At 38.4% G+C, this 267,544-nt stretch overlaps 4 protein-coding genes across 9 annotated transcripts; 2 read left to right on the top strand and 2 right to left on the bottom strand.

Moving 5' to 3' along the window:
- The first annotated feature begins 46,240 nt into the window (after positions 1-46,240).
- Positions 46,241-83,985, top strand: LOC117316069 (cytochrome P450 2J6-like). The gene is made up of 8 exons (XM_033870551.1): positions 46,241-47,405; positions 64,108-64,330; positions 75,721-75,844; positions 76,081-76,237; positions 76,725-76,861; positions 80,468-80,564; positions 81,948-82,142; positions 82,489-83,985. The coding sequence occupies exons 1-8, from the start codon at positions 47,069-47,071 to the stop codon at positions 82,677-82,679; spliced, it is 1,461 nt and encodes a 486-aa protein (XP_033726442.1). The 5' UTR covers positions 46,241-47,068; the 3' UTR covers positions 82,680-83,985.
- A 939-nt stretch (positions 83,986-84,924) lies between these two features.
- Positions 84,925-115,048, bottom strand: LOC117316067 (NAD(P) transhydrogenase, mitochondrial-like). The gene is made up of 16 exons (XM_033870544.1): positions 114,929-115,048; positions 113,041-113,679; positions 112,531-112,718; positions 111,615-111,779; positions 110,792-110,996; positions 110,182-110,249; positions 108,964-109,195; positions 92,970-93,200; positions 91,752-91,931; positions 90,616-90,723; positions 89,599-89,844; positions 89,206-89,394; positions 88,722-88,873; positions 87,151-87,415; positions 86,343-86,554; positions 84,925-86,072 (listed from the first exon to the last, which is right to left on the bottom strand). Exons 2-16 carry the CDS (start codon positions 113,660-113,662, stop codon positions 85,923-85,925), a joined length of 3,213 nt encoding a protein of 1,070 aa, XP_033726435.1. The 5' UTR covers positions 113,663-113,679; positions 114,929-115,048; the 3' UTR covers positions 84,925-85,922.
- A 228-nt stretch (positions 115,049-115,276) lies between these two features.
- LOC117316070 (isocitrate dehydrogenase [NADP], mitochondrial-like) lies at positions 115,277-135,493 on the top strand. 2 transcript variants are annotated; one of them, XM_033870552.1, is made up of 10 exons: positions 115,277-115,440; positions 116,927-117,024; positions 122,010-122,175; positions 125,299-125,477; positions 130,790-131,052; positions 131,585-131,736; positions 132,165-132,277; positions 132,803-132,900; positions 133,340-133,432; positions 134,977-135,493. In XM_033870552.1, exons 1-10 carry the CDS (start codon positions 115,335-115,337, stop codon positions 135,053-135,055), a joined length of 1,347 nt encoding a protein of 448 aa, XP_033726443.1. In that variant the 5' UTR covers positions 115,277-115,334; the 3' UTR covers positions 135,056-135,493. The 2 variants fall into 2 exon arrangements, with proteins under 2 accessions (XP_033726443.1, XP_033726444.1); XM_033870553.1 differs by lacking the exons at positions 130,790-131,052; positions 131,585-131,736; positions 132,165-132,277; positions 132,803-132,900; positions 133,340-133,432 and adding exons at positions 126,281-126,432; positions 126,898-127,010; positions 127,518-127,615; positions 128,033-128,125 and having other exon boundaries at positions 125,299-125,740.
- Positions 135,494-136,781: 1,288 nt separating this feature from the next.
- Positions 136,782-244,121, bottom strand: LOC117316068 (doublecortin domain-containing protein 2-like). 5 transcript variants are annotated; one of them, XM_033870545.1, is made up of 17 exons: positions 242,883-244,121; positions 204,103-204,163; positions 183,768-183,800; positions 178,653-178,738; positions 178,178-178,312; positions 176,058-176,219; positions 172,032-172,070; positions 166,514-166,540; positions 160,862-160,939; positions 160,394-160,494; positions 159,746-159,870; positions 158,829-158,915; positions 158,261-158,284; positions 155,412-155,450; positions 154,083-154,211; positions 146,651-147,277; positions 136,782-140,908 (listed from the first exon to the last, which is right to left on the bottom strand). In XM_033870545.1, exons 1-17 carry the CDS (start codon positions 243,176-243,178, stop codon positions 140,813-140,815), a joined length of 2,145 nt encoding a protein of 714 aa, XP_033726436.1. In that variant the 5' UTR covers positions 243,179-244,121; the 3' UTR covers positions 136,782-140,812. The 5 variants fall into 5 exon arrangements, with proteins under 5 accessions (XP_033726436.1, XP_033726438.1, XP_033726440.1 ...); XM_033870547.1 differs by lacking the exon at positions 242,883-244,121 and adding an exon at positions 217,995-218,415 and having other exon boundaries at positions 136,782-140,336; XM_033870549.1 differs by lacking the exon at positions 242,883-244,121 and adding an exon at positions 217,995-218,415 and having other exon boundaries at positions 136,782-140,336; positions 147,014-147,277.
- Positions 244,122-267,544: the final 23,423 nt, after the last annotated feature.

Here is a 267,544-nt window from a genome sequence, read left to right as displayed (position 1 = left end):
AACAGGCTTACTTCGAATTTCTGTTCCTCAGAAATACACGTGTTTTATGTGCAGCATCGTCACAGTTTTTGCTATTGAAAATTTTGTTTAAATTAAATATACAGTTTAAACTCTGTCACGTGACAGTACAACCGAACAGTCATTCAGGTCGATAAAATCAACACCTGTTTAGAAGCTTGTGTGCAGGTAACCTATTGACGCGTAAAAAAAATAAATAAACAAAAACAACCAAAAACTCCTAAAATGAAGAAATTAAAACAATTAAACTTTATTGGCCAAACGAGGGACCAAGAAGAATCTTCTTACGAAGTTTTAGAAAAATCCTCCCTGTACGTTTTAAGTAATAGCGATAACTCGGATTGTTTATGGACGGAAAACGGAAGAGTGCGATTTGATAAACCCACAGAGATTGTGGAGGGAGTGAAAATACCTCATTTAAAACCATATCCAAGATTTGTAGGCAGTGTATGATTTTAAAATGAAAAAAAAAATCAATTCAATTATAGTTCCCAGCTTGGCAAACGATTCCGTGTTGTTTAGATCAGACCCTGATCTCATGTTGTACAACTTGTTTACTTTAGATATCGCCTTTTAACGAGATAAACACGTTGTGTGCATTGTTTAATGGCCGTATAGGCCTAGCAACTGGCAATCTACCGTCAAGCCTGTCAATCCCCAATAATAAATGTACAATCTATGACATCCTTTAATTTAAAACAACTGACCGAAGGGATATTTTCTGTAAGATTGGAAGTTGTATCGTATATCAAAAAAGATTAGCGTGCAACGACATGATTGTTTATTTTGTATTTTTTCCCTTATTTCTAAAAATGTTGTATTTCGAGGTCAATAAAAATGACACGTACTGTAATAATAGAACATGGATTTCTGAAGTCTTGGTAACAGCGTGTACAGACGGCCTGTTGGTGTAGTTGTTACTAAATACAGCGACTTTTGAGTTAGCTCCCTTTCCTTGTACACCCATTCTGGTCTTTATTTTGCCGATTAGATTGTTCTAGTCATGTACTTGTATTTATTCAGGATTTCACATATTATTGCATGACTTATGAGTCCTGACGAAACCCAGAAGGACGAAACAGCTGTCTTAGAAAGACAAAACAGCTCTGTGATGCCTCTTAAATCACTGACGAGTCCTACAAGGGCGAAACAGCTGTATGATGCCAATATCATCACTGACGAGTCCTAAAAGGACCTAACCTCTGTATGTTGTCCCTACCTTCACTGACAGGTCCAAAAGGATGAAAAAGCTATATGATGTCCTTAACATAACTGACAAGTCTATAAGAAGTAAACAGCTGTATGATGTCCCTATAACATCACTGACGAGTCCTAGAAGAACAGCGTTTTGGTGTCCCTAACATCACTGACGAGTCCTAGAAGAACAGCTGTATGATGTCCCTAACATCACTGACGAGACCTAAAATGACAAACAGCTGTATGATGTCCCTAACATCACTGACGAGTCCTAGAAAGACGAAACAGCTGTATGATGTCCCTAACATCACTGACGGGTCCTAGAAAGACCAAACAGCTGTATGATGTCCCTAACATCACTGACGAGTCCTAGAAGGACGTAACAGCTGTATGATGTCCCTAACATCACTGACAAGTCCTAGAAAGACCAAACAGCTGTATGATGTCCCTAACACCACTGACGAGTCCTAGAAGGACGACACAGCGGTATGATGTTTCTAACATAAAAGATAGGAATTGAAATTGTTCATAATAATTCCTTATACTTCTTATGTTGTTTTGTAGGGATTTATTTCTGGAATTACTTGCGAAATCTTCTACTTCCGTCATGACATAGTTTTGATACCATGAATATGGAAATACAGGGTTTACTTCCAATTTCTCTTCGTCAGAAATACACGTGTTTTGTATGCAGCATCGTTAATGCTCTAAATATCGAATCTTGATTCTTATCTAAATTAAATATACAGTTTAAGTTAACTCTGTCACGTGACAATGCAACCGTGCAGTCATTCAGGTAACAGTCGACCTAATAAACACTTGTTAAGGAGCTAGAATGTACAAAATCAGGTTTATGCGCGAAAAAACTGATTTAGAGAGATAGATATCAGAAAAAATCTACCGGAGACATGTACAATCATAGATAAATTATGGATTGCTGGCATGTGAGAACGAAGATGATCAATTAACTTTAATACGCATTTATCGGAATGAAAATTAAGATTTATACAATTAACTAATTACAATATCAATACATCGATCATTGTCTGGAAAACATGACTAATTAACATAAGATATTATCATATGGAGCATTTTACAAGCAAACCAGTTAGTTCAAACTGTGTTTTATTTGTCAATTTCCATTGAACAATATATACACAACATATAAATGATGCAAAAAGGAATCAGAAACAAATGTCAAGACACTTATATAAATTTGACACCTATATATATACATACATTGACGTTACATAACAGCATAGACATGATAAAGCACAACATCGTATCACAATGACAATAGTCTAATGTGAAAACATCAGTTGGAATTTGATGAAATAATTAAACATTTGTAGTTAATAAAAAGGGAGTACAATGTGAAGTGGGATTTGCTGCTTCTATCTGGTTGAAGATATATATTTAATGTGGTATTAATCTAAAATGATATATGCAGTATAACTTATAATTAATATGTGTTATTTGGGGAGATCTATTAGAAATGGTCGCATAGGGAAGATACACACGTGAATACGACCTTGAGATATGAATTTTGTAACAGATAAGATAAACTTCAATTGATTAATCAAACTGTCAAATAGCTGTTTCGTCCTTCAAGGAATCGTCAGTGATGTTTGGGACATCATACAGCTGTTCCGTTACCTCTAGGACTCGTCAGTGATGTTAGGGACATCATACAACTGTTTCATCCTTCTAGGACTCGTCAATGATGTTAGGGACAGCATACAGCTATTCCGTCCTTCCAGGACTCGTAAGTGATGTTAGAGACATCATACAGCTGTTACGTCCTCCTAGGACTCGTCAGTGATATTAGAGACATCATACAGCTGTTTCGTCCTACTAGGACTCCTCAGTGATATTAGGGACATCATGCAGCTGTTTCGTTCTTCAGGGCGTAAGAATTGTACCTGCTGCCCCCATTGCATGATCGTAAGAGGCGACTAAATTAGGGATCTTATCTCTTCTCTTCTTTCTGAACAACTTTCTTCTTCCTAATGTCTCCCTTGACGATGCCTCACTTTTGGCCTTTATTTGAGCGTTCGCCGCTGCGAGGAAGGCTTTGGGTTCTGTCCCCTAGCCGAGACATACCAGAGTCATTAAAAACGGTAGTTGCTACTCCTACTTAGCGCTCAGCATATTTGGAGTGGGACGACTGGTTCGCCCGTTGTCAGTATAATGTGACCGGGTGGGGTGTGCTGCTGGGTGTCTGCTGTTTCGTCCTTCTAGGACTTGTCAGTGATGTTAGGGACATCATACAGCTTTTTCGTCCTTCTAGGAATCATCGGTGATATTAAGAACCAAAATATGAAAATATTTACATCCAAATGTACTTCATTGTCATATGAATTTAGAAATAAATTTTATCAGGAGATTTTCTTCTGATGTCCTCAGGCACCTTCGACCACGATATAATTAATGAGATACACTGTATGTTGTTACTACATTGTATATTAACTAAAAAAATAATAGTGTCTTTGTGGAAGAAATGTATAGAAAATAGTAAAAATTGACACAGACACAAATAAGCGATTTCGCTCCATCATGAGAGCTCTTCAAACTGTTTACTATAAACATTTGTATGACGTCATATAAACAGTCTGAAGAGTTCCCATGATGCAGCGAAAGCACTAATTTGTGTTTGTAACAGGTTTTACTATTTTTGATATATATATATAGATAGATAGATAGATATTAAGATATTGTCACAGAATGGCGTTCATTGTCCCTACTTCACCTCGTACCCCGACCATCGTTTTCACGGGAATGAAAGTGTTAAATAAATAAAACCTAGTCACAATCGACAATAAAACACACCAGAACATTACAAAACAGTCAACTGTCACACTCCTGGTCCCTCTCGACAGTTTATTATCATTTATGGTTTTGTTTTTCAAAAATCTTTCGACTGTTAGCACACTGAGTAAACATACATGTAATATATCGTCACTCCATCACACCCAAATACAACAGTTTGTAAACATAATATATCATCACATTCACAAACAACAAAAGTTTGTAAACACTTAAGAAACTAAAACACATTTTACCACCTCAATACATTATTGTAATATCTACATGTAACGTCACTGGCTGTAAATGGCTGTCAATGACTAAATTATACTTTAAATAATGACTAAAATATACTGTAAATAATGACTAAATTATACTGTAAATAATGACTAAAATATACTGTAAATAATGACTAAAATATACTGTAAATAATGACTAAAATATACTGTAAATAATGACTAAATTATACAGTAAATAATGACTAAATTATACTGTAAATAATGACTAAAATATACTGTAAATAATGACTAAAATATACTGTAAATAATGACTAAATTATACAGTAAATAATGACTAAATTATACTGTAAATAATGACTAAAATATACTGTAAATAATGACTAAATTATACTGTAAATAATGACTAAATTATACTGTAAATAATGACTAAAATATACTGTAAATAATGACTAAATTATACTGTAAATAATGACTAAAATATACTGTAAATAATGACTAAATTATACTGTAAATAATGACTAAATTATACTGTAAATAATGACTAAAATATACTGTAAATAATGACTAAATTATACTGTAAATAATGACTAAAATATACTGTAAATAATGACTAAATTATACTGTAAATAATGACTAAATTATACTGTAAATAATGACTAAAATATACTGTAAATAATGACTAAATTATACTGTAAATAATGACTAAATTATACTGTAAATAATGACTAAAATATACTGTAAATAATGACTAAAATATACTGTAAATAATGACTAAAATATACTGTAAATAATGACTAAAATATACTGTAAATAATGACTAAATTATACAGTAAATAATGACTAAATTATACAGTAAATAATGACTAAAATATACTGTAAATAATGACTAAATTATACTGTAAATAATGACTAAATTATACTGTAAATAATGACTAAAATATACTGTAAATAATGACTAAATTATACTGTAAATAATGACTAAATTATACTGTAAATAATGACTAAATTATACTGTAAATAATGACTAAAATATACTGTAAATAATGACTAAATTATACTGTAAATAATGACTAAAATATACTGTAAATAATGACTAAATTATACTGTAAATAATGACTAAATTATACTGTAAATAATGACTAAATTATACTGTAAATAATGACTAAAATATACTGTAAATAATGACTAAATTATACTGTAAATAATGACTAAAATATACTGTAAATATTGACTAAATTATACAGTAAATAATGACTAAAATATACTGTAAATAATTACTAAAATATACTGTAAATAATGACTAAAATATACTGTATAACTTTGACTCCTTTTCAGATTTACATATATATAATTATGTTTGCTTCTATCTTGATTTCAATGCATACTTAAGTCATTTCGTTCTTTAATACAGGACACTTACATATAATTAGTAAAATGATTTAGATTGTTTATCCAAATTTCAAAGTATCATTTGAACGACAGTAAAACGGACGTTTTAACAAAACAGGAAAGTGAATGGAATACTAAGTACGTATCACACATTTTACACAATATTTACAATTTCTTAAAAATGCTCTGAAATTGTAAATATGAACAACCATTAATTGACTAATTACACTGTCATTATATCAATTATATAAAAAATAAATCTGCGTATTATAAAAGTGATCGCCTTCCCCTCATCCTGTATTTTGTAAGATTGATTTCTAAAACATTACAATTCATTAAAAACATAAGTTGATTATCTGAATTCACGGTTTTAAAATTATCAGATAAATCATTTGATCTATCGAATAAAAGTTAATATGCTTTACAGTACATTGTACATATCAAGTGAACTTCACACTCAACAGCGTTTTCGCAAAAAGGACAAATTCTATAACTTTTAGTGGTCATCGTCGCTTGTTCTACTCTCACGAGTGAGGCTCGCGCGCGTTTCCAGTAAATAAAACATTCACTTATCCATTAGCAATTAGTTTTGACTGACGACAAAAACAACATCAAAATGGAGGAAAGCAGCATGTAGACATTAACATAGTTCAAAGGGACGCTACTCTTACGCCCAAAGTTTCAAATAAGTGGTTAGTGATTTCAAATACATGTCTATGTAAAACAATATCTCACCAAAATGTTTACGATTGAGTATAACGAAGAAGTTCTCGCTAAGCCGTATGAAACATACAGCGGTAACAACTAAGTGTTGTACTCCCTACCTGTCAACAAGTCGTGTCCACAACATGTCTCCTTACAGTACATGGACGGAAAGGCGATCCCATTCCCCGATAACATTATATATAAACCAAACGTTGATGAATATTCAAAAGTCATCACCGAATCTGATTTTCTATGGTAACGATTTGTAAAGTTTGTAAAGATATGATAATTTAATTCACTTTTTCTAAATTATCTTACCTGTAGAGTTTCCTTGGTATAAGTTAATCAATATCTAAAGTTGTACCTTGAATAAGATGGCTGACAATTTGATAGATGTATTGACATCTGTTGTGACACTTAACTTAAACACACTCAAGTTAGGACGAGAAACCTCAATATATAGATATACACATAAACTTATGTCTTAAATTGAAAAGAAAATATAAATCAAATCATGAAAATGAAATTTTCTATTACCAAACAAGAGATGTATGGTAAAAAACTTATTTTAGATTTTGGGTTCTGGATTCTTTAATAGATTTTTCCTCGACATTTAGTATTTAAATTTTATTTGATCTAATTACTGTATATAAACTCCATGGTCACGTGTGTAATTTATTTCGTATATTTCGTCATAAGTTCTGAATTTGTTAGAACAATGATTGAGTGTCAGGGGAATTCTGGGGTTATTTAAAGAATTTAATTAAGATTATGTATGATACACGGGAAATGTGTGGCCCTATGGCGATAAATAGTCACACAGTGTTATTGTCAGGTGTGGATACATAGGGGACACTTATTGGTAAACAAAGGTAGGACTAATTAGATATCTGTTATGGCAGGTGTCGGTTTAAACAGGTGTTCATAAAGCCAGATGTCGTTCAGTTAAGTGTCAGTAAAGTCAGATATCGGTTAAGTCAGGTGTCGGTAAAAACAGATGTCAGTAAAACCAGGTGTCAGTAAAGCCAGGTGTCAGTAATGTCAGGTGTCAGTAAAGTCAGGTGTCAGTAAAGTCAGTTGTCAGTGTAGTCAGATGTCAGTAAAGTCAGGTGTCAGTAAAGTCAGGTGTCAGTAAAGCCAAGTGTCAGTAAAGTCAGAAATTCAGGTGTCATTATAGTCAGGTGTTAGTAAATTCAGGTGTCAGTAAAAGCAGGGGTCTGTGAAGTCAAGTGTCAGTTGTCAGTGTAGTCAGATGTTAGTAAAGTCAGGTTTCACTGAAGTCACGTGTCAGTAAAGTCAGGTTTTGGTAAAACATATGTCCGTAGAGGTAACTATCGTTATAAATGTAGAAAAAAAACGACAAACCTAATAAATTAACTGTTTTGTTTGTAGTCAATAAAACCCGTTCTAGTTAAAGTCACGTGTCGGTGAAGTCGATTGTCGTTTTATCACGTGTCGTAAGTGCAGACTCCGGTAAAAAAAAAAGACTGACCTACATTTGTAATCCTCATTCATACCATCTTATTAAATTACCAATAATAGAACTAATAAATAATTACACACATCATACATGTTGACACTCAGCGCTGACTTGTTATATCGAACATCAATATTATTAGGTAGAATTGGGTTATCCCGAAGGTAATTATACTCCAAGTCTAAACACAGATAGGAATGTTTCTTTTTTATTTCTCATATGAATAACATTGAAATATTGATAAGACGTTTTAACGCTAAACGGTTTATAGCCTTTGTTAGTACATACCGAGTTTATTGTAGTATATATTTAACATATATATGGGATATGGTGAGCGGTATTTTTTTTATAAAAAAAACTGCATACCTTAATTTTTGTCGCAGATTAAGTTTCATCTTTTCCGTCGGTCACAAGGAGGACATATTAGCTTGTGTACCTTCACTGCTTTATAGAATGTCGTCTTTTTTGTTATACATGGACGGGATACTCTTATCCAAATTTTTAACTCTTTAAATGTTTAGTTCAATTTGAAAACAATTTTGTCTGGAAACCCTCATCTTACCGTGGAATTCAAATGTATTTAGATATGTGTAAACGTTTGATAAATCTAGAATAGAGTATGATAGTAACATATTGTATTATTGTAGAAATAGACATGTTTTCATTGTGTCACTAGTCTTCTATATGTAAATGTAAATTTGGAAAAGGCATAAATAAGTTATCATTACTTGTGCCTAATCCTCTGTTATAAGTTGAAAAATAAATATACTTAAATAAAAATATATATATATATATATATCCGCTGTACATTAAGTTTCGCGTTTTTTCGTTATCCATATCGAGGACACAGTAGGTAGTCTATACCGGGCAGGCTTCTTGTCGAAATGTTTGTTTGGGATTTTTCGTTAAATCAGGTATAAGACCGTCACCGCAATAAAGTGTCAATAGTCATCTACAGACAGTAACGTGAATACACTGTGTTGTCGTAAATCAAAATCATAAAATCGAAAAAAGGCAAAAATGTTCCACATAATATCTGTATATTGTGTTTGTGTTGGACAATAGATAAAACCGTTGACATGAAAGTGAGATCGGTCTATCTGGGTGTGAATGTGATCCGAGACATACTACGTAGTACCATATACAGCTCGCGACAACTTCTAATTTCATTTTTACATGTACACGTACTTAATGCGATGCAGAATTGCGTTGAAATAATGATATTAAGGTTGATTACGATGCATAATAATGTAAAAGATTTATTTTGTATCTTGGTGTTGATACATAAACGTCATTGCCGTGCTGTAGGACCTATCTCAGATGTATTTAATTACATAAACCTGAAATAAAAATGTACACGTGTACCACTGCTAGGTTGGTATGATAAACAGGTTACATAACGAGTGGTTGTTTTATAATATTTCTTTCACTCGAGTAAGTTATTTTTCAAAAGTTACAAAAACACGAGCTTTAGCGAATGTTTTATGACTTTTGAAAAATAACTAACGAGAGTGAAAGATATACCATATACAACAACCACGAGTCTGTGTGACCTGTTTCTACCATGATAGAAAAGCTATTCTGAGAAAGAAGTGACCTGTTTTGTGTTTTTTTTTTTTTTTTTTTTTTTTACAATATCAGGTGTGATGTAAGGATATTGCCTGATTTGAAATGCGGCTAATTAATATGCAAAAACTGACAAATTCGGAAATGTATGAAAATAAAACAATTTATTACAAATCATAACGAAATAGTAAATACATGTACTGTGGGTTTATTCTTTCAAAGCAATAAATTGATAAAATCTTTATATATTTTCAAGAATATTACAAAACAAATGCAAACTATTTCTTATGCGTTATCATTTCCAGGACACCGTGAAGCGGTCTTCAAGAGTTAGCCAATCAAATTGAATTGAAATAGCATTGAATCACGTGTCAAAGGTCACAGTGTCAACCAATCAAACCGCATTTAGAGTTTATACCGTGTGGTATAAACTGAATGTTATTCAACAGATGTAATGATTATTCCATGCCTTGGGTGTTGAATAACACACACCTATTGTTGTAGAAACTTTAATCAATAACTCTATATATCTTATTTATTTTGACAAATTCTCAATGATTTTTATGACTTCGTTTTTCAATCGAATTTGATGACATTTCACATCTACTGTATCAGAGACTTGTATATCACTGTATGTAGAGAATTATTTGATCCGTTCTCTGATAATATTTTCCCTGACCGATTTCAAGAGACAGTTTACGTTACGTTTTCAAAATTATAGCAAAACGATAAAAAACAAAACACGACTCACACTTTCGTTACGATGCATGCTTTCTTCTATTTATTTATTTATTTCCTAAGATTTCTTTTTCAAAATGAATGAATTCTACAGTAGAATATGCGTACGAATTCTTGTACTCCGGTCCTCTAACTACATGTAAGTTAACGATACACATATTTTAATCATAGCATCAGTAAGTTCCCCTGTGTATAATCAATTCGTAGGTATGTGTACCTACTGAATGTATTTCAGTTCCTGTTAACATTTCTAATGAGAGTTACAACATGAAAACGGATCTCAAATAAGACAGATGTTTGAATAAAACCGCAGTTAAGTTTCCGATTAAGACGAACGACGACGTGTGTGCAGGGAAAAAGATTTAGACATGCCAACTGTAGACATGTTTTTGGAACACTATATATATACATATATATATCTTAATTAAGTTAGAATTGTTAAGGAAGGGCCCTCAGATAAGATATATGTTTAAGACTGTTAACGGGCACGCTTTATTTGCGGTGGATGTTTCATCAAACTAAAAGCAGTAGATTAAATCATTTTTGTAAAGCTAGCATACACCCTTAAGTCAAATTTCTAACTTACCTCAGACACTCGAAAGAATTCGGGGACATCACATAGAAAGACCAGGTTACCAGCACATCCAGAAAAAATGTTTCATGCTTTTATAGAGAAGTATTCTTAGTGTCGACGCGGAAACATGATTGGTTAAAAAAGCGTGTTTTTTCTACTCTGAATTAATCACACTTTAAATACTGATAAGATGCCATACGATGTGGGAGGACGTGAATCCTTACTCCTAAATCTAAAATCACTTTGCACCTGAAAAATTAACCTATCCCAGACGAAATCCCCTTTAAGAAAACTAACAATAAACAAATTTTAACAGTAACGTTTGTGTCCCCCTAAATCGAGTCTCCTCACACACAGTTCCCCTAACACGCGCGGGAGGCTTCATTACATCGTAATTAATTATAACGTCCATTCTGAAATCGTAATCCACTGAATTAAAGTTTATTAACTTAAAACTTATCTATTAAATCCTAAAATGTATACGACCATAGAGGTTAGTGGGTGTTATCAAACAAAATGTTTCTGTAACGTGGAAATATGAGACGTGTTTGTAGTAAACAAAATCGAGCCTTTATACGCCAACGTTAGGCGCTATATGTTGGAAAATCATCTCCCTCGTTAAACTACATTCGTTACACGGTACAATAAAGATTTCATTTAAGAGCTTATTTGAAAATGAAATACGACAAATTATATTGAAATTGATTCTACGAATTCAAACAGTTTATTAAGTCTCGCTCTCGATCAAACAACTACATATTTATATAGAGGTCACTCTATACAGAGTTACGAGAGACCTTAAAAGATATGTACAAGTAAAAATTATTTCATTTAAAGGGGCATTCCTTCGTTTGAATAAAGTTTAGGGTCGTCAAAAATTAAACTTACTGGAGAAGATGTATTTTCCCAAGTGGTAAACGTTATAATCTTTACATTAATAAGGCAGTTTTACTCTCAGGTTAAACCAAAGTTCTTCGAGTATGAAGTCCTGAAAATTCTTAATTCGACCCGAATTAATTATCGTAAAGACATACGGTATTTGTATACGATTAGTCTTTTTCTTGTACATGTCGGCGTTAATTCCATTACATGTAGGCACAAACACTCATAAACATCGTCCGGACATCGGTTTCATCTATAGAAATTATGCATGTTTCGGATGTCCGAACGAAGGAATGCCTTTAAGGAAAACTAAGTTTCTACGTGTGTCTTAAATTTGTTAATTTAACGTGCGGTTACATACAATACACTGTCCTTAAATGACCATAGCTGTCGATAGGACGTTAAACAATACACAGGGGAGGCCGTCCTTAAATCACCTTAGCTGTTGATAGGACGTTAAACAATACCAAAACAAACTTTCGAAACAGACATTTGAATTAAATACATAATATTTATATAAAAAAAATGTTATGTAAGTTAAACAAAAATAAATAAGAAATATGACAATGTGTCGTGTGACGAATGTTAAGTATCTAGTTTTCAGTAAACTGATGTTTTACCAGGAGCTGGGAGATAGTCATACAATAACTGATACATAGTCTTTAAAGGCGGTCGGATATTGTTCATATACAGTTTTGGAATTAATGGGAAAATGAGAAATAGGACTGTTAGGTTGAGCATGATTATATACAACTTATACATACAAATGTATTTAATAAATTGCTTTTTTTTTTAAATAAGGTGAGGTTTGTGACCTGACTGACATCGGTGCGAAATGTCTGGACAATACATGCGAAATGTTCTGACATCGGGTCAAAAACACCTTGAAATTTGGCGTGAAATGTTGTTTCAACATCGGGGACGAAACGTAACGAAACCTGTAGTTGGTCGGAATGGTCTTGACATCGAATGCGAAACATCAGTGTTTCGAGCAAAACTTAGCGTGTTGCTAAAGGAGTTTGTAGAACTTCAGGAAATGATATCCCAGAGTCAAATTCCATCAATCAACCGCCCCGTCCCTACAGTGTACCTAATAGTGGTTCAGAAGCTACTCTGACTTTCCCTCCAGCTTACGTGAGATCTCCAAAACTGTCCTGCCCGCACCCTATAGTTACTCAGGGCCGAAGCCCCCCACCCCCAACCCCCACCCCCACCCCCACCCCCACCCCCGCACACATTTCCCGGACCTGTTACCTACATGTGGATGAATTTTGCTCAGTTTCCTCATCTTAAAACACTACCCGACCCCGTACCACTTACCTTTAATTGATGTCTACGATACACCTGTACATCACTGCCAGGTAAAAGTCTCTAACAGCTGATCGACGACTGGTAGCAATAGACATTAAACTCTTATCTATCGATATAAATACCTCCTTAAACTTCTATACAGGTCAAGGGTCGCGCGCTACTCCCCGACAATAGGGTATTATTGTATAAGTGACTGTAAATTATTCTCACCTGTCCAGGTAATCATCAGGTAAGTAAGGTTTACATACGTCCTCCGATTCACCTGTATTACATGTACCGGTATAATATTTGTTGTTTCCGTTATCTGTCACCGGTTTCATCAACGTTCTTTCACTTAGAAAATTCCTCCAATTAAAATTTTAGGAAAAATTATCTAAGATAAAGTTTGTTGAAACTGCGCTTGATCATGTTGGAGAGTTGGGACCCTCCGTGTTACCCACACGATCGTCATTCCCAGTATTAAGATCAAGTAAATACTCTCTTCAGAACGAAAAAAGTACAAAAGCGAAATGACGAAAAAAAGAAATCCATGGAACTGGACGTGTCGCCTGCGCAAAAAGTTGGATGATTACAGATTATTCATTTATAGTTATAGTGACCTTGACCTTTGGACTAGTTAAAAAAAACTACCACTTGCAAACACTTGTCATGTGGTAAGAAAAACTGATTAAAATAGTATAATGGGCCCAGAGGAACTTGAGTTATCACGAGGAAACAATTTTTCTATTTCCAGTAACAGTGACCTTGACTTTCGACGTTCGGACCTGAAAAGCAAGCACTTTTGACTTTTGGTAGGGAAAATCTGTCTGAAGTTTGAGTTTGATCAGCCCAAGGGAACTCTAGTTAATGCACGAAAACAAATCTTAATTTTTTTTTTTTTTCTTCTCAGTAATAGTGGCGTTGACCTTCGACCTTCAGGCTTGAAAAGTAGCCTAAGAAAGCACTATTGATAAGAAAAATCTGCATGAAGATAAGTTTTATCGGCCACCGGGAAGCAGAAATATTGCACGGAAACATATAGTCAATTTTTGGTAACAGTGACCTTGGCCTTCGATCTTCGACCTTCGCACCATTAATACCAAGCAAGCACTTTGTAAGGAACATTTGCATGGAGATTTCCTCCGAGTTTGATCGGCCGAAGGGAACTCGAGTTATTGCATGGAATCCTCTATGCGGTCTACGTCATCGCCGCCGACATAGTGATACCTACAAAAACTACAAAACAGGATGTTTTTTCTAAGTTCCTTTTGTTATTACATCTGTAGGCTTTAGTGCTTGTCGTCTATTCTCAGCTAAAATCTCACATACATGAAAGCCATGGCAGCTGTGATTTTATAAATTCACTTCAGGCTTATATTGTAATAAAAATGTTACTGATTAGAAGTAAGGTAAGTGTTGTGGGCCCTAGTTAGACCTCAGCCCTAGTTAGACCTCAACCCTAGTTAGACCTCAGCCCTAGTTAGACTTCAGTCCTAGTTAGACCTCAGCCCTAGTTAGACCTCAGCCCTAGTTAGACCTCAGTCCTAGTTAGACCTTAGTCCTAGTTAGACCTCAGTTCTAGTTAGACCTCAGTCCTAGTTAGACCTCAGCCTTAGTTAGACCTCAGTCCTAGTTAGACTTCAGTCCTAGTTAGACCTCAGTCCTAGTTAGACCTCAGTCCTAGTTAGAATTCAGTCCTAGTTAGACCTCAGCCCTAATTAGACTTCAGTCCTAGTTAGACCTCAGTCCTAGTTAGATCTCAGTCCTAGTTAGAATTCAGTCCTAGTTAGACCTCAGCCCTAATTAGACTTCAGCCCTAATTAGACCTCAGCCCTAGTTAGACCACAGTCCTAGTTAGACCTCAGTCCTAGTTAGACCTCAGTCCTAGTTAGACCTCAGTCCTAGTTAGACTTCAGTCCTAGTTAGACTTCAGCTCTAGTTAGACCTCAGTCCTTGTTAGACCTCAGTCCTAGTTAGACCTCAGTTCTAGTTAGACTTCAGTCCTAGTTAGACCTCAGTCCTAGTTAGACCTCAGTCCTAGTTAGACCTCAGTTCTAGTTAGACCTCAGTCCTAGTTAGACTTCAGCTCTAGTTAGACCTCAGTCCTTGTTAGACCTCAGTCCTATAGTAAGACCTCAGTTCTAGTTAGACCTCAGTCCTAGTTAGACTTCAGCTCTAGTTAGACCTCAGTCGTTGTTAGACCTCAGTCCTATAGTTAGACCTCAGTTCTAGTTAGACCTCAGTCCTAGTTAGACCTCAGTCCTAGTTAGACCTCAGCCCTAGTTAGGCCTCAGTCCTAGTTAGACCTCAGCCCTAGTTAGACCTCAGTCCTAGTTAGACCTCAGTCCTAGTTAGACCTCAGTCCTAGTTAGACCTCAGTCCTAGTTAGACCTCAGTCCTAGTTAGACCTCAGTCCTAGTTAGACCTCAGCCCTAGTTAGACCTCAGTCCTAGTTAGACCTCAGTCCTAGTTAGACATCAGTACTAGTTAGACCTCAGTCCTAGTTAGACCTCAGCCCTAGTTAGACCTCAGTCCTAGTTAGACCTCAGTCCTAGTTAGACCTCAGTTCTACATGGTTAGACCTCAGCCCTAGTTAGACTTCAGTCCTAGTTAGACCTCAGTCCTAGTTAGACCTCAGTCCTAGTTAGACATCAGTCCTAGTTAGACCTTAGTCCTAGTTAGACCTCAGCCCTAGTTAGACCTCAGTCCTAGTTAGACCTCAGCCATAGTTAGACCTCAGTCCTAGTTAGACCTCAGTCCTAGTTAGACCTCAGTTCTACATGGTTAGACCTCAGCCCTAGTTAGACTTCAGTCCTAGTTAGACCTCAGTCCTAGTTAGACCTCAGTCATAGTTAGACCTCTGTCCTAGTTAGACCTCAGTCCTAGTTAGACCTCAGTCCTAGTCAGACCTCAGTCCAAGTTAGACCTCAGCCCTAGTTAGACCTCAGTCCTAGTTAGACCTCAGTCCTAGTTAGTCCTCAGCCCTAGTTAGACCTCAGTCCTAGTTAGACCTCAGCCCTAGTTAGTCCTCAGTCCTAGTTAGATTTCAGTCCTAGTTAGACCTCAGTCCTAGTTAGACCTCAACCCTAGTTAGACCACAGCCCTAGTTAGACCTCAGCCCTAGTTAGACCTCAATCCTAGTTAGATCTCAGTCCTAGTTAGACCTCAGTCCTAGTTAGACCTCAACCCTAGTTAGACCACAGTCCTAGTTAGACCTCAGCCCTAGTTAGACTTCAGTCCTAGTTAGACTTCAGCCCTAGTTAGACATCAGCCCTAGTTAGACCTCAGCCCTAGTTAGACCTCAGCCCTAGTTAGACCTCAGTCCTAGTTAGACTTCAGCCCTAGTTAGACATCAGCCCTAGTTAGACCTCAGCCCTAGTTAGACCTCAGTCCTAGTTAGACCTCAGTCCTAGTTAGACCTCAGCCCTAGTTAGACCTCAGTCCTAGTTAGACCTCAGTCCTAGTTAGAGCTCAGTCCTAGTTAGACCTCAGTCCTAGTTAGACCTCAACCCTAGTAAGACCTCAGTCCTAGTTAGACCTCAGTCCTAGTTAGAGCACAGTCCTAGTTAGACCTCAGTCCTAGTTAGACATCAGCCCTAGTTAGACCTCAGTCCTAGTTAGAGCTCAGTCCTAGTTAGACTGCAGTCCTAGTTAGACCTCAGCCCTAGTTAGACCTCAACCCTAGTAAGACCTCAGCCCTAGTTAGACCTCAGCCCTAGTTAGACCTCAATCCTAGTTAGACCTCAGTCCTAGTTAGACTTCAGTCCTAGTTAGCCTCAGTCCTAGTTAGACATCAGCCCTATAGACCTCAGTCCTAGTTAGACCTCAGCCCTAGTTAGACCTCAGCCCTAGTTAGACCTCAGTCCTAGTTAGAGCTCAGTCCTAGTTAGACCTCAATCCTAGTTAGACCTCAGTCCTAGTTAGACCTCAGCCCTAGTTAGACCTCAGTCCTAGTTAGACCTCAGTCCTAGTTAGACCTCAGCCCTAGTTAGACCTCAGCCCTAGTAAGACCTCAGTCCTAGTTAGAGCTCAGTCCTAGTTAGACCTCAATCCTAGTTAGACCTCAGTCCTAGTTAGACATCAGCCCTATAGACCTCAGTCCTAGTTAGACCTCAGCCCTAGTTAGACCTCAGCCCTAGTTAGACTTCAGTCCTAGTTAGACCACATTCCTAGTTAGACCTCAGTCCTAGTTAGACCTCAGTCCTAGTTAGACCTCAGTCCTAGTTAGACCTCAGTCCTAGTTAGACTTCAGCCCTAGTTAGACTTCAGTCCTAGTTAGACCTCAGTCCTAGTTAGACATCAACCCTAGTTAGACTTCAGTCCTAGTTAGACTTCAGTCCTAGTTAGACCTCAGTCCTAGTTAGACCTCAGTCCTAGTAAGACCTCAGTCCTAGTTAGACATCAACCCTAGTTAGACTTCAGTCCTAGTTAGACCTCAGTCCTAGTTAGACATCAACCCTAGTTAGACTTCAGTCCTAGTTAGACTTCAGTCCTAGTTAAACCTCAGTCCTAGTTAGACCTCAGCCCTAGTTAGACCTCAGTCCTAGTTAGACATCAGCCCTAGTTAGACCTCAGCCCTAGTTAGACCTCAGTCCTAGTTAGACCTCAGTCCTAGTCAGACCTCAGTCCAAGTTAGACCTCAGCCCTAGTTAGACCTCAGTCCTAGTTAGACCTCAGTCCTAGTTAGTCCTCAGCCCTAGTTAGACCTGTCCTAGTTAGACCTCAGCCCTAGTTAGTCCTCAGTCCTAGTTAGATTTCAGTCCTAGTTAGACCTCAGTCCTAGTTAGACCTCAACCCTAGTTAGACCACAGCCCTAGTTAGACCTCAATCCTAGTTAGATCTCAGTCCTAGTTAGACCTCAGTCCTAGTTAGACCTCAACCCTAGTTAGACCACAGTCCTAGTTAGACCTCAGCCCTAGTTAGACTTCAGTCCTAGTTAGACTTCAGCCCTAGTTAGACATCAGCCCTAGTTAGACCTCAGCCCTAGTTAGACCTCAGCCCTAGTTAGACCTCAGTCCTAGTTAGACTTCAGCCCTAGTTAGACATCAGCCCTAGTTAGACCTCAGCCCTAGTTAGACCTCAGTCCTAGTTAGACCTCAGTCCTAGTTAGACCTCAGTCCTAGTTAGACCTCAGTCCTAGTTAGAGCTCAGTCCTAGTTAGACCTCAGTCCTAGTTAGACCTCAACCCTAGTAAGACCTCAGTCCTAGTTAGACCTCAGTCCTAGTTAGAGCACAGTCCTAGTTAGACCTCAGTCCTAGTTAGACATCAGCCCTAGTTAGACCTCAGTCCTAGTTAGAGCTCAGTCCTAGTTAGACTGCAGTCCTAGTTAGACCTCAATCCTAGTTAGACCTCAGTCCTAGTTAGACTTCAGCCCTAGTTAGACCTCAGCCCTAGTTAGACCTCAATCCTAGTTAGACCTCAGTCCTAGTTAGACTTCAGTCCTAGTTAGCCTCAGTCCTAGTTAGACATCAGCCCTATAGACCTCAGTCCTAGTTAGACCTCAGCCCTAGTTAGACCTCAGCCCTAGTTAGACCTCAGTCCTAGTTAGAGCTCAGTCCTAGTTAGACCTCAATCCTAGTTAGACCTCAGTCCTAGTTAGACCTCAGCCCTAGTTAGACCTCAGTCCTAGTTAGACCTCAGTCCTAGTTAGACCTCAGCCCTAGTTAGACCTCAGCCCTAGTAAGACCTCAGTCCTAGTTAGAGCTCAGTCCTAGTTAGACCTCAATCCTAGTTAGACCTCAGTCCTAGTTAGACTTCAGTCCTAGTTAGCCTCAGTCCTAGTTAGACATCAGCCCTATAGACCTCAGTCCTAGTTAGACCTCAGCCCTAGTTAGACCTCAGCCCTAGTTAGACTTCAGTCCTAGTTAGACCACATTCCTAGTTAGACCTCAGTCCTAGTTAGACCTCAGTCCTAGTTAGACCTCAGTCCTAGTTAGACCTCAGTCCTAGTTAGACTTCAGCCCTAGTTAGACTTCAGTCCTAGTTAGACCTCAGTCCTAGTTAGAGCACAGTCCTAGTTAGACCTCAGTCCTAGTTAGACATCAGCCCTAGTTAGACCTCAGTCCTAGTTAGAGCTCAGTCCTAGTTAGACTGCAGTCCTAGTTAGACCTCAGCCCTAGTTAGACCTCAACCCTAGTAAGACCTCAGCCCTAGTTAGACCTCAGCCCTAGTTAGACCTCAATCCTAGTTAGACCTCAGTCCTAGTTAGACTTCAGTCCTAGTTAGCCTCAGTCCTAGTTAGACATCAGCCCTATAGACCTCAGTCCTAGTTAGACCTCAGCCCTAGTTAGACCTCAGCCCTAGTTAGACCTCAGTCCTAGTTAGACCTCAGTCCTAGTTAGACCTCAGTCCTAGTTAGACCTCAGTCCTAGTTAGACCTCAGCCCTAGTTAGACCTCAGTCCTAGTTAGACCTCAGTCCTAGTTAGACCTCAGCCCTAGTTAGACCTCAGCCCTAGTTAGACCTCAGTCCTAGTTAGACCTCAGTCCTAGTTAGACCTCAATCCTAGTTAGACCTCAGTCCTAGTTAGACTTCAGTCCTAGTTAGCCTCAGTCCTAGTTAGACATCAGCCCTATAGACCTCAGTCCTAGTTAGACCTCAGCCCTAGTTAGACCTCAGCCCTAGTTAGACTTCAGTCCTAGTTAGACCACATTCCTAGTTAGACCTCAGTCCTAGTTAGACCTCAGTCCTAGTTAGACCTCAGTCCTAGTTAGACCTCAGTCCTAGTTAGACTTCAGCCCTAGTTAGACTTCAGTCCTAGTTAGACCTCAGTCCTAGTTAGACATCAACCCTAGTTAGACTTCAGTCCTAGTTAGACTTCAGTCCTAGTTAGACCTCAGTCCTAGTTAGACCTCAGTCCTAGTAAGACCTCAGTCCTAGTTAGACATCAACCCTAGTTAGACTTCAGTCCTAGTTAGACCTCAGTCCTAGTTAGACATCAACCCTAGTTAGACTTCAGTCCTAGTTAGACTTCAGTCCTAGTTAAACCTCAGTCCTAGTTAGACCTCAGCCCTAGTTAGACCTCAGTCCTAGTTAGACATCAGCCCTAGTTAGACCTCAGCCCTAGTTAGACCTCAGTCCTTGTTAGACATCAGTCCTAGTTAGACCTCAGTCCTAGTTAGACCTCAGTCCTAGTTAGACCTCAGTCCTAGTTAGATCTCAGTCCTAGTTAGACCTTAGTCCTAGTTAGACCACAGTCCTAGTTAGACCTCAGCCCTAGTTAGACCTCAGTCCTAGTTAGACCTCAGTCCTAGTTAGACCTCAATCCTAGTTAGACCTCAGTCCTAGTTAGACTTCAGTCCTAGTTAGACCTCAGTCCTAGTTAGACATCAGCCCTAGTTAGACCTCAGTCCTAGTTAGACCTCAGTCCTAGTTAGACTTCAGTCCTAGTTAGATCTCAGTCCTAGTTAGACCTTAGTCCTAGTTAGACCTCAGCCCTAGTTAGACCTCAGTCCTAGTTAGATCTCAGTCCTAGTTAGACTTCAGTCCTAGTTAGACCTCAGCCCTAGTTAGACCTCAGCCCTAGTTAGACTTCAGTCCTAGTTAGACATCAGTCCTAGTTTGACTTCAGTCCTAGTTAGACCTCAGTCCTAGTTAGACCTCAGCCCTAGTTAGACCTCAGCCCTAGTTAGACCTCAGTCCTAGTTAGACCTCAGCCCTAGTTAGACCTCAGTCCTAGTTAGACCTCAGTCCTAGTTAGAACTCAGCCCTAGTTAGACCTCAGTCCTAGTTAGACCTCAGTTCTAGTTGGACCTCAGCCCTAGTTAGACCTCTGTCCTAGTTAGAACTCAGTCCTAGTTAGACCTCAGTCCTAGTTAGACTTCAGTCCTAGTTAGACCTCAGTCCTAGTTAGACCTCAGTCCTAGTTAGACTTCAGTCCTAGTTAGATCTCAGTCCTAGTTAGACCTTAGTCCTAGTTAGACCTCAGCCCTAGTTAGACCTCAGTCCTAGTTAGATCTCAGTCCTAGTTAGACTTCAGTCCTAGTTAGACCTCAGCCCTAGTTAGACCTCAGCCCTAGTTAGACTTCAGTCCTAGTTAGACATCAGTCCTAGTTTGACTTCAGTCCTAGTTAGACCTCAGTCCTAGTTAGACCTCAGCCCTAGTTAGACCTCAGCCCTAGTTAGACCTCAGTCCTAGTTAGAACTCAGCCCTAGTTAGACCTCAGTCCTAGTTAGACCTCAGTCCTAGTTAGAACTCAGCCCTAGTTAGACCTCAGTCCTAGTTAGACCTCAGTTCTAGTTGGACCTCAGCCCTAGTTAGACCTCAGTCCTAGTTAGAACTCAGTCCTAGTTAGACCTCAGTCCTAGTTAGACTTCAGTCCTAGTTAGACCTCAGTCCTAGTTAGACCTCAGCCCTAGTTAGACCTCAGCCCAAGTCAGACTTCAGTCCCATTTAAACCTCGACCTTAATAGATAAAGATACCTTTTATTCTAAACAACAAATATATCATTGTGATATTGTGCTAATTGATCCCGATGTTTTTGTCGCTAGTTACAGACAGTTATATATATCGTATTCACACCAGGTATGTAAACATCTAAATCCCCGCTCACCTGTCTACACTTAGCGTCTATCTGTAAACACACAGGGAAGGAACACCTAAGTCTATGTACAGATGTTTACATTACGGTCGGGACTATTGACACTGAGATATATCTTATCAAAAATAAAACACCATAAGCAGAAAAGTTACAATTTGTCGATCATGAAAATATCATACTGTGTGGGGTGGGGTATCCAGTGATATTATTTTTCAATAGGGGTCGGTCCAAAGAATGTTTTACACTTAGAAACCACACTCCGATACATTGCTTTGTGCAATCAAAGTCGGTCCCCTTGACTATACAATAACTAAAATTTACTATTCATTTAACTTAATTCCTAAACTAAGGAAGCAGATTGTCACAAAACAGATGTAAATTAATTATCTATTTTAACGAAATATGAAAGTTTGAATCATAAACTCAATAACAAAATACTAAAACAGTTCGTATATTGTGAAATAAAAACACGTCAATTTTTGTGAACAAATAGTATTTTGAATGTCTTCCATATTCAGTCCATTCAAAATTATTTAGCGACCCTAATCCTGCCACAAGATAAAGCTTTACATAACAGAACAGGTTTAGTTTAAACATATTTTATTGCAAAAAGTTTACAAACGGATTGGGTACAAATTATTACAACTTATGTGATCACCCTTTCCCAGAACAGGACATAACAGACAGTACCTTTATCTTTATTTCTTCCAGTTCAGATCAAAAGCTCCAGAGAATTCCCTACTTTGGCCAGTAGAAGTGGCGCTATTTGAAGTTCATGAGCAGCCCTGCCTGACGGTTACTTTCTGGACACAGTAGGACCTTTTCCTGGAAGCGATAATGATGCGAAGAAAAAACCATCATTGATAGTCTCTCAAAAAATGTGTCATTGTTGATCGAGTGTTAAAGGATGATTTGCCAGATTTGGAATCACGTGGTTTGACAATAAAGATTCAGTCTTATCTAAAACCTGGGCAGACTCACCATGACGATCTGCAATCCAGATGAGTAGTAGAGTCATATCACGAACGCTTCAAGCAATGGCTGATTTTCAAAACATAACTTGCCTCCAACTAGTTCATTGGTGTCATCGTGGCACTCGTTAGAATAGTCTGTCTGAATGGTATCCGAGGACCCATCTATGTTAGAACTCCAGAGCGATACGCAAAGGATAGGGCGCTGACAGAAACAAAAATGAAAGCGCCCCTTAGTGCTCACAACACATTAGCTCAGCCTGTGAAAGATAAGCCAGATCTTACCAGCAGGGCCAAGTCACTATCTGTCAAACAATATGCAACTGCGGATAATTGTGACTTTTCAAAGTTAGACAAGGAATACCTTCGGAAATATCATGTGGGCATACCAGATATCACTTGCAGCTGGCTACATCGATGAGCACCTCAGTGATGATGGTGACTATGAGATCTGGATCCATCGGCACTCACGGGACATTTAACGATGTCAGATCCACTCGAGGCATATGAGCAGGTAAAGTACAGTTTTTGGATCCAGCATGACAGCTCTGACATCATTGATCCCATAAATCATTATTATTGCTAGTGTCTTTCTGTGCAGAGAACCATGCAATATGTGCCCATGAAGCCAGTATCATATACTATTTTGGATAATACATGTATTTGAAACCAGTAAGCCTTTGCAACAAAAATCAAAAGATTTGTGACAAACCTCAAGTAATGTAGATATCGCTACTAACCGTCATCTTCCAGGTATTAGGTATGGTCGACTTGGACAATTATTTATAACTACGATGTAGACCAATACTGACATGGCCAATCAGATTTTAGGACGAGGAAGCAATATTAGAATGTAGATTAGGTAGTTCGATGTGTAAACCAACACAAATCTATCATGTAGCGTTCTTGTCAGAAAATTGATTCAGCAGTTGTAAGAAAATTTAATATGTGTGGTTATCAGGGATCATGGCAGCCATTTTGAAAGTAGAAATTTTACTATTCTATTTGGTTATTAGTGTAGGTGTCAGTCAATATATACTAATGAAATCAAGTATAAACATTCTATTTCAGTTCCCTTTACAGTTTTCACTGCAAAACATACATTTCCCCCTATGCTCGTTTTTCTTTTGAAAATTACTAAGCGATAGTGTCAATCGGTTTTAATTACTTTGCATAAAACTCCTCATTACTATTTTTGGGCAATTTATTTTATACTGTTAAGAGATGATTTTAGCACATAATTACGAATGGACTGCAAAAGGAAGTTATATTTTTGACCTTCAGAAAAAATTGCCTAACGTAAAAAGAGCATGTTCTTACTCAAAATCCATCACATTTTTTTTATCTCCTGTTCCTAAAGTATTCAAAAATTGTAACTTCTTGCTTTGCATATCTGTATATCTTCACCAAAGGTTACTTTGTAGGCGCTCTGACCGACTGAGCTATCAATGACAATAGCAATTGTTTATTCTCGTAAACAGCATAATGCAGATACTATGAATATTAACAAATGAATAACAATAGTCCATGGTAAAACAGGATGGACATTATATATCAGTGTATATCGGTGTTCCCGTCAGGTTAGAATATTTCATGTACAGTGAGGGTAACACTCCAATGAAATCGGTTGGATATTGTTACAAAACATTATACATTCACACTAACAAGAAACAAATATACGTATTGTTGAGGGTCTCGTGGCCTAAGAACTATCTTATGATATAGAGTGTTGTAACTTTTTACTACATGATACCCCGTAATGATGCCCATGCTTGTTTGTCAATATCATGAGGTGTATATTGGGGAGGGCGTTGACGTTTTTATAATTGAACCCAATATTCTTGTCACCTTTTTTTGGCAAAGGAATGTGTTAAGATTGAATTCTTATAAAAACTACACGGAAACGGGAAGTTAACGATAATGAATCGTAAATAACAATGAAAAATAATACGGATTACGACTACGAAACACGGAACTGTTCTCGACAGACCGAAACCCAGTCTCTTAATCAGTTATTGTACATGTAATTAGATGGATCGGGAGATTCTGTACTTAAATGTTAGATACAGGAAGTTTTAGGTACACTAAAATGTTTAGTTGGCGTAGGAGACTAAAATTGATTACAAAGCTTGATAAAAATTATTAGGAACGAAAAAGTGTAAAATATGAACCATTTTTCGAATCAAATTGGTCGGCCTCAACAACCTCGATATGGTTTTAGTGGTTTATTTAGCATAATCCTGTATCATTGTCAGGTTATATTGTCACAAGGAAACTATTTGTGATGCATATAATCTTAAACTAGTGCCTTAGTAGAAGTTGGTGAATATGTTTTGGTCTTTCTTCGGTCTTTGCCGCAGCGAAAAAACCGAAGGGACAGTTAGGACAAAAATGTATGATAACAATGCTGTTTGACCGCAATAGTTGTGATCACTTATTAGCGAGGTCTTTATTGTCGATGGTTTGGTTTGGTATATTGTTATTAAAGAGACAACGGGAATTGTTACGTGAATACAATATAGAAATGCCCAATCCGTCATACAAACATATTTACCATTGCATGGCACTGCCACTATATAACCCTACCAATTCAGTTGCGAGTTCACCAGCTTATGAACTGCCAACTGAAATTTGAATTTGAAAATTTGAAAAAAAAATCGCACGACAAATAAAAAATCGCAGATGGTAAATATAAGCATTGAACGGCTTTCAGTTGGCATTCATAGTCAATATGAATGCCAACTGAAAGCCGTTCAATGCTTAAATAACCCCTGTAGTATCGAGGACGGCAGCTCACCACCACAGAATACTATTTTAAAATATACCTTCACATTTAGGTTTCGTAATTGATCAAATAACATCATTATGCAGCTCACCACTAACGAATACTACTATAAAATGTACATTCACATTTAGGTTTCGTAATTGATCAAATAACATCATTATGTCATTAACACAATTTTCAAATTCAAAGAAGAAATGACAAACGCTCTCACAATTATTTCCACGGATGCATTTCGGACTATTGATAAGATTACCTCGATAGGAGTTGTTATATAATTGACAGTTTTCGTTTTGTCGTGATAAACTATGGCGGCTTTACGACCAATCTCACTGCCATATATTGCAGTTATGATTGAGATCGAATTGTTGCTTTCAGATACTTTAGTAATGCCATTGTTTACTTACAATGTACACTACTGTCACTAGTAACATTCACATTCAAATTGATCGAATCTTGAATCTTACAATATATTTTGAATTATGCTATGTAAAACTTACCATTGAGTCTTGACGGGATCATGCTTACTACTGCGACAGTCGAATAATTCTGGTTCCGGTTGGCGCAGTAATCGCTAGTCAACTTCCTGTTCTACACCTGTACAAAACAAAGGTCAAGGATTTTTTTTTTTTTTTTTTCAATAAGTGTTTAGGAAATACATGTTTATCTTTTAAAACCCACTTAAACTGTGAAATCGGTCAATTTTGGAAGAAGGAGGAAACGTTTATGAATAGAATGTTACAAAACAAGGAAATTCAATTATTCATTGTTAGTTGGGTTTATCATCCCGTGACCAGCCAGGGTCAATTTGAGGCGGGGTCTCCTTATAGTAGTTGATGACAACCTCGCTGAACAACATACGGGAGGCCCGTCGCATGCCATCCAGCGCCAAAGCTATTAAGGTAAAGTGGGTTGCCCAATGACACAACCACGATAGCACAGACCGTTCGCGTTTCGCAAGCTTACCGAGAAACACAAACCGATCCGGGTAGGGAGCGTCCAACCACGCACCTCGCATCTTCAACCTGGGGTTACGTGGCCGGCGTTTGACTATTTAAACATTAGCTTCAGAATCTGTGTATTTACGATGTATCTATAGATAGGGCGGTATGTATCTAAAACTTACAGGTACCAAGAATTCACGAGACCTGTGTCTGAATTATACAGAAAAACAGTCACGTGACTAGCTGTAAATTATGTGTAAATCTAACGTAAAAGTGACATTTTATATTATCAACTTTCTTTCACATATTTTTCTGTTATTTCGTTTTAGACAGTAAATTCCATCAAATCTTCTGTATACAGACGGAAATTGAAACGTTACTTCCTGTTATAGCTAGATTATAATCTATCATGGGCGAAGAGGATTTAAAACAAATTACTTCAAAGCTAATGGGAAGTATAGACTGAACTGCATGTCATAAGCATAGTTTTCTACTTCCACGGAGACATTATTTGACACGGTTGATTGGGTATCCGACGAAAGTTCGTCACATATTAAATGATAACTGATTGGGACACGACTTACCTTTATAACTCTACATCACTCTCCCTCCACCACTAGTAACGGTTACATCTGTTTCTTCTGAATTTACGAAATTCTAAACAAACACGTCTCTCCGATCTTTATACGTCTACCGTCTAGAATAGTTCAAAGCTGTATCAACACCACGTATAAGATATCGATATTTAGTAAGTTATCCGCCACCTTGTGAATTATTCACAGATTTTTCCTGGACATATTCCAGAACCACATATAGTGAAAGATTAACATTTTCCCCGATATAAGCCTGGGACTTTCAACACCTAGCCGTATATTTACAAGTATCGCGGAGTTTGTTTCACCAAAATAGGAAGAGTTCAAATTAGATAAAGGTAAATAAAGGTGGTCATTCCTACGTTTGTAGTCTCGAAATGGCGATTAAAACATATACTGCAAGGAACAAGAAAAGAAATTGTCTCGTTCACTAAGCGGAATTAATAGATGTTATAGGATGTAAAAATGGTTTAATTGAAGGATATAGGGAACCACTTTGTCGTATGTGAAAATATCGTCAATGAACGTTTAGTTCCCTCACCAGGTTGATCCAAGAGTACCCCTCTCAAAGTGTTCGGGGCCAATCAATGATGTGTTTGTTTCCGTACCAAAACAAAAAAAAGAGAAAAAACCTAATATGAAATGAACATTATTATTTCACATGAACTCTATTCATTATCGAGTGGTTTTGGGAGGAATTAATCTTCATTTTTTATTCTATTGAGATTCATATAATGGAATTTATCTTAAAAACTTTGTTTCCGCAAAAACATCCTTATAAAATTAACATTATTATTTCATGCCTGACAAATTGAATAACGTCAGAGATGGATTATGGAGGTGAAAAATCTGACAGAAATCGATCGGTAGCACGGCGTATAGACGTAACGTGATTAACGCCGTGTTATAGGTATTGTCTAGTTAGTATAGACGTCACGTGATTAACACCGTGTTATATAGGTATAACTTATATATAGTTAGTACATGTATTATGTTTACCAATATTATAGCCGTCTATCCGGGTCGATCCCCTGACTATACTTTTGTATACTCCACTTATCCTTTCGATATTACCGCTCAGAAATGTCATAACATCTGTAACCTTACTGTAATATTTGTTTTCAATATGATATATTTTTATAGATCTACTGTATATGTAAAGTAATTATATTAATGCTGTCCATATTTCGTTAATTTGTATTATGTATTAAGGTTGTAAATTATATGATGTAATATTCAAGTATGCTTAAGAGCCGTAAGGCTTAAAGTAAATAAATATTGAAACATTGAAACCTTATGTAAAACATGGTAGACGCCCAGTAGGTACACAGGTATCGAAAGGAGTGGATGTAATGTGTCTAGTATCAACAAGGAAAATGAAAACAACAAATCTTCCGTTATTCAAAAGTACTTTTTATTTTCGCAGATATAAATTATAAAAGGACGGTTCTGGTTGAGATAACAGCAGGTTTTTTTTTACTCTAGAACTTTTTAGACTTGGCCAATACGTATCCTACCGATGAAGGGGTGAAAATAATAGGATTTAAAACTTGTGTCAACGCTCGACTAGTACGAGTAGCATCACCAGTCAGTCACCAGTCAGTCACCAGTCCTCACAATTTGAGAAATGTTAAAAATAAATATTAACTATTTGTCTACTTCTTTGTGGAGATATAAGCTACCAACCCTGGACTCATTAAGAATATATGTGGACACTGTGTATAGTCTGTTCGTAAAGGTCAAAAGGCCACTGGCTGTGTGTATAAGCCTACCAATGACCCGCTTCATTTTATATGACCAGCTTAGATTTACTAGTGAATCTACCTTTACAAGAATCTGTTGGACGATACTTTGCCGTAATCATCCACCTCAGCCGAATATGAGAAAGATCTCCCTTTACAAACTTCCATTTCAAACCAAGATGTCTTTCGTCGCTTTCAAAATAAAGATCTACACTTAATTCATCTAAATGCTGGTTTTCTATTTGGGTAAAAAAAAATACCCGAGCTGCGTGTTATTACTGAAAACACTTCAGATGTCTTTATAACTATCACGGAAATCTGACTTGACAGCTCCGGATCCATCACCGACTCCGAGTAAATGACGAGGAAGATTCAACAGAAGACACAGATGATCCACAGATCAAGTAGTGATGGCAGCCTCATCAATGTGGAGTGTGAACTTTCTCCTGATACATCTAACTTACTTAAACTCGACAAAGAAATGAGGGAAGTTTACCCTACTAAGGTAGTGAAATGAAGTACTACACAGAGTTTCAATCATAGAATCCCTGAATGGTTTTTACCAGTTTCTGGCTCCAGAATGTAATTTTTTATACACAGAAAACACATCCCATTGGACCCCCATATGAACTTTTAAACTAACGTTGTCCATAAAGGACATTGTCACCTATAGAGTAGTTGTCCATCACTCGCGTACGTTTAAGAAAAGGATTCCATGAAAAACTTATTTCAGATCTTTACAATTTGTCTGAAGATCATATCAGCAAGATCATTAATACATGGATTATTTTCGATCGTTTGCGATCTATTCCGATATGGCAGACTAAAGAACATGTGAAAACCACCATGCCTTCATTTTTTCTGGAAAACAACCCATCCACAAGGGCAAAAGTCGACTGCACAGAAATCTGCATTGAACATCCGTCAGCAGCTGATTGCCAGAGAGAGACATTCTGAACTTACCAACATCACAACACTGCAAAAGGAATTATATCAATTTCACCAGATGGCCAGATTAACTTCATCTCTCCATTATATGCAGGCAAAGTATCCGACAAAAAGGTCATTGTGAATTTCTTGATTTGATAGAGGAAGGAGATGGTGTAATGGTTGACCGCGGGTTTGACATAGTGGAAGATCTTGCCAAAAGTGAAAGGCTTAAGATTTCATACATTCATAAGTTGATTACTTACAAAAGCTTCTCAGTTGTTTGTAATCAGTTGTAATGTGTATGCAAAACTTAAAGATAGCGTTAATTACTATACTGCATGATGGATGATGGGACAATAATTAAGTAAGATTTTCTTGATCTGTATTTATTTGTCTCATAATAATACAATCAAAAATCTAAGTTCCTTTGAGAAAGTATTTTTTATGATCGGCTGTATAATAAGTCGGATATTATAACGTGTATAATTTTGTAAAGAGGGATCCACTGTACAATCATTTTTTAAGAACGAAATTAAAGTCAAGAATAACCAATATCGCAATTTCAATATACCATAGCATTTTAAATTTAAAATGAAGTCCATGAAATAAATGAAATAAAAGAATGATTTTAAGAAAGAAATCACAATCGTTTGAAAGTTTTAAACATGTACACTCTGGAGTTCAGGAACAAAGTGGGGAAGTAGACTGTCAAAGTAGATATGTACAAGCTGGGGCAACATGATTTCACTGAAGGTCTTGTCCCTCTTAACAGGAACAACAACCATGTCATCAGGAGGGACAAACACAACTAGGTCACATGATCTGATCCCTGTCACATTCAACTGTCCCTGGATTTGATAGAAATGAGTTTTCTTCAGAGTTAGTTTCCTTCAGAGTTAGTTTTCTATCTATGGTTTCCAGGTGGAAGGTTTTGTCTTGCATTTGACTGGCTATCTTTTTCAAATATTGAGAAAGGGCACTTCACTTCCACAAGTTTAAGTTCATCATTTTGCTTTATTAGTTTGTCGGGTGACACTGCTACAAATGGTATGTCAGGTTTTACTATCAGTCCAACTAGGCAGTTAAGTCACAGTGAATTCTAAAGATATTTTCCTATGCAGCACTTTCATAACTAATGCCATGTCTGACACTCTTTGTGGTAAATACACGTCTCTTGTTACTAAAAGTCTTCACTGGGTCTGTGTTTGTCCTCATACAACAGAAGGTGCCATGAACCGACGAGGTCAGCCTATATCCCTTCTGTTCAAACCAAAACGATGACTTACTTTGTAGTAGAGTGTTGTTTTCGATGAATTGTCACATGTTTAAGTCTTCATCAATAATAATGTTGTTAAAATGAGATTGCATCTCAGATATCACTCCATCCAAGTACATCTTTGTATTTAAGTCATTATCTGCTTTCTATACACTGTCAAGTAATTCACTATACAGGTCACAACTGGATTGCTGCTTTGGTACAACTGGTGTGTAGTTGTTGCTCTTTATAGATATAGGAAGTATGATCCCTGTCGCATCATACACTTTGTATGATCCCTGTCGCATCATACACTTTAACAAGTTTTTCAAGCCTGTCTGATGCCACGCTCCTCCTAAAAATGGGATTGAATTGTGTGTGATTACAATACAAGCACGATCTCTCTTGACTGGGTTTTCAGGATCATGTTTAATAAACTTAATGTCACTGAAAAGTAGTGGCTCATCTGTTATAGGTTTGTGCACGTGCCACATCTGCAGCTTCTCTGTACAGGTTTTGACATCTGGAATGTTTTAATGTCTTGACGAAACAAACCCACAACAGTGTACAATGTGACAACCACATGCTTACAAACACCATCAATACCTGCAGCCCACTTCAGCTTCAACCCTCCATCTTTAAGACACACATAGATGATGTAAGATTTCTGCCTCATAGCGGCCGGACACTGACTTCTGAAATATATTGTGTCGCCCATGTTATAGTTGCTAAGACCAGTCGCCCTCCCTTCACGGAAAAGATTCCAGCCCTCTACTTTGTGGCGCTAGGTTGAAACATTTCTAAATATAACAGATTCGTCAATGTCTGTCACAGGGAAACTGTCATTTCATCCTTGGGGGCAACGAGGCCTTGGAAGCCAAGCAATCCTACAAAGAAAGATAAAAAAAATCAGAACTGTTTATATTGACTAAAACTATGCAACAGGTTATCATATTAAACAGATATAAGACAATCAGCCAACCATTGATTTTCGACCCCAAATCAGGTGGTACTTGCTGGAGTGCTAATGACAAAATGGTATTAACTTTGACTGGGCCTATTACTAGACACGAGCTTATATTGAAGGACGAGGTAGTTTATACTTGTACACTGTAAAGTCTATATTTACCAAAAATGGTAAATTGACGAAATGCATGTAACTTTACACTGCCCTCCAAAAGTTCTGTTACACTTAGACCGTTTTAATCGAATGGCTAGCCAACTTTGAGAAAAAGTGTTATAATATCCGCAAGATAGTCCATTTGTAAGCGACGATTGCATTTTTTTTTTTAAATACATCTATGCATACCAAAAATGGAAAATTTAAGAAATGCTTCAAAACTATAAATACCAAAAATGATAAATTGGTGAAATGCATGTAAACTTTACACACCAAAATAGTATATTGACAAAACACAAGCAAACTACATACATGTAATACCATAAATAGTAAATTGACGAGAGAGACGTTACATTTTGCACTAACATTGAATTATTCACTGGATTAGATCTCAATGGTAAACAGTATACATTACACCTGTACATGACCACGTGACTAAGCTACCTGTACCGTGATACCACCCTTAACGAGGAGCTGAATTCCCAACTGGACAGTGGTTATAAATCCACTCACTTGTGACCTGAGTGGACCAAATTTCAAGTAAAATTTAGATAACATTGTGTATTTTATGAAAATTACGCCTAATAAATTTTAATAAATTCCAGGGTCCGTATCGCAGTAACATGACCCTGACGAGAGTCTGCTGTTTATAACTTTGAAGTGACCAGTGTTCACCTGTATGTGTACCTTACATTTACCTGTTAGGACCAGAAAATGGCGTTTACCAATTTATAGTATGTTTAAGTTTCAAGTCTCTCAGAATAAATTACCGTAGCTAGTTCTCAACACGGCATACAGTGTATAGGAATTTAAAATATCGATTTCCTCAAATTAGTGGAGATCAACTGAACATAATATGGAAATTAGAAACATCGGTACATCGCTTCTATCTTTTTATTTGCTTCTTTGCTTGTTGTTTTGTTTTGTTTTGTTGGGTTTTTTTTTTTGGGGGGGGGGTCTTTGCCAGTTTTGTCGAGGATAAAGTTTATTTTGAGATGGAGTTAAAAGGTTTGCTCTAATAACAAAAGTTCGACTCAATGTTTACTTATTGAATAATTTTGGGTCCCGAAATAAAGTAATATTTTTCACGTATTCGAACAAAACTATTAAATCGTGATTAATATGTTTAATTATCTTCAGTTGGAACATCAAAGGAAAAGAAATTTAGAACATTACAGGACATCACAGTTGGAACATCGAAAGACATTACACGCTTTCAAATAATTTTATATAAAGACAGATGTTAATTTAAATATAAACATACATTACCTTTTAAAGATATTATCTTTTCAATTTTGTTTAGTGATAGTTGTATGCAACTTTCTGTGAGAGTTATTCCCCTTCGGACAAAATATGTGAACGGATGGCGATAGTCAAACATGCAGTATCCTCACTAGCCAAGGCTTCTGATTACGTTATACTCCACTTAGCCTTGGCTAGCGAAGATGAACATGTAAAGGCTGAAATATTGTTGGGGGTAGTACAATTGCATCCTCAAAATCCTTTTTAACTAATTTGGAAAATACCTTAATTTCGGCCAATTAAAATTCTTCATTGTGTTTCCATTATTACAGTTCTGGAAACACCTAATGTTTAAACGAAAGCTTTTGATGAGTTACACCATTCAACTAAATTGAATAAAACTGACATTGGGCCAATATACATGTTTATATGGGTCAATACACATTGAGTCTGTATCGCTCACCTGCTACTAATACAAATTTAACGTTGACCTAGATATGTCTGCTTACAGTTGAATATATTTGTACTGATAAACCGTAAGGTTAAAGGTAATAAATGAATTGAGTCGAATACCTCTTCATTTCAATATGAGTGTGGGCTAAGTGTGATAATTTCGACAAACTTTGTAGTCCTTCAACCCAGCATGAATATTCCTGGCCCATATCACGAACCCATGCCACCAATCTTGCTTATTCAGATTAAAATCAAAGTACTGTAAACGGACATTAGTGTTTGATGCAAAAACAGTAACATGTTTAGTGTAAAGATGATAAATCGTTGATATAGATTTAGGAATGAATTGCAAATAATGTTGAAACGTTCGAAACGATTTGATAATACTTATATATACATGCATTGTAAGATCCTAAATGAAAATTGGTCGGAGCTCCGTGACTTTAGCTTGGCTATGGAAGGCGAGGCTCACCTTAACAAAAGCCTTACTAAAGCCCTTCATTTATATGTCTGTCGGTTTACCATCTTCTAAGTTGCTCGAGAAGTCATCAATATCTCAACTGACTGAAACCGTGTTGTAGGGGATAATGGATTATTTACATCTACAGTTCTGTATCAGATGCCGATTGGTCTATATCCGATCACGTGGTAGTCCGTGTAACATCGATTATCCAATGACGCCTCGGTTTTTCTTTGATCTTTTGTTGGCGATATATTGCATACTATGTGATATTTCAAATATCACATATGTGATATCTGAAATATCACATGGCATTTCTGATTGGTCCATGCCTCAGTCTTGAGGCGGGGCCAATTTCAAATGTAGGCGTGACAAATGATCGAACAAAGACAGGAAATGCATTTCAAACAAAATTTAATGAAATACGAGTGCCGTTTAAATTTTTTCTGTCTTCTTTCTTCACCTTGTATGCACGTACAGCCCTGCTGCGATGTACCGTTCTGTCCATAATGAGTTGTTCATCAAAACCTGACAAAACAGAATATAAAATCCTGTTCATATTTTATTAAGTAGAATATATATTTTTAACAGATCAGTAAAAAACCGCATACATTACATGATACATATTATAAAATTTCAGTCATTTAAAAAAAATGGTTATACAGATTACGCCAAATGTAACAATATACTTTCGTTGCACAAAAATCCTATCATAAACAAAATAGTGATGAAAATGATAACAGGACGCTTGGCTAAAAATACCGATTAACCGATTCATCGATGTATTTAAATAATTTCACAGATTTTGAAAGGATTTTGTGACATTGTCAACGTCGAAATTTACGAAAAATATTTCATTTCACAATTTGTTCAAACGATATGATTTTAGACTTACCTGCTTGGTAAAGGGAAGTAGCGCAGGTCCTCTTTCCGGAGCGGTTTGTGTAATTTCCCTCGAATCCTGCAGTCTTTCACATGTTTTTCACATTACCATTCAGTTTATTTACACCAATTGGTTGAGTTAATTCCTTGGTATCAAATAATCCAATGTCAGTAGCTACCGTGTCACTATCTTCCAGTTCATACTCATACTTGTCTACGGCCTGTGATAATGTTATATCGTCGAGGTCAGTGAACACATCGACATGGGTGTATCTCTGAACGCCAACATTTTGAATTCACCTGTAGGGCAGTTTGTTTTGATAGTGATTATAGTCTTTTTCCAAAAAGGAGTCTCAATGCCAACAGGTAAATTTACCTGTAAATGTTTACTGTTGATACTCACTTGTAGGTAAATTGAAGGATTTTAAATTAAACATCATATACTTATATGTGTATTTTTTTCTAAAGTTTAATATATCATTTCTAAAAAAAATGCAATACAATATTATATTTCTGAATATGATTTTTATGTCAAAAATTATTATTTGAATTTATCACAGTCTTAAAATTAAAGTCTTTAATTATAACTGTTTATTTTCCCCAAAAAATGTTTAATGTGATAAATGAAATAGAGAAATATATACAGCTTTATATAGAAAAGTATATCCAAACAGCAATATACATATAATTATACACTCTGTACATATAAGTTGAGTGCACATTCGTTGAATTTTAATACTGGTAGATACGCCATGTGAAAGTTATTAAGATGTAGATGAAAATCATCTTATATTGTTGTGTCAATTTATTCAGAATCAAGAGTTACAATATATCTACTCATACTTTTATTACCGACCATCGGTTTACAAAGTAACGGAATTTTGGAAGATATTGATTCATGCTAAGCTTAGGAGAAAATCACTTTTAAATAGCTAATATATCATTTATATTTGCCATCTTTATAACGTAATGTGTTTTTGTCTTGTAGTTTACAAATACTAGATGCTTATGCAAAGCGTACGATTTTCAAATGAACTCCATTTAGATATATAACATTAACAGTTTCTTTGGAATTTTTGAAAATAAATATTAAGAGAAGATGTTTTCCTACTTTTAAATTTCCTACTTTTCAAAACGTGATTATGTATACAGTCCAACCCGGCTATGACGAATTTCAGGGGACCCCTCAAATGTTTTCGTACTATACGGGTTTCGTATTATGTGGGGTCGTATTTCCAATGTGCAACACCATGTATGCACGCACAGCACATGTGCACACGTTTCATGTTGTCAAGGCATTCGAGGGCCTCGCGATCTGTGACGCATGTAAACTTCCGGGTCAGTTCCATCATCATCGTCATCTTCGCTCTCGATGAGCTCTGTTCCTTTCACAGAATTGATGTCAGCCTCAGTAATCTTCTCTGATGTGACAATACTAATATCAAAGGTATACCCATTACTTAAATTATTTTTTTATCTATTATTCCTGTTTTTAAAAATAATGGTAGTTTGTTCGATCCCCGTTTAAATGAATATGCTAATAAAATTGAACTCATTCTCGAAAAACAGGAAGGGTTTCGAAGAATTGTTTTGCGCCTTTATAGATTTTGAAAAGGCGTTTGATAGTGTATGGCGAATTGGTCTTTTTTGGAATAAATCTTTGATCAATAATATCAATAACATCGATGCAAATGTTTTCGAATTATTAAAAATTTGTACAATTGTATCAAGGCCCAAGTAAGTAAAGATGGTGTATTCTCAACTGTATTTTTGAGTTCTTCCGGGGTCCGACTAGGCGATAATCTATCTCCGTTTTTAAGATTAAGAAATAACCACGTTTTTTAATCACATAAAATATTAGTTTGTTGTTAAATCATGATAATTGTACATATTGTATTTTGAATGAAATTTACAGATTTTTGTCTCAAGAAATTGAAAAAGCTTATCCAAAATCTAATTAGCTAGAGTTTGTAAAACAGGAACTTTTTGAACTTGGATTGGGTTTTATATGGATGCGACTTGCTCCTCAGTTTATTACCTTTGATCAAACAACGTTTAGAGGATCAAGCTAAGTAAACTATATTTAACTCTTTGAACATTTCTAGTAAATGTGATCTGTATAAGTACATATATATAAAAACATGATGTTATTACATGGTACATTGTATCATATATTTGTTACCATTTATTGAATGTGGGCATGTACAAAAAGCTGGGGAAAAATATATTTATGATATATTCCTAGTGAAACACATGTAAATCTCAGTTGACTGTACAGGTAAAAAAGGACAACTTATATGAAACAGTATATAATTGCATCCCCATTGTTTCCTGAAACAACACCTATCTATTGTTTAAAAAAATGTTGGCGTTCAGAGAACACCCCATCGACATCAGTGATCAGTACCTGATCCGTCATGGTTGACAGTCTCACTAGAAATGAATAGGCTACTGTGACAGAAAACAAAACGTGTCAGAAATTGGCGGGAAACATATCACAGTGACAGGTTCTGATCAATTTTATAGCTCCACCCCTAGGCACGTGGGTGACAAAACCTCGGCTGTCATTGGATAAAACAGATACAAAATGGGTACTCGTGACGTATCGCATATATCACACTCGTGCTACGCACTCGTGTGATATATCCGATACATCACTCGTACCCATTATGTATCTATTACATATCATTCGGCGACAATGACAAAACATCGTATTTCACGCTCGTAATTTCAGCCAATCAAAATCAAATACATTCCGTCAAGTTGCCCGAGAGTGTAATATGATGTTTTCTCTCCCGTTTTGATGGTATTTATGACGTTGTAGTGAATATTATGGAATAAGAAGCTGTTCAAATTAATGACATGTGATAATACCTTTAACATATCCTATTCTCTGGATCTGATAACGAATTGTAACAAAACAGTTATGACACTTAGTTTCTATCGATATGATGATTTACGGAGCAAATATGACTAACATTTTTCGAAACAGTGTCCTGATTATATATTATTGTTATAATAATGGTTATGATGCTACTTACTATGATACGTTATAACATCAACAAACACGTGGATACAGGACGGTCATTTTCAGGCTCCCTTCTCACCTCCGGAAAACGGGGAAACTTTGGAAATGTATGGCCAAGCATATATACTTAGGACTAAACTGTGTCTAGATCGTCTGCCAAGCCCTCCATCGCTTGAAATCATTTATGAATCCACATTAGGTTTGAATTACATGTCATTGAAATGACTTGCCGCTTGCGTAACGCGACTACAACTGTAAAATCAATATTTGAAAATATTATCAGATGTACTTTTTTTTAAATACATGGTACATAAAACTAAGACTTACCCTTCACTAAAAAAATCAAGTGTCCGCAATCATGTCTTGTTAATACATGTACGTAAATGATTGCAAAACAATAACATTACAATTCGCGGTAAGTTCCAAAATAATATATGTTACCGCTCGTAAGCAGAACGCTGCGCGAGCTCGCGGGCTTGTCACTCTCACTCACGTGACTCCATTTGACTTTCTTGTTGCAGTATTGCCTAAAAATATTTCCATACATCATTTTACTGTAGAGCTTCGCGTTTCACTATACCTTAAACCATTCTCACTATTTATCAAAAGAGTTAATCGTTTAACAAGTACAAATTCTATACAGTTATATAGGGACTTGACGGTGTTTTTATTGCGTTTACGGTGGTATGAACGCAATGGCATACATTCTATATAGCGAGTTAGCTATTTATAAAGATAATTCATCGTTAACGAGTACAAAATATGTACGTTTATAGTCGCTTTAACTTCCTCTTCTGTCATGTCCGTGTTTTTAATATAAGTTGGACTCACAGGCGCTTGGCTTCGGGATTTTAAGTAACATATGACATCAGTTAACAACCACAGCCCTATATATTAAGTATTCAGATATATTCTGAAACCTTATACGGGTTATCAATGTAAAAAAAACGATTTTATTAGGATTCAGAATATGTATGAATACTTGATTTATAGTGTCGTTACTGTTAACTGGTATCATATATAACTTAAAATACAGAAATCGAGCCCCTGTGGTTGAAACTCCACACAGTTTAATGAAATATTGTTCACAGAATATACAACCAAAGGTCAAATAAGTGATTCATTTTATATTATGTGAATGATCTTTACAACTCTAAGACTCCCTACTTATTCATCACATCCCGAGCCTTGGTTTGCGTCCCCCAAGTCATTGTAAATTAACACAATCGAAGTAGACCAATAGTCCAATACTGCGTTATCAGAATCCAGAGATCATTTCCAAAGGTAAGGGGGATAACTCTTACACGTCTGAACGTCTATCGCGATGGAGCACCTTTTAAATTTAGTCAGATACAGACGTACAGCTGTCTCACCCTTCTAGGACTGGTCAGTCATTGGAGGCAACAAAAACACAAAACAAAAAAACAACAACAACAACCAAAAACAAAAACAAACAAAACAAAACAAAAAAGAAGGTCGAAATAAAAGATAAAATCGTAATGGCGTGATACAACAGATTTATAATTCAATAAATATATTGATACTGTATCCCGCTATACCCCGCTGTAGTCCGCTGAATTCCTCTGTATCCCGTTGTAACCCGCTGTATTCCGCTGTATCTAACTGTATCCCACTGTACCCCACTGTATCTCACGGTATCCCAGTGTCCCGCTGTATCCCACTGTATCCCGCTGTATCTCCCTGTATCTCCCTGTATCCCGCTGTATCTCCCTGTATCCGGCTGTATCCCGCTGTATATCCCTGTATCTCCCTGTATCCCGCTGTATCCCACTGTATCCCGCTGTATCTCCCTGTATCCCGCTGTATCCCGCTGTTTCTCACTGTATCCCGCTGTATCTCCCTGTATCCCGCTGTTTCTCACGGTATCCCAGTGTCCCGCTGTATCCCACTGTATCCCACTGTATCCCGCTGTATCTCCCTGTATCCCGCTGTATCCCGCTGTTTCTCACTGTATCCCACTGTTTCCCACTGTATACCGCTGTATATCACTGTATCCCTCTCTAGCCTACCGTATCCCACTGTATCTCGCTGTATCCCACTTTATCCCACTGTATCCCACTACACGCTGATCGTAGAAGGCGACTAAATGTGCCCCCTTGAAGAATCCAGGATTTTCTTCTATTAAAGGGACATCAAACAGACAAACAAAGATCTTCTTCCTCATTTGCAACACTTTCCTCGCCACTCGGTCTTTCTGTAGTTTTGTCTTACTCTAGGTGTCTCCATGACATCCGTCCTCATATGACCTTGGCTGTTGGTGTCTCCTTGACATCCGTCCTCATATGATCCTGGCTGTAGGTGTCTTCTTGACATCCGTCCTCATATGATCCTGGCTGTAGATGTCTTCTTGACATTCGTCCTCATATGACCCTGGCTGTTGGTGTCTCCTTGACATCCGTCCTCATATGATCCTTGCTATTTGTGTCTCCTTGACACCCGTCCTCATATGACCCTGACTGTTGGTGTCTCCTTGACACCCGTCCTCATATGACCCTGACAGTTTGTATCTCCTTGACACCCGTCCTCATATGATCCTTGCTATTTGTGTCTCCTTGAAACCCGTCTTCATATGACCCTGGCTGTTTTTGTTTCATTGACACCCGTCCTCATATGACCCTGACTGTTGGTGTCTCCTTGATACCCTCCTCATATGATCCTGACTGTTGGTGTCTCCTTGACACCCGTCCTCATATGACCCTGGCTGTAGGTGTCTCCTTGACACCCGTCCTCATATGACCTTGGTTGTTGGTGTCTCCTGGACACCCGTCCTCATATGACCCTGGTTGTTGGTGTCTCCTTGACACCCGTCCTCATATGACCCTGACTGTTGGTGTCTCCTTGACACCCGTCCTCATATGACCCTGGCTGTAGGTGTCTCCTTGACACCCGTCCTCATATGACCCTGGCTGTAGGTGTCTCCTTGACACCCTTCCTCATATGACCTTGGTTGTTGGTGTCTCCTGGACACCCGTCCTCATATGACCCTGACTGTTGGTGTCTCTTGACACCCGTCCTCATATGACCCTGGCTATAGGTGTCTCCTTGACACCCGTCCTCATATGACCCTGACTGTTGGTGTCTCCTTGATACCCGTCCTCATATGACCTTGGTTGTTGGTGTCTCCTTGATACCCGTACTAAATATGACCTTGGTTGTTGGTGTCTCCTGGACATCCGTCCTCATATGATCCCTGGTTCGTGCGAGGACGTTAAACCTCTTAAATAAACACAAATTAAATCGAGGGAAGCAGTACAGGGCTACATATGATGCATGCACCACTGAAATAGCCGAGGTTAAATCGAGCCTGAACGAAGTAGAGTTATATTGTCAGGGTTGGTGTGAAAGACGTCTATAAATCATCCTTATAAATCATCCTGAACACATCGGGTATTGTCCCTGTAATAATGTAGATTCCCCGAGGAGTTCCGGATGCCTTATTAGTGAGCCTCTGATCAATCTCTGTCAGAACGACAACACTTTGTGTAGAGATGTTCTATCTCTCAGTGGTTTCGTTTTTTCAGTACAATTTAAAAATAATGTCGGCTGAGTTCCAGACGCTCGCAGCATACAACTTCAGTAGCCTGTTTTATATTGAATTAAAACAGGTGGCGGACGGTAAACAATCTTTCTTCCTCGGTGAATTTCGGCACATGTGGCAAGGATACCAGACTGGGCACCTGTCTCTACGAGATTACAATTATAAATTAAATTGAGCTTTATGATTTTGGTCTCGAGGATATGTTCAAACTAGGGGGAGATAATCTAGTATCTATATACAAGGATACATTTATACGAGAGTTTCGGAGCACGAGGATTTGACATAATTTCCCAACCCACGGTCCATATATCCACGGTTTAGCATATACTTGTGTTTAGCCTGAGTTTCCTCTGGCCCTGACACCATGCCAGGAACATGTCTGGTACAGAGAAAAGTCGGACCAGCTTGTACTAGCTAGCTATACTCTAACTATATGTGGATAGTGGACTGGAAACTATATAATGTCCAATCCCTGTGTTTCGGAGTATAGTAGGAAACACTTGTAATATACTGTAAGTATATATAGACAGTGGACTGGGAAATCGTGCCAAATCCCTGTGTTTCGGAGTATAGTAGGAAACACAAGTCTTATGTTCGGGTCAGGCAGAGACCTATATACTAAATTAATATAGGTCTCTGGGTCAGGGAGAAATGCATGTCTGTAAATGATAGTCTAGTCACGGAGCGAACAGCAGACACATGTTTGAATTTTTTACAACTGAATTGACAGATCTTAAGACATCATACGTTTTATTATAAAGTGTTAAGCGCCATCCGGTTTTTCAGAGTGTTTGCTTTATTTTTGTTTGTAGTTTTTAATTCTGGACGCGAGAACATATGTATTGTTATCATTACAAGAGAGCGATGTCTTACCGATATTAATTTGTTCATACACGCATACATATTGATGAAATATTTGATGGGTAAACGCCGCTCCTTCAGGGTACCGACTCCCTGTGTCCAGTTAGACAGGCAGGTTTAGTGTCCAGTATCATGAGTATAAAGACAGACAAAGAAGAGATGCCAAAACGACTGGTTATAAGTAATGTAAATTTTATATCTTATAACAATTGCGAAATAAGTTATATCAGCTTATATTAATCACGCTTGTTGGCCCGGATGGAAGCGCGCGAGGGTTCTTACTGTGGGAGGAAACCAGAGTTCCCGCGGAAATCCACGCTATCGAGGTGACCCATACCTTTTCACGTCCGAGCAGGAAATCGAACTCCGGTCGCCTAGGTCACTGTGTGCGAACTCAACTGTACGGCTACCGGATGTTGCGATAGCCGAAGCGAGGCGGAAAGGTAAACGCAGAGAGCAAGATAAGTTTTAAAGCTGAAATTAGGTAGTTATATTATGTATTTTACATACCCCAGCGTTACGGTGTCTCCTGAATAAACTCTTGATATTATGTAGATTTCAAAGTTAAAAATACACATGGGAAATGATACTTTTATATCAAAACTCCGCGCGAAATCAGCTATCGATGTTACTGTCGTATTAAATTTGCACATTTTACAGGTAAACACGGATAATAAATAACTTTCTGACTGTGTGAGTAGAAACATATACGTCTCCTAAAATGAAAATGACATTCAGCATGATTCTGTCTTGACTACGTTTTGCAAAAAATCGAAATAAAGTTAGCATCGACTGTACGGGTTGTAACACAAACAAATCTAGGATTGTGTACGGCCTATAGCGATGTGATTGAACGGTGTGTTGTGATTTATGTATGCACCAAGATTTTTGCCTGGAAGTGTACGTACAGCGTACACAATTAAATACAACCGCGTGTCAAGAAAATGTCTGGTAGTTTCTTTGGAGGTAAACTTTCCTGACCGTACAATCTCTAGAGCAAGGCAAAAATGTCCCGAAACAGTTCTTGGTCGAATTTTGCTATGAATGTCGTTGTGCTTTCCGTGTTGTAGCATAGAAATAGTAAAACGAACAGAATTGGAACGACGTAATACCATGGTAATGAATAAACAACTGGTGTTTTGGATAGTTGATCTGGAAAGGGACATTTCATTTCAATAGCATACGTTTTTCCCCGTGTGGTCTTTTAATTTCATCTGTCTGTCTGGCACTGTCATCTGGACTCACAACAGCAAAGGGAGCATCTTTATAATGAATTATATCACATCCTTCTTCTACATAGGAGAACGACGGAAAGAAGACGGGTAAAACCTTTGATACCAGTGTTGCAATGGCATTTATTTCATTTGACGTTCCATACTCCATCCTTTACATTGTCTCATCCCCGGGGGCCGGTTTTTCTTTTGAGTTGAAACATTTTCATAACGTTCTTTCATTTTTTTAAACCGTAGAATCCAAGTGCTGTTTGGTCAGTACTTCCTGTCACTTTGGCGTTCTTTCGCGTCTCTTACCAGGCATCTGTTCATTGCTTAATGAAGGACGAGTTTATGAGATCTCCGCTTCTTATTCCATTAGGTCCTGTCAAGCAAATGTAGGTCTCTTGGGATGGCAAATTACAATATTGCCCACGTTGATACACGTGTTTCATGTCGTTGCATTCAGCGACTATACTCCCAACTAATTCAAACGCATTTATAACCCTACTGATGGTCATATTCAATCTGTAAACATGGGTTTTGATGGCACTGATGGCATAAGTATACTTTTCTTTCAACAGTGGTGTTGCGCATGTCGTTTGTAACTTTGTCAACGTGACAAACTTCCTTTGCCTTACAGTCCGCAGTTTGCAAACACGCTTGCTGAACATTTGCAATATGTCCTTACCAATCTTGCGAACTTGCTCCTTCTGTGCTGAAAACTGTTCGGAAAGGTATGTCACATCCCTTGCATCAAGTGATTCCAATAAATTTGTAAATGTTTCAGTTAGCATAGTTAATCTTTCCGTTGTGAAAATGTAGGTTCTGTTTCATAGCCCCATATATTTACATCACCTTCTTTTTGATCCATTGCACCTGTGTTGATTTGTTTACTGTCGATACAGAGTTTGAATGTATTGTAATGCTCCACGTTGTTCAGTTTTGCCAATTTTATCATCTCGTGCAATATTCCTGGCTTTACATTTCTTAGCTTTTGTGACAGCTCAATATCTTCTAAACATCAATGATGTGGAACAGCAAAATTTATTTTCGCATCCTGTGAACTGGTTTCTTCCAACCTCCCATAAATCTCAGGAATTTCTCTTTAAACGATTTCAATCCTGTTCTCCAAATATGTTTCACCACGGCGGAATAGCATGACTATTGTCATGGGAGCCTTCATCACATTCCTGTAATGTGATAGTACAGGTGTCACTATTTACTTTTATCTCTCCCCCCCCCCCCCCCCCCCCCCCCCCCCCCCCCCCCCCCCCCCCCCCCTGTCTTCCTACTACATCTGGTACACGTTTGGAATTTTTGGTCTGAACTATAGTTCCTTTTGGTGAGTGTTCTGCAGTTTTGAAATTAAGCATTTCATGTCCATGTAAAGTTTGACTGTGCTTAATTACGTCTTCAAACAGCAAACATTTGAAATCACAATAATAGCAACGGTATTCCATCGTGATCTGAAACGGTAGACAAGAAATCTCATTAGAAACATTTTTTAATATCGAATAAATTACATAAAACTCGTGGACATTGAGAGTGTGGCTCAGACTACTTATAATGCATCGATAACCATCACAATTACCCGTACGATTTATTTTTCATAAATCGCTACAACCCTTACAGTAGTTTTATAACAACCCGTACATATTCCCGCATTCAACTCCGTGTATTTTTTCTCGTAAAATGTAAGTTTACATAATATTACATCGTGAAGGAACGGTGAAATAGAATAATCGGAGTTCAAGCTTTCGTTTCAGAACTAAGATAGAATAAATAACACATAACGAGAGGATATAAATGAAAATAATAACATCTTTCGGATGAAATTTTCGATGAGGAGCAAGTGATTTTTAATCCTTGCGATAGTTTGGTTATAGTTAACAGACATGTTGATAGTCTCAGGGCATGATTGATATCTTAACATGTACCACAACTTATTCTTTGTATCATTTCACTCTTTATCGGTACATAATTGTTAATTTCTTCTCACCTCTGCAATAAGCAGCCATTTTCAACCGCTTCAGCAATCGCAACATCCGGTAACCGTACAGATGAGTTCGCACACAGTGTAGGTGGAGGGTAAGAGTTTTATCCCCTATGTCACTCCCGTCCAGGTTATAATTAATGTACATGCATGGTAACGTATTTAGCGATGTAGCCACCAACTACTACATCGAACAAATAAAAGTTAAATTCCCGGAAACAAACCTTCCGGAATAATCCGGAAAACTTTACTTCAGTTCGCTTTATTATACTTTATTAATATCTAAATCTGAATTGACTGCTTATTAGGCCCAGTACTTAGCGATGTTTGTGGCGATGTTTGTGGTGGTGTTACGTCATTTTGGGTGGACTTTCGTAAAAACAGTTTAACAGTAATACTCTATACGAAAGCTGTGTAAATATCTTTAATATACAAATAAAAGGTGATTTGAACTATTGACTGGTTAGCTTCACGCTCCACTGGTTTATGTTAAGATAATACCACACGGTACCAGATCGAACTACATATACTGTACAAAATTACCATCAACGCGCAGTTCACATCAAAGTTGAAACTTTGATAAACATCTGTGGAGTAGTAGCCCAGAGCCATATATATATATATAACTGGTTGTGGATCGTGTTGTAGCCTCGGACGATTGCATGACTGACAATGCTTTTCAATCGACACCTATGGGTTCAATGAAGCATGAAGAGAACGCTAGTTGTTGACAAATAATTTCGTCGGTTCTCGAGTCTTCAATGAGTGTAGGCCAATCTGAACCAGCCGAGGGCATCGGCTGTCAGCTGGGCCGTCAACAGGTTGATGTTTCGTCTATTCTGAAACTTAATTTTTAACAGGAATATTTGACCAGGGACTTGCACGCACAGTTGTACATCGATATACATGTGTACGTATTCCACTTTCAATGATATTGTAAAAAGGATATAACGAACCCAAACGAGGAAGTCTAAACTTAACTATTAACGAACCATTAAGCTCCCGGTGATAACGACGACTACACAATGTATTTTAATTTTACAGAATAGAGTTAACTTTTACAAACAGGACATGAAGATTATCAGGACCAGTAAGATATAGTGGGTGTCCCGGATTTCCATGTCAGATAATGATCGAAATCAGATTACCAATGTAACAGAAACCAACGTATATAACACGACATCTATTGTTACTGTATATAAACCTGTTTTTCTTCCAAATCTTGGAAGTGAAACGTGTATACACGTCGTTTTTACTATGTCACGGTTGAGTGGTCACGGGTCCAAAGAAGCGCAGACGTCAAGGCTTGAGTGTTTTTCCGCTTGACTGACAATTTACATACATATCACATACATACTTCCTGTCATCCTCCAGTCTGCTGCCCACTCGGAACTCCGCTCCCAACGACCGATCTCCGGGATCAATTGTTATACGACCAGGTATAGTAAGGGCCGTTTTACTCCGGGAAGGTTACACAGCGGCTGGCGGTAGTCTGGAGCCGAGTCGCGCGTGCTATTGACTGACTCTGGTCCTTGCTGCTGATAGAGAACAGATTGATGCTGCTCTGTGGATTAATATTAATCTCTATATTTAGTGACCGGGCTGTCAAATATTAACAATGGTTGTCTGGATCTCAATAATACTCCTGGCAGTCGTGGTCAGTTTGTTTGTGCAGTTTCTGTGGGGAGGGGATCCTTCCAACTATCCCCCGGGCCCTTTCGCATGGCCCCTAGTGGGAAATCTCTTCAGCATTGCAGGAGGGGATGGATTCTACTCCAAAATCCTCGGACTACGCAGTCGCCACGGCGATGTATTCCGTCTCCGTCTCGGAGAGATGTCAATGATTGTTGTGTTTGGGCTTCAGAATGTTCGTCAAGTATTGGTGGAGAAAGGCGACCTCTTCAAAAATCGACCTAACTGGCTTTACATTCCAGCCAACGTAATCAAAAACAGGGGTAAGTAGTCATAAGTGTCCTGGTACTCATCAAACGTATCTCTGTTAATGTGACGTTCTTATTGTTCTTTATTACATAATAATGTTATACATATCCTTCCCAGTACCAGTAGTGTGATTTATACGTGTATAAATTAAAGTCCGCATTATATTTACACACTTTATGTGGTGGAGAGTTATAGAAATTTACCAAAATAGCTGCCCTTGACCTCTGATTGACCTCAGCATGTATATAACCTCTTTGCATGATTTCTATGTTGAACCTCTTTATTTGATTTGTTTGACCCCTGTATTTGATTTCATTGTTTGACCTTGGTATTTGACCCCTGGGTTTGATTTCTATGTTTGACCTCTGTGTTTGACCCCTATGTTTGATTACTATGTTTGACCTCTGTATGTGACCCCTGTGTTTGATTACTATGTTTGACCACGGTATGTGACCCCTGGGTTTGATTCTATGTTTGACCTGTGTTTGACCCCTGTGTTTGATTACTATGTTTGACCTCTGTATGTGACCCCTGTATTTAATTTCTATGTTTGACCTCTATGTTTGACCTCTATGTTTGACCCCTGTGTTTGATTACTATGTTTGACCTCTGTATTTGACCCCCATATTTGATTATGTTTGACCTCTGAATATGACCCATGTGTTTGATTTCTATGTTTGACCTCTTTATTTGACCCTCGGTTTTGATTTCTATGTTTGACCTCTGTGTTTGACCCCTGTATTTGATTTCTATGTTTGACCTCTGTGTTTGACCCCTGTGTTTGATTACTATGTTTGACCTCTGTATTTGACCCCCATATTTGATTATGTTTGACCTCTGAATATGACCCATGTGTTTGATTTCTATGTTTGACCTCTTTATTTGACCCTCGGTTTTGATTTCTATGTTTGACCTCTGTGTTTGACCCCTGTATTTGATTTCTATGTTTGACCTCTGTGTTTGACCCCTGTATTTGATTTCTATGTTTGACCTCTGTGTTTGACCCCTGTATTTGATTTCATTGTTTGACCTCTGTATGTGACCCCTGTATTTAATTTCTATGTTTGACCTCTGTATTTGACCCATGTGTTTGATTTCTATGTTTGACCTCTGTGTTTGACCCCTGTGTTTGATTACTATGTTTGACCTCTGTATGTGACCCCTGTATTTAATTTCTATGTTTGACCTATGTATTTGACCCCTGGGTTTGATTTCTATGTTTGACCTCTGTGTTTGACCCCTGTGTTTGATTACTATGTTTTACCTCTGTATTTGACCCCCATATTTGATTATGTTTGACCTCTGAATATGGCCCATGTGTTTGATTTCTGTGCTTGACCTATATTTGACCCCTTTGTTTGATTTCTATGTTTAACCTCTGTATTTGACCCATATGACAGGTCCCTGTGGAGTGAGGTCCCTGTGAAGTGAGGTCCCTGTGCAGTTATGTCCCTTAGACAAGGACTAGACCTGTGTTGATGCATAATATATTAATTATCTTTGACATTGACAAATTTAGATATACATACTGTGAATATAAAAAAAAGAGACAAACAACAAAGTATTTTACATATCAGATAATAATAATTAATGTTCAGTAGTAACAACAACTTTCCCCACAGTTTGATGGATGATTCAGGTACATTAGGCCTCTTCTTGACAGGTGTGTTATTTAACGATGATATCAGGTAATGACACGGGTAATTGATCCTACAGTAATTCATTATGTTCCTTGTAGTCACCTCACAGGACTGACAAAAATAGACATGAATCATATTAATGCATTTCTTGTAGCGTTTAAACATTAACATATCGTGTCAGACTTTACTAGATAGGGCTCCAGGAAACATGCCCATTCACTTTTCTCCTTTACGATTGTTTACATGACAGGGATGGGTGACCTCTGACCTTAGTTCTGGTTCTAAGAAATTGTTAAGAACATCCCTATTTATGATGTCTGTTCCCAGCTACATGACATGTACACTAACTGGTGATGGTTACAATGTAGTTCCTGTGATAAAGCCAGCAGTACAGAGTCTGGAGTACAGGCACTTGGCACTCCGAACCCACACTCTATATTATAGTATCCAGGGCTTTGGGAAGGGACCCTCTTGTCTCATTTTGGGAAAAAAATTGTGAATTGGGAAAGACTTTTCTGGAGTAAACTGCAAATTTTGGGAATTTGGCCCGGCTTTAAGATGAAATAATTCTAATTGGGAATGGGGCCCGTTAACGGCCCTAAAAAACCCTGAGAAAAAGCCCTGGTATCCATACCATAATACATATACATGTATATATGGACTGTTGGCTGGGAAACAAGTCCGTCGGATGGGACTTAAAACGGTGTCCCGTGTAAGAATGTCCAACTTGCACGATTAAGATCCCTCTGCGGTTTATCGATGAAGAGTAGGTGTGATAACGCCGGCCCAGAGGATAGGGATTTTTAGACCAATACTTGATTTTTCATATTATGTAATAGGTATTTAGACGGACGTCAAAAACCAAATTGACAGGGTAGGGTCGTCTCTCTTCTCCACTCATCTTCCATAGGGTAGGCGTAGCTGCTACTAAACAGGTGAGGACTCATTCGGACTCGGTGAGTCGTCTCAAAAATTACCCATAAGTTCTCCAAACAACTCCCCTCTCTTCTTTCCCACTCTTTCCTTTTACTCCATACTGTACCCACTCTACTTAATTTCCTATCTGTTCTCACCAGCTGAAAGGCCGCAAGGCCGTAATAGGGGATGTAAAACCTGTCAAATAAATAAAATAAATAAATGGCTGGGAATTCATGTCCCTGTGGAGTACTGCCAGTACTAGTATTTGACTGCTAGCTGGGAGGAAAGTTTAAATCAAGGATTGACATCTGTAGATATGAAGTAAATAACACAGATATAAACCAAATCATGAATCATTATATATACTACATGTATATGTATAGTGTATATTGTATTATCAGCTGGAGGTTTCAGGACTTTTTCTGGGGACTTTTGGGGGCAGTTTACGTACTCCATTTCCAATTGAATTTATTTCATATTTAAGCCTAATTCTCAAACTTTGCAATTTAATCATGCAAAAATCTTTCCTAATTCATGAATTTTCTTCCCAAAATGAGACAAAAAGGCCCTTTCCAAAAAAAGTGATTTAAGAAGGTTCACAGGGATTGTAAATCTGGTACATAATGTATTTTGTCAGAATAAATGTACGATATCAACTGGATAATGTAGGTGTTTCGTCCTTCTAGGGCTCATCAGTGATGTTAGGGGCATCATACAGCTGTATCGTCCTTCTACGACTTGTCAGTGATGTCAGGGACATCATACAGCTGTCTCATCCTTCTACGACTTTTCAGTGATGTCAGGGACATCATACAGCTGTTTGTCCTTCTGTGACTTGTCAGTGATGTCGGGGACATCGTACAGCTGTCTCATCCTTCTAGGACTCGTCAATGATGTAAGGGACATCATACAGCTGCTTTCGTCACTCTAGGACGCGTCAGTGATTTCAGGGACATCGTACAGCTGTCTTATCCTTCTAGGATCCATTCTTCAGTGATGTTAGGGGCATCATACAGCTGTCTCATCCTTCTATGACTCGTCAGTGATGTCAGGGACATCGTACAGCTGTCTCATACTTCTAGGACTCGTCAGTGATGTTAGCTAGGGGCATCATACAGCTGTTTGTCCTTCTATGATTCGTCAGTGATGTTAGGGACATCATACAGCTGTTTGTCCTTCTAGGACTCGTGAGTGATGTTAGGGGCATCATACAGATGTTTGTCCTTCTATGACTCGTCAGTGATGTTAGGGACATCATACAGCTGTTTCGTCCTTCTATGACTCGTCAGTGATGTTAGGGACATCATACAGCTGTTTCGTCCTTCTATGACTCGTCAGTGATGTTAGGGACATCATACAGCTGTTTCGTCCTTCTAGGACTCGTCAGTGATGTTAGGGACATCATACAGCTGTTTCGTCCTTCTAACACTTGTCAGTGATGTTAGGGACATCATACAGCTGTTTCGTCCTTCTAGGACTTGTCAGTGATGTCAGGGACATCATACAGCTGTCTCACCCTTCTATAAGCTAGGACTCGTCAGTGATGCTAGCTTTAGAAAATCAAGCTTGGCCTTAACAAATGTGAATTAAAATGAGGTTGAGTTCAATTAACTTATATATATAATTAAGTAACTTAATCAATTAGATACATGTGAGGGAGGCTTTCTGGTTTATCAAATGGATGATGAAGATGGCCTGCTTTTGAGGTCAAATGGGTCAAATGTATCACTTTAAACAACTTCTTCACAGCTAAGAGGATTATAGGGCCATTGTATGTCTGGGGTGAATCAGCCCTCATTCCTTTATAAAGAAATATTACACTGGGGTCTTATGTGACAGATGGTTTTATATAGGTGTCTGGATTACAACCATGTCCTAATAACACAGGTGTCCAGATTACACAGGTGTCCAGATTACACAGGTGTGTAGATTAGAACAGTGTCCTAATAACACAGGTGTCCAGATTACAGAGGTGTGTAGATTACAAATGTCCACATTACACAGATGTCTTGATTACACAGGTGTGTAGATTACACAGATGTCCAGATTATACAGGTGTGTATATTACACAAGTGTCCAGATTATACAGGTGTGTATATTACACAAGTGTCCAGATTATACAGGTGTGTATATTACACAAGTGTCCAGATTATACAGGTTTCCAATATAAACATATGACAAGTTATACATGTGTGTAGATTTTACAAGTGTGTAGATTACAACAGTGTCCTAATAACACAGGTGTCCAGATTATACAGGTGTGTAGATTACAAATGTCCACATTACACAGATATCCAGATTATACAGGTGTGTATATTACATAAGTGTCCAGATTATACAGGTGTGTATATTACACAGGTGTCCAGATTACACAGGTTTCCAGTATAAACATATGGCAAGTTATACATGTGTGTAGATTTTACAAGTGTGTAGATTACAACAGTGTCCTAATAACTCAGGTGTCCAGATTACACAGGTGTGTAGATTAGACAGATGACCATATTACACAGGTGTGTAGATTAGACAGATGACCATATTACACAGGTGTCCAGATTACACAGGTTTCCAATATAAACATATGGCAAGTTATACATGTGTGTAGATTTTACAAGTGTGTAGATTACAACAGTGTCCTAATAACAAAGGTATCCAGATTACACAGGTGTGTAGATTACACAGATGACCAGATTACACAGCAGTACATGTGTCCAGATTATACAGGTGTGCAGATTACACAGGTATCCAGATTACACAGGTGTGTAGATTAGACAGATGACCATATTACACAGGTGTCCAGATTACACAGGTTTCCAATATAAACATATGGCAAGTTATACATGTGTGTAGATTTTACAAGTGTGTAGATTACAACAGTGTCCTAATAACAAAGGTATCCAGATTACACAGGTGTGTAGATTACACAGATGACCAGATTACACAGCAGTACATGTGTCCAGATTATACAGGTGTCCAGATTACACAGGTATCCAGATTACACAGGTGTGTAGATTAGACAGATGACCATATTACACAGGTGTCCAGATTACACAGGTGTGTAGATTACACAGCAGTACAGGTGTCCAGATTACACAGATGTGTAGATCACAACAGTGTCCTAATAACACAGGTGTCCAGATTACGCAGGTGTCTTGATTACACAGGTGTGTAGATTACTCAGGTGTCCAGATTACACAGGTGTGTAGATTACTCAGGTGTCCAGATTACACAGGTGTGTAGATTACTCATACACAGGTGTCCGGATTACACAGGTTTATTTAGATATATACAGTGGGATCGAGGTGGTTTTAGTTGATACACTATGGCTACAAGTGATAAACATTCTTCACCAGATATAACCCAGTACTGTCTAAATCCCCCAGATATAACCCAGTACTGTCTAAATCCCACAGATATAACCCAGTACTGTCAAATCCACCGATATACCCTTACTGTCTAATCCCCTGATTAACCATTACTGGTCTAAATCCTCAGATATAACCCAGTACTGTCTAATCCCCCAGATATAACCCAGTACTGTCTAATCCCACAGATATAACCCAGTACTGTCTAAATCCCACAGATATAACCCCAGTACTGTCTAAATCCCCCTGATATAACCCAGTACTGTCTAAATCCCTCAGATATAACCCAGTACTGTCTAAATCCCACAGATATAACCCAGTACTGTCTAAATCCCACAGATATAACCCAGTACTGTCTAAATCCCCCAGATATAACCCAGTACTGTCTAAATCCCACAGATATAACCCAGTACTGTCTAAATCCCACAGATATAACCCAGTACTGTCTAAATCCCACAGAATATATAACCCAGTACTGTCTAAATCCCTCAGATATAACCCAGTACTGTCTAAATCCCCCAGATATAACCCAGTACTGTCTAAATCCCTCAGATATAACCCAGTACTGTCTAAATCCCCCAGTACTGTCTAAATCCCCCAGTACTGTCTAAATCCCCCTGATATAACCCAGTACTGTCTAAATCCCCCTGATATAACCCAGTACTGTCTAAATCCCACAGATATAACCCAGTACTGTCTAAATCCCCCAGTACTGTCTAAATCCCCCTGATATAACCCAGTACTGTCTAAATCCCCCTGATATAACCCAGTACTGTCTAAATCCCACAGATATACCAGTACGTATAAATCCCCAGATATAACCCTAGTTACTGTCTAAATCCCACAGATATAACCCAGTACTGTCTAAATCCCACAGATATAACCCCAGTACTGTCTAAATCCCACAGATATAACCCAGTACTGTCTAAATCCCACAGATATAACCCAGTACTGTCTAAATCCCACAGATATAACCCAGTACTGTCTAAATCCCACAGATATAACCCAGTACTGTCTAAATCCCACAGATATAACCCAGTACTGTCTAAATCCCCCTGATATAACCCACGTACTGTCTAAATCCCCCTGATATAACCCGAGTACTGTCTAATCCCCCTGATATAACCCAGTACTGTCTAATCCCCCTAATATCCCCCACGTACTGTCTACATCCCACAGATATAACCCCGTACTGTCTCTAAATCCCACAGAATAACCCAGTACTGTCTAAATCCCACCTGAATGATAACCCAGTACTGTCTCAAATCCCACCCTGATATAACCCTAGTTTTACTGTCTAAATCCCACAGATATAACCCATTACTGTCTAAATCCCCATGATATAACCTCCGTACTTCTAAATCCCCACAGATATAACCCAGTACTGTTCTAAATCCCACAAGATATAACCCAGTACTGTCTAAATCCCTCAGATATAACCCAGTACTGTCTAAATCCCACAGATATAACCCAGTACTGTCTAAATCCCCCTGATATAACCCAGTACTGTCTAAATCCCACAGATATAACCCAGTACTGTCTAAATCCCCCTGATATAACCCAGTACTGTCTAAATCCCACAGATATAACCCAGTACTGTCTAAATCCCCCTGATATAACCCAGTACTGTCTAAATCCCCCTGATATAACCCAGTACTGTCTAAATTCCACAGATATAACCCAGTACTGTCTAAATCCCACAGATATAACCCAGTACTGTCTAAATTCCACAGATATAACCCAGTACTGTCTAAATCCCCCTGATATAACCCAGTACTGTCTAAATTCCACAGATATAACCCAGTACTGTCTAAATCCCACAGATATAACCCAGTACTGTCTAAATTCCCACAGATATAACCCAGTACTGTCTAAATCCCACAGATATAACCCAGTACTGTCTAAATCCCCCTGATATAACCCAGTACTGTCTAAATCCCACAGATATAACCCAGTACTGTCTAAATCCCACAGATATAACCCAGTACTGTCTAAATCCCACAGATCTAACCCACTACTGTCTAAATCCCCCTGATATAACCCAGTACTGTCTAATTCCCCCTGATATAACCCAGTACTGTCTAAATCCCACAGATATAACCCAGTACTGTCTAAATCCCCCTGATATAACCCAGTACTGTCTAAATCCCCCTGATATAACCCAGTACTGTCTAAATCCCCCTGATATTACCCAGTACTGTCTAAATCCCCCTGATATAACCCAGTACTGTCTAAATCCCACAGATATAACCCAGTACTGTCTAAATCCCCCTGATATAACCCAGTACTGTCTAAATCCCCTGATATAACCCAGTACTGTCTAAATCCCCCTGATATTACCCAGTACTGTCTAAATCCCCCTGATATAACCCAGTACTGTCTAAATCCCACAGATATAACCCAGTACTGTCTAAATCCCCCTGATATAACCCAGTACTGTCTAAATCCCCTGATATAACCCAGTACTGTCTAAATCCCCCTGATATAACCCAGTACTGTCTATCCACAGATAACCCAGTACTGTCTAAATCCCCCTGATATAACCCAGTACTGTCTAAATCCCCCTGATATAACCCAGTACTGTCTAAATCCCACAGATATAACCCAGTACTGTCTAAATCCCCCTGATATAACCCAGTACTGTCTAAATCCCCTGATATAACCCAGTACTGTCTAAATCCCCCTGATATAACCCAGTACTGTCTAAATCCCACAGATATAACCCAGTACTGTCTAAATCCCCCTGATATAACCCAGTACTGTCTAAATCCCCTGATATAACCCAGTACTGTCTAAATCCCCCTGATATAACCCAGTACTGTCTAAATCCCCCTGATATAACCCAGTACTGTCTAAATCCCCCTGATATAACCCAGTACTGTCTAAATCCCACAGATATAACCCAGTACTGTCTAAATCCCCCTGATATAACCCAGTACTGTTTAAATCCCACAGATATAACCCAGTACTGTCTAAATCCCCCTGATATAACCCAGTACTGTCTAAATCCCACAGATATAACCCAGTACTGTCTAAATCCCCCTGATATAACCCAGTACTGTCTAAATCCCCCTGATATAACCCAGTACTGTCTAAATCCCACAGATATAACCCAGTACTGTCTAAATCCCCCTGATATTACCCAGTACTGTCTAAATCCCCCTGATATAACCCAGTACTGTCTAAATCCCCCTGATATAACCCAGTACTGTCTAAATCCCACAGATATAACCCAGTACTGTCTAAATCCCCCTGATATAACCCAGTACTGTCTAAATCCCCCTGATATAACCCAGTACTGTCTAAATCCCACAGATATAACCCAGTACTGTCTAAATCCCACAGATCTAACCCAGTACTGTCTAAATCCCCCTGATATAACCCAGTACTGTCTAAATCCCACAGATATAACCCAGTACTGTTTAAATCCCACAGATATAACCCAGTACTGTCTAAATCCCCCTGATATAACCCAGTACTGTCTAAATCCCACAGATATAACCCAGTACTGTTTAAATCCCACAGATATAACCCAGTACTGTCTAAATCCCCCAGATATAACCCAGTACTGTCTAAATCCCCCTGATATAACCCAGTACTGTCTAAATCCCCCTGATATAACCCAGTACTGTCTAAATCCCACAGATATAACCCAGTACTGTCTAAATCCCCATGATATAACCCAGTACTGTCTAAATCCCCCTGATATAACCCAGTACTGTCTAAATCCCCTGATATAACCCAGTACTGTCTAATCCCCCTGATATAACCCAGTACTGTCTAAATCCCCCTGATATAACCCAGTACTGTCTAAATCCCCCTGATATAACCCAGTACTGTCTAAATCCACAGATATAACCCAGTACTGTCTAAATCCCCCTGATATAACCCAGTACTGTCTAAATCCCCCTGATATAACCCAGTACTGTCTAAATCCCACAGATATAACCCAGTACTGTCTAAATCCCCCTGATATAACCCAGTACTGTCTAAATCCCCCTGATATAACCCAGTACTGTCTAAATCCCCTGATATAACCCAGTACTGTCTAAATCCCCCTGATATAACCCAGTACTGTCTAAATCCCCCTGATATAACCCAGTACTGTCTAAATCCCCCTGATATAACCCAGTACTGTCTAAATCCCCCTGATATAACCCAGTACTGTCTAAATCCCCCAGATATTATAATTACCCAGTACTGTCTAAATCCCACAGATATAACCCAGTACTGTCTAAATCCCCCTGATATAACCCAGTACTGTCTAAATCCCCCTGATATAACCCAGTACTGTCTAAATCCCACAGATATAACCCAGTACTGTCTAAATCCCCCTGATATAACCCAGTACTGTCTAAATCCCCCTGATATAACCCAGTACTGTCTAAATCCCACAGATATAACCCAGTACTGTCTAAATCCCCCTGATATAACCCAGTACTGTCTAAATCCCCCTGATATAACCCAGTACTGTCTAAATCCCCCTGATATAACCCAGTACTGTCTAAATCCCACAGATATAACCCAGTACTGTCTAAATCCCACAGATATAACCCAGTACTGTCTAAATCCCCCTGATATAACCCAGTACTGTCTAAATCCCCCTGATATAACCCAGTACTGTCTAAATCCCCCAGATATAACCCAGTACTGTCTAAATCCCACAGATATAACCCAGTACTGTCTAAATCCCCCTGATATAACCCAGTACTGTCTAAATCCCCCTGATATAACCCAGTACTGTCTAAATCCCCCTGATATAACCCAGTACTGTCTAAATCCCACAGATATAACCCAGTACTGTCTAAATCCCCCTGATATAACCCAGTACTGTCTAAATCCCCCTGATATAACCCAGTACTGTCTAAATCCCCCTGATATAACCCAGTACTGTCTAAATCCCCCAGATATAACCCAGTACTGTCTAAATCCCCCTGATATAACCCAGTACTGTCTAAATCCCCCTGATATAACCCAGTACTGTCTAAATCCCACAGATATAACCCAGTACTGTCTAAATCCCCCTGATATAACCCAGTACTGTCTAAATCCCACAGATATAACCCAGTACTGTCTAAATCCCCCTGATATAACCCAGTACTGTCTAAATCCCCCAGATATAACCCAGTACTGTCTAAATCCCCCTGATATAACCCAGTACTGTCTAAATCCCCCTGATATAACCCAGTACTGTCTAAATCCCCCTGATATAACCCAGTACTGTCTAAATCCCCTGATATAACCCAGTACTGTCTAAATCCCACAGATATAACCCAGTACTGTCTAAATCCCACAGATATAACCCAGTACTGTCTAAATCCCCCTGATATAACCCAGTACTGTCTAAATCCCCCTGATATAACCCAGTACTGTCTAAATCCCACAGATATAACCCAGTACTGTCTGAATCCCCCTGATATAACCCAGTACTGTCTAAATCCCCCTGATATAACCCAGTACTGTCTAAATCCCCCAGATATAACCCAGTACTGTCTAAATCCCCCTGATATAACCCAGTACTGTCTAAATCCCCCTGATATAACCCAGTACTGTCTAAATCCCCCTGATATAACCCAGTACTGTCTAAATCCCCTGATATAACCCAGTACTGTCTAAATCCCACAGATATAACCCAGTACTGTCTAAATCCCACAGATATAACCCAGTACTGTCTAAATCCCCCTGATATAACCCAGTACTGTCTAAATCCCCCTGATATAACCCAGTACTGTCTAAATCCCACAGATATAACCCAGTACTGTCTAAATCCCCCTGATATAACCCAGTACTGTCTAAATCCCCCTGATATAACCCAGTACTGTCTAAATCCCCTGATATAACCCAGTACTGTCTAAATCCCCCAGATATAACCCAGTACTGTCTAAATCCCCCTGATATAACCCAGTACTGTCTAAATCCCCCTGATATAACCCAGTACTGTCTAAATCCCACAGATATAACCCAGTACTGTCTAAATCCCCCTGATATAACCCAGTACTGTCTAAATCCCCCAGATATAACCCAGTACTGTCTAAATCCCCCTGATATAACCCAGTACTGTCTAAATCCCCCTGATATAACCCAGTACTGTCTAAATCCCCCAGATATAACCCAGTACTGTCTAAATCCCCCTGATATAACCCAGTACTGTCTAAATCCCCCTGATATAACCCAGTACTGTCTAAATCCCCTGATATAACCCAGTACTGTCTAAATCCCACAGATATAACCCAGTACTGTCTAAATCCCACAGATATAACCCAGTACTGTCTAAATCCCCCTGATATAACCCAGTACTGTCTAAATCCCCCTGATATAACCCAGTACTGTCTAAATCCCACAGATATAACCCAGTACTGTCTGAATCCCCCTGATATAACCCAGTACTGTCTAAATCCCCCTGATATAACCCAGTACTGTCTAAATCCCCCAGATATAACCCAGTACTGTCTAAATCCCCCTGATATAACCCAGTACTGTCTAAATCCCCCTGATATAACCCAGTACTGTCTAAATCCCCCTGATATAACCCAGTACTGTCTAAATCCCCTGATATAACCCAGTACTGTCTAAATCCCACAGATATAACCCAGTACTGTCTAAATCCCACAGATATAACCCAGTACTGTCTAAATCCCCCTGATATAACCCAGTACTGTCTAAATCCCCCTGATATAACCCAGTACTGTCTAAATCCCACAGATATAACCCAGTACTGTCTGAATCCCCCTGATATAACCCAGTACTGTCTAAATCCCCCTGATATAACCCAGTACTGTCTAAATCCCCTGATATAACCCAGTACTGTCTAAATCCCCCAGATATAACCCAGTACTGTCTAAATCCCCCTGATATAACCCAGTACTGTCTAAATCCCCCTGATATAACCCAGTACTGTCTAAATCCCACAGATATAACCCAGTACTGTCTAAATCCCCCTGATATAACCCAGTACTGTCTAAATCCCCCAGATATAACCCAGTACTGTCTAAATCCCCCTGATATAACCCAGTACTGTCTAAATCCCCCTGATATAACCCAGTACTGTCTAAATCCCCCAGATATAACCCAGTACTGTCTAAATCCCACAGATATAACCCAGTACTGTCTAAATCCCACAGATATAACCCAGTACTGTCTAAATCCCCCTGATATGGACAGATGGCCACTTAACTGGCACATCCAGGATTTTCTTTTTTTTTTATTATTACGATTGACGCGCCCTGGAAAAAATACAGGATCAATCCTGTTTAGCAGTAACAATCTTAAAGCCCGTAGGCTATAAACGGTGTGAAAATTTGTATTTTAAAACATTAATGTATTCAGTGAGATCCGGGGTCGACCATTACTGACCTCTAGTGGTGTTTAACTATTCATCGACATGGCCTTGACCCATCACTTATTAAACTGGATCTCATGGGAAAGTGTTCTGTTCTGAGTCAAACAGGTATCAAAAATATCCTTGTTTTCTCAGGCGAACCTTGATTTGTTTCACAAATGGATTGTTCATTCCCGACACAGGATAATGTATTATAGGCATGTAAGGTAGTTTGTAAGCTAATCTTAGTACACTCTAGTTACATATATTGTATATTTAACTACATATGTGAAATTGAAGACTTTAAAAGCCGTCAAAGCAATCATTGTGAATTATGTAAATATATACAGAGACATGCAAAAAGTATCGAAATGCACGATATTTTCATTTTGATCGTTTTGACAAAATTTTTATGAATTTTTATGACTTTGTATTTGCCTAAAAAGTTAACCTGTGTTTCGGCTATAACAATGTTGACCCTATATTTTTGTGCCTACACTGAATTTTTTTGGGCCATTTGCAAGGAAGGACTATTATATTCCAGATTCCTTGTCGATATAAAGCTATATATATAGAGTCTTAAAGAAAACAATTTAAAAAATAAAACAATTTCTCCATCTACCTGACCTACATTTTCTGGCATGTTAGCAGAAACACCTGTATTAGTTAGCAGAAACACCTGTAATATTTTTTAAGCGTTATAATTACATCCTAATACTTTTTCCATGTCAGTATGTCTGACACAGTTTAGAGACAGATTTGACGTTGACATTATACCTAATTAGGTGTCAGTGTAGTGACTGTGTAGTTAGTGATGTATGTAACAACACAATATTACCCCAGTCCTATCTGATGTGAGAATTGACAGCTGACTGATTTTCATGGCCTTGATGATGATGATACTGGTATACTACTAGGAACAAGATTTGAATACTTGATAGCTCTCCCAGCCTGAAGGACAAAGCAAGCTTCAGGGCTTTTTCTTGGAGCTTTTTGAGCCGTTAATGGGCCCCATTCCTAATTGAAATTATTTCATTTTTAAGCCGAATTCACAAAATTTGCAGTTTACTCCTGTAAAAATCTTTACCAATTCACCAATTTTCTTCCCAAAATTGAGACAAAAATTCCTTTCCCAAACCAGTGAGAAAAAGCGCTGAGCTTATCTGATGGTGATAAGTTCCTTAAATCCTACAGTCCTTCTCCAGAATAGCTGGGGTGATTGTAGCTTGTTTTGGTGTAGACCGGATTTCATGCGCTGTATAATGGAAGGTGTTGCCTGTGATGATTTTTTCAGAGTAAAAGGATCTTAGTAAAACGTTTGTCTGAAAACATTTCAGCCATACAAAAGCCTGTCTTGACTTAGTCATATAAAAATGGTGTCTATCGTTGAGAGTGTAAAAGTTTGTCTGAAAACATTGCAGCCATACAAAAGCCTGTCTTGACTTATAATTTAGTCATATAAAAATGGTGTCTATCGTTGAGAGTGTAATGTCCATTTTACAGTGCTATCACACTGAAATGACATACAACATATACATACCCGGACTGGGTATTATTGACACTCCACACTAAACTTTCAAGCAGAGTGTCGTAATTAACAATTTTACAGACTCTGATTTTTCTTTGTCATGGACAAACTCAACACCTGGCTTGTGTCATGGACAAACTCAACACCTGGCTTGGGTGAATGTTCAACACTTGGGACAAAAATGATTTAAATTAAAACATTATAGGACAGGAAACCGATAAATAGGTTAAAATGTCGACACTGGAATCAGATTCCCCTGAAGAAAGAATTCAATCTTTTATATCAATATAAGTGTTTCGCTGACTTTCAAAGGTTTATAAAAACGGTTTAATAGGGATCAATAATATTTCACTAATTGGTTGAAATCATTTTTATACAATTTTACATTCTGTTGACATGTTTTATTCTGGTGTCCTTAATTTTTAATGCATACCAAATTAAAACAAATAAATAAACTGATTAATAGGCTCAATATCATTCTTGGTCCAGACAACTTTATATAGGAACTATTAATGTTATTACTGTGGCATGTCATGATTTGATAAAGAAAAAACATCGGCATCAAAGTGTTAAAGTAATGTTTTCTCTATAAAATATTCATATGGACGTTCAATGATGGGCAGTTGATGTATACAGTTTGTAAATGAAGACCGTCCAACAGACAGGATCAGTCCAACAGACAGGGTCAGTCCAACAGACAGGGTCAGTCCAACAGACAGGATCAGTCCAACAGACAGGATCAGTAGCTGTCCAATAAAGGGAATGGACGTTGGGTAATCATTAAGTATCCCTGTGCCTGGAGTACTCATAGTGTATAAATAATAAAAACAGTCACTCTTCAGGGACAGAATCAGATATTGGTACAGACAGTATACACTTAATTTTGTCTGTCTTCAGCATATTTATTCTTGACTACAGCATTAAGTACCTTTTATATTCAACACAAATACAGAATAACAAGGCAGATGAGCTCTGAAGGCCCAATAGGCCTCTTCTATTCTTGTATTTATATATGTACTATATTTAAGCATCTCTGTGATTGAATTATATATTGTTTATTAAAATATTTCTTTTTGTAAGTGTGTAAAAAAACAGTAGAGAACGGGAAAAAAAACAAGAGGGAAAAACAGCTCTTGTACTTCTGTGAATGAAAGGACAGCAAGATTGTGGTATTGTAATTATAGATAACAGCGACCATTATTTACAGTGGAATATTTATGTAACATATCTCTGTTGAAAAATACTTTAGATAATAACATTACTGTGGTACATGACCTCATCAAATGATGGTATGGATAGTGTAGAATGTGTATTTCGTCAGTTGTCTCTACAATAATATATAGACAGAATCATTTAAAATACACCAATGATTTATAAATCATCAGTAAAACTAGTTTTCATGATATATTAAATACATTAAGGTTATTACTGTGAATCTTAAATCTCATTGGTTACTGTGAATCTTAAATCTCATTGGTTACTTTTAACCTTCAACATCATTGGTTACTGTGAATCTTAACTCTCATTGGTTACTTTTAACCTTCAACATCATTGGTTACTGTGAATCTTAAATCTCATTGGTTACTTTTAACCTTCAACATCATTGGTTACTGTGAATCTTAAATCTCATTGGTTACTTTTAACCTTCAACATCATTGGTTACTGTGAATCTTAAATCTCATTGGTTACTTTTAACTTTTAACCTCATTGGTTACTGAGAATCTTATATCACATTGGTTACTTTTAACTTTTAACCTCATTGGTTACTGAGAATCTTATATCACATTGGTTACTTTTATACGTTTAACCTCATTGGTTACTGTGAATCTTAATTCTTATTGGTTAATTGCAACCTTCAACTTCATTGGTTACTGTGAATCTTAAATCTCATTGGTTACTGTGAAGCAGAAATATAGTTGGTTACTTTTCAATTTAAACCTTGAATTTCAGGATTATTTTGGACCAATGGAAACTTATGGCACAAGCTATCCAGTCTGTTGATCACCACACAGTCGGATGATGCTAGACAACACCACCTAGAAAAACAAATTCTGACAGAACTGACAGAGACATGTAACGAAATAAAACTCAAACAAGGGGCAGAATTGGCCCCAGAGAGTATGATGACGAGATCGGTGTTTAATATAACCGCCAGCATAGCCCTCGGTAAACGGTAAGATTTAACAAAATCCTCCTTTATCTTAACAATTTACTTATCTCAGATTGTTTCATAAAAGCGAGTTTATCAGACATGGAATGTCAAGGCGATATCGCTGATTTTACTACAAGGCGATATGGTTACGTGGCAATGTCGCGACAAGGTAATATAATTATACCCATGTAAAAGTATAAAATGTTTCCGAGCATTTAATTTTCAACTCATAATTTGAGGATAAGTTTTTGACATCAGCAATAATCCTATTGCAGTCTGTGTTCAGTGTCCAATCTGAGAATGAATTGTGTATGCATCAGAGCAGAGATTTCAGAATACATTGACAAGAATTAATGCCCTATGGGTTAGCTTCAGTGGTTTTTATGTAGACGACGTGTTTATATATTCATTAGATATTGCAATTTTAAATCACAAGTGCATATAAACATTCAGTTTATGGCAGACATTTCCATGCATCGGTTAGCGAGCTTCATTGTAATTGAAAGTATTGTTAAGGTAACCATGGAGACGCTAGAGTTTCATGAGCCTTGTCAGCTTCTCCAAACTCTCAATGTCATGTGTACCAAAACCCGATCTTTGAAAAAGAAAATTCAGTTTTGTATTTGATTGCCATCTGAGAATAATTTGTTGTCCAGTCAAGGGTCAGGGGAATTAAAGTGAGGAGAATATGTAGATCTTTGATGTCCAGTCAAGGGTTCAGGAGTAAAAGTAAGGTGAATTAAATTTAGATTCTCCTAATTTGAGTAAAACTAGGCCCTATAGGTATTGCTTTGATATTGCAGGTGATCATAGTAAAAGGGGTTGCGATAGTCCACTGGATTTGATGCTCCCTACCCATGGTGGTTTAATTTTGCTTTTCTTATTGTGAAGCTGAGAAACAGATTGGTCTACATGCATATGTATGCTGTCATAATTGTGTCCTTAGGCACTTTACCCTAATTGCTCTGGATGGCATATGATAGGCCTCCCATATATTGTTCAGTGAGGTAGCCACCAGCTACTACAAGGAAATCCACCCTCAAAATGGCCGTGACTTTTCATAGGGCTATAAACCTCCAAAAACATAATTTTTCTGTTTGTATAGTTTTTACATAATTTTTCTGTTTGTATAGTTTTTACAAGTTAATTTTGTTTGATTTGGGGACACATAGTCCAGCTGTATCTGTTTAGTTTGTTGTATCTGTTTAGTTTGTTTGTTTGCTTGGTTTATCGCCATGTGAACAGCCAGGGTCATTTTGAGGCAGGTTTCCTTGTAGTAGTTGGTGACTACTTCACTAAACAACATAGTAGAGGCCTGATGCATGCTGTCCATAGCAATTAGGGTAAAGTATCTTACCCAATGACAGAACTACAACAGCACAGACCGGCCTGTTTCTCAGCTTCCCAACAATCACAAACCGACACTCTTAAGTTCTGCTTGCATATCCAGTGTATTGTACATATTGAACTTTGTCTGACATATTGAACTTTGTCTTGCTCTTGTTACTATGATGATAAACAACATTTTTACATCCCCGCTATCTCAGATTATCAACATTAGTCTAATGGGCTTCACCTTACATAATATAGTAATACATTTTATTTCAAGTGTTACACAATGTACAGATCATATATAAATGACATGTCGACTAGTTAGAGGATAATTTGTACAGGACGTCTGAGAGGGACTCTAAAAAGTCGACTAGTTAGAGGATAATTTGTACAGGACGTCTGAGAGGGACTCTAAAAAGTCGACTAGTTAGAGGATAATTTGTACAGGACGTCTGAGAGGGACTCTAAAAAGTCGACTAGTTAGAGGATAATTTGTACAGGACGTCTGCGGGAGACTCTAAAAAGCAGACAAAAACAACCGCTGAGGTTTTAGTTTTAACCTACTCCTTGAATTTTTGATGGGGGGTTTTCAACTTCATGGTGAGAGATTGTGAGCTGTTTCACAAAGTGACTACTGTTAATTTGTATGTTGGATAATTTAACTGTTTGTTTACATTGCTGGACTACAGAGAACTAATCTGATTTTGTTGATAAGTAATTAACATTATAGAACTAATGTATACAGACATGTAAGATAGTAATAACATACTGTTAGCCTGCAGGCTTACCCATGATGGATTGTTTATAAAGCTTGGTGGAATGTAGTGAATGTTAAATCACATTAGTCAAAAATAAAACAGCTCAAGGGCCTTGTCATTTTCTACGGGAATATTGTACAGTTTTTTGTCATGAATTTGAAATAAGTAATTTCCAGAGAGAAAAACAAAAACATTGTAGGGCTTATATCTTGTAATTGTCTTAGGACATTTCAGCTTGAGAGTTTGTCATACAATTTTGAAGTACATAACTAAGAACAAAACAAGTATAAAAGACGTATGACTTAGTAATTTGCTGACTAACTTTTAGCTTTAATAGCTTTAAGGACTTATCTAACAGATTGAAATAAATAAATAAGAGAGAAAACTATCAGTTTATAACAGGTGGTTACAACATCTTTCCGCTTTACTTGTCACTTTGTAGATTATTAATCTATGTCTAGTCCAGAGGAACTGTACGTCATTGTACGTATGATAGGATGTCCTCCATTTAACAACGACAGACAAATTATTGATCAATAAACACACAGTTTTATAACATTATGTGTATATGTGTATGACAGTCAACGTCAAGAGGTCAAGGTCAAGAGACCCAACATCCTTCCTTCAGTCTATGTATTAAATGGTCCAAGAGTACATTTCTGGGAGGTGTCATCTTTACTGTACACTAAGGTCAGGGGTGGGGTCATTTTTAGCTCACCTGCCCGAAGGGAAAGTGAGCTTATGCCGTGGTGCAGCGTCCGGCGTCCGGCCATCCATCCGGTGTCAACTATTCATTTAAACAACATCTTCTCAATAACCAAGAGGCCCAGGGACTTGATATTGGGCCTGTAGCATGCTTGGGTAAAGGGCTACCAAGTTTGTTCAAAGAAATGTCCTTGACCTTCATTCAAGGTCACATGGGTCAAAAAGGCTATAATCTTCCTATGACTTCATCTCAATAAGCAAGAGGCCCAGGGACTTTATATTTGGCCTGTAGCATGCTGGGATGTAGGGCTACCAAGTTAATAAGTAAATAACCTTGACCTTCATTCATGATCACAGGGGGTGAAATAGGCTCAAATCTGTAAACAATAATTTTGCGATAGCCAAGAGTCTTTGAAACCTGATATTAGGCAAATGTTATGCTGGAATGAAGGACTAGAAAATTTATTGATATGAAAAAGCAAGCATACACTGATATTTGAAAAAAGAGGTAATCAGCATAGTATGTGTAGAAATGACCTCAATCAACGTCAAAGTTGGTGCAGAGCCAGGTGAGTGATACAGGCCCATTGGGCCTTTTGTTACTGTACGCTAAGGTCAGGGGTGGTGTCATCTTTACTGTACACTAAGGTCAGGGGTGGTGTCATCTTTACTGTACACTAAGGTCAGGGGTGTTGTCATCGTACTGTACACTAAGGTCAGGGGTGGTGTCATCTTTACTGTATACTAAGGTCAGGGGTGGTGTCATCTTTACTGTACACTAAGGTCAGGGGTGGTGTCATCTTTACTGTACACTAAGGTCAGGGGTGGTGTCATCTTTACTGTACACTAAGGTCAGGGATGGTGTCATTTTTACTGTACACTAAGGTCAGGCGTGGTGTCATCTTTACTGTACACTAAGGTCAGGGGTGGTGTCATATTTACTGTACACTAAGGTCAGGGGTGTTGTCATCATACTGTACACTAAGGTCAGGGGTGGTGTCATCTTTACTGTATACTAAGGTCAGGGGTGGTGTCATCTTTGCTGTACACTAAGGTCAGGGGTGGTGTCATCTTTACTGTACACCAAGGTCAGGGGTGGTGTCATCTTTACTGTACACTAAGGTCAGGGGTGGTGTCATTTTTACTGTACACTAAGGTCAGGCGTGGTGTCATCTTTACTGTACACTAAGGTCAGGGGTGGTGTCATCTTTACTGTACACTAAGGTCAGGGGTGGTGTCATATTTACTGTACACTAAGGTCAGGGGTGGTGTCATCTTTACTGTACACTAAGGTCAGGGGTGGTGTCATCTTTACTGTACACTATGGTCAGGGGTGGTGTCATCTTTACTGTACACTAAGGTCAGGGGTGGTGTCATCTTTACTGTACACTAAGGTCAGGGGTGGTGTCATCTTTACTGTACACTGGTCAGGGGTGGTGTCATCTTTACTGTACACGAAGGTCAGGGTGGTGTCATATTTACTGTACACTAAGGTCAGGGGTGGTGTCATCTTAACTGTACACTAGGGTCAGGGGTGGTGTCATCTTTACTGTACACTAAGGTCAGGGGTGGTGTCATATTTACTGTACACTAAGGTCAGGGGTGGTGTCATCTTTACTGTACACTAAGGTCAGGGGTGGTGTCATCTTGAATGTACACTAAGGTCAGGGGTGGTGTCATCTTTACTGTACACTAAGGTCAGGGGTGGTGTCATCTTTACTGTACACTAAGGTCAGGGGTGGTGTCATTTTTACTGTACACTAAGGTCAGGGGTGGTGTCATCTTTACTGTACACTATGGTCAGGGGTGGTGTCATCTTTACTGTACACTAAGGTCAGGGGTGGTGTCATTTTTACTGTACACTAAGGTCAGGGGTGGTGTCATCTTTATTGTACACTATGGTCAGGGGTGGTGTCATCTTTACTGTACACTAAGGTCAGGGGTGGTGTCATCTTTACTGTACACTAAGGTCAGGGGTGGTGTCATCTTTACTGTACACTAAGGTCAGGGGTGGTGTCATATTTACTGTACACTAAGGTCAGGGGTGGTGTCATCTTTACTGTACACTAAGGTCAGGGGTGGTGTCATCTTTACTGTACACTATGGTCAGGGGTGTTGTCATCTTTACTGTACACTAAGGTCAGGGGTGGTGTCATCTTTACTGTACACTAAGGTCAGGGGTGGTGTCATCTTTACTGTACACTAAGGTCAGGGGTGGTGTCATCTTTACTGTACACTAAGGTCAGGGGTGGTGTCATCTTTACTGTACACTAAGGTCAGGGGTGGTGTCATCTTTACTGTACATTAAGGTCAGGGGTGGTGTCATCTTTACTGTATACTAAGGTCAGGGGTGGTGTCATCTTTACTGTAGACTTAGGTCAGGGGTGGTGTCATCTTTACTGTACACTAAGGTCAGGGGTGGTGTCATCTTTACTGTACACAAAGGTCAGGGGTGGTGTCATCTTTACTGTACACTAAGGTCAGGGGTGGTGTCATCTTTACTGTACACTAAGGTCAGGGGTGGTGTCATCTTTACTGTACACTAAGGTCAGGGGTGGTGTCATCTTTACTGTACACTAAGGTCAGGGGTGGTGTCATCTTTACTGTACGCTAAGGTCAGGGGTGGTGTCATCTTTACTGTACGCTAAGGTCAGGGGTGGTGTCATCTTTACCGTACGCTAAGGTCAGGGGTGGTGTCATCGTACTGTACACTAAGGTCAGGGGTGATGTCATCTTTACTGTACACTAAGGTCAGGGGTGGTGTCATCTTTACTGTACACTAAGGTCAGGGGTGGTGTCATCTTTACTGTATACTAAGGTCAGGGGTGGTGTCATCTTAACTGTACACTAAGGTCAGGGGTGGTGTCATCTTTACTGTACACTAAGGTCAGGGGTGTTGTCATCGTACTGTACACTAAGGTCAGGGGTGGTGTCATCTTTACTGTACACTAAGGTCAGGGGTGGTGTCATCTTTACTGTACACTAAGGTCAGGGGTGGTGTCATCTTTACTGTACACTAAGGTCAGGGGTGTTGTCATCTTTACTGTACACTAAGGTCAGGGGTGGTGTCATCTTTACTGTACACTAAGGTCAGGGGTGGTGTCATCTTTACTATACACTAAGGTCAGGGGTGGTGTCATCTTAACTGTTCACTAAGGTCAGGGGTGGTGTCATCTTTACTGTACATTAAGGTCAGGGGTGGTGTCATCTTTAATGTACACTAAGGTCAGGGGTGGTGTCATCTTTACTGTACACTAAGGTAAGGGGTGGTGTCATCTTTACTGTACACTAAGGTCAGAGGTGGTGTCATCTTTACTGTACACTAAAGTCAGGGGTGGTGTCATCGTTACTGTACACTAAGGTCAGGGGTGGTGTCATCTTTACTGTACACTTAGGTCAGAGGTGGTGTCATCTTTACTGTACACTAAGGTCAGGGGTGGTGTCATCTTTACTGTACACTAAGGTCAGGGGTGGTGTCATCTTTACTGTACACTAAGGTCAGGGGTGGTGTCATCTTTACTGTACACTAAGGTCAGAGGTGGTGTCATCTTTACTGTACACTAAGGTCAGGGGTGGTGTCATCTTTACTGTACACTAAGGTCAGAGGTGGTGTCATCTTTACTGTACACTAAGGTCAGGGTTGGTGTCATATTTACTGTACACTAAGGTCAGGGGTGGTGTCATTTTTACTGTACACTAAGGTCAGGGGTGGTGTCATATTTACTGTACACTAAGGTCAGGGGTGGTGTCATCTTTACTGTACACTAAGGTCAGGGGTGGTGTCATCTTTACTGTACACTAAGGTCAGGGGTGGTGTCATCTTTACTGTACACTAAGGTCAGGGGTGGTGTCATCTTTACTGTACACTAAGGTCAGGGGTGGTGTCATCTTTACTGTACACTAAGGTCAGGGGTGTTGTCATCTTTACTGTACACTAAGGTCAGGGGTGGTGTCATCTTTACTGTACACTAAGGTCAGGGGTGGTGTCATCTTTACTGTACACTAAGGTCAGGGGTGGTGTCATCTTTACTGTACGCTAAGGTCAGGGGTGGTGTCATCTTTACCGTACGCTAAGGTCAGGGGTGGTGTCATCTTTACCGTACACTAAGGTCAGGGGTGGTGTCATCTTTACTGTACACTAAGGTCAGGGGTGGTGTCATCTTTACTGTACACTAAGGTCAGGGGTGGTCTCATCTTTACTGTACACTATGGTCAGGGGTGGTCTCATCTTTACTGTACACTAAGGTCAGGGGTGGTGTCATTTTTACTGTACACTAAGGTCAGGGGTGGTGTCATCTTTACTGTACACTATGGCCAGGGGTGGTGTCATCTTTACTGTACACTAAGGTCAGGGGTGGTTTCATCTTTACTGTACACTAAGGTCAGGGGTGGTGTCATTTTTACTGTACACTAAGGTCAGGGGTGGTGTCATTTTTACTGTACACTAAGGTCAGGGGTGGTGTCATCTTTACTGTACACTAAGGTCAGGGGTGGTGTCATCTTTACTGTACACTAAGGTCAGGGGTGGTGTCATCTTAACTGTACACTAAGGTCAGGGGTGGTGTCATCTTTACTGTACACTAAGGTCAGGGGTGGTGTCATCTTTACTGTACACTAAGGTCAGGGGTGGTGTCATCTTAACTGTACACTAAGGTCAGGGGTGGTGTCATCTTTACTGTACACTAAGGTCAGGGGTGGCGTCATCTTTACTGTACACTAAGGTCAGGGGTGGTGTCATCTTTATTGTACACTAAGGTCAGGGGTGGTGTCATCTTTACTGTACACTAAGGTCAGGGGTGGTGTCATCTTTACTGTACACTAAGGTCAGGGGTGGTGTCATCTTTACTGTACACTAAGGTCAGGGGTGGTGTCATATTTACTGTACACTAAGGTCAGGGGTGGTGTCATCTTTACTGTACACTAAAGTCAGGGGTGGTGTCATCTTTACTGTACACTGGTCAGGGGTGGTGTCATCTTTACTGTACACTAAGGTCAGGGTGGTGTCATATTTACTGTACACTAAGGTCAGGGGTGGTGTCATCTTAACTGTACACTAAGGTCAGGGGTGGTGTCATCTTTACTGTACACTAAGGTCAGGGGTGGTGTCATCTTAACTGTACACTAAGGTCAGGGGTGGTGTCATCTTTACTGTACACTAAGGTCAGGGGTGGTGTCATCTTTACTGTACACTATGGTCAGGGGTGGTGTCATCTTTACTGTACACTAAGGTCAGGGGTGGTGTCATCTTTACTGTATACTAAGGTCAGGGGTGGTGTCATCTTTACTGTACACTAAGGTCAGGGGTGGTGTCATCGTACTGTACACTAAGGTCAGGGGTAGTGTCATCTTTACTGTACACTAAGGTCAGGGGTGGTGTCATCTTTACTGTACACAAAGGTCAGGGGTGGTGTCATCTTTACTGTACACTAAGGTCAGGGGTGGTGTCATCTTTACTGTACACTAAGGTCAGGGGTGGTGTCATCTTTACTGTACACTAAGGTCAGGGGTGGTGTCATCTTTACTGTACACTAAGGTCAGGGGTGGTGTCATCTTTACTGTACACTAAGGTCAGGGGTGTTGTCATCGTACTGTACACTAAGGTCAGGGGTGGTGTCATCTTTACTGTACACTAAGGTCAGGGGTGGTGTCATCTTTACTGTATACTAAGGTCAGGGGTGGTGTCATCTTTACTGTACACTATGGTCAGGGGTGGTGTCATCTTTACTGTACACTAAGGTCAGGGGTGGTGTCATCTTTACTGTACACTAAGGTCAGGGGTGGTGTCATCTTTACTGTACACTAAGGTCAGGGGTGTTGTCATCGTACTGTACACTAAGGTCAGGGGTGGTGTCATCTTTACTGTACACTAAGGTCAGGGGTGGTGTCATCTTTACTGTATACTAAGGTCAGGGGTGGTGTCATCTTTACTGTACACTATGGTCAGGGGTGGTGTCATCTTTACTGTACACTAAGGTCAGGGGTGGTGTCATCTTTACTGTACACTAAGGTCAGGGGTGGTGTCATCTTTACTGTACACTAAGGTCAGGGGTGTTGTCATCGTACTGTACACTAAGGTCAAGGGTGTTGTCATCGTTACTGTACACTAAGGTCAGGGGTGGTGTCATTTTTGCTGTACACTAAGGTCAGGGGTGGTGTCATCTTTACTGTACACTAAGGTCAGGGGTGGTGTCATCTTTACTGTACACTAAGGTCAGGGGTGGTGTCATCTTTACCATACACTAAGGTCAGGGTTGGTGTCATCTTTACCGTACACTAAGGTCAGGGGTGGTGTCATCTTTACCGTACACTAAGGTCAGGGGTGGTGTCATCTTTACCGTATACTAAGGTCAGGGGTGGTGTCATCTTTACTGTACACTAAGGTCAGGGGTGGTGTCATCTTTACTGTACACTAAGGTCAGGGGTGGTGCCATCTTTACTGTACACTAAGGTCAGGGGTGGTGTCATCGTTACTGTACACTAAGGTCAGGGGTGGTGTCATCTTTACTGTATACTAAGGTCAGGGATGGTGTCATCTTTGATTGTTCGTCAGGTTACACTTTCTGAACTGGATGGAAACTCCCTCAAAAAGCAGAGACAGTCCTGATTATATGAGACATACAAAAATATATTTTGTGGTTGATTATGCTGTATGTGAAACATCAAAAGTTTGATTTTACTTCATTGGATTGATACCCCCCCCCCCTTTTTTTTAATCCCTGCAGTAATTGTTTTAACTGTTTACATTTTTTTCATGTATTTCTTCAATTTCATATTGTTCAAAATCATTGTTTTTAACCCAGAACTTTGTAAAGTATTTAAAAGGGTGTAAAACACAGTGTATTAACAACCAATTTCAGTTATAAAATTTGTTAAAACGAATACACTTAGCCCACTCTCATAAAGGAGTGAAGTTGTGTTCCTGACTTAACATCCACATAAATCACGGCCTAAATGTTTAGTTTTAACAGTTTAACAGTTTCTATTTAATACTTAAAACACTTATAACACATACAGAGATTTTATATGGAATGTGAAAACAAGCTAGAGCTTATATATAAATATATTAATACTTTTCCCATAAAATGACCTTGTTAGCTAGTTTAGAGTGGCATTATATTTAGTAGCAGAAGAGTTAGCACATTAGATGAAGAACATTAAGATCTGGTTGTCCATATATATATATCCCCCGTTTAACTGTACTTACCTTCCTCATACCCAGGACATAAACTTCCTCGTTTGTTAATACAACACCTACTTACATATTATGTCAATCACCAACACAACAGCTTAAATTAAAAGTGAGAGGGATTTCCTGGCAAACAACACTTTTATCACTTGTCAAGGTCATTGTCCTTCCTGCATTGTAATCCCTCATTTGAATGTCTGTATCCTGAAAGATTTGAAGATAAATTTTGCATTGTGTTTGATATCCTGGATACATTGAAAATATTTATGTACCTTACAGCTTAAATCCCGATCTATATCAGACAAATCTCTCATCTTTTTCTTACAGAAGTTTTATAAATGACCAATGATGGTCATACATACAGAGGTTTGATTGTTGATCCCTCTCATTCAGAGGTTTGATTGTTGATCCCTCTCATTCAGAGGTTTGATTGTTGATCCACCTAACATGAGGGTTCAATCACTGATCCACCTCATACAGATGTTTTATCACTGATCCACATCATACAGGTGTTTGATCACTGATCCACATCATACAGATGTTTGATCACTGATCCACCTCATACAGATGTTTGATCACTCAGACCCACATCATACAGATGGTTGATCACTCAGACTCACATCATACAGATGTTTGATCACTGATCCACCTCATACAGAAGTTTTATCACTGATCCCCCTCCTACAGATGTTTGATCACTGATCCACCTCATACAGATGTTTGATCACTGATCCCCCTCATACAGATGTTTGATCACTGATCCCCCTCATACAGATGTTTGATAATGAACCTCATGCATATACTTTACAGTACAAAACACCTGAACACATAATTATCACATTTATAGCATTAACTCATCAGAAAGATGTTATCGCTGATTTATTAATACAGATGGCTGCATTTGATTGATGCAAATTTTCATTCTTTATGTATGTATGCAAATGTTTGAAGGTATTCCAATTCAATCGCCTTTTGTTTGTGGTCTGTGGTCTGTCGTCTGTCTATAAAAAATCTTTTTACCACTACTTCTTTCTGTACATTTAGGTTAACCTTGATCAATTCTAAGTCTGATAAGAAAACAAAATGGTTAATTATAAGGCAGCCGTCTTGGATTTTGACAGTTATTGACTACAAGTTTGACCACTCTGACCCAGTTTTCCTTTATCCTCAGGGTTGACCACTCTGACCCAGTTTTCCTTTATCCTCAGGGTTGACCACTCTGACCCAGTTTTTTGTAATCCTCAGGTTTGACCACTTTGACCCAGTTTTCCTTTATCCTCAGGTTTGACCACTCTGACCCAGTTTTCCTTTATCCTCAGGTTTGACCACTCTGACCCAGTTTTCTGTAATCCTCAGGTTTGACCACTCTGACCCAGTTTTCTGTAATCCTCAGGTTTGACCACTCTGACCCAGTTTTCTGTAATCCTCAGGTTTGACCACTCTGACCCGGAGTTCCTGGCTCTAAAGGAAAACATCTTGTTCTTACTGGCTAACTGCAAATCAGCAAGTCCGGTCAACATGTTCCCCATCTTTGCCAGACTGGCCAGTTCAAAGGTAAGTTCAAAGGTATTAGTTCAAAGGTAAGTTCAAAGGTAAGTTTGTGTACGTATTGTTTACTTATGGACAACTTAATGTTTTCCTGAAGTAAAGAAATATTGATACAACATTGGAAGATGGATATATTACATTTATCGAAGTTCAAGGTTAAAGGTCATAATTGTAAACTCTATAGATAATTATGAATTATTATTCATATAATAAATCATGTTGATATTCCTGGTGTTTTACAGTTTGAACAGGTACAGATGAGAGAGGAACAAATCTTCGATTTCTTCAAAAAAAAATTAGCAGAACATGCTGAGAGATTTGACGTGAACAAATGCTCGGACTATATGGACGTATTCTTGGGCCTGAGTGCAGAGGAACGCCAACAGGAGGAGTACTCTGGTCAGAAACTAATTTATAATTAGCTCATCACCTTCCTTAAACACAGAGAACAAATGTTCCTTTCTCTAGAAGACTGTTGTAGTTAATTGTTATAGGTCCCTTTAGGGGCAGTTTTATATTTCGTTTTTTAAAAATCTGATGGAATATTGGAGCAAATTTAACCCTCTCATTTATCACATGTTGTATTTTGTTATGTTAATTATTGTACAAACAATGATCAAAATAATATTGACAAAATTACCTGGCTGGTTTCACCAGTTTCATTTTTTACCTGTATTAGAAATGATAGGTATAGGTATACATGGCACATGTCAACAAGATTTGAAGGAAATAAACCACAAATTTAGTGTCTAAAATATTGAAACTGTGAAATTCAACACTTTAATGATTAAATTTGCTTCAAAAATGTTATTGAAAGAGGTCTGAATGTTAATTTTAAATCAGAGATAAAGTTGAGATTAACTTTGAAATGTTTCTTCTATTTCAGAGCCAAATTTTTTCCGCAGTATCATAGACTTGTTTTTAGGTGGGGCAGACACTACCACATCAATGTTGTTATGGCAACTGGTTTATATGTCCAAGTACCAGGATGTCCAGAGACGATGCCAAGAGGAAATAGATCAGGTTTGTAGACATCGGTAGTACCGAACACCTATCAGACTTATAGAGACGATGACAAGACGAGATCAGGTTTGTAGACATCGGTAGTACTGAACACCTATCAGACTTATAGAGACGATGACAAGACGAGATCAGGTTTGTAGACATCGGTAGTACTGAACACCTATCAGACTTATAGAGACGATGACAAGACGAGATAGATCAGGTTTGTAGACATCGGTAGTACTGAACACCTATCAGACTTATAGAGACAATGACAAGACGATATCAGGTTTGTAGACATCGGTAGTAATGAACACCCATCAGACTTATATAGACGATGACAAGACGAGATAGATCAGGTTTGTAGACATCGGTAGTACTGAACACCTATCAGACGGATAGAGACGATGACAAGACGAGATCAGGTTTGTAGACATCGGTAGTAATGAACACCTATCAGACTTATAGAGACGATGACAAGACGAGATAGATCAGGTTTGTAGACATCGGTAGTACTGAACACCTATCAGACGGATAGAGACGATGACAAGACGAGATCAGGTTTGTAGACATCGGTAGTACTGAACACCTATCAGACTTATAGAGACGATGACAAGATGAGATAGATCAGGTTTGTAGACATCGGTAGTACTGAACACTTATCAGACTTATAGAGACGATGACAAGACGAGATAGATCAGGTTTGTAGACATCGGTAGTACTGAACACCTATCAGACTTATAGAGACGATGACAAGACGAGATCAGGTTTGTAGACATCGGTAGTACTGAACACCTATCAGACTTATAGAGACGATGACAAGACGAGATCAGGTTTGTAGACATCGGTAGTACTGAACACCTATCAGACTTATAGAGACGATGACAAGACGAGATAGATCAGGTTTGTAGACATCGGTAGTACTGAACACCTATCAGACTTATAGAGACGATGACAAGACGAGATAGATCAGGTTTGTAGACATCGGTAGTACTGAACACCTATCAGTCTTATAGAGACGATGACAAGACGAGATCAGGTTTGTAGACATCAGTAGTACTGAACACCTATCAGACATATAGAGAATGTAATGACTTATTTACTCAGTGACCACGATACAAATCCTCTGATTGATATAGTACTCGAGTTATAGAGAATGTAATGACTTATTTACTCAGTGACCACGATACAAATCCTCTGATTGATATAGTACTCGAGTTATTACCATCTCAGCTAACATACAGACATTGCTTTCTGTTCATTTTCAAATCTACCAAAAGTCAATGTAGCCCCCAGCTTTTTATTTAGTCCAGTAAATCATTGAGTAAATGAATGTCATCTCTGACTGAAGTTATTTAACCCACCATCTTATCGAATTGCTCTTTGTCCATCTGACATCTGTCTATCATCTGGCTGACCATTCTTCTGTCTGTCTGTCTGTCTGTCTGTCCATCCACAAATTTACAGGTATTGACCAATTTAAATTTGGTCAAAGTGTTCATTTCACAACAATACATACTGTAGTAAATAAAAAAGTCAAAGGTAAAGGTCATAAGGAAAAAAGGTCAAGGTCAAATTTTGTATCTTTTCACTGATGAATATTTTGTTATGATGTTAAGAAGTTATTCAGAATTAAACAAGAGTCACCTGACCAGAGATCAAGGTCACTGGGTCAAAGATCAAGGTCATTTGTGTCAAAAGATCAAGGACTGTGTGAATCTCTGACAATGACCCTGGCTGTTAGTAGTGGAGGTATTTAAGATTTAAATTAATCAATGACAGCTAACATATGACTATTATACTGGTATATACATTTCCGTTAGCCCAGCTAAAATAGAGGTGGAAGGAGGTCACAAGAGCAAGAGTCGAATCATTATAGTACATGTATAATGTTGATTGTGTTTGAAGTATGATTGTCAAACAATAGAACTAGAAATCTAAACGTGTGTTAAAGGAAATTATTGACTGTAATGTTTGATATTGAGTGGCAGATCCATCACAGAATTTTTAATATAACTTATTTGACAGTGTTTTCCATAATCACTGAAATATCAAGGTGAGTGATACTGGGCCTAGGTAATGTAAGGACTAAAGGTGTATTGTCTCCTGTTTTAAAAGGTGTAAATTAAGGGGTTTTTCCCCCAAAGATAATTTCATATTTTGAAAATAACAATGTACAGTGGAACTTCGTTAACTCGAAGTCGACGGGACCACGAAAAAACTTCGAGTTATCCGAGTGTTCGAATTAAGCGAGTTATCGTTTTTGGTGAAAAGTTTGGTCAATAATTGTCAACATTATATAATCATAATAACTCCGCTCTGTCGCTCATCAGTTCAGTGTAAAGACTGGTCAATACATGTAAATATATATGTAATGTTTAGTTATGTCACTTGTAATTTGGTGTAGTTTTGCCGATATACAGTCACGATAAAGTTTCTTTCACTTAATCACTTCAATAACGATCTGATGTGCAAGTCATGTTTGCAAAAGATAAACGATAAAACGGAATTCGACAAAATAACAAGTTATTAATGTCAAAACAAATAACCGTTTAAGTTTAACACAGATTGCATACAAAACGTAACAGAACCATTACCTTTTATTGGACATATATAAAATACTGTTTGATCGGCCTACTTACTTTTTATTCATAACCACGCCATTTCCATGTGTATTAGCACCGGAAGTTGGGCTGCGCATGTGCGTATAAAATGTTACTGTAACTGAGTTGGCGTTTTATCCGATTTAATAGACAGCACTGACCGTTACAGTTGTACTCTGAACACCTCGGCAGTAATTACGCTATTGTTTCAGCAGTTAAAAGATTTAATAGGCGCCGGTGACTGTGTCATTTCTACACCTGTAAAAACATCAGCCGGGTAGATCTACCGGTGTGTCAGAGATTAGTTCCGCTTGAGCGAACGGGTAGATGAGTTGTTGACTATCGTGTGTACTGATATCGGCGACCGCCTTGGAAAATTACCTGGTGTAAGTAAAGCAGTACTTTTTATCACCAAGACTTGTTGTTATAAGATTCAACCGACAATTTCTTTTATGAATTTATGAAACACTTATAATAGCATGCAGGTTAATAGTGCCGATATGTTCAGTATTACAAACGGAACTTAGCTCTTAAAAAAATGTCGGCGTTTGCCACCGATCGACGAAAATTATACTTCGAGTTATTCGAACATTTCAAGTAGGATTTTTATTGTTGGGACCAAATTTTTACTTCGTATTATCCGAGTTTTTCGAGTTATCCGAATTCGAATTATCCGAGTTTTTTTTACTAAGATAAAGAGAGAATTCGGCCGGGACCGGCGAGGTACTTCGAGTTAAGCGGGGTATTCGAGTTATCCGAGTTCGAGTTAACGAAGTTCCACTGTATATTTATCAATTTGACAACAATCTTAAACCAATTATTTAGGCCAATCCTGCACTTTATACAGGTAAAGTTTATAAGTGTTCCAGCGTATCAGATATGTTAAAATCAACACAGCCCTTACGCAGTTCCTTGACACATGTTGTTTTGTTGGTGTATAATAATTTTTGGATGGCAGTGTATACTCATCAAACTTGTTGATTCTAAAAACTACCAGCTAATACGTGACCATGTGTTGATGTAGGTCATAGGAAAAGACCGACAGGTCACGGTGGATGACAGAGCCAGTCTGCCTTATACTGATGCAACATTGAAAGAGTTAGGACGATCAGCAGGAACTAGTAAGTATCACTGAGGTAACCCTTACATAACAACAACAACAACAACAAACTGATGTATCCATACAGTTTAAATCCGGTGGTATACCTTCAGTAATTACTAACTGCCATGGCCAGCCTTCTTTGCCCCATGATATAAATATAATTAATAGAAAATTCTTTGCTAATTCAGACATACATCACCCATCTTCACTAGCCAAGGTTTATGATTACATTACACTGCACGAACCCATGGCAGATATCGTCATGTTCACACTGTTGCGCCCTGGAATCCCAGGGCATCCAATCAAATTGTGTTTTACATTCAGGTTTGATTTCGCAGCAAAAAAAAATTGCAGCGCCCAGGACAGAGCTATCTTGCCAACTATGTAACGATATTTTACCCAAATACCAGGACATACAATCTGTGGCGAATCATTCAGTGTTAGAGGGCCAGAACTGACGACCATATCTGCCAAGGTTTCTTGGAGTGTAACGTAATCACAAGCATTGGCTAGCGATGATGATGATCACCTCGACTTGTGTTACCGCTACTGAATGTCTTTTGCTCATAGTGTCCAGAGTTATGGCCCTTGGTCTATCAATGTCACCATGTGTGTCAAGAGTTATGGCCCTTTGTCTATTCATGGCCTCAGACCACAATTAATTTCCCTCTTTGTTCTACCAAAGAAAAATCGAAATCAAAATATTTCAGAAGTTTGCAAAAAATCTGGCTTTCACATCACGTGTAGAACTATTCAAGCTGAACATACAGTGAGCTGGAAAGTACCCCATGACCGGCATTTAACAAAGTTATTTATATTTAAGTGTAACCACCCTAATATATTGTAGGAAAATCCGGAAAATCACAAAATATTACTACTCAAGCCTTATAACTCCCCGTGTCCTGCCTCACAAACAAACATGGAAATGGTGTCAAAACAAAATTCTGCCACTAGATTAAATATTGCACTATAAATCTATGCTAAAATTATGTCCATATCTGTAACAGCTAAGTCAGGAAAAAATATTTAGCAACAGTCCTGAAATTTCAATATGTACTACATTCGTGTACAACGACCCGGAAGTATAATTGTGGTCTGAGGCCTCATGTCGTCATGTGTGTCAAGAGTTATAGCCCTTTGTCTATCTTTGTCACCATGTGTGTCCAGAGTTATGGCCCATGATCTATCCTTGTCAACATGTGTGTCCAGAGTTATGGCCCTTGGTCTATCCATGTCGCCATTTGTGTGTGTGTCCAGAGTTATGGCCCTTGGTCTGTCCTTTGCCATGTTAAATCTTTGCTGATAAAATATTCGTGAATAGTTAATTCTTGTTTAAATAAATCTCTTTGATCACACTTTGGTATATAAATGACCTTGACCTTTTACCCTATTTGTTCCACAGTTGTTAACACAGCATTACGTACAAACACAGAGGAGACCATGATTGGAGAATTCAAAATTCCAAAAGATTCCATCATTGTTTGTGACCTTCGTCAACCTCATATTGATGAGGAATTCTGGGAAGAGCCTGCCAGATTTCATCCAGACAGATTTTTAGTATCGACCAAAGACAAACCTTACCATATGTATGGAATGGGTAAGATATACATGTATACCACCTTACTTTAACCAGTACAGAAGTTAGCATTAATACCATATTTATCCTGTAATAAACCCAGCAGACCAACATGATTAATTTATCTTGAGTGACAAATGATCAGCTTGGTAATACAAATGTTCATGCAGATATGCAACATTCTAATGAAATGCAGTCTTAAATTTCCTACCCTATACAGTATAAAATGTATCTGATTGTGTCAAACACTCATTGTTTTGGTAAAAGAGCTCTTTATTTCCTGGTATTAGAATCAGGTGAGCGATACAGGCCCATTGGGTCTCGTTTTATGCTGGTATTGATTCGAAATATATTTTTGACTTTACAGGTCCACGCCAGTGTGTGGCTAAAGTGGCTGCAGAATCCTTACTGTTTATCTTCCTTTCCAACATGCTACAAACATTTCGCATCACAGCTACAGGGGACCCCCAGCAAACAGATGTGTCTCTCGATAGCTTTTATACAGGTGTCTCGCTCAGACCAAAACTTGAAACGTTCAATTTCTCACCGAGGATTTAGAAGAAATACAAAGGCGTACAAAGTCAATAGGAGAAAGGCTAGAGTGACAGTCGTGTGTTGTTCATAGATGAAGGACAGAGGTCAGAAACATAAGTACAAAGGTCAATAGGACAAAGGTCAATGGGACAGACGTGTATTGATTGTTAATAGATGGACAGAGGTCAGAGACAAAGGTACAAATGTCAATGGGACAAAGGCAAGAGTGACAGACATGTATTATTTGTTCATACATGGACAAGGTTAGCATCATAAGTACAAAGGTCAATAGGACAAAGGTCCATGAGACAAAGGTCAATGGGACAAAGTTCAATGGAACAAAGGTCAAGAACCATACAGCTGATACTGATAAATGGTACCTATGTCAATGGACTCGGTAACAAAGAAAATAACAAGTTCTAGAAGTAAGGCGAATGGTCCTCAAAGGCCGATGGGAAGAGACAACCTAACACAGGAAAGGTGATATGTATATATACAGCCAGTTTAAACTGTACTTACCGAGGTACATTTACACTGAGTTTCTGTAGCTGACTCGTCTCCTTTGTGTGAAGTTGTCGCACACTAAAATCAGATAATAGTGACCTATATTTTGGTCCAATGAAATCCACATTAAGGTCATGGTTTCTTCATTTTATGTGCATAAAACTAGGTCAAAGTGATCACCAACTAAAACTGGGTCATGGTGACCACCAATCAAAACTAGATTGAAGGGAAAAAATCAAGTTTTTGTTTATATGTAAAATTCTCCTGGCCAACCAACATGGTATTCCTTTATTTTTTATGGTATCCCTTTACCAGTTACTGGTATATAAGCTGGTTGATACCTGGAACCGTCCAAAAACATCAAAACAGTATTAACAATCAAATAATTTGAGTATGGAAGAGATGTACATTGGAAGTCAGACTCAGAATTGTACAGATTTGGGAAAGAATCTGATATCATGGAACCGGTTGTAGAATGTCTCAGAAATCCTTGTATCCTAAACAGTAGTTAGCTATGGAACCTGTATGTAAAGTATTATGTATAAGAAAATTTATTGATCTTTTACTGAATACTGTATAAACGAAATATTCTTGTGTACTTTCTTTTTGTGGTTTGGAGATTTCTAGTAAGTTTGTTGTATTTATATTTGTGGTTCCTTAGCAACCATGAATACAATGAAAGTTTCTACACAAGAAGGGTTTCTTGTTATACAGTATAATTGTACAGTATCTTTTGTATGTACAATGTATATCAAAATTTTGTTTTATAAAGTTATGTCTGATTATCTTACCTTGATTTTATAAAGTTATCTGTCTGAATATCTTACCTTGATTTTTTTTTAAATTTGTTACATTAACAAATACAACCCGTTGCTATGGAAGTAGGTGTGACCAGTCTCAAAATTGGACACGCATAACTAAACCCCAGGAGGGACCTACATAGGAAATGGAAGAAAGATTTGGATGGACTGACATACTGACGAAAAAGTGGACGACGTCGGACCACAAATGAAGCACCAAAAAGCCCACTATCATCATAATTAAAAAATATATAATTTGACATACAAGCAGTAATACCAAATTTTGCATTAAATTTCAAATAGTGATTTCATGTACTGTATGATAGATTCATGGAAATAAAATTTCTGGAACAGTTGCAAGACAGCATTTTGGATGCCAAAATCAAAGATATATCATGATGCTAAAATAACTCGGGCTCTTTGTTGTCATCAGCCAAGTACCTGTAGTTGTTTTCCAGAAAATCGCCCTTATAGTGATGGAGGGCTTTTATATAACGTCACAACAGTGATTTAGGTACCAACTGAAGCAATAGTTGATGAATTACATTGTGTAAATCCAAGATCGGTGATTAACTTAAAACAATTTTATTTTAAATTTTAAATTAAATTTTTCGTTTATCAAGTGGCCATAACTCCGCCAATGATGTCCACGAAAATTTGCTATCAAACTTAGCCGAGCCATTTAGACATTTAAGGTTGTAACAAAGTTTCAAGAAAATCTGATTATATTTGTTGCTGTTATTGCACGGAAACGAAGTGACAGACAAACCCAAATCAATATCCCCCGTTTCGGTTAAAGCGGGGGGGATAAAAACCCATCACTCAACTATTTACTTGTAAAATCAGTCAACCTCTAAAATGTAAGATTGCTTCAGAGGCTGTTACCCCCTTTGACAAAGCCTTTCCCCGTGTTTTAAATAGTAATTTATATTTCAAGCGTTTTAATACAAAACAAGAAGAGTTGATATGTGTATAAAATGAGTTTACTTCACCAGATTGATCTCTTATTTCTGACACACACTGTGCTGGGAGTTCAACCCACAGCACCTAACAACCAACTTATAGCAGCAAAATAAATACACAAAATCAAAAACAGTTGAGGGTTCATAAAGATATTCAAAGATACACCCAGTAAATGGGCTTAGTTCAGTCACAGGAAAACAAATTAGTTAAACCCAGGGCCGACTAATAGAGATTCTTCATAGAGCCGATGGTCTCCACCAGGTTTGGTATTTCGTTGTAAGATTTGGTCTTTTGTTTCTAGCTTATTCATCATCATGGAATTGGAGGAATTGATCTGTCCGGTCGAAATAGTTTTGGTCTGGCCCAAATTGAAAGATTTGTTCATCTGATTTTTCTCTCTCACTAATTGGCTTATCTAACCCACTTCACAATAGTATTTCAAAAAGAAAAGAATTTAATGTAAATACAGTTTCAGTCTTTATCGACTTAAGATCTCGGTCTACGAGAGCATATTGGGAGTAATTTATAATTATAATAAAATTAATTGTTATAGATTTAGATTTGTTAGATAAACTTAGCATCAAAGAATGAAATCAGGATTGTGAAATGGGGTTAGACATCGCCATGGTTTCGTAATTGTCAATGACCAAGACAAAATGTCATTAAAAAATGACAAATTGTCAGTAAACAATTATGGAGTCATTTAGGTAATAATGACTAGAGGATGCTGCCATCATCTCAAATACTAATAGGGTCCAATGATAAAGGCTAACTCAAGTCACAGAATAATCCTGTCATCATGACCTGTCTCTTGGTGAATTTCTGAACATTTTCTTCTACTTCAAGAAGGATGGTGAAAGCACTATTTTTCTGATCACTTTGTAGAATTGGTTCACATAAATTTTCTCAACGAATTTAACATGATTTTCATAAAAGAAACACATTTGTGAAACAATTCTACAACAAATTACAGTTTTATGTTGCTAATGATTGATTAGCGTTAATCATCGTAGTGTGTGCGAACTTTGGACAACAGAGCATCGCAGGTCTTCTTGGCGTCTCCCAGTAACATAGAGGTGTTCTCTTTGAAGAAGATTGGGTTGTCTACAGCAGCATAGCCAACACCCAATGTTCTCTTCATCACAATCACCTGTAAACGAGAAAAATTAATTTGTCATTAATGAAGCTTTACTAATCAGGAGTATACTATACTAGTTTTATCAATTGCCTATACTTATCAAGCTTTCAGAGACACAGAGTATGTTTTTGACTACTAAAAATGGATTTAACCCTTGGGTTGAAGAATGGTTAAGAAACTTGTCTTATAAATATGTTTCGACCCTTGAGAGGTCTGAGAAAAATTTGAGTTCTGATATTGCTAAAACAATCATAAGTTACACTACACAGGAATAAGACTTACATTTTTGGAGTTCCAGACGCGGAGGACTGGCATACCAGCAATGATTGAATTGGGGTCCTCCTCAGCGGCAGAGTTAACAGTGTCATTGGCTCCAATCACCAACACGAGATCCGTTTCTGGGAAGTCGTCATTAATCTCATCCATCTCCAAGACAACGTCGTAAGGTACTCCAGCCTCAGCCAGCAAAACGTTCAGCTGACCAGGCATACGGCCTGAAAATTGAGAAAAAATAAAACTCACACATGATCACAGATGTTAAGCAGTGTTGTCAACCTCAGAATAAAATTACTGTATACCATTATAATATGTGTTTATACATTCCAGATCTATAGAAAGTCCCCACACAAACTACTGTAAACCATTATAAGTTCTGTAATTCACTTACAACCACAATGTCATATATCATAACATATTTATCTTAAACCAGCAGTCAAAACAAATTATTTCCTTTGATGCTGGGATCAGACGCTGCGGCCACTTTATTCATGACTACAGTATGTGTTAATCACAGTAAAACTGGTGTAGAGCTGCACTGCTTCACCACAAACATTTGAATTTCATTTGAGTTTTCCTGATCACTCAAAATTTAATGGGCACAGCTAGGGACTAATGTGAAGTTTGAGAAATATCCCTCCAGTACTAATAAAGAAATAGCAATTACTAAGGATTACTTACAGACAGACCATGGATGGAAGAGGAACAGGGTGGGCTAAAAATACTAAATCTATATTAACATAAAAAGTCGGGTAACAAATCCTGAATGAATTATCTGTATTAAACAGACTTTATTTATCTGTGACATACGTACCAGCGACGGGGTGAACACCAAATCGACAGTTGATGCCTTTTTTCTTGAGAAGCTCCACCATTTCGGCTATGGGGTATTGTGCCTTAGCGACACACAGTCCGTATCCAGGGGTGATGATGATGTTACGGGCCTGGGTGATGAGTTCAGCTGCTGAATCTACATTGATCTCGGTGTGTTCACCTGTGATCTCCATTGGCTTGCCTCCGCCGGTAGCCAAGGTTCCGTAACCACCAAGAATCACGCTAGTCAGGGATCTGTTCATGGCCTGGAGTGAAAATATCATAGGGTCAGAATCACAAAATATCATAGGGGTCACAGGATCATAATCAAATTCAAAAATTTTATTTGTAAATTTGAGTACTCAAGACTTGTTTGGAGTAATATCTTAAATTCCTGAACGCTCAAAATGGTTTTGGACTACTGATGGTTTGATGATACTCTGCTATACTATGGAGTTTGGTCAAGATGTTAAAAACACAAATTGACAAGTACAAGATTACATGGATAATAAAAAGACCAATCACTACTCACTTAATACATGCTAGAGGAGAGAATGGCTTGAGAGCATCCAATCATAGTTTACCTTACACATGACGTAGGAGAGAATCCAATCGTAACTTACCTTACACATGATGTAGGAGAGGATCCAATTGTAACTTACCTTACACATGATGTAGGAGAGGATCCAATCATAACTTACCTTACACATGATGTAGGAGAGGATCCAATCGTAACTTACCTTACACATGATGTAGGAGAGGATCCAATCGTAACTTACCTTACACATGATGTAGGAGAGAATCCAATCATAACTTACCTTACACATGATGTAGGAGAGAATAGCTCCCGAGAATCCAATCATAACTTACCTTACACATGACGTAGGAGAGAATCCAATTGTAACTTACCTTACACATGATGTAGGAGAGAATCCAATCGTAACTTACCTTACACATGACGTAGGAGAGGATCCAATCATAACTTACCTTACACATGACGTAGGAGAGAATCCAATCGTAACTTATCTTACACATGATGTAGGAGAGGATCCAATCGTAACTTACCTTACACATGACATAGGAGAGGATCCAATCGTAACTTACCTTACACATGATGTAGGAGAGGATCCAATTGTAACTTACCTTACACATGATGTAGGAGAGAATCCAATCATAACTTACCTTACACATGATGTAGGAGAGAATCCAATCGTAACTTACCTTACATATGACGTAGGAGAGAATCCAATCGTAACTTACCTTACACATGATGTAGGAGAGAATCCAATCGTAACTTACCTTACATATGACGTAGGAGAGAATCCAATCGTAACTTACCTTACACATGACGTAGGAGAGAATCCAATCGTAGCTTACCTTACACATGACGTAGGAGAGAATCCAATCGTAGCTTACCTTACACATGACGTAGGAGAGGATCCAATCGTAACTTACCTTACACATGACGTAGGAGAGAATCCAATCGTAACTTACCTTACACATGATGTAGGAGAGGATCCAATCGTAACTTACCTTACACATGACGTAGGAGAGAATCCAATCGTAACTTACCTTACACATGATGTAGGAGAGAATAGCTCCAGAGGATCCAATCATAGCGCCAACGATAGTCATGATGTTGTTGTTCAACATGAAGCCTTCGGCACACAGGGCCCAGCCAGAGTAACTGTTCAGTACAGTGATAACTACTGGCATGTCAGCGCCTGTAGAATAGCAAAAAGACTTTATAGTCCTGAGCATTGGATCACAATTGAATTATCTCCCTTCCATCTTTTCGTGAAAAATATTCATGGCATGCGAGATATAAAACATTCTGATTTGTCATTAAAAAGGGATTGCAAAGTTATAAAAGTGGACTAGAACTGTCTACAGGATTCTACTCATTTTCCTATCTGTTCTTGTCAGATGAAAGGGCGCATGGACGTAATAGCGGACATAAAACCTGTTAAATAAATAAATAAATAGATAAATAAAAGTTTACAGGATGGCTTTTCTACTTTCTAATGATCTACTTTGAAGGTCTCGCCCTACAAACCTCCAATGGCTGCCGTAAGTGTCACACCCATAACGGAGGACAAAGCAGTTGTCACTCCAAGCATGCCCATGGTGGTTGCTGGATTTTCGCTAGTCATGAAAAGGCCCATGGCGGCAACATTGCTAGCCATCATACCACCGTTGAGAAAGTGTCTTCCTGGTAAATGCAATGGATCTGACTTCAGTACGCCTGGAATAGAAAGTAAACAAGCATTCTGAGTTTTGGAGAAGTTAATACAGGTATAAGTGAAACCAGAATTTGAACAAAATCAAGTGAATCAAATTCAAGAAATGGCCTTGATAATCAAAAGTTAAGACAGAAAATTGTGTAACATTGTCAAATCTACAACAGACTTATAAAATCTTTTTGGTTTATTGCATTAAAAAAACCTACCGTGAAGTTTGCCAAAGGCTACCAGACTTCCAGTGAAGGTGACACCTCCGATGAAGGTTCCAAGGAAGAGGAAGGTCTTGATGACATTGGCCGCTGGATCAGTGGCGAAGTGTGGCTGCTCCAGAATGTAGTTACTGTAACAGGTAAGTACGGCGGCCACACCCACCAGGCTGTGGAACAAGGCCACTACCTGAGGGAGGTCCGTCACCTCAATACGCTTAGCAGCGATGGCTCCCAAAAGTCCACCTGGAAAACCATGTGAATTATAATACATTGTCACCTCAATACGCTTAGCAGCAATGGCTCCCAACAGTTCACCTAGAAAACCATGTCAATTATAATACATTGTCACCTCAATACGATTAGCAGCAATGGCTCCCAACAGTTCACCTAGAAAACCATGTCAATTATAATACATTGTCACCTCCATACGCTTAGCAGCGATGGCTCCCAACAGTTCACCTGGAAAACCATGTCAATTATAATACATTGTCACCTCAATATGCTTAGCAGCGATGGCTCCCAACAGTTCACCTAGAAAACCATTCAATTATAATACATTGTCACCTCAATATGCTTAGCAGCGATGGCTCCCAACAGTTCACCTAGAAAACCATGTCAATTATAATACATTGTCACCTCAATACGCTTAGCAGCAATGGCTCCCAACAGTCCACATGGAAACCATGTGAATTATATGTACATCTTTTATCAACTCATTATAATGGAAACTGTTTATCCAGAATTTATCTAAAGGGAATGTTATCGATAAAGGACCCCATGGGTCACACTAGCCTTATTTACATAAAACATAATTGTCCTCCCCCTGAAATGCTTCACACGAAATCTGGTTGTAATCCACCCAAGAGTTAAGGAGAATTAGAGTATAAGAGCAAAATTTCAGCAAAAACAAATGCTCTATCCGAAATTGATGGAAAGAAAATAGTGTAAGCTCCAAATCTTGTGTGATCCTCTTGGCCCCAAATTTGGTGTCATCCCCTCAAACCCCAATCTCACCTGATCCCAAGCAAGCTGCCATCTGAGCAAAGTTTTCATAGTTAGGCTTGAGGATTCCTAGAGTTCCTCCGAGTGCTCCAGCCACTCCAATCATTCCTAGTGCATTACCTGGAGACAACAAACGAAACGATAACAGCATAACAAAATTACTGTCATATGGGGACAGAAATTCCTAATCAACATCTTTTTTCCGTGTGTTCAAACACTCTTATTCATGTTTTGATTGAATCCGATACTCATTCAAACAATCATACCTGCTAGTTATTTTCTTACAATATCATGATTTCAAGCCTTTCAAATAAATTATTGCCAAATGATAAGGAATCAATATAAACTTGTTTACTGAATATCTACATGGAAATACGGCAAAACTGTTTGGTAGAATGATACGAAGTACTATGGTTGATCTGCTCAGTTTGTCACTCATGCTTAAGATTTCACACATTTGTAACATCATTTTTTGTTGCGTGCACAAGTTATACATATTCTTGTTTTATTTTGACGATAAACTTTAATCAATTTAGATTTTTAATGGTTTTAATAGTTTTATTGTGTTTTTCTTGCCAATATGCCCCTGAAATCAAAAGTAAAATCTGAGTTGGCCATTTTGTTGTTAGTGTAAACAACCGGTATAAACTAGCCAATTTCGTAGCATTAGGCTATATCATCAAATGAATTTGCTTTTAAAATAAGAAAATACTTATCAGTATCTTATTTTTCAATACTTATCGATTCATTTGTTAAATACATATTTCTTCGTCAATTTCTTCATAAACTATGCTTAACCTGCAAGTAAAATGAGCGTGTTTCATGACGTCTTAGGTCGTCACAAAGGAAATAAGGTGTCAAGAAGAATATGGGAGCACTTTTTTCTTATATTTCAAGATGTCCGAATACAGAAGGAGGTAATTCCCCACTGGTGCTGTTTTCTTAAAAGGGAGATATTTCACCCTCTCCTGCTGTTGTTCGTTAAGGGAGATAACTTACCCACTCGTGATGTTTTCTGTAAAGGGAGCTAACTTATCCACTAATGATGTTTTCTGTAAAGGGCGATAACTTACCCACTCATGATGTTTTCTGTCAAGGGAGATAACTTACTCACTCATGATGTTTTTCTGTAAAGGGAGATAACTTACCCACTCGTGCAGTCTTTTGTGAAGCAAGTCCTGTTAAGGCTCCAACACAGCACAATCCTGATGCCAAATACACCATCTGGTGGACATCTGGATATTCTCCCATCTTCAGAGCTAGACCATAAGATCCAATGAATGATGCCCCAGGTATCATGTACAGAGTGTTGTATTCCTTGGGGTCAGCTACAAAACAAATACTTCTATACAGTTTCCTGTTGTTTTACTATAGTTTCCTGTTGTTTTACTATACAGTTTACTGTCGTTTTACTATACAGTTTACTGTCATTTTACTATACAGTTTGATGTCGTTTTACTATACTTTATATCTTTTTGTAATCCACTAACATAGGACAAGTTAACAAAGAAATCTGTTCGCTGATTTTTATTTTAATTTGTAAACAATGCCAAAACATGATGAAGAAAGAAAACAACTCTATTTCTGTATTCAGATAGGTACTCCGGGACCCCATGAGATGCGTGCGCATATCACCAGTCATAGCGTGATCAATTACCAGAAAGGGTCGGATGTAAACAATTTTACTAGACCCATTTCATTCAATTTATTCCACGTATACACTTTTATATCACTCAATAGTGATTGTGTTTGATTAAAAATATTGTGGGACACGTTTTTATCACATTGTTGGTGGCTTTAATAAGCCCAAACTCTGTTATTTGGTGCTGTACCCGAGGGGTCAGCCTTGACCACACGTTAATGTGGTGCACGTCAATGGCCGCCATCTTGGGAAAAACGAAAAAAGTGCAAAGCATCGTTGCGGAGTTTGACTTTGTGGGCCAGATTTTGAATAACATGGAGCCCAGAAACACACATAAAAACAAGTCAAAGGATTTGAAAGGGTCGCCTAAACCGCAAACTGACAAACAGGCTGTAAAAAGCAGCACATCAATCAGCGGTGGACAGAGCGAATTGTCCAAGATGGCTGACGTTGACATGGGGAAAACTACCCCCGCGCTGTCGAACCCAGTTGCGAGCACAAGCGCTCAGTTTCCATTAACTACTTTTGGAATATAACTTTAATAGCTTTTAAAACTAGTTCCTTAATGTTGTTAGTATGTAATTAACTTTCAGTAATAGATATAAACAGATTCTATCACTGTCCTGATCAAATCTGTAAAGGAGAGACCACAGACCTTGTGTTTAGTAGTGGGGACAATTGTCGTGGGATTTCACAGCGACTGTCTAGGTATAAAAATACTTACTTGGACGCTTGAACATGTCAAGCATTCTCTGTGTGACAGTAAAGCCACCCCCGATGTTGATGGCGGAGAGGAACGTAGCGGTCGCAGCGAACACTTCCATTGAGTTGGTGGGAGCGTAGCCACCACCCATCAGTAGGAGACCTCCAACTGCCGTCGTTCCAGAAATGGCATTGGTGACGGACATGAGTGGGGAATGGAGAGCAGGGGTTACTCCCCATACCGTGTGGTAACCTGAAACATATACAGTGTAATATAAGCTATTGTCAACTAGAAACAGTCTAATATTTAATCTATTGTCAACTAGAAACACAAAGGAATGAATATAATCTATTGTCAACTAGAAACACAAAGGAATGAATATAATCTATTGTCAACTAGAAACATTCTAATATTTAATCTATTGTCAACTAGAAACAGTCAAATATAATCTATTGTCAACTAGAAACACAAAGGAATTAATATAATCTATTGTCAACTAGAAACATTCTAATATTTAATCTATTGTCAACTAGAAACAGTCAAATATAATCTATTGTCAACTAGAAACACAAAGGAATTAATATAATCTATTGTCAACTAGAAACATTCTAATATAATCTATTGTCAACTAGAAATAGTCTAATATAATCTATTGTCAACTAGAAACACAAAGGAATGAATATAATCTATTGTCAACTAGAAACATTCTAATATAATCTATTGTCAACTAGAAACAGTCAAATATAATCTATTGTCAACTAGAAACACAAAGGAATTAATATACAGTCGAACCTGTCTATAAAGGACACCTAAGGGACAAGACAAAAGTGTCCTTTATAGAGAGGTGTCCTTTATATAGAGGTTCAACGAGTTATGTCCCTTATAAACGAAGAAACAAACCAAAGTCTGTTTATAGTACACTATATGTCTCCTGATTTATTATATTTAAACACTTAAACTAATGAATAAAAGACAAATAATTAAAGATAAATGCTTAATTGATTAATTTTCAATCATTCATCTGACACAAAAATTGAAGTTGATATTTTTAATAATTTATATTAAGCCTATAGTTTCAAAACAAATCTTCACAATATCATACTATACTGAATATCTATTCAGACAAATACTCAACATAGTCAAAAAAGTAAAGGTAATTCTTATCATAGTAAAACAATTTTCATTAATCCTCAATATTTTGGAAAACAAATATGTTTGAAATATCTTTTCTATTACAACATTAACTCTTGATAAATGAAAGTGCATTTTCCTCTGATAATTATAATCCCTAAGCATCTATTTCGAGACATATTTTCTGAAATCCATGTAGGGATTTAATTTAATAAATACCGTTTTCTGGTTCAGTCAATTAGTATAGTGTATACAAAGACACTCGGAACTCTTCAGCTGTTCTTAATATGTAACGTAGTCGTATTCCGAGGAGTTCCGAGTGTGAGAAAATGGCGGCTGATAACCATGTGCCTGCCCTGTCAGATTTGCATACGGTTGATTTTGTAAGTAAAACAATTATGACAGACATAACTATTGCTTTGTCTCTCTTTTGTTGGTCCTGATAATGATTTAATTACCCCCTGACCATTCTTGTTGTCTAGGCTATGGTTGAATGGCTAAGCTTAGCTGTCACCGGTGGGGTTGAGTAAACAAACACCTCTGCCGATGGCAATCGGTCACTCTCTTGTAATTACTGCCTATTGTTACAGCAACTTACAGGTAACAGGACAATTAGTGACTGATGAAGTGGCTTCCTAAGTTAGCATTGCTGCCAGGGGAGTTGAGTAATTAATGCTCTGCTTGTTATTTAGAAACGTTTTACACACAAATATCAACACGGCTATGGTTTCACGTGTCCGTTATACGGAATTTTTAACAACTTTACGGACAAAAATAAGTGTCCGCTGTCCGCATAAGGAAGGTGTCCGCTATATACATGATATTTATATAGTGATTTTCATTGGGGATTCCTGAAAGTGTCCGTTATGGACAGGTGTCCGCTATATAAGGGTGTCCGCTATTACAAGTTTGACTGTAATCTATTGTCAACTAAAAACAGTCTAATATAATCTATTGTCAACTAGAAACACAAAGGAATGAATATAATCTATTGTCAACTAGAAACACAAAGGAATTAATATAATCTATTGTCAACTAGAAATAGTCTAATATAATCTATTGTCAACTAGAAACAGTCTAATATAATCTATTGTCAACTAGAAACACAAAGGAATGAATATAATCTATTGTCAACTAGAAATACAAAGGAATGAATATAATCTATTGTCAATTAGAAACACAAAGGAATGAATATAATCTATTGTCAACTAGAAATAGTCTAATATAATCTATTGTCAACTAGAAACAGTCTAATATTTAATCTATTGTCAACTAGAAACAGTCTAATATAATCTATTGTCAACTAGAAACACAAAGGAATGAATATAATCTATTGTCAACTAGAAACACAAAGGAATGAATATAATCTATTGTCAACTAGAAATAGTCTAATATAATCTATTGTCAACTAGAAACACAAAGGAATGAATATAATATATTGTCAACTAGAAACAGTCTAATATTTAATCTATTGTCAACTAGAAATAGTCTAATATAATCTATTGTCAACTAGAAACAGTCTAATATTTAATCTATTGTCAACTAGAAACAGTCTAATATAATATATTGTCAACTAGAAACACAAAGGAATTAATATAATCTATTGTCAACTAGAAACAGTCTAATATAATCTATTGTCAACTAGAAACACAAAGGAATGAATATAATCTATTGTCAACTAGAAACACAAAGGAATTAATATAATCTATTGTCAACTAGAAACACAAAGGAATGAATATAATCTATTGTCAACTAGAAACACAAAGGAATTAATATAATCTATTGTCAACTAGAAATAGTCTAATATAATCTATTGTCAACTAGAAACAGTCTAATATAATCTATTGTCAACTAGAAACACAAAGGAATGAATATAATCTATTGTCAACTAGAAACACAAAGGAATTAATATAATCTATTGTCAACTAGAAATAGTCTAATATAATCTATTGTCAACTAGAAACACAAAGGAATTAATATAATCTATTGTCAATTAGAAACACAAAGGAATGAATATAATCTATTGTCAACTAGAAATAGTCTAATATAATCTATTGTCAACTAGAAACAGTCTAATATTTAATCTATTGTCAACTAGAAACAGTCTAATATAATCTATTGTCAACTAGAAACACAAAGGAATGAATATAATCTATTGTCAACTAGAAACACAAAGGAATGAATATAATCTATTGTCAATTAGAAACACAAAGGAATGAATATAATCTATTGTCAACTAGAAATAGTCTAATATAATCTATTGTCAACTAGAAACAGTCTAATATTTAATCTATTGTCAACTAGAAACAGTCTAATATAATCTATTGTCAACTAGAAACACAAAGGAATGAATATAATCTATTGTCAACTAGAAACACAAAGGAATGAATATAATCTATTGTCAACTAGAAATAGTCTAATATAATCTATTGTCAACTAGAAACAGTCTAATATAATCTATTGTCAACTAGAAACACAAAGGAATGAATATAATCTATTGTCAACTAGAAACAGTCTAATATAATCTATTGTCAACTAGAAACAGTCTAATATAATCTATTGTCAACTAGAAACAGTCTAATATAATCTATTGTCAACTAGAAATAGTCTAATATAATATATTGTCAACTAGAAACAGTCTAATATAATCTATTGTCAACTAGAAACACAAAGGAATGAATATAATCTATTGTCAACTAGAAACACAAAGGAATGAATATAATCTATTGTCAACTAGAAACACAAAGGAATGAATATAATCTATTGTCAACTAGAAACACAAAGGAATGAATATAATCTATTGTCAACTAGAAACACAAAGGAATGAATATAATCTATTGTCAACTAGAAACACAAAGGAATGAATATAATCTATTGTCAACTAGAAACACAAAGGAATGAATATAATCTATTGTCAACTAGAAACAGTCTAATATAATCTATTGTCAACTAGAAATAGTCTAATATAATATATTGTCAACTAGAAACAGTCTAATATAATCTATTGTCAACTAGAAACACAAAGGAATGAATATAATCTATTGTCAACTAGAAACACAAAGGAATGAATATAATCTATTGTCAACTAGAAACACAAAGGAATGAATATAATCTATTGTCAACTAGAAACAGTCTAATATAATCTATTGTCAACTAGAAACAGTCTAATATAATCTATTGTCAACTAGAAACAGTGTAATATAATCTATTGTCAACTAGAAACAGTCAAATATAATCTATTGTCAACTAGAAACAGTCTAATATAATCTATTGTCAACTAGAAATAGTCTAATATAATCTATTGTCAACTAGAAACAGTCTAATATAATCTATTGTCAACTAGAAACAGTCAAATATAATCTATTGTCAACTAGAAACAGTCTAATATAATCTATTGTCAACTAGAAACAGTCTAATATAATCTATTGTCAACTAGAAACAGTCTAATATAATCTATTGTCAACTAGAAACAGTCTAATATAATCTATTGTCAACTAGAAATAGTCTAATATAATATATTGTCAACTAGAAACAGTCTAATATAATCTATTGTCAACTAGAAACAGTCTAATATAATCTATTGTCAACTAGAAACAGTCTAATATAATCTATTGTCAACTAGAAACAGTCTAATATAATCTATTGTCAACTAGAAACACAAAGGAATAAATATAATCTATTGTCAACTAGAAACACAAAGGAATGAATATAATCTATTGTCAACTAGAAACACAAAGGAATGAATATAATATATTGTCAACTAGAAACAGTCTAATATAATCTATTGTCAACTAGAAACAGTCTAATATAATATATTGTCAACTAGAAACAGTCTAATATAATCTATTGTCAACTAGAAACAGTCTAATATAATCTATTGTCAACTAGAAACAGTCTAATATAATCTATTGTCAACTAGAAACACAAAGGAATGAATATAATCTATTGTCAACTAGAAACACAAAGGAATGAATATAATCTATTGTCAACTAGAAACAGTCTAATATAATCTATTGTCAACTAGAAACACAAAGGAATGAATATAATCTATTGTCAACTAGAAACACAAAGGAATTAATATAATCTATTGTCAACTAGAAACAGTCTAATATAATCTATTGTCAACTAGAAACACAAAGGAATGAATATAATCTATTGTCAACTAGAAACAGTCTAATATAATCTATTGTCAACTAGAAACAGTCTAATATTTAATCTATTGTCAACTAGAAACAGTCTAATATAATCTATTGTCAACTAGAAACACAAAGGAATAAATATAATCTATTGTCAACTAGAAACAGTCTAATATAATCTATTGTCAACTAGAAACAGTCAAATATAATCTATTGTCAACTAGAAACAGTCTAATATTTAATCTATTGTCAACTAGAAACAGTCAAATATAATCTATTGTCAACTAGAAACACAAAGGAATAAATATAATCTATTGTCAACTAGAAACAGTCTAATATTTAATCTATTGTCAACTAGAAACAGTCTAATATAATCTATTGTCAACTAGAAACAGTCTAATATAATCTATTGTCAACTAGAAACACAAAGGAATGAATATAATCTATTGTCAACTAGAAACAGTCTAATATAATCTATTGTCAACTAGAAACAGTCTAATATAATCTATTGTCAACTAGAAACAGTCTAATATAATCTATTGTCAACTAGAAACAGTCTAATATAATCTATTGTCAACTAGAAACAGTCTAATATAATCTATTGTCAACTAGAAACAGTCTAATATAATCTATTGTCAACTAGAAACAGTCTAATATAATCTATTGTCAACTAGAAACACAAAGGAATGAATATAATCTATTGTCAACTAGAAACAGTCTAATATAATCTATTGTCAACTAGAAACAGTCTAATATAATCTATTGTCAACTAGAAACAGTCTAATATAATCTATTGTCAACTAGAAACAGTCTAATATAATCTATTGTCAACTAGAAACACAAAGGAATGAATATAATCTATTGTCAACTAGAAACAGTCTAATATAATCTATTGTCAACTAGAAACAGTCTAATATAATCTATTGTCAACTAGAAACACAAAGGAATGAATATAATCTATTGTCAACTAGAAACAGTCTAATATAATCTATTGTCAACTAGAAACAGTCAAATATAATCTATTGTCAACTAGAAACAGTCTAATATAATCTATTGTCAACTAGAAACAGTCTAATATAATATATTGTCAACTAGAAACAGTCTAATATAATCTATTGTCAACTAGAAACAGTCTAATATAATATATTGTCAACTAGAAATAGTCTAATATAATCTATTGTCAACTAGAAACAGTCTAATATAATCTATTGTCAACTAGAAACAGTCTAATATAATCTATTGTCAACTAGAAACACAAAGGAATGAATATAATCTATTGTCAACTAGAAACAGTCTAATATAATCTATTGTCAACTAGAAACAGTCTAATATAATATATTGTCAACTAGAAATAGTCTAATATAATCTATTGTCAACTAGAAACAGTCTAATATAATCTATTGTCAACTAGAAACAGTCTAATATAATCTATTGTCAACTAGAAACACAAAGGAATGAATATAATCTATTGTCAACTAGAAACAGTCTAATATAATCTATTGTCAACTAGAAACAGTCTAATATAATCTATTGTCAACTAGAAACAGTCAAATATAATCTATTGTCAACTAGAAACAGTCTAATATAATATATTGTCAACTAGAAACAGTCTAATATAATCTATTGTCAACTAGAAACACAAAGGAATGAATATAATCTATTGTCAACTAGAAACAGTCTAATATAATCTATTGTCAACTAGAAACACAAAGGAATGAATATAATCTATTGTCAACTAGAAACACAAAGGAATGAATATAATCTATTGTCAACTAGAAACAGTCTAATATAATCTATTGTCAACTAGAAACACAAAGGAATGAATATAATCTATTGTCAACTAGAAACACAAAGGAATTAATATAATCTATTGTCAACTAGAAACAGTCTAATATAATCTATTGTCAACTAGAAACACAAAGGAATTAATATAATCTATTGTCAACTAGAAACAGTCAAATATAATCTATTGTCAACTAGAAACAGTCTAATATAATCTATTGTCAACTAGAAACAGTCTAATATAATCTATTGTCAACTAGAAACACAAAGGAATGAATATAATCTATTGTCAACTAGAAACAGTCTAATATAATATATTGTCAACTAGAAACAGTCTAATATAATCTATTGTCAACTAGAAACAGTCTAATATAATCTATTGTCAACTAGAAACAGTCTAATATAATCTATTGTCAACTAGAAACACAAAGGAATGAATATAATCTATTGTCAACTAGAAACAGTCTAATATAATCTATTGTCAACTAGAAACAGTCTAATATAATCTATTGTCAACTAGAAACACAAAGGAATGAATATAATCTATTGTCAACTAGAAATAGTCTAATATAATCTATTGTCAACTAGAAACACAAAGGAATGAATATAATATATTGTCAACTAGAAACAGTCTAATATTTAATCTATTGTCAACTAGAAATAGTCTAATATAATCTATTGTCAACTAGAAACAGTCTAATATTTAATCTATTGTCAACTAGAAACAGTCTAATATAATATATTGTCAACTAGAAACACAAAGGAATTAATATAATCTATTGTCAACTAGAAACAGTCTAATATAATCTATTGTCAACTAGAAACACAAAGGAATGAATATAATCTATTGTCAACTAGAAACACAAAGGAATTAATATAATCTATTGTCAACTAGAAACACAAAGGAATGAATATAATCTATTGTCAACTAGAAACACAAAGGAATTAATATAATCTATTGTCAACTAGAAATAGTCTAATATAATCTATTGTCAACTAGAAACAGTCTAATATAATCTATTGTCAACTAGAAACACAAAGGAATGAATATAATCTATTGTCAACTAGAAACACAAAGGAATTAATATAATCTATTGTCAACTAGAAATAGTCTAATATAATCTATTGTCAACTAGAAACACAAAGGAATTAATATAATCTATTGTCAATTAGAAACACAAAGGAATGAATATAATCTATTGTCAACTAGAAACAGTCTAATATAATCTATTGTCAACTAGAAACAGTCTAATATTTAATCTATTGTCAACTAGAAACAGTCTAATATAATCTATTGTCAACTAGAAACACAAAGGAATGAATATAATCTATTGTCAACTAGAAATACAAAGGAATGAATATAATCTATTGTCAATTAGAAACACAAAGGAATGAATATAATCTATTGTCAACTAGAAATAGTCTAATATAATCTATTGTCAACTAGAAACAGTCTAATATTTAATCTATTGTCAACTAGAAACAGTCTAATATAATCTATTGTCAACTAGAAACACAAAGGAATGAATATAATCTATTGTCAACTAGAAACACAAAGGAATGAATATAATCTATTGTCAACTAGAAATAGTCTAATATAATCTATTGTCAACTAGAAACAGTCTAATATAATCTATTGTCAACTAGAAACACAAAGGAATGAATATAATCTATTGTCAACTAGAAACAGTCTAATATAATCTATTGTCAACTAGAAACAGTCTAATATAATCTATTGTCAACTAGAAACAGTCTAATATAATCTATTGTCAACTAGAAATAGTCTAATATAATATATTGTCAACTAGAAACAGTCTAATATAATCTATTGTCAACTAGAAACACAAAGGAATGAATATAATCTATTGTCAACTAGAAACACAAAGGAATGAATATAATCTATTGTCAACTAGAAACACAAAGGAATGAATATAATCTATTGTCAACTAGAAACACAAAGGAATGAATATAATCTATTGTCAACTAGAAACACAAAGGAATGAATATAATCTATTGTCAACTAGAAACACAAAGGAATGAATATAATCTATTGTCAACTAGAAACACAAAGGAATGAATATAATCTATTGTCAACTAGAAACAGTCTAATATAATCTATTGTCAACTAGAAATAGTCTAATATAATATATTGTCAACTAGAAACAGTCTAATATAATCTATTGTCAACTAGAAACACAAAGGAATGAATATAATCTATTGTCAACTAGAAACACAAAGGAATGAATATAATCTATTGTCAACTAGAAACACAAAGGAATGAATATAATCTATTGTCAACTAGAAACAGTGTAATATAATCTATTGTCAACTAGAAACAGTCAAATATAATCTATTGTCAACTAGAAACAGTCTAATATAATCTATTGTCAACTAGAAATAGTCTAATATAATCTATTGTCAACTAGAAACAGTCTAATATAATCTATTGTCAACTAGAAACAGTCAAATATAATCTATTGTCAACTAGAAACAGTCTAATATAATCTATTGTCAACTAGAAACAGTCTAATATAATCTATTGTCAACTAGAAACAGTCTAATATAATCTATTGTCAACTAGAAACAGTCTAATATAATCTATTGTCAACTAGAAATAGTCTAATATAATATATTGTCAACTAGAAACAGTCTAATATAATCTATTGTCAACTAGAAACAGTCTAATATAATCTATTGTCAACTAGAAACACAAAGGAATAAATATAATCTATTGTCAACTAGAAACACAAAGGAATGAATATAATCTATTGTCAACTAGAAACACAAAGGAATGAATATAATATATTGTCAACTAGAAACAGTCTAATATAATCTATTGTCAACTAGAAACAGTCTAATATAATATATTGTCAACTAGAAACAGTCTAATATAATCTATTGTCAACTAGAAACAGTCTAATATAATCTATTGTCAACTAGAAACAGTCTAATATAATCTATTGTCAACTAGAAACACAAAGGAATGAATATAATCTATTGTCAACTAGAAACACAAAGGAATTAATATAATCTATTGTCAACTAGAAACAGTCTAATATAATCTATTGTCAACTAGAAACACAAAGGAATGAATATAATCTATTGTCAACTAGAAACACAAAGGAATTAATATAATCTATTGTCAACTAGAAACAGTCTAATATAATCTATTGTCAACTAGAAACACAAAGGAATGAATATAATCTATTGTCAACTAGAAACAGTCTAATATAATCTATTGTCAACTAGAAACAGTCTAATATTTAATCTATTGTCAACTAGAAACAGTCTAATATAATCTATTGTCAACTAGAAACACAAAGGAATAAATATAATCTATTGTCAACTAGAAACAGTCTAATATAATCTATTGTCAACTAGAAACAGTCAAATATAATCTATTGTCAACTAGAAACAGTCTAATATTTAATCTATTGTCAACTAGAAACAGTCAAATATAATCTATTGTCAACTAGAAACACAAAGGAATAAATGTAATCTATTGTCAACTAGAAACAGTCTAATATTTAATCTATTGTCAACTAGAAACAGTCTAATATAATCTATTGTCAACTAGAAACAGTCTAATATAATCTATTGTCAACTAGAAACACAAAGGAATGAATATAATCTATTGTCAACTAGAAACAGTCTAATATAATCTATTGTCAACTAGAAACAGTCTAATATAATCTATTGTCAACTAGAAACAGTCTAATATAATCTATTGTCAACTAGAAACAGTCTAATATAATCTATTGTCAACTAGAAACAGTCTAATATAATCTATTGTCAACTAGAAACAGTCTAATATAATCTATTGTCAACTAGAAACAGTCTAATATAATCTATTGTCAACTAGAAACACAAAGGAATGAATATAATCTATTGTCAACTAGAAACAGTCTAATATAATCTATTGTCAACTAGAAACAGTCTAATATAATCTATTGTCAACTAGAAACAGTCTAATATAATCTATTGTCAACTAGAAACAGTCTAATATAATCTATTGTCAACTAGAAACACAAAGGAATGAATATAATCTATTGTCAACTAGAAACAGTCTAATATAATCTATTGTCAACTAGAAACAGTCTAATATAATCTATTGTCAACTAGAAACACAAAGGAATGAATATAATCTATTGTCAACTAGAAACAGTCTAATATAATCTATTGTCAACTAGAAACAGTCAAATATAATCTATTGTCAACTAGAAACAGTCTAATATAATCTATTGTCAACTAGAAACAGTCTAATATAATATATTGTCAACTAGAAACAGTCTAATATAATCTATTGTCAACTAGAAACAGTCTAATATAATATATTGTCAACTAGAAATAGTCTAATATAATCTATTGTCAACTAGAAACAGTCTAATATAATCTATTGTCAACTAGAAACAGTCTAATATAATCTATTGTCAACTAGAAACACAAAGGAATGAATATAATCTATTGTCAACTAGAAACAGTCTAATATAATCTATTGTCAACTAGAAACAGTCTAATATAATATATTGTCAACTAGAAATAGTCTAATATAATCTATTGTCAACTAGAAACAGTCTAATATAATCTATTGTCAACTAGAAACAGTCTAATATAATCTATTGTCAACTAGAAACACAAAGGAATGAATATAATCTATTGTCAACTAGAAACAGTCTAATATAATCTATTGTCAACTAGAAACAGTCTAATATAATCTATTGTCAACTAGAAACAGTCAAATATAATCTATTGTCAACTAGAAACAGTCTAATATAATATATTGTCAACTAGAAACAGTCTAATATAATCTATTGTCAACTAGAAACACAAAGGAATGAATATAATCTATTGTCAACTAGAAACAGTCTAATATAATCTATTGTCAACTAGAAACACAAAGGAATGAATATAATCTATTGTCAACTAGAAACACAAAGGAATTAATATAATCTATTGTCAACTAGAAACAGTCTAATATAATCTATTGTCAACTAGAAACACAAAGGAATGAATATAATCTATTGTCAACTAGAAACACAAAGGAATTAATATAATCTATTGTCAACTAGAAACAGTCTAATATAATCTATTGTCAACTAGAAACACAAAGGAATTAATATAATCTATTGTCAACTAGAAACAGTCAAATATAATCTATTGTCAACTAGAAACAGTCTAATATAATCTATTGTCAACTAGAAACAGTCTAATATAATCTATTGTCAACTAGAAACACAAAGGAATGAATATAATCTATTGTCAACTAGAAACAGTCTAATATAATATATTGTCAACTAGAAACAGTCTAATATAATCTATTGTCAACTAGAAACAGTCTAATATAATCTATTGTCAACTAGAAACAGTCTAATATAATCTATTGTCAACTAGAAACACAAAGGAATGAATATAATCTATTGTCAACTAGAAACAGTCTAATATAATCTATTGTCAACTAGAAACAGTCTAATATAATCTATTGTCAACTAGAAACACAAAGGAATGAATATAATCTATTGTCAACTAGAAACAGTCTAATATAATCTATTGTCAACTAGAAACAGTCTAATATAATCTATTGTCAACTAGAAACAGTCTAATATAATCTATTGTCAACTAGAAACACAAAGGAATTAATATAATCTATTGTCAACTAGAAACAGTCTAATATAATCTATTGTCAACTAGAAACAGTCTAATATAATCTATTGTCAACTAGAAACAGTCTAATATAATCTATTGTCAACTAGAAACAGTCTAATATAATATATTGTCAACTAGAAACAGTCTAATATAATCTATTGTCAACTAGAAACAGTCTAATATAATATATTGTCAACTAGAAACAGTCTAATATAATCTATTGTCAACTAGAAACAGTCTAATATAATATATTGTCAACTAGAAACAGTCTAATATAATCTATTGTCAACTAGAAACAGTCTAATATAATCTATTGTCAACTAGAAACAGTCTAATATAATCTATTGTCAACTAGAAACAGTCTAATATAATCTATTGTCAACTAGAAACAGTCTAATATAATATATTGTCAACTAGAAACAGTCTAATATAATCTATTGTCAACTAGAAACAGTCTAATATAATCTATTGTCAACTAGAAACAGTCTAATATAATATATTGTCAACTAGAAACAGTCTAATATAATATATTGTCAACTAGAAACAGTCTAATATAATCTATTGTCAACTAGAAACAGTCTAATATAATCTATTGTCAACTAGAAACAGTCAAATATAATCTATTGTCAACTAGAAACAGTCTAATATAATCTATTGTCAACTAGAAACAGTCTAATATAATATATTGTCAACTAGAAACACAAAGGAATGAATATAATCTATTGTCAACTAGAAACAGTCTAATATAATCTATTGTCAACTAGAAACACAAAGGAATGAATATAATCTATTGTCAACTAGAAACAGTCAAATATAATCTATTGTCAACTAGAAACACAAAGGAATTAATATAATCTATTGTCAACTAGAAACACAAAGGAATGAATATAATCTATTGTCAACTAGAAACAGTCTAATATAATCTATTGTCAACTAGAAACAGTCTAATATAATCTATTGTCAACTAGAAACACAAAGGAATGAATATAATCTATTGTCAACTAGAAACAGTCTAATATAATCTATTGTCAACTAGAAACAGTCTAATATAATCTATTGTCAACTAGAAACACAAAGGAATGAATATAATCTATTGTCAACTAGAAACAGTCTAATATAATCTATTGTCAACTAGAAACAGTCTAATATAATCTATTGTCAACTAGAAACACAAAGGAATTAATATAATCTATTGTCAACTAGAAACAGTCTAATATTTAATCTATTGTCAACTAGAAACAGTCAAATATAATCTATTGTCAACTAGAAACACAAAGGAATGACTATAATCTATTGTCAACTAGAAACAGTCTAATATAATCTATTGTCAACTAGAAACAGTCTAATATAATCTATTGTCAACTAGAAACAGTCTAATATAATCTATTGTCAACTAGAAACAGTCTAATATAATCTATTGTCAACTAGAAACACAAAGGAATGAATATAATCTATTGTCAACTAGAAACACAAAGGAATGAATATAATATATTGTCAACTAGAAACAGTCTAATATAATCTATTGTCAACTAGAAACACAAAGGAATGAATATAATCTATTGTCAACTAGAAACAGTCTTATATAATCTATTGTCAACTAGAAACAGTCTAATATAATCTATTGTCAACTAGAAACACAAAGGAATGAATATAATCTATTGTCAACTAGAAACAGTCTAATATAATCTATTGTCAACTAGAAACACAAAGGAATGAATATAATCTATTGTCAACTAGAAACAGTCTAATATAATCTATTGTCAACTAGAAACAGTCTAATATAATCTATTGTCAACTAGAAACACAAAGGAATTAATATAATCTATTGTCAACTAGAAACAGTCTAATATAATCTATTGTCAACTAGAAACACAAAGGAATGAATATAATCTATTGTCAACTAGAAACACAAAGGAATGAATATAATCTATTGTCAACTAGAAACACAAAGGAATTAATATAATCTATTGTCAACTAGAAATAGTCTAATATAATCTATTGTCAACTAGAAACAGTCTAATATTTAATCTATTGTCAACTAGAAACAGTCTAATATAATCTATTGTCAACTAGAAATACAAAGGAATGAATATAATCTATTGTCAACTAGAAACAGTCTAATATTTAATCTATTGTCAACTAGAAATAGTCTAATATAATCTATTGTCAACTAGAAACACAAAGGAATTAATATAATCTATTGTCAACTAGAAACACAAAGGAATGAATATAATCTATTGTCAACTAGAAACACAAAGGAATTAATATAATCTATTGTCAACTAGAAACACAAAGGAATTAATATAATCTATTGTCAACTAGAAACAGTCTAATATAATCTATTGTCAACTAGAAACACAAAGGAATGAATATAATCTATTGTCAACTAGAAACAGTCTAATATTTAATCTATTGTCAACTAGAAACAGTCTAATATAATCTATTGTCAACTAGAAACACAAAGGAATGAATATAATCTATTGTCAACTAGAAACACAAAGGAATGAATATAATCTATTGTCAACTAGAAACACAAAGGAATTAATATAATCTATTGTCAACTAGAAACAGTCTAATATAATCTATTGTCAACTAGAAACACAAAGGAATGAATATAATCTATTGTCAACTAGAAACAGTCTAATATTTAATCTATTGTCAACTAGAAATAGTCTAATATAATCTATTGTCAACTAGAAACAGTCTAATATAATCTATTGTCAACTAGAAACACAAAGGAATTAATATAATCTATTGTCAACTAGAAACACAAAGGAATGAATATAATCTATTGTCAACTAGAAACACAAAGGAATGAATATAATCTATTGTCAACTAGAAACACAAAGGAATGAATATAATCTATTGTCAACTAGAAACACAAAGGAATGAATATAATCTATTGTCAACTAGAAACAGTCTAATATAATCTATTGTCAACTAGAAACACAAAGGAATGAATATAATCTATTGTCAACTAGAAATACAAAGGAATGAATATAATCTATTGTCAACTAGAAACACAAAGGAATGAATATAATCTATTGTCAACTAGAAATACAAAGGAATGAATATAATCTATTGTCAACTAGAAACACAAAGGAATAAATATAATCTATTGTCAACTAGAAACACAAAGGAATGAATCTTTATTTTCTAATTCATGACTTTTTATCTATTATGAAAACTTTGGTTTTGTTTGTCTTGAAAATTTAACAAACTTGTGCAATCTCCGTTGATATGGAAACTACGAAAAGCTAGTAAGCATGTGTAGATAAAATCAGTAATCCCACATATTCTGCATTAAAACCACTGAGCCTCACCTACGATTCCTGCCAAACTGAATGTAGCAAACATAGTAGTAAAGGCAGGGTTTGGTGACAGTGTTCCAAGTCCTACAGCTCCAGTCAGTCCTACTGTGTATGCCATTGCCTCGCGCATCGTCTGAGCTCTCTTGTCCAGTGGCGGTGGGGGTTCAACCTTGACTGCTGCTGCGGCTGGTTTAGGAGCTACTGCGTCCAACTTGGGTGGAGGGGCGGGAGGCAGAATATTGCCCTATACGAATAATAATATTCAGGTAGGTTTACATTTCCATGTATGATCATTTTCTGAATAACAGGAAAATGAAGTTTTTTTTTAAAAACTTCTTTTTCATTAATGCAACATGATTGATATAGAGTGAAACCGAGTTTATAATACAGAGTAAGAATAGGTGTGGTGAAACCAAAAATCAAGGTCATTTCAAGGACCTCAACTGTCTGGTTTATTATTGTTTAATGTTCTATAAGGTCATATAAGGGCGTGTTATGTTTTTGTCACATGATGTATTACCATGGTAATGGATGTAGATATGTTAAGTGAGTATGTTACCATGGTAATGGATGTAGGTATGTTAAGTGAGGATGTTACCATGGTAATGGATGTAGGTATGTTCAGTGTGTATGTTACCACGGTAATGGATGTAGGTATGTTAAGTGAGTATGTTACCACGGTAATGGATGTAGGTATGTTAAGTGAGTATGTTACCATGGTAATGGATGTAGGTATGTTAAGTGAGGATGTTACCACGGTAATGGATGTAGGTATGTTAAGTGAGGATGTTACCATGGTAATGGATGTAGATATGTTCTGTGTGTATGTTACCATGGTAATGGATGTAGATATGTTAAGTGAGTATGTTACCATGGTAATGGATGTAGATATGTTAAGTGAGGATGTTACCACGGTAATGGATGTAGGTATGTTAAGTGAGTATGTTACCTGTTGTCATGTGTGTAGGTGAAAAGAGTGTTTGTGAGTGCAGTTTCGGGTTTATCTTTGTCTGCATTTGAAAACAAGAACAAAAAGCATCACATAACAATACAGACACTTGGAGTACAACACAGGAGTTTTGTAATCAATAAGAAGTTAAAGTAACCCAGTAGTAAGGCAGTAAATTTTAGTAAATTTGATTTAAAGTCAAAGCAAAAGTTAAAATCATCTGACAGTTGGTTACCCATTTTGAAATGTTTGTTTTGAGATCAGTTTGGAGTTTGACTTACATTCTGCATGACGATAGATCCACGCACTACTTCATCCTCTAGGTTGATGTTGAAGTGTTCCTTCTCTCCTACAAAGGACAATATATTGATCAAAACACTTCAGAAGAGAACTTATATATGTACATTTGTGCGAAACTGTTGATTTGCAAAGAATCTTACACGAGTATAAATGTAATTGATCAAATTGTCTGTAAAAAGTTTTTTATCATTAGTAATAATGATTTTCCATCAGGTGCTTGAAACAGAACTGCAACTGAAAAATTCTGAATATTTATTTCTCATACTTGACATTGTATAATGTTGATTGATATCAACTAGTGCATAGAAATTAAAAAAAAAAAATTACCGTTGATTTTTTAGTGCATAGAAATTAAGAAAAATAAATGACTACCGTTGATTTTTTTTCTTACATTTTCAAATATTAATAATAAATTGACCACAAAGTATTATTTGTGAATAAACTTTGATGCATCACAACCAATATTAAATTTGTATACAATTGATTTATGGTGAATGCAGTCTTTCACCTTCATCAGAAAGTATTACGAAACCATCATTATACTGGCCCATATGTTACTCCAAATAACCAAACTAAAGAGGAAATCAGTACCGAAGGAAAGCAGCAGCTTGGAGATGTTGTTGGCGTACAGTGTGCTGGACTGTGTGGGTAGTCGACTGGGCAGGTCAGTGTAGCCGACATGTGTCACGTCATTGTAACGGTACAACTCTCCTGGCTTGATGGTTTCGATGTTACCACCAGCCTCAGCAGCCAGATCCACCACCACAGAACCAGGCTTCATGGCATCAACCATTTCCTGTAACAGTATGTCAGCATGTTAACATAATGTTATCACAAAAATTCTTGATGTCATCAGCATAAAACAGAATGATGTTATAACAAAAATTGATGATATCAGCATATTACAGAATGATGTTATCACTAAAATTGATGATGTCAGCATATTACAGAATTATGTTATCACAAAAATTGATGATATCAGCATATTACAGAATGATGTTATCACTAAAATTGATGATGTCAGCATATTATAATTACAGAATGATGTTATCTCAAAAATTGATGATGTCAGCATATTACAGAATGATGTTTTCACAAAAATTGATGATATCAGCATATATACAGAATGATGTTTTCACAAAAATTGATGATGTCAGCTTGATGTTGGTGTATAACATGTCATTATCAAACAGATAATGTAAGCATGTGTACAGTGTATAGTCTTATCATTAGTTCATTCAGCAACAGTCAGCTGTAAAACTTTGTTAGAAAAAATACCACAAGTAGAAACAGTCTCAAAACAACTGCGATCATACATCTCGATTTTAAAGCAAGTTGAAAACCAAACATTATCCCTGTTAATCTTCATTCATGAAAAAACAATTTGCAGATTTCTTTTGAATTGATAAATTACCTTGGAGATGAGGATTGGTGCACGTTTGCCTGGCACTAAAGCTGTTGTGATGACAATGTCTACATCCTTACACTGTTTGGCATACAATGCTTTCTGTGCATCTTGGAACTCCTTTGACATCTCACTGAGATCTTTGGCATAACCTCCCTCTCCTGCTCCTGATTCCTGTAACCAAGACGATCACAAACAACCGTTATTGCTCAATGGCCCGTAACTACGTACCAGAAAACCTGTCATCATGACCTTTGAGACTCAATGTATTTTACATCCATAAAAAGTCAAGTGTTGTATCAAATTAATGAACTTTTGAGACTCAATCAATGTATTTTTGACATAGAAAGGCAAGGGTCATCAAGTTATTGAACTTAAATATATATTCAATTACACAGACACATATGTGATAACCTCTTAATTATCAATTTTAGATTAATTTAAATTAGTATCTTTCTCTGGTATTTAAGCGTTTTTTAGATTCCTTTTTAGTGCTTACTGCGGTGTTCCAGTCATCTAGACACTTGTATTTTATATAATTGGATTGTGACAAGTATTTCTCACATGTTATACATGTATCAATATTCTTTTGTGTATCATGATGTTTGGCATTTCTGACAAAACTTGACAAACTTGATTGATCGGGACAGCACTATAATCTATTGATTTTACCAACTAGAAAATATCTGCTACACATAAATGCCCCTACTGCCACTTGACATCCCGAAACACAGTTTGGTGAGGATCGCATTAGCAGTTCCTGAGATTAGCTAGTTAGATTTCATAGGGACAGGATGGACACAGTGGCCGGCGGGATGGGACAGATATGGGTAACACTATATGCCCCCCCCCCCCCCCCCCCCCCCCATCCAATTCAAGGTGGGGCATAAAAAGTCTATAAAAAAGTAAATCTAATCATACTTACTTGAACGGACACCTCCAGAAACTCGCCTCCCAGTGATTCCACCTGTTCCTTTACAGCTGGACGAACATCATAGGCACGGACGATGGCACCCATGTTTTTGGCAGTTCCGACGGCAGAAAGCCCTGCCACACCTCCTCCTATGATGAAAACCTTGGCAGGTGGCACTTTACCAGCCGCAGTGATCTGACCTATAATATCATTATACAGATTTCCATCAGACCATCACACTCATCAAACAAACAAAACAAAATAAACAAATTTAATTCTGCAAATGTTAATATCTGTATTTCAAATAACTAAAATTTAACTGGAGTGAGAACAAAAAGAGACTAATCATATCATAAACATGTTCATAGCAAAATAACGATAGAGACAACACTCAGCAAGAGTTATTGCCCTTGGATTGTGCACTTAACAACTCAAATAAAGAATAAAATCCCAAACAACTCAGTGATCCATTAAAAATCCAATCACTAAATCAGTGACCCATTACAAATCCAATCATTTTACCTGTGAAGAACCTGCCAAAGTTGTTAGCCGATTCCACTACAGCTTTATATCCAGCAATGTTTGCCATGGAGCTGAGTGCGTCAAACACCTGTGCTCGAGAGATCCTGGGCACCATGTCCATTGCAAATACATTGAGCTTCTTGGATGTAAGCTGTTGCACAAGATCAGTGTTTTGTTTCGGGTAAACAAAACTGATGAGCGTGGCATTGTCCTTGAAGTTTGGGATCTCGCTCACCTCGGGTGCTCGCACCTTAAGAACGATGTCCGATTTAAATGCGTCATTGAGTGATGTGATTTTGGCACCTGATGCTTCATAGTCGCTGTCTAAAAATTTGGCTTCGAGTCCCGCTCCCTTTTCTATGTTAACATTGAAGCCCTTTTTAGTAAGGTTGGCCACTGCCACTGGACTGAGAGCCACACGTTTTTCATTAGGGAACACTTCCCGAGGAACACCTATCGTAAGATTTTTGTATGGTGTCCCAGAGACTGTCTTCTCCTCGACCTTCTGGCAGTATTGTTTTGCAGCCTGGCGGAAGCCCCGCGTACACTGTAAGGAGAACTTGTGAGCATTTCCTCCGAGGTTCAGGAATAGGGCAGTGCCCTGTCTGGCCCGGAACAGCATCTTGGTCAACTACTACACTGTAACAGATCACATTGATATTTTGATTTAAACAACAAACTCATATTGACATTTTGATTTAAACAACAAACTCATCAAAATAACAAAATGGCACAAACAAAATGAAATTATGGAGGAAACAGTATAACTGTATGCTTTCTAGAACTTAGAAGATCTAATCTATACACGGTTCAGAACGATTAATAAATTAATATGTATTTCATCTTTCATAGGGCAGACTTAACTGTAAAATACAAAGTCATGTTGCAAAAATGATACCGTCTTGGCTTTTCAGGAAACAAACATGAAATAGGAAAGGTAAGAAATTATGAAGACAGATTTGGAAGTTCCAAGGCTAATCCTTCCAGGCAATAATGTATATTTAGATAATTGTCTGCATTATGACAGATCCGCTGTTTTAAGTCTTTATATTATAGGTAGAAACATACTGATACCATAATCAATCCTTATATTACCACTGTATCGTGCACCAAGGAGAATTAAAGACAATCAGTTAAAATTGTCTCAATTTTCAAGCACCTGTCAGGATATGAGGACAATTAATGGGTTCTGGCCCCAATAAGTAACCAACTTGTCTTAACTTAATGCGATTTTATTGTGTTTGCACCAAAATCTTAGCGACACAGGTGTCATCGAATTCCACGTTTTCATATAGTAGAGCGCTCTGGTCCTACACCAGACATATGGTGTCAGGGCCAGATGTATTCCAACAATGAAACTTGGGCTAGATTAATTAAAATATATTCGATCATAAAAAAATAACATACATAGTGAAAATGAAGTTTTGTCATTTGTACCATTGGTATCAATTCATAAGATTATCATTATCTGAAATTTATCAGTGAATTGGTTTTTATTTCCAAGACAAAAAAACAACAAATATTATTGGGGGAAAACACATGTTGGTAGGGCAACGTTACACACGTGCATGACACGTCTGTAGGTCGATGACAAAGTGTATCATGGACCACAATTTGATGAGATATCGCATGTAAAATATGTATACCCCCGGGGTATACGGGGGCATGAGTGTATGTTGTGGACTCACGTGTCACCTTGAGAGGTCACTAAAATTTCCCACTGCCGAAATGACCCCTAATTGCAATTTAGAAACATTCCCGTAATGACCCACAGGTGGGTAAATCAAGTGTTTGCGAACTAAGTACGTCAAAATGAATACCAAATTTCTGTATCGGATTAAATCAAAGATCGGGTCATTCATTGCACTGATTCAAAATGCGTACTTACAGAATTTAGAGCCACATTTGACTCAAGATCTCTGCAGTCTTGTACGAGAAATCGCCGGTCTTATGGCTGCTATGAAGGCAATGGGCGGTTAACCAATCAAAACTCTACTTCAACTCACATGACTCGAAACCATGAATCAGTCCATTTCGCAACGGGTAAGCATGTAATATAGAAATAAACTTTTAGTAATATAAATATTCCATTACTTTGCTATAAAATTACTTAGTGGCATTGGAATTAAGAGGAAATATAAGTGAGAGTAATAAGATGACGTGATATGTTTTTTTAAGTAATTAAATAACTAAACCTGGCATAGTTTATATTGTCATCCTCCCCTGATAATAGTTGATATCTCCCTAGCTACTTCCTCCGATATTTGCCGGTCTCTGGAACAAGTGCGAGCAAAATGGCAAGTCCAGTGATCTCCGTTACACGTGCTCTCGGCCGTGCAGGTAGGGCATGGAACAGCCTAGTTACACCAGCATCCGTCAGTGCCTCACAGAAGAGACAGTGTAAGTATAATTACCTATTATGACACCTACCATCCACATAATTAATCGATAATCGGCCGGTATGTGGATACACCTTGACAGGTGCTCTCTCACAGACAAGGAGTTTTCAAGTTCATTTGGCATAAGAATAAGTTTCATGTAATTTACGCACCCAAAATTTGCATTTTGTTTATTAAAGTTTCCACATTCATCCATGGTGTATTTGAAAAAGCATTATTTTATTGTACGAGGAAATTATTTTAATTATTCTGTCTACTGTAGATGTACAAAGAATCTAATTCAGGTCATCAATCAATTAAATTGCGGAGATTAGATACAGAAAGAAAACACAAAACATTGACAGGTTTCTAAAGTAAGAAATAAGGAATCAAATGAATGATAGTTCATTGTATACCATACATTTATAATTGTGTATTACTATTAGACCACTTTGTAGTTAGGCCTATATATAAAAGAATCAAATGTTTCATGGCAAATATAATGTGCTAGAAAAATCTGTATTTTATTATTATTCTTCTAATGTGTACTCCCTGCCGTCAATAATGACGATTTTGGGGAGTTGGGTAAGGGGCACAGGGGCACTGATTAAAAGATTTTTTTTTTTTTTTATGATTTATGATAATCTTGGAAACAATTATGGATTAAATCTTATCAATTCATATTAACATGTCTGATGTCCATGTCCATGCCCGTAAATATAATAATCCATCCATATCTTTAGTAGTAAGTGAAAGTATTGATACCTCCTAATTTCAGATTTTATGTTATATTCCCCTAGCCTATTAGACTTGGCTATTGGTCTTGTTGGCACAGAACTTTAAAAAAAATGATCTGTATGATTGCTAGCAATATTATGGGTACTTGAAAGTGAAATGTTTTTTTTTAGTACATTGTCCTATAAATTTGAACAGCCGTGGTCATTTTGAGATGGGGTCTAGCTCCTTGTAGTAGTCGGTGACTACCTCACTGAACAACATACAACTTCACAAGACGGGTCCCATGCAATCCAGAGCAATTAGGGTAAAGTGTCTTGTTCAAGGACAGAATCATGGCAGCAAATAGCGACCCAGTCCTCAGCTTCCCGAGATACACCTTGGGTAGCCCGAGTTTTCTCTGGCCCTGTCACCATGTCCGGTGTAGGGCCAGAGCGCACTACTATATGAAAACGAGAAATTATCCGACACCGTTTGGTGGCGCTAAGAATTTGGTGTAAATAAAATAAAATTGGGAGTGATATAACACCTACCTTACATATATGGATAAATGAGATATTTATTTAGCCCGGAACACCCATTTAGTCCCATCTAGGTGTTTTATTCCGTCCGTATAGACCCTCTCTTTACGCTAGTCAAACTTTCGTAAAAATATCTCAATTCACCAATTCTTTTCCGAAAATGAGACCAAAAGGCCCGTCAGAGAGAAAAAGCCCTGATTACACAGACCCTATTTTGAATGCAGGCTCTGATTTAATCTTTGTAACTTGTAGATGGTGCTCAGGGCAAAAGGATCAAGGTTGATAACCCTGTCGTGGAGCTGGACGGAGATGAAATGACCAGGATCATATGGGAGAAGATCAAGGACACGGTTAGTTTAGTTACGAGCATTAGAACTTTAAAAGGCGTTCATCGCATTTTCCCTATAATTTTGATGACTAATTGGCGAAAATATAAAACAAATGTCAAATTTCCATGTTGCATGTTAAAGAGTAAAAAACAAATTATGAAGAGTGTATTGCAAGGAGTCACTTTTTATCTGTCATTAAAGGAAGTTAAATATTTAAGTTGAGTTATAAAACTATAGCTGCTGGCCTGCTATGTAAACACGTACAAAGGTAAAAAACAAAAGTCCTTCTGAAAAGATGTGGTCTAGTTCCACTACATTCCTTACTGTATTTACATCACAGGGTTGTGTATGATCTGGATATACCCCCTGCCAAGTACACGCACATTTCTTGATAAAGTTGTTACAGCATCAATAATAGGCCTAGGTGTACTACAGGATATGTAAAGGGAAGAAGCTAATGACCACCCAGATATACAGACTATATGTATAGACTGTGGCTCTATACCCCTCTCCTACCTCACGCCAATCACCCAATACTCCTCCTCCACTACAGGATATGTAAAGGGAAGAAGCTTATGTATAGACTGAGACTCTGTAGCTATACGTCTACCCCTCCCCTACCCTATACCCCATCTCACAGCCGCTCCCTTACCCTATACCCCATCTCACAGCCCCTCCCCTACCATATACCCCATCTCACAGCCCCTCCCCTACCATATACCCCATCTCACAGCCCCTCCCCTACCCTATACCCCATCTCACAGCCCCTCCCCTACCCTATACCCCATCTCACAGCCCTTCCCCTACCCTATACCCCATCTCACAGCCCCTCCCTTACCCTATACCCCATCTCACAGCCCCTCCCCCATTTCATCCCCAACACCCACCCCCAAAATTGACCTGCTCAAACCAGTCTTCATGTGTTCTCAACAAGCCACAATCTAAACAAACACTTAGAAGAAGGCCCCCTTCCACCTCAACCCCAACACTCATCCCGGTCAGCCTAGCTGTTACTAATTGTTTTAAGACTTTGTTCTTGTCAATTGAATGACGAACTTGTGCCTATGAATTGGTCCGGGATCCTATAAACAGTCCAATAGGATTTACAGTACTCCGAAATCTTACAACAAGGTCACTACTACTGTGGTACATAAAACCACCAAGGACTTATTCAAATGTTTGTGGTGCATGAATCATATACAGGGGACAGAGGTAACATATGGCTTGTACTAGGATGTATGTCTGTATTATAATACAGTGGTACAGCCATCAATCAGGACATTATATATGTATGTATACATGTTTTTAGCCTTGGGCAATCTTTAGTCTGGTACACCAGAATATATCAAATTAGCGCTAGCCTCTGCTAGCCTCTCCGCTGTGGGAATATGCTACTGTGTTCATGATTACAGCAGTTGCAACAGACATAATTGCTTAAGGATGTGGTCAGTACATGTACAGAGGTCAGGGGTCAAAGTTGACATGGCCATTGACGTGGGCTGCTTACAGGATTTTCTGCCAGGTGTCCACAGGATTTTCTGTCGGGTGTCCGGTGTCCGTATATAGGGTTAGAGGTTAAAGGTCAGGATTTTACATTGTAATCAACTTGGGCTGCAGGTGTTGAATATTGTAGGTTTGGGAATATATGGGTCAGCGACTCTGTATGACTTTGTAACAGAGTAAAGGGTCATGTTCAGAGTCAAGGTTTGACATGATGGTACTATGAATATGCATGGTCATCGATTCAGCATACAGTAACAGTTTTGAGTCAGAATTTATCAAAGTCAATATTTAGGATGACAACAGTAATAGGTATTGGTAAAGGAGTCATTGGTCAAGGTTCCCAGGTGCATGAATAGGACATGGGAGTTGCAGTTTGTTTGGTTTATCGTCAGGATCATTTTGTAGTAGTTGGTGGCTACCTCACTGTATAACAAATGGAAGGCCTGACACATTCATGGCTGCTCAGGCCTTGTTCTTTCTATACTTCTCTAGAGACACACACTACCACTGGTAGGGAACGTCGAACCACGCACCTCGGATCTTCACCTGCCACATACACATTTTATTAGTGTGCGGTAGAGAAATTAGATTTCAGTAGACAGTAGGTGTTTTGGGATCAAGAATTATAAGAATGGTATGAGGATAAAAGATGATTTGGTACTACATGGACCAGTAAGACATAATCAGGATGTTTGGATCGGGAGATTTGGAACTTCCAGCTGATCATATCAGAAGTTTAGGTTTTTCTAGAACCTTCGAACCCTATACCTCTTTTTATGATCTAAATACATTGTTCTCATGTCCATTATTGTTAATGTCGTGTTCTCTTGAATTATAACTCTATTGTCCTTATATTATTGTTACCGTTTAAATGGTCTCATGTATATAGTCAACTTGACAAGACAATGGCCTCTTTGTTGTATTGTTCTGCTCTACCAGTATTTGATAATATTTTATAAGTCATCCATCTACAATATAATTGATACAACACACCCCAGAATTGTATTTTATATTTTAAACTTTCTTGGAGTTTTTATAAGACCCACTTTTTTACACTAAAATGTTGTCATTATATTTTGTCAGATAATCAATGATTGAATAGACATTAATATTCCATGGAGCATTGATATGCAACAAATTCCCCCCACCACAATCCTTCAAATCAAAGTGCTGATAATGCTATATGTAATGTACATTGATGATTAATGATTATTTACAAGTCCTATTTGTCAATTACAAAAACGAAACATTAAGTCCTTACTGGTTTATCTTGATTTTTTTTTTGATTTTTTTTTTTTTATGATTTGATTTTTTTGCTAGATTTATACCCCTCAAACTTTTTGTGTTTCTTTAAATTCAGTACATGTACCTTAAATATTGATCTCCTTAAATACACATGCTGCCGGTACAATTCTGCTGGCTTTGCAGGTTTATGACTTGTATAGAATTGTTGAGAATGTGCCAGGACAAGTACAATGATTGAAGGTCACCTTTTCGTACAGACTAGCTGTTTGATCTAGAATCAATAGTGGGTATGTGTGGGTTAATCTAGGCCTTGTTTTACTACTACTAATATAGAAATGTATTTCTACTAATTTTCAGAATCTCCCTGAAAGAGGTAAATTAATGAAAATTATATGAATGCCAATTTAACCTAAAACAATCATTTTGAGATCTTTTTATTGAAGTGAGTTCTGGCTTGTGACTTAAGCTTTTGCACTTGAATTTCATAACAAATCTCCCATTTGAAGGTAGGTATAAACATTCCACAAGAAGCACATGCATGCATATATAATATAGTTATATATTTCATTGCAGTAATAAGTATTTGTGTAATATTTAAAGTCCATAGTGCTACACTGTCTGATGCATTTAACTAAGTGGTAAATGATTCCTTACGAAGAGCCAGCTCGGTCACTTCAGTCCAAAGTTCAAACTTAATCATTTGAATTAAATTTGGAAGGTATATATGTATGATTTTAAGCATGATTAGACTTGTATCTTACAGCTAAGTGTGTGTATTGGATGTATGAGGATTTTAGGAGATAAGCTCTATTGTTAGGGAATAAAGGTTTTAGTCACAGTACATATCTATTGATTTATCAGGGGTACCAAAGGGGTAAATTCTGTAAAGGATCCTCCCCTCAGGGGTACCAAAGGGGTTAATTCTGTAAAAGATCCACCTCCATCAGGGGTACCAAAGGGGTTAGTTCTGTAAAGGATCCTCCCCTCAGGGGCACCAAAGGGGTTAATTCTGTAAAAGATCCACCTCCATCAGGGGTAACAAAGGGGTAAATTCTGTAAAAGATCCTTCTCCATCCGGGGTACCAAAGGGGTTAGTTCTGTAAAGGATCCTCCCCTCAGGGGTACCAAAGGGGTTAATGCTGTAAAAGATCCTCCCCTCCCTCAGGGGTACCAAAGGGGTCTAGTTCTGTAAAAGATCCATCCCTCCATCAGGGATACCACAGGGGTTTAATTCTTTTAAAGATCCCCTTCCATCAGGGATACCACAGGGGTTTAATTCTTTTAAAGATCTCCCTTCTATGCCCCGTGAGGCATGTGTCCGGGAGTATTCTATTGTCTTTGTCTGAAGCTTCTAGGTTATACATATAAAGTTTATCGATAAATATCCTAAAATGAAAATGAAGTTTTCAAATTGTTATCCATGCATTAGAATATAGAAAGTCAGCTTGCCAATAATTGTTCCGCTGACTGCAAGACAATTTTCAATACTTTAAAGTTAAAAGATAAGAGCTTAATATCAGCAACATCAGCAGATTGCTTTTTGGAGCAGCAATTACTTGTCTTGCTCAAGAGTCAGAACAATCATTGCACTTGCTAAATTTGTTTTAAGTTTTTAATTTGTTTGTGGTGCACGCAGTTAATGACATTGGATACCGGTTTTTTTGTTTTTCCCACAAATAGCCATGACACAAATCTACTATGAAGACATGCTGAGTTCTGTTAGTTATATTGTGAAACAGAAAAGATAGCTCCGTTATACCCTTAATTATCACCTGCCTTAGATACTTATTTCATACTCATCAGGGTACTTGATAAATCGATGATGTCACTTACAGATTTTTGCTCACAACAGTTTTCAGTAAGAATTAATATTAAACCCTGTAGGTATAGGCTGCAGAGACAAACCAGAATTCCTCTGAGATCCCTTGATATATATGTACACAGATCAAGTGCTAGAAAGTTATTAGTCCCCTAGCAGCTATATATTTTCATCCAAATGTTTAGCAATAAGTCATACTTCCTCCCGCACATGGACTGGTGATTAAGGTTGTTGTTGTTTCGTTACAGCTGATCCTGCCCTACCTGGACATTAAGGTTGTTTTTTTTTCGTTACAGCTGATCCTACCCTACCTGGACATTAAGGTTGTTTTTTTTTCGTTATGGCTGATCCTGCCCTACCTGGACAGTAAGGTTGTTATTTTTCGTTACAGCTGATCCTGCCCTACCTGGACATTAAGGTTTTTGTTTTTTCGTTACAGCTGATCCTGCCCTACCTGGATGTAGACCTGAAGTACTATGACCTTGGTTTACCATACAGAGATCAGACAGATGACCAGGTCACTATCGACTCAGCACTCGCCATACAGAAGTACAACGTTGGTGTGAAATGTGCCACCATCACCCCAGACGAGGAACGTGTAGAAGGTAAAACACATTAACATCTCCGTCACATACAGAGAGTCAGTCACAGCTCAACATCCCTGTCACATACAGAGAGTCAGTCACAGATCAACATTCCCGTCACATACTGAAAGTCACAGCTCAACATCTCCGTCACATACAGAGAGTCAGTCACAGCTCAACATCCCTGTCACATACTGAGAGTCACAGCTCAACATCTCTGTCACATACAGAGAGTCAGTCACAGATCAACATTCCCGTCACATACTGAAAGTCACAGCTCAACATCCCTGTCACATACAGAGAGTCACACCTCAACATCCCTGTCACATACAGAGAGTCACACCTCAACATCCCTGTCACATACAGAGAGTCACACCTCAACATCTCCGTCACATACTGAGACAGTCACAGCTCAACATCTCCGTCACATACTGAGACAGTCACAGCTCAACATCTCCGTCACCTACAGAGAGTCACAGGTCAACATCTCGATCACATACAGAGAGTCACAGCTCAACATCTCGATCACATACAGAGAGTCACAGCTCAACATCTCTGTCACACACTGAGAATCACAGGTCAACATCTCTGTCACACACTGAGAATCACAGGTCAACATCTCCGTCACATACAGAGAGTCACAGCTCAACATCTCTGTCACACACTGAGAATCACAGGTCAACATCTCCGTCACATACAGAGAGTCCGTCACAGCTCAACATCTCTGTCACATACAGAGAATCACAGGTCAACATCTCCGTCACACACTGAGAGTCAGTCATAGATCAACATCTCTGTCACATACAGAGAATCACAGGTCAACATCTCCGTCACACACTGAGAGTCAGTCATAGATCAACATCTCTGTCACATACAGAGAATCACAGGTCAACATCTCCGTCACACACTGAGAGTCAGTCATAGATCAACATCTCCGTCACATACAGAGAGTCCGTCACAGCTCAACATTCCCGTCACACACTGAGAGTCAGTCACAGCTTAACATCCCTGTCACACACTGAGAGTCAGTCACAGCTTAACATCCCTGTCACACACTGAGAGTCAGTCACAGCTTAACATCCCTGTCACACACTGAGAGTCAGTCACAGCTCAACATCTCTGTCACATACAGAGAGTCAGTCACAGCTCAGGGGTCAGTCACAGGTCAACATCCCTGTCACACACTGAGTTAGTCACACCTCAACATCCCTGTCACAAACAGAGTCAGTCACACCTCAACATCCCTGTCACATACAGAAAGTCACAGCTCAACATCCCTGTCACATACTGAGAGTCAGTCACAGCTCAACATTCCCGTCAAATACGAGGGTTAGTCACAGCTCAACATCCCTGTCACATACAGAGAGTCAGTCACACATCAACATCCCTGTCACATACAGAGGGTCAGTCACAGGTCAACATCCCTGTCACACTGAGAGTTAGTCACAGATCAACATCTCTGTCACATAGAGTCAGTCACAACACAACATCCCTGTCACACACTGAGTCAGCCACAGCTCAACATCCCTGTCACATACTGAGTCAGTCACACCTCAACATCCCTGTCACACTGAGAGTTAGTCACAGATCAACATCTCTGTCACATAGAGTCAGTCACAACACAACATCCCTGTCACACACTGAGTCAGCCACAGCTCAACATCCCTGTCACATACTGAGTCAGTCACACCTCAACATCCCTGTCACATACTGAGAGTCAGTCACAACTCAACATCTCTGTCACATACTGAGAGTCGGTCACAGCTCAACATCCCCGTCACATAGAGAGAGTCTGTCACAGCTCAACATCCCTGTCACACACTGAGAGTCAGTCACAGCTCAACATCTATGTCACATACAGAGAGTCAGTCACAGCTCAACATCTATGTCACATACAGAGAGTCAGTCACAGCTCAACATCCCTGTCACATACAGAGGGTCAGTCACAGCTCAACATCCCTGTCGCATACTGAGAGTTAGTCACACCCCAAAATCCCTGTCACACACAGTCAGTCACAGCTCAACATCTCTGTCACACACTGAAAGTCACAGCTCAACATTCCTGTCACATAATTAGAGTCGGTCGCACCTCAACATCCCAGTCACATACAGATTCAGTCACAGTTCTACATCCCCGTCACATACGAGGGTTAGTCACAGCTCAACATTCCCCTCACATACAGAGAGTCAGTCACAGCTCAACATTCCCGTCACATACAGAGAGTCAGTCACAGCTCAACATCCCCGTCACATAGAGAGAGTCAGTCACAGCTCAACATCCCTGTCACACACTGAGAGTCAGTCACAGCTCAATATCCCTGTCACATACTGAGAGTCCGTCACAGCTCAACATTCCTGTCACACACTGAGAGTCAGTCACAGCTCAACATCTCTGTCACATACAGAGAGTCAGTCACAGCTCAGGGGTCAGTCACAGGTCAACATCCCTGTCACATACTGAGAGTCAGTCACAGATCAACATCCCCGTCACATACAGAGAGTCAGTCACAGCTCAACATCCCCGTCACATAGAGAGAGTCAGTCACAGCTCAACATCCCTGTCACACACTGAAGGTCAGTCACAGCTCAACATCCCTGTCACATACTGAGAGTCCGTCACAGCTCAACATTCCTGTCACATAATGAGAGTCGGTCACAGCTCAACATCCCTGTCACATTCAGAGAATCAGTTACAGCTCAACATCCCTGTCACATACTGAAAGTCAGTCACAGCTCAACAACATCCCTGTCACATAATGAGAGTCAGTCACAGGTCAACATCCCTGTCACATACAGAGAATCAGTCACAGAGTTATTGCCTTTTGTTTTCTCGTAAAACCTATTTATAAGCTGTATAAAAAAACTTGGACAGATGTTGACATCTGATCTTGGACTTCTTTAGTCTGGCATCTTTTGACCTTGAACTTCTTTAATCTGTCTACATCTGACCTTTGGACTGACACTATTTGACTTTTGTCTTCTATCCGACACATTTTGACCTTGGAACTTCTTTAATCTGACACATAGGTATCTGGTTTATTCATCAGTTTTCTTCTCTTTTTTTTTTTTTTTAAATTTATGCTTTCTTCAAAATAGAACACATGGACAATCACCTTAATGGGCTAACTCAAATCTTTATTACAGAATTCAAGCTAAAGAAAATGTGGTTGTCACCCAACGGCACAATCAGGAACATTCTGAACGGCACAGTGTTCCGTGAACCCATTCTTTGCGAGAAAATCCCTCGTCTAGTACCTGGATGGACACAGCCCATCGTCATTGGCCGTCATGCTTTCGGAGACCAGTACAAAGCTACTGACATGGTTATCAAGGGAAACGGCAAATGTGAAATTGTATTCACCCCAGAAGGCGGCAAGGAAGAAAGGACAGAGGTATTCAACTTCCAAAAAGGTGGCGGTTGTGTGATGGGAATGTACAACACAGACGAGTCTATCACTGGCTTCGCCCACTCCAGCTTCCAGTATGCCATCAACAAGAAGTGGCCTCTGTACATGTCTACCAAGAACACCATCCTCAAGCGTTATGATGGCCGCTTTAAGGACATTTTTGAGGCCATTTTCCAGAGGTGAGTTTTTTACCTGTGTCAGTACTTGTCCCTCTGACAGGAGATATTACGGAACTTCAAAAGGTGAGAAGGATATATTTAACATTGACAAAGTGGTGGAGGTGATGTGGGGGGGGGGGGGGGGGGGGGGGGGGAGGGGCAGCTGTTGATATTATATTGAATCAATTAATTCCATTCAGATATAGTCTCTCTTGATCCACTTCAAAAATTGAGTTTGTATTTTTCCTAACAGAACAGAAATTTAACAATTAATGATGCAGTGCTAGATCTGAAATGAATTATTAATAGATTGATCCTGAAGATGACTGACTTCAGGATCATTGATATCTAATATCCTGCTACACCCTGAGAAAATTGAGTTATAGTATTAACTGCCCAAGAAAATCTTAATTGTTCATGTATTATAATTTTTGGGAAAATAGTCGCAAGTACAGTTTATTTCCAATTATTATTTGATCTGACACATTGAAGTATCTAGATCAAGCTATATTACCACAAAAAATTAAAACTGATTATTTAAATGTTAATAATTATTTACAGTGACTACAAAGCAGACTTTGACAAGTTGGGAATCTGGTACGAACACAGACTTATTGACGATATGGTGGCCCAGGCACTGAAATCCAGTGGAGGCTTTGTGTGGGCATGCAAAAACTACGACGGAGACGTACAGTCCGACATCGTAGCTCAGGGTAAGGGATATACTCTAGTTGCTGGTACATGATATTTTCATGTTGTCAGATGTTTTCATTGCTGAACAAACTACGTGACAAATTTAGATTGGATTTCATGTGGACACACACATGTCATTTATTTGTTCAGGCATGTTCTCTTTGGTGAATTGAAGTTCTCTTTGGTGAATTGTTCAAAAACACCTTGAAAATTGATGTTATGTAAGAATATTCTATCCAATTTCTATAAAACCCAAACATTTCTCAGTAACATTCATGGTCTAGAATTATTCCTAAATATGTATAATATTTAGTAGTAATATTTCAAAATTTTGATTAGATTTTATCAGAACTTTCTCATCAAACCTACAAGCAATATTACAAGATCATTGATGGCCCAGACATAGCCCTATAGATGTCTGAATGTGCTGGGGTTATCTTACTTACAGGATACAGAAATATATGATGGAGTTATCTTATTTACAGGATACGGATCCCTCGGGCTGATGACCAGTGTGTTGTTGTGCCCTGATGGTAAAACCATTGAGTCTGAGGCTGCCCATGGAACAGTTACCCGCCATTACAGAGAACACCAGAAGGTTAGTGTCCATGTAACCATGTACAGGTCACACATCAGTCAAGTCAGCAGAAGTTTGTACTCAGTATCTTAGAGTTATTCCCCCTGAACAAGTAGCCACTGGCACATACTAAATTGAGAAAATGGGGGGGGGGGGGGATAAAATAGTGATCGATTGACCACATGTCTTCATTTAATTAAAAATGTTTAAAAATATTAATTAAATTTGGGAAAAGATCAGGAATTATATTATTTCACATAGAAGCTAGGATAATCTGTCACATGGTAGGATAATCTGGGTTAAAAGTGCTGGAATTATGGTATGATAAATCTGTAAGATGGTAGCAAAAATTTAAAAATAAAATTGCCTTCACTTAATGATTTGATTGGTCCATAAGTCTTTTGCTCCAACATGATTGGCTGATATTGATGTTGTGATTGGTCTATGTCTGTAACATGATTGGCTGGATATTGATGTTGTGATTGGTCTATGAAGTCTGTGACATGATTGGATGATATTGTGTTGTAGGGTAACCCCACCAGTACTAACCCTGTAGCCAGTATCTACGCCTGGACACGAGGACTGGAGCACCGTGGAAAACTGGACGGAAACCAAGAACTTGTTAGGTAAAGTCAATTGAAGTATGGCATTAAGAAGTATATGTATAGGAAAATTAATATTTCATTTTAAATTTGAGTGAATTATATGCAATTATTTGTGTTAACTGTTCTGGTACAATGTACAAAATACATTTAAGACACATACATGCTCACACAACTGTAAATGTGGTTAATTAAATTGGGATTTAATTTCACAATTTGGGGTTATTTTTGTAAATTTTTCTCTTACAGCTGTTCCATAAATATCGTATTCATCATAAAATAATACAAGTAGGGATTATCTTTGTAGAGGATTGGCCATCACATAAACTCCCTTCACATAAATTTACATATTTTACATACCTAATTAGAATAAATATAAGCCACATATGTTTTGAATTATACTTTACGTGTTGTGTATTCTGTTTTGTTTGTGTACTCCAGATTTGCCACTACCTTGGAGAAGGCTTGTGTAGATACTGTGGACTCTGGCAGTATGACAAAAGATCTGGCTGGCTGTATACACGGAATCAAAAAGTAAGTGATATAGGGTCAGGGTATAGGGAGCAGGTGCCCTGTTCGATAGCCATACAAATCCAATATTAGACGGGCCTAAGTTAAACAAATGTGCCTGTCTACTTGTCGAATTCTACATCTGAATACATTTTGTAACTTGTGTATCTGCCTCTTATTTGATCATAATTGAGAAAACTACCTTCGCTAAGGTGGAGGTAAAATAATACAACTTTTTGCAGCCATTATTTGGACAATATGATGTGATTTGTCATTAAATGGGATAATTAAAGTATTGAGGAAATGGCATTACTAAGTTGAGGAGAGGGCATTACATGGTTGAGGAGAGGGCATTACATGGTTGAGGAGAGGGCATTACATGGTTGAGGAGAGGGCATTACTTGGTTGAGGAGAGGGCATTACATGGTTGAGGAGAGGGCATTACTTAGTTGCGTTACTAAGTTGGGGAGAGGGCGTTACATGGTTGAGGAGAGGGCATTACATGGTTGAGGAGAGGGCATTACATGGTTGAGGAGAGGACGTTACTTAGTTGCGTTACTAAGTTGGGGAGAGGGCGTTACATGGTTGAGGAGAGGGCATTACATGGTTGAGGAGAGGGCATTACATGGTTGAGGAGAGGGCATTACATGGTTGAGGAGAGGGCATTACTTGGTTGAGGAGAGGGCATTACATGGTTGAGGAGAGGGCATTACATGGTTGAGGAGAGGGCATTACATGGTTGAGGAGAGGACGTTACTTAGTTGCGTTACTAAGTTGGGGAGAGGGCATTACTTAGTTGAGGAGAGGGCATTACATGGTTGAGGAGAGGGCATTACATGGTTGAGGAGAGGGCATTACATGGTTGAGGAGAGGGCATTACTAAGTTGAGGAGAGGGCATTACTTAGTTGAGGAGAGGGCATTACATGGTTGAGGAGAGGGTATTACATGGTTGAGGAGAGGGCATTTCATGGTTGAGGAGAGGACGTTACTAAGTTGGGGAGAGGGCGTTACATGGTTGAGGAGAGGGCATTACATGGTTGAGGAGAGGGCATTACTTAGTTGAGGAGAGGGCATTACTTTGTTGCCAAAACTTGTGCAAAGTCCTATTTATCCTTATCTATGACAATAAAAATATGTTTTAAGCTATTAAAATATTAATAAATCAAGTGGTGTGTCCTTTTGTACCATTTTTAGTGTTGCCATTAGTGTTATGTCCCATGTACCGTTTTCTCAGTGTTGCCATTAGAGTTATGTCCCATGTACCGTTTTCTCAGTGTTGCCATTAGAGTTATGTCCCATGTACCGTTTTCTTAGTGTTGCCATTATACAATTATTGCCCTTGTTCCGGGTTGACATGAATATTTGACCACCCGAGAGGTGTCATGTCACCCGAGGGCGTAGCCCGAGGGTGACATGACACCTCAAGGGTGGGCAAATATTCATGTCAACTCGGAACAAGGGCAGTAATTGTTTTATTATACCGAAAAAAACATAAGTGAATTAATTTTGGTATCAATAAGTTTATTTATTACTATCAACAGTTTTTAAGAAAAGTTTTTAAGAGGTACCCCATCGTCTTTCTGGACCCGGCATAAAATTCTCCCAGTTGAACTTTCAATGTATGGACATCGAAGTTTTCACAATCCTTTGGTCTAGGCCTACCTGTTGCAGATAGGAAATGTCTAAAGGAATCCACGGCCACATTGATGACCCTTTTGGTGTTTTTAGAATCCTTTTCTTGCAATAATTTCGCCAATTCCTCCTCTGTTGGCAGACGATAGCGTCCGCCGGCAGCCATTGTTGTTGTCAAGCAGAATACTCGGAACTTCTCTGATTCGACTACTTTTGAAGAGGTTACGGAAGAGAGTTCCGAGTTGGGGCTCACGAGAGGGTGACATAACGATTTTGGAGGGCTCACGAGAGGGTGACATAACGAATGTTTTTAATCACGTGACATGGTTTTCACTAATCAGAAGCTGTGATACAAGTCTGAGGTATAATAATAGAGTTATGTCCCATGTACCGTTTTCTTAGTGTTGCCATTAGAGTTATGTCCCATGTACCGTTTTCTTAGTGTTGCCATTAGAGTTATGTCCCATGTACCGTTTTCTTAGTGTTGCCATTAGTGTTATGTCCCATGTACCGTTTTCTCAGTGTTGCCATTAGTGTTATGTCCCATGTACTGTTTTCTCAGTGTTGCCATTAGAGTTATGTCCCATGTACCGTTTTCTCAGTGTTGCCATTAGAGTTATGTCCCATGTACTGTTTTCTCAGTGTTGCCATTAGAGTTATGTCCCATGTACCGTTTTCTCAGTGTTGCCATTAGTGTTATGTCCCATGTACCGTTTTCTCAGTGTTGCCATTAGTGTTATGTCCCATGTACTGTTTTCTCAGTGTTGCCATTAGAGTTATGTCCCATGTACCGTTTTCTTAGTGTTGCCATTAGAGTTATGTCCCATGTACTGTTTTCTCAGTGTTGCCATTAGAGTTATGTCCCCTGTATTGACTTTTCTGTTATCGTTTCAGTGTGTTTTGGGGAAACCCGGGAAAAATATTGAAAAAAAAATGGACTTCTGGAGCCCTCGCAAAAAAAAGGGGGAACCAGCCCTCGTCTAGTACCTGGATGGACACAGCCCATCGTCATTGGCCGTCATGCTTTCGGAGACCAGTACAAAGCTACTGACATGGTTATCAAGGGAAACGGCAAATGTGAAATTGTATTCACCCCAGAAGGCGGCAAGGAAGAAAGGACAGAGGTATTCAACTTCCAAAAAGGTGGCGGTTGTGTGATGGGAATGTACAACACAGACGAGTCTATCACTGGCTTCGCCCACTCCAGCTTCCAGTATGCCATCAACAAGAAGTGGCCTCTGTACATGTCTACCAAGAACACCATCCTCAAGCGTTATGATGGCCGCTTTAAGGACATTTTTGAGGCCATTTTCCAGAGGTGAGTTTTTTACCTGTGTCAGTACTTGTCCCTCTGACAGGAGATATTACGGAACTTCAAAAGGTGAGAAGGATATATTTAACATTGACAAAGTGGTGGAGGTGATGGGGGGGGGGGGGGGGGGGCAGCTGTTGATATTATATTGAATCAAGGGAGACAATTCAATTCAGATATAGTCTCTCTTGATCCACTTCAAAACTTGAGTTTGTATTTTTCCTAACAGAACAGAAATTGAACAATTAATGATGCAGTGCTAGATCTGAAATGAATTATTAATAGATTGATCCTGAAGATGACTGACTTCAGGATCATTGATATCAAATATCCTGCTACACCCTGAGAAAATTGAGTTATAGTATTAACTGCCCAAGAAAATCTTAATTTTTCATGTATTATAATTTTTTGGAAAATAGTTGCAAGTACAGTTTATTTCCAATTATTATTTGATCTGACACATTGAAGTATCTAGATCAAGCTATATTACCACAAAAAATTAAAACGTGATTATTTAAATGTTAATAATTATTTAAAGTGACTACAAAGCAGACTTTGACAAGTTGGGAATCTGGTACGAACACAGACTTATTGACGATATGGTGGCCCAGGCACTCAAATCCAGTGGAGGCTTTGTGTGGGCATGCAAAAACTACGACGGAGACGTACAGTCCGACATCGTAGCTCAGGGTAAGGGATATACTCTAGTTGCTGGTACATGATATTTTCATGTTGTCAGATGTTTTCATTGCTGAACAAACTACGTGACAAATTTAGATTGGATTTCATGTGGACACACACATGTCATTTATTTGTTCAGGCATGTTCTCTTTGGTGAATTGATGTTCTCTTTGGTGAATTGTTCAAAAACACCTTGAAAATTGATGTTATATAAGAATATTCTATCCAATTTCTATAAAACCCAAACATTTCTCAGTAACATTCATGGTCTAGAATTATTCCTAAATATGTATAATATTTAGTAGTAATATTTCAAAATTTTGATTAGATTTTATCAGAACTTTCTCATCAAACCTACAAGCAATATTACAAGATCATTGATGGCCCAGACATAGCAGTATATATGTCTGAATGTGATGGGGTTATCTTACTTACAGGATACGGATCCCTCGGGCTGATGACCAGTGTGTTGTTGTGCCCTGATGGTAAAACCATTGAGTCTGAGGCTGCCCATGGAACAGTTACCCGCCATTACAGAGAACACCAGAAGGTTAGTGTCCATGTAACCATGTACAGGTCACACATCAGTCAAGTCAGCAGAAGTTTGTACTCAGTATCTTAGAGTTATTCCCCCTGAACAAGTAGCCACTGGCACATACTACCAAGAAAAATTGAGAAAATGGGGGGGGGGGGGGGGGGGGGATAAAATAGTGATCGATGGACCACATGTCTTCATTTAATTAAAAAATTTTAAAAATATTAATTAAATTTGGGAAAAGATCAGGAATTATATTATTTCACATAGAAGCTAGGACAATCTGTCACATGGTAGGATAATCTGGGTTAAAAGTGCTGGAATTATGGTATGATAAATCTGTAAGATGGTAGCAAAAATTTAAAAATAAAATTGCCTTCACTTAATGATTTGATTGGTCCATAAGTCTTTTCCTCCAACATGATTGGCTGATATTGATGTTGTGATTGGTCTATGATGTCTGTGACATGATTGGCTTGATATTGATGTTGTGATTGGTCTATGAAGTCTGTGACATGATTGGATGATATTGGGTTGTAGGGTAACCCCACCAGTACTAACCCTGTAGCCAGTATCTACGCCTGGACACGAGGACTGGAGCACCGTGGAAAACTGGACGGAAACCAAGAACTTGTTAGGTAAAGTCAATTGAAGTATGGCATTAAGAAGTATATGTATAGGAAAATTAATATTTCATTTTAAATTTGAGTGAATTATATGCAATTATTTGTGTTAACTGTTCTGGTACAATGTACAAAATACATTTAAGACACATACATGCTCACACAACTGTAAATGTGGTTAATTAAATTGGGATTTAATTTCACAATTTGGGGTTATTTTTGTAAATTTTTCTCTTACAGCTGTTCCATAAATATCGTATTCATCATAAAATAATACACGTAGGGATTATCTTTGTAGAGGATTGGCCATCACATATTAAGCATAAACTCCCTTCACATAAATTTACATATTTTACATACCTAATTAGAATAAATATAAGCCACATATGTTTTGAATTATACTTGTGCCTTTACGTGTTGTGTACATGTATTCTGTTTTGTTTGTGTACTCCAGATTTGCCACTACCTTGGAGAAGGCTTGTGTAGATACTGTGGACTCTGGCAGTATGACAAAAGATCTGGCTGGCTGTATACACGGAATCAAAAAGTAAGTGATATAGGGTCAGGGTATAGGGAGCAGGTGCCCTGTTCGATAGCCATACAAATCCAATATTAGACGGGCCTAAGTTAAACAAATGTGCCTGTCTACTTGTCGAATTCTACATCTGAATACATTTTGTAACTTGTGTATCTGCATCTTATTTGATCATAATTGAGAAAACTACCTTCGCTAAGGTGGAGGTAAAATAATACAACTTTTTGCAGCCATTATTTGGACAATATGATGTGATTTGTCATCAAATGGGATAATTAAAGTATTGAGGAAATGGCATTACTAAGTTGAGGAGAGGGCATTACTTAGTTGAGGAAAGGGCATTACTTAGTTGAGGAGAGGGCATTACTTAGTTGAGGAGAGGGCATTACTTAGTTGAGGAGAGGGCATTACTTAGTTGAGGAGAGGGCATTACTTAGTTGAGGAGAGGGCATTACATGGTTGAGGAGAGGGCGTTACATGGTTGAGGAGAGGGTATTACATGGTTGAGGAGAGGGCATTACATGGTTGAGGAGAGGGCATTACTTGGTTGAGGAGAGGGCATTACATGGTTGAGGAGAGGGCATTACATGGTTGAGGAGAGGGCATTACTAAGTTGAGGAGAGGGCATTACATGGTTGAGGAGAGGACGTTACTTAGTTGAGGAGAGGGCATTACATGGTTGAGGAGAGGGCATTACATGGTTGAGGAGAGGGCATTACTAAGTTGAGGAGAGGGCATTACATGGTTGAGGAGAGGACGTTACTTAGTTGAGGAGAGGGCATTACATGGTTGAGGAGAGGGTGTAACTTAGTTGCGTTACTAAGTTTGGGAGAGGGCGTTACATGGAGAGGGCATTACTTAGTTGAGGAGAGGGCATTACTTAGTTGAGGAGAGGGCATTACGTGGTTGAGGAGAGGGCATTACGTGGTTGAGGAGAGGGCATTACATGGTTGAGGAGAGGGCATTACATGGTTGAGGAGAGGGCATTACATGGTTGAGGAGAGGGCGCATTACTTAGTTGAGGAGAGGGCATTACTAAGTTGAGGAGAGGGCATTACTTGGTTGAGGAGAGGGCATTACATGGTTGAGGAGAGGGCATTACTTAGTTGAGGAGAGGGCATTACTTAGTTGAGGAGAGGGCATTACTTGGTTGAGGAGAGGGCATTACATGGTTGAGGAGAGGGCATTACATGGTTGAAGAGAGGGCATTACATGGTTGAGGAGAGGGCATTACATGGTTAAGGAGAGGGCATTACTTAGTTGAGGAGAGGGCATTACTTAGTTGAGGAGAGGGCATTACAGAACTTAGTTGCCAAAACTTGTGCCAAGTCCTATTTATCCTTATCTATGACAATAAAAATATGTTTTAAGCTATTAAAATATTAATTAATCAAGTGGTGTGTCCTTTTGTACTATTTTTAGTGTTAAGTCATTAGTGTTATGTCCCATGTACCGTTTTCTCAGTGTTGCCATTAGAGTTATGTCCCATGTACTGTTTTCTCAGTGTTGCCATTAGAGTTATGTCCCCTGTATTGACTTTTCTGTTATCGTTTCAGTGTGAAGCCAGAACACTATCTGAACACAATGGACTTCCTGGACGCCATCCGCACAGACATGGATAAGAAGATGAATTGACGACAGTTAACCAAATCATAGGAGAACTTTCTCATACAATCATTGGATGCAGTTTAGGCAGCTTAGAGATCTAAAAACAGTGTGTGCTGGGCGGGTGTGGATCATTCGTCTAACACACTTCAGTCATTCCCCCGGCATTTAAGTGTATTTTTATTTTATTTTCCTGTGTGATGACTCAGACATGGGGGTACTTTAAAGTTCCCATTCTATCGTGAGGAGGATACCACAATGTGCCAAAGGTTGAAATCTTATTAAATTCTTTATCTGGCATCTAAATATCTCAGATGAAAAGTAATTTAAAAGAACACTAATATAAAATTTGATGGTGAAAGCATTTTGATTTAGAACGGTTGTAAATTTTATACTGTGGTGTTTGTGCGTGAACAGTGTAATGCAGAAATGTTCTGTGTAAGGCAGTAAAGCAGATATGTAGTGACATATTCGAAATTTGTTGTTCTTTAAAATCTTAAGATGATGAAGTTGCTGTATTGACAGGCAACAAGTACAAGCCTGATAATAAACCCTCTCATCCATTGCGGTCTAGTCCACATTAACAAATTTTATTCCACGGCGGCTATAAATCCATCCTACATTCTGAAACTCTGTCCAACTTAGCTTATAGTATGATAAAATTGATACATTTACTTACTTCATTTACAATAGAACCGAGATTTAACTCTTGGCAGTCCATTAGTTGACCAGAAATTCTGTGAACTAAAACAGGTCTCCACTACTAGCTAAAAGTCACTCCTACTTGCTAATAGTAACATCTACTTGCTAAATGTCTCTCTTACTTGCTAAGAGTCACCCTATGTGCTAAAAGTTCCCCCTACTTGCTTTAAGTCACCCCTACTAGCTTTAAGTCACCCCTACTAGCTTTAAGTCACCCCTACTAGCTTTGAGTCACCCCTACTAGCTTTAAGTCTCCCCTACTAGCTTTGAGTAACCCCTACTAGCTTTGAGTCACCAATACTTGCTTTAAGTCACCCCTACTAGCTAAAAGATGTATAAGTGAGTGGAGGTAGGAACACAAAACACAAATAGTAAAATGTTAACATTAGAAGTGATTTTGCTGAGATCTTTTGGTAACAATAGTGTAGAGACTACTAGTTTGTTTACTACAGACAAGTGATGATTTGCTTCATTCCTAATTAAGATTTATTACAGACCTTTATAGCCTTACAAATATTTAACAGTTAGATTATATATAGAACCTCTATTGTATATTTGACCTTGACCTTAGGCCACACATTTCCGATTTTAGACATGGAAAAATTGATTGGTGAACTTATTACTTTTGATCACACATTTCCATCAAATATAAATTTGTAAAATGACATTAAATTTGACTTTGACCTAGAGTACTTGACCTTTTTTTGTCAGGTGATTTGATCCGTTTTGTGACAATTCATTTTACCAAATGACATTGAAATGAAAGTTGTAGTGACATACAAGTATACCACAATCTGTAGGCAATCTGTTTATCCTGCCATAAGACAATGCCTTATAAAATATTCAGCTCACTTTATATATCGCTGTTCTGAGTACCAAAACTGTTATTTAAGCTAATTACCAGTCTCCTGTCTCCCATCCCCCCGGTGAACCGGTAGGGGACTGATAATCAGACCCATCTTCAATTACAAACATGCATATCTGATTCCAGTCGCTTGTACTTGTATCTCATCTACCTGTAAATAGTATCCTCAGAAAAAAACAAAAACACAGAAATATCTCGCCTCATTTATTCATTTCCAGAATTTCAGAACCATACAATGTGTATAAACGTATATATTTGAATAGCTACATCGATCTACATTCCTCAAGTCAGTTACTTTTATGCATTACAAAGAACATAACAAAACTATTACAAACAAAAATGTTCAAACCCTTATTAAAAAAAAAACATGGAATGTATCGATAGGAATAATATATTTTATATATTTATCTTTGAAGGAAAAAAGCTTTAAAATATAATTTTTCTGAAAAATAATGTAAATCAAATAATTTTGTATGATATGGTATTTCTGAAAATATAAATTCCACAGTAAACTCAATATTGTTTCATAATTAAATTAACAGAATGTAATGTTTTTTTAATTAAATAACAAAATAAATAAAATCTTTTGCAACAGTATAAAATACAGATTAACATTTCTTCTGTCCTGGTTTGGTAGAAAGTGACTGAAAGCTTTTAAAATTTAAATAATGTTAAAAATTTACATATAAAAAACGTCTTAATTTACAAAACTTGTTGTCTAACCTAAACTATTACAATCTACTCAATGCTAAAAGTAGATGGACTAATGTGAGTAGATGTTCCACAAACCAGTTGTATATATAATCTTACATCTACTTTCATTTTAGCTTATACAGCATTAACACAGCATAGCCAATCTATCTGGATTTTTTTTTAAAGATAGTGTCCCTCCTACGTAAACGAAACTGACAAAATAAATTATCTTTTCAACAACATTTCACAAATTATTAGGTTGAATGTTGTCAACAGAAAAGCAGTTTTTTCAATATATAAATGAAAAGCTGTTAGAGGAATGTCACATATTGTAATGAAAGGGTTGTACAGTGTATCCTTGTCAAAAAATCCTTGTTCAAACTGGACGGAATCCAAGACAATATTCAAAATTGAAAATTCTATGTACAGTGATTGGAGTTATAGTGATGCTAAATAACATCACTGGGACTTGGTTTTATATTATAGAGAAATCCTTGATTGTCCAGTGGTCATTCAATAGCCAATCAAATGACAAGGTTTATCAACAACCAGCCAATCAAAACAAGCAAATATCAAAATGTCAGTACATGATTTTCATTTCTTTACATGATAATGTGACGTCGTTAAAACAACTTGTATGCATGTCACGCATGGAGACAGACAATTACATTAAGACACTCCGGGTTATAAATATCAATTCTACAGTTTCTACAAATCTATATACATATCACAAGGCCTGATGGCTGGAGCAACCTATACCACAAAAACAGGGCAATACCCTTTTGAGAGCCTGTAACTACAGCTGCAGAGTTCTTAAAATGGGACGAGAGAACTTCCGATTGGAGCTTGTGAAGTACCATTCAATGTCTTTGATGGTTAGACACTAAACACCCGCTTAGGCAGCATGTTTCATGCCGTGCGTTCCGTTATCGGGTTCGTACCAGTTGTAAATGTACAAATCTCCTGTACTGATAAAAAATGAGATGGAGACACTATTTGCGAAGAAATTTTATAAATCATATATGTCAATGTCGGACGAAACTATTCAGGTTTTGATTTAGCATCCATCATGTTAGAAAAGGAAAATAATAATTTTTTTATGTTTGAAGCGAATGATGCCTGCCGTCTCTGGAACTCACTACATATTTAATCGAGTTCCATTGTATGATACTCTACCTATTTGGTACAACTAGTTCGACCCTGATAAAGGAACACACAGTAGAGCTTTATATTATGAAGGTTTATCAATGGAAGTAATGGAATAAATACATTTTTTGGCAGCCTCTCGTTAAAGTTTGAGGTAGGGGAGGCCATATTTGTGAATCAATGTCTATTTGGGCCGAAAATATTGTAAGTTGCTTAAATAGAGAACATGTTCACAAAAATATAGCTGAAACATTAAATGTACTGATCGAGATCTAAACCATTTTAAGATCTGCAGCTCCGAAAGAAATGCATGACCCCAATGACCTGACGGCAGCCTCTTTGTGGTCCTACCACGGGGATACAACATAGAGGCATACCTAAGGAATGTAGAGGTTGTCTACGCTTTATCAGGCAAAACTACACTAGTCACCTCAAGATTGGATAATATGTCTTCTGGTGTAACTAGAAAGAGGAGTTTATCAATCCCCAGACAGCCAGTGTTTCTAAACTCTCTAACATGGCTGAAGTTATCAGAATTAGTTACCATGGTAAATTTTGTGATGGGAAGACTTGTCAATTTAACACTACTACGGACATTTCTCTGTCCCACCAGAAACACCCATAATATTTTAACAGTATTTTTAAACGAAATTTATTTAGATATTTTTCTGATAGCTCCAGAATCTATTATCATAACATTAAACAATTCCAAAAATGACACAAGCTGTTTCAGTATTATCAATGATTATATGGAATGATGGATACTTTTGGAACAAACATATGTAAGACCAAGATGACTGACTAATTAGTCGGACGTTTCCACTTCCGTGGCAGAGTTTTAACGGATGGTAAGGCAGATGACTAACGCTATGAAAGTAATCAATGCAGTCTTTTTTTTTTCTTTCTTTTTTTTTTTATCAAAGAAATACATGTACATGGGAAATAATTTATGACAATATCACATCATATACATAATCTATATATATTGAATAAACAATTATGAAAGTAACATATATTGCAAAAAGTCAAGATACACCATGAGTTCCATTCAAAGTGTTGTGTAAAGCAATTGGATTCAGACATCTACCAGCCAGATAAACATGTCCAATTGGATTCAGACATCTACCAGCCAGATAAACATGTCCAATTGAATGTTTACACTTCTGTCACATCGATGAAACACTGCCCTTTAAAAAAATCATTATACTGTTTATCTAATCAAATTGCTTTTCACAATTTCAAAAGACATGATATCAAGCAAATTAAATTACAATGTCTATATATACATGATTAAAATAGGTCATCACAGTTTTACAGTATAAATCATAATAAAAAAATAAACACACGACGAGATAAAGCTCTATGGATCGTGGATCCAAATGGACGGACTATCAAGGAATGTACACAGGGTTATGGTGTAGAGAAAAACACAATGTTAGTCAGCTAGGGTTAGCAGTCCGGAACATTCTCTACTTCAGGAAACCTAAACCTGTCCAACACAGTTGTTGCTATGGTTACTTTCTGATCCTCACAAAAATTTCTCGAAAAAGGTGGGCCATCAAAAAGTTCTCTTTAGAGGACTGTTGTTAAACTGGTATCGTCCACACTTCTTTGATTATCACTCTATAATTTATCAAAGATTCTCTACTTTGTTGACCTTTGACCCCAATTGCTCAAGTGATCTGAATTCAAGAAGCATCTCTAAGCAAATGTCACATTTAAATCCTTGAAGCTGAGAATGTATTTCCTGAACTAGAGAATTAACACAGTATTAAAGGCGCAGAAGAAATACACTGGAATATTGTCGTGTTGTAGCAGCTGGAGTTGTCCCCCTTTGTAAGTTGCCATGGTTATGATGACTTCACAGCATGAAGACAATCAAGTGATCACAACATCATCCGGTCACTATGGAAACAAAAAAATTATCTCTAATCACACACAATGATCACAGCAAATCAAACAGACAGGCTAGCGGCCATGGAAGGGACTCAAGGGTGGCTTGATTTTAATTTTTCAAATAATCTTTAATTCAATAGTATGGCCATTAACCTGGTATGAACTATAGTTAATCGTAGGTTATGTGTCGGGGTGCCACACATGTTCACGGTTCAGGAATTAAACCAGGGTAATAGGTCAATGAAAAAAAAAGGTTTGGTTTCCACAGCAACTCACACAGTTATTAAAGTGGAATGGGATGTTGGGTAACCAAGGAAACGGTTGTTAGAATGGATAGGACTTGGTTAAATGTCAACGTAAACATGGTTACAGCGTAATGAATTCTGTTATTGAGGTCAGTCAAACATTAACTCGATGAGAGGAATTTGTGGTCAGTCGTGGAACAACTGGCCAAAAGTGAGAACTGGTCAGTCGGTCAGTCTGTACTACGCGAGCCTTTTAGTCCCTGGGGCCTCTGAGGAGTGGGGCGGGGTGGAGATGACAGTCTTGCTATCTCCATTACCCTGGCCTATTCCTTTTCCCTGAAACAGGTAACGGAACATTTTACTGGTGTTTTAAAATGCTCTCCAAATTAATATAAGAGGAACATATTTTACTCAATATATCATAACAATATGTTACATGTGTTTTTACAGTAGAATCAAATTCAAGAATATGACATTGGTATGTCTGCTCTAGGCTTATCATACTGGTTAAAGACCAAATTGATCAATAAAAAAAGTTATTTTCAGCAATAGAAAGATGATATAAAATAAAGAATAAAATCATATTCATTTACTATTAAATCAATAAAACAAACTGGTTTATTATGTAATGGTATGAATTTTTAACTGACAATGGAGAACAAGTTTATCAATCTTTATAAAGACTTCCTGTAAAGAAATGTTAATAAATGAAATAAAGCATTAGCCAACACACTGTAAATTAGAGACCTGCAATAAAAACACTTTCCATTTACCATGAAATCACCTTATATATATATATATATAGGCTAAAATCACTCATGTTTAATTTTATTGAGAAATACTGTTGTAGCAGGAAGTATCATAAATATTCAATGAAACTTTATTAGTCCTGTCACTTTAATTTCCAAAAGTTGTATTTCATAATAAAAACAATATTTTGAATACCACAATTTATGACATGAAAGTACACACGCATCTGTTAATTCCTCAAAATAAAAATTAAGAACATCATATTACCAAATAACCGCCCAGTAAAACAGCATTTTGCTTATTTAAAAACTACATTCACTAACATGCTAGTTATTGACATGATATCGATGTTGATTATACCAATCATATTTGATTACCAATCACATGTAATCAATTACCAATCAAATGATATTGATTACCAATCAAATTATATTGATTATCAATCAAATGATATTGATTACCAATCATACGATATTGATTACCACTCATATTAGATTACCAGTCATAAGATATTGATTATCAATCAAATGATATTGATTACCAATCAAATTATATTGATTACCAATCATCAAGGATAACAAATGGGTTTTAATTCATATGTCTTGGCAACTCTGAAGTATGTATATTTTTTAAACTAAAGGGAGATAACTCTACTATTAATCCAGCAATTCCAGAAAATAGAAATATTGTCTGTAAAAAATTGATTGATGATAAACGCTTGACCAATTTATACTGCCAGAAACTTCCTTTTGTTTTCGTTTTTTTGAAAAACAAGAGCATCAGGACTAATAAAATGCCATGAACGATAAATTTACAGCAATACTTCTATTGCATCTCGGAAAACAATGTTAACACACAGTTATATACATGTACAAACAAACTAATAATTCTACCAATGTTTAACCAGCTAGTGTAGCCCATATTAACAATACATGCAATCCGTATCCCCTATGGATGAGTATGGTGACCCTCTCCCCATACAGAGGAGCATTATTTATTCCCATAGCTTGTTTCGAGCTGTTAATGAATATATATATATGTCATATTACTGATATCAAATAAAATGTTAGTTTTTCTAGCCACAACTTCGCTCTACATTATTACAATATTTTCGTGAGACCCATGCATGTACAAAGTAAAACATATATAAGACATATACTAGTAAGTCCAAGATCTGCATTTGCAAGGAAAACAAATCACTAAAGTAGATCAGTTTAAAACTTGTATGCTATATTCCAGGAAAAAGCTGAGAAAGTTGATAAAGGGAGATAACTAACAGTTCTAATGAAGGTTTTCTGATTTTGTGGGAGGAAATGGGGAGAAATCTACAGATGTAGGTATACCTGGAACATCCTACTCATCATCCTTAAATACAATACCTCACACCTTATTATGATAATCAACATTTTTCTGTGTTTTGTGACTGACTAATTGTGCTTTTCCCACAAAATAAAACAATACAATTTGATTTGATTATTATTCAAGACAAAAAATGAAATAAATACAATAAAAGCGATTTAAAAAAAAAAATGGTAAATGAAAGTATTTTGAAGTACTGTATACACTTTGTGAAAATCTGATAGCAGAACAATCTTGTTTTCCTTAAACTGTGTACATGTAAATAAATAGAGTACAGCAATGTGACTGGATGATCATGATTGACATGACCTGTAAGTATAGCATTCTACAAGCCGCAGGGTATGTGGTGCTCTCACTCGGTATCATAGCCAGCCAGCGGATTACCATCGTTTCTGTATCAGCGTTTGCTTAAAGAACATACTAGGATTAATTTAATCCAATATATATTTTCCTAACGTTGAAGCATTTGTCTTTTTTCCTAGTAATTATGATATTGATTCTTTTTAATAAAGTAATTGTTAAACTTTTTCTCTATTGATATCAGTGAAGTGTAAATTGTTTTGTCGATTTTAATCCTATAACACTCCCAATGAATCTGTGTACACATTATATCCTTATATAGTGAACATCTTTTGATGTGTTTATTCTCTGTCAGCGCGGCATTATCTGGTTGTATTTATCCAATATTAGATACCTAGTTGTTATATTTTAACTCCGACAATGTTTTTCTCTAAGATGTTTAGTATTATATAACATCTCGCTGACACCTCCGTCCCAGATATAACATTACTGGGCAGGTTTTTCACTATATTGTTACATGTCCTAACAATATTTTCTCTGATGATTCTGACCACAGTAATTTCACATGTAAAACATTAAACAAATTATTGAAAATTTATGACTTTAAAATACATGCATCTTAAAATTTGGAGCCATTTACCTGAATGTATATTTCCCGTCTATGAGTCATCTAGATTTACATATGTATGATTTAAAATTATTCAATTTAATTCTATTGAATTAAAACAAAATTTCCGTTTATGTTTTGATTTACACTGGATGGCCATGACACAACAGAGAGGATGAAGGGTCTATAGTGACGAGAGAGTTACCTGTACTGCGTTTATTATCTCATGACCTCTGAAATATATTCCAGGTAGACACGATTTAATCAACATTTTATACAAACAAACATGCAGCATCATGATAACAACGATTTAAGGTAAACAAACATATACCAGATACATACAGACATACATACATGTACCCACATACATACAGACATACATACATGTACCCACATACATACAGACATACATACATGTACCCACATTCTAGGGGGGAAACAACATTCTTGAATTTTATTCTTTTTTTCTTGGACTTATCACCATAAAAAGATCCTGATTTTCTGACGATATAGATCCTCTGTGGTATATACCGTATAATACGTCGTATATACGTATACTACGTTGTATATTCGTATACTACATATAGTGTCAACAGACAAGACAATTAAATGATCGTAACACTGTCAGGGAGGTGATATGGTTTAGAATTATGTTCACATCACATGTCCTTAAAACACGAAGAGATTTCTCTAAGTTTTAACCATTTATAATGAAAAATCAAATAGGGTCAGGCATTAGGTCAATTTTGCCATTTTATCAAACATGTATATGCATTAATTGAATATTTATTTTCCTAAATCGTGATCAAGAGTTTCATTAATCATATTCTTCAACTTCTGGAAATTCCTTTCATTATAATTTTCCACAGGAAAGTATTACAGAATTTAAGGAGAGTTCCTCAACTGATTTTTATTCCCTCAAATCTAATCAACTTTCCTACGTAAAATTGAAAGTTAAGGTGACTCCGAGTCTAGATTAATCATGAGGATTCATGGTAACGTAGATAATGTCTGTTTACAGGAAACCACAGAATGCATCACACATCGCACCATTCATCGCACCAAACATCAAATCAAACATCAAACCACACATCAAACCACACACAGCCCTAGCTTGTTACATCAGTTAATCAACCATATCAAACACAACTAGTCTGTAACAGCACACACGTCAATAGAAGCCTAGGAACCAGCACTCGCCACACAACAGTTACACTTCTACACAGCATATTAATATCTCATTAGTTATAATTAACAACAATGTAATTAATCACACTTCCTTATCATGAACACTTCCAGCACGATTCTATAGCATAACATAAGTCAAGGCCACATCCTAAATTATAGTTAACGTGAGGATCATTTATAGTTATATACATGACATAAGTCAAGGCCACATCCTAAATTATAGTTAACGTGAGGATCATTTATAGCTTTCAAATGACAATGTCATGTATAACTGGAGTGTATATATTAGTATTACCTTAAACACAGGTGTCAAACAAGCATACTTGGTATTGCTAAAGCAATATATGTCCCCTACCGCCCCCGCTTGAAAAATTAACAGTGACCTTAACCCAAAACCCCTGAAACTCTAACTTGTCTGAGATATTATGGTCCTTTATCATTGTGTGAAGTTTGATCAAAATTCTTCAAGGAATGAAGCCGCTACAGCGCTGACAATCTTTGGCATTATGTACTGTGAGTACAAGACACACAACTTTGTGTTGTATATCTCTTTTTATTACGGTACTTTAGGACCCAAATGTGAATTTTTTTGTCATAGCTTAGTACATCTATCACCATGCAGCTTCCCCAAAGGACAGACCACAGTGGACACCCCCTTCCGATTATCAACATTATTTATATGGTCTTTCTGACAGGTGTATTTTTTGGTATATTTTTACGATGAACTCTGATCTGTGACCTCTTATGAACTCTGACCCCCGATTACTACTCAAGGCATGACCTCTGATCCTTTATTTACTTGCCATATCTGACCCCTGACATTTATTTGTGAACTCTGACCTTTGACATTTATTTGTGAACTCTAACCTTTGATATTTATTTGTGAACTCTGACCTTTGATATTTATTTGTGAACTCTGACCTTTGACTGTTATTAACTCTTTATACTCTAACCCCTGGCCTTTCTTTACAAGATGATAGAAGCAAAAACTGATCAGTTAAAATTACTTCATTAAACTTCAATAAAAACTACATGATTTGTTTGTTTAAAATGCAATGCCCATTTCAGTGTAGCTGGTTTGAAATGTGGCCTCGACTCATGACACGTTTTAAGTAACCTATCACCACAGTTAACTCATGTACATGTATTCACACATCAACCAATCATGCTAGGGTTAACAATTTTACAGCTAAATCTAAATGAAAAAAGCAAGATTATCAGACAAGACGATTTAGGATCACTATGATTTATCAATATCTGAACCAGTTCACTTACCGTTTAATCTTTGTACATGTATATTTGACAGACGATTCAGGATCACTATAATTTATCAATGTCTCAACAAGTTCACTTACCGGTTAATCTTCGTTTTTTTTTAAAGAGTAACCCATTTGTAATATAGGCCTAGTTTATTTCTCAAAGCCACAATCTACATTGTATCAACTTTTTTTCATTTCCTCATTAACTTCAAATATTGTCATTAATGTAAGTTTTTGTATACAGTATTATGTATATATGTTGCATTGATGGAGTTTAAGTTTACGTTTTACAGAACTTGAGTCAAAAATTTCAATAAACAGCATCTGTAACAACTGTGTGATCCTGGTCAGGTTACCAATGTATTGTTAACTTTTTACATCGTCAATCTGATTACCTCTTTGCTTTTTTCATTTTTACAATCCTACAGCTTGCTGGTCTCAAATGGACATCTCTTAAACAAACCATCAATTTCCCAAACATTTATATTCCATTAATTACAGATTTTTAATACCATTCCCTATCAAATGTCCAACAAAAACCTGTTAAATGATGACCAGGATAAGAGATGTCCATGGAGACAAGGCGTTACATCCGTCCATTATCTCCTAACCTACCTGCTCCTTGAGTTTTTGACGTGATTGGTAGCCCCTGAAGCTTGCCTGAATCTTGGTCGCAGCCTCATCCTCACTCATCGTCTCTTTTTCCTGTTTTTGGTTGCTGCTTGTTTTAGGTTTTGGCTCATCCTCTCCACCTTTTTTCTCTTTCATCTCCTTTCTGACCTTGTAACCTTTGAAGTTTGCCTGGATCAAGGTTGCAGCTTCATTTTTCTTTTTCTCGTCCTGTAGCTTTTTGATGTCCTTGCGAGCCTGGTATCCACGGAAACTCGCCTGGATTTTGGTTGCAGCCTCGTCCTCCTGCTCCTTCGTAACCTTTGAAGTATCACCTGTGTCACCTTGGGATGCAAGTGCAGGACGTACCTTATGACCTTTGGCTTTTAATTCCTGACGAGTCTGGTAACCACGGAAACCAGCCTGGATTTTTGCTGCAGCTTCATTTTCCTCTTTCGAGGTGAATGAGTCGTGGGTGTCTTCTCTCTGGTTGGTGTCCCGTTTGTTCTGGTTGGTGTCCTGTTTGTTCTGGTTGGTGTCCTGTTTGGTCTGGTTGGTATCCTCCTTTTTCTTCTGAGATAGTTCCTGTCGAGTCTGGTGACCTCGGAAGCTTGCCTGGATCTTAGTGGCAGCCTGTGAAAATCCGCATGCATAGGTAACAGAGGTTTCAGTGTATAACTTCATAAGGATGAATCGGGTAGCATATTACATGGCAGGGTCAGAGAGGTAGAAGGGGCTTAGTGAGGACTGGTGAGGACAAGTGGTGGGGTGGGGGAGTGGGGGTGGGGGAGTGGGGATGGGGTCCTGAAGGGATTATTGAGGATGTACAGGGGAAAGGAGAGGAAGGATGGAACATATTAATGGGGAAGGAGATTAGTGAGGACAAGAAGAGAGGAGGACTGATGAGGAGGAGAAAGAGGATTGGTGGAGAGGGGAGGGGAAAGAGATAATTGGGAAGGAAAAGGATCTAGGAGAATGGGTAATGATGAGGAGGGAAGGGTTGATGAGGAGGGGATTGAGAACAGGAATATAATAATTGGGAAGAGGATTGAGAAGGGAATAATGAGGAGGGAAGCAAGGGGATTAGGGAGAGAGGAATGAATCTGGGAGGAAATGAGTGAGGGAAATAATGGGGAGAGGGAATTGATGGGAAGAGAAGGAAGGGGATTGATCTGGAGGGGAGGGGATTTATAGAGTAAGGGGATTGATCGGGAGGGGAGGGTATTTACAGAGTAAGGGGATTGAAGGGGAGGGGAGGGGATTTATAGAGTAAGGGGATTGATCGGGAGGGGAGGGGATTTACACAGTAAGGGGATTGATCGGGAGGGGAGGGGATTTACAGAGTAAGGGGATCGATGGGGAGGGGAGGGGATTTACAGAGTAAGGGGATTGATGGGAGGGGAGGGGATTTACAGAGTAAGGGGATTGATGGGGAGGGGAGGGGATTTACAGAGTAAGGGGATTGATGGGGAGGGGAGGGGATTTACACAGTAAGGGGATTGATCGGGAGGGGAGGGGATTTACAGAGTAAGGGGATTGATGGGGAGGGAATTTACAGAGTAAGGGTATTGATGGGGAGGGGAGGGGATTTACACAGTAAGGGGATTGATCGGGAGGGGAGGGGATTTACACAGTAAGGGGATTGAATGGGAGGGGAGGGGATTTACAGAGTAAGGGGATTGATCGGGAGGGGAGAGGATTTACAGAGTAAGAGGATTGATGGGGAGGGAATTTACAGAGTAAGGGGATTGATGGGGAGGGGAGGGGATTTACAGAGTAAGGGGATTGATGGGGAGGGGAGGGGATTTACAGAGTAAGGGGATTGATGGGGAGGGGAGGGGAGGGGATTTACACAGTAAGGGGATTGATGGGGAGGGGAGGGGATTTACACAGTAAGGGGATTGATGGGGAGGGGAGGGGATTTACAGAGTAAGGGGATTGATGGGGAGGGGATTTACAGAGTAAGAGGATTGATCGGGAGGGGAGAGGATTTACAGAGTAAGGGGATTGATCGGGAGGGGAGAGGATTTACAGAGTAAGAGGATTGATGGGGAGGGAATTTACAGAGTAAGGGGATTGATGGGGAGGGGAGGGGATTTACAGAGTAAGGGGATTGATGGGGAGGGGAGGGGATTTACTGAGTAAGGGGATTGATGGGGAGGGGAGGGGATTTACAGAGTAAGGGGATCGATGGGGAGGGGATTTACAGAGTAAGAGGATTGATCGGGAGGGGAGAGGATTTACAGAGTAAGGGGATTGATCGGGAGGGGAGGGGATTTATAGAGTAAGGGGATTGATCGGGAGGGGAGAGGATTTACAGAGTAAGGGGATTGATCGGGAGGGGAGGGGATTTACATAGTAAGGGGATTGATCGGGAGGGGAGGGGATTTACAGAGTAAGAGGATTGATCTGGAGGGGAGGGGATTTACAGAGTAAGGGGATTGATTGGGAGGGGAGGAGATTTACAGAGTAAGGGGATTTATTGGGAGGGGAGGAGATTTACAGAGTAAGGGGATTGATGGGGAGGGGAGGGGAGGGGATTTACACAGTAAGGGGATGATGGGGAGGGGAGGGGATTTACACAGTAAGGGGATTGATGGGGAGGGGAGGGGATTTACACAGTAAGGGGATTGATGGGGAGGGGATTTACAGAGTAAGAGGATTGATCGGGAGGGGAGAGGATTTACAGAGTAAGGGGATTGATCGGGAGGGGAGGGGATTTATAGAGTAAGGGGATTGATCGGGAGGGGAGAGGATTTACAGAGTAAGGGGATTGATCGGGAGGGGAGGGGATTTACAGAGTAAGAGGATTGATCTGGAGGGGAGGGGATTTACAGAGTAAGGGGATTGATTGGGAGGGGAGGAGATTTACAGAGTAAGGGGATCGATCGGGAGGGGAGGGGATTTACAGAGTAAGGGGATTGATCGGGAGGGGAGGGGATTTACAGAGTAAGGGGATTGATGGGGAGGGGATTTACAGAGTAAGGACATTGATCGGGAGGGGATTTACAGAGTAAGGGGATTGATCGGGAGGGGAGGGGATTTACATAGTAAGGGGATTGATCGGGAGGGGAGGGGATTTACAGAGTAAGGGGACTGATCGGGAGGGGATGGGATTTATAGAGTAAGGGGATTGATCGGGAGGGGAGGGGATTTACAGAGTAAGGGGATTGATGGGGAGGGGATTTACAGAGTAAGGGGATTGATGGGGAGGGGACTTACAGAGTAAGGGGACCAGGAGAGGGGAATGATGTGGAGGGAAGAAATCTGTGAGGGAGGGAGAGGAGATATATGTGGAGGGAAATACTGGATTTGTGAATAAGAAGGGATGATGGGAGGTAAATGATATTAGCAAAGGGAAAATGTGTTCATGTTGACATGAAAATTCTTAAAAAGTTCTCTGAATTATTATCTTTATCATGTTTACATAATATTTCTGAGGTAAATATATACATTAAATTACTGTTAAACATTTCTTTACAAAAATACAAATTTATTGTGAAGGGAAATATACAGTGTGTAAAACAAATAGAATTACTAAAATTAAGATGGCTAATACATATAAAACAGACAAAACACATGCAATTACATTCAGTAAATGTTAGTCAATATTGTGCTGATACTAACAGTGTTAACAGATCTAGTTAGGGAGATTGGACATAGTGTAAAAAAACAAGTATACAGTGTTAGTAAATGTAATCACAATACTACTTCATTGTGATGTTGTGTAATATGTTAATGAGTTAATTCTTGAATCATTTAAACATGTACAAATATCTTAAAGTATTTCCCTTTTTAATAATCCTTTGCAATTCCAGTAAATCTTATTCTGGAATTAATATTTCCTGTGATAACTGGATTCAGTCGCAACTCATAAAAAACACATTAAGTATTAAATATTAAGTAACAGGGAGGTAATTTGTCAATGGGTGCTCAAGTACACAGGGAGAGAGAAGGTGATTGGTCAATGGGTGCTCCAAGTACACAGAGAGAGAGAGAAGATGATTGGTCAATGGGTGCTCCAAGTACACAGGGAGAGAGAAGGTGATTGGTCAATTGGTGCTCCAAGTACACAGGGAGAGAGAAGCTGATTGGTCAATGGGTGCTCCAAGCACATAGAGAGAGAGAAGATGATTGTTCAATTGGTGCTCCAAGTACAGAGAGAGAGAGAGAGAAGCTGATTGGTCAATGGGTGCTCTAAGTACACAGGGAGAGAGAAGCTGATTGGTCAATTGGTGCTCCAAGTACACAGGGAGAGAGAAGCTGATTGGTCAATGGGTGCTTCAAGAAAACAAAGGAGGGTGCTGATTGGTCATTTCATGCTCCAGGAAGAGAAATAAGATTTTTGCTGCACTTTTAATTCAATACATAATGATGGATGAGTTCTGATCTGCTAAGAAAAAGAAGAAGAATTATTGACAATTTGTGTAAGATCAGGATGACTGTAAAGGTTTGAATGAGGGACACATGCAGAGATTTGGTTTGCTGAAGGTTTTCAAAGTTGAAGTTTTTATACAAAGAAGCAAACTTTTTTTTAAGTACAAAAACAATGTATGTAAAAATTGGGATCTTGTGAAAATTACATTAATTTTTTTACCAAATATAGAAAAAAAAAGATAGATAGGATTTTGATATGAGATCCTAAAACTTATTTGTTGCAACTAAAATAAATCTTTCATTTAATGAAAAATCCCATTTTAGCACATAAAAAATGATGCTGAATTCAACTAAAAAAAACAGGAATAGTAGGTGCACTAATAGTTAGTAACAATAGCACACAATGTTAATACATGTATTGCTACATTTAGAATATTTTTTCTAACAATATTTGTAAAAAATCAAGATCCCATCCTTATCCATTGTCTAAGAGTGACCTACATTTGGAGGCAATTTTAATCAAAAATGATATAAATGTATGTATCATTGTAACAATCAATACATTGAACAGAGAGTTGCTGACAACAGGAACCAGGAAACATTTCCCAAATAGCTGGTAAATCACAAACAAAAACAAAAGTTGTTTTAAAAAAGAAAACAAAAACAAAAATAAACAATATTGTAAACAAGTCCCCTTTTTGAATATTGCTTAAAATGAATACAATTAGCAGTTAAACTGTTGTAGTGACATTTAGAGTTAGAATTCGGTACATGCCTATTTTATTTATTTTTTAGTTCAGTTATCTCCCTTTATCTGTCCACACAGACTTGAGTGATCTATACATTTCTGTATACAGTCCGAAGAAAACATGGAAGGCAACTGGATTACATAACTTCATCATGTTTGTAAATTTCCATCCCATAATATTAAGATTTATGTTGTGAAACTATCTATAATGACGGAAGTTTACAAGATGTTGTCAAGTTCACAGTGAATGAAGTTTACAAAAATTGTTGTCAAGTCCACAGTGAATGATGTTTACAAGATGTTGTCAAGTCCACAGTGAATGAAGTTTACAAGATGTTGTCAAGTCCACAGTGAATGAAATTTACAAGATGTTGTCAAGTCCACAGTGAATGATGTTTACAAGATGTTGTCAAGTCCACAGTGAATGAAGTTTACAAGATGTTGTCAAGTCCACAGTGAATAAAGTTTACAAGATGTTGTCAAGTCCACAGTGAATGAAGTTTACAAGATGTCAAGTCCACAGTGAATGATGTTTACAAGATGTTGTCAAGTCCACAGTGAATGATGTTTACAAGATGTTGTCAAGTACACAGTGAATGATGTTTACAAGATGTTGTCAAGTCCACAGTGAATGATGTTTACAAGATGTTGTCAAGTCCACAAGGATCAAACATTTCTTCAGTGTTTGTACAAATCATGTCAATTACATTCATTTATAATAGTCACCATTTTATAACTTGACTGAAGCTGTTGTGTGTTTTTTTGTTTTTTTGTTTGCATCGCTATAATAAGCCTCATATGGTAGTCGGAACTCGTTAATGTCCGTATCAGATTCAGGTTTAGGATCCATTAATTATCAACAAAAAACAAAAACAAAAACTGTTTGCAAAAAAGCTATCTGAAGTAAAATAATCCAGCATTGTTCCCATTAAAGGAAAATAAAAGGAAAAGTAAATAACACAGAGGAGCAGGGTTGAAACAAAAACACACATGTATCTAACACTGGTCAGTAGTCAGACGGTGACCAGTGGTCAGTAGTCAGACAGTGACCAGTGGCCAGTAGTCAGACAGTGACCAGTGGCCAGTAGTCAGACAGTGACCAGTGGCCAGTAGTCAGACGGTGACCAGTGGTCAGTAGGTGACCAGTGGCCAGTAGTCAGATGGTGACCAGTGGTCAGTAGTCAGATGGTTACCAGAGGTCAGTAGTCACACAAAGCAGATAGAGCAGGCTACACAGTGACCAGAGGTTGTAGCCACACACCGTAGATAGAGCACGGCCAAAAAGTGACCAGAGGTTGTAGCCACACACCGTAGATAGAGCACGGCCAAAAAGTGACCAGAGGTTGTAGCCACACACTGTAGATAGAGCACGGCCAAAAAGTGACCAGAGGTTGTAGCCGCACACCGTAGATAGAGCACGGCCAAAAAGTGACCAGAGTTTGGTAGGAAGTCTCACAGAGAGATAACAGCATGGTCATAGACAATTCAATGATTTATACATTCCAGTGGTCTGACTTTGTAAAAGTTAAAAACAAAACTGTTCAAACATTCAATTTGAAATTCAGTTCATTAATGAAAATTAAATTCCAAATGACAATATAAATTTATCAATTATCATTATAAGTTTGTACCCATTCTTATACAGTCTGACTTTACCGACTTTACCTGACTTTACCAACTTTACTGATTTTACTGACTTAACTGACACTGTAGGGGACTGGGTCCATTTAGTTCAGTGTCAGCAATGACACTGGAGCATGTCGTCGTTAGGTGGATATGGTCTGATGTCACACTAAAGTCAGTGGTCATTAAAGTCAGTGGTCAGTAAAGTCAATAGTCATTAAAGTCAGTGGTCAGTAAAGTCAGTGGTCAGTAAAGTCAGGTTTCACTGTATAACAAGGATTATGTAAAAATTAAATCTAAAAATTAGTTAAATTCTGTTGATACAAAAAGAAATAAGTGATATATTATATGTACCTGTTATGTACAAATCAGAGTCGTCTATCACCATAGAAACACAGGTGTTACAAAGGACAAGAGGTATGAGGATTTTCCTGATTACTAAAGTTTTAATAACAAAATTAATTTATACAAATGTTAATGTGACAAAAACTAATCGGAGACAGAAAAAGGAATGGTGACATTAATGATGTAGCTACATTACAAAGTTGATGATGTTAGTGACAATACAGGTGACATCAAACAAACATATGGTTGTCAGGGAAACAGACAGATGAAGCATTATAAAACAGGCAGTTGTTATGGAAATAGGAAGCTCTAGTGTGCACAGGGGGATCAACTAGCTTCATCTACCTCCTCCTCCTCTTTCCTTCTCTTATCATCATCATCATCGTCGTCATCATCTACTGGTGTGGATGAGCGCTGTTCTGTCTTGATTGGATCCAGAACTTTGTAGCGATTCATGTCACGGTTGGACTTCTCCTGTTGGGAATTAGACAATAATGTATGATTCACATTGGACAAATCTGTAACTTAAAGACAATTAATACAAAGCAACTAGCAACTCAAAACAAAAGTTGTTCCATAGCGAAGAAGCAAGTTTTTAAGCAACAACATTAAAGTCATGTACCACATGTATTTAGTATTTGTTATATTACAACCAACAACAGTCATAATTCTTACACTTTCCTGGGGTACAGGAGTCCATGTAGTGTCCAATGGACAGCAGGAAAGTTCACAGCACCAACATTGGTTATATTATAAGCTAAGTTGTGTTTGGCATTCAGGGTAATATTATAGGTCATTATTCAATTCTTTTAAAAAACTAGAACAAATGTGCTAAAACAAATTTTTACTGTCAATGACATTCGACAGTAGGTAACAGCTGACCACATATGACCGTAGGTAACAGTTGACCACTGGTGCCCCTAGGTAACAGTTGACCACTGGTGACAGTCGACTAGTTAACAGCTGACCACAGAAGACAGTCGACCGTAGGCAACAGCTGACCACATATGACCCTAGGTAACAGCTTACTGACCACATGTGACCCTAGGTAACAGCTGACCACTGGTGACAGTCGACTGTAGGTAATAGCTGACCACAGATGACAGTCGACTGTTGGTAACAGCTGACCACATGTGACCCTAGGTCACTGTTGACCACTGGTGACAGTAACAGCTGTGTAATAGCTGACCATAGGTAATAGCTGACCATAGGTAACAGCTGACCATAGGTAATAGCTGACCATAGGTAACAGCTGACCATAGGTAATAGCTGACCATAGGTAACAGCTGACCATAGGTAATAGCTGACCATAGGTAATAGCTGACCATAGGTAACAGCTGACCATAGGTAATATCAGACCATAGCTATAAAGGTGACAGTTTACATTAAGGACCTTTAACTACTAGCGCTTAGAACAATTAGGTCGTGTATACTTATATCCATTGTTAATAAAGGTAACCTTAACTAGGGTTCATGCATTTAGTAGTGTTTAATAAAATTGAGGTCACATGACAATCATGTGATAACTCGCTCACATGAAACACATGATATGTGACCTCATTCCTACTTTTCTAGTGTCAGTATATATCAGATATAGTTCACCCCTGTAATCCTGGTAACAGACAGCTGTAACCAAGGTTACAGGGGAGCTGGCATGCATGTTGCCATACCTACCTTGGTGTATGGTTGTCCTCTTGGTGATCTTCTCTCATCCTGGAACCATAAGTATAAAGTTACAGACACCAGCCTGTATCTAGAGTAAATACCTGTATCTGTAGTGTAAATACCTGTATCTAGAGTAAATACCTATATCTAGTGTAAATACCTGTATCTAGTGTAAATACCTGTATCTGTAGTGTAAATACCTGTATCTATAGGGTAAATACCTGTATCTAGTGTAAATACCTGTATCTAGTGTAAATACCTGTATCTGTAGTGTAAATACCTGTATCAATAGGGTAAATACCTGTTTCTAATGTAAATACATGTACCTAAAGGGGTAAATACCTCCATATAGGTGTTCCTATGAATATCACACTGTTTGTAACTAATAATGTAATCAATTGCACCACTATATGATACTGATAGCTGTTCAAATTACCACACAAGCAGCACACTATAATACAAAGCACACCAATGTCATAGTGTAACATGCTATGAGTATAATAAAAAATCCCAACATCACTACCAGGTAGATGAATGTTCAGTTTGGAATTTATTTATTTCTATAACTATGTCAGAAAAAAAAATCAAACGTGGGTCTGTTTGGTTGATAGGGATCATTAAGAGTCTGGCTGTGAGTATTAGGCAGTCCTCATACTGACCAGACAAACCCTTTACACGAGGGGTGAGTCCTCATACATGACCAGTCAAACCCTTTACACGAGGGGTGAGTCCTCATACTGACCAGTCAAACCCTTTACACGAGGGTTGAGTCCTCATACATGACCAGACAAACCCTTTACACGAGGGTTGAGTTCCTCATACTGACCAGTCAAACCCTTTACACGAGGGGTGAGTCCTCATACATGACCAGACAAACCCTTTACACGAGGGGTGAGTCCTCATACATGACCAGACAAACCCTTTACACGAGGGTTGAGTCCTCATACTGACCAGTCAAACTCTTTACACGAGGGTTGAGTCCTCATACTGACCAGCAAAACTCTGTACACGAGGGTTGAGTTCTCAAACTGACCAGACAAACCCTTTACACGAGTGTTGAGTTCTCAAACTGACCAGTCAAACCCTTTACAAGAGGGTTGAGTTCTCATACATGACCAGTCAAACCCTTTACAAGAGGGTTGAGTCCTCATACATGACCAGACAAACCCTTTACACGAGTGTTGAGTTCTCAAACTGACCAGTCAAACCCTTTACAAGAGTGTTGAGCCCTCATACTGACCAGTCAAACCCTTTACAAGAGGGTTGAGCCCTCATACTGACCAGTCAAACCCTTTACAAGAGGGTTGAGTCCTCATACATGACCAGACAAACCCTTTACAAGAGGGTTGAGTCCATCATACTGACCAGTCAAACTCTTTACACGAGGGTTGAGTCCTCAAACTGACCAGCCAAACTCTGTACACGAGGGTTGAGTTTTCAGACTGACCAGCTAAACACTGTACACGAGGGTTCAGTTTTCATACTGACCAGCCAAACTCTTTACACGAGGGCTGAGCCCTCATACTGACCAGCCAAACTCTTTACATGAGGGTTGAGCCCTCATACTGACCAGCCAAACTCTGTCCACAAGTGTTAAGTTCTAATACTGACCAGCCAAACTCTGTACACGAGGGTTGAGTCCTCAAACTGACCATCCAAACTCTGTACACGAGGGTTAAGCCCTCATACTGATCAGCTAAACTCTTTACACGAGGGTTGAGTCCTCATACTGACCAGCCAAACTCTGTACAGGAGGGTCGAGTCCTCATACTGACCAGCCAAACTCTTTACAGGAGGGTCGAGTCCTCATACTGACCAGTCAACCTCTTTACACGAGGGTTTAGATTGTGAACAGACCCGTGTAAGGTTGTTTAACCTTGTAGAACCTCTCCACAGGTAGAAAATACATCCAAACATGTGCCATCCATTTTGTAATACTCATAACAATTATAACAAAGATTTTTTCTGGATATATAAAGCACAGCACAGTTTCACAAAATTAATTAATACAAGCAAAAAATAAAACCTCTTCCATATCAAAGAAAAATTAGAGCCAATATGGAGTCCCTTACACAGATACCGTGCAGCAGGTAAAACAATGGTACAATTTGACCCTAACATATTTTTTCGTATGATGATTGTCAACATATTATATTATGTGGACACTTTCATCCCATTTCTCCCAAGAGCATTTCCATCCCTCCTGTCATAGCCTTGCTAAAATTTGAAAGATGTAGGCTGTGTCTGTGAAAGGGGCTCAAAAACTGGGCAAGCAGAGTTTTCAATTCAAAACATAACAAGTTTCACAAGAAATTCACAAAATGAAAAATAATGAATTCTAATAAATGAGAATTTGAAAACTTGAAGATTGTTTAGTATCTCATACATTTACATTTGAGTTCCAATATTTTCAAAATTAGACTTTAGTTCAGAAATCTGGAGTTTTTTGTCAGGGACAATCAAAACCAAGGTACATGCAGTACAACTGATAATTTGTACACATTAACCTTGTGTAAGTCTAACAACTGATAATTTGTACACATTAACCTTGTGTAAGTCTAACAACTGATAATTGGTACACATTAACCTTGTGTAAGTCTAACAACTGATAATTTGTACACATTAACCTTGTGTAAGTCTAACAACTGATAATTGGTACACATTAACCTTGTGTAAGTCTAACAACTGATAATTTGTACACATTAACCTTGTGTAAGTCTAACAACTGATAATTTGTACACATTAACCTTGTGTAAGTCTAACAACTGATAATTTGTAGATGTTAAGCTTGTGTAAGTCTAACATTGATACTAGATGATTGTGTGATTCTGTGGAAACTGCCACCAATGTTATCTTACCTGATCATAGCCATGGATATCTTCCTGTAATCAAAAGATATAAAATTCTTTATATTAAACAGGTAAATAATTATATTTACAGTTAAATAACTATATTTACAGTTAAATGATTATATCTACAGTCAAATAATTATATTTACAAACAATGAAATAGAAATAGAAAAAGTCTATTTCAAAAAGGTCATACACAAGAAAGGTGGAACCTTGTAATTCATCGTATAGTCCCATGGCCGACAATGAAGGTACCTGTACAGAAGGAACAAAGGGCAATAACTCCGTACATAATAGGATGCACTAGAGTAGAGATATCAACGTGTACGCCTCTCCGCAGACAAAGGCAGTAACTCTGTACTTAATAGGAACAAAGGGCAATAACTCTGTACATAATAGGATGCACTAGAGTAGAGATATCAACGTGTACGCCTCTCCGCAGACAAGGGCAGTAACTCCGTACTTAATAGGAACAAAGGCAGACAGACTGATGGAGAGTAAATCTTTAAATATAAAGTATTACAAGAAAATATATAAGGTTTAGTAACCCAATCCACATCAGGTTTTGACCTCTGACCTTGGTATATTCGTGATCTTCATCAGAAGGGCCACGGTTTATCTCTAAAGGAGCCAGGTGATGATGAGCAGGTGGAAGTAGCTCTTCCTGTAAGAGGACAGATTAGGACACAAGAGGTCAAGATAGAGGACAGATTAGGACACAAGAGGTCAAGTTAAAGGTCAGAGTAGGACACAAGAGGTCAAGTTAGAGGTCAGAGTAGGACACAAGAGGTCAAGTTAGAGGTCAGAGTAGGACACAAGAGGTCAAGTTAAAGGTCAGAGTAGGACACAAGAGGTCAAGTTAGAGGTCAGTGTAGGACACAAGAGGTCAAGTTAAAGGTCAGAGTAGGACACAAGAGGTCAAGTTAGAGGTCATAGTAGGACATAAGAGGTCAAGTTAGAGGTCAGAGTAGGACACAAGAAGTCAAGTTAAAGGTCAGAGTAGGACACAAGAGGTCAAATTAGAGGTCAGTGTATGACACAAGAGGTCAAGTTAAAGGTCAGAGTAGGACACAAGAGGTCAAGTTAAAGGTCAGAGTAGAACACAAGAGGTCAAGTTAAAGGTCAGAGTAGGACACAAGAGGTCAAGTTACAGGACAGATTAGGACACAAGAGGTCAAGTTACAGGACAGATTAGGACACAAGAGGTCAAGTTAAAGGTCAGAGTAGGACACAAGAGGTCAAGTTAAAGGTCAGAGTAGGACACAAGAGGTCAATTTAAAGGTCAGAGTAGGACACAAGAGGTCAAGTTAAAGGTCAGAGTAGGACACAAGAGGTCAAGTTAAAGGTCAGAGTAGAACACAAGAGGTCAAGTTAGAGGATATATCAGTAACAAGAGGAGATATTATCGTATAGAAATCCAGTTAAGTTAACAGGACTGACAGATTACATTTAGTTTGAAAACTTTGTCCCTTCCTCTATAAACAATGCTTTTACCTCAACTTCCTCAGCCTTGACCTGGTCAATAGGAAGGTCAGTTTTGGTGTCCCGGGTTTCCTTGACCTCCTTCGCACCCCTGGTTGACTTGTTCTGGTTCTTGGCTCGGAAAACATCAGAGTCATCTGAAACATAAAAAGTTAGAATGAAGCTTCTATGGATATACTAATTAGGATTGATAGGATCTGTCCCAAAGGATGACAAACCCCTGTGTTAGTCTATAATGTCCTAGGTACACTAATTAGTGCTGAGGATTGGTAAAAAGGCTTACAAACTCCTGTGTTAATAATTCTATAATTTCCTGGATACCCTAATATAATTAAGTCAGTCTTGAGGATATGTAGGATTTGTCTCAATGGGTGGCAAACCCCTGTGATTTGATGTAAATACATTTTTATCAGTAGTTGGTATTGAACACTTTGTACTGAAAAATCAACACTGTTTCAACCTTTAATAATCTGTAGCTTTGACCTGCTCAACCTTGGCCCATTTATATGACCTTGACCCCTACACTTGACCCTGACCCTTACACTTGACTCCTCACTGACCTTCTGACAAGATCATGTAACATCTATATCTGACCAACATTTCAAAACAACGTGTTTAATTATCTTCATCATTCAATGTGACCTAAAACATCATACTGACCTTGATCGTAGTCGACCTGGCGAACTCTCCTCTCCGGTGTACGCTTATGTTTCACTGCTTTCTGGTGCACATCTTCATGCGCATTTTGTATTTTTCGGCGTCTGGAAAAATAAGGGATATTTAAGGGGTTAAAATACAAGCTTTCAGGGCCCTTACACTACTACATCATCAAGTCCCACCTCAATACAGTAGAGTATTGCCACATGACTCCTGTTGTGATCCCCAAAGAGTCAGTTTAGTATGACATAATAACATCTTCATAACCAAATAAAATAGTTGTCCTCTGAGTGCTTCAAATATTCAGCATTCCGCTGTGAGTACTAAATAAAAGATTTTAAATCTCTTATACACATTGTAGTTATGATTTTGTTGTTTTTTTACTTTAAAGATATCTTTTGAAATTCTTTAAAATCAGAGTTAACAGAAGAACCAGCATTAATACATCAGAATACTAGTGACATGACCTACCTGAGGTTGGTCTCGGGGTGACTGGCCACCGACTGGTTAGGGGAGGGCTTGCTGATAGGTGGCACTGGGTTGTATTTACTGTTTAAATAGTAAAGACATGTAGACTTATTAGCACTAAAGACATGTAGACTTATTAGCACTAAAGACATGTAGACTTATTAGCACTAAAGACATGTAGACTTATTAACAGTTCTGACCACCTGTAGTAGGGTATATACATGTAGTGTAATATGTTTGTTAACTGTATTAAAATTGATGATTCTGCAAAATTGAAGAGAACAGATTATTTGTAGACAAATATTTTCTGAAACAGTATCTTGACTCTTGAGACAGATTATACCGGGTAGGAAATTTGTCAGGCTATCTTCCAGAAAATAAATCAATCAATCAATCAATCAATCAATCAATCAATCAACCAATCAATCAATCAAAAAATAAATAAATAAATAAATAAAAAATGATGGCCTAATTTGACAGTGATGCATGACCCAGTACCCCACAAACAGAACAAGATGCTGGCACAACAGGTAACACTGGTAATACAGGTAACACAGGTAATACAGGTAACACAGGTCATCCAGTAATACAGGTCATACATATTATTGAACTCTCTTTTAGAACCTAACCCGTCTTATACATCATGTCTCAATGAAGCAAAGCTATCGCTCCGACAAGAGGATGAAACTACATGGTATAGACAGATGTGGAACGATTCTGGTAAAGACAACGGTAATAAACTTAGGACCTACCGAACGTATAAATATAGTCTAGCTCCGGAACCTTATGTGACTTTGATCATGAATTATAAACATCGACAAACCTTAACCAAATTTCGTTGTGGCAATTTGAACCTTAAAGTAGAGACGGGTCGGTATTCTCATCCTGTTACGCCTTTACAGGAGAGAAAGTGTACTTTATGTCATTCAGGCTCTATAGAAGATGAAACTCATTTTCTCATAGATTGTGACTTTTACTCAGATTTGAAACTTTCTTTATACAACAAAGCATTATTTTATTTACCAAATTTCACAAATCTTGATTCTTCAATCAAATTACAATTTCTTATGCAAAATGCGAGCTTACAATCCACGTTAGCATCGACATTATACAACATGTACAGACGAAGATTATGTTTTAATTTTGTTTAATATGTACATTATCATGTATTTTTACCCAAATATGGAGGTTATGTTACTACACTGGTAGTTTTTACTAATCTTGCAATTTTAGATAAGTCGAAGTTGTGTTCTTAAATCCTAAATAAATTTAAGAAGATACTTGATATTCTTAACAGGTACAATTTTTTAAGTGTCTCGTAAGCCAAATATGGCTGGACATTTTTTACTCTAATTGGTATTTTTATCTATCATGACTGTGTTTTTACCATGTTGTAAAAATGTGTGACACTCTAATAAATAAAATATTGTATTGTATTGTATTGTATTGTATTGTAACACAGGTAATACAGGTAACACAGGTAATACAGGTAACACAGGTCATACATGTAACACAGGTAATACAGGTAACACAGGTAATACAGGTAACACAGGTAACACAGGTCATACAGGTAACATAGGTAACACAGGTCATACAGGTCATACAGGTAATACAGGTAACACAGGTAATACAGGAAACAGGTAATACAGGTAACACAGGTCATACAGGTCATACAGGTCATACAGGTAATACAGGTAACACAGGTAATACAGGAAACAGGTAATACAGGTAACACAGGTCATACAGGTCATACAGGTCATACAGGTAATACAGGTAACACAGGTAATACAGGTAACACAGGTAACACAGGTAATACAGGTAACACAGGTAATACAGGAAACAGGTAATACAGGTAACACAGGTCATACAGGTAAAACAGGTCATACAGGTCATACAGGTAATACAGGTAATCAGGTCATACTGGTCATACAGGTCATACAGGTAACACAGGTCATACAGGTTACACAGGTATCACAGGTAACACAGGTCATACAGGTAACACAGGTCATACAGCTAATACAGGTCATACAGGTCATACAGGTCATACAGGTCATACAGGTAACACAGGTAATACAGGTAACACAGGTAATACAGGTAACACAGGTAATACAGGACCTATCACAGGTAATACAGGTAACACAGGTTAATGCAGGTAATACAGGTAATACAGGTAACACAGGTAATACAGGTAACATAGGTCATACAGGTAACACAGGTCATACAGGTAACACAGGTCATACAGGTAACACAGGTAATACAGGTAACATATGTCATACAGGTAATACAGGTAATACAGGTCATACAGTTAATACAGGTAATACAGGTAATACAGGTAATACAGGTAACACAGGTCATACAGGTAACACAGGTAACACAGGTAACACAGGTCATACAGGTAACACAGGTTTTACAGGTCATACAGGTAATACAGGTAATACAGGTAACACATGTAACACAGGTAACACAGGTAATACAGGTAACACAAGTCATACAGGTAATACAGGTCATACAGGTCATACAGGTAACACAGGTCATACAGGTAATACAGGTAACACAGGTCATACAGGTCATACAGGTCATACAGGTCATACAGGTAACACAGGTCATACAGGTAATACAGGTCATACAGGTTATACAGGTAATACAGGTAACACAGGTCATACAGGTAATACAGGTCATACAGGTAACACAGGTAACACAGGTCATACAGGTAATACAGGTAACACAGGTTATACAGGTAATACAGGTAACACAGGTCATACAGGTAACAATCTTCTTTCACTGTCCTGCACACATGTTTTGTATGTATCGGAACTGGACTGGACTGAATGCTGGTGACCAGGTCGCTCAAATGGTTTGAGCTTGCTGAAATACTCAACACAAAAAATACTGCATGACATCACAGTTCACTAAAATATTCAACACAAAAAATGCTGCATGACATCATAGTTCACTAAAATATTCAACACAAAAAATGCTGCATGACATCACAGTTCACTAAAATATTCAATACAAAAAATGCTGCATGACATCACAGTTCACTAAAATATTCAATACAAAAAATGCTGCATGACATCACATTTCACTTAAATATTCAACACAAAAAATGCTGCATGACATGCTCACTAAAACATACTACATAAAACACTAGCATCATCTACCTCATAACAAGAGATCCTAAAGGGACCGACGGTATCCATAATAGGGTGATCTTTATTTAGGTCCAACATTTAAAAACAAGAACTTACTTGTAAAATCTGAGGAATTAAGATCTATCGGAAACATTCAGAGAAATAGTGATAATAAACTCTAACTTTTAAGTGTTGAATGTTAAAACTTTAACTTTCATAATTAAAAATGGCCACAGGTCAGCCATTTCTTCATGATCTCAGGACCAAAGGGAACCTACAAATTAAGTTAAAGAAATGGATTGATTACGGTCAAACAATGGACAGACCAGACAATAACAGCCACCATCTAATGAGGAGGGGCTAAAACTACACAGACACAGCTCATTTATATATCCAATATATAACCTAGCTCACTAAAACTACACAGACACAGCTCATTTATATATCCAATATATAACCTAGCTCACTAAAACTACACAGACACAGCTCATTTATATATCCAATATATAACCTAGCTCACTAAAACTACACAGACACAGCTCATTTATATATCCAATATATAACCTAGCTCACTAAAACTACACAGACATAGCTCATTTATATATCCAATATATAACCAAGCTCACTAAAACTACACAGACATAGCTCATTTATATATCCAATATATAACCAAGCTCACTAAAACTACACAGACACAGCTCATTTATATATCCAATATATAACCAAGCTCACTAAAACTACACAGACACAGCTCATTTATATATCCAATATATAACCTAGCTCACTAAAACTACACAGACACAGCTCATTTATATATCCAATATATAACCTAGCTCACTAAAACTACACAGACACAGCTCATTTATATATCCAATATATAACCAAGCCCACTAAAACTACACAGACACAGCTCATTTATATATCCAATATATAACCTAGCTCACTAAAACTACACAGACACAGCTCATTTATATATCCAATATATAACCAAGCTCACTAAAACTACACAGACACAGCTCATTTATATATCCAATATATAACCTAGCTCACTAAAACTACACAGACACAGCTCATTTATATATCCAATATATAACCTAGCTCACTAAAACTACACAGACACAGCTCATTTATATATCCAATATATAACCTAGCTCACTAAAACTACAGACACAGCTCATTTATATATCCAATATATAACCAAGCTCACTAAAACTACACAGACACAGCTCATTCAGATATACAATCACAGCTCACTTATATATCCAATATATAACCTAGCTCACTAAAACTACACAGACACAGCTCATTTATATATCCAATATATAACCTAGCTCACTAAAACTACACAGACACAGCTCATTCAGATATACAATCACAGCTCACTTATATATCCAATATATAACCAAGCTCACTAAAACTTAATGCAGCCTAAAACCCTGACACAATGCTATACCACATGCAGTTCACTAGACGTTACGGTTATGTCCTACGGTACAACACTATAGTGAATGTATTTATCAGTTAATCTTGGAATTATTTCCCATCAGGGATATTGTATGTGTTAGAAATGTCAAGTCACATCATTTATAGACCTACTTTTGACAAACTAAAAAATTACTTTAAACAACAAATTTTGCGTTGCTTTTCCTGTTGAAATACTTGGATTTTTAAAATCATACATGACACCAGATTTTATCCTGATAATACCTATTACCAACACATGTCTTTAGTAAACTTTGTATGATCAGGACTGTTTACACATATATAACACCTTCTTAATGTAAATTTACTTAAACCAATGAATTCTCTTACATTATTGACAAATGTCAGGTGATGTAATTGTGATAGTTTGTTCAGTGTAATGGTGAGATAATGTGGAAGTGAAAAGGTGAAATTGGGGGGTTGGGGGGTTGGGGGTTTGGGGTGTGGGGGCGGGGGGTGAGGGACAGGGGAAGGGGAGGTGAGAAGGGGGACGGTGAGTGACGGTCACAAACTAGTCAAGAGTGAGAATAACCAGGTGATACATGACCAGTTATAATTATAGATATATCTTACACAAGTAAAAATTCCTTTATATTGCCAAAATCCCTACACAGGCCAACAGCAAAGACAATACACGCATATTTTGAAACTGGAGCCCCAATTTAAACACCAAAGATTAAATTTTCCATCCAAACTCATACTGTTAAGTAATATCTTGGAAACCAATGCATGCTGGGTAATGAAGTTTATTTGGTAAGTGAAGAATGCACAAGGTATAACCAAGTACGTACCCGATAAGTAAAGCATGCTGGGTAAATAAGGCACTCTGGGTAAGTGAAGCATGCTCACAAAAACAAAGCATGCTGGGTAAATAAGGCACTCTGGGTAAGTGATGCATGCTCACAAAAACAAAGCATACTGGGTAAATAATTATGGCATTCTGGGTAATAGAAGCTTGCTAAGTTAGCAAAGCACAAATCATGCTGGGTAAGAGAAACATGCTGGTGATACAGCACTCTGTGAGGTGTGTTGAGAGAATTACCTTGTCCAGGTGGTGGGCCTAGAGCTGCTGTTGAGAAAGGACAATACAGTATAGTAGGAAACAATATATGATACAATATTGTCTACAACCTTCATACAATATACATAGTCTGGAATGTATCACAAACTAGAAAACACCATGTCATACATGCAGGTAATTATACTGTTACACAGATAATGAGTTACATACAATGTATCAGATACCACACATGTATAAAGTCTTACTTTAAACAAGCCATCAAAAATCATTAATTGGATTAAATACAATGTACATCATATGTATAACACAACTTACAATGTATGACAAATATTGTAACACACAATAAAATGAATTGTTTACTGTGAACAACACATGAAGTGGTCAGGACAATAGTACTGTCACATCAGAATTATCCAGGACATGACGTTATGACACTAGTACTGTCACATCAGAATTATCAAGGGCATGACATCATGACAGTTGTACTGTCACATCAGAATTATCCAGGGCATGACATCATGACACTAGTAATGTCATGTCAGAATTATCCAGGACATGACATCATGACACTAGTAATGTCACATTAGAATTATCCAGGACATGACGTTATGACACTAGTAATGTCACATTAGAATTATCCAGGGCATGACGTTATGACACTAGTAATGTCACATTAGAATTATCCAGGACATGACATCATGACACAATGCCTAGACCACATTAATGACACATTGTCACTGTGATATCAGAATTAGCCAGTAGACCTTAATTTTTATATCAAAATATAACAACTGGACAGCTCATTATGACATCAGTAATGATCTGATGTCATGGCATTGTTGTACAGTGATATACATTTAGTGACATTGATGATACTGAAAAACTCAATAACTGTCAGAATTTTTTTTTTTTTTTCAAATGGTTGATGGGATCTCACTGATATGATTCGTGAGATTTAAAAACAAATTCCAGAATTAAAACCATTTTTAATGAATTAATAAATCTCAAAAAGTTACACAAATACATAGTAGTGATAACAATGCTAGTCATGTGACACATGGGTGACACATGTATGCGACACATGGGTAACACATGTATGTGACATGTGTGTGACACATGGGTGACACATGTATGTGACATATGGGTGACACATGTATGTGCCATGTGTGTGACACATGGGTGACACATGTATGTGACATGTGTGTGACACATGGGTGACACAGGTATGCGACACATAAGTGACACATGTATGTGACACATGAATGTGACACATGTGTAACAAACACCACATACTCACAAATCAGACAACAGTGACAAATGTTTAATTACTTAACAAAACATGAAGTTGATTCCACACAGATTTCAGCGATTGTTTTTACCAAAGTTAAATTTATGGATACCTGACCAATCCTATATAATGTAACTCTGACAAATTAAACATATTTGTGATTTCTATTGCGCTGACTGAAGCTTACAAACTGGTGTTAAATCTATCTGAGTGATCTACCATATCAAATACCTAGCACAACATGCATATGTAATTTAATTCATTAAAGCTTAAAACATCAACTCCATGATCTGCGCTGTGTACTCGGTAAGCTTCTTCTTCACCAGGACAACATACCATTTATATCTATTTATCCTGCAACTGCCACCGCATTGTCGGAATACACCCACCGTATATATTTTTGCTGTATACGGCAGTGACGGAAAACAGCTGTATTTTGGAATCTTAGCACATGCGTCAGTTCGACTGACCTACTTCAAAGTTAAACTACGTTTAAAAGGCGAACATATTTCTGTCATTTTTGACACCGTTTCACTTCAAAATGATTATTTTTATGACTGTTGCAGGATAAATAGAATACATGGTCAGTGTCTTAAAATATAAGCTGTATTTTTGGCTCGCCAAGGCTCGCCACTTTTGTCTTTCTTTACCCTCGCCAAAATACAGCTTATATTTTAAGACACTGACAAGGTTAAAAAAATCACCAAAACACTCCAAAGTTTTAATGAGCTCACATACATTGATTACTACTACAAAAAGTTTGGAGCAATTCATACTACACTTGTAAAATTGGAAGAAGCCTTTCTATGATGTTTTACACAGTTTAGTCTGTTTTTTTTTAATTCTTAACAATTTAACAGAGAATATTGGGGAGGGGGGTTATGTATGGTAAAGATTTCAATCTTTCATTGTCAACATTTCAAATCTTAATGGATACAGACCTTTTTTTCACTTTAAGTTTTATTTTCGAGACACTATTAATACATAATACATCAATGATATAAACCTCAAAAAATTTACTTTTTTTGACCAAATTTATACAATTAATGAAGAAAACATGCAGATCTGTTTTACTGAAATATAATTTGACAAATCTTAAAGTCAGGTATTACAGCATGCAGATCAGTACTAATCCAGGTATCTAAGACTAGAAAGACTGAATAAGACAATTGTAATACTAATTACACAATAAAAAATAATAGCAACAATTTTAAGTGAAACAAAATACATTTACATGTACAAGCGAGAATGTTTCCATAACAGACTTCCAGGATTTTTAGAACTAAAGCTTCTACAATTTGAAAAGATTTATGTAGGCTTCATATTAGAGTTACTTCCCCTTATTACAATATTTTGTAGATTTTATTATCATACATTTTACTACTGTACTGTTATCATCGTCCTGTCATTAATAAATTCTCACCCATATCTAACCAGGTTAACCAAGTATCTACTCCTCACCCATATCTAACCAGGTTAACCAAGTATCTACTCCTCAACCATATTTAACCAGGTTATCCAAGTATCTACTCCTCACCCGTATCTAACCAGGTTAACCAAGTCTCTACTCCTCACCCGTATCTAACCAGGTTAACCAAGTCTCTACTCCTCACCCATATCTAACCAGGTTAACCAAGTCTCTACTCCAAACCCATATCTAACCAGGTTTACCAAGTATCTACTCCTCACCCATATCTAACCAGGTTAACCAAGTCTCTACTCCTCACCCATATCTAACCAGGTAAACCAAGTCTCTACTCCTCACCCATATCTAACTAGGTTAACCAAGTCTCTACTCCTCACCCATATCTAACTAGGTTAACCAAGTCTCTACTCCTCAACCATATCTAACCAGGTTAACCAAGTCTCTACTCCTCACCCATATCTAACCATGTTAACCAAGTCTCTACTCCAAACCCATATCTAACCAGGTTAACCAAGTATCTACTCCTCACCCATATCTAACCAGGTTAACCAAGCCTCTACTCCTCACCCATATCTAACCAGGTTAACCAAGTCTCTACTCCTCACCCATATCTAACCAGGTTAACCAAGTCTCTACTCCAAACCCATATCTAACCAGGTTAACCAAGGCTCTACTCCTCACCCATATCTAACCAGGTTAACCTAGTCTCTACTCCTCACCCATATCTAACCAGGTTAACCAAGTATCTACTCCTCACCCATATCTAACCAGGTTAACCAAGCCTCTACTCCTCACCCATATCTAACCAGGTTAACCTAGTCTCTACTCCTCACCCATATCTAACCAGGTTAACCAAGTATCTACTCCTCACCCATATCTAACCAGGTTAACAAAGTCTCTACTCCTCACCCATATCTAACCAGGTTAACCAAGTCTCTACTCCTCACCCATATCTAACTAGGTTAACCAAGTCTGTACTCCTCACCCATATCTAACCAGGTTAACCAAGTCTCTACTCCTCACCCATATCTAACTAGGTTAACCAAATGTCTACTCCTAACAAATTATGTTCTTTGAAAAACTGCAGTATTTTTCCCTATGCTATAATTGCTGCTAATGTTTTGAAAAAGCTGCAGTCTATTTTCTATACATGGTTTTTGCAAAATTATACTTTGGAAAGGCAGGAGGACATATCATTTTTCAAATTTTTCCATTGATGCTGATGCTTTGAAAAAGGTGCGGGCTATAGTTTTTATATCATAATTACTGTTAACGCTTTGAACTGGTCATTTACTAAACAATAAAGGACTTTATGTCAATAAAGAGTGAAGTTATATCTATCCTCTGGGCCAGTCAGAGATGACGGAATCCTAATCATACACAACTTTTTCATTGTTAGCAGCTAATCGGCCTAAAACTCGGGTAAAACAACCCGACAGATCAAAGTGGACTTAATGAAGGAAACATGCTGATTGACATGCTGACTAACATGCTAATTGACATGCTTTGTGTTAATCCTGTAAATAAAGTATGTACCATAAATATCCTCATAACTAGAGGATAAATGGTAGAGATGGGGGAATGTTGTTAGAGTCAATAAGTCTGACAGATTTCCTGTCAGGGGAGGTTAGTTAATTACCCACAGCTATGTTGTGTCGACATGTTTGATCATTCCTTTGATAACATACAGTTAACAGTATAATCTTTTATACAGATATTGTTTACAGATATATACATATTGTTTACAGAGATATACATATTGTTTTTAATCTGTATCACAATAAGAAAATATTTTATAGTAAGCTTTCAATAGAAATGTATTTGATGAAAAGATAGACAGAATTCTGGGATCATATTATAAGTTTTTGTTTGTGTCATGCAATATATCTCAATATCATGCTACACAAGGCCATGCAAGCATACACGACAAAATCTTAAAATTTTATCATAGCTGTAACATTCTAGTCTACTGTACAGTGTAACAACACTTGTACCATGCATCTTTTATAATAAATTGCCATCACCATGCACCCTCTAAATTTAAAATTTACTTGTTAATGTATCTAACATCTAATCAAACTTAGCCACCACCATGCAACTTTTCAATGTTATCAATAAAATTTAATATGAGAATTTGGGTGACTAAAACATGAGCCCATCCATGATAGGTTGATGTTATATAACCCATAGCTGTATAGGTTAGTGGTTAATGCATGATTAGTTGTTACCATGGCAACCTTCATGGGTAACATGTGATTAGTGACTGAAATATGTTGGTGGTTACCATGGCAACATTTGGTGTTAGATTTGATTAGTGACCATGCAGTGCTTGGCATTCTAATTACAATGGTAACATTAGAGTTTATAAATGTAAGTAATTGCCTAAGTGATTACCAGTATTTCGTTTATATCATTCACCATGGCAACTCTTGAGTATATATTGAAATTTGATCAGTTAGCCATACTTTTAGTTACCATTGTAAATGTTTATGTTAATTGATAGAGTAGTTTGGTTGCCTGTACATTTCACCCTGAAAACATCTGAGGTTATATTAATTAATATTTATAACTACTGTAGCTAGCACTTTGTTTTAAGTTACCATGGTAACCTTTAGCAAAAATATATAACTACAATGAAAATCATGAAAATCACTGTAATATCATTATTCCTATTCCAAATTATACAAATATATATTTTTATTTATTCAATTGTCCAAGGTTTACCAATGGTTACCATGACAACTAACAAGCTGTGTAACTTTGCGTAATTCTACAATAAACAGAATCCCCACTATACATTATGACTAGCTCCTATGGGTTTTTACCTGAAGGGGTCTTGCCATAGGTAAGCACTAGGTGGCAACCTGCAAACAAGAAACCGATCATCGAATATCAAAGTGAGGCTACCACTTACTCAGTTTGATGGAGATGATTGGATGGTTTCTATATGGTGAGGGAATTGTATGAAAACATGTTGACAAATTCAGATCAATATACGACATCAGTATTGAAAAAATGAATTAAACATGCCGTGAAGTAAAACTTAAGATTTTGTCTATAGAACTGTCAACATATTTCCTTTGGTAGAATTAATGGCCACAAACAGTGATAAATATGTGGATAACTTCAAACAACAATGTGTAAAGGGTGACAAATTGTAACCAAAGGGAGGTAATTATAAATCAGTTCATGCACAGTGATAAATTAAAATTCATACACAGTGATAAATTAATGTACATGTGTAGTTTCAACTTAAGTCGTATAAAAAATGAATCTTTTCAACTGAAAGGGAGAGGATTTAAGATTGGAATGTGACTGGAAATTATTTCAAACAAGAGAACATGAGAAATAACTTTGTGTTACTTCGACTTGAGGAAATAACTGTGTTTCAGTTTAACTAGGGGAGATAACTGTCTGTCAGTTTAACTGGGGGAGATAACTGTGTATCAGTTTAACTAGGGGAGATAACTGTGTGTCAGTTTAACTAGGGGAGATAACTGTGTGTCAGTTTAACTGGGGGAGATAACTCTGTGTCAGTTTAACTGGGGGAGATAACTGTGTGTCAGTTTAACTGGGGGAGATAACTCTGTGTCAGTTTAACTAGGGGAGATAACTGTGTGTCAGTTTAACTAGGGGAGATAACTGTCAGTGTCAGTTTAACTGGGGGAGATAACTGTGTGTCAGTTTAACTAGGGGAGATAACTGTGTGTCAGTTTAACTGGGGGGGGGGGGGGTAACTGTGTGTCAGTTTAACTGGGGGAGATAACTCTGTGTCAGTTTAACTAGGGGAGATAACTGTGTGTCAGTTTAACTAGGGCAGACTACTGTGTGTAAGTTTACCAAGGGGAGATAACAACGTGTCACTTTAACTAGGGGAGATAACTGTGTGTCAGTTTAACTGGGAGGGGGGGGGGGGGGAACTGTGTGTCAGTTTAACTAGGGGAGATAACACTGTGTCAGATTAACTAGGGGAGATAATTGTGTGTCAGTTTAACTGGGGGGGGGGGGGGGGGGTAACTGTGTGTCAGTTTAACTGGGGGAGATAACTCTGTGTCAGTTTAACTAGGGGAGATAACTGTGTGTCAGTTTAACTAGGGGAGATAACTGTCAGTGTCAGTTTAACTGGGGGAGATAACTGTGTGTCAGTTTAACTAGGGGAGATAACTGTGTGTCAGTTTAACTGGGGGGGGGGGGGGTAACTGTGTGTCAGTTTAACTGGGGGAGATAACTCTGTGTCAGTTTAACTAGGGGAGATAACTGTGTGTCAGTTTAACTAGGGCAGACTACTGTGTGTAAGTTTACCAAGGGGAGATAACGTGTCACTTTAACTAGGGGAGATAACTGTGTGTCAGTTTAACTGGGAGGGGGGGGGGGGGGGTAACTGTGTGTCAGTTTAACTAGGGGAGATAACACTGTGTCAGATTAACTAGGGGAGATAATTGTGTGTCAGTTTAACTGGGGGGGTAACTGTGTGTCAGTTTAACTGGGGGAGATAACACTGTGTCAGTTTAACTAGGGGAGATAACTGTGTGTCAGTTTAACTAGGGCAGACTACTGTGTATAAGTTTACCAAGGGGAGATAACTGTGTGTCAGTTTAAATAGGGGGGGGGGGGGGGGTTGTAACTGTGTGTCAGTTTAACTAGGGGAGATAACTGTGTGTCACTTTAACTAGGGGGGGGTGGTAACTGTGTGTCAGTTTAACTAGGGGAGATAACTGTGTATCAGTGTAACCAAGAGAGTTAACTGTATGTTTAACAAGGGGAGATAACTGTGTATCAGCTTAACCAAGGGAGTTAACTGTATGTTTAACTAGGGGAGATAATTTTTTGTCAGTTTAACTAGGGGAAATAACTGTGTATCAGTGTAACCAAGGGAGTTAACTGTATGTTTAACTAGGGGAGATAACTGTGTAGGGGGGGGGGGGGGGGGTGGGTGGGTAACTGTGTGTCAGTTTAACCAAGAGAGTGAACTGTATGTTTAACTAGGGGAGATAATTTTTTGTCAGTTTAACTAGGGGAAATAACTGTGTGAGGAGAGTAGGGGAGATAAGCGAATTCACTGCAATGAAAGGAAGGGTAATGTGTTTTTATTACGCTTGAAATTTTAAGTAGAAATCAAGAGAATTACTGAAGCCAAAAGATAGATGAAAATCTATCAAATAAGGATAATAATTGTAATTATATTTCACTAATAATAGATCGATATGTATTATACGCATTATGTACAATATACAAAAACATATATATATGAAGAGAGATAAAATGGTATGGAACATATATCTAGGACAAAGGATGCTAAATCAAGCTAGGAAAGATCCTTTAGGACACCAGGACAGATCATCATTATAGGACAGACAAGACAGGACAAGGAACAGTACAAAAGGCAGATCGAGCCTGTAACAACAGTAAATCAAAGTAACTTCTATCATACAGGATTTCTTTATATAACCTGTAGAAACATTTATTGTGTACAGGTATAAATGTATGTGTGCAATTACAGGTACCCTGTATATGTATGTAAGTACAGGTACATTAAATATGTATGTAAGTACAGGTACATTATATATGTATGTATGTATGTAAGTACAGGTACATTATATATGTATGTATGTAAGTACAGGTACATTATATATGTAAGTACAGGTACATTATATATGTATGTATGTATGTATGTATGTAAGTACAGGTACATTATATATGTATGTATGTATGTAAGTACAGGTACATTATGTATGTATGTAAGTACACAGGTACATTATATATGTATGTAAGTACAGGTACATTATATATGTATGTAAGTACAGGTACATTATATATGTATATATGTAGTAAGTACAGGTACATTATATATGTATGTAAGTACAGGTACATTATATATGTATGTATGTAAGTACAGGTACATTATATATATATGTATGTAAGTACAGGTACATTATATATATGTATGTAAGTATAGGTACATTATATATGTATGTAAGTACAGGTACATTATATATGTATGTAAGTACAGGTACATTATATATGTATGTATGTATGTATGTATGTATGTATGTATGTAAGTACAGGTACATTATATATGTATGTATGTAAGTACAGGTACATTATATATGTATGTAAGTACAGGTACATTATATATGTATGTATGTAAGTACAGGTACATTATATATGTATGTATGTATGTAAGTACATGTACATTATATATGTATGTATGTATGTAAGTACAGGCCTGGGTAGCAACACAAAAATTCTGACATAGGATTTTTCCAACACTTAGCACAAAAACTCTAGCATATGTGGATTTCGAGCTGATGACAGCAGTAAACATCCATCTTCTGTCATGTTCTACAGCAGGAGACATTGGAATATAAAACTTCATGACCACACCACAATTCCTGGATTAAGGCAAATAAATATCTCCATCCCCCAGCTAACCTATTCATATCAAACCAACATCAAACTAAATTCTAAAGACACTCAGTCTGACTACAATACAAGTAATAAATATCTCCATCCCCCAGCTAACCTATTCATATCAAACCAACATCAAACTAAATTCTAAAGACACTCAGTCTGACTACAATACAAGTAATCGGAATCAAGAGAAAACCAGATAGTAGAAATTTTAATGAAGATTGGTTTTATAACCATGAATATTGATGAAGAAACAGGAATATCTGAATACATAAAAGTCCTCGCCTTCCTAAATGTGCAATGACACCCCCCCAAAGTTTCTGGATTAGATGGTGACAGGATCTTTACCACAGATGAGACTACCATTGTGACAAGGAGAGTTTATAATATGAGTCCCATGTCTACAGACACCTGCTCACAACCTCTAATGAGATGCTTACCCCGTCCCATAATAGGGATTGGTTATGAAGTTGGGAAGGTCATAACGCCGACAACTGTAGGGGCAGTGTTTGAATACTTGTTGGGGTGGGACAGCTACGTAGAATTCCTCTGGCTGGAAGTCCGATGGTTTTGTTATCATGTCCCCGTTCAGATTGTAGACACTGAAACAATGTCACACAGTGCCTTTATACAACATCATGCAAATCTTAGCCACAATTATAATGCTGGGTTTTCTATAGCCCAAATCTCCACGTCTTTTTTCAGAGGTTTGAAGCAAAAAGGCTGTATCAATCGTTCATAGAAATTCCTATAGTGAAACAAGTTTCTCTATCAAGTTCATTGTCAGGGTGCCTGTTTTCCTCATTTTATCACATACATCTCTGAAACTTTAATATACCAAGAAATCAGTATAAAACTGTCTTCTACACCATGCAAGATAATTGCCATATAATATTTATATATCACTGCCATATTCAATATTTCACAGCCATACTTACTATTTCACTGCCATACACACTGATTCACTGCCATACTCACTATTTCACTGCCATACTCATTATTTTACTACTATACTCAAGATTTCATTGCTATATTCACTATTTCACAGCCATACTGACTATTTCACAGTTTTACTCACTGTTTCACAGCTTACCTCACTATTTCACCTCACTTTTTCATTACTACATGTATACTCAATATTTCACTACTATACTTACTATTTCACTGCCATACTCACTATTTCACTGCCATACTAAATATTTTACTGCCATACTCACTATTTTGCAGCCATACTCACTATTTTGCAGCCATACTCTATATTTCATTGTCATATTTCAATATTTCACAGCCATACTCACTATTTCACTGTCATACTCACTATTTCACTGCCATACTCACTGATTCACAGCCATACTCAATATTTCACTGCCATACTCACTATTTCACTACTATACTCACCGATTCACTGCCATATTCAATATTTCACAGCCATACTCACTATTTCACAGCCATACACACTGATTCACAGCCATACTCACTATTTCACTGCCATACTCACTGATTCACAGCCATACTCAATATTTTACTACTATACTCACCGATTCACAGCCATATTCACTATTTCACAGCCATACTCACTATTTTGCAGCCATACTCACTATTTTGCAGCTATACTCTATATTTCACTGTCATATTCAATATTTTACAGCCATACTCACTATTTCACTGCCATACTCACTGATTCACAGCCATACTCAATATTTTACTACTATACTCACGGATTCACAGCCATATTCAATATTTCACAGCCATACTCACTATTTCACTGCCATACACACTGATTCACTGCCATACTCACTATTTTACTACTATACTCAAGATTTCACTGCTATATTCACTATTTCACAGCCATACTGACTATTTCACAGTTTTACTCAATGTTTCACAGCTTATCTCACTATTTCACCTCACTTTTTCCTTACTACATGTATACTCAATATTTCACTGCTATACTTACTATTTCACTGCAATACTCACTATTTCACTGCCATACTAAATATTTCACTACTATAAATATTTCAGTGCCATACTCACTATTTCACAGTCATACTCACTATTTCACTGCCATACTCACTATTTCACAGCTATACACACTATTTCACTACCATACACACTATTTCATAGCGATACACACTTTTTCACTGCCATATTCACTACTTTACTGCCATATTCATTATTTAACTACTATACTCACTATTTCACAGCCATATTCACTATTTCACAGCCATACTCACTATTTCACTGCCATACTCACTATTTCACTACCATACTCATTGATTCACAGCCATATTCACTGATTCAACACAACCATACTCACTATTTCCCTGCTATATTTATTATTTCACAGCCATACTCACTATTTCACAGCCATACTTAATATTTCACTGCCATATTCATTATTTCATTACTATACTCACTATTTCATTACTATACTCACTATTTCACTGCCATACTCACTATTTCACTGCCATATTCACTACTTTACTGCCATATTCATTATTTCATTACTATAATACTCACTATTTCACTGCCATACTCACTATTTCATTACTATACTCACTATTTCACTGGGTACTTGCTGTCCTCACGGAGTTCTTTGGTGATATCCTCTATAATATACTTCATGTGCTCAAGGCGCCTTGGTTTCAGAAGGACCAACACTGATTTGTCTTGTGGCTGGTTGTTTTTGTGTACACTTAAAAATAAATAAAATGTTATACATTCATCGTATACAAGTATATTTAACCATCTTCATCAACAACACACAGTAACAATGCTAACATTCTATCTATGGAAACAATTAGTAAATGACCTAAGCTAAGCCAATAGTTGACAAATAAACCTGTTCCATTAAGTGTGCAGGTCTTAAGTTTGGCAATAATTCAAATTAGATTCAAACACTGATTTGTAATTTTAACTCATGGATCTCCCATTATATAATAAGATGCTATTTTAATTGACTATATTTTGGATGAACTGAAATATGCATTTTATTTTTATTTTCTTGCACAAAATATTTCTAGTGATATACGCACTGTATTCGGATTCCTGGGTCTCCTGTTTCATGGAATCGAGGTTTAATATCGTCATATCGGCTATTCTTTAAGTGATGGGCGAAGTTCTGTTCAAGAAAAAATGTTCAAAGTAAATCAAGGGGAAACTACTATGTACTGACCACACCTACTGTACTACTGACCACAACTACTGTATTACTGACCACACCTACTGTACTACTGACCACACCTACTGTACTACTGACCACACCTACTGTACTAGTACTACTGACCACACCTACTGTACTACTGACCACACCTACTGTACTACTGACCACACCTACTGTACTACTGACCACACCTACTGTACTACTGACTCTCTACTGTAATACTGACTCTCTACTGTAATACTGACTCTCTACTGTAATACTGACTCTCTACTGTACTACTGACCACATCTACTGTACTACTGACCTCACCTACTGTACTACTGACCACACCTACTGTACTACTGACCACACCTACTGTACTACTGACCTCACCTACTGTACCACTGACCACACCTACTGTACCACTGACCTCACCTACTGTACTACTGACCACACCTACTGTACTACTGACTCTCTACTGTACTATTGACAACACATACTGTACTACTGACCACACCTACTGTACTACTGACCACACCTACTGTATTACTGACCACACCTACTGTACTACTGACCTCACCTACTGTACTACTGACCACACCTACTGTACTACTGACCACACCTACTGTATTACTGACCACACCTACTGTACTACTGACCACACCTACTGTACTACTGACCACACCTACTGTATTACTGACCACACCTACTGTATTACTGACCACCACCTACTGTTACTACTGACCACATCTACTGTACTACTGACCACATCCTACTGTACTACTGACCACACCTACTGTACTACTGACCTCACCTACTGTACTACTGACCACACCACTGTACTACTGACCACACCCTACTGTACTATGACCACATTCTACTGTAATACTGACACACCTACTGTAACTACTGACCACACCTACTGTATACTGACCACCCTACTGTAACTACCCACCTACTGTACTACTGACCACACCTACTTACTGTACCTACTGTACTACTGACACACTACTGTACTACTGACCCACAAGCACCTACTGTACTACTGACCACACCTACTATACTACTGACCACACCTACTGTACTCACACTCGAACTGACCTACTACTGTACTACTGACCACACCTACTGTACCACTGACCACACCTACTGTACTACTGACCACACCTACTGTACTACTGACCACACCTACTGTACTACTGACCACACCTACTGTACTACTGACCACACCTACTGTACTACTGACCACACCTACTGTAATACTGACTCTCTACTGTACTACTGACCACACCTACTGTATTACTGACCACACCTACTGTACTACTGACCACACCTACTGTACTAACTTGACCACACCTACTGTACTAACTGACGACACACCTACTGTCACTATACTCTGACCACACCTACTGTACTACTGACCTACACCTACTGTACTACTGACTCTCTACTGTACTACCACACCTACTGTACTACTGACCACACCTACTGTATTACTGACCACACCTACTGTACTACTGACCTCACCTACTGTACTACTGACCACACATACTGTACTACTGACCACACCTACTGTACTACTGACCACATCTACTGTAATACTGACCACACCTACTGTACTACTGACCACACCTACTGTACTACTGACCATACCTACTGTACTACTGACCACACCTACTGTACTATTGACCACACCTACTGTACTACTGACTCTCTACTGTACTACTGACCACACCTACTGTACTACTGACCACACCTACTGTACTACTGACTCTCTACTGTACTACTGACCACACCTACTGTACTACTGACCACACCTACTGTACTACTGACCACACCTACTGTACTACTGACCACACCTACTGTACTACTGACCACACCTACTGTACTACTGACCACACCTACTGTACTACTGACCACACCTACTGTATTACTGACCACATCTACTGTAATACTGACCATAACTACTGTACTACTGACCACACCTACTGTACAGAGTTGGACTGTACTACAACTCATTATTTCCATACACTTGTATTATAATTGTATAGTTATGCACACAAAAAAAAACTGTATAGTGATCTGTTACCATGGCAACCATGAGAATAACAAACAAACACACAAACTTGCATGCACATCTACATATGGTCTGTAATATTCCTGGTTAGTCTTATTTAAATTAGCTCACAATTTTACAAACAGTAGTCCTGGTACGACCATCTAATCATAGGTCTTCTTTTGGTTACCATGGCAGCTAAATTAAAACATACAATGTTTTGGAAAATAGTACCTGTATCAAAGTAATGGCCATCCTTAGAAAACCCTTTGTATCATGATTTTAATTTTAATTTTTAATAATTTACGCTTAATCAGACAATATCTCCATTATTACCAATCAGAAACCTCCATTATGTTTCCATAGTAACGGTTCTATTAAAATCATAGTTAATTAGCATTGGTAAGTTAGTACACCACTTGAGTAAGTGTGAATGAATGAACATGATATAATAATAAATTGTAGAATTCATTCGAATGTGGCTGTAAACTATTCTGTAAATCCATAATGGAGAAGATTATATACAGTGTAGCAATTTCTCACAATTCAAGGTTTTCCAACCCAAAAAAATTGACAAAAAATTAAAATTAATGTAATCTATAGGGTGTGTTGAAATGCCCATACTACGATGTAAATATATTCCTGCAGGTTTCGTTGGAATACATTTTTAATAAATTGAGCTTAAACGCAAAACTTTGAAGTCCAGAAGTAGATCAGTATCATTAAGTACCAATAATTGCTACGATAGATTTCAAAGAATAATGTACAATATTTATAAGTATACACATACAACAAGGTCAAGGTCAAAGGTCAGTTAAAGATGTTGTGCATATATTACAGATGCATGATAGGTTATGATACACAGCACTTCATCACACTGGTGAACCTTACCACCCCTCAACCTGATGATGGAATGACTGGGTTTGATACTCGACTTTGGACAAGAGGAATGCTGTAAGGGGTTTTCAAAACATTCATGATGGATCCCAGGGTTAAAATCATTGACGATGAATATTAAATATTCATATATTCAAATGTCTTCTTGTTCAAATGAATTAAAAAAAAAAGAAAAAAATACGTATAAGGCCTATATCAATATTCTTCAAACCAGCAAAGGGAATTTAAGACCCATTTATAAATATTATAGTATTATCTGTGAGATGGAACTATTGATTACGAATGAGTGTGATACAGGTATACAATGTATAACGAAAAAAAAAAAAAAAAAACACAAAGGTAAACAGTTATAATTCATACATATATCTACTGTATAAATTTAAAACAAATAAATTATAAGCAGATTTAAAAGCACTAGCAAATGTTTATAAAACATGTCTGATGCTCAAACCTTGATGGAAATGCACAAGAAATAAAAATAAATCTAAACAGATTTTTGCCCTAAAACAGTCTTTAGCACAAAATGTATCAAATCTGAATCACATTTTTAATTCCATTAAATTAATTTTTGGCCAAAAAAGATTTTCCATGCAAAAAGCCAACATCCTTAAAAAGCAACTGAACAAGAAACAGACCCAAATATGTAGAATGTAAAGAAAGAGTGATCGTTCAATGAGCCAGATGCTATCACTGAATAGTGTCAAAGGCATTCTATTATTAGCAAAAAACATCTAAAACAACAACAAAAAAGCAAATCAAAATAAATTAAAAAAATTCAAGTACAGAAATCTGCATGAAATATATGTTCTGGTGTAACATATTGCTTATGTAAAACTAATCAGCATATATATATACCTCAGGCAAACAGCAGGGGAACCACAAAATAGGGGAAAACCCAGGTAAGGGGAGGTAATCATGAAATAGACATGATAACTCGGAGTCACCAAAAGGGGAGATAACCATGAAATAGACATAATAACTTGGAGTCACCAAAAGGGGAGATAACCATGGATTAGACATGATAACTTGGAGTCACCAAAAGGGGAGGTAATCATGAAATAGACATGATAACTCGGAGTCACCAAAAGGGGAGATAACCATGAAATAGACATGATAACTTGGAGTCACCAAAAGGGGAGATAACCATGAAATAGACATGATAACTTGGAGTCACCAAAAGGGGAGATAACCATGAAATAGACATGATAACTTGGAGTCACCAAAAGGGGAGATAACCATGAAATAGACATGATAACTTGGAGTCACCAAAAGGGGAGATAACTGGAATAATACAATATGATAAAATAGAGCAACATTCTGTAGTAAGTGTATAAGTCATATATGCAGCTTTATTTTCTTTGTTCTTTATCATCATTTGATAAATTCTGATATAAAATGTCCTACATGGCCAGACCTTTGTAAGCCAGTTATATAAAAATAAATATGACTTTTAGTATTCAGCACTTCACTACCTCAAGTTCACCAAGTTTGGTCAAGCTAGTCCTAACAACATGTCAGTCATACCTAACAGACAAACTTTAAGCATTGAGGGGGTCTTGATCTGACTTTTCTGGATAATTGATATTCTGTCAACATTACTGATACAGAACAAAGATTATTTTAAGGACAAAGTTTTGTCACTAACAAAAACTGCCCTCTCCAGGTCAACTTGCAAACCAATCATGATCTAGAAAAAAGTTACCTGACCAAGAAAGTCATTACAAAGTACCTGTTACCAATGACAACCACTACCTGACCCAGAAAGTCATTTACCGTTACCAATGACAACCACTACCTGACACAGAAAGTCATTTACTTTTACCAATGACAACCAAGCTTGACTTTGAAATGATTATGTGTGTATGTGCGATTTCACTCATTATCACAATCCAACACAATTAACATTTTTATAAAATGTTAGACAGGTGTTACAGAGATTAGCAAAACATGCTGGTGATGGCGTTCTTAATAACTGAGAATGAAAAGGTCAAGGTTGAACTTAGTAAAATAAACATAGCCGAGTTATAAGTAATAATATTTTGTGCCCGTACTCACATCTTCTTTAAACCATCTACTGAAAATACTGGACTGTAGACAGAAAACAAACAGTTACAAAATGGTCGCACATTTTAAAATTTCAGATACTTTTTGAAATGGTGAATAGATGTTGAAATTAAAATTTAGAAGTGCAAAACAAAAATATTCACAGATATTTATAGGACTTTTATAAACAAACAGACAGGACTACACATACAAAGACACACATCTAAACAACATTAAACATTTATGTTACTTAACTAGTTCAGGAGTGAATTCAAACTTATTTTGAAATTTATTTGAAATTAGTTGAACAAAAAGAAAAAACATTTTTGATGCATGTACTTAAATAATGGTTGAGGTACTTAAAAAACCTTTACATAAAATCTGCTAATTCACAGCTGATTTTAGAAATCAATACAACAAGTATTGACACCAGACTTTAGGTATGTGTGTTGTTTGCAGTAACTGTTGCCGTGAAACATAACAAATTTCTTGATTGTTTTTATAGACAAAATTATTGCTCCTCAGCGACATCCGATTTTCACCTATATTAATTAACCTGGTGCCTAACTTGTACACAACACGTATCTACACCTGAGGTTTGTTACAGCACAATCAATTATTACTAAAAATCACATTTCCACTTCAATTTACACCAATGTTATGGCTGTCTACAACAAAACAATTGTCTGAAAACTTCTTAAAACAATAGCAATGTCAAAACACTCGTTAAACAATATAATTGTTAATCAATAACACGTCGTTCTAATCACTCATTAAACAATAGCATGTCATTCTAGTCATTAAAACAATAGCATGCCATTCTAGTCATTAAAACAATAGCATGTCATTCTAGTCATTAAAACAATTGCATGTCATTCTATTCATTGAAACAATAGCATGTCATTCTAGTCATTAAAACAATAGCATGTCATTCTAGTCATTAAAACAATAGCATGTCATTATAATCATTGAAACAATTGCATGTCATTCTAATCATTGACATTCTAATCTTTGAAACAATAGCATGTCATTATAATCATTGAAATAATAGCATGTCATTCTATTCATTAAAACAATAGCATGTCATTCTATTCATTAAAACAATTGCATGTCATTATAATCATTGAAAAAATATCACATCATTCTAATCACTTGTTAAACAATCGCACATTGTTCTAATACCGTGTTATCAAACAGCAAGTATTTATTCAAACAAAAATATACATACAACATGCAAAATATGTCTAAGTAAGTAATAATCTGTACGCTGGTCAGTCTACAGCCACTGACCAGTTTAGGTGTAAGTGGTAATCAGTACACTGGTCAGTCTACAGCCACTGACCAGTATATGTGTAAGTGGTAATCTGTACACTGGTCAGTCTACAGCCACTGACCAGTTTAGGTGTAAGTGGTAATCTGTACACTGGTCAGTCTACAGCCACTGACCAGTATATGTGTAAGTGGTAATCTGTACACTGGTCAGTCTACAGCCACTGACCAGTATTTTGACCTGTAACCTGTTAAACATGTCCAGTCTGACAGGAAATTAAATATACCCCATGTTTTTTCTTGAATAATTAAAGTGTCTCTGCCAGTGCCTTCCAAAGTTTTTTGTTTAGACAGAGTAAACTAGCAACAATCGTAACAATAATACTTTTAACTTCTGTATAAGATGTGTGAATTAGTGGCCTGTATGATGTACCTGTATGATGTACCTGTATGATGTACATAGTCCTATCTGTACTGTACATTTCACACTAGTTTCTAACAGAGCCTTAAAGCTTCCGGCTAAAACAATTAGGCCTCAACCTTATGACATCAATATTTTAAAGTATGTTCTTGACGTTTATGTACAAACACTAAATACAAATATCATGGTACATCGATCAAAGTTATTACTTCAAAAGGTATAATTATTTTATTTTACAGTCAGTAATTTTTACATGGACCAAGTTGATATCTCTTAAATATACCATGAATGTATCATAACATTTTTGTCTATGTTACATCTCATACAAGGAGGCTGCCATCTCATACAAGGGGGCTGTCATCTCATACAAGGGGGCTGCCATCTCATACAAGGGGGCTGTCATCTCATACAAGGGGGCTGCCATCTCATACAAGGGGGCTGTCATCTCATACAAGGGGGCTGCCATCTCATACAAGGGGGCTGTCATCTTATACAAGGGGGCTGTCATCTCATACAAGGAGGCTGTCATCTCATACAAGGGGGCTGTCATGTCATACAAGGAGGCTGTCATCTCATACAAGGAGGCTGTCATCTCATACAAGGGGGCTGTCATCTCATACAAGGGGGCTGTCATCTCATACAAGGGGGCTGTCATCTCATACAAGGGGGCTGTCATCTCATACAAGGGGGCTGTCATCTCATACAAGGGGGCTGTCATCTCATACAAGGGGGCTGTCATCTCATACAAGGGGGCTGTCATCTCATACAAGGGGGCTGTCATCTCATACAAGGGGGCTGCCATCTCATACAAGGGGGCTGCCATCTTATCATCTTATACAAGGGGACTGTCATCTCATACAAGGGGGCTGTCATCTCATACAAGGGGGCTGTCATCTCATACAAGGGGGCTGTCATCTCATACAAGGGGCTGTCATCTCATACAAGGAGGCTGCCATCTCATACAAGGAGGCTGTCATCTCATACAGGGGGGCTGTCATCTCATACAAGGGGGCTGTCATCTCATACAAGGGGGCTGCCATCTCATACAAGGGGGCTGCCATCTCATACAAGGAGGCTGTCATCTCATACAAGGAGGCTGTCATCTCATACAAGGGGGCTGTCATCTCATACAAGGGGGCTGCCATCTCATACAAGGGGGCTGCCATCTTATCATCTTATACAAGGGGACTGTCATCTCATACAAGGGGACTGTCATCTCATACAAGGGGGCTGTCATCTCATACAAGGGGGCTGTCATCTCATACAAGGGGCTGTCATCTCATACAAGGAGGCTGTCATCTTATCATCTTATACAAGGAGGCTGCCATCTCATACAAGGAGGCTGTCATCTCATACAGGGGGGCTGTCATCTCATACAAGGGGGCTGTCATCTCATACAAGGGGGCTGCCATCTCATACAAGGAGGCTGTCATCTCTTACAAGGAGGCTGTCATCTCATACAAGGAGGCTGTCATCTCATACAAGGAGGCTGCCATCTCATACAAGGGGGCTGTCATCTCATACAAGGGGGCTGTCATCTCATACAAGGAGGCTGTCATCTCATACAAGGAGGCTGCCATCTCATACAAGGAGGCTGTCATCTCATACAAGGGGGCTGCCATCTCATACAAGGGGGCTGCCATCTTATCATCTTATACAAGGGGACTGTCATCTCATACAAGGGGACTGTCATCTCATACAAGGGGGCTGTCATCTCATACAAGGGGGCTGTCATCTCATACAAGGGGCTGTCATCTCATACAAGGAGGCTGTCATCTTATCATCTTATACAAGGAGGCTGCCATCTCATACAAGGAGGCTGTCATCTCATACAGGGGGGCTGTCATCTCATACAAGGGGGCTGTCATCTCATACAAGGGGGCTGCCATCTCATACAAGGAGGCTGTCATCTCATACAAGGAGGCTGTCATCTCATACAAGGAGGCTGTCATCTCATACAAGGAGGCTGCCATCTCATACAAGGGGGCTGTCATCTCATACAAGGGGGCTGTCATCTCATACAAGGAGGCTGTCATCTCATACAAGGAGGCTGCCATCTCATACAAGGAGGCTGTCATCTCATACAAAGGGGCTGCCATCTCATACAAGGGGGCTGTCATCTCATACAAGGGGGCTGTCATCTCATACAAGGGGGCTGTCATCTCATACAAGGGGGCTGTCATCTCATACAAGGGGGCTGTCATCTCATACAAGGGGGCTGCCAGGTGTCTTATACAGGTGTTTTATACAGGTGTCTCATACAGGTGTGTTGTACAGGTGTCTCATACAGGAGTCTTGTACAGGTGTTTTATACAGGTGTCTCATACAGGTGTGTTGTACAGGGGTCTTGTACAGGTGTCTTGTACAGGTGTCTTGTACAGATGTCTTGTACAGGGGTCTTGTACAGATGTCTTGTACAGGGGTCTTGTACAGATGTCTTGTACAGGGGTCTTGTACAGGTGTCTTGTACAGGTGTCTTGTACAGGTGTCTTGTACAGGTGTCTTGTACAGGTGTCTCATACAGGTGTCTTGTACAGGTGTTTTATACAGGTGTCTTGTACAGGTGTCTTGTACAGGTGTCTTGTACAGGTGTCTTGTACAGGTGTCTCATACAGGTGTGTTGTACAGATGTCTTGTACAGGTGTCTTGTACAGGTGTCTTGTACAGGTGTCTTGTACAGGTGTCTTGTACAGGTGTCTCATACAGGTGTGTTGTACAGATGTCTTGTACAGGTGTCTTGTACAGGTATCTCATACAGGTGTCTTGTACAGGTGTCTTGTACGGGTGTCTTGTACAGGTGTCTTGTACAGGTGTCTTGTACAGGTGTCTTGTACATGTGTCTCATACAGGTGTCTTGTACAGGTGTCTTGTACATGTGTCTTGTACATGTGTCTTGTACAGGTGTCTTGTACATGTGTCTTGTACAGGTGTCTTGTACATGTGCCTTGTACATGTGTCTTTTGCCTTATAACACCTTGTACTTGTCACTTATAAATTAATTTTTACATAATTCTGTTCAATGGACAGGGATATCGTAGGCCCATGTTAGACCCATTATTTTTCTCACATACTTCACTACAGTAAAAAGAATTAAATTTGTTGCCTATTCATTATCAATGTCCTATGAGATGCGTACTCTACATATATACATTCAGTTCAAAGTTATAATGCTACCCTATTTTAAGTCAGCATCCTTACGTTTTCCAGCTGTTTATCCCTACCCAGAGTGAGATATATAGAGGTTACACAACGAGCGATTGTTGGATATGGAATTTATTTCACACGAGTAAGTTATTTTTTAAAAGTTACAAAAGACACGAGCTTTAGCGAGTATATAGTTTTGTTCCCTGGACATTTACAACACGACTCTCAGACATACATGTATAGTTTTGTCCCCTTGACATTTACAACATGACTCTCAGACGTCATGTATAGTTTTGTCCCCTGAACATTTACAACACGACTCTCAGACATACATGTAAAGTTTTGTCCCCTTGACATTTACAACACGACTCTCAGACATACATGTATAGTTTTGTCCCCTGGACATTTACAACACGACTCTCAGACATACATGTATAGTTTTGTCCCCTTGACATTTACAACACGACTCTCAGACGTCATGTATATTTTTGTCCCCTGAACATTTACAACACGACTCTCAGACATACATGTAAAGTTTTGTCCCCTTGACATTTACAACACGACTCTCAGACATACATGTATAGTTTTGTCCCCTGGACATTTACAACACGACTCTCAGACATACATGTATAGTTTTGTCCCCTTGACATTTACAACACGACTCTCAGACGTCATGTATAGTTTTGTCCCCTGAACATTTACAACATGACTCTCAGACATACATGTATAGTTTTGTCCCCGGGACATTTACAACACGACTCTCAGACATACATGTATAGTTTTGTCCCCTGAACATTTACAACACGACTCTCAGACATACATGTATAGTTTTGTCCCCTGGACATTTACAACACGACTCTCAGACATACAGGTAAAGTTTTGTCCCCTTGACATTTACAACACGACACTTAAACGTCATGAAAAGTTTTGTCCCCTGGACATTTACAACACGACTCTTAGACGTCATGAAAAGTTTTGTCCCCTGGACATTTACAACACGACACTTAGACGTCATGAAAAGTTTTGTCCCCTGGACATTTACAACACGACTCTTAGACGTCATGAAAAGTTTTGTCCCCTGGACATTTACAACACGACACTTAGACGTCATGAAAAGTTTTGTCCCCTGGACATTTACAACACGACTCTTAGAGGTCATGAAAAGTTTTGTCCCCTGGACATTTACAACACGACTCTCAGACGTCATGTATAGTTATGTCCCCTTGACATTTACAACACGACTCTCAGACATCATGTATAGTTTTGTACCCTGGACATTTACAACACGACTCTCAGACATACATGTATAGTTTTGTCCCCTGGACATTTACAACACGTCACTCTCAGACGTCATGTATATACCTGTAAATAGTTTACATTACAAACATCTAGGTATGGTGGGCGTCAAACTTATAACATCAACATCATTAATTAATGACCGCCATCCTGACGATACTAACACACTGTTTCACCCTGGAGTCGTTCCTGTGTGTTAACATATTAATGTGTATGACTGCTGCGTGGTTACAACGAAACATTATCTGTTTTGTCCCCACACTGGTGAATGTTCATGCTAATATAACATTCAAGATTTTGTCCAAACAACAAAACTAAAATTTCTGGCTTTATATCTATGTACACTGGAAATGATCCTGGCTGAAAACATTTGAATAATATATCTAAATTCTGAAATTAGAAAAATAATTTAAAATCAAATTAATGACCCATCTAGATAATGAAAGACTTTGAAAGTAGGGTAAAAGAATTTAGTATCTTTGTGAAATGTCACCAACAACAGCTCACATTTACTATACAGATCTATTTCTATAGACAGTAACGCTGCCAGTTTTCTGTAAATTCAGATGAATGGACATCAATGAATTCTCAACGAATCGCTTGTTCAGTTGCAATAAGTAAACAACACCAGAATACTATCAACCCTAATAGATAAGCGAGACGATTACCCCTCCCCACACAAAAGAGTTCTGAGCTATTCAGTGTTTATCCTCTATCAAATAGCATTCATAACAGTGCCAATGTATGTCCCTTTATAAAGTGGAGAAAAGAAAAGCCCCTTATGTTAATCCCGCAGGTTTTTTGTATGAAGCCAAATGTATGTGTATACACAGTGTACACACACCTATCGACTCCATCGCACAATGCGCTGCTGTCAAAATATTTGGCGAAGGATTCCTGGAGCGTATTTCTCGCCAAATGTGCAGTTATCAGAACACCTGGGTGTATAAATTGTCGACATTACTCAGGAGGACTTTAATGGCCTAGGTCCCACACACTACAATCTGTCTTTATTGATTATAGGCAAAACAGAAAATCTCTACACAAGTTAAAAAAACATGAGTCCTTTTATATACAATTACATGTACATGTGGGAAATGCAATCGATGACACTTTTTTTTCGATTTTATAGATGACAGGGGCTATCATCAGAACTACTAAAGCTCCAGGAAATGTCTGTTGTATTACAACGTTTAGCATAAAGCCATTAAATCTTAAACCACATGTTTCTGCAGGCCTTGTCAGACTCCAGAAGTGTAACAATACATCTACATTACCTCCAAGTCGGTATTGATCGAGGAACGGTCCACATCAATATCATACATCATTTACACACCTGAACTCTCTCTATGTTAGAGTTGAAAGGATATCTGCAACCTTATATGTGATACTGGTATTTTCTGTTTTATATGTTAAACTGGTATTTTCTGTTTATCAAGTTATCTGACAGCCTGTTGCCTGTGATTAATGTTAATTGGAATTAAGTATATGTGCTACCTTACACCTATGATTTGTGTTAGAGATAAGGGCATATGCTACCTTATACATCATACCTGTATTTTGTGTTAGAGTTAAGGGTTTATGCTACCTTACAGTTACACATTGTACCTATATTTTGTGTTAGAGTTAAGGTTATATGCTACCTGACACATCATATCCATGATTTGTGTTAGAGTTAAGGGTAAATGCTACCTTATACATTATACCTACATTTTGTGTCAGAGTTAAGGTTATATACTTCTAACTTTACATGTGCCTTTAGACTATCAATATTCCCATTCAAAATAAAATTATTATTTTAAACAGCTTGCTTACTGGTGTAGAAAACTGTGGATTGGACACTTAAAGTTTATATATATATCCTTAAAGTAAATCAGAAAGTGACCGTCCTAATACACATCCCACACACTGAAATTCTTTCCTCAAGTACAACGCTGACCTCAGCCCCCTATTAGCACTAGATCAATCAAAAGACTCTCTACTATCAATCAAAGACACTTTTAAATGGGCTATATATGAAAACAAACAGTTTAGCGAGATTAAAGGTTTCTGAGCCAAGTAGGGGACCCTTCTCGCTGTGTTTATAATCACTAACAGGGTTGCCAACACTGACATCAATATTCATGATATAATTACAACTTCTAAAACAACTCATTTGTTTAAATTTCTCTAAAATTGATTTAGTCTCTTGCTTTATTTAAATCATCTCATCATACAATAGTAAAATGATGGATTAATCAAGTAATAAAAAGATTTGTTTAATAAAACAATTTAAACCAAATCAAATACATTTTTAGGATTTTGTGCGTTCAGCACTAGTACTTGTGCCAATACTTTTGTCAATATTTCTGAAAAAAATTCACAAATTTGAAACAATGCTTTTAATGAAATTCAAAGTACTTTCAAACCTTTATCATCAAATAACTGGAAGATAGGGTATATTACACGAACTACCTTTATGGAGTGTCTGATTAACATGGCCAGGCCAAGTGTTTATTTAACAGATAGGACCTGTAATTGATGGTTGATTTATAATGTATGTACCTGTCAACAGGTATGAAGGGTTTGTTTACCTGCTACAGTTAACAAGTGTTTGTTCAATATTACATTATAAATAGTCTGTGATGAGTTTAACAGAGAATTTCTCAGGTGATTTGAATACAATTTTCCTAAATCTAAGCTACAATTATTAAGTGTACATATATTTCAGAAGTGTAAACAGGGCCACTTAGTCGTGGACAAATCACCATCACACAAGGAAATACCAGAGTTCTGCTGCCGTCACACCTAAACTACACGTGATTATAACACTGTGACGGTTAATTCTGGACATACTCGCCCCTTATGACACCACGCTAATCTCTACGTGGAACTCTTCAGACTGACTACCTGTCCATAAATATTTTTGTAAATAACTTCACAGCTTAATTCTGATACACTACCTGCTCACAGTTATTTCTAATATTCTAGAGATAGGGTCAAGGGCCATTATTGAGGAACCAAGAAAACTACCACTTTACACACATTATTGAGGATACATCACCAAAATATACCTGTTATTGAGGATACATCACCAAAATATACCTGTTATTGAGGATACAACTCCACTATACACACGTTATTGAGGATACAACTCCACTATACACCTGTTATTAAGGATACAACTCCAATATACACCTGTTATTGAGGATACAACTCCACTATACACCTGTTATTAAGGATACAACTCCACTATACACACGTTATTGAGGATACAACTCCACTATACACACGTTATTGAGGATACAACTCCACTATACACCTGTTATTGATGATACAACTCCAATATACACCTGTTATTGAGGATACAACTCCAATATACACCCATTATTTAGGATACAATTCCACTATACACCCGTTATTGAGGATACAACTCTACTATACACCTGTTATTGAGGATACAATTCCACTATACACCTGTTATTGAGGATACAACTCTAATATACACCTGTTATTGAGGATACAACTCCACTATACACCCGTTATTGAGGATACAACTCCACTATACACCTGTTATTGAGGATACAACTCCACTATACACCTGTCATTGAGGATACAACTCCATTATACACCTGTTATTGAGGATACAACTCCACTATACACCTGTTATTGAGGATACAACTCCAATATACACCTGTTATTGAGGATACAACTCCACTATACACCTGTTATTGAGGATACAACTCCACTATACACCTGTTATTGAGGATACAACTCCACTATACACCTGTTATTGAGGATACAACTCCAATATACACCTGTTATTGAGGATACAACTCCAATATACACCTGTTATTGAGGATACAACTCCAATATACACCTGTTATTGAGGATACAACTCTACTATACACCTGTTATTGAGGATACAACTCCACTATACATCTGTTATTGAGGATACAACTCCAATATACACCTGTTATTGATGATACAACTCCACTATACACCTGTTATTGAGGATACAACTCCACTATACACCTGTTATTGAGGATACAACTCCAATATACACCTGTTATTGAGGATACAACTCCACTATATACCTGTTATTGAGGATACAACTCCAATATACACCTGTTATTGAGGATACAACTCCAATATACACCTGTTATTGATGATACAACTCCACTATACACCTGTTATTGAGGATACAACTCCATTTACACCCGTTATTGAGGATACAACTCCACTATACACCTGTTATTGAGGATACAACTCCAATATATACCTGTCATTGAGGATACAACTCCACTATACACCTGTTATTGAGGATACAACTCCACTATACACCTGTTATTGAGGATACAACTCCACTATACACACGTTATTGAGGATACAACTCCACTATATACCTGTCATTGAGGATACAACTCCACTATACACCTGTTATTAAGGATACAACTCCACTATATACCTGTCATTGAGGATACAACTCCACTATACACCTGTTATTAAGGATACAACTCCAATATACACCTGTTATTGAGGATACAACTCCAATATACACCTGTCATTGAGGATACAACTCCACTATACACCTGTTATTGAGGATACAACTCCACTATACACCTGTCATTGAGGATACAACTCCATTATACACCTGTTATTGAGGATACAACTCCACTATACACCCGTTATTGAGGATACAACTCCAATATATACCTGTTATTGAGGATACAACTCCAATATACACCTGTTATTGAGGATACAACTCTACTATATACCTGTTATTGAGGATACAACTCCACTATACACACGTTATTGAGGATACAACTCCACTATATACCTGTCATTGAGGATACAACTCCACTATACACCTGTTATTAAGGATACAACTCCAATATACACCTGTTATTGAGGATACAACTCCAATATACACCTGTTATTGAGGATACAACTCCAATATATACCTGTCATTGAGGATACAACTCCACTATACACCTGTTATTAAGGATACAACTCCACTATACACCTGTTATTGAGGATACAACTCCAATATACACCTGTTATTGAGGATACAATTCCACTTTACACCTGTTATTTTGGATACAACTCTAATATACACCCATTATTTAGGATAATATAGATTAGCAATGGTAACATACATATGCCACACAGTACAGAGACTACAATAGACAGAACACAACAGATAATCTTCAATCAGAACAACTGCCACTTAATCAATATAATATGTAAATGAGCTCGGATGTGTTCTGTGGTTACCAGGTGTAATATTGAAATAGCTATTAAGACAACAGGACAATGTTGGGTTTGTTCATCTAAGTAATACCTACAGTACATATACCTACGATCTAGGAAGGATTAGATATTCCTTAAGTCAACAGTACGAAGACAGCAGGCTGTTGTAGATAATGATTTACTACAGCTACAAATATGACCCATTTTGCTCAACGATGTAAGGTCCCCCCGTAGTGATCTTGACCGACTAGAGTATGAATGCAGTCTTTGGTCAATCGTGATCTTGTCCAACTAGAGTATGACTCCAGTCTTTGGTCAATCGTGATCTTGACCGACTAGAGTATGACTCCAATCTTTGGTCAATCGTGATCTTGTCCGACTAGAGTATGACTCCAGTCTTTGGTCAATCGTGATCTTGACCGACTAGAGTATGACTCCAGTCTTTGGTCAATCATGATCTTGTCCGACTAGAGCATGACTCCAGTCTTTGGTCAATTGTGATCTTGTCCGACTAGAGCATGACTCGAGTCCTTGGTCAATCGTGATCTTGACCGACTAGAGTATGACTCCAGTCTTTGGTCAATCCTGATCTTGTTCGACTAGAGTATGACTCCAGTCTTTGGTCAATTGTGATCTTGACCGACTAAAGTATGACTCCAGTCTTTGGTCAATTGTGATCTTGTCCGACTAGAGCATGACTCCAGTCTTTGGTCAATCGTGATCTTGTCCGACTAGAGTATGACTCCAGTCTTTGGTCAATCGTGATCTTGTCCGACTTGAGCATGACTTCAATCTTTGGTCAATTGTGATCTTGTCTGACTAAAGTATGACTCCTGAGTCCTATGCCACTTGGAATTTGGCTAAAGTTGAAGTACATGTATGAATTTGGACATTTGTTGTTCCACCAGACTCATATTAAATTACATTATCAAGAGTTTACTGAGCTGCTGTATGTACGGTTACTGAACTGGTGTATGTATGGTTACTGAACTGCTGTATGTACGGTTACTGAACTGCTGTATGTATGGTTACTGAACTGTTGTATGTACGGTTACTGAACTGTTGTATGTATGGTTACTGAACTGGTGTATGGTTACTGAACTGTTGTATGTATGGTTACTGAACTGCTGTATGTATGGTTACTGAACTGTTTTATGTATGGTTACTGAACTGTTGTATGTATGGTTACTGAACTGGTGTATGGTTACTGAACTGTTGTATGTATGGTTACTGAACTGTTGTATGTATGGTTACTGAACTGTTGTATGTATGGTTACTGAACTGTTGTATGTATGGTTACTGAACTGTTGTATGTATGGTTACTGAACTGTTGTATGTATGGTTACTGAACTGCTGTATGTATGGTTACTGAACTGTTGTATGTATGGTTACTGAACTGCTGTATGTACGGTTACTGAACTGCTGTATGTATGGTTACTGAACTGTTGTATGTATGGTTACTGAACTGCTGTATGTATGGTTACTGAACTGTTGTATGTACGGTTACTGAACTGTTGTATGTATGGTTACTGAACTGTTGTATGTACGGTTACTGAACTGCTGTATGTATGGTTACTGAACTGTTGTATGTATGGTTACTGAACTGTTGTATGTATGGTTACTGAACTGTTGTATGTATGGTTACTGAACTGTTGTATGTATGGTTACTGAACTGTTGTATGTATGGTTACTGAACTGTTGTATGTATGGTTACTGAACTGCTGTATGTATGGTTACTGAACTGTTGTATGTATGGTTACTGAACTGCTGTATGTACGGTTACTGAACTGCTGTATGTATGGTTACTGAACTGTTGTATGTATGGTTACTGAACTGCTGTATGTATGGTTACTGAACTGCTGTATGTATGGTTACTGAACTGTTGTATGTACGGTTACTGAACTGTTGTATGTATGGTTACTGAACTGTTGTATGTACGGTTACTGAACTGCTGTATGTATGGTTACTGAACTGTTGTATGTACAGTTACTGAACTGTTGTATGTACGGTTACTGAACTGCTGTATGTATGGTTACTGAACTGCTGTATGTATGGTTACTGAACTGCTGTATGTATGGTTACTGAACTGTTGTATGTACGGTTACTGAACTGTTGTATGTATGGTTACTGAACTGCTGTATGTACGGTTACTGAACTGCTGTATGTATGGTTACTGAACTGTTACTGAACTGCTGTATGTATGGCTACTCTGTTGTATGTATGGCTACTGAACTGCTGTATGTATGGTTACTGAACTGCTGTATGTATGGTTACTGAACTGTTGTATGTACGGTTACTGAACTGCTGTATGTATGGTTACTGAACTGTTGTATGTACAGTTACTGAACTGTTGTATGTACGGTTACTGAACTGTTGTATGTACAGTTACTGAACTGCTGTATGTACAGTTACTGAACTGTTGTATGTATGGTTACTGAACTGCTGTATGTATGGTTACTGAACTGCTGTATGTATGGTTACTGAACTGTTGTATGTATGGTTACTGAACTGCTGTATGTATGGTTACTGAACTGTTGTATGTATGGTTACTGAACTGCTGTATGTACGGTTACTGAACTGGTGTATGTATGGTTACTGAACTGTTGTATGTACGGTTACTGAACTGTTGTATGTATGGTTACTGAACTGGTGTATGGTTACTGAACTGTTGTATGTATGGTTACTGAACTGCTGTATGTATGGTTACTGAACTGTTTTATGTATGGTTACTGAACTGTTGTATGTACGGTTACTGAACTGTTGTATGTATGGTTACTGAACTGGTGTATGGTTACTGAACTGTTGTATGTATGGTTACTGAACTGCTTTATGTATGGTTACTGAACTGTTGTATGTATGGTTACTGAACTGTTGTATGTATGGTTACTGAACTGGTGTATGGTTACTGAACTGTTGTATGTATGGTTACTGAACTGCTGTATGTATGGTTACTGAACTGTTGTATGTATGGTTGCTGAACTGCAGTATGTATGGTTACTGAACTGCTGTATGTATGGTTACTGAACTGCTGTATGTATGGTTACTGAAGCTTACTAATCAGAATGACTGCTGAGCTGCCATAGTAAGTCTGGGTACCACACCAGGTGTAATAACTACAACATGTAACTATTCCACATTACAAGACAAATTGTACTGGTTAACTAGGTTTATGAATTGATATTCACGCCGACCCCCTCGGACAAAGCTTACTTTAAATATACAGGTATTTCAAAGCTTATAGCGTTTGTTAACCGGGATTCCAGTGTACCGTTAAGACTTATAAAGACTTTGTCCATTAAGGGCCGAGTGTTTGGACGGTCTCCAACATCTACTCCCTAACAAACACAAGCCATATACTGGAACGTTCTTCAGTGATCCGATGGTTGTGTACCATTCAAGGCCAGGAACAGTCAACTTGTCTTTATACACCAGTATTATACTAACTCTACTGAGGAAATACGGTGAATTATCTACGCGTTACTCAGTAAATACGACGGCCGAGAGAATAGGAATTCTAACTGATCAAACATGCCTAAAGTTTAATGTGAAGCAATCAGGGACGCAATCATCTGTCACACACTTGTGTTGTTCTTTGTGATTACAGATAAGACACTTTCTCTTTCCAGTAAGACATGTCTTAGTCCAGCATGTTCTATACCCATACTGACCAGTAAGACATGTCTTAGTCCAGCATGTTCTATACCTATACTGACCAGTAAGACATGTCTTAGTCCAGCATGTTCTATACCTATACTGACCAGTAAGACATGTCTTAGTCCAGCATGTTCTATACCGATACTGACCAGTAAGACATGTCTTAGTCCAGCATGTTCTATACCTATACTGACCAGTAAGACATGTCTTAGTCCAGCATGTTCTATACCTATACTGACCAGTAAGACATGTCTTAGTCAAGCATGTTCTATACCAATACTGACCAGTAACATGTTCTATACCGATACTGACTAGTAACATGTTCTATACCTATACTGACCAGTAAGACATGTCTTAGTCCAGCATGTTCTATACCTATACTGACCAGTAAGACATGTCTTAGTCCAGCATGTTCTATACCGATACTGACCAGTAAGACATGTCTTAGTCCAGCATGTTCTATACCGATACTGACCAGTAAGACATGTCTTAGTCCAGCATGTTCTATACCGATACTGACCAGTAAGACATGTCTTAGTCCAGCATGTTCTATACTGATACTGACCAGTAAGACATGTCTTAGTCCAGCATGTTCTATACCGATACTGACCAGTAAGACATGTCTTAGTCCAGCATGTTCTATACCGATACTGACTAGTAACATGTTCTATACCGATACTGAGTAAGACATGTCTTAGTCCATCATGTTCTATACCGATACAGACCAGTAACATGTTCTATACCTATACTGACCAGTAAGACATGTCTTAGTCCAGCATGTTCTATACCGATACTGACCAGTAAGACATGTCTTAGTCCAGCATGTTCTATACCAATACTGACCAGTAAGACATGTCTTAGTCCAGCATGTTCTATACCGATACTGACCAGTAAGACATGTCTTAGTCCAGCATGTTCTATACCAATACTGACCAGTAAGACATATGTCTTAGTCCAGCATGTTCTATACCGATACTGACCAGTAACATGTCCTATACCTATACTGACCAGTAACATGTTCTATACCGATACTGACCAGTAAGACATGTCTTAGTCCAGCATGTTCTATACCGATACTGACCAGTAAGACATGTCTTAGTCCAGCATGTTCTATACCGATACTGAGTAAGACATGTCTTAGTCCATCATGTTCTATACCGATACAGACCAGTAACATGTTCTATACCTATACTGACCAGTAAGACATGTCTTAGTCCAGCATGTTCTATACCGATACTGACCAGTAAGACATGTCTTAGTCCAGCATGTTCTATACCAATACTGACCAGTAAGACATGTCTTAGTCCAGCATGTTCTATACCGATACTGACCAGTAAGACATGTCTTAGTCCAGCATGTTCTATACCAATACTGACCAGTAAGACATATGTCTTAGTCCAGCATGTTCTATACCGATACTGACCAGTAACATGTCCTATACCTATACTGACCAGTAACATGTTCTATACCGATACTGACCAGTAAGACATGTCTTAGTCCAGCATGTTCTATACCGATACTGACCAGTAAGACATGTCTTAGTCCAGCATGTTCTATACCGATACTGACCAGTAAGACATATGTCTTAGTCCAGCATGTTCTATACCGATACTGACCAGTAAGACATATGTCTTAGTCCAGCATGTTCTATACCGATACTGACCAGTAAGACATATGTCTTAGTCCAGCATGTTCTATACCGATACTGACCAGTAACATGTCCTATACCTATACTGACCAGTAACATGTTCTATACCGATACTGACCAGTAAGACATGTCTTAGTCCAGCATGTTCTATACCCATACTGACCAGTAACATGTTCTATACCGATACTGACCAGTAACATGTTCTATACCGATACTGACCAGTAACATGTTCTATACCGATACTGACCAGTAAGACATGTCTTAGTCCAGCATGTTCTATACCGATACTGACCAGTAAGACATGTCTTAGTCCAGCATGTTCTATACCGATACTGACCAGTAAGACATGTCTTAGTCCAGCATGTTCTATACCGATACTGACCAGTAACATGTTCTATACCGATACTGACCATGTAACATGTTCTATACCCATACTGACCAGTAACATGTTCTATACCAATACTGACCAGTAAGACATGTCTTAATCCAGCATGTTCTATACCAATACTGACCAGTGAGACATGTTTTAGTCCAGCATGTTCTATACCCATACTGACCAGTAACATGTCCTATACCTATACTGACCAGTAACATGTTCTATACCGATACTGACCAGTAACATGTTCTATACGGATACTGACCAGTAACATGTTCTATACCCAAACTGACCAGTAAGACATGTCTTAGTCCAGCATTTTCTATACGGATACTGACCAGTAACATGTTCTATACCCAAACTGACCAGTAAGACATGTCTTAGTCCAGCATTTTCTATACCGATACTGACCAGTAACATGTTCTATACCGATACTGACCAGTAACATGTCCTATACCTATACTGACCAGTAACATGTTCTATACCGATACTGACCAGTAACATGTTCTATACCGATACTGACCAGTAACATGTTCTATACCCATACTGACCAGTAACATGTTCTATACCCATACTGACCAGTAACATGTTCTATACCGATACTGACCAGTAACATGTTCTATACCGATACTGACCAGTAACATGTTCTATACCCATACTGACCAGTAACATGTTCTATACCCATACTGACCAGTAACATGTTCTATACCGATACTGACCAGTAACATGTTCTATACCGATACTGACCAGTAACATGTTCTATACCCATACTGACCAGTAACATGTTCTATACCTATACTGACCAGTAACATGTTCTATACCGATACTGACCAGTAACATGTTCTATACCTATACTGACCAGTAACATGTTCTATACCTATACTGACCAGTAACATGTTCTATACCGATACTGACCAGTAACATGTTCTATACCCATACTGACCAGTAACATGTTCTATACCGATACTGACCAGTAACATGTTCTATACAGATACTGACCAGTAACATGTTCTATACCGATACTGACCAGTAACATGTTCTATACCCATACTGACCAGTAACATGTTCTATACCTATACTGACCAGTAACATGTTCTATACCGATACTGACCAGTAACATGTTCTATACCGATACTGACCAGTAACATGTTCTATACCGATACTGACCAGTAACATGTTCTATACCTATACTGACCAGTAACATGTTCTATACCGATACTGACCAGTAACATGTTCTATACCGATACTGACCAGTAACATGTTCTATACCTATACTGACCAGTAACATGTTCTATACCGATACTGACCAGTAACATGTTCTATACCGATACTGACCAGTAACATGTTCTATACCGATACTGACCAGTAACATGTTCTATACCGATACTGACCAGTAACATGTTCTATACCGATACTGACCAGTAACATGTTCTATACCGATACTGACCAGTAACATGTTCTATACCTATACTGACCAGTAACATGTTCTATACCCATACTGACCAGTAACATGTTCTATACCGATACTGACCAGTAACATGTTCTATACCGATACTGACCAGTAACATGTTCTATACCCATACTGACCAGTAACATGTTCTATACTAATACTGATAAACTTCTTTAAACAAGGTTTTTCATGTTAAGTCGTTATTCTGTCAAAGTGATATTTATGTCATAAACTTGTTAATTGATTTGTCAGGCTAAAAGACTTCTACAATATATATACATGTATTGTTGACTTATTTTAACTAAGACACCTGTACAACACACTTGTACAACTTATTTGTATCAACACTGTACACACACTTGTATAACTTACTTTTATCAACACTGTACACACACTTGTACAACTTACTTGTTTCACTTGTTGTACAACACTCTAGTATAACACGTACACTTGCATGAGAAATTTGATTATATCCATATTACAGTGAATGATAACAAATAAGACACTTGTATTTATAAGATACTTGTATAAGATACTTGTATTACCAGTTGACACTTTTAAAAGACACTTGTGAAAGACACTTGTATAAGATATTTATGAAAGACACTTGTATAAGATATTTATGAAAGACACTTGTATAAGATATTTGTATAAGACATGTGAAAGACACTTGTATAAGATATTTGTATAAGACATGTGAAAGACACTTGTATAAGATATTTGTATAAGACTTGTGAAAGACACTTGTATAAGATATTTGTATAAGACTTGTGAAAGACACCTCTATAAGATATTTTGAAAGACACTTGAATAATACCTATATAAGATATTTGTGAAAGACACTTGTGTAAGATATATATACACTGTATTTGTATAAGACTTGTGTAAGACATCAAATAGGATGATATCACTAACCAGACTATTACAACCTTCCACACCATCTCACCCCCATCTCACCCCCATCTCACCCCATCTCACCCCCATCTCACCCCATCTCACCCCATCTCACCCCAAGGAGATTAATGATCCCTTTTTCCTGTTATATTTTTATCCTTGTCACATAATATGTAACTGTGACTTCATAAGGTCATAGTAACTTCATAATGTTACCATGACATCATAATGTTACCATGACATCATAATGTTACCATGACATCATAATGTTATCATAACATCATAATGTTACCATGACGTCATGTTACCATGACATCATAATGTTACCATGACGTCATGTTACCATAACATCATAATGTTCCCATGACATCATAATGTTACCGTGACATAATGTTACCATGACATCATAATGTTACCATAACATCATAATGTTACCATAACATAATGTTACCATGACATCATAATGTTACCATGATATCATGTTACCATAGCATCATAATGTTACCATGACATCATAATGTTACCGTGACATAATGTTACCATGACATCATAATGTTACCATGACATCATAATGTTACAGTGACATAATGTTACCATAACATCATAATGTTACCATGACATCATAATGTTACCATGACATCATAATGTTACCGTGACATAATGTTACCATGACATCATAATGTTACCATAACATCATAATGTTACCATGACATCATAATGTTACAGTGACATGTTACCATGACATCATAATGTTACCATAACATCATAATGTTACCATGACGTCATAATGTTACCATGACATCATAATGTTACCATGACATCCTAATCTTACGTACGGGTGAATCTCCTCTCTCCACCCTGGATTGATACACAGACATCTCAGACATGGACCACTGTACATGTGCTATACACTTTAGTAACTAAGTGATATATAAATCTTACGTTAACCTTGATGATACTTACATTATTTCTACTCTGTCTCTGCCCTTTACGAGGTGTTTTGTATGGCGAAATTGATTGATAACTGAAATCAGACAAAAACAAATCATTAGAAATATCATAGAATACGAGATGAAAATGGAAAATCTTAAGAAAGGCTGAAATTTGTTTCTTTAGTGGAAACTATACATGCAATTAGCCAATTGGCTGAAGATTTTCATCTCTGTAGAATCAAATGTAAGATGTGATGTCCCCGGTTAGTCGGGAGATGTCCCTGGTTATATATATAGTCGGGAGATGTCCCTGGTTAGTCTGGAGATGTCCCTGGTTAGTCTGGAGATGTCCCTGGTTATATATATAGTTGGGAGATGTCCCTGGTTATATATAACGTCGGGAGATGTCCCTGGTTATATATATAGTCGGGAGATGTCCCCGGTTAGACGGCAGATGTCCCTGGTTATATATATAGTCGGGAGATGTCCCTGGTTATATATATAGTCGGGAGATGTCCCCGGTTATTCGGGAGATGTCCCTGGTTATATATATAGTCAGGAGATGTCCCTGGTTATATATATAGTCGGGAGATGTCCCCGGTTAGTCGGGAGATGTCTCTGGTTATTTATATAGTCGGGAGATGTCCCTGGTTACATATATAGTTGGGAGACGTCCCCGGTTAGTCGGGAGATGTCCCTGGTTATTTATATAGTCGGGAGATGTCCCTGGTTATATATAATGTTGGGAGATGTCCCTGGTTATATATATATAGTCGGGAGATGTCCCTGGTTATATATATAGTCAGGAGATGTCCCTGGTTATATATATAGTCGGGAGATGTCCCTGGTTAGTCAGGAGATGTCCCTGGTTATATATATAGTCAGGAGATGTCCCTGGTTAGTTAGATGTCCCTGGTTATATATATAGTCAGGAGATGTCCCTGGTTATATATATAGTCAGGAGATGTCCCTGGTTAGTCTGGAGATGTCCCTGGTTAGTCGGGAGATGTCCCTGGTAAGTTAGATGTCCCTGGTTATATATATAGTCAGGAGATATCTCTGGTTATATATATAGTCTGGAGATGTCCCTGGTTAGTCGGGAGATGTCCCTGGTAAGTCGGGAGATGTCCCTGGTTAGTTAGATGTCCCTGTTTATATATATAGTCGGGAGATGTCCTTGGTTATATATATAGTCAGGAGATGTCCCTGGTTATATATATAGTTGGGAGATGTCCCTGGTTAGTCAGGAGATGTCCCTGGTTATATATATAGTCAGGAGATGTCCCTGGTTATATATATAGTCAGGAGATGTCCCTGGTTATATATATAGTCGGGAGATGTCCCTGGTTATATATATAGTCAGGAGATGTCCCTGGTTATATATATAGTCTGGAGATGTCCCTGGTTAGTCGGGAGATGTCTCTGGTTATATATATAGTCGGGAGATGTCCCTGGTTAGTCGGGAGATGTCCCTGGTTATATATATAGTCGGGAGATGTCCCTGGTTAGTCAGGAGATGTGCCTGGTTATATATATAGTCGGGAGATGTCCCTGGTTATATATATAGTTGGGAGATGTCCCTGGTTAGTCAGGAGATGTCCCTGGTTATATATATAGTCGGGAGATGTCCCTGGTTATATATATAGTTGGGTTATGTCCCTGGTTAGTCGGGAGATGTCCCTGGTTAGTCGGGAGATGTCCCTGGTTAGTCGGGAGATGTCCCTGGTTAGTCGGGAGATGTCCCTGGCTATATATATAATCGGGAGATGTCCCTGGTTATATATATAGTCGGAGATGTCCCTGGTTAGTCTTGAGATGTCCCTGGTTATATATATAGTCGGGAGATGTCCCTGGTTATATATATAGTTGGGAGATGTCCCTGGTTGTCAGGAGATGTCCCTGGTTATATATATAGTCGGGAGATGTCCCTGGTTATATATATAGTTGGGTTATGTCCCTGGTTAGTCGGGAGATGTCCCTGGTTAGTCGGGAGATGTCCCTGGTTAGTCGGGAGATGTCCCTGATTATATATATAGTTGGGAGATGTCCCTGGTTATATATATAGTTGGGAGATGTCCCTGGTTAGTCTGGAGATGTCCCTGGTTATATATATAGTCGGGAGATGTCCCTGGTTAGTCTGGAGATGTCCCTGGTTATATATATAGTCGGGAGATGTCCCTGGTTAGTCGGGAGATGTCCCTGGTTAGTCGGGAGATGTCCCTGGTTAGTCGGGAGATGTCCCTGGTTAGTCGGGAGATGTCCCTGGTTATATATATAGTTGGGAGATGTCCCTGGTTATATATATAGTTGGGAGATTTCCCTGGTTAGTCGGGAGATGTCCCTGGTTATATATATAATCGGGAGATGTCCCTGGTTATATATATAGTCGGAGATGTCCCTGGTTAGTCGGGAGATGTCCCTGGTTAGTCTGGAGATATCCCTGGTTATATATATAGTCGGGAGATGTCCCTGGTTATATATATAGTCGGGAGATGTCCCTGGTTAGTCTGGAGATGTCCCTGGTTATATATATAGTCGGGAGATGTCCCTGGTTATATATATAGTCGGGAGATGTCCCTGGTTAGTCTGGAGATGTCCCTGGTTATATATATAGTCGGGAGATGTCCCTGGTTAGTCGGGAGATGTCCCTGGTTAGTCTGGAGATGTCCCTGGTTATATATATAGTCGGTAGATGTCCCTGGTTAGCGTTAGCTGGGAGATGTCCATGTTGGATATATAATTTATATATGTAGTTTACATAATTTACACAAATCGATCCTCAATAACTTAGACTGCTAGTACTGTCATCTCATAAGGCTCCACATTCCGAGTAATTATTGATGTTTTAGTGGATGATTTTATCACCATAGCGATGAACTATACATATCTGATACTGCCAAACCTATCAATGACATATATATGTACCACCACAACATAAAATGTATCATTACTCTTGACACTATCATAAAATATTAATTCCACAACTACCATTAACGAGGAATGATATAAACACAACAATAACTCGCTATGAAACGCTCCAGTCGGTTATTGTGTGATCAATAGACTTTAGAATTAAAGAGTGCAGTTTTTGTGTCTACACTTGATCACTTTCATCAAATAACTATTTCACTTATTATAATAACTTGCTCAGTGATAAACATGATTATTACTTGTTCATTGATACAAATGATTATAACTTGTTCAGTAATAAACATGATTATAACTTGTTCAGTGATAAACATGATTATAACTTGTTCATTGATACAAATGATTATTACTTGTACAGTGATAAACATGATTATTACTTGTTCAGTGAAAAACATTATTATAACTTGTTCAGTGATAAACATGATTATAACTTGTTCAGTGATAAACATGATTATAACTTGTTCAGTGAAAAACATTATTATAACTTGTTCAGTGAAAAACATTATTATAACTTGTTCAGTAATAAACATGATTATAACTTGTTCATTGATACAAAAGATTATAACTTGTTCAATAATAAACATGATTATTACTTGTTCAGTGATAAACATGATTATAACTTGTTCAGTGATAAACATGATTATAACTTGTTCAGTGAAAAACATTATTATAACTTGTTCAGTGAAAAACATTATTATAACTTGTTCAGTGAAAAACATTATTATAACTTGTTCAGTAATAAACATGATTATAACTTGTTCAATAATAAACATGATTATAACTTGTTCAGTGATAAACATGATTATAACTTGTTCAGTGATAAACATGATTATAACTTATTCAGTGATAAACATGATTATAACTTGTTCAATAATAAACATGATTATAACTTGTTCAATAATAAACATGATTATAACTTGTTCAGTGATAAACATGATTATAACTTGTTCAGTGATAAACATGATTATAACTTATTCAGTAATAAACATTATTATAACTTGTTCAATAATAAACATGATTATAACTTGTTCAATAATAAACATAATTTTGAATTGTTCAGTGATAAACATATAATTTATACTAAAACAGTAAGCTAACACAGTGGTTCTTCCTAATTTAAATGCAGAGAGTCGTTGACATGTTTAGACTCAGGGGAGTCACCATCAAAATGTGTTCAGTAATAAACAATGTTATTATTTGGCCAGCTTTCCTAATCATTTGTCCGGTCAGGTATGGAAATGGATCCACATCAATGATTTTGGTCCTGAAGTATTGAATGGGTAATGTCATAACAAACAGGTGATGAGGCCGGAGGAAGATCCTAGTATTGAGAATGAGGCTAGAGGAAGATCCTAGTATTGGGAATGAGGCTAGAGGAAGATCCTAGTATTGAGAATGAGGCTAGAGGAAGATCCTAGTATTGGGAATGAGGCTAGAGGAAGATCCTAGTATTGGGAATGAGGCTAGAGGAAGATCCTAGTATTGAGAATGAGGCTAGAGGAAGATCCTAGTATTGAGAATGAGGCTAGAGGAAGATCCTAGTATTGGGAATGAGGCTAGAGGAAGATCCTAGTATTGGGAATGAGGCCAGAGGAAGATCCTAGTATTGGGAATGAAGCTAGAGGAAGATCCTAGTATTGGAAATGAGGCCAGAGGAAGATCCTAGTATTGGGAATGAGGCCAGAGGAAGATCCTAGTATTGGGAATGAGGCCAGAGGAAGATCCTAGTATTGGGAATGAGGCAAGAAGAAGATCCTAGTATTGGGAATGAGGCAAGAGGAAGATCCTAGTATTGGGAATGAGGCCAGAGGAAGATCCTAGTATTGGGAATGAGGCCAGAGGAAGATCCTAGTATTGGGAATGAGGCCAGAGGAAGATCCTAGTATTGGGAATGAGGCCAGAGGAAGATCTTAGTATTGGGAATGAGGACAGAGGAAGATCCTAGTAGCAGTTCCTGAGATTACCTAGTTATATTACATCGGGATGCGGCCAAGTACTCGCTGACAGTCAGGTTCTGGGTGTCCTTGGCCCAGTACTGACAGTCAAGTTCTGGGTGTCCTCGGCCCAGTACTGACAGTCAAGTTCTGGGTGTCCTCGGCCCAGTACTGACAGTCAAGTTCTGGGTGTCCTCGGCCCAGTACTGACAGTCAGGTTCTGGGTGTCCTCGGCCCAGTACTAGGCCCAGTACCGACAGTCAAGTTCTGGGTGTAACTCGGCCCAGTACTGACAGTCAGGTTCTGGGTGTCCTCGGCCCAGTACTGACGGTCAGGTTCTGGGTGTCCTCGGCCCAGTACTGACAGTCAGGTTCTGGGTGTCCTCGACCCAGTACTGACAGTCACGTTCTGGATGTCCTCGGCCCAGTATACTGACAGTCAGGTTCTGGGTGTCCTCGGCCCAGTACTGACAGTCGGGTTCTGGGTGTCCTCGGCCCAGTACTGACAGTCAGGTACTGGGTGTCCTCGGCCCAGTACTGACAGTCAGGTTCTGGGTGTCCTCGGCCCAGTACTGACAGTCAGGTTCTGGGTGTCCTCGGCCCAGTACTGACAGTCAGGTTCTGGGTGTCCTCGGCCCAGTACTGACAGCCAGGTTCTGGGTGAGACAAAGGTTACCTCCATTACCATCCTCCGCCCGGTACTGACAGTCAGATAAATCAATGTAGAAGTAATACATCTCAATAGACCTACGATATCTAGTAAACAGCATGACCAGGTCAGATCCGGAATTATCCATCATTAATTACAAATAACTTTCTGATGTCTCAATTAGCAGACATCAATAAACCGTGAACACTTGTCACCCTTGATAATTGTGATACATTGTATATATGTCCAGCTTCACATACAGAGAAGTATACATACTGGCCTCCCATATAAACCAGCTATTGGGTGATGAAATGAAAACTTTATTTATTTTACAATAATTGTTAAACAAGTTATATACATGTATTAACTTATCTCAATCACTCTTGTTGGCCTGGATGGAGGCGTGACAGGTCTTAACTATGTGGAGCTTGAGGAAACCAAAGTACCTGGGGAAAACCCATGTGGACAGGTATGTGACCCCATAGCTTTTCACATCCGATGGGGGAATTTAACCCAGGTCACTCAGGTGTGAGACAAATTAAACTGTGTTACCATTCGGTCACCCCACCACCAGAGTGACACCTAGACATACAGAGACAGAATGCTCCTTACTTCCACAGAATGTTTAGTAAAACCAAGGGTACGGTACAATCGCTATAAATCATCTCTCAACTCCTGGATTCTGAGGAATGAGGTGGTCACACTCTCTCATCGCCATGTCAACCTGAGACACATATTTCTCTCCGAGACAGTAGTGGCTGGAGCTATAGGTCTGATACTGATAAAGGGCTACCAACATGAGGATTTGTAAATCTATTTAGACTTTCTATAATGTCCGATACTGATAAAGGGCTACCAACATGAGGATTTGTAAATCTATTTAGACTTTCTATAATGTCCGATACTGATAAAGGGCTACCAACATGAGGATTTGTAAATCTATTTAGACTTTCTATAATGTCCGATACTGATAAAGGGCTACCAACATGAGGATTTGTAAATCTATTTAGACTTTCTATAATGTCCGATACTGGTAAAGGGCTACCAACATGGGGATATGTAAATCTATTTAGACTTTCTATAATGTCCGATACTGATAAAGGGCTACCAACATGGGGATATGTAAATCTATTTAGACTTTCTATAATGTCCGATACTGATAAAGGGCTACCAACATGGGGATTTGTAAATCTATTTAGACTTTCTATAATGTCCGATACTGATATACGGCTACCAACATGGGGATTTGTAAATCTATTTAGACTTTCTATAATGTCCGATACTGATATACGGCTACCAACATGGGGATTTGTAAATCTATTTAGACTTTCTATAATGTCCGATACTGATAAAGGGCTACCAACATGAGGATTTGTAAATCTATTTAGACTTTCTATAATGTCCGATACTGATAAAGGGCTACCAACATGAGGATTTGTAAATCTATTTAGACTTTCTATAATGTCTGATACTGATAAAAGGCTACCAACATGGGGATATACACCAGAAAGTTTTTAATATTCTTTTAAAACTAGAGTCTATATATTTCTAAACCAGGTGATAATTTATTCATATTTAGAGACTAAATAATTATACGTCTAAATCACACCCAGAGTTTATAAAGACTGTCACTTTGTTATCTACAAGACATTCATCCTGAACACATAAAAAAACACCCACAACGCGGAAACTATAGGGGACTAAACTCATACTGTAGCTATGCAATTCAACTACAATTCTTTTTATGTTTGAAGTTAGATCAATATTGTTTGGAACAATATGAACGAGCCTTCATTACAATGCACTATTTCAGTGTATAAGTCAGATTGGCAAATGCCCAGAGATAATTTTTTCTAACAACAAGATTAGGTTGGCCATTCTCGACCATTCTTAGGCTGTCCTATCCTCTGGCTTTAAGGGGACATAACTCCAAGGATTGTTAGCTTTAGTTAACCTCACAAATTTACTTTTTAATCTATTCTTTTTTTATTTCAATTATATTTTCAAGTTCCTTTAATTCAATCCAAAGACTTCAATTTCTTAAAATAAAATTAGTTTTTATAATATTACCATTTTTTTTTTTTTAAATAACTTTAAACATTACCTGTTATATAAAGTTGACAAGGCTTTTACACACATTAGTACACGAAGGCATTAAGTGACTGGTGACAATAGGATTAAATAGAACAACTCTAGTTAATGGCAGTACTTTTATAAAATGCCATTAGAATTGTAATAAACATTGCGATTGACTCTCATTATGACCAACCATTTGCTTCGATATACATGTACATACTTCTGAAGGGGTATAAGACAGATTAGTTTGGACAAAGCCTCCACAAAAATAGTAACACACTTCCCACACACTGTCATAATAGTAAACAATCAATTTTATATTCTTTAAGATATGACATACAAGATGTGATATTTTCTACCTGTCTTATAGCTGAAATTAAACTGATTCTCTAGCTAATCAATATACAGTGAGGGGGTGCTGAAGGGGACCCACATAGATATACCCTATATACCCCCTCATCAATATACAGTGAGGGGGGCTGGAGGGGACCCACATAGATATACCTCTATATACCCCCTCATCAATATACAGTGAGGGGGGCTGGAGGGGACCCACATAGATATTTAAGCATTAAACTGTCTTTTTATAGATTATATGGTCTATATAGATGCCAGAGCTTTGCAGACAATCTTCATAATGCGCGCTAGTGCATTATGAAATGATTGTCTGCAAAGCTCTGGCATCTATATAGACCACCATATAATCCATAAAAAGACAGTTTAATGCTTATATTTACGTTTTCTATATTAGTTTCTTTTCGATTTCAACTTTAATTTTCATTATAATTTGAAATCTGACTTTTACCGACGTTTCCACTGTCAGAGGTCAACAAATTGAACAGCCTATTGTGATTCACGTGCTGATTGGCAAAAAAAATTTAAAAAAATAGTGCGTGGAAATCATTAAAAAAATACTGAAAACATCATCAGATATTTTAATAACAATATCAATAATATTGGTAGTCAGTATTTCAGAATATACGGATGAATTATTCAGTTTGTTAACGATTTCGGATTTAAAAAAAAAAATTTACCCGGAACAATTATGCGGATGGAAATTTCACCCGTCACCACGCGCACGCAACGGCTGACAGCATTGACAGAGTTTAGCTATGAAAGTTGAATGTGCAGTGGGAGAAAGTGGAATTCGCCAAAAAACCAGATGTAAACATGTTCTTTGATTGCATGGAAACCTTATTACAGTTTATAGTAGCTACAACAGCACCGGTGTCAGGGATACGACCAATGAGAGAAGTGACCGTGGCCGAGGGAGTTAGATGAGCTTCAGCGACAACGTTGCTTGTGACGGGTACCATGGCTGTTTTAAGTTTAGGATGCGTTAGACACGGTAATGCACCACTTGATGCTTTCTTTTGTGAAGAAGAAACCGTTCTATTGTACGACCGGAGAGAAGCCTCGTTCTTATGATTTGACATAAACATGATGTGGCGGGTTTCAAAATTTTTGTCATTCAATCACTGGATGGCGGTGGCGCGCAAACAATGTGGTGTGTAATGATTTTCCACTCTGGCCCCGGAACAAATATCTGTCAACATATGTGTTTATTAAATCTTGTTTTATTTCTATTTTCGTGATTGTTAACCATTCTTACCTTTATTTTCGTTTTACATTTTAAGATTTGTTTTCTGGTCTCGTACTCTATCCGATAGCATGATGAGCAATGATAAGATGCCATTTGTTTACATTGGTTGCAAGTTGTTCGGGGGGATCCGGTCGCGTATGAATAACACCCGAATGCACGATTTGGGTGTCAGTTATGCATAGAATGGTGTCACGCTTTGGGTGTCAGTTATACTCTCATAGACTGCAAATTTGTTTAGTTTGTTTATATCATGGCTTTGCCATCCAAATGTAAATATACCTCTATATACCCCCTCATCAATATACAGTGAGGGGGGCTGGAGGGGACCCACATAGATATACCCCTATATACCCCCTCATCAATATACAGTGAGGGGGGCTGGAGGGGACCCACATAGATATACCCCTATATACCCCCTCATCAATATACAGTGAGGGGGGCTGACAGGGACTCACATAGATATACCCCTATATACCCCCTCATCAATATACAGTGAGGGGGGCTGACAGGGACTCACATAGATATTCCCCTATATACCCCCTCATCAATATAAAAACACAGTGAGGGGGGCTAGAGGGGACCCACATAGATATACCCCTATATACCCCCTCATCAATATACAGTGAGGGGGGCTGGAGGGGACTCACATAGATATACCCCTATATACCCCCTCATCAATATACAGTGAGGGGGGCTGACAGGGACTCACATAGATATTCCCCTATATACCCCCTCATCAATATAAAAACACAGTGAGGGGGGCTGACAGGGACTCACATAGATATACCCCTATATACCCCCTCATCAATATACAGTGAGGGGGGCTGGAGGGGACTCACATAGATATACCCCTATATACCCCCTCATCAATATACAGTGAGGGGGGCTGACAGGGACTCACATAGATATTCCCCTATATACCCCCTCATCAATATAAAAACACAGTGAGGGGGGCTAGAGGGGACCCACATAGATATACCCCTATATACCCCCTCATCAATATAAAAACACAGTGAGGGGGGCAGGAGGGGACCCACATAGATATACCCCTATATACCCCCTCATCAATATACAGTGAGGGGGGCAGGAGGGAACTCACATAGATATACCCCTAAATACCCCCTCATTAATATACAGTGAGGGGGGCTGGAGGGGACCCACATAGATATACCCCTATATACCCCCTCATCAATATACAGTGAGGGGGGCTGACAGGGACTCCCCCTCATCAATATAAAAACACAGTGAGGGGGGCAGGAGGGGACTCACATAGATATACCCCTATATACCCCCTCATCAATATAAAAACACAGTGAGGGGGGCAGGAGGGGACTCACATAGATATACCCCTATATACCCCCTCATTAATATACAGTGAGGGGGGCTGGAGGGGACCCACATAGATATACCACTATATACCCCTTCATCAATATAAAAACACAGTGAGGGGGGCTGGAGGGGACCCACATAGATATACCCCTATATACCCCCTCATCAATATACAGTGAGGGGGGCTAGATGGGACTCACATAGATATACCCCTATATACCCCGTCATCAATATAAAAACATTGAGGGGGGCTGGAGGGGACCCACATAGATATACCCCTATATACCCCCTCATCAATATACAGTGAGGGGGGCTAGATGGGACTCACATAGATATACCCCTATATACCCCCTCATCAATATAAAAACATTGAGGGGGGCTAGAGGGGACTCACATAGATATACCCCTATATACCCCCTCATCAATATACAGTGAGGGGGGCTGGAGGGGACTCACATAGATATACCCCTATATACCGCCCCCTCATCAATATAAAAACACAGTGGGGGGCTAATAGCAGGAGTCATCTAGGGAACAAACTTTGTAGCTCTTTATCTCAGCACACTACTCGTCCAATATTATGATCTTGGGTCTCTTGGTTATTGAGAAGAAGTCAAAAATATTTACAATGGACACAAGACAAAAGAAGATAGCAATAGGTCACTTAAGACTTCGCCTGTATTTTATATACCCCTAATCAATAAAAAAAATCTGTCCAGAGGTACAGGACTTATCATGTGATCAAGTTCAGATTTTGACTTCTGGCTGAAATCATGTCCAGTCATTTCACCACCTTTGGTGTACAGCATCATATCGTGAAGTTGGTTACATCATTACAATTATAATTTATTCATACTCAAATTCATTGGTCCTGTACTCCCAGAACTCAACATCTACATCTATATAATACACTGATCAGTCAAACTTGACAATTACTCAGCATTGTGCAGAGGTGCTCGGTAATTATAATTAAGAAGTAAGATGGCCATCCAAATTCAACATGGACAAATGGACTTGCACATATTTCTATTACTAAAATAAACAAGCGTATATAGTAAATCTCCAAATCTCCAATACCCCTCCTCCACCAGTATGACATCCCCCTCCTCCACCAATATGATATCCCCCTCCTCCACCAGTATGATATCCCCTCCTCCACCAGTATGATATCCCCTCCTCCACCAGTATGATATCCCCTCCTCCACTAGTATGATATCCCCCTCCTCCACTAGTATGATATCCCCCTCCTCCACCAGTATGATATCCCCTCCTCCACTAGTATGATATCCCCCTCCTCCACTAGTATGATATCCCCCTCCTCCACTAGTATGATATCCCCTCCTCCACTAGTATGATATCCCCTCCTCCACCAGTATGATATCCCCCTCCTCCACTAGTATGATATCCCCTCCTCCACTAGTATGATATCCCCTCCTCCACTAGTATGATATCCCCCTCCTCCACTAGTATGATATCCCCTCCTCCACCAGTATGATATCCCCTCCTCCACTAGTATGATATCCCCTCCTCCACTAGTATGATATCCCCCTCCTCCACTAGTATGATATCCCCTCCTCCACTAGTATGATATCCCCTCCTCCACTAGTATGATATCCCCTCCTCCACTAGTATGATATCCTCTCCTTCACTAGTATGATATCCCCCTCCTCCACTAGTATGATATCCCCCTCCTACACCACTATGATATCCCCCTCCTCCACTAGTATGATATCCCCCTCCTCCACCAGAATGATATCCCCTCCTCCACTAGTATGATATCCCCTCCTCCACTAGTATGATATCCCCCTCCTCCACTAGTATGATATCCCCCTCCTCCACTAGTATGATATCCCCTCCTCCACTAGTATGATATCCCCCTACTCCACTAGTATGATATCCCCCTCCTCCACCAGTATGATATCCCCTCCTCCACTAGTATGATATCCCCCTCCTCCACTAGTATGATATCCTCTCCTCCACTAGTATGATATCCCCCTCCTCCACCAGTATGATATCCCCTCCTCCACTAGTATGATATCCCCTCCTCCACCAGTATGATAATCCCCTCCTCCACTAGTATGATATCCCCCTCCTCCACTAGTATGATATCCCCCTCCTACACTAGTATGATATCCCCCTCCTCCACTAGTATGATATAAAAAAAATCTGGTAGTTTGGAGGTCCCAACTCGTGAGCTGAAGGGCCGCAAGGCCGTAATAGCGGACGTAACCTATTAAATAAATAAATTTAAATAAATTAACAAATAAATGAATAAATACATCTGCTATAACACAAAGCCCAATGCTGCAGTTTGTGGAAAAAAAACTGAAATTGCCCCAGAAAACTATCATATCCACATGATAGACAATCCACATGATAGACGATTCACATGATAGACGATCCACATGATAGACGACATGACTCAGAGGCTGGTTACAAAGCGGATCTAGATATGAAGACTACAGCTATCCCCCATTTTGATTCTCACTTTTGAGAGGTTGGTGGAGAGAATATTTTAAAAGTGGGGTTTTAGGCGGCGACCCCAAACAAACTATATCTAAACTAACTACCTTTATCGAAATGGCATTGTAAACAAAAAGCACATTTTAGTGTTTACGTTTTTCAAATGGGCTGACTCAAAGATAAACCTGACCTCATGCAGCACATGCTTGTCAATGTCAACGGAAAGAAATTTGTGATCCAACCAACCTTCGTTGAAGTTACTGGGTTTATAACTAAAAACAAATTCAAAATGTTGATTTTAAACAAAACAGCATCTATGGGCCTAGGCATTGATTTAAGAGAAATCTTTAGCGAGATTATGTACATGCTATTTTTCTAGTGTCCACTATTTTTCTAGGATCTGGCATAGTAAAAGTACTCCACTAAATGGTAACATAAAGCACATCATCAGCTGCTCTCCAAACAGGATACTCATCCTCACAACGACTGTCAGTTGAATAGTGAAGCTCATGTACATGTGCCCTCATGATCATCAGTATATTAAAATTTTATTTAACCACAAACTCATGTTAAAAGACAGAATAAGGTTTGATGGTAAGCATACTTGTCAGTACCAATCTGATTATTAAACACACATCTGTGCTGTGCAACTAACTACTTCAGCGAGCTAAAGGACTGACTATTCTTTTCATAAGTTTATCACCATGTACAGTGTAGGTATAGGCTGATTACTGATTAACCCTCTAACATTGTTGGGGTATGCGAATACCTTCTTGCAAATCACAACTAGATAAACATCACCCAAATCGATATTAAGGCAACATAACAAATAATAGTATATTAAAATACCGACGCTATTTTCAAACTAGACAAAATACCATTCTATTTATCGACTAAACGTGTAAACATTTAAACACGTGAAACTAATCTTGGGCTTCATACCTATATTTTTGAAAATCTTCATTCCCAGCAGCAACTACTTCTCCTCCATCATTGATCTGAGAAAAGGCATGAATCCGCCTCCCACTTTTTGTATACAATTTCCGAACACATCCCTTATCTTGACGACCTCCTTTCTTCACAATCAAGTCCGTGAGATGGTCCATAAAAATGTTTGGACTCGGAAAATATTTTTGGTTCAGGTAGGCATCACATCCTGCGAAGTATCTATTTCCATTTTGATACACTGTTATTTTCTTCGCCACGTCTAAATCCTTATTGAGTGACGGCTTCCTAGGTGTACCTGCGTGCGACATCTTCCCCCCTTAAGATTTTCCCCCGGTTTCACTTATAAACCATAGTAAATATATCCAAAGCAAGCACGCATCGAGTTCAACACGACATTGCTAGCGGAAGGTAGTGTATTGTGGGATATATTGTTTATATAAACGACGACCTTTGACCTCCACTCACCCTAGCGACCACATGGTAGCTCCCCGTAGGTATCAAATAATAATCGATGAAAGGTGCTAATTAATCGATACTAGCGATGAAAATATAGCTACGGATCACACACAAGTTAATTAAGAAAATACGATTGAATGCTTGCGGATTACTTAGGCTTGCCGTGTCCTAAGTTGTTTTGCTTAGCTTCTTTTATGGGGATCATTCATTATTCATGCTAAAATGGGTAATACAAATTACGCAATACAATTAGCAAAAATATAACGAAGAGAATCTATAGGCACGAATTAGTGAACATCTCAAATTATAATGTATGTGTAGATCTAGATCTATATAATATTATCTTTTTTTCCAATTTATATTTTTTATTTTAAACAATCGATGGGCTTTAACATATTTATTTTTATCAGGGACATATAATTAAAAGCATCTTTTACAATTTACATTTTTTGGCAAAAGTTGATATATAGGCTGCTCATCTATGACACATAACCAAAAAAAATCAGTATTCAATTGTTTTAAATTAGATGCCCTGTAACAATTAAAATAACTTTATTTCATACCTACACTAATCAATTAATTCCTCCACCAGCTAATTAAGAATTGAATTTTTTAAACCACAAGGTAAAACTGTTATTTAGTAAGATGTTTTTATACATCAGCTTTCAGTCATATAAATCAGACATCTAAGTTTAAACTCACATATACACGAACCACTGAATTAAACTAGTTTGTGTGTCAAATAAAATTTATCCAAGTCTGGAGTCTGTACAAATGTACTGTCATATTAAACCTATATCTAGTGCATCTACTCTCTGTCCTCCTCCAACCCACTCAATACCAGGTTATTTAAACACTAGGTTTATGACCATTCACCAATTAAAGTGACACTGTTTCACCAGCTTGTCCCCACCTGTCAAGCTGTACTCTGACATCTCTAATTACAGTGACTATACCACAAAGGTGGTTTTGTCAATCATTAGGTTGTGCTTCAATAATACAGGTAATTAATAACGGTACATTCAATTACTCTTTTCTTATCAATGACTATTAATTATTATCCTAAAACAAAAGCTTTGAAGGCATCAGATAGGTAATAGCCTGATTGATACACCATGTATGTAATATGTATATAAATATTACAATGTTGAGTCCCTTGGGATGAGGTATTTTACTCCCTGGGGTGTGGGGCACCATCATTTTATACAATGTTGAGTCCATTGGGGTGGGGTATGTTACTCCCCACGGTGGGGCACCATCATTTTATACAATGTTTAGTCCCTTGGGTGAGGTATTTTACTCCCTGGGGTGTGGGGCACCATCATTTTATACAATGTTGTGTCCCTTGGGGTGGGGTATTTTACTCCCTGGGGTGTGGGGCACCATCATTTTATACAACGTTTAGTCCCTTGGGGTGGGGTATTTTACTCCCCATGTGTGGGGCACCATCATTTTATACAATATTTAGTCCCTTGGGGTGGGGTATTTTACTCCCTGGGGTGTGGGGCACCATCATTTTATACAATGTTTAGTCCCTTGGGGCGATATAAGGTGAGTTATGAACTTTCCTAAAGTGAAACATTATGGGCGTTTTCAATACTGTGTTCCCAGTACTGTATAACAATAAACCATTTTAAAGTGAAATTCCTAGTCCTTAGACAAGTTTTATATTTCCTGACTAAACGTTTAAGAGCAGATCCATCAGGTAACAATGGAGCCTCATTCACCAGTCGTATACATGTAAAATTAATGGCCTTCAAAACATATGATATATATCTACCGTTACTACTCCCACCCTTCCAAGGCGCTATAACGTATCTTTAATTTATTACCCCATTTACAAACCACTTTTTTAACCATTATGTAAATGGCTGTAGGTGATAGGCTCACGGTTTGTTTACACAATTATATCAGTCAGAATATTGTGTACATATTGACTTTCTTGTTGAACTCCTTACCTGGGGTAAAAGATCCTCTTATAAATTATGTATGTATATTTCATCTAAAAACTTAAACGTACTCAAGTGTGTGACACATATATAATACCCGATCTAAGGCACTGACACCTGGAGTTAGAACCTTGTACAGCTGTATGATACATCTACATCCTATTTAACTATGCAAGACTTGCATGTATTTCCTGGGTATGAAAAGACCAACATAATCATGCTATCCTTATTGACCCCTGGGTCAGGCCAGCCATATCGGCCATAACATGGAAACAGTTTAATATTCAAATCTATAATCTGATACAACTTATGGGAATGAGGTTAGGAATACAATCATGTTACCAGGATTCCTCCTGGGTCTTCTCTCTAATTTTATAACTAGCTTGCTGGGTATCAACAGTTCGTCATAGTATCAGATGGGTCCTGGATATCAACAGATCGTCATGGTATCAAATTTGTCCTGGATATCAACATATCGTCATGGTATCAGATGGGTCCTGGGTATCAACAGATCGTCATGGTATTAGATTGGTTCCGAGTATCAACAGACCGTCATGGTATCAGATTGGCCCTGGTATCAACATATCGTCATGGTATTAAATTTGTCCTGAATATCAACAGATCGTCATGGTATCAGATTTGTCCTGGGTATCAACAGATCGTCATGGTATTAGATTGGTACTGAGTATCAACAGATCGTCATGGTATCAGATTGGTACTGAGTATCAACAGATCGTCATGGTATCAGATTTGTCCTGGGTATCAACAGATCGTCATGGTATTAAATTTGTCATTATCTCAGTGGTATCATGACCATAACTACAGTCAAACCTCATTATCTTAATTTCAATATCCTGGGTATTCAACTGACAATATTTTACGTAGAATTTCACTGTCCAAGCTGAATGTTCTTTGAGTTAAACAGGTGTTTTGAGTTTCCAGATTTTGTTATAATGATTTCGACAGTACATCTGCTTGCTGGGTATGAAGAGATAAACACAATCACGTTACCAGGACTATATCCCTTGGTTATATCAGGCCCTGTAGACCTGTTGTATAACCAGGCTATATATAGGGCTAACTGTTTGTACTGTAACCGATATAAAACCCCATGTAAACTGTTGTTAATTCATTTTAAATGTTAACTTTAAGAAGCAAATAAATCTCAAGTAGAGGAAGATTATCATGTAATTATAAAGTCTTGAGAGTGTTTGTGAGGTAATATCAACTAATCTCTATAGGTTCATATAGTGTAGACCTGTTGAGATATGTACCTGGTATTACACCTACCCTCTAACATTGCCCATTCTCCTAACTTTCCGGTTAGCCTCTCCCACTCACTAATACCACACCCTCTCTCACTACCCATCCCTCTCACTACCTCACCCTCTCACTACACGACCCTCCCACTGCTCCACCCTCTCACTATCCCACCCTCTCACTACCCCACCCTCTCACTACCCCACCCTCTCAACTGCCCCACCCTCTTCACTAGCCCCACCTCTCACTACACCACCCTCGGCCCTACCCACCACCCTCCACGGACCCCACCCTCTCAATACCACCCACCTCACCAACTGACCCTCACCTCTCACTACCCGCACCTCTCATACACGACCTCCCACCTGCTCCACCCTCTCACTACCTCCCACCTCCAACTACCCACCCTCTCAACTACCCCACCCTCTCCCTGCCCCACCCTCCCAACTGCCCCACCCTCTCACTGCCACCTACCACTACCCCATCCACATGCCCCAACCTCCCACTGCCCCACCCCTCTCACTACCCCCCCTCTCACTACCCCACCCTCTCACTACCCCACCCTCTCACTATCCCACCCTCTCACTGCCCCACCCTCTCACTACCCCCACCCTCCATTACACCCCACCCCCCCACTACCCCCCCTCCCACTACCCCACCCTCCACACCCCACCCTCCCACTACCACCCCACCCTCTCACTACCCCAACTCTCTCACTACCCCCACCCTCTCACTACCCCCTACCCCCACACCACCTCACTACCCCCACGCCTCCACCCTACACCCCACCCCCACTCACCCCCACCCTCCCACTACCCCACCTCCCACTACCCCACCCTCCACTAACCTCTCTCACTACCCCACCCTCTCACTCACCCCCCTCATCCCTACACTACCCCACCCTCTCACTACTCCACCCTCTCCCCTCTCACCCCCCCTCCCACTCCCCACCCTCCCACTACCCCACCCTCTCACTACCCCACCCTCCCTACCCCACCCTCCACTACCCCACCCTCTCACTACCCCACCCTCTCACTACCCCACCCTCTCACTACCCCACCCTCCAACTACCCCACCTTCCCACTACCCCCCCTCTCACTACCCACCCTCTCACTACCCCACCCTCCCACTGCCCCACCCTCCCACTGCCCCACCCTCCCACTGCCCCACCCTCTCACTACCCCACCCTCCCACTACCCCACCCTCCCACTACCCCACCCTCTCACTACCCCACCCTCTCACTACCCCCACCCGCTACACTCCCCTACCCCACCGCTCATCCTACCCCACCCTCCACTACCCCACCTCCCACCCCCGCACCCCTCCACTACCCCCCCCTCCACCCTCACGCCCACCCCTCCCCTACCCCCCCCCCCCCGCTCACCCCACCCGCGCCTCCCCACCCCACACCCACCATCTCACCCGGGTACCCTCCCCCCCCTCACCCCACCCCTCCCCCCACCCTCCTACCCACCCTCCCTACCCACCTCCCCCACCCCCCTCCTACCCTCCACCCCACGCTACCCCCTCCGACCCCCTCCCTCCACTCCCCACCCTCCCACCTACCCCCCCCCCCTCTACTACCCCACTCACCCCCTCCCCTCCCCTACCCACCACCCTCCAACTACCCCGCCCTCCCACTACCCCGCCATCCCACTACCCCGCCCTCTCACTACTCACCCTCTCACTACCCCGCCCTCTCACTACCCCGCCCTCTCACTACCCCACCCTCTCACTACCCCAGCCTCTCACTACCCCACCCTCCAACTACCCCACCCTCTCGCTACCCCACCCTCTCACTACCCCACCCTCTCACTACCCTACCCTCCAACAACCCCACCCCTCCACAACCCCAACCTCCAACTACCCCACCCTCCAACCCTATTTTCCCCCACACTTTCTTTCCCTTTCTCTATCTTTCCCATCTCCAGTCACCATACCCTCTCCCATACTCAGATTGCTAAAGACGACGATAATATCCAAAGTCAATTATAAAACTGGCTGTGAATTATAGCAGAGTATTTATACAATTTAAAAGACGCATAATGCAGCTTTTTAAATACATCAAATGAATGATAATGGTGAACTTGAACGGTTTGTATGTGATAACAGTCCGAACACATGAAACCTATGCTTGTGAAATAGTTCCGACCATTTCTATACACCTCGAGGACAATTAATTCCGAGTTAACCGGACAAAGACACATAATTTCACTCCGACATTCAGTAAGTTTGATTCTATGGTTTGTTTGTACATTGTACATTTAAAGGTATAGGGGAGAATAGTCAGACCTTAGTACAAAACCTACTCAGCGGGAGTGTCGAGGTGAAGGGTTCTCAATTCACACAGACTGTTGATAGCTCAGAAACTGAAACTAAACCCTCAGAGAGTTATACCAGTATAATGACAATTAACTTCATCAGAAATCAGGTTAACAGTACCACATTATTGAAGAGGAATAATTCAACAATTCAGATTTTGTTTAATTTGTCTCTGACTCTCTCTTGTATACAGCCCGACAGACACTGTCCCTAACGGCCATGTCTGGTACACATTCTCTGTATCATTAACACATCAATTAAAACAGTTTGTGAAAAGGAGCGTCGCCATGGACAAGCCCACAACAAATATAGTAAAAATATAGTGATGACAGTGAATTCGTTTGCATATATTCCAACACGTATAATGCCGGTCTAAAAGTAATTTATCGTAAAATGCTGAATGGAGTTTGAACTGTTAGACCACCTTAGAGTCAAAATTTGTGATGGCGAGCCCGCGTGACGGGTGTGAGGGGGAGGGGTTAAACTCTAGTTGAGAATTAACAGCCGATGTGCATGTCCCAGTCTCGTCATTAAAGGCTTGTTGTATACTAAAGCAGATCCGTTATAATAAAAACAGGCAATTCATTACAATAAATCATTCTAACAATAAACAGTTAATGTAAATACTTAGCACGTGATTAATTTATGAGCTGTAATATATAGACCGATGTCAGTGAGCCTACACAATATATAGACCGATGTCTGTGACTACACAATATATAGACCGATGTCTGTGAGTCTACACAATATATACAATGTAGCCCGATGTCTGTGAGTCTACACAATATACAGACCGATGTCTGTGAGTCTACAAAATATATAGACCGATGTCTGTGAGTCTACACAATATATAGACCGATGTCAGTGACTCTACACAATATATACAATGTAGCCCGATGTCTGTGAGTCTACACAATATACAGACCGATGTCTGTGAGTCTACACAATATATAGACCGATATCTGTGACTACACAATATATAGACCGATGTCTGTGACTACACAATATATAGACCGATGTCTGTGAGTCTACACAATATATAGACCGATGTCAGTGAGTCTACAATATATAGACCGATGTCTGTGACTACACAATATATAGACCGATATCTGTGAGTCTACACAATATATAGACCGATATCTGTGAGTCTACACAATATATAGACCGATATCTGTGAGTCTACACAATATATAGACCGATGTCAGTGAGTCTACACAATATATAGACCGATATCTGTGAGTCTACACAATATATAGACCGATGTCTGTGAGTCTACACGATGCAGTGACTATACATTGTATTACAGTTGTGCATCAGAGACCTTGACAGGAGGATTTGATATAAAAGGTATATTTTTGTTTGCAGATGGCATAGTTCTCATCTACAGGTTGTGACTTGGCCAGGATTTGACTTGGCCAGGATTTGACTTGGCCAGGATGTGACTTGATCAGGATGTGACTTGACCAGGATTTGGCTTGACCAGGATTTGACTTGATCAGGATGTGACTTGACCAGGATTTGGCTTGACCAGGATTTGACTTGATCAGGATGTGACTTGGCCAGAATTCGACTTTGCCATGATGTGACTTGGCCAGGATTTGACTTGGCCAGGATGTGACTTTGCCAGGATGTGACTTGCCCAGGATGTGACTTGCCCAGGATGTGACTTACCCAGGATGTGACTTAGATCGTCGTTAAACAGAAGACGCTCATCCTCTCGGAACACTTTAGCTTTATCTCATTGTACTTTGTCAATGGTCTATAAGTTGGTTTCTTTACGTATTTCGCCTTTGGTACACCAATTATAGATTATAATTACTGTTTTATTGTCGATATTCCTGTTGTTTGTAGGACTTCATTCCAATAATCAGTAAAATGACACCATTCAATATCGTCCTAAAATAACACGACGAAAACTTCACGATATCCGTTGAAAAAAATTCCGGCTATATAAAGCTATATATCTTGTGACAGGGTCGTTAGATAGAACACTATAGAAGTCAATACGAATTTAAAATCTATTTGTCTCTGGTAGAAATAGTATTTATGGATATTAAATACGAGAGCATATATTCAATTACAACAACTGTGTCACAAAAGCCGAGATCAGATATCAATACTAAGTGTATAGATATATATGTAGATATGTCATCATAGGAGTAACTTATGCATTCATGTCACCCCGTGGGTTGGTCGAAAGTCGATGAATTAGAAGATTTCTCTTTCACTGTCCAGATCTATATTTACCGGGCCGACCAACGCGGAGTGATTATTCAGAATTAAGCATTTAACGGTGATACTTTGAGACAAAAAAGTTAACCTTTAATCACTTAACAACGTAAAACACCAATTAATATGTTCCTTCCTTCAATACGACGCGTTCGTGTTTCTCTGATGTCAGTTGGAACTACATTACGACAGAATGTCTAAATATGATTTTTTTTTTCGCTTCAGTAAACTAAAAACAAGACAGGTGAAATTATGTTTTAACTCTCAATATTTACAACAACAAAAATCATGGGCATATTGTCAAGTTACGAAATGATAGTACGTCGTGTTATTCAAAATTTTACCTAAATAATATACTTATTAATGGAATTTGAAACTGGCTAGGTCACCTGAATTATCTCCCTTCCCGCTCTACGACTTAATTCAAAAGGAGTTGTGTCCCCTACTCCAGGACGGGAATAACTGTAGGTATTACATGTATTAGTAACTATATATAGTGCACACTTGATTTATTAAGGGTGTATGTTACCTTCAACATGAAATCAATTATTTAGATTATTCTCCAATGATGCATTTAATTTATGTCAGTTTCCAGGAAAATGTTTTTGTAAATAGGTCTTCACTCGCTGAACGTGCACATACATGTTTTTGTACCCATGGAGAATAACCTGATAAAATCGAACCTAAGGCGTGCACATGTAGTTATATGTATCTGTAAACCTTCGCTACAATAATAATAAAGGACAATACAATCACGCTATGTACGTGTTACATCAGGCTTGTGACTTGTCAGCTCTCCATACGTGGCAATATAAGTTCGACCTTTTGGCTACAGAGATTTGAACTTTCTGATTCAATATTTCAACTATGCTGTAAGGATGACATCATTATATGCGCTAAAATTTTCGGACATCTACGTGGTTCATCACTTTGGTTCACACGACTCTATCGACATTTTAACACCTACAGTATGTAAGGTAACAGTTGTGGTGAAACCCTAATCATTGCTATATACATGTATGGTGAAGGCTATATGCCTGGTTCAATGTTAACACAACGAGCTGACGTTAACGTAATGCCGAAATTCAACGACATGTGACTTTTCTCATCAAATTTAAAGTCAAAACATCTTTTTAATGTTAAAGTTCAACATTGGTCCATATATTTTTATGACTGCGTAAGCCGATTAATGCGTGACGTAAACTCCATTTAAATCAGAATATATAATTCAGATGCCTAACTTCATGACACTATACTTGCAAGTGTCATCGGAGATTTTTTTTTTCTCTGTCTATCGTCACAAGAAATTGTTATTTGTTTGTTTGATGTGCCACCTGACCCGCTTTACCGGCCGCTAACACATAGTACGTTTACACGCGCTAACTTTGTTTTCGGAGGAGATTCCGTCGTGGGAAGTTGGTTGTATCGTCACTTGTTATTTATATCACGTGACACAAGTCACACCGTTGTCGAGGACGCTTGTGAAGTGAATTAGATAATCCTGGATGACTGGATTCAATTTATATTTATCACGAACATATACAGTTCTACTACCTATGACTGGCCGTATGTCGTGTGTGTAGGTGGCCCCAACGGACAAAACTTCCCCGGCAGTCACTCAGATCCCGCAGTGTCACAAAGAAGTATAATCCACTGCCATTAGTGAAGAATGTAGTTGGATTACGGAACCGGTAACCATGGCGACGGGACGTACAACATGTTAGGTACAACAAAGGTGTGTGTAGGTAATAAAGGCGACCTATGTCTCGCTAATTCAACCCTCCGTTCCTTAATCAATCAGCATCATTATACAGCGAGATTTGTAGGAACGTGACGGTACAAAACACGTAATACCCAACAACTACATGTATATAGTGACGGTGGGGCGGCGCTGTGACCTTCCTAACACGCGGTCAGGAGGGCACAGGTTTATCATTTAATCTAATTCCATACTTACAGGTATACGAGACCTTAGGAAGCATACATCCACTTTGTTTCAGAACTATCATCCCTGAAAAGTCTTTCGGATTTGTCGCCTTTAGATAACGATGAGGATATTTCAAAATTAATCTTCTATGCAAACGAAATAGTAATTCTAATTCAAAATCGATAGTAAACGAGAGCTAAATATAAGTGAAACTTTTATTTACAGTAAAGGCCAAAACATACCGGAGAACAAAGACCAGGTGTTCCGGTAGAGTAAGCGTCATACATACAAATCTAGGTCAATCTAAACAGAGCGCATCCTTAAGATTAAGTGACTAAGTAAAGGTCAAGGTAAGTCGATGGTGCTAACGAGTCTGTTGTGACCTTGATGTAAGTAAAGGTCAAGGTAAGCCGATGGTGTTAAAGTGTCTGTAGTGACCTTGATGTAAGTAAAGGTCAAGGTTAGCCGATGGTGCTAACGAGTATAAAGTGTCCTTGGTTTCAAAGTCTATACCTGGTATGTCATTACTTTGTTCGGCAGCCCTAGATGGTAAATATGTCGCGAACTTTTGATTTTAGCTCACCAGGAGGAAAACATGTTCGAAGTATCTGTAAACTAGACAGCCTTTCAAAAAACGAAACAGATCCTGTTTGCTAACAAACCCCTGAGAGTGCGACCTAGCGGAGATAGCTTGTACTAAGTGTTGTCCTATCAAGTTTCAAGTTTCAAGTTTTATTCATAACTATCACAGAGAGCACGACCCTACGGAGAGAAGTGACACTTCATGTTTGCTAATACCAGAGAGCGCTACCTAGCGGCGATAAATGGTATTAGACAAGTAATCCATTCTATGACAATCCCAAAAGCGTTACCTAGTGGAGAAATGGTACCGCAACCTGGCGGAGAAAAATGGAACTAGGACAGCACAGTCTACACGTATATCACTTGTTGACGAACTGAAAAAAAACCAGTTATAACGTGATCGATGTCACGCTGACGTCACGCTGACGTCACAGTATTGTTTAACCAGCAATCCCGAAGAGAAAGGATCCCCACAACTGTTAATTGATTCAAATTCTTCATTAAAATATCCTAAACTCCACCATCCGTTCTATGTAAACAAGGATTGCAGACCAAAGTTTACATTGTAAATATCGTGTTTATACTCTCTAAACTGACACTATATATTTCAACATTACCTCGAATTTTTTATAGCTCAATACATTTAAAAAAAATTTTTCTATTTAAAGATTGCGAATTCGATCCGTGGTCACAGTTCATGTGTGTGAAACAAATACACCGGGCTACATTTTTGTTATCATTCTAATTTTAATATATCTAAGATTAAACTGAGACGTTTTATCGTGTTACCTTTGACAAACAGCGATAACAGGTCTTGTGTTTGACTGGGTATTGTGTGTACAGACAACATAGTACACTTTATTATCGGACCATCTCTCCGTCACATACCGCCCGGTCACGAACCATTACCCTTTACACGTTACGTCACACTATGTCATGTCGTTTTGTTTTATAGCCTCAAAAATACGACAAAGCGAAATAACGAAAAAAGACTAAACTGACCAAAACGAAAAGACAAAAAAAAAAAAAACTCAAAAAGAGGGAAAACTCGCCTAGCCGAAAAATGCGACAAGCGAGTAACCGAAATGACGAAAAGATGTTAATCGATTGAACCCTTGATCAACCCGAAGTATAGTAACGTAACTCCTCGTAAAACTGGTCATTACAGGCGATGTCCTGGGCAGTATATTGTGTAGACGTCGATGCAAGGTCCTAAACCTGCATCTGTGGTTAGGCATGGTTAAGAGTCAAATTATCAGGCCAGAGACTTGGTACCAATGATGACTGGTTCCACGGCCATAACTATACGGCCAGAGACTTGGTACCAATGATGACTGGTTCCACGGCCATAACTATACGGCCAGAGACTTGGTACCAATGATGACTGGTTCCACGGCCATAACTATACGGCCAGAGACTTGGTACCAATGATGACTGGTTCCACGGCCATAACTATACGGCCAGAGACTTGGTACCAATGATGACTGGTTCCACGGCCATAACTATACGGCCAGAGACTTGGTACCAATGATGACAGGTTCCACGGCCATAACTATACGGCCAGAGACTTGGTACCAATGATGACAGGTTCCACGGCCATAACTATACGGCCAGAGACTTGGTACCAATGATGACTGGTTCCACGGCCATAACTATACGGCCAGAGACTTGGTACCAATGATGACTGGTTCCACGGCCATAACTATACGGCCAGAGACTTGGTACCAATGATGACTGGTTCCACGGTCATAACTATACGGCCAGAGACTTGGGAACCAATGATGACTGGTTCCACGGCCATAACTATACGGCCAGAGACTTGGTACCAATGATGACTGGTTCCACGGTCATAACTATACGGCCAGAGACTTGGGAACCAATGATGCTGGTTCCACGGTCTGTTTCCAGACCATCAGGCCGAATGGATATCAAGATGACATAAGAAGAGACATCAATCAAACCAAAATATTTTAGTCCGTATCGTACAACTTGTACACACAATACAAATAATAGGCTCTATACTGGTAGATCAAATATATATATCGGCCTATTAAATAACATTTCACGTGGAGAATAGGCATGTTTCTCGCGGAATTCGATTTTTTTTTAAAAGTCGGTAAACATCTGTATACGTTAAATGCAGGCCTGAACAGATGTAGATCCTGAGTCTGCGCAGTGACAATATGTCACTCGACAGATACGTCATTGTGATAGACTATAATTATATTTAACTCATCTCTTTCTGTCTACCATACATACAGATGATTATAAATACCGATTTGTACAGATTTCATCACTTTAAGTCTGATTATTTGTTAAGTTTCTATTCCAAACTTGACAAGGGGAATATTTTAGCGGACCTGTTTGCTCAAGACCATTTGTGGAACATTAAGGAATACACTAATTAAACATGATGACAATAATGCTAAGATACAGGGTTGATAGAAAGTTCAGCATGCATGATCACGAACTTGATGAAAATAATTTAATACATACGAATTGAAAGAAAACAATGAGCCTGCCAGGGTATTTGTCCGGGGCTCTTCCGTCATTACTAGTGTTCTGTGGAAACCAGCTGTGGTCAGCTATTTTTGGTGCAATAAGTCGACATTTTCATTAGTAGCTAAGAACAGTATTAATTATATATAAATTACTGTACCTGGCTGGCGGCACGTGTATCTCATTCCCTACCTTATCAAATGTGTCTATTAATACATATGTACTCTTAACGCCGACCAAAACAAGGCCTGAAGTCACGGAATAATTACACACAGAGCCGTTATAGGTTTTAATTAGATTCCTCCTTCAGAGGACAAATCTTCACGTGATGACGTCAAGATCGATTACGTCATTGGTCACCTGGCAGAGTTAATGTATTACCAGTCGTAATGCCACCCCTTCAATCCGACCACAGGTGTCTCTATATCTGGTTGATATAGAAAAATATTGTCTTCTACTCCATCATGATATGGTAGAAGGGTAGAGGCTAATATTGTTTCTATAAATAAATACTGACCAGAGACAGCCGGCTGTATTCCGACAGATAGGACAAGTTAGTGTACCTGGCCAAGACTCGGTTTAATACCAGTTTGTACATTTATAGAGACCACTTAACTTACAGTTGTTGTGTGCTGTATTTCCGTACCCCACTCCCTATCCCTACCCCCATCACCCAAACCCCATCACCCAAACCACATCACCCAAACCCCATCACCCTACCCCCATCACCCAAACCCCATCACCCAAACCCCCGAATTACTACAAACTACAAGAGCGCAAATAAAGTTGATAATATTTTTATGTTAGGGAATGCTACTAGTGATTTTTTGAGAGAAAATATCTAAAGAAATCAAGAAAACGAAAAACATGTTTTAAAAACGTAGAATGACGTACAAATATTCTCCTTAAAGATGGCAATCCATGAAATAAGAACTGGTATTTAAACGTGCAATATGAAATTTTATTAGTAACAAAAAAACAAAAAAATAAAAATGAAAAAAATTAATTGAACTAATTTAAAAGATCTAAGGGTCTTTGGCGAGAGAACGTTTTCACATCTAGATGTAGGGGTCCTCAGTCTAAAATCATGTTTATGGCGGTTGGCGATATCTCCGCTTGGTGACAAGAAAGCGAATATAATTTAAATGGTGTCTGATGCACACATATCGATATTTCTATCAATAAGGATCTCTCTGGTTATCTTTACCCCTTAATGCCCCATTTGGTAAAACCTTTCATTTCCCCATTAGGTTGGCGACTCAGCCTTTAGAAGAGAGATTATTGCTTGTGTCGTTTGACTGAACCAAACTAATATCTCTAAAACTGATTCTTGTTGTTCGGCGTCCTGATTTGAAATTTACATAAAGAACTGGTTAGTCCGTTGTCAGTATAATATAACCGGGTACATGTCATACTGACGTAACGGGTTAGTCTGTTGTCAGTATAATATAACCGGGTACATGTCATACTGACGTAACGGGTTAGTCCGTTGTCAGTATAATATAACCGGATAGATGTAATACTGACGTGACGGGTTAGTCCGTTGTCAGTATAATATAACCGGATAGATGTCATACTGACGTGACAGGTTAGTCCGTTGTCAGTATAATATAACCGGATAGATGTCATACTGACGTGACGGGTTAGTCCGTTGTCAGTATAATATAACCGGGTACATGTCATACTGACGTGACAGGTTAGTCCGTTGTCAGTATAATATAACCGGGTAGATGTCACACTGACGTGACAGGTTAGTCCGTTGTCAGTATAATATAACCGGGTAGATGTCATAATGACGTGACGGGTTAGTCCGTTGTCAGTATAATATAACCGGGTAGATGTCATAATGACGTGACAGGTTAGTCCGTTGTCAGTATAATATAACCGGGTAGATATCATACTGACGTGACAGGTTAGTCCGTTGTCAGTATAATATAACCGGGTCGATGTCATACTGACGTGACAGGTTAGTCCGTTGTCAGTATAATATAACCGGGTAGATGTCATAATGACGTGACGGGTTAGTCCGTTGTCAGTATAATATAACCGGGTAGATGTCATACTGACGTGACAGTTTAGTCCGTTGTCAGTATAATATAACCGGGTAGATATCACACTGACGTGACAGGTTAGTCCGTTGTCAGTATAATATAACCGGGTAGATGTCATAATGACGTGACGGGTTAGTCCGTTGTCAGTATAATATAACCGGGTAGATGTCATAATGACGTGACGAGTTAGTCCGTTGTCAGTATAATATAACCTGGTAGATGTCGTTGTGGCGCCTCCAGGTGTGATATTTCAGTGTGATGACACTTTAAAAGCGTCTATCAGTGGTCCTAACATTCATCGTTACTTTTTATATGACCTTACCTAGCTGTTTGTAAACAGCTGTGAATGTATGAAACCTACAACCTGGACTTGGCACGAATCCGAACCATTATTATTATAGGTATTACATGTACAAGTAAATACATGTACATATATGAAGGGCTGGTTGAGAACTTTAACCGATGCCCTGTGCCCCTAACACACTATGTAATTCTAGTACAGACTGTGAGTTGTTGACTATCACGTTTTGATGAATACAATGAAGAATGGATAATTATCTCCGAGTAGTCTCGCTATGAATTTTATACAAACTTGTTGCATGTAATTGAACTTGTAGAGTATATGTTAAGGAATAGAGTGACAGGTTCGTGCTAGAGATACATTAGCGAAAATATAACCCGAGTTTCCTCTGACCCTGACACCCTGTCTGTGTAAGATTAGCCCGAGTTTCCTCTAACCCCGACACCCTGTCTGATGGAAGAATAGCCCGAGTTTCCTCTAACCCCGACACCCTGTCTGATGGAAGAATAGCCCGAGTTTCCTCTGACCCTGATACCCTGACTGGTGTAAAAATAGCCTGAGTTTCCTCTGACCCTGACACCCTGTCTGGTGTAAGATTAGCCCGAGTTTCCTCTAACCCTGATACCCTACGATTAGCCCGAGTTTCCTCTAACCCTGATACCCTGACTGGTGTAAAAAATAGCCCGAGTTTCCTCTAACCCTGACACCCTGTCTGGTGTAAGATTAGTCCGAGTTTCCTCTAACCCTGACACCCTGTCTGGTGTAAGATTAGCCCGAGTTTCCTCTAACCCTGACACCCTGTCTGGTGTAAGATTAGTCCGAGTTTCCTCTAACCCTGACACCCTGTCTGGTGCAAGATTAGCCCGAGTTTCCTCTAACCCTGATACCCTACGATTAGCCCGAGTTTCCTCTAACCCTGACACCCTGTCTGGTGTAAGATTAGTCCGAGTTTCCTCTAACCCTGACACCCTGTCTGTTGTAAGATTAGCCCGAGTTTCCTCTAACCCTGATACCCTACGATTAGCCCTGAGTTTCCTCTAACCCCGACACCCTGTCTGTTGTAAGATTAGCCCGAGTTTCCTCTGTCCCTGACACCCTGTCTGTTGTAAGATTAGTCCGAGTTTCCTCTAACCCTGATACCCTACGATTAGCCCGAGTTTCCTCTAACCCTGACACCCTGTCTGTTGTAAGATTAGCCCGAGTTTCCTCTGACCCCGACACCCTGTCTGTTGTAAGATTAGTCCGAGTTTCCTCTAACCCTGACACCCTGTCTGGTGTAAGATTAGTCCGAGTTTCCTCTAACCCTGACACCCTGTCTGGTGTAAGATTAGCCCGAGTTTCCTCTAACCCTGACACCCTGTCTGGTGTAAGATTAGTCCGAGTTTCCTCTAACCCTGACACCCTGTCTGGTGTAAGATTAGCCCGAGTTTCCTCTGTCCCTGATACCCTACGATTAGCCCGAGTTTCCTCTAACCCCGACACCCTGTCTGGTGTAAGATTAGCCCGAGTTTCCTCTGTCCCTGATACCCTACGATTAGCCCGAGTTTCCTCTAACCCTGACACCCTGTCTGTTGTAAGATTAGCCCGAGTTTCCTCTAACCCCGACACCCTGTCTGGTGTAAGATTAGTCCGAGTTTCCTCTAACCCTGATACCCTACGATTAGCCCGAGTTTCCTCTAACCCTGACACCCTGTCTGGTGTAAGATTAGCCCGAGTTTCCTCTGTCCCTGATACCTACGATTAGCCCGAGTTTCCTCTAACCCTGACACCCTGTCTGGTGTAAGATTAGCCCGAGTTTCCTCTGTCCCTGATACCCTACGATTAGCCCGAGTTTCCTCTAACCCTGACACCCTGTCTGGTGTAAGATTAGTCCGAGTTTCCTCTAACCCTGATACCCTACGATTAGCCCGAGTTTCCTCTAACCCTGACACCCTGTCTGGTGTAAGATTAGTCCGAGTTTCCTCTGTCCCTGATACCTACGATTAGCCCGAGTTTCCTCTAACCCTGACACCCTGTCTGGTGTAAGATTAGCCCGAGTTTCCTCTGTCCCTGATACCCTACGATTAGCCCGAGTTTCCTCTAACCCTGACACCCTGTCTGGTGTTAGATTAGTCCGGGTTTCCTCTAACCCCGACACCCTGTCTGGTGTTAGATTAGTCCGAGTTTCCTCTAACCCTGATACCCTACGATTAGCCCGAGTTTCCTCTAACTCTGACACCCTGTCTAGTGTAAGTTTAGCCTGAGTTTCCTCTGACCCTGACACCCTGTCTGGTGTAGGATATGGTGTCAGGGTTCAGACGAAACTCGAGCTAGAGACACATGCGTGTACGGATATTCTACCATATTATGTACATCAGCCGATCCGAACCAAAGCGATTTGTGTGTTTTCTTAATGAAAAGACACTGCCGAAGGTAATATGGTAAAATTGGTTCGTGGATACAAAAAAAATGTTATTACCATAAGGTAATGGACATGATATGTATACATTACAGCGCTGATAGAATGGAATTTAAATCAGCCCCGTATGGTCTTTGTATTTACGAGTCGTTTCAGGTCTTCATTAAACGGGAATCTTATGTACCGTTACTGGTGTATACTCGTATATATATCAGATTGATCAGACCACGACACTAAAACCCAGCCATAGGTGATTTATTACAGGTAAAAATCAAAACTATAAGTATGTCACACAGGGTATATAGCCCACACTTGAACGTTTCTCCGAGGATAGTTTATAATCTGCCTTAGACTGACTATACGTTTACACGGGGGACACATACATTCTATTAACCCTTATCTGTGTTTTAAATTGTAGCAAATAGGGCTAAATTAAAAGACAACAGAAATGGGTAGGTCAAAATGATCCGGGTCCTTGTACGGGTATAGTTCATACAACTAGGACTGGTGGGGACGTCTATAATATCAGAGATCCTAAATCTCTCATCCTCAGGAATCCTAACCCTCTAATCCTTAGGGATCCTAACTCTCTCATCCTCAGGGATCCTAACTCTCTCATCCTCATGGATCCTAAATCTCTCAACCTCAGGGATACTAACTCTCTCATCCTCAGGGATACTAACTCTCTCATCCTCAGGGATCCTAACGCTATCATCCTCAGGGATACTAACTCTCTCATCCTCAGGGATATTAAATCTCTCATCCTCAGGGATCCTAACGCTATCATCCTCAGGGATCCTAACGCTATCATCCTCAGGGATACTAACTCTCTCATCCTCAGGGATCCTAACTCTCTCATCCTCATGGATCCTAAATCTCTCAACCTCAGGGATACTAACTCTCTCATCCTCAGGGATACTAACTCTCTCATCCTCAGGGATCCTAACGCTATCATCCTCAGGGATACTAACTCTCTAATCCTTAGGGATCCTAACTCTCTCATCCTCAGGGATCCTAATTCTCTCATCCTCATGGATCCTAAATCTCTCATCCTCAGGGATACTAACTCTCTCATCCTCAGGGATCCTAACGCTATCATCCTCAGGGATCCTAACTCTCATCCTCGGGGATACTAACACTCTCATCCTCAGGGATCCTAACTATCTCATCCTCAGGGATACTAACTCTCTCATCCTCAGGGATCCTAACTCTCATCCTCAGGGATACTAACACTCTAATCCTTAGGGATCCTAACTCTCTCATCTCAGGGATACTAACTCTCTCATCCTCAGGGATCCTAACGCTATCATCCTCAGGGATCCTAACTCTCATCCTCGGGATACTAACACTCTCATCCTCAGGGATCCTAACTATCTCATCCTCAGGGATCCTAACGCTATCATCCTCAGGGATACTAACTCTCTCATCCTCAGGGATCATGACTCTCTCATCCTCACGGATCCTAACTCTATCATCCTCACGGATCCTAACTCTATCATCCTCAGGGATATTAAATCTCTCATCCTCAGGGATACTAACTCTCCCATCCTCAGGGATACTAACTCTCTCATCCTCAGGGATACTAACTCTCTCATCCTCAGGGATCCTGACTCTCTCATCCTCAGGGATACTAACTCTCTCATCCTCAGGGATCCTGACTCTCCCATCCTCAGGGATACTAACTCTCTCATCCTCAGGGATACTAACTCTCTCATCCTCATGTATCCTAACTCTCTCATCCCAGGGATCCTAACACTCTCATCCTCAGGGATCCTAACTCTCTCATCCTCAGGGATCCTAACTCTCTCATCCTCAGGGATCCTAACCCTCTCATCCCAGGGATCCTAACTCTCTTATCTTCAGGGATCCTAACCCTCTCATCCTCAGGGATACTAACTCTCTCATCTTCAGGGATCCTACCTCTCTCTTCCTCAGGTATCCTAACTCTCTCATCCTCAGGGATACTAACTCTCTCATCCTCAGGGAATCCTAACTCTTCTCATCCTCAAGGATACTAAACACTCTCATCCTCAGGGATACTAACTCTCTCATCCTCAGGGATACTAACTCTCTCATCCTCAGGGATCCTAACTCTCTCATCCTCAGGGATACTAACTCTCTCATCCTCAGGGATCCTAACTCTCTCATCCTCAGGGATCCTAACTCTCTCATCCTCAGGGATCCTAACTCTCTCATCCTCAGGGATACTAACTCTCTCATCCTCAGGGATACTAACTCTCTCATCCTCAGGGATACTAACTCTCTCATCCCAGGGACCCTAACTCTCTCATCCTCATGGATCCTAACTCTCTCATCCTCAGGGATACAAACTCTCTCATCCCAGGGATCCTAACTGTCTCATCCTCAGGGATCCTAACTCTCTCATCCTCAGGGATCCTAACCCTCTCATCTTCAGGGATACTAACTCTCTCATCCTCAGGGATACTAACTCTCTCATCCTCAGGGATCCTAACTCTCTCATCCTCAGGGATCCTAACTCTCTCATCCTCATGGATCCTAACTCTCTCATCCTCAGGGATACTAACTCTCTCATCCTCAGGGATACTAACTCTCTCATCCTCAGGGATACTAACTCTCTCATCCTCAGGGATCCTAACTCTCTCATCCTCAGGGATCCTAACTCTCTCATCCTCAGGGATACTAACTCTCTCATCCTCAGGGATACTAACTATCTCATCCTCAGGGATACTTACTCTCTCATCCTCAGGGATACAAACTCTCTCATCCCAGGGATCCTAACTGTCACATCCTCAGGGATACTAACTCTCTCATCCTCAGGGATACTAACTCTCTCATCCTCAGGGATACTAACTCTCTCATCCTCAGGGATACTAACTCTCTCATCCTCAGGGATCCTAACTCTCTCATCCTCAGGGATACTAACTCTCTCATCCTCAGGGATCCTAACTCTCTCATCCTCAGGGATCCTAACTCTCTCATCCTCAGGGATCCTAACTCTCTCATCCTCATGGATACTAACCCTCTCATCCTCAGGGATACTAACTCTCTCATCCTCAGGGATACTAACTCTCTCATCCTCAGGGATACTAACTCTCTCATCCTCAGGGATCCTAACTCTCTCATCCTCAGGGATCCTAACTCTCTCATCCTCAGGGATACTAACTCTCTCATCCTCAGGGATACTAACTATCTCATCCTCAGGGATACTAACTCTCTCATCCTCAGGGATCCTAACTGTCTCATCCTCAGGGATCCTAACGCTATCATCCTCAGGGATACTAACTCTCTCATCTTCATGGATCCTAACTCTCTCATCCTCAGGGATACTAACTCTCTCATCCTCAGGGATCCTAACTCTCTCATCCTCAGGGATACTAACTCTCTCATCCTCAGGGACCCTAACTCTCTCATCCTCAGGGATCATAACTCTATCATCCTCAGGGATACTAACTCTCTCATCCTCAGGGATACCAACTCTCTCATCCTCAGGGACCCTAACTCTCTCAACCTCAGGGATCCTAACTCTCTCATCCTCAGGGATCCTAACTCTCATCCTCAGGGATCCTAACTCTCTCATCCTCATGGATCCTAACTCTCTCATCCTCAGGAATACTAACACTCTCATCCTCAGGGACCCTAACTCTCTCATCCTCAGGCATCCTAATCTCTTATCCTCAGGGATCCTAAATCTCTCAACCTCAGGGATCCTAACCCTCCCATCCTCAGGGATACTAATTAACTCTATCCTCTAAGGTCGGCGGTACTGTTGATAGATACTGAGAGAAATCTTAGTAACCCTTTAAAACTGGCACATCACGTACAAATGAAATCATTTAATTACATCAGACAGATTTGTTAGTTACACAGGAAAGAATTGTTTGTTACATCGGACAGACTTGTTTGTTACACCGGACAGGCTTGTGAGTAAAACCGGACAGACTTGTGAGTAACACCGGACAGACTTGTTTGTTACACCGGACAGACTTGTGAGTAAAACCGGACAGACTTATGAGTAACACCGGACAGACTTGAAAGGATAAAAGTGGAAAAAACGAAATGGAAATCAAAATCAATATATCCGCCAAGACATTTAAAAACAAGATTTAATTGAGAAAAGTGTATCGATCCAATAAAATCACATACCGTTTGATACAGTCTGAGCAGTATAAACAGTAACTTTTTTATAATCCGATTATTACTACTGTAATCGTGAATATTGACTGCCAAACCCTACTAATGAACTTGTCTTAGAGATGGGTTCAAATTGACATTGATTTTAACCGTAAGGTGACCCGGATTTTATTGAAAATATTATTTTATAACGGGCCTCTCTTTATAAGGGGACGCGGGCATCGTGACTGGGAGCCGCTCGATAGATACGTGTACGGGGCCCGTCTTTGTTAATACAAGACAATAGAGATCCAATTACATTACATATCTGATAAACAATGCTTGTTTGTTTGTTACCCGTGGTTTATATTTATCATTGGTTTGACAATTCCACTCAATAAACCGCCCTTATCAGGTACCACATACACAGGATCTAATACAGAGGCCTCTGATATTGTCCCTACAGCGGGGGTCGATCTTATAGGCTGACGGGATTATCATAGACATAGCATGGGTACTACTAGGGAGTACAGGGGTACTAACGGGGGTACAGGGGTACCACCGGGGGGTACAGGGGTACTACCGGGGGGTACAGGGGTACTAACGGGTGTACAGGGGTACTAACGGGGGTACAGGGGTACTAACGGGTGTACAGGGGTACTACTAGGGAGTACAGGGGTACTAACGGGTGTACAGAGGTACTACTAGGGGGCACAGGGGTACTAACGGGTGTACAGGGGTACTAACGGGGGTACAGGGGTACTAACGGGGGTACAGGGGTACTAACGGGGGTACAGGGGTACTACCGGGGGTACAGGGGTACTAACGGGGGTACTAACGGGGGTACAGGGGTACTACCGAGGGGTACAGGGGTACTACTAGGGAGTACAGGGGCACTACTAGGGAGTACAGGGGTACTAACGGGGGGTACAGGGGTACTAACGGGGGTACAGGGGTACTAACGGGGGTACTGGGGTACTAACGGGGGGTACAGGGGTACTAACGGAGGTACAGGGTACTACCGGGGAGTACAGGGGTACTAACGGGGGGTACAGGAGTACTAACGGGGGTACAGGGGTACTAACGGGGGTACAGGGGTACTAACGGGGGTACTAACGGGGGTACAGGGGTACTACCGAGGGGTACAGGGGTACTACTAGGGAGTACAGGGGCACTACTAGGGAGTACACGGGTTCTAACGGGGGGTACAGGGGTACTAACGGGGGTACAGGGGTACTAACGGGGGTACAGGGGTACTAACGGGGCGTACAGGGGTACTAACGGAGGTACAGGGTACTACCGGGGAGTACAGGGGTACTAACGGGGGGTACAGGAGTACTAACGGGGGTACAGGGGTACTAACGGGGGTACAGGGGTACTACCGGGGGGTACAGGGGTACTAACGGGGGGTACAGGAGTACTAACGGGGGTACAGGGGTATTACACAGGGTACAGGCGCACAGCACCTACCCGTGGTTAGGTATTTCATGGCATGATGTGGGCAGAGTCGGGAGTGGGAGGTATGGGACAGAGTCGGGAGTGGGAGGTATGAGACAGAGTCGGGAGTGGGAGGTATGGGACAGAGTCGGGAGTGGGAAGTATGGAACAGAGTCGGGAGTGGGAAGTATGGGACAGAGTCGGGAGTGGGAGGTATGGGACAGAGTCGGGAGTGGGAGGTATGGGACAGAGTCGGGAGTGGGAAGTATGGGACAGAGTCGGGAGTGGGAGGTATGGGACAGAGTCGGGAGTGGGAGGTATGGGACAGAGTCGGGAGTGGGAGGTATGGGACAGAGTCGGGAGTGGGAGGTATGGGACAGAGTCGGGAGTGGGAAGTATGGGACAGAGTCGGGAGTGGGAAGTATGGGACAGAGTCGGGAGTGGGAGGTATGAGACAGAGTCGGGAGTGGGAGGTATGGGACAGAGTCGGGAGTGGGAAGTATGGAACAGAGTCGGGAGTGGGAAGTATGGGACAGAGTCGGGAGTGGGAGGTATGAGACAGAGTCGGGAGTGGGAGGTATGGGACAGAGTCGGGAGTGGGAAGTATGGGACAGAGTCGGGAGTGGGAGGTATGGGACAGAGTCGGGAGTGGGAGGTATGGGACAGAGTCGGGAGCGGAGGCATGGGATGGAGAGAATCGGGAAGGGAGGTATGGGGTGGGAAGGAGTCAGGATGGGGGCTTAGGAAGAGAGCAGCCGGGAAGGGAGGTATGGGGCTGGGATGGGAAGGGGACTTTTGTGTTGGATATTGGGTATATAGGCAGAAATCAAAGATAAATCGCTGAACATTTTGAAGTTAATGTTTTATGGCGTAGTGAAAGGTCGAATGTGACAAGAAAAGACACCGCCACTCTCTATTGACCACCGACTCAACACACACCCTAACTATGCTTGCAATGGAAAAGCATTTGTCACTTTTGAAAATACATTATTGACAAAGGTGACAAATGCTGTTCCGTTTCCTACCCCCAAAACTGACCAGAGAAAATCGCCTCATAATTCTAGCCACCACAAATGTGATTTCTCCGATACACGGACGCTATTGGGCAATGGATAAAATCTTATATAAAAATATCCATCTTACTCAAGCTACTCATAAACCAGTCCCATTTGCTAGAAACGGAAGCTTACTTCACCTTAACGGATGTTAGCCTCATTACCCAGGCCCCACACGAATCTAACTTCCGGTGTCATTGAGTGACTTCCGGATGTCTCCAACTCATCAACCCGTAATGGCATTTACGTGTGTGGAAGCTACCTTTTTTATATATCCGTCTGAAAAAAGAAATATGAGAAAACGAGTTCGTCAAACAAACTTACTTATATTCCTTGAAACGGCCTCTTCCCGGCTTCACCACATAATACTGGCCGTTCTCGAGCTCCGACACATTCTTGATGTGCGTCTTGCCCTTCGGAGTATAGACGTCACGCATACATTCGTTTGCTTTAATCTTCTTTGTTACTTCGTCAAGCAATGTGTTCATTGACGAAGTGTTGATGATGATGCGTTTTGGTGGTGTAAATAGATCGCCATTTTTACACATGTACACCGACTTGGCGGTCGGTACGCTGTGTAGATGGTTTGTATTGGACCTTCCTGACCTCGGCGAAGACATCACGAAAATTTACCTGGTTCACGTAATTAAAACAATCTTGGTAAAGTTGAAGTATACATATATACGGTGCTCCAAATCTAAGAAAAAAGTATTGATCAAAACAACGTTGTTTCAAACAGTGACTGTCCAGTACGTTTGGATCAATATACCGGCGTGTTTGACTTTATACCTATGGTACGTGGACGCTACACGCCTCTCGAGTGTTTGGGTAAGAATTTATGTTGGCTCCTCAAGACGTGCTAAGAGGCCGATATTAAATCTATATAAAAAGTGTCGTCTTAGGCCGGAGTTGTTATTTACCCGGACTGTTTACCCAGGACACGGCACATACCCGTCAAATTGACACCACTATACATCCATTAAATGATCAAACTAGCTTAATTGATGACAATTGTCAACATTGGAGAACTTCCGGTTGACAGAATAAATTCAACGTATATCTTCCGGTTAACAATATTCAACGAATGGCTTCCGGTTTTAAAGTTTTGGACATATAACTCCTTTTTAGCTGAAAACGAATTATTTCCTTTCTGAAACTTTCAAAGCGCCTTTTGTTGAAATAAACCAATAAAAACAAGTAAATTAAAACACTTCACTCAGGCAATAAAATACTGTCATCACACAACTTCCGTTGAGATTCCTGTCAAACGTCAGCGGAGGTTTTTAGGAAACAAGCCACTATGATTAAAACACCTTATACAATCATCAGCAAGTGAGTTTCTGTAGACGACTCTCCGGGATATTACATTGTTATCCACGTCAGCCCTCGTCAGGAGAGCCAAGTTGAAGTTCAGATGAGAGAGGCCATCTTTACACCATCTTGTCACTAGGGGAGCGCGTCCTCGTAACTATGGAGTGTAGGATCCGTTAACAAAATTGAATCACAGTAGAAGAGATGCGTGTCTCGTGTCGTTCTTACCTGGATTTACCTGGGTGTACCTGTGTTTACCTGTGTGTGTATATAAACCGAGCTGGAATGACGGGTATGCCCGCCTCTCTCTGTGTATCAACTCCAATCTGTATGTACATGTAACGGTTCGCGGATCAATACACACAAGCCTGCTATTGTCCCAACGAGCTGCTGAATATATCGACATCCACACGCAGACTTGCTCATGTTCCGACATCAAAAATACATCGTTTGTCCAAAACATATGTGTGGATCAAATCTGATATGAGTTATAGACCCAAAATGATGTGTACGTGGGGTGTGATCTGTCTACAAATATTGTAAATGAGGTGGACTCTGTCTATAAATATTGTATGTGAGGTGGGCTCTGTCTATAAATATTGTATGTGAGGTGGGGTCTGTCTACAAATATTGTATGTGAGGTGGGCTCTGTCTACAAATATTGTATCTGAGGTGGGCTCTGTCTACAAATATTGTATATGAGGTGGGATCTGTCTACAAATATTGTATGTGAGGTGGGATCTGTCTACAAATATTGTATGTGAGGTGGGCTCTATCTACAAATATTGTATGTGAGGAGGGCTCTGTCTACAAATATTGTATGTGAGGTGGGCTCTGTCTACAAATATTTATGTGAGGAGGGCTCTGTCTACAAATATTGTATGTGAGGTGGGCTCTGTCTACAAATATTGTATGTGAGGTGGGCTCTGTCTACAAATATTGTATGTGAGGTGGGCTCTGTCTACAAATATTGTATGTGAGGTGGGCCCTGTCTACAAATATTGTATATGAGGTGGGCTCTGTCTACAAATATTGAACGTGAGGTGGGCTCTGTCTACAAATATTGTATGTGAGGTGGGCTCTGTCTACAAATATTTATGTGAGGTGGGCTCTGTCTACAAATATTTATGTGAGGTGGGCTCTGTCTACAAATATTTATGTGAGGTGGGCTCTGTCTACAAATATTGTATGTGAGGAGGGCCCTGTCTACAAATATTGTATGTGAGGTGGGCTCTGTCTACAAATATTGTATGTGAGGTGGGCCCTGTCTACAAATATTGTATGTGAGGAGGGCTCTGTCTACAAATATTGTATGTGAGGTGGGCCCTGTCTACAAATATTGTATGTGAGGTGGGTCTGTCTACAAATATTGTATGTGAGGTGGGTCTGTCTACAAATATTGTATGTGAGGTGGGCTCTGTCTACAAATATTTATGTGAGGAGGGCTCTGTCTACAAATATTTATGTGAGGTGGGCCCTGTCTACAAATATTGTATGTGAGGTGGGCTCTGTCTACAAATATTTATGTGAGGAGGGCTCTGTCTACAAATATTGTATGTGAGGTGGGATCTGTCTACAAATATTGTATATGAGGTGGGATCTGTCTACAAATATTTATGTGAGGAGGGCTCTATATACAAATATTGTATGTGAGGTGGGCTCTGTCTACAAATATTGTATGTGAGGAGGGCTCTGTCTACAAATATTGTATGTGAGGAGGGCTCTGTCTACAAATATTGTATGTGAGGTAGGCTCTGTCTACAAATATTGTATGTGTGGTGGGATCTGTCTACAAATATTGTATGTGAGGTGTGATCTGTCTACAAATATCGTATGTGAGGTGGGCTCTGTCTACAAATATTGTATGTGAGGTGTGATCTGTCTACAAATATCGTATGTGAGGTGGGATCTGTATACAAATATTGTATGTGAGGTGTGATCTGTCTACAAATATCGTATGTGAGGTGGGCTCTGTCTACAAACATTGTATATCAGGAGGGCTCTGTCTACAAATATTGTATGTGAGGAGGGATCTGTCTACAAATATTGTATGTGAGGTGGATTCTGTCTACAAATATTGTATGTGAGGTGTGATCTGTCTACAAATATTGTATGTGAGGTGGGCTCTGTCTACAAATATTGTATGTGAGGAGGGCCCTGTCTACAAATATTGTATGTGAGGAGGGCTCTGTCTACAAATATTGTATGTGAGGTGGGCTCTGTCTACAGATATTGTATGTGTGGTGGGCTCTGTCTACAAATATTGTATGTGAGGTGGGCTCTGTCTACAAATATTGTATGTGAGGTGGGCTCTGTCTACAAATATTGTATGTGAGGTGGGCTCTGTCTACAAATATTGTATGTGAGGAGGGCTCTGTCTACAAATATTGTACGTGAGGTGGGCTCTGTCTACAAATATTGTACGTGAGGTGGGGTCTGTCTACAAATATTGTATGTGAGGTGGGCTCTGTCTACAAATATTGTATATGAGGTGGGCTCTGTCTACAAATATTGTATGTGAGGTGGACTCTGTCTACAAATATTGTATGTGAGGTAGGCTCTGTCTACAAATATTGTATGTGAGGTGGACTCTGTCTACAAATATTGTATGTGAGGAGGATTCTGTCTACAAATATTGTATATGAGGTGGGCCCTGTCTACAAATATTGTATGTGAGGTGGGCTCTTTCTACAAATATTGTATGTGAGGTGGGATCTGTCTACAAATATTGTATGAGAGCTTTGTAATTACAGAAATATATTTTGAACCAACAAAAATAGAAGTCTATGGTACATGCCTAAACACAGTGTCAGCACTAACGCTGAATTGAATTGTAACCGAGCCGCTATATATATTTTTAACGTTTATGTTACAACAATTGGTCGATTCAGGCCCCAGTTTCGTCAAATTCATTAAGGAAATTCCTTCACTGAAAATTCCTCATGGGAAAGCATTAGAGATATTATGGAAAGCTCCCAAACTAAGATTTGCCCCTTTTCTCTAATAAAGGAAGAAATTAAATTTAATAAATTTTCCTTAATTCACGAATTTTGATGAAACTGTTGCCGGATTGGAGCACCTGTAACCTTATGGGCGGTGCCTCGTATCCCTTCAGAATAGCTCGTTTTTTCTCTCACCTCAACAACAGACTTTTTTATTGTGCAGAAAATTCAATGTCGTGTACCCGATGGGAATGGGCTTCCCAAGATCGCGAGCTATCAGGATAACAGATTATTTTGCAGCTTAAAGTGCATTCCTATCTTCTGAGAAGATAGTGGTGCTCTTTAATACGGTGGCTGATTTGTGCCATTTCTTCCTTTCTTCCTTTCGTCTTTTCGGCCCTTAGAGACAAAAATCAAATATCTTCAATCTCGTCCTTTCGTCTTTTCGCCCCGAAAAGACGAAAATTATCAAAACTTAATTTTCATCTTTTTGGGTCGAAAAGACAAAAGGACGAGAATTAAGATATTTGATTTTGAAAGGAAGAAATGGTACAAATCAGCCACCGTACTTTAATCTGCAAAATCTCTTATTTCTAAGAACAATTTGACTAAGACAAGTACAAAGTCTTACTCAGAAATGGCAAACATCTGTATTACAACATTTATCGGATGTTGTTTGGTTCATTATTAACTGTAAATCATTCGCAAAGTAAAGCGAACTGTATAACTTGAAGCGTGATTCGCTCATATTAAATGATCAAAACAATCTGTTGTTTATCTCTATTGACAGGAAGATTTTTCCTGATGACATCCGCTTTTAGCAATATGGTTACGTGATTGTGTAGATTAAAGTATGCTGCTATCTTCTGTGATCATGATGGCCTGCCATCTTTAAAAGACCTTTCCTTATCGGGCACACAACAGTGAAATTTACAGTGTATAAATCTTGTCAGTCATTGTCATTCATTCCACAAACTTGATATTATAAACATACGGGCCTAAATACCACTCTGTACGCCCCATTGGGGGTATGCATTATTTGACCACTTTTGATATTTTTTCTATTTAGTCAAGATATTTGCAGAACAGTGAGCACTTCCCCACAATCTGTAGGCTTTAGAAGAAATTTACCCCAAAAATTTAGATTAATTTTGACATTTCCAAACCTCAGTAGTTATAATTAGATGATGTTCTGTTTACATTTCTAAACCTCGGGACTTACAATTAGATTGATAACTCCCAGAGACTCATTTTGACATTCCTTACTCTCGTGACTTTAACTCGTGTTACGCCTGGACAGAACTTTATCCCAGCGAGATATCACAGAAATATGACAGCTCTATACATTAAACATATACATTACATGTCGGTAGAAGTTATTACAGCGCGTTATAAATTGATCTCATTGGCCTTGAAATGTATGCAAGAGCTTTTAAGACGGTTCAAACTACACCTACGTACTTCACCCTGTGTAGGCATTGGAAGTACCACGACCCCGAGATTTATCGGACTTGACTCTATGTAGGTATTAACCGGATGCCATGACCCCGAGATTTATCGGACTTGACTCTATGTAGGTATTGGCCGGATACCATGACCCCGAGATTTATCGGACTTGACAAGAAGATTTTAAAACCAATTGGCACATGATATTAGATTTAATGAATGAATAAACTTCGCGAAACTCTCATAGTTGACAGAAATATTTATTACACGATATACACAAAAGAGTACACGAGTTTCACTCTGGAGACGTTTACATGTATACTTCTTTGATGTTTAATACATACACGATTGCAGACACCATTTATGTGAAGAAAATATAGCAGCACTTATTCTCAATAATCTATTGACCAAACATGACTGTCGGTCTCCACTACATCAGTTCACAAGAAGAAAACACTTAGATAGTCCAATCATGCTTGTCTCTGTCAATCCTTGTCCCGACCAGAGCTCTCGTTGGAATGTAACCTCAACTTATAAGGTACGAAAGGCACGCGCCTTTTGATTATTTTCTTCATAACATACTTAAGTCTCGTAAATCCATGCTTTAGATAATGTCGTTTGAAGTTCTCTTTAATATGTCATACTTCATTCCCGAGAATCAAAACTAGGTAATGATGTGGCGACTCTACCTTCTGTCAAACGAGTACGGTACTGTGACCCTTGACCTTTTAGTTCTGAAGAGGAACGTCATTAAAGCTATTGTAGAAATAGCAGTCTTACATTGTAAACCTCGTGTAAGTTCAGATGACGTGTGAGCTCTGAAAAATAAGTGGAAGTGAATACCTTAAAGCAAACATCAGACACATGTCGAAATGTCTTAGGTGACTGTAGGGGTCAGAGGAAACTCGGACCAGAATGAGGCTAACTTATATATCGAGAGAACTTACATACTAATCCTACAAATGTCAAAGAACTACCTGGTTTATGAAGTACTTCTGTTCAGTTACACGTCTGAACAACCTAAATAACCTTATATTGTCATTTACTTATGGAGGACATGATCTAAATATCGACATAAATAACCTTATATTATCATGTACTGTAACGTACACATCACGTGACCTAATATATAACACAAGAAAGTTGACATTAAAGATTATATCTTAGATAACAAAGAACATACACTGGTACTATATCCCGGGAGGTTCGTCCCTTTATATAGAGACCGGTACTATATCCCGGGAGGTTCGTCCCTTTATATAGAGACTGGTACTATATCCCGGGAGGTTCGTCCCTTTATATAGAGACCGGTACTATATCCCGGGAGGTTCGTCCCTTTATATACAGACTGGTACTATATCCCGGGAGGTTCGTCCCTTTATATACAGACTGGTACTATATCCCGGGAGGTTCGTCCCTTTATATAGAGACCGGTACTATATCCCGGGAGGTTCGTCCCTTTATATAGAGACTGGTACTATATCCCGGGAGGTCCGTCCCTTTATATAGAGACTGGTACTATATCCCGGGAGGTTCGTCCCTTTATATACAGACTGGTACTATATCCCGGGAGGTTCGTCCCTTTATATAGAGACTGGTACTATATCCCGGGAGGTTCGTCCCTTTATATACAGACCGGTACTATATCCCGGGAGGTTCGTCCCTTGATATAGAGACCGGTACTATATCCCGGGAGGTTCGTCCCTTTATATAGAGACTGGTACTTTATCCCGGGAGGTTCGTCCCTTTATATAGAGACCGGTACTATATCCCGGGAGGTTCGTCCCTTTATATATAGACTGGTAATATACCCCGGGAGGTTCGTCCCTTTATATAGAAACTGGTACTATATCCCGGGAGGTTCGTCCCTTTATATACAGACTGGTACTATATCCCGGGAGGTTCGTCCCTTTATATACAGACTGGTACTATATCCCGGGAGGTTCGTCCCTTTATATAGAGACTGGTACTATATCCCGGGAGGTTCGTCCCTTTATATACAGACTGGTACTATATCCCGGGAGGTTCGTCCCTTTATATACAGACTGGTACTATATCCCGGGAGGTTCGTCCCTTTATATACAGACCGGTACTATATCCCGGGAGGTTCGTCCCTTTATATACAGACTGGTACTATATCCCGGGAGGTTCGTCCCTTTATATACAGACCGGTACTATATCCCGGGAGGTTCGTCCCTTTATATACAGACTGGTACTATATCCCGGGAGGTTCGTCCCTTTATATACAGACCGGTACTATATCCCGGGAGGTTCGTCCCTTTATATAGAGACTAGTACTATATCCCGGGAGGTTCGTCCCTCTACATAGAGACTGGTACTATATCCCGGGAGGTTCGTCCCTTTACATAGAGACTGGTACTATATCCCGGGAGGTTCGTCCCTTTATATACAGACTGGTACTATATCCCGGGAGGTTCGTCCCTTTATATACAGACTGGTACTATATCCCGGGAGGTTCGTCCCTTTATATACAGACTGGTACTATATCCCGGGAGGTTCGTCCCTTTATATAGAGATTGGTACTATATCCCGGGAGGTTCGTCCCTTTATATACAGACTGGTACTATATCCCGGGAGGTCCGTCCCTTTATATACAGACTGGTACTATATCCCGGGAGGTTCGTCCCTTTATATAGAGACCGGTACTATATCCCGGGAGGTTCGTCCCTTTATATAGAGACAGGTACTATATCCCGGGAGGTTCGTCCCTTTATATAGAGACTGGTACTATATCCCGGGAGGTTCGTCCCTTTATATACAGACTGGTACTATATCCCGGGAGGTTCGTCCCTTTATATACAGACTGGTACTATATCCCGGGAGGTCCGTCCCTTTATATACAGACTGGTACTATATCCCGGGAGGTTCGTCCCTTTATATACAGACTGGTACTATATCCCGGGAGGTTCGTCCCTTTATATAGAGACTGGTACTATATCCCGGGAGGTTCGTCCCTTTATATAGAGACTGGTACTATATCCCGGGAGGTTCGTCCCTTTATATACAGACTGGTACTATATCCGGGAGGTTCGTCCCTTTATATACAGACTGGTACTATATCCCGGGAGGTTCGTCCCTTTATATAGAGACCGGTACTATATCCCGGGAGGTTCGTCCCTTTATATACAGACTGGTACTATATCCCGGGAGGTTCGTCCCTTTATATAGAGACTGGTACTATATCCCGGGAGGTTCGTCCCTTTATATAGAAACCGGTACTATATCCCGGGAGGTTCGTCCCTTTATATACAGACTGGTACTATATCCCGGGAGGTTCGTCCCTTTATATAGAGACTGGTACTATATCCCGGGAGGTTCGTCCCTTTATATACAGACTGGTACTATATCCCGGGAGGTTCGTCCCTTTATATAGAGACCGGTACTATATCCCGGGAGGTCCGTCCCTTTATATACAGACTGGTACTATATCCCGGGAGGTTCGTCCCTTTATATAGAGACTGGTACTATATCCCGGGAGGTTTGTCCCTTTATATACAGACTGGTACTATATCCCGGGAGGTTCGTCCCTTTATATACAGACTGGTACTATATCCCGGGAAGTTCGTCCCTTTATATAGAGACTGGTACTATATCCCGGGAGGTTCGTCCCTTTATATACAGACTGGTACTATATCCCGGGAGGTTTGTCCCTTTATATAGAGACTGGTACTATATCCCGGGAGGTTCGTCCCTTTATATACAGACTGGTACTATATCCCGGGAGGTTTGTCCCTTTATATAGAGACTGGTACTATATCCCGGGAGGTTCGTCCCTTTATATAGAGACCGGTACTATATCCCGGGAGGTTCGTCCCTTTATATACAGACTGGTACTATATCCCGGGAGGTTCGTCCCTTTATATACAGACTGGTACTATATCCCGGGAGGTTCGTCCCTTTATATACAGACTGGTACTATATCCCGGGAGGTTCGTCCCTTTATATAGAGACTGGTACTATATCCCGGGAGGTTCGTCCCTTTATATACAGACTGGTACTATATCCCGGGAGGTTCGTCCCTTTATATAGAGACAGGTACTATATCCCGGGAGGTTCGTCCCTTTATATAGAGACTGGTACTATATCCCGGGAGGTTCGTCCCTTTATATACAGACTGGTACTATATCCCGGGAGGTTCGTCCCTTTATATAGAGACTGGTACTATATCCCGGGGGGTTCGTCCCTTGATATAGAGACTGGTACTATATCCCGGGAGGTTCGTCCCTTTATATAGAGACTGGTACTATATCCCGGGAGGTTCGTCCCTTTATATAGAGACCGGTACTATATCCCGGGAGGTTCGTCCCTTTATATACAGACTGGTACTATATCCCGGGAGGTTCATCCCTTTATATAGAGACCGGTACTATATCCCGGGAGGTTCGTCCCTTTATATTGAGACTGGTACTATATCCCGGGAGGTTCGTCCCTTTATATAGAGACTGGTACTATATCCCGGGAGGTTCGTCCCTTTATATACAGACTGGTACTATACCCCGGGAGGTTCGTCCCTTTATATACAGACCGGTACTATATCCCGGGAGGTTCGTCCCTTTATATAGAGACTGGTACTATATCCCGGGAGGTTCGTCCCTTTATATACAGACTGGTACTATATCCCGGGAGGTTCGTCCCTTTATATAGAGACCGGTACTATATCCCGGGAGGTCCGTCCCTTTATATAGAGACTGGTACTATATCCCGGGAGGTTCGTCCCTTTATATACAGACTGGTACTATATCCCGGGAGGTTCGTCCCTTTATATACAGACCGGTACTATATCCCGGGAGGTTCGTCCCTTTATATACAGACCGGTACTATATCCCGGGAGGTTCGTCCCTTTATATACAGACTGGTACTATATCCCGGGAGGTTCGTCCCTTTATATACAGACCGGTACTATATCCCGGGAGGTTCGTCCCTTTATATAGAGACTGGTACTATATCCGGGAGGTTCGTCCCTTTATATACAGACTGGAACTATATCCCTGGAGGTTCGTCCCTTTATATAGAGACTGGTACTATATCCCGGGAGGTTCGTCCCTTTATATACAGACTGGTACTATATCCCGGGAGGTTCGTCCCTTTATATAGAGACTGGTACTATATCCGGGAGGTTCGTCCCTTTATATAGAGACTGTGTAATATCCCGGGAGGTTCGTCCCTTTATATACAGACTGGTACTATATCCCGGGAGGTTCGTCCCTTTATATACAGACTGGTACTATATCCCGGGAGGTTCGTCCCTTTATATACAGACTGGTACTATATCCCGGGAGGTTTGTCCCTTTATATAGAGACCGGTACTATATCCCGGGAGGTACGTCCCTTTATATAGAGACTGGTACTATATCCGGGAGGTTCGTCCCTTTATATACAGACTGGTACTATATCCCGGGAGGTTCGTCCCTTTATATACAGACTGGTACTATATCCCGGGAGGTTCGTCCCTTTATATAGAGACTGGTACTATATCCCGGGAGGTTCGTCCCTTTATATAGAGACTGGTACTATATCCCGGGAGGTTCGTCCCTTTATATACAGACTGGTACTATATCCCGGGAGGTTCGTCCCTTTATATAGAGACTGGTACTATATCCCGGGAGGTTCGTCCCTTTATATAGAGACTGTGTAATATCCCGGGAGGTTCGTCCCTTTATATACAGACTGGTACTATATCCCGGGAGGTTCGTCCCTTTATATAGAGACTGGTACTATATCCCGGGAGGTTCGTCCCTTTATATACAGACTGGTACTATATCCCGGGAGGTTCGTCCCTTTATATACAGACTGGTACTATATCCCGGGAGGTTCGTCCCTTTATATAGAGACTGGTACTATATCCCGGGAGATTCGTCCCTTTATATACAGACTGGTACTATATCCCGGGAGGTTCGTCCCTTTATATAGAGACTGGTACTATATCCCGGGAGGTTCGTCCCTTTATAAAGAGACCGGTACTATATCCCGGGAGATTCGTCCCTTTATATACAGACTGGTACTATATCCCGGGAGGTTCGTCCCTTTATATAAAGACTGGTACTATATCCCGGGAGGTTCGTCCCTTTATATAGAGACTGGTACTATATCCCGGGAGGTTCGTCCCTTTATATAGAGACTGGTACTGTATCCCGGGAGGTTCGTCCCTTTATATACAGACTGGTACTATATCCCGGGAGGTTCGTCCCTTTATATACAGACTGGTACTGTATCCCGGGAGGTTCGTCCCTTTATATACAGACTGGTACTATATCCCGGGAGGTTCGTCCCTTTATATACAGACTGGTACTATATCCGGGAGGTTCGTCCCTTTATATACAGACTGGTACTATATCCGGGAGGTTTGTCCCTTTATATACAGACTGGTACTATACCCCGGGAGGTTCGTCCCTTTATATACAGACTGGTACTGTATCCCGGGAGGTTCGTCCCTTTATATACAGACTGGTACTATATCCCGGGAGGCTCGTCCCTTTATATACAGACTTGTACTATATCCGGGAGGTTCGTCCCTTTATATACAGACTGGTACTATATCCGGGAGGTTTGTCCCTTTATATACAGACTGGTACTATATCCGGGAGGTTTGTCCCTTTATATACAGACTGGTACTATATCCCGGGAGGTTCGTCCCTTTATATACAGACTGGTACTATATCCCGGGAGGTTCGTCCCTTTATATACAGACTGGTACTATATCCCGGGAGGTTCGTCCCTTTATATACAGACTGGTACTATATCCCGGGAGGTTCGTCCCTTTATATACAGACTGGTACTATATCCCGGGAGGTTCGTCCCTTTATATACAGACTGGTACTATATCCTGGGAGGTTCGTCCCTTTTTATACAGACTGGTACTATATCCCGGGAGGTTCGTCCCTTTATATAGAGACAGGTACTATATCCCGGGAGGTTCGTCCCTTTATATAGAGACTGGTACTATATCCCGGGAGGTTCGTCCCTTTATATAGAGACTGGTACTATATCCCGGGAGGTTCGTCCCTTTATTAAGAGACTGGTGCTATCGATCAGCGATAACAAGGTAAACATTACGATAACGGAGCCACGAGGATACGCTGAAGTATGATTTATCTTGTACCTGTATATTCTCTGTGGGGATCTTGTCTACGAAGTACCCATGGTGACGTCGTGATGGTTCTGTGTCCACACATCACCACAGTCACGTCGTCAATGTTCTTGGTCACCACGGTGATACGGTCAATGTTATTGGTCATCATGTCACCATCATGTCACCATGGTCCTGCGGTAAAACTATCTCGTTGTAAAGTGTCGTCACAGTTCGTCGTTCTTACATCTATACCCCTCCGTAATGTCATATAACCTCAGTCACTCTATACCCCTCCGTAATGTCATATAACCTCATCACTCTATACCCCTCCGTAATGTTATATAACCTCAGTCACTCTATACCCCTCCGTAATGTCATATAACCTCAGTTACTCTATACCCCTCCGTAATGTCATATAACGTCACTATATACCCCTCCGTAATATCATATAACCTCAGTCACTCTGTACCCCTCCGTAATGTCATATAACCTCAGTCACTCTATACCCCTCCGTAATGTCATATAACCTCATCACTCTATACCCCTTCGTAATGTCATATAACCTGTCACTCTATACCCCTCCGTAATGTCATATAACCTGTCACCCTATACCCCTCCGTAATGTCATATAGCCTCAGTCACTCTATACCCTCCGTAATGTCATATAACCTCACTCTATACCCCTCCGTAATGTCATATAACCTCAGTCACTCTATACCTCTCCGTAATGTCATATAACCTCAGTCACTCTATACCCCTCCTTAATGTCATATAACCTCAGTCACTCTATACTCCTCCGTAATGTCATATAGCCCCTGTCACTCTATACCCCTCCGTAATGTCATATAACTACAGTCACTCTATACCCCTCCGTAATGTCATATAACCTCAGTCACTCTATACCCGTCCGTAATGTCATATAACCTCAGTCACTCTATACCCGTCCGTAATGTCATATAACCTCAGTCACTCTATACCCGTCCGTAATGTCATATAACCTCAGTCACTCTATACCCCTCCGTAATGTCATATAACCTCACTCTATACCCCTCCGTAATGTCATATAACCTCAGTCGCTCTATACCCCTCCGTAATGTCATATAACCTGTCACTCTATACCCCTCCGTAATGTCATATAACTACAGTCACTCTATACCCCTCCGTAATGTCATATAACTACAGTCACTCTATACCCCTCCGTAATGTCATATAACTACAGTCACTCTATACCCCTCCGTAATGTCATATAACCTCAGTCACTCTATACCCGTCCGTAATGTCATATAACCTCAGTCACTCTATACCCGTCCGTAATGTCATATAACCTCAGTCACTCTATACCCGTCCGTAATGTCATATAACCTCACTCTATACCCCTCCGTAATGTCATATCACCTCAGTCACTCTATACCCGTCCGTAATGTCATATAACCTCAGTCACTCTATACCCCTCCTTAATGTCATATAACCTCAGTCACTCTATACTCCTCCGTAATGTCATATAGCCCCTGTCACTCTATACCCCTCCGTAATGTCATATAACCTCAGTCACTCTATACCCCTCCGTAATGTCATATAACCTCAGTCACTCTATACCCCTCCGTAATGTCATATAACCTCATCACTCTATACCCCTCCGTAATGTTATATAACCTCAGTCACTCTATACCCCTCCGTAATGTCATATAGCCTCAGTCACTCTATACAATCCGTAATGTCATATAACCTCACTCTATACCCCTCCGTAATGTCATATAACCTCAGTCACTCTATACCTCTCCGTAATGTCATATAACCTCAGTCACTCTATACCCCACCGTAATGTTATATAACCTCAGTCACTCTATATCCCTCCGTAATGTCATATAGCCCCTGTCACTCTATACCCCTCCGTAATGTCATATAACCTGTCACTCTATACCCGTCCGTAATGCCATATAACCTCAGTCACTCTATACCCGTCCGTAATGTCATATAACCTCAGTCACTCTATACCCGTCCGTAATGTCATATAACCTCAGTCACTCTATACCCGTCCGTAATGTCATATAACCTCAGTCACTCTATACCCCTCCGTAATGTCATATAACCTCACTCTATACCCCTCCGTAATGTCATATAACCTCAGTCGCTCTATACCCCTCCGTAATGTCATATAACCTGTCACTCTATATCCCTCCGTAATGTCATATAACCTCAGTCACTCTATACCCGTCCGTAATGTCATATCACCTCAGTCACTCTATACCCCTCCGTAATGTCATATAACCTCATCACTCTATACCCCTCCGTAATGTTATATAACCTCAGTCACTCTATACCCCTCCGTAATGTCATATAACCTCAGTTACTCTATACCCCTCCGTAATGTCATATAACGTCACTATATACCCCTCCGTAATATCATATAACCTCAGTCACTCTGTACCCCTCCGTAATGTCATATAACCTGTCACCCTATACCCCTCCGTAATGTCATATAGCCTCAGTCACTCTATACCCTCCGTAATGTCATATAACCTCACTCTATACCCCTCCGTAATGTCATATAACCTCAGTCACTCTATACCTCTCCGTAATGTCATATAACCTCAGTCACTCTATACCCCTCCGTAATGTCATATAACCTCAGTCACTCTATACCCGTCCGTAATGTCATATAACCTCAGTCACTCTATACCCGTCCGTAATGTCATATAACCTCAGTCACTCTATACCCGTCCGTAATGTCATATAACCTCAGTCACTCTATACCCCTCCGTAATGTCACATAACTTCAGTCACTCTATACCCCACCGTAATGTCATATAACCTCAGTCACTCTATACCCCTCCGTAATGTCATATAACCTCAGTCACTCTATACCCCTCCGTAATGTCATATAACTACAGTCACTCTATACCCCTCCGTAATGTCATATAACCTCAGTCGCTCTATACCCCTCCGTAATGTCATATAACCTGTCACTCTATACCCCTCCGTAATGTCATATAACTACAGTCACTCTATACCCCTCCGTAATGTCATATCACCTCAGTCACTCTATACCCCTCCGTAATGTCATATAACCTCATCACTCTATACCCCTCCGTAATGTTATATAACCTCAGTCACTCTATACCCCTCCGTAATGTCATATAGCCTCAGTCACTCTATACCCTCCGTAATGTCATATAACCTCACTCTATACCCCTCCGTAATGTCATATAACCTCAGTCACTCTATACCCGTCCGTAATGTCATATAACCTCAGTCACTCTATACCCCTCCGTAATGTCATATAACCTCACTCTATACCCCTCCGTAATGTCATATAACCTCAGTCGCTCTATACCCCTCCGTAATGTCATATAACCTGTCACTCTATACCCCTCCGTAATGTCATATAACTACAGTCACTCTATACCCCTCCGTAATGTCATATAACTACAGTCACTCTATACCCCTCCGTAATGTCATATAACTACAGTCACTCTATACCCCTCCGTAATGTCATATCACCTCAGTCACTCTATACCCCTCCGTAATGTCATATAACCTCAGTCACTCTATACCCCTCCGTAATGTCATATAACCTCATCACTCTATACCCCTCCGTAATGTTATATAACCTCAGTCACTCTATACCCCTCCGTAATGTCATATAGCCTCAGTCACTCTATACAATCCGTAATGTCATATAACCTCACTCTATACCCCTCCGTAATGTCATATAACCTCAGTCACTCTATACCTCTCCGTAATGTCATATAACCTCAGTCACTCTATACCCCACCGTAATGTTATATAACCTCAGTCACTCTATATCCCTCCGTAATGTCATATAGCCCCTGTCACTCTATACCCCTCCGTAATGTCATATAACCTGTCACTCTATACCCGTCCGTAATGCCATATAACCTCAGTCACTCTATACCCGTCCGTAATGTCATATAACCTCAGTCACTCTATACCCGTCCGTAATGTCATATAACCTCAGTCACTCTATACCCGTCCGTAATGTCATATAACCTCAGTCACTCTATACCCCTCCGTAATGTCATATAACCTCACTCTATACCCCTCCGTAATGTCATATAACCTCAGTCGCTCTATACCCCTCCGTAATGTCATATAACCTGTCACTCTATATCCCTCCGTAATGTCATATAACCTCAGTCACTCTATACCCGTCCGTAATGTCATATCACCTCAGTCACTCTATACCCCTCCGTAATGTCATATAACCTCATCACTCTATACCCCTCCGTAATGTTATATAACCTCAGTCACTCTATACCCCTCCGTAATGTCATATAACCTCAGTTACTCTATACCCCTCCGTAATGTCATATAACGTCACTATATACCCCTCCGTAATATCATATAACCTCAGTCACTCTGTACCCCTCCGTAATGTCATATAACCTGTCACCCTATACCCCTCCGTAATGTCATATAGCCTCAGTCACTCTATACCCTCCGTAATGTCATATAACCTCACTCTATACCCCTCCGTAATGTCATATAACCTCAGTCACTCTATACCTCTCCGTAATGTCATATAACCTCAGTCACTCTATACCCCTCCTTAATGTCATATAACCTCAGTCACTCTATACTCCTCCGTAATGTCATATAGCCCCTGTCACTCTATACCCCTCCGTAATGTCATATAACCTCAGTCACTCTATACCCCTCCGTAATGTCATATAACCTCAGTCACTCTATACCCGTCCGTAATGTCATATAACCTCAGTCACTCTATACCCGTCCGTAATGTCATATAACCTCAGTCACTCTATACCCGTCCGTAATGTCATATAACCTCAGTCACTCTATACCCCTCCGTAATGTCATATAACCTCACTCTATACCCCTCCGTAATGTCATATAACCTCAGTCGCTCTATACCCCTCCGTAATGTCATATAACCTGTCACTCTATACCCCTCCGTAATGTCATATAACTACAGTCACTCTATACCCCTCCGTAATGTCATATCACCTCAGTCACTCTATACCCCTCCGTAATGTCATATAACCTCATCACTCTATACCCCTCCGTAATGTTATATAACCTCAGTCACTCTATACCCCTCCGTAATGTCATATAGCCTCAGTCACTCTATACCCTCCGTAATGTCATATAACCTCACTCTATACCCCTCCGTAATGTCATATAACCTCAGTCACTCTATACCTCTCCGTAATGTCATATAACCTCAGTCACTCTATACCCCTCCTTAATGTCATATAACCTCAGTCACTCTATACTCCTCCGTAATGTCATATAGCCCCTGTCACTCTATACCCCTCCGTAATGTCATATAACCTTAGTCACTCTATACCCCTCCGTAATGTCATATAACCTCAGTCACTCTATACCCGTCCGTAATGTCATATAACCTCAGTCACTCTATACCCGTCCGTAATGTCATATAACCTCAGTCACTCTATACCCGTCCGTAATGTCATATAACCTCAGTCACTCTATACCCCTCAGTAATGTCATATAACCTCACTCTATACCCCTCCGTAATGTCATATAACCTCAGTCGCTCTATACCTCTCCGTAATGTCATATAACCTGTCACTCTATACCCCTCCGTAATGTCATATAACTACAGTCACTCTATACCCCTCCGTAATGTCATATCACCTCAGTCACTCTATACCCCTCCGTAATGTCATATAACCTCATCACTCTATACCCCTCCGTAATGTTATATAACCTCAGTCACTCTATACCCCTCCGTAATGTCGTATAACCTCAGTTACTCTATACCCCTCCGTAATGTCATATAACGTCACTATATACCCCTCCGTAATATCATATAACCTCAGTCACTCTGTACCCCTCCGTAATGTCATATAACCTGTCACCCTATACCCCTCCGTAATTTCATATAGCCTCAGTCACTCTATACCCTCCGTAATGTCATATAACCTCACTCTATACCCCTCCGTAATGTCATATAACCTCAGTCACTCTATACCTCTCCGTAATGTCATATAACCTCAGTCACTCTATACCCCTCCTTAATGTCATATAACCTCAGTCACTCTATACTCCTCCGTAATGTCATATAGCCCCTGTCACTCTATACCCCTCCGTAATGTCATATAACCTCAGTCACTCTATACCCCTCCGTAATGTCATATAACCTCAGTCACTCTATACCCGTCCGTAATGTCATATAACCTCAGTCACTCTATACCCGTCCGTAATGTCATATAACCTCAGTCACTCTATACCCGTCCGTAATGTCATATAACCTCAGTCACTCTATACCCCTCCGTAATGTCATATAACCTCACTCTATACTCCTCCGTAATGTCATATAACCTCACTCTATACCCGTCCGTAATGTCATATAACCTCACTCTATACCCCTCCGTAATGTCATATAACCTCAGTCACTCTATACTCCTCCGTAATGTCATATAACCTGTCACTCTATACCCCTCCGTAATGTCAGATAACCTCAGTCACTCTATACCCCTCCGTAATGTCATATAACCTCAGTCGCTCTATACCCCTCCGTAATGTCATATAACCTGTCACTCTATACCCCTCCGTAATGTCATATAACTACAGTCACTCTATACCCCTCCGTAATGTCATATCACCTCAGTCACTCTATACCCCCTCCGTAATGTCATATAACCCCAGTCACTATACCCCTCCGTAATGTCATATAACCTCAGTCACTCTATACCCCTCCGTAATGTCATATAACCTCAGTAACTCTATACCCCTCCGTAATGTCATATAACCTCACTCTATACCCCTCCGTAATGTCATATAACCTCCGTCACTCTATACCCCTCCGTGATGTCATATAACCTCAGTCACTATATACCCCTCCGTAATGTCATATAACCTCAGTCACTCTATATCCCTCCGTAATGTCATATAACCTCAGTCACTCTATACCCCTCCGTAATGTCATATAACCTCAGTCACTATATACCCCTCCGTAATGTCATATAACCTCAGTCACTCTATATCCCTCCGTAATGTCATATAACCTCAGTCACTATATACCCCTCCTTAATGTCATATAACCTCAGTCACTCTATACTCCTCCGTAATGTCATATAACCTCAGTCACTCTATACCCCTCCGTAATGTCATATAACCTCAGTCACTCTATACCCCTCCGTAATGTCATATAACTTCAGTCACTCTATACCCCACCGTAATGTCATATAACCTCAGTCACTCTATACCCCTCCGTAATGTCATATAACCTCAGTCACTCTATACCCCTCCGTAATGTCATATAACCTCACTATATACCCCTCCGTAATGTCATATAACGTCACTCTACACCCCTCCGTAATGTCATATAACGTCACTCTATACCCCTCCGTAATGTCATATAACCTCAGTCACTCTATACCCCTCCGTAATGTCATATAACCTCAGTCACTCTATACCCCTCCGCAATGTCATATAACCTGTCACTCTATACCCGTCCGCAATGTCATATAACCTCAGTCACTCTATACTCCTCCGTAATGTCATATAACCTCAGTCACCCTATACCCCTCCGTAATGTCATATAACCTCAGTCACTCTATACCCCTCCGTAATGTCACTAAAAGTAAATCCCCCGTCTCGCTATACACCACATTAAAGCTTAGTCTGTCCTGACAAGTTGGCAATAGTTTATTCAATCGTTACATGGCAAAACGTCTTTCATTTAAAAATATATACAAACATCACTGATTCAGTTGCATTAAACATGGACGTATGAACAAATACACATAGCTACACATACTTAGTGGTATAGCAAGGGTACAAAAACACCTAAGATCAGGAGGAGATGAAGGAATGATTTTAGAGGGCGTATTTATATTGATGCACTTCCGTCGTGTAATATAAGGTTTATAATTTACATATGTAGAAATAAACACCATTAACTCAATGTAAGGTATATACTTTACATATCTCTGATACAACCTAGAAATAAACACCATTCACACTGACCCTAATTATCGACAGGTCTGGGTGTACCCCAGTTAAGATGTCTGGTTTTAAATTGAAAAATCTCAGATAAAATCTTGTACTGTATAATTATCATTTAATTACTCTCAATGACATTAACAGCAGTTTCAATGTCATTCCAAGAGGAATTGAAGGCGACGTTTTATTTGTAGCTATATTACAGGGGAAGAGTAGTATCAGGATTGTAGGGGGGGGGGGGGGGGGGGGGGGGGTAGTATCAGGATATTATAAGGGGGGTGTAGTAGCAGGATTATAAGGGGGAAGTGTAGTATTGGGATTATAAGGGGAAGTGTAGTATCAGGATTATAAGGGGAAGTGTAGTATCAGGATTATAAGGGGAAGTGTAGTATCAGGATTATAAGGGGAAGTGTAGTATCAGGATTATAAGGGGGAAGTATAGTATCAGGATTATAACGGGGAGTGTAGTATCAAGATTATAACGGGGAGTGCAGTACCGGAATTGTATAGGGGAAGTGTAATATCGGGATTATAAGGGGAAGTGTAATATCAGGATTATAAGGGGGAGTGTAGTATCAGGATTATAAGGGGGAAGTGTAGTATCAGGATTATAAGGGGAAGTGTAGTATCAGGATTATAAGGGGGAAGTGTAGTATCAGGATTATAAGGGGGAGTGTAGTATCAGGATTATAAGGGGGAAGTGTTATATCTGGATTATAAGGGGGAGGGGTGGGGGTGGGGTGTAGTATCAGGATTATAAGGGGAGTGTAGTATCAGGATTATAAGGGGAGTGTAGTATCAGGGTTATAAGGGAGGAGTGTAGTATCAGGATTATAAGGGGGGTGTAGTATCAGGATTATAAGGGGAAGTGTAATATCAGGATTATAAGGGGGAAGTGTAGTATCAAAGTTATATGGGAGTGTAATATCAGGATAATAAAGGGGAATTGTAATATCAGGATTATAAGGGGGAGTGTAGTGAACCATTACCGGACTGCGTAGAGGAACCTCACATTATAAATTATATAATGAACTTGGTTGGGACACTCTTGCTGCAAGGAGGAAAAAACATAGACTTATTCTTCTTTATAAAATTCTTACAGGCACTGCCCCAAATTATTTAAATGAATTAGTAGAACCACACTATAACAATATGAATGACTTGTACATGTTACGAAATCAAAGAGTCTTCACTACTCCTACGAGTAGAACAAATATATATGCCAAAAGCTTTATTCCAGCAACACTTAATGACTATAATAAACTTGCAGCAAGGGTTGACTTGACAAATATCACATCGCTGTACCAATTTAAACAAATTTTATCGAACACAGTAAGGGATATACCACTTGACATTGCTCGAAGCCCTGCTTATATTAATGCAGGTAATAGAAAATATAATATCTTACTCTGTCAGCTTCGAAACTCGTCTAGCAATATAAACTCTGATCTTTACAGAGATCATCTTATTGATTCACCATCATGTACATGTGGGAATGAATATGAAACTGTTTTTCACTTTTTTTCTAAGTTGTAGGAACTACAGTGAACCTCGAGATATCCTTAAAGAAAAATTGTTTGATGTAGATCACAGTCACTTTAGCCTTGACATACTCTTATCAGGCTGTGGTGAGTGTGATCATCAAACTAATTTATCTATCTTTGAAGCTACTACTGAATATATCAGAGATACTAATAGATTCTGAACCCTAAAATTGAAAATACTCGTCTTTCATCCATATATATACATTTATCCTGCAAGCAAGTATATAGTTATAGTTATTTACTACATCAAAAATTGTTTGATGTAGATCACAGTCACTTTAGCCTTGACATACTCTTATCAGGCTGTGGTGAGTGTGATCATCAAACTAATTTATCTATCTTTGAAGCTACTACTGAATATATCAGAGATACTAATAGATTCTGAACCCTAAAATTGAAAATACTCGTCTTTCATCCATATATATACATTTATCCTGCAAGCAAGTATATAGTTATAGTTATTTACTACATCAAAAATTGTTTGATGTAGATCACAGTCACTTTAGCCTTGACATACTCTTATCAGGCTGTGGTGAGTGTGATCATCAAACTAATTTATCTATCTTTGAAGCTACTACTGAATATATCAGAGATACTAATAGATTCTGAACCCTAAAATTGAAAATACTCGTCTTTCATCCATATATATACATTTATCCTGCAAGCAAGTATATAGTTATAGCTATTTACTACATCAAAAATTGTTTGATGTAGATCACAGTCACTTTAGCCTTGACATACTCTTATCAGGCTGTGGTGAGTGTGATCATCAAACTAATTTATCTATCTTTGGAGCTACTACTGAATATATCAGAGATACTAATAGATTCTGAACCCTAAAATTGAAAATACTCGTCTTTCATCCATATATATACATTTATCCTGCAAGCAAGTATATAGTTATAGTTATTTACTACATGCGCCCCCCCCCCCCCCCCCCCCCCCCCCCCCATCCGATGGACGTATATTATTCTATTTTATATTATAATTATGATAGTATGAATGTTATGAATTAGTACAGTATGGACAACCTTATTAATTAGTGGATTAAAATTGGTTGCATATTTACTGCTTACACATTTCTATTGCTCATAGTCGTGCCCTATATTAATTATTTTTCTTATAATCATTTCTCAATCATACTTCTATCAAATTCAAGTAATCACTCTCCAACTATGCAACCTTACGGAATCCACTAAATATATTATCTAACTAATGTTGCCTTTCTTAACTGTCATTATCAAATTAAAAATCAGAATGTTGTATCCATGACTGGTCCCCAAAGCTTATGGGTGGATGACCAGCAGCTACCTAGCTGTTATGGACTTTACTAGTCGGTATCCCACAGGCGGAGGGAATCCTGTTTTGGTTACAGGATTTTAAAATTTTCTATAAAAATAAACTGGATGAAATATATTAAATAAAATCGACTAATTATACTCGTTTCAGAGTTGTCCCTACTTAACTGATATCTCACTATATTATATATTATATGAATGATGTTAACATGTATATACTCATTGTTACTAAATGGAGAGAACTTACATAGGCTATGCCTGTTGTTCAATCCTTTTTCTTTCAGAAATATCTTCTTTGAGAAATAAAATTTGTTGAAATGAAATGAGTGTAGTATCAGGATTATCAGGGGGAAGTGTAGTATCAGGATTATCAGGGGGAAGTGTAATATCGGGATTATAAGGGGGAAGTGTAGTATCAGGATTATAAGGGGGAAGTGTAGTATCAGGATTATAAGGGGGAAGTGTAGTATCAGGATTATCAGGGGGAAGTGTAGTATCAGGATTATAAGGGGGAAGTGTAATATCGGGATTATAAGGGGGAGTGTAATATCAGGATTATAAAGGTGAATTGTAATATCAGGATTATAAGGGGGAGTGTAGTATCAAAGTCATAAGGGAGTGTTATATCAGGATTATAAAGGGGAATTGTAATATCAGGATTATAAGGGGGAGTGTAATATCAAAGTGATAAGGGGGAGTGTAATATCAGGATAATAAAGGGGAATTGTAATATCAGGATTATAAAGGTGAATTGTAATATCAGGATTATAAGGGGGAAGTGTTTTGTAAAACTATATGAATGTTAAACCAGTGCCCGTTTCGTTCGACGATGATGTATCTTTCCCTCTCTTTTTTGCTTTTTAGTTTTTTTTGTTTTTTTTTTGTTTTTGTTTTTTGTTTTTCAATTACATTTAGATTTATATAAAAAAAATCTGTAGTGATGAAGCATCAAAATAACTACTTGTTTGAATTATATTCAAGGAACCAGGAGTTATCTTCCCTTACATAGAATATCTCGTTTATGAAATTTCGTCTTGCTCAGTTAATGAATAGGATTTTTAATTTTCTCCTGAAAATGGACGCTTTTCACATTTGTATGTTGATTATTTCCATTTTTTAATACCTTTAAAAAAAATCCTTAACAATGTAAAAGGGCGTCAAGATTTTAAGATATATTATGACATATAGTTTTATAAATATAGTGTTTTAGGAGAATTATGATTTGGTGATGTGAGTCCTGCATTGTAAAGAATAATTCCTTATTCCTTAAAGCAATTAAAATATCGAATACATTTTCATGTTCCTGTAGAAACAACTTTAACTTCTCTGGGTTACCTTTGGCAGAGACCTATATACTAATCCCTAGTATATAGGTCTCTGCCTTTGGCAATGGATTTTGCCA

The sequence above is a fragment of the Pecten maximus genome, chromosome 18 (assembly GCF_902652985.1).
Source record: "Pecten maximus chromosome 18, xPecMax1.1, whole genome shotgun sequence".
NCBI classification, from domain to species: domain Eukaryota; kingdom Metazoa; phylum Mollusca; class Bivalvia; order Pectinida; family Pectinidae; genus Pecten; species Pecten maximus.
Note: the sequence above shows the minus strand (reverse complement) of the source record. Positions and strands in the feature narration are given on the sequence as shown.

What these genes read in the sequence shown, in the direction of transcription:
- LOC117316069 (XM_033870551.1), top strand. Translation starts at nt 47,069, where the DNA reads ATGGTTGTCTGGATCTCAATAATACTCCTGGCAGTCGTGGTCAGTTTG. An exon ending in CAACGTAATCAAAAACAGGG is followed by an intron (nt 47,406 to 64,107) that starts GTAAGTAGTCAT and finishes CTTGAATTTCAG; the next exon opens with GATTATTTTGGACCAATGGA. An exon ending in GCCAAGAGGAAATAGATCAG is followed by an intron (nt 76,862 to 80,467) that starts GTTTGTAGACAT and finishes GTGTTGATGTAG; the next exon opens with GTCATAGGAAAAGACCGACA.
- LOC117316067 (XM_033870544.1), bottom strand. Translation starts at nt 113,662, where the DNA reads ATGCTGTTCCGGGCCAGACAGGGCACTGCCCTATTCCTGAACCTCGGA. An exon ending in GATCTATCGTCATGCAGAAT is followed by an intron (nt 109,196 to 110,181) that starts GTAAGTCAAACT and finishes TTATTCGTATAG; the next exon opens with GGCAATATTCTGCCTCCCGC. An exon ending in AGCCTTTGGCAAACTTCACG is followed by an intron (nt 89,395 to 89,598) that starts GTAGGTTTTTTT and finishes TTTCTATTCCAG; the next exon opens with GCGTACTGAAGTCAGATCCA.
- LOC117316070 (XM_033870552.1), top strand. Translation starts at nt 115,335, where the DNA reads ATGGCAAGTCCAGTGATCTCCGTTACACGTGCTCTCGGCCGTGCAGGT. An exon ending in TTTGAGGCCATTTTCCAGAG is followed by an intron (nt 131,053 to 131,584) that starts GTGAGTTTTTTA and finishes AATTATTTAAAG; the next exon opens with TGACTACAAAGCAGACTTTG. An exon ending in GTCCGACATCGTAGCTCAGG is followed by an intron (nt 131,737 to 132,164) that starts GTAAGGGATATA and finishes TCTTACTTACAG; the next exon opens with GATACGGATCCCTCGGGCTG.
- LOC117316068 (XM_033870545.1), bottom strand. Translation starts at nt 243,178, where the DNA reads ATGTCTTCGCCGAGGTCAGGAAGGTCCAATACAAACCATCTACACAGC. An exon ending in GACCCAGGAATCCGAATACA is followed by an intron (nt 178,313 to 178,652) that starts GTGCGTATATCA and finishes TTTATTTTTAAG; the next exon opens with TGTACACAAAAACAACCAGC. An exon ending in GTCAAAAACTCAAGGAGCAG is followed by an intron (nt 140,909 to 146,650) that starts GTAGGTTAGGAG and finishes TACCTGTTTCAG; the next exon opens with GGAAAAGGAATAGGCCAGGG.